General features: G+C 40.6%; 5 protein-coding genes and 1 long non-coding RNA gene across 9 annotated transcripts in view; 2 read left to right on the plus strand and 4 right to left on the minus strand.

Annotated features, from left to right (window-relative positions):
* Positions 1-891: 891 nt before the first annotated feature.
* On the minus strand, positions 892-19,938 carry cep126 (centrosomal protein 126). Of its 2 annotated transcripts, none has more exons than XM_039787460.1 (11): positions 19,518-19,938; positions 18,642-18,761; positions 12,929-13,065; positions 11,567-11,678; positions 11,190-11,361; positions 6,279-8,259; positions 4,236-4,354; positions 3,812-3,881; positions 3,261-3,470; positions 3,074-3,138; positions 892-1,626 (listed from the first exon to the last, which is right to left on the minus strand). In XM_039787460.1, the coding sequence occupies exons 1-11, from the start codon at positions 19,550-19,552 to the stop codon at positions 1,543-1,545; spliced, it is 3,105 nt and encodes a 1,034-aa protein (XP_039643394.1). In that variant the 5' UTR covers positions 19,553-19,938; the 3' UTR covers positions 892-1,542. The 2 variants fall into 2 exon arrangements, with proteins under 2 accessions (XP_039643394.1, XP_039643383.1); XM_039787449.1 differs by having other exon boundaries at positions 12,920-13,065.
* Positions 19,939-21,009: 1,071 nt separating this feature from the next.
* Positions 21,010-34,752, plus strand: trpc6b (transient receptor potential cation channel, subfamily C, member 6b). Its single transcript, XM_039792027.1, has 12 exons — positions 21,010-21,203; positions 23,062-23,833; positions 24,894-25,079; positions 26,069-26,233; positions 26,536-26,752; positions 27,282-27,509; positions 28,650-28,914; positions 29,092-29,287; positions 33,194-33,400; positions 33,655-33,705; positions 34,076-34,151; positions 34,256-34,752. Exons 2-12 carry the CDS (start codon positions 23,084-23,086, stop codon positions 34,378-34,380), a joined length of 2,466 nt encoding a protein of 821 aa, XP_039647961.1. The 5' UTR covers positions 21,010-21,203; positions 23,062-23,083; the 3' UTR covers positions 34,381-34,752.
* A 6,219-nt stretch (positions 34,753-40,971) lies between these two features.
* pgr (progesterone receptor) lies at positions 40,972-50,159 on the plus strand. The gene is made up of 8 exons (XM_039786052.1): positions 40,972-42,063; positions 42,934-43,043; positions 44,035-44,151; positions 44,413-44,718; positions 46,004-46,148; positions 46,311-46,441; positions 47,878-48,035; positions 49,634-50,159. Exons 1-8 carry the CDS (start codon positions 41,189-41,191, stop codon positions 49,787-49,789), a joined length of 1,998 nt encoding a protein of 665 aa, XP_039641986.1. The 5' UTR covers positions 40,972-41,188; the 3' UTR covers positions 49,790-50,159.
* A 4,212-nt stretch (positions 50,160-54,371) lies between these two features.
* LOC120547924 (rho GTPase-activating protein 42) lies at positions 54,372-163,735 on the minus strand. Its single transcript, XM_039783755.1, is given in 24 exon segments — positions 54,372-54,682; positions 64,818-64,897; positions 65,016-65,078; positions 67,364-67,520; positions 68,245-68,703; positions 70,970-71,009; positions 71,402-71,561; positions 71,822-71,927; positions 72,504-72,562; positions 72,755-72,839; positions 75,943-76,017; positions 76,209-76,271; positions 76,577-76,616; positions 76,950-77,028; positions 82,017-82,126; positions 82,574-82,674; positions 83,019-83,148; positions 83,993-84,097; positions 85,486-85,596; positions 85,848-85,949; positions 96,330-96,401; positions 127,969-128,030; positions 132,490-132,585; positions 163,444-163,735. Coding segments are annotated over 24 exon segments (2,598 nt in total). The 5' UTR covers positions 163,598-163,735; the 3' UTR covers positions 54,372-54,593.
* On the minus strand, positions 56,001-63,571 carry LOC120547933. Of its 3 annotated transcripts, none has more exons than XR_005637119.1 (4): positions 58,718-63,571; positions 58,529-58,640; positions 58,287-58,342; positions 56,001-58,032 (listed from the first exon to the last, which is right to left on the minus strand). It is a non-coding gene; the product is annotated as an uncharacterized LOC120547933 (long non-coding RNA). The 3 variants fall into 3 exon arrangements; XR_005637120.1 differs by having other exon boundaries at positions 56,001-56,941; positions 57,923-58,032; positions 58,529-63,571; XR_005637118.1 differs by having other exon boundaries at positions 58,529-63,571.
* Positions 163,736-197,060: 33,325 nt separating the features above from the next.
* The window catches only part of cntn5 (contactin 5), a 137,365-nt gene continuing 46,067 nt past the window's right edge, over positions 197,061-288,358 (minus strand). The window contains 22 exon segments of the mRNA XM_039787472.1: positions 197,061-197,956; positions 200,208-200,277; positions 200,280-200,375; positions 201,372-201,484; positions 201,648-201,834; positions 202,314-202,423; positions 202,518-202,752; positions 210,420-210,490; positions 211,564-211,713; positions 218,110-218,268; positions 221,080-221,200; positions 224,183-224,358; positions 224,760-224,887; positions 231,744-231,888; positions 234,613-234,742; positions 234,898-235,034; positions 241,789-241,970; positions 247,831-247,933; positions 253,478-253,681; positions 272,038-272,133; positions 284,665-284,840; positions 284,948-285,071. Coding sequence (XP_039643406.1) covers positions 197,853-197,956; positions 200,208-200,277; positions 200,280-200,375; positions 201,372-201,484; positions 201,648-201,834; positions 202,314-202,423; positions 202,518-202,752; positions 210,420-210,490; positions 211,564-211,713; positions 218,110-218,268; positions 221,080-221,200; positions 224,183-224,358; positions 224,760-224,887; positions 231,744-231,888; positions 234,613-234,742; positions 234,898-235,034; positions 241,789-241,970; positions 247,831-247,933; positions 253,478-253,681; positions 272,038-272,133; positions 284,665-284,840; positions 284,948-285,071 — 3,017 coding nt within the window. The 3' untranslated portion in view covers positions 197,061-197,852.

The raw sequence follows: 288,358 nt of genomic DNA on the forward strand, positions 1-288,358 counted from the left end.
TTTTGTTGACATGAAGCCCTACAAATGTCATCAAAAGAGTTCCTTAGCCATAATAGAATTTAGCTAATCAAACAAAACAAGGATACACAGCCTGAATATGAAAAATCTCTCTGCTTCTGGGGGAATTTCTGAGTCTCAGAGTCTGAAAATCGGCCATAATCTGCTTTGAATGTCACATAATCGCAGTTTAAAAAACACTTTCCTGTTTTTGGTTTGGCGCACAACTAGGCGGGCCAAAATTTATTGTGAATTGATATACGGGCTGGATCTAAATCTGCAAGGGGCCGGATTTTGAGGTTGACACATGTGCCTTAACTGAAAGACAGATGGAGCAGGGACCCTTTACTACATATATTGTATAAAATTGAGCTGCATATTAAACTGGGCCTACAATAACATATAGGGCACCCTAAAGCCTTTATACATACTTTTTTTTGCATAGGATACTAAGCTATTAAAATAGCCTAATAACTGTATGCATGCTTTTATAAATCATGTTTTAATGTTAAACATACATGTGGCACAGTGAATCCTTAGCATGAACTGTATCTGTGGATGGTCCTTATCTATAGGCCAGTAAGCAGTGGGTTATATTTGCTAATATGTTGGATTCATGTTAAGACTTTTTAACAACAACTTTCAAAAATGTACAATAATTTGGAGCCCCCCCTGAATTGACTCTGAGGACCCCCTGTTGAAGATCCCTGCTTTGATTTAAGGACACTATTAAATTAAATAAGACCTAAAGCAAAAGTGAAGTTCCACATGAATTTCGATGCAATTGCGACAGAAGGCTGTAATGGCTCACCTTGCTGAGCAAGTAGGTTGAGTTTCCTGCACAATATATAATCGTCCTTTCCACAGCCGTCAAAGAAAGACAAACACACCTTCAACGTTGCAGCACTCCTCTCTATTAGACATTTCCGGTCCTCAGTCTATTTATTGACTTTGCTATGCATCGTTGAGGAAATAGTAACACTGCTAAACACACTGCACCCAGTCAGTTTATCAGTGCGTTGACAACAAGCTTTATTCACTTCCAATATGGTCCCAAAATATAGTTTGCATGGAATTATAGTTTTCACTATATAAAATAAATACAGAATGTGACAGCTTTGGAAATAAATACAAATCTTGTACAAATCTGTGGTGTTTATTTTGCAGTCAATCTGGCCATGCGTCAGTTTTAAGAAGGGCCTTTTTTTTTTATTTGTGAATGAAAACCAAATTGAAGCTAGGATCCTTTTCAAAGGCACTTTGATCATAAGTTTTTCAAGATTTTTTCTTCCAAGCAAAGGGAGAAAATACAAAACTAATTTCAATTCACCAACCTGGTCTAACTATGCTGATGTGTTTTATTGCCTCTACAGTCCGTTGCTGCTGATCTCTTAGATCTTGAAGATACTCGAGCAGGCGTATTTAGTTTTAAACGGGACAGAACTCATTTTACAGGGCAATGAAGTGTTTGGTTACACAGGATGACAGGACAGGTATAATGCACTGATGGGAGAGAAGAACACCGTGGACCGTGGATGCTGTAAGTCACAATTTCTTCTGGAACCGAGAGCGGTTGTTAGCTGAGGATGCTCGAAGCTTGTGATGGTTTGTGCCTTTCACTTCCCTTGTCTGAAAACAGTGGAAGGAGGTAAATAATAATACATGTTCAACAAAGTCATCTTATGTGTTAAGGCCAAAGACTGTACAAATAGTGGACGTAGCATCCATGATGTCACCCACTGTTTTGTAGACTGCTGTACTGAAGCCTCGAGTTTATCGATACAGGCGTCGCCATCTTGGTATTTTGCAACCAAATGTGATGATTTTTTTTTTACCAGAGGGTGGAGCTGGGGAGGATGACGCGGCCAAGCCAGCGTTGTTTGTGGTTGCAGTGGCGCTGCGTTGCGCTAAATGCTAAACCCTTCTAAAGCGAGTCATCCAGCGGGGATTTACGGGTAAACGCAGAGTGCCGGGTACTGGCGCCATTAACCTGCATATACGGCAGTACAATAAATCTGCAAACATTTCCTTAAGTTACCAGCTAACGCTAGCGCTAGCTTGATTGGCAGAACGCTGAACATGACTTTTAAAAAAACTTTCTAAGTCTCGGTCATGATTGACAGGTCGGCGTGTAGCCACGCCCCTAAAGCATCCCCTGCTTTATCGTCTATTTTAAATGAAATGGGACCTAGTCGTGCTTGGCCAGACCTTCCTCCACAGCGCTGCGGAGAAGGGTCTGGCAAGTCCACACAGCATGCAGGGATGGGAGAAAAACGTGCTCTGGTTTATTGGCATTTCTTTAAACCGATCACAATTGTCTTGGGTGGCACAGGGCATCGCCACGGTGCCGCTGCAAAATGGCCTCGGGAAGGAACTTGTTTTGGTGGAACGTGTACGTTCAAAAGTTGTTTTAGTCGTGCAACTGAAAACTCTGATTGGACAGATAGTCTAGCTAGCTGTCTGGATTTAATCTGCAGAGATCTGAGGAGCAGTTAAAGGTGCTCTAAGTGATGTGACGCGTTTTTTAGGCTACAACATTTTTTGTCACATACAGCAAACATCTCCTCACTATCCGCTAGCTGCCTGTCCCCTGAACACACTGTAAAAAAACGCGGTCTCTGTAGACAGCCCAGGCTCCACAAACAGCAACAAAAACAAACTGCGCCAACCTGCCCCACGAACCATAACAAACAGTCTTCCAGCCAATAACCGACAAGAAGGAGCTGGTTGATCCATCACTGCAGCAGCGTTAGCATGTAGACTACTTCCAAAATGCGTATTCATGACTCAACCAACTCCTTGTTGTCGGTACCATAATTTACTCAATGAACATGCTGTATTAAAGAAGACTTGAAAACTAGCGATTGAGACCATAAACTTATTATGAAAATGTTTACTGAGGGTCATTTTCTCATAGACTCTTTCTGCAACCAGTGGAGTTGCCCCTTGCTGGAAATTAGATAGAATGCAGCTTTAATGCATTGGCTTTACTTGTCAGGCCTGGAAGCTTCGTCCATTATTTTTTACAGTCTATGGTTAGGGCAAAGAAACAAATCCCTTAGAAATTCATACTTACAGAGGATGCATCAATAAGTACGAGGCCACGCGTGCCAGCATTACCCCCCACATGTTCCCGCACACCTAAAAACAGAAACAGACAGCAGGGGTTCTTGAAATGACGACAAATTCATACTTTTCTGTTTACACACGGATCACAACAATCTAGTGGATCAGTTTTGGCCTGGTGCAAACAAAGTGCTCACAGTACAGCTGGTGGTTGAGTCTGTCCAGAGAGAGGAGGATTTTCTGCTCCTCCAAGGAAATGGTGGTGAGTCCCTGCTGTTGGCTGCGCTGCTGCACCGTGCCAGGCCTCTGTGTTTGGGCTGTTTCCATGGCAGCCACAATATCCATGTCTTGCAGTGGGCCTCCAGCATGTACTTCAGCCAGGTGTAACTGGGCTGCACTCACCAAACCTGTGAGCACAGTCAAAGTCACAACGGAGGCGTGCATTCTCACCTGTTTCCGCTCTACTTTGGTTGTTGTTTTTATGCATTTCTGGGTAACATATAGCTGTGCTGTTGTACTGCAAAAATGATTGAGAACGGTATTGGCTCAGTCTTCATTTCACTTTCGCGTTACGCCTAAGAACTTTTGGGTTCTTTTAGGGTATACATTAAATAATATACATGCAGGAGAGACGTCCTTTGAAATGTTGAACTCAACAGAAGACAGGTGTAATACCAGTAATTATAGAAATAAAAAGTTAGTTTTCACTCTCATAGAAACACAAACAGACACACAGTGAACACGATACCTTGATCTGGACAGGCCATGTAGTACGTATTGGAAAACGGTCTGACTGGCTGTGTGGTCTGTTTTGTTGGCTACACAAAACAAAATAAACATATTATGTAAGTCTCAGATTAATCTTAAGTAATACTTATGTAACCTATAGTACACTGCCAAAATTCTAGGTGACAGGCATAAAGCACAATAACAGGTAGAGCAAGTTTTAAACAAAAACATCATGCATCAACGCTTATTTTTTGTCAAACACTGACAAGTCCATCCGGAAAGTCTTGTCTTGAGAAGCATAAATCGTGACGTCTAGTCAGCCGTACAAACGGCAGCACGAAAGGGACTGCAAAACTGATTTAACGAGTTCAAACACACCCATTTACTGATCTTTAGCAATTATTCTCACTCTTCCTTCCCACAGGGCAGCTGCATGCATGTACCTGAGCGGGCTGAGGAAGCCTTCTGTTCCCCGAGCCAGGAGGCGGTCTGCTCTGCTCCACGCAGGCTTTCCTCACAACCCGCCCACTGTCCGCCGCCTGTCTTCTAAGCATGGCTTTTGCTGAAAGAAGACATGTTCGCGGAAATCATAAAAACAACACAAAAAAAAGAGCATACATAACAAAATAGTTTCCATCTTTAGCCTGCAATAAAGATGACTGAAAATCACAAGAGATGATGTCAGAATCAGAAAGCAATTTGTTGCCACAGTAGTGGAACTACATGGAATTTGCCTAGGACATTATTAAGAATAAACAGTAAATACAGAAACAGAGACAAATATATACAAAATAGCTGTTTAAGTAGTTTAAGCACATTATTAAGCATATTAATAAGCTTGTTAATAAGCGTGTGAATAAAAACTGCACACTGTACTGTATGTGTAGCATTTTTCCTCAAAATGCAAGAAATATTACCACTTTAAAACACTGCACTGTAAATGTTCTATGTTTTGTTAAGGTTTTCCATCTGTCCTCCCAAAAGTGATATTGCAAGCTAAACTGAACATTTTGTATACATTTTGCGCCTCAACCTGGATCTGTTCAGCTGTGCTATTTTAAATGGTTGTGCGCAAACACATGAAGAGTCTCAAATGAAGTAGTCACATTGAAAGTACATTCTTAATAGTATTCTTTGAGGCGTTGGAAAAATGTGGCTTTGATCCAGTGTTTGATCTCCCCAGTAGAAGAGGTAAGAAAGAAGCCACTCACTTCTGTGCCGGCTTTGTTGCGGCTGATAAAACTATCAGCGCTGCTGATGCTAACATGGGACAAATTGGCACTGGGTAGAGGCAAGGCAGACAACAGGCCACTGTGAGGCTTTTAGGGTCAACTAAATCCACATTTCCGGTATGTAGAAATATTTTATTAACAAAATGTGTGTATGTGTTCGTCGCAAAAGAGCTGTGTTAGTCACTGAGGAAGTGATTAAACGTACTCCAGGTGACCTCTGATTGACAGAAAGTTAAGCTTAAGTCATTAAAATAGGTATGACTGGCTTCTTTTTCTCAAGATAAGTAAGCAAAACTTCAACTTCGCTGACTTTTCAATATCAAAACACGAGATGATGCAAGAAGACCAGTGTATCAGTTATTATATTGACCAATTTCAATAAATTGGTGAATTGTGGTCAACACTAAGCGCCCAAGGAAGACATGGCATATTGATAAAAATAGATTGGAAAAATAGATTGCCAGCGAAAAGGGATCTCTTAAACAACTTTGCGAACTGGCAGTCACACAAACGTCACGCAGCTCATTCAAGTCATTTTCCTTTCAATGTGATTAGAAGGACAGATTCAAAGGATCACTGGGATTGGTATTAAGGATAAAGCATAAAAGGGATCAGGGTACAGTACTGAAGGGGTTCCCAACCTTTTTGGTCTGAGGTTCCCCCACAGCCTGTCATATGAACTCACGTACCAGTACAACTATTCCCAATGTGTTCCAAATGTATAACACTATTCATTGTATAAAAGTAGATTTCATACAACTGAACAGTCAATATTTAGGTTGGTTTGGTCAGCAATCAGACTACAACTACTTGGAGTGAAGCTGAATGTTTCAACCATTTATCCATTACTTTTAGCTAACTATTTCAAGTGTTTAGTCAGTAGTTTTAGCTAACTATTTCAGCCACTTATGGAATACTTTTAGCTATTTATTCCTACCATTTATGTATTTATTAATTTTAGCTACCTGTTTAAAATTCCTGTGTTCAGGTGTTACCATTAATATTTTTCCAGTTAGTTGAGCTGCTTCAAAATCTTTCACGTACCCCCTGGCACTTGCAGAAGTACCCCCTAGGGTACAAGTACCGCTGCTTAGAAATCATTGCAGTACTGTAGCCAGAACCCACATTGTTAACTTGAAATGTGATAGCTAATGGTAAGAAACAAATAAGCTGAAGAGAAACGGCATGTAAATCTGTAGGACACATCTCTGCAGACACCCAAACCAAGCCTGAGCTGTGTGAAACAGACATTACCTTCCTTGGTGGCTAAGGCACTGCGAACACCGTGCCAGAGCTGTGAGATCTCCTCATCTGTGGGAGTGCAATCTAAACAGAGACCTTTATCATTGTACACCATCCCTCTTAGTCTGCTGCTGCCCTGAGCTTCCTGATGACCTGCGCTGGGCGTGGCCTTCGTGTTGCTCTTTGACACGGGGTAGGCATACGAGGGTGGTAGTGGTGTGTACAGAACGCTGCTATCTGTTCTGATTACATTATGTGTGGAAGGTGAGGGAAAGTCTTCCGAGTTGTACTTGTGCAGGGCCTGCTCTGACACCAGAGCTCGTTTGCAGCTGACACTAGCATGATCCATGCCATATGGAGTCCTAGTGATGGACAGCATCTTCTCCTCCACCGATGGATCCATCCGAGGAGGTGGGCGGGGCACCATGATCTTCCCTTGGGTTTTGGCAATCTGACTCACCTCGGTGGCAGATTGAGCTCGTATGACAGTGCCCTTTCTAGTCCGCGAGGAAATAGGAGCCGCCGCAGCTCTGGAAGGGCGCTCTCTCCGAGGGACCTTGGGGCCAGCAATCCTGGTGCTGCTCCGTCCCACCTTGACCTCGTCTGGCCGTTCTTGGGGCAAGCTGACTTGAACCCCAACATCTGCCCACGCTTGCTTTGTAAAGTGAGAACCAGCGGAGGCCGGAGGGGTCATGCTGGGTCCAGGCTTGGAAGCCCCTGAGACTGTGGCGAAACTTAGCTGGTGGTCCTCTGGGCTGTTATTTGACTGAGAGAGATTGGAAGACCTGCCTTTTATCGGTTTCATCGTGTTCTGTTCTCTGTCCTCTTGTCCCACGTGTACCTCATCAAACCAGCGTAGCTTCTTCTTGACAGCGTTGTTGCCCTCTGCATCCTTAGTTTTGGCCCTAGTCAATTCCACACTGTCTCTAATCGCTAAAGCTACTTCTTTAGCAAAAATAAAATGTCCTGAGCCATACACACACATGGTCTCTCCTGACATATATTTGGACTGCTTTTTAAGGATTCCTTTAATGAATCGGACTCCACATGCTGAATGAGATGTCCTCGCTGGAACAGGCAATTTTTGTACTTCCTCCTCAGGACACTTAAGGCACTTAGGAGTGTCTGATTGAATGTTAGATAAGCATGCGCGCTGCAGCGATGCTGCGTTAATGGGCTTCTCAGGTTTGGGCTCTGAGTTTGAAACCTTATTGAGGTTGTTTATGGAAGCACTAGGCTCTTTGAGGGATGACAGATTGTGTTTTTGTCTTCCTGTTTGCTGAAGAGTCCCGTCTTGTAAGGCATTGTCTGTTGTGCTATCGTTCAAAAGAATAGCGGGCTTTGGGGGAGGCTCAAACAAAATGTCTGCGCTGTTGCCATTTTTGTCACGTAGAAGAATTTCCGTAGCTGATGGATGTTTTGATTGTCTGCCATCGTGCACCCCCTTGTGCCTGAGATCCAACGGAGCCTCTGGTTTAGGACATGGAGAGTCGAGTGCTATGTTGCCGGGAGAAACTATATTTGTAACGATGATGTTGTCATTGGGATTGTTTTGTGAGGAGTTTACCTCAAAGTGCTCTGGGTCTGCACTAATAATTTCACAAAGAGTAAATAAGCTGCAGTTGTGCGGAGCAGGCTGCGTCCCCGTTTCAGGTGTTTGCTCAACAGATGTGAACCCCCAAGAAGCTTCAGGAACGTGCATCTTATTGTTGGGCCCTTCAGAATCCATTGGTGTTTTCTGCTTTGGTTCATGCAGTTTTCTTGATTGTGGAAAGTCATCAGCAAGCAGCATCATAGCTGAGAAAGCAGTGAGGTCTGATGGTGGACACAAATCATTTTGCTGTCTCAGGTCCTGTTGGGGCTTCTCTGAGTCAAGCGAGAATGACGAATAGGAATACTGTAGATCTTTTGCACAGTGGTTGAGGTGCTCATTCTCCAAACTGTCCTTACTTGAAATGCTTTCAGAATTACAGCTATCAGACAGTTGGCTGTCCTGAAATATGGAAGCAAAAGAGAGGAGATGAGTCAAAAATAATTATATGATTTACATATTACATACAGTACAGACCAAAAGTTTGGACACACCTTCTCATTCAATGTGTTTCCTTTATTTTCATGACTATTTACATTGTAGATTCTCACTGAAGGCATCAAAACTATGAATGAACACATATGGAATTACGTACTTAACAAAAAAGTGTGAAATAACTGAAAACATGTCTTATATTCTAGTTTCTTCAAAGTAGCCACCCTTTGCTCTGATTACTGCTTTGCACACTCTTGGCATTCAGTCACCTGAAATGGTTTTCCAACAGTCTTGAAGGAGTTCCCAGAGATGCTTAGCACTTGTTGGCCCTTTTGCCTTCACTCTGCGGTCCAGCTCACCCCAAACCATCTCGATTGGGTTCATGTCCGGTGACTGTGGAGGCCAGGTCATCTGGCGCAGCACCCCATCACACTCCTACTTGGTCAAATAGCACTTACACAGCCTGGAGGTGTGTTTGGGATCATTGTCCTGTTGAAAAATAAATGATGGTCCAACTAAACGCAAACCAGATGGGATGGCATGTCGTTGCAGGATGCTGTGGTAGCCATGCTGGTTCAGTATGCCTTCAATTTTGAATAAATCCCCAACAGTGTCACCAGCAAAGCACCCCCACACCATCACACCTCCTCCTCCATGCTTCACGGTGGGAACCAGGCATGTAGAATCCATCCGTTCACCTTTTCTTTGTTGCACAAAGACACGGCGGTTGGAACCAAAGATCTCAAATTTGGACTCATCAGACCAAAGCACAGATTTCTACTGGTCTAATTTCCATTCCTTGTGTTTCTTGGCCCAAACAAATCTCTTCTGCTTGTTGCCTCTCCTTATCAGTGGTTTCCTAGCAGCTATTTGACCATGAAGGCCTGATTCGTGCAGTCTCCTCTTAACAGTTGTTCTAGAGATATGTCTGCTGCTAGAACTCTGTGTGGCATTCATCTGGTCTCTAATCTGAGCTGCTGTTAACTTGCGATTTCTGAGGCTGGTGACTCGGATGAACTTATCCTCAGCAGCAGAGGTGACTCTTGGTCTTCCTTTCCTGGGACGATCCTCATGTGAGCCAGTTTCTTTGTAGCGCTTGATGGTTTTTGCGACTGTACTTGGGGACACATTCAAAGTTTTCACAATTTTCCGGACTGACTGACCTTCATTTGTTAAAGTAACGATGGCCACTCGTTTCTCTTTACTTACTGATTGGTTCTTGCCATAATATGAATTCTAACAGTTGTCCAATAGGGCTGTCGGCTGTGTATCAACCTGACTTCTGCACAACACAACTGATGGTTCCAACCCCATTAATAAGGGAAAACATTCCACTAATTAACCCTGACAAGGCACACCTGTGAAGTGAAAACCATTTCAGGTGACTACCTCATGAAGCTCATTGAGAGAACACCAAGGGTTTGCAGCGCTATCAAAAAAGCAAAGGGTGGGGACTTTGAGGAATCTAAAATATAAGACACTTTTTTGTTAAGTACATAATTCCATATGTGTTCATTCATAGTTTTGATGCCTTCAGTGAGAATCTACAATGTAAATAGTAATGAAAATAAAGGACACGCATTGAATGAGAAGGTGTGTCCAAACTTTTGGCCTGTACTGTATATATCTCAGCCTGGAACCCAGATCTAAAATAAAAGTTGTGTTTGAGAGGGAGAGAGTGGATCAGAGACATGAAGGGGCTACAGTATTGATGGACCAGATGCCTCTCTTAAAGTGCACTTGTTTGATCTGGTGATACTAAGCTACATCTTAGTAGGCAATTTTAAGGCTAAGATTACATTTTATTTCTTAAATGTTTTAATTTTTCTTAATGTTTTTTTTTTCCCACAAACATCTCAAAGCGGTTTTGCAGATTAACTTTTCAAAAATTGTTTCTCAAAGGTGATAAGAACTCTACATTTTGCCTTTTATATTCCTCCAATTTCTGAAAAATAAATTCACACACATTTCACCAGAGGGTGCTGAAGCCAGGGGCAGCCAAAAGGGGTGTATGTGGTGCAGGAAAGGGATTACGTCACACTGCTGCCCCCTAGGGGTCTACTTGTGTAGGGTGAGATACAAAAAACAGACATTTGAACTGCCCAAGATGGTAGCCAAGCAAGTACTTAACATCATCGATAATAAAGACTACTTGATAAATTGCAGTCTGGTTTTAGAGCAGGTTATAGCACAGAGAGTCTTTTAAACTTATAATCTTTTAGCAGCAGACAATGGAGTATTAGTGGGGTGTGTGTAGGCCTATCTGTTTTTGAGAGACAAAGCATCTTACAACATATGGCACCTGTATACAACAATGGGGACGGATGAATGACATGAATAATCTTTCTGGAATAACAATTATAATGCCTTACAAAATTATGGGTGGGAAAAAAAATTTGATTCATGTTTGTATCGTGATTTTTTTATGCAACCATTTTTCAAATTGTTTGTTCCCCCAGAATCTTTTTTTTTTCTTCTTTTTTTAACCAATGAGTCACCTAAATATTTTCTGTTTTTACGGTACCGCCAACATAAACATATCCGTTTCCAGCCAAACAGAGAGAAAGCAGAAAATACAGAAAAACCATGTTATGTTCTTGTTTACAAATTAAATAAATGTCAGACTGACATGTGATGTGCATTCTTCTTAGAAAACAATGTCTCATTATTCAACTTTTGTTTTTGTTAAAGAAGGGGAAATAAAATCGCAATACGCAATACTATTGAATCCCAATACTTCTAGAATCGCAATAAATGAAAATCGCACCTATGTATCATAAATTAATCGAATCGGGACAAAAGCCTATCGTCCCAGCCCTAAAGCCCTAAATACGGGGGTGGGGGGAGGGGAGTTGAACATTTTTTGTTTCCTGCATCAAATGAAATAGTCAGCATACCTGTGGACTGTGATCTTGTTGCTTCTCTTGTGCCTTTTCAGGGGATTGACCGTTGTTGAGGCAAGTCATGCTCTGCTCCTGCAGCAGTTTGGTGTAGGCCTCCACAGCAGAGAGGGCATGGCGGTGGGAGGATTTAGAAACTGGGGGAGGTTTAGGGGACGGAGTGCAGCTTCTTTAACAGACAACAGAAAAAAATAATATAAGTACAATGTGTGACGTCTCCAGCCATTAAAAACTGCTACACAGGAAAATTGATGAACATAAATATCACCGTTGGAGGTTTTAAATCCAACAGCAGTGGTTGGGTTATTTAGCAGGTAGGCCACATGAGAATAATGAGAATTATTAATCAGATTACAGACTTTTTTTTTTTTTACCTGCTAACGTTAGAATTGCTGGACAAGAAAGATGGCTGCCGGGTGTATGAACTGAAGGAGCCTTGAAGTTCATTGAGTGCATCTTCAATATTTGGGACGTTTCTTCTAAAAGCTGAAACACCATGAAGCAAAACATCATTGGCGATTTTAGACCCTTTTTAGGGGGGCTCAAGCCCCGCTAAATTTCCTCTCAGCCCCCCTAAAAATTATTATAATAATAATAATAATAATAAAAAATAATAAAAATGTAGTGCTTCAAGTTAGAGATTGAGAACTTGTCTGTCAGTGACCGAGGACAAACAATTACAGGTTCAAAGAGCATGAAACAGGTTTAATATCCTGAGTCGCTGTAGCCGATGCTATGCACCTGTAACCCCATCAAGGAAAGGGTTAACAGAAAGGTAGTTTTGGCCATTGGGAGGTTATGGTGCCAGACTCCCGCCTTTGGCTGAGTCTCTATCTGATCTGTCAGAGGGAGAGCAGGAGTGCAGTTGTGAAGTTTAATGTTGGTAGTCCCCAGAGAAGAAGTTGGTAATTTCATAGCGCAGATTAGAACCCAAATTGAAACATAAGCAACTAAAATTGCTGAATGGTAGAACATTGTGCCAAATTGGTCGTTATTACTGTGACTTATAAAATGTGAGGTTTAGTTCCATCATAGTGTTAATAGTGTCAAAAAAACGTTAGCTGACGTTGTTTAGCACTACCTCAGAGATTATCGGCTAATGAAATAGGGGGGGGGGTCTGATCATAGAATCGCCCCTGGAAAACATAAAAACCAACTGAAGTGTGTTAAGACTGTTGTGCACTATTTCTCAATTCTAAGAGGGCTAATATATAAGAAACATCAAAAACTTCAAAGATGAATCGATTAGTTGTCTATTAACCATTAAATGAATTGCAAACTATTGACAATAGAGTCAATTAGTTTGAGTCATTTTTTATGAAAAAAGTAAAAATTCTCTAATTCCAGGTTCTTAAATGAGAATTTTTCTTTATCGGGCAAATAACAGCATACTGTAGTTAGAGAAACAGCAATATTAAATAGGCTATATATATTTAGAGCTGCAAAGATTAATCAATTAGTTGTCAAATAAATCGGTTTGAGTCATTTTTTTATGAAAAATGCAATAATTCTCTGATTCCTGCTTCTTAAATGTGAATATTTTCTAGTTTCTTCTCTCCTCTGTGACAGTAAAGTAAACATCTTTAAGTTGTGGACAAAACAAGACATTTGAGGACGTCATCTTGGGCTTTGGGAAACACTGACCCACATTTTCATAGACCAAACAACTAATTGATTAATCGACAATAAAAATAATGATTTGTTGCCGGCCTAGAAGCATCACTAACATTGCCTACATCTCTGAGAAGGAGGTAAATGGGCTCTCTGGAAGCGCTCGGTTGCATCCTGTACTCGCTGTCTGCGTTGCTTTAGGATGTTCTCTATCAGCCGTTGCTCCTGCACGTCCCTCTGCTTCCGCCGCTCCTCCAGAGCCCTGAGCCGTAAAAAACACAAAACAACAGAGCATCAACCTGAGGCACATTATCATTGATTAAAATGTAGACTGGCTGGCCATGTTTTAGATCCGGAAACCTGAGCCCGCTCATCCAGATGTGTTTTCAACACAGTCATTAATAAATTAAAGCTACCGCTCACTACTCCACAGAGGAAGCAAATAATAATATCAACGGGGTCAATCAGGTTCAGCATTAGTTTTTTTTTTTAGTGCGCGGAAGCACGGAAGGGAGGGGGAGGGGACGTGATAAGTAGGAGGGAGGGGCGAGCTGGCCTCCGTTTTGTTTGAAAATACTCTGAACGTCAACAAGAAGTGCCGTCACCCAACACCGCTTAGAGCACCTTTAACAAAAACAAAAGTGGAATAAAACACTTCTAGAGCCAATATATTATGAGACATTTCTAAAAACTAATTTTTTTAAAGAAGAATACATATCACATCAGTCAGTCAGTCTGACATTTATTTCATATGTAAAGAAGAACATAACATTTTCTGCATTTTCTGGAAACAGATATAGACCTTCTTCACGGCAGACATGTTGACATGTCATAGTAGGAAAAGCACAGGTGTGTTCAAAACCATTAATGATGGCTGCATTCCACTTAGCAGTCCCTCCAGAAAAACGCGATTATGCAATCGCATAATTCAATGCATAATCAGCCAAAGTCCGCATATTTATGCGGGGGCTGCATTTTTTTAAATATGCCGCATAAATTGCCGATTTCCGCGCAAAATATGCGGGGCTTGCATGATTTCATAATCCCCGCAATTTTGTTGCAAAAGTCACATAATATATCTTAGCAGAAAGTTGAAAAATTTGCGTTTACTTTACACAAGAGCAGCCATTTTCCCCTGTTGCGATGAGAACGTTATGAAGTGACGTAATTACGCGACGTGAACATCATCGAAAAGCAGGTGTTGGAGGTTGAATTTGACATGTACTTTGAGTCTCTTAAGTTGGTATCCAATCAGAAAGCTATCTTAATATCTGATGTCTACTCAAATTTCTTTGTGTAAGTGCTCCTGCTGTTTATATTATTAACGATTTTTGAAAGTCTGTCTCTTTTGTATCTTTTATTTCCCTCGTTTAGACTATTACTTTTATTTTTACTTTCATATTATATTATTTGTATATATTTTTGTATCTTATTTGTTTACATATTGCAATGTGTAAACTGACACATTGATGGAACTGAGCCATCGTTAAGGTTATCAATTTCAGCTGTGCTTTTCCTACTATGACAAGTCAACATGTCTGCTGTGAAAAAAGTCCATGATGTAGTCGCTGCCGGCGGTACCGTATGAACAGAAAATATTTAGGGGAATCATTGTTAAAAATAAAAAATAAAAATATTGATTCTAGGGAAAAATTGATTTAAAAAAAATTGTCGCAAAAAAATCACGATGCATTTGATTCCTCCGACCCCACCCCTGGCGGACAATGTCAACAACAAGTGTACATTTTAAAACAGCGTTGAGAACAATAAGTAGCTCAAGGTAGTTGGCATATTCCTTTTCAATTACAACTAAACAGAATCTTTATTATCTTATACAGTGGGTTTGGAAAGTATTCAGACCCCTTTAAATGTTTCACTCTTTGGGCCCTATCTTGCACTCAGCGCAATTGCCTTTGTACACCGACACATGTATCATTCCTATTTTGCACCCGACGCACAGCGGACTTTTCCCTCCACAGACACACGTCGGTAAATTAGGGAATGTATTTGCGCTCCCGGGGGCGGTTCAGCGAAAAGAGGAGGCGTGTTCCGGCGCAAACGTTATGTGGTCCTATTCTGCAGTTTCAGAAAACAATTCCGCCAATGACCAGGAAAAACCTAGTCTAAACTCAGTGGCGCTAGTCTAAAGTCAGTAGTGCGTTATTCAGATGCTATTTTAGGGACGAATGCTTGGCCATAATGCGTGTGCACAACGCGCATACACTTCTCTCATCTACAACAGTTCCCATTTTTGAAAACCATACATAATTACAAAGAAAAATATTACTGAAAATGCGCTTCAGGTGTTTGGATAGATCAGGAGGCACTTTACAGTACAGTCCTCAAAAAGTCGCAGCATTCTTTGTGGCTTGTTGTGTTGTACACAACATTTCCATGAATCATGGATGTGTTGATGACATAAATGAGGAAATATTAGAGGACTTAAGGAGACGTGATGTTGAACTACGGTGGGATTGGACACTCCGGCGGAATCTGGTGAATATGGAGAAGCCTAATGCGCGATGTGCTCCTGGTGGAGCGGGTGGACGGAGATGGAGTGGGGGGGAGGAGGAAGGGGCACAACAGGTGCAGGTGGTGCGTTTGGAGGCCCACGCTCCATGGCTGCAGCAATCCTCTCCAGACTTGAGGAGATGCGGCCGAAGAGGCCGCAGCAACATCGCCGCCCGGCCAAGACGGGCATTTATTACTTTGCCGCATCCCGGACAGCTCCCGCTGGCGTGCGCCAGGCAAATCCGCCATCATAATAGCAATCTGCCATGGAACAAGCGCGCCTGCTCTTAAAGGGAATGTGAGATGACGCTCTGATTGGTTATTTTCACGTTACGCCCAAACCACACCTAGCTACTTCAGACCAACCCATTTAAGATTTGCGTCGGGCGCAAGAGTCATTTATCCCGCCGGTATAATAGCGCCCGAGATCCGCCCACAAAGCTACTTGCGTTTGGCGTTTCATACTTGCGTTTCAGATCAGTAAAATAGGGCCCTTAGTTTCATTGCAGCCATTTGCTAAAATGAAAAAAGTTCATTTTATTTCATTAATGTACACTCAGCACCCCATCTTGACAGAAAAAAGCAGCTGTCCATTTCTTCTGATCCTCCTTGAGATGGTTCTACTCCTTCATTGGAGTCCTGCTGTGTTTAATTAAACTGATTGGACTTGATTAGGAAAGGCACACACCTGTCTATATAAGACCTTACAGCTCACAGTGCATGTCAGAGCAAATGAGAATCATGAGGTCAAAACTACTGCCCAAGGAGCTCAGAGACAGAATTGTGGCAAGGCACAGATCTGGCTGAGGTTACAAAAGAATTTCTGCAGCACTCAAGGTTCCTAAGAGCACAGTGGCCTCCATAATCCTTAAATGGAAGAAGTTTGGGACGACCAGAACTCTTCCTAGACCTGGCTGTCCAGCCAAACCAAAAAGAAATCGTGGGAGAAGAGCCTTGGTGAGAGATGTAAAGAAGAACCCAAAGATCACTGTGGCTGAGCTCCAGAGATGCAGTAAGGAGATGTGAGAAAGTTCCACAAAGTCAACCATCACTGCAGCCCTCCACCAGTCGGGGCTTTATGGCAGAGTGGCCCGACGGAAGCCTCTCCTCAGCGCAAGACATATGAAAGCCTGCATAGAGTTTGCCAAAAAACACATGAAGGACTCCCAGACTATGAGAAATAAGATTCTCTGGTCTGATGAGACCAAGATTGAACTTTTTGGCGTTAATTCTAAGCGGTATGTGTGGAGAAAACCAGGCACTGCTCATCACCTGCCCAATACAATCCCAACAGTGAAACATGGTGGTGGCAGCATCGTGCTATAAGGGTGTTTTTCAGCTGCAGGGACAGGACGACTAGTTGTAATTGAAGGAAAGATGAATGCGGCCAAGTACAGAGAGATCCTGGAAGAAAACCTCATCCAGAGTGCTCAGGACCTCAGACTGGGCCGACGGTTCACCTTCCAACAAGACAATGACCCTAAGCACACAGCTAAAATAACAAAGGAGTGGCTTCGGAACAACTCTGTGACCATTCTTGACTGGCCCAGCCAGAGTCCTGACCTAAACCCAATTGAGCATCTCTGGAGAGACCTGAAAATGGCTGTCCACCAACGTTCACCATCCAACCTGACAGAACTGAAGAGGATCTGCAAGGAAGACTGGCAGAGGATCCCCAAATCCAGGTGTGAAAAACTTGTTGCATCATTCCCAAGAAGACCCATGGCTGTACTAGCTCAAAAGGGTGCTTCTACTCAATACTGAGAAAAGTGTCTGAATACTTATGACCATGTGATATTTCAGTTTTTCTTTGAATAAATTTCTTCTGTCAAGATTATTGAGAAATAAAATTTTAACTTTTTATTTTTGATTTTTAGCAAATGGCTGCAATGAAACAAAGTGAAAAATGTAAAGGGGTCAGAATACTTTCCGTACCCACTGTAATTATTACCTAATATTTATTTATAAATGCATCTTATAGGAGCTGGAAAGTTCGGAACTCCACCATTTTGAACAATAAGGCACAATCATCCACTAAGATGTTACATTAGTCATTACAATTTAAATATGCAAATCTTTATTTCTTTACAATTAAAACCTTTGTTAATTAAACTTCAAAGTTGGAATCTTTTTCTTTTCTGCTTATCTGATACTATTAAAACAATATTATAAAAATGTGTATAAAAGCAATCCTGTACCCAGGCAGTATTTTGGTTAGCAGCACTGGTGTGCTGTATACATGTTTAAAAGTGATCTATTGTATTTAATATTGATTTATAAACTCTGATAATCTGTAAAGTTTGATTATAAAGTTTTCATTTGAGTTTCTGCTGGACATTTTTTCGCTACGGTGAAATACAAACAAGTTCATGTAATGTTGGAAAGCTTATCCACCTCCATTAATATGTCCCTCCTTTCATTTGCATGATGTTTAAGGAATAATGATCACCTGCCTCTGTAAAACCAAAAAAACTGTCTGATATAACACAATGAATCCCCCCCACACACACACACCTACAGCATTAACATACTCTCTCAAGCTCTTTCAAAGCAACAACACTCACTTTTAGCCACTGCTGATAACTATGGAAACACACATTTAGAAGGTTATTAATATCTGTAAGGGATTTGAGCCTCTTACGGTGCTGAACTTAGCAGCTTTAGTTGTCAGAGAGGTGGCGGTTCAGTCACAGCTCTTGCCCACAGTTACTCTCTGGCCAACAGATCTATTTCCAGGTCTAGACTGCAAAATCCTGTCAGCAGCACCCTTCTCTGAAAGGTGCTAAGCCCAGGACAGAACCATAAGCTGTCTGTCTGTCCAGGAGGTGCACACTGTACACTGCACCAGCAGAACAGCCTCTGCTTCCAGGAAGAAATGGGAGATGCTCTGTGGGCAGCTCTGGGCCGCAGAAGGCACACACTAGTCATCAGTTACTGAGATGACACATCCTATTAGTGTACAGCAATGCATAGTTAGTTATTATACACTAGGGCTGCACGATATTAGAAAAATATGTGAGTGTTGTTGAATATCGCCATAATGATATTCCTTGTGATAAATAAACATATTTCAGAATTCTATTCAATTTGAAACAAATGAAAGAAAATCATTTCCAACATTCTTGTATTGAACAAATTGAACATTTAATTGAATATAAAAGCCACCACTAAAAAAAGAATGAACATTTTCTTTCAACTAACATAAACAAATCTCAGAGTCTTTTGTGATATTTTCCTTTCGCGGTGCGTATATTGCGGCAGTTGATATCGCGGTGACGATAAAAAAAAACTACATATTGTGCAGCCCTGTTATACACTAAAACTGACTTCCTGCGTCGGTTGGTTTCCAGGGAGAACTTGCGAGCTCGGGATCTGCATAGCTTCTGCTCTTCGACCAGAAGTTGTCTCTCATCTCCGAGGCCTCCATCAGCTCCCAACCTCGTGTTTCTGGAAGGGAGCGGCTAAGGAGAGCAGCGAGTGGAGATATGTGTCACCTAAACCTAATGTTGACCTTTGACTTGAGAGAAGGAAAACTGATTCACATTATGTTCTCATCAAATACAAGCCACTGTAACTGAGTACATTTACTCAAGTACTGGACCTAAGTACAATTCTGAGTATATCCATTATTTTTGCTATTTTGTACTTCTACTCCACTAGCTACATCTCAGAGGCAAATATTGTACTTTTCACCCCACTACATTTTTTTGACAATGTTTGCAGATTCAGATTTTTAATACAAAGTAGAATCAACAAATACATTTGGATGTATTTTCAGGGATAAAGATAAGACTTAATTGATCCCTTGGTTCCCAACCTCTCAGGCAGTATTTATAGTAAGAAATAAGTCCCACCTTTACCAGCTGCAACATCAAAGTAAGGTACACATTGATGCATCAATAATTATAATTCAATAATATAATACATTATTCTGAAATGGATCATTCTGAATACTGAGTAACGTTACTTTTACTTGTGGTACTTTAGCTAGGTACATTTTGATGCTAATACTTTTGTTTACTTAAGTAACATTTTGAATGCAGGACTTGTAAGTTGACGTTTCTTGTAGAGTATTTCTACACTGATATTGTTACTTTTACCCAGCTTCTCTAACGTTAGCTACATTTACACAGGTCTAACGTTAAGTAATACACATTTCTTAAATAACTCTACAGGATAAATAACTCAACGGTTTTAGGATACGAGTGGAAGAAGAAGTTGCCCTGACCAACTTGCATCCTCCGAGGCTGGTGATCCTGGTTGACGCCTGGTAGACATACAGGTTCAGCCCGCTGCAAAGCTGCTAGCTAGCTAGCTGCTAGCTGCTAACTCGGCTTGTTGGGTCCTCTTTAGCTCGCTAACGTCGGCGGTTCTCCGTTCAAACTCCTTCAACCATTTTCAGGGCGAAGATAGACATGCAAAGGAAATGTGCGAACCCACATCGCAGCAACCCCTCCTGAACAACGACAGCCTCTTTTGTCGTTTAAAAAAAGTCAGGAATAATTCGGCTAAGTTGGGACTTTTCTAGCTGCTTCACCTGGGTCTGTCTGTGTAACTTACATGATAGCAACCGAGGACGCAGCTCCTTGACAACGGGCACTGTGGTTGTTATACCCGCCATGTCCAGCAGAGGGCCCAGGGATGTTGCCTTCAGGTACACCTGGAAGTGTCGTAAAACATACAAATCAACAACAGTGTAAGAATGAAAACAAAGAGCACAATAAAACACAACCGAAATGAATGGGTTGATTAAATCAGAGAATGGATACAAAAAGAGATGCAATAAGGTTCAGACGAAGTTTGATATAGTTTCAATTTTACAGCTATAAAGCTATTGTTAAGCTATTGTTTAAGCTATACAGAAAAGAAGCCTACATTTAAACATTTACAGTAATACCCCAGTTCATAAAAGTCATGAATGATTGTATGATTTTAAAAAAGAAAACATTGTATGGTGACCAATGACGGACGTGATTTATGTTGATATTAAAAAAGGTATCTGCCCTATATGTAAATCTGCATATACATACATAAAACTACTGTAAAAATAAACATATATAAAATAAACTTATGTAAAATTATATATTAATCAAATCTGAAAGGAATTGGCTGGAAACATATTTGCAGCCATGACGTCTAGCTACATGAAATTTCATAAACTATATATTTGTGGAACTAAATACCAAACTTTCATTTTAAACAGTTTGTATAGGCCTACTCACAATTGTTTTTGCTTAGCTTATATCTGCTGGGGGATGGTGCCACTCATGAAATAAAGGTGTGTTGGAATTACCTTTTACATTTGATGGCACCAGAGTTAAGAGGATTTAGGAAAAGCTTTTTTCCAGATTGTTTATGGACAGGGGCCACCGCATCAAATAATCTATTTTCAGGGAGTCCTAATCTATTTTGCCTGCAGCCATCACACTGACAACTAGCTCATAATAAAATAATCTTAGTTTTCTGCCTCAGTTTAAAAAAATTAAAATAAGTGGCATGACCAGTAAGGTCAGTGCATTTCTGCTGTCCTTAAATTAGTTTATGGGAAATCAAGGGAATGAAATTGAGATAAAAACAGTTATATAGGCCTAACCTCGAAAACAGGACCCAAGTGTGTTTGAGAAATGCTAATATCCTATGTCATGAAACACACCTTATAAGCTGCTAGAATCCGCCCACTGGGCGTGCAGAGGCAGCACCGCCAGCATCAAGAGCCATCCAGACCCAAGGTGGGACCAGTTTTATATATGCAGTCTATGGGGGGGACGCAGGGAGTCAGACAGGTGGTCTGGAGGCTGACATGGGCTGCAGCTGCTCGCTTCTGGACGTAGTCTCGGCTAGTAACGACTTAATGAAGTGAAAATGAAGTCATTTGTCTTCTGTGAGGAGGTGAGTGAGCCATCCTGTTTGACTTTGGAATATTAATGATGTGACACAAATAACATGCATATTGAATATAATTGCATATTGAATATAATTGCCTTCAAAAATCAATTGAGAAATATTGGTGTGTGTGTGTGTGTGTGTGTGTGTGTGTAAAGCTTCTCAGAAAAAGTCTCAGGCCCAGGATATTGCTAGAGTGACCAACAATGTGAGACTGATACTTAGGGATCTCATCCTATTCAATGTCCCATTTTTTTTAAATCTCCTATTGTGCCTCTTTTATTGCTTTTCCATCTCCCAGTATCACCCAGTTGCCTTTCATAATGAAATAGAGCAGCAGAACAAAAACAACAAGGAATTCTCAGAAACCCAGGCAAGTAAATCTATATGGGATAGCTACCTATGTCAGTTGAAAGGCAAAAACATTACAGCGATCTTTTTGTTTTTGTTTTTATGTCATATTCATCCATTTAAGTTGTGTTTTTTGCACCTTCCCTGGCTGAACAGCATGACACCATTTTCATATGTCCTTTCTCAGCCGATACAGACTAGATGCCAAAGACGAATAAATGGTCTGTATTAGAACACATTCTGTAGGTCATACTGCGTGCACTCATCAGATTTCTCAGTTATGCAAAATCGTATTAACACTAATTATGATTGAATGAAGGGGCATCGTCATCATCCGCCATTATCTGTGAAGAAGCAATTAGCTCCTGAGATAACCACATTATTCAAATCTAATTAGTGAACAGAAAGTAGATTCTCTCGTTCGACAGTGACACAAAATATAATTAGTATTAGAAATGGTCACTGTCGTTTGGTAGTATGGTCATGAATGGAGATAACATCATACTTAAATAAAAGTGAACAAAAGTTTGCAACTGGAAGGATCAAACACTTGATGACATGTCTTGTATAATATTCCAGGAATGCAACATGTATTTGGTTAACTATCAGGCAGTGGCTGAGTGGATGACAGTGCCAGGCCATGAAACGCAGGAGAGCAGATGATGAGTCTGTGGGTGGTGTCACACATTATAGTTATAAATCAGCCGAGACCAGCTGTCCGTTCACTACTTCATCTAAACAGGGAGAAGCATTTCATTACTTATTTCATACCTGTCTTATTCAATTTTAGCTGTTTCTAAATTCTCTTTAACAAATGTTTTACTGATTATTAATGTTTTGAATTGCCACGTTGCTGAAATGTGCTATACAAACAAAGTGGCCTCGCCTTACCTTAGGTCACTGCTCTCATTCCCAAGGCCTTTTTAAAAAAAAAATATGGATATAATATGGAGCTGATGTTAATTTTCCTGAACCAGTAGACTAATCAAAGTAGAGTGTCTGCTTCATAAGAAAAAGAAATTTAAAACAAGTAAAAAAGAAAGAAAGGTAAATGACCCGGTGTGTGATTTGGATTTTGAGAGTGTAATTTGTATATATTAGTATTTTGGCATACATTAAGTACAGTATGTGATGTTAAGCCAATACACTTTTTGTATCTCCTCACGGTCACCTAGCTCTCTATTTCCTATGCGCACTGAAAAAAAAACAACTGGTATTATGTAATACACAGCCCAGGCTGTGTAAATGGAAAACAAACAGACAGGAGTGCACAAGCCAAACCACACTATTCCAGCCAATCAGCACCAGCTGATGGTGGGAGGGCGGATGCGGGAGGCAGCATGTGAATGTGCCAGCCGGCCAGTAGTTATCTGTCTATCTTCTGAAGGGGGGGGGGTTCTATTTGTTTGGCAGTGGAGTTCAAATATCAACAGTCTTTGTGCAGCATCACTTACTGCACCTTTAATGAATTTACAAAGATAAGGTCTTCAGCCATATGCTTACCTGTGTTTAGGTGGAGCAATGAAGGGAGAGCCATGATGCAGCAGCAGCAGGCTGTAGCCAAACCCAGGAGACAAGCGTTACGGGGAGCCGGTTACCTGTACCACGCTCAACCCTCCTCCTGTCTTTCCCTGACAGAGGAACTCTTCTTAGAAGCTGCAGAATATGGCAACCTTCCAGAAGTCAGGTGGATGCTAGAGGAGCTGCCAGACCTCAATGTCAACTGTGTGAATTACATGGGCCAGAATGCACTGCAGCTGGCAGTTGCCAATGAGCACTTCGAGGTAACTAAGCTCCTACTTAGGAAGAAAGAGCTCTCTAGAATAGGAGACGCGTTGCTTTTAGCCATCAGTAAAGGCTACATCCGTATAGTGGAGGCCATACTGAGCCATCCGGCCTTTGGAGATGCTCAGAGGCTGACTAACAGTCCCAGCCAGGCGGACTCAAACGATGACTTCTTTGCCTATGACGCGGACGGCACACGTTTCTCTCATGACATCACTCCCATCATCTTGGCCTCTCAGTGCCTCGAGTATGAAATCGTTCATATACTGCTTATGAAGGGGGCCCGTGTAGAGCGGCCCCATGACTACTTCTGCCAGTGCAGGGCCTGCAGCGAGCAGCAGAGGCGTGACTCCTTTAGCCATTCACAATCCCGCATCAATGCATACAAATGTCTGGCCAGTCCAGCATATCTGTCCCTCTCCAATGAAGACCCAGTGATGGCGGCTCTGGAGCTGAGCAATGAGCTGGCAGTTCTGGCCAACATTGAGAAGGAGTTCAAGGTGAAGTATTTAAAAAGACATACATGTTTTTATACTAGATCAGGGGTCTGCAACCTGCGTCTCCTAAGCCCCTCTCTAGTTGCTCCCTATAGCTTTGACAAAAAGTGATATTGAAATGAATAACGGTTCTTTTTAACATTTAAATTTATCATTGTTGTAGGCCTTAAGTGATTCTTACATTATCAATTTACATTTCATTCAACTAAAAAGTGCGTCATAGCCAACGTCTCTCTACGGCCCGTGCCTTATCCTTTAAATCAGGGGTCTTCAATGTTTTTTAAGCCAAGGACCCATACTACATGTATAAAATTAAGTTGCATATTAAACTGGGCCTACAATAATGTGTAGGGCGGCCTAAAGCCTTTATACATACCATTTTTGCATAGAATACTAAGCTATTAAAATAGCCTTATAATTGTTGCTATGATTTTATAAATCCTGTTTTCATTTTAAAACATACATGTGGCACAGTGAATCTTTAGGATTAACTGTATCTTTGGATGGCTACCTTAGTGACTACCTTACTTATAGGCCAGTAAGCCTATCTTCAGTGAGGATTTATATTTGCTAATAATATGTTGGATTCATTGAAGAAACTTTCAAAAATTAACAATAATTTGGAGGCCCCCCTGCACTGACTCTGAGGACCCCCTAGGGGTCCCGGACCCCCTGTTGAATATCCCTGCTCTAAATGTTGCCCCTCTCTGCAGAGACCGCCAAAGACGGTGCCATTAAAATGGCAACAAAGATCACCATTTAATGAATGCTCATTTAGAACTATTAGTAATTGCTGACAGGCTCTGTGTTACCTTCATCATAAGGCTCAACTATGTTTTGTGGCTCCAGACAGATCTTTTAAAAAATTCTCTTTTGATAGTAAAGGTTGCTGACCCCTGTACTAGAATTACAGAGACAATAGATGCATATCATGTTGATTCAAAGATGCATTTATGGCAGGACTTGAGGTTTTGACTTTTGTGGTGTTAGCGATTCATGAAAGTACTTTGTATAAGAATAGGGTGCTATCGATTGGTTGATAGGTTGCCTTTGTCTGTTATAGAATGATTACAAGAAACTGTCCATGCAGTGTAAAGACTTTGTGGTGGGACTCCTGGATCTGTGTCGAAACACAGAGGAGGTGAAGGCCATCTTAAATGGGGACACTGAATCACGTCAAAGCTCTGAGACCGTCGGCAGACAAAACCTCATCAGGTTAAAACTTGCAATAAAATATGAAGTTAAAAAGGTAAGCATGTGAGAAAAGCAATTCCATTTTTTAAGGATAAGAATAGATGCACTTGTTTTTGGCTTGGTTCGGTAACCTGTCCATTAAATTAAAATCACAGCTTGATAAAAAGGGCTGAAAAAAAGGGCTGGAAAAATAATTGGACAAATGCCACCAACTCCTCTTCAGGAGCTCCTCGAGGAGGCGGTGGGGAAACAGGGTCTCAAAATCACCCACGACCCAAATCACGTCCTGTATAGTGAGTATGAGCTGATGCCTTCAGGCAGAAGGTACAGGTTACCAAACTGCAAGCTTAACAGGTATAAATTCTCATTTGTGCCGCTTTCAATCAAATTAATGAATAGTAAGAGATAAGATGTGTGTATGTTTGTGTGTGTGTGCGTGTGTGTGTGTGTGTGTGTGTATTGGCTAATACTACGAAATAATATTTGTGATACTGACCATTATGGTTATAGGATGTGCAATGCATGATAGGGTACTGGTGTATATATATGTATATATGTTATATTTGATATGCAATTGCAATTGGGCATTGTGCAATACAGAAGTTATTTACCACAGCGTGAGTTAATGGGAAATGTGCAATCATTTTCAAAATTAAGTGCAATATGAGGGGAGGATGTGATGTGGGTTCTCTTCTGTTCTTCTGTGATTGTGAGGAAAGGTAGGGGGGTATTGTGTGAGGTTTATTAGATTTTCATTGAAGCACTGGCTGAGATAATGTATGATTATGTTTCTATGTAGGTGAACTGTATGTTTATTGTGTGTTCATGCACAATGTGTCGCCATTTCGTTTCTCTCGAATGCCCAAGATGAATTTCTCCTATAGGAGACAATAAAGGCTTATCTTATCTTATCTATTATCTTTTTCAAACTTGTGTTTTTCTTGCACTCTTGTGTCCACAAATAATCCTTCTCTCTCCTCTCCTCTCCTCTCCTCTCCTCTCCTCTCCTCTCCTCTCCTCTCCTCTCCTCTCCTCTCCTCTCAGTTTGTGGCACATCCAAACTGCCAACAGCAACTCCTCTCCATCTGGTATGAGAACTTGTCTGGACTCCGTCAGCAGACCACAGCTGTTAAAATCCTCCTAGTCCTTGGTGTCGCTATTGGGTTGCCTGTCCTGTCCTTCATGTACTGGATAGCACCGTCAAGTAAGGTTAGTTCCAAAAAAAGTCATTCTAAGTTTTACTGTAACTTACTTAAGGGTTAGATTCAGCATTCATTGTCTTGTCTTTTCTTTTCGAGAACATTTTTAACCCTTCTAACAGAGTGAACATAAAAGTGACATGACTCTAATGTTGCTTCATGCTGCTGCCTACTGCTTTATAGAAGACCCTTTTGTCTTTTGGTCTTAAGATATTCTCTCAGAGGCTGTGCCCATGAAATGTGAATTCCCTTTGGTGCAGCTCAAAATAAAGTCAAACGTTGTTCTGTTTGCCTTTCTCTGACTTGTGTCAGATAGGGAAACTCATGTGTGGACCGTTCCTGAAGTTTGTGGCCCATGCAGCCTCCTTTATGATATTTCTATGCCTGCTGGTCCTGAACGCGGCAGACCGCTTTGAGGGAACGTCGCTGTTGCCTAACATGACCACCCACGATCACCCCTCACAACTGTTTCGTATGAAGACCACCCCCTTCACCTGGATGGAGATTCTCATCATATCCTGGGTCATAGGTCATAAGTGTTAACACCCCCCACCCCCAACCCACCCTATCCCATGCCATGTATACAATCACAACTAGCTGTCAAATCGTTTTCTATGATGTTTAGTATATCTTTTCCATTATGTTAATGTATTCCTCTCCCATCTCTTTGTCACTCACACACACTCTGCTGTGCATGCAGGGTCAAGGATATGACATGCCATTGAAGAGTTGTAAACCCCCAAACATCTATCATGCAAGGAAATTGCCCACATAGATTATTATGTATTCTTACGCCATCTACCATGATAAATCAGACTGGTAATAACTTTCCAAAGACGAAAAAGACAAGGTGACACTTTCCCATATCTCTACAGGCGAGACTTTGGAGCCATATCACCCACGCTTTGCCTGTATTAGGAATCAGTAAATCCTATGTGATTTGACTATCAATTCAAGCCTTATTTATACAAACATATTCAAATCATATCAGCCATAGTTTCATTTGAGATAGAAAGAGTGTGACTGTCAACCAAATGTGTGATTTCCTTTGCCTACAGGGAAGATCTGGGAAGAATGTAGAGATATTTGGTCGCAGGACATCCGGGAATACATCTCAGAACCCTGGAACCTTCTGGACTTTAGTATTTTGACCATTTTCATGACCTCTTTCATTGCCAGATTAATGGCTTTCTGGCATGCATATTCTGCCCAGTGTTACGTTGACGAGCACTACACGGACCTGTCCAACAAGACCTTGCCCTTTGAGATACAGTATTTCCAGCTGGGTAAGTGTGCACCATAGAACTCAAATATTATCAATAGATTCATTAAATTAGTTTATATATATAACCTGAAATATTAATAATTATTATTATATTCATTTAAAATTTTAAATTAATATTAAACTGGATTTCCTGGTTCAGACTTAAGATAAGATAAGATAAGCCTTTATTTATTCCTTTATCTCCTATAGGAGAAATGTCTTGTCTTGGGCAGTCGAGAGAACAAAAAATGGTGACGCATCGCACATAAACATAATAAACATACAGTAAACCCACAGCATATCCTCCCCCTCATATTGTACTTAATTCCACCCAGATTGCACATTTCCCCTAAATCATGCTAGGATCAATAACTTGTACATGTATTGCACAATGCCCCAGTGCACAACTGCACAATGCCTTATCAAATAAAAAATATTGCACCAGTGCCCTACCAGATATTGCACACAATATTCAACATTCTACAACCATAATGGTGAGTACTGATTAAGACCCTGTCTCCTCACCGCCTCCTCAAAGATCTCCTGAAGAGGAATTGGTGGGTGCTGGCCAATTCTTTTTCCAGACATTTTTTATCAAGTTGTGGAGCTGCGATTTTAGCTTAATTGACAGGTTACCAAATCAAGCTATGATGCCATAACGGACAATAGATTCAATAGCTACCTTATAGCATAATGCCTTTGTCCACTCCACTCTTACATTTTCGGTTGCATCAGTTACACTGGATAAATTAGTAGTATTAAAGTATTGATCTGATTATTCATCTTTACCGTATTCTTTTTTCATCTTCATAATTTTGAGACCTAGAACATGAAATCCATATAAATAAAGAAATAAGTGCCCCACCAAATTTGTGTAACATATGCTTGATGATGTTTTAAGCCTCCAATGTCGACTTCTCGGCACCTAACCCTAACCATTGCCTAATCCTAGTGCCTTCCAGGCAGCGCTGCCTGGAAGACGACGTTGGGGGCTTAAAACACCAAACACCGTAACGTATTTAACTGTCTGGCTAATTCATAACGAAGAAATACCCATGCTGAATGTAGTTCTCTGTTAGAGTCCTATTGAGGTATCTAAATGGAGTGTAAGTTTACAGCATGAAAACTGCCAAAACAACACTGTTTAAACATTGTTTTTCAGCTCGAATCAACTGGATGCCCTCCGACCCGCAGCTTATTTCTGAAGGCCTGTATGCAATCGCAGTCGTGCTGAGTTTCTCTCGCATTGCATACATCCTTCCTGCCAATGAGAGCTTTGGGCCTTTGCAGATCTCTCTGGGAAGAACAGTTAAAGACATCTTTAAGTTCATGGTGATTTTCATAACCGTTTTCGTGGCTTTCATGGTGGGAATGTTCACGCTGTACTCGTACTACCTCGGAGCCAAGCATAACGATGCCTTCACAACGTGAGTGTCGACTAGAGACTGTTGCAATAATGCTTTTGCCTAATAAAGATTTTGACAGTGTTCTTAAATATTTTCCAATTGTGCCTTTGGATACAATCTGTGTTGAATGAATATGATGTAAGACTAACACATTGGTTGCACTACACTTATTCAATTCCCATTTCTCTATTCTTCCAGGTTGGAAGAGAGCTTCAAAACGTTATTCTGGGCCATCTTTGGCTTGTCAGAAGTGAAATCGGTGGTCATTAACATCGACCATAAGTTCATTGAGAATACTGGCTATGTTCTGTACGGGGTGTACAACTTCATCATGGTGATTGTCTTGCTGAATATGCTCATTGCCATGTTCAACAGCTCCTTCCAAGAAATTGAGGTACGCCTTAATCTTGTATACTAACAGTGATATGGAAGCTTCGGAAGCTCTGAAAGGAAAGGTGAAAAAAGGAAATGTGGGCAATGTTTGCCAAAGGTTTATCTCCTACGTAAGAAATGTCATCTCCTAGAATATAATATCGTAAAGTGTATTTCCTTATTAGGAGACATTATCCCATACGTATTTACGAGATAAACTTTTAGGCTTAAAGCTTTAGTGCGTAACTTTTTGATATTAATGAACGTCCGTTACATTCAAGCTATTGCCAAATGAGTTGATATAAAGCTAATTAAGACTATCAGCTCCACATAATTCTCTCTGTATTTCTCAGTATGGCTATGTTCAGAAGATTGTGACGTCCGGCCACTTTCGCGCGCAGAAACTGGAGTGAAGATAATGACCTCTTCTGAAGAGTCCATCATGTTTTTTTAATCCTCCATGTCCTCCTTGGCTACTAGCAACTGCGTGGAGGAGGGGTGGCGGCTGTGCGTGATCACGGAGGGCTTACATTATGTGGATGCGTCGACAGGTTTGTTGTCATTACTTAGAATTCCTCATGGGGGCAACAGAAACTACGCACTATAGCTTTAATTAGGCTGTTTTGAGAGCGAGAAAGCCGTGGAGAATGAGGCACTTAGTGCACGATACAAAGGGAATTGAAAGTTCAACCAAATGCAGCATAAACAAAAGGTTTTACCTTCTCAGTTAACTACAAATATCCACTCTCAAACATGATGAAACTGTGCATAGGCTCCAATTTGGATTTAACAGTGACGATATGTAGTCTGATGAAATCATATCCTGAGGAGAATTAGGAGATAAACTTTAAGATATTATCTCCTACTAGTGCAGCAGATTAGTAAAAAAAATTGTTCACTTTGGTATACAAGCATAAATTTTGGCACAGATACTCTCTAAGGGCCACTATTTTGGAAAAAGGCATTGGCCACTCAAAAATTCAATATGGCGGCCATTTTTCAAGATGCCAGTGAATATTAATTATTATTATTATTATTATATAATTGCTATTCAATGCTTATTATATCAATTATTCAAACAGTGATCCAAACATAAAATTTGATACAAATACTCTCTAAAGGACATGTTAATGGAAAAAGATGCTTGTCCCTCAAACATTCAAGATGGCTGCCATTTTTAAAGATGGCCATCGAATATTAATTATTTTAATTGTTCAAATGGTGATGCAAGCATAAAATTAGGCAGAAATACTCTTCAAGGAACACTCTTTTGGAAAAAGGTATGTGCCACTCAAAAATTCAGGATGGTGGCCATTTTCAAGATGGCCACCATTTCTGTCAAATAGTCATAATGTCTGCTTTGTCTGCCTCCTCTCCTTTGACCTGTCCGGCGTAGTTCAATTTGCCAGGGATATAAAATCCCCGCCGGCATAGCTCTCAGGTTCATTGGAGTACACAAGCCTCTCCACCGCGGCAAGGTGTAGTCCACAGAGAGGAAGGGCCATTGTGCGATAAAGGAAGTGGCCAGTAAAAATTCAGGTTGTGAAACCATTTTTCAAGATGGCTGTCATTCTTGTCCTATGTTCATTGCCACTGTTTCCAAATAGTGATACAGAAAATATGCCACAAATACTCTGTTAAGGCCACTTTTTGGAAAAATTGGATGGCCAATAAAAGATTCAAGATGGAGACCTTTTCCAAGATGGCCGTCATTTTGGTAGTGATGCACACATACATGTTAGGAAAAATACTCTAACAGCCACACTTTAACGGCGTACTCTGTTGGGACTGAGTTAAAAGGAAGGATTGAAAAAAAAAAACATAAGTTCTATTCACATTTTTACCAGCTCAAAGGCCTTGTGGTTAGAGTGTCCAACCTGAGATTGAGAGGTTGTGCCCTGCTGAGTCATAATAAAGACTGTTAAAAATGGTAGCCAATGCCTCCCTGCTTGGCTTCTGGGCACGAAGTAACTTTGTGTTGTTGAACCGAAGTCGAAAATTGTAGTTCCTTTTCAAAGTAGCTTCTATACCACCACCTTCATCCAGTCGTTCCAGGTCCAGGGTCATTGGCAATTTGTTGATCTTGTGAAAGAGTGGAATGTTGGTGGCAATCATTTTATAGCCATCATGTTGAGAAACATGATGGGTAGGTGATGATTGGAGGGGTTTCTTTGTGTCTGTCTGAAAAGACAACATTTCATCCAAATTTTGGCCTCTTGGCTGACATGGGATTTTCATTGGCCAAGGGGTTATCCTTTTACCACCTCAATCATAGACATAGTACACATTCAGGTATGGGATACAACTAGGTGCGGGTCCCCTACACCTAGCCCGATCATTCATCCCGTGCCATTTAAGTCCTGTGTGATCTGTACACCTTCCAGGTAAGCATACATGAACAAGTCATGTATTTCCCCGCTTACCCTTGGCTCGGCTCTCCCGCGCTGGCACAACCTGTCAACTCAGGTGCGGCTATCTAACTACATCTATTACTAGCTAATTGATGAGGAGCTGTTAGACAGCATTTGGGACACTACACTTAGCTATACTATTACTACTAGTCAAGAACTACAGTGTAAGTAAAACTAGATCAGCTGACACTGAACCCCATGCTGAGTTCCACAGCAGTGAAGTCACCAGTGTGCCCTGGTTGTGTAATGACATTCACTCTATTAAACAAAACCTTCCTTAACACATTAAATTGAGCTCTGACAGAAATGGTGGCCATCTTGAAAATGGTCGCCATCTTGAATTTTTGAGTGGCACACACCTTTTTCCATGAGAATGTTCGTTGAAGAATATTTGTACCAAATTTGATGATAGCATCACCATTTGAAAAATGTATGTAAGGATTCAAGAGAAATGGCGGCCATCTTGAAAAATGGCTGCATCTTGAATTTTTGAGGGACAAGCACCGTTTTCCAAAAAAACATTCTTAAGAGAGTATTTTCACAAAATGTTATGCCTACATCACTTTTTGAACAATTGACATAATGAGCATTTGACAGAAATGGCGGCCATCTTGAAAAAATGGCCGCCATATTGAATTTTTGGGTGGCCAATGCCTTTTTCCCAAAAAGTGACCCTTAGAGAGTATATGTGCAAAATGTCATGCTTGTATACCAATTTGAATGATTCTCTTGAAATATGACATTAATCTGCTGCACTATACGTGGGAGATAAAATTAAGTTTTGGCAAACATTGCCCGCATTTGTTTTCCACCTGTCCTTTCAGGGCTATCGTACAGTGATAATAATGACCATTTTGTTGTAAGACCACAATTATTTTACCCTGGAAATCCAGAGTTCTCGCGAGAGCACATTTGAATTTGCTCAGCGATTCACTCTGGCATTGAGTAATGACGCTCATTAACTATGCCCTTGTAGCCGTGCTGCACCAATCACATCTGTGTATCTGATATAGGTGGGCCAGAGGCGAGCTAAACAGATGACGACAGTTTAATCTACCAGTTAGTTCTGCTGGTAGCTAAGCGTATGGGGCTCTGGATCCGTCACCCCGTGTATTGTTGTGATTGGTCGTAGTGTTATCCAACTGCGTGCAGTGAGATTTTCAAATGCATGCTTGGTGCTGCCCCTCGAGTTGGGCCATTTTCATTACTCAATGCCAGACCCTTAATATTTCGGATTTGGGTCTGGATTTCCAGGCTACAGTTATTTGGGAATAATTTAATTTGACAAAAATTTCAATCGACGTTTTGATTTACTGCCAAAGTTGTCAGGTTTCAGTTCAGTTTTGAATATGTGCTGTATATGTAGTTCACACAATAATATTGCAGATTTAATTAACAAATGTGGATGAGTAGATGAAAGTGGCACATTGGAAATGCAAATGGATGAACTTCCTGTTGCTCATCAGATGTTTCCCCTGGCTTGTACCCCTCCTTACCGTTTCTTTATGTGGGTGCAGGATGATGCTGATGTTGAGTGGAAGTTTGCCAGAGCTAAGCTTTGGTTCTCGTACTTTGAGCACGGCGGCACACTGCCTGTGCCCTTCAACCTGGTCCCCAGCCCCAGGTCTGTGGTTTCCCTCTTGCTGGGGATATGGGAATTTCTCTGGGATGTACCTAAAGGCAAAAGCAAAGAAAATGCAAATGATGAGCCGGAGCTTAACAAGGTGAGGCAACAGCCCTTGACACTAATTATATTTCAAGCAGGGAAATGACTACATTTACTTTGTTGAATGTAGATGAATGGCTAGAGACATTTCTAATACGTCTGGTAAAGTTGACCTATATTCTTTGATACAGATCTACAGGGCCCTCTTGTATCACATTTATAAGTTGCAGGTGTACGAGTGTCCCTTAAAAGCATGTTTTAAGATAAGCATTAACAATTCTTCTTCTCTTTTATGTTGTTTTCTAATCTTAGTTGAGGCAACAGGAAGATCTGAGTGTGGAAGGATCGCTTTGTCGTCACCAAGTAAAGCATTATTCATTTCCTTGCTGATCAACCTGTTCATAACTGTAGTAGTAGTAATTAAAGTTTTGAACATAATATTCCAATGTTATTTAAACTTATTTTAGTAGGCTACCTCACATCTAGAGGGCACTTTGCTGTTTATATATCTAAGCACCAATAAAGTGTGTCAAGGAAAACCATACTGTATAACAGAGTAAAAAAATTTGATTTCCCCTTGCGGGATCAATAAAGTATCACTTAATCTTGGTCTTGATCTTAATCAAACTGCTCACTGGGAAAAGTCGGCATCCGTTCATTTTCCTTAACTAACTCTGAATCTCAACAATAAGCTCATCAGTTTAAGACTTAAATCCACTATTCTTCATTACAGGATATAATGAATCTCCTCATCAAAAGATACATCTTAAAAGCACAGAGAGATAAAGACAACGATGAAATAAATGAAGGTGAGTTCAGCAGGTGTTCTAGATACAGTGTTTCTCTTGTCCGGATCGCCGAATTACGAAACACAATTTGACGCTGATTCACTTCCTGTCCCACATATCATCAGGTGAACTGAAGGAGATCAAACAGGACATCTCCAGTCTCCGCTACGAGCTGCTGGAAAGGGCCAACCACGACATGGAGACACTGGCACAGCTCATCAGGCAACTGGGAGAAGTCATGCATGTTTAGCAGAAAGAGGAGCAGAAGAATGAGCTGGCTATACTTTGTATTGTATTTACTGGTCAAACTGCCCTCTTTCAGTCGGTCAGGGTCAAAGGGCCCTGACTGAACACACATTACTGAACCAAAAAAACTGATAAAAACAACCTGCTGCAACCTGATCTCACAGAATTCCATGAAATGAACATGGCCCCTTAACTCAAAATCTGTGGCAGTTTTACAGAATCGCCGAAAATTCCGTGATGGGCCCACGGAAGAATTCCGTCAAATTAACACGGACCCTTAAAATTCCGTGATGGGCCCACGGAAGAATTCCGTGAAATGAACACGGCCCCTTAAAGGTGCCCTGCCATGTCTGAAGTTCTACCATGGACTCTGTAACATGTTTTGTGGAAAAAATGCCTTGGTTACCTTGTTTCAAGCCATTCTAGCATGGTATAGAAAGCCTGCAGGAAGACTCAGCTGGATTTCTGCCAGTTCTCATTAATATTCAACAAGCTAAGCTGTTTGAATCTGATTGGCTAACAGCTAGCCATTGAGAGCCTGGCTGTCAGAATTTTTTATCCAGCGCAACTGGGCGAGCTAATGAATCGTAATGAGCTCAGGCAATATGTCAGACTGACCAGCTTTTGTAATTGGCCTGATTTCTCTGCTTATTTCTTTTCAGTGGCTTTTCACATTCACAACATAACACAAACATATATGGACCTAACATATTTCAAACAATGCAAGTAAAAACGGTTTTGTATGGCAGGGCACCTTTAAGTTAAGGAAAAGGTCGTGGGTGGGCTTACATTTCCATGACACGCGGGAAGACAGTTGGGTTTAGGAAAAGCAGAACGGGGTGGTTGGGTTTAGGAAAACAATAACGGGACGCTAACAAAACAATAACCGGGTGTGGTACAAGAACGGGACGGTTGGGTTTAGTAAAAGAAGAACGGGGAAGGGTTGGGTTTAGGAAACGTGACACGTGGGACACGATCCATGACCCATCCACCACCCCAACCAACCTCCCTATGCGGATTTTCGGGCTTTCATACTACTCGCTACCGTAGTCGCTCTTAATGCTACTTCATCTTCTCATTGACTTTACATTGGCATTGTTTTCCGTGGTGGCCACCTGAATTTTCACACATTCCGTGCCACCACCATGTAATGCGGTGTTAACAGTTTGTGATAATTTCACGGAATTCTGTGAGCCCGGGCTGGATAAAAATGGATATTCTGCTTCTTTTTTTTTTTTTTTAAATGGTTAACATCCTTGATTTTTTCCCTGAGTGTAAATGCATGTACCTGTCCCTATTCGTAAAGTTCTGATATCCTAATATGCACTACTGACTGCTAACATATGATGGTGCTGCCTGTTCCCAACTGTTACATGATATGGTTTGATTCAGAGGCGATGATTGATTTAGATGATATGGTTTGATTTAGAGGCTTTTCTACTCCATCTGGAGTAGAAAAGCAGTTCAGATTGAAATTAGAATTACCGCCCGTGCTTGTATGCCTGTGTAGTTTACATCCATGTCTGTACAGACTCATATAATATGTGTTGAGTAGATGTTGAAGGAATGTAAATAAAAGGTATTAAGTGGAATTTATCACTATATTGACATGTATGATTCCAGTGAATCATTTCCAGTGAGAAACATGCTGTCTTAAAGCTGTAGTGCGGAACTTTTTGATATTAATGAACATCCGTTACATTCAAGCCATTGCCAAAGGAGTTGCTACAAAGCTAATTACAACTATCAGCTCCACACAACTCTCTCTGTATTTCTCAGTATGGCTACGTTCAGAAGATTGTGACGTCAACTTTCCCGCGCAGAAACTCAATTGAAAATAAATTACCTCTTCTGAAGAGTCCATCATGTTTTTATAATCCTCCTTGGCTACTAGCAACTGTGTGGAGGGGGCTTTGAGACTATTTTTAGCTAGCTTTGTCATAGGGTTCAACCACAATCACCTGAAGCTCAACATCAGAAAACCAATGATCTGAACAGGAAGCCCTCTGTCCTGGTTGTTATACGGGGAGAGGAAGTGAAGAGGGCGGACTCATACAAATACCTTGGGGTCCAAATTATTTTAAAAACCATTAGCTTTTAGATTCTTTAATGTGTGTTATTAAAATGGTGATCACTTAAGCATACCATTTAATGAATATAACTAAAATAAATGTTGATTATCATCACCTTAATGGAGTGCAGAGTGTTTGTGGGTTTTTCAAAGCGTCGCAGCAGATGCTGTTGTGCTCTCTCATGCTTGCTGTGGAGCAAGAATGTCTGGGAACAGTTTGACCTGGCAGGGAGATGAACAGCTCACTTCCATCTCTAGCCAGGCCCAGAGTGTGAATGCTACCACTGGACTTTAGCTGTCAAGTCCCTGAACAGAGCTACTGTGAAGCCTTTATACCAAGGAAAGCTAAGAAACAGACACGGCAGTTATTACAACAGCTACATTGATTTAAAAAACAAACACCATTTTGGTATTAGATTAACACCATGAGGTTAAATGCATTTAGTGTCTGCAATATTACTCTTGATGACGATCCAGAGGGACTGAAACGTTAGTTTTTCTTTAAAGTTTTCTTCAATAAATGGTGATTTTTGAAATTTGATTTTAAAAAAGTACCAGAAGATGGGGTTGCACAAGAATTAGTCTATGTCCACGACATTCCACTTCCGGGATTGTTCCGCTGGCACCGGAAATTCCCCTGGATGTCACACTCTTTCCGGCCGGATGTCCGTCACCTCCCGCTTTCTTTGTGTTGTAGGCTAATTTTAAACTCCGGTGGATTTCTGAGGACTATGGGTAACTGCTCCTCAGATCTCTGCAGGGTAAATCCAGACAGCTAGCAAGACTATCTTTCCAATCTGAGTTTTCTGTTGCATGACTAAAACAACTTTTGAACGTACACGTTCCACCAAAACAAGTTCTTTCCCGAGGCTATTTTGCAGAGGCACCATGGCTCTGTCCAGCGCTTAGCACCGCCCAAGACGATTGTGATTGGTTTAAAGAAATGCCAATACACCAGAGCACGTTTTTCTCCCATCCCCAAATGCTGTGTGGACTAGCCAGACCCTCCTCCGCAGCGCTGTGGAGGAAGGGAAGGTCTGGCTATGCGAGACTACACAAGAATTGAAGGCTGGTGGAGCTGTGGGCGAAACAGTTATCCCAGAAGTAGAAGTAGGCCACAGCATGAGAATCCTCTCCGATATCGTCCGGACAAATGACGTAAGAGATAGGCCCAAGGCCTATTTGTGCATCATAAGCACATGCATCAGCAACATCCACATTCGGCTTATTAACTTGAATAGTAGAACACTGTCTGTAATCTAACCAAGATAACAGAAATGTAAATTTGACGAGTACAAAGCAGGTGAGAGTGCTCTATGTTCTTAAGATAGAGCACCATCATACAGAAGACGCATATAGAAATATTCTTCACTGAATCAAAGGCTGCTCCTGTGCATTTGGTTTAGGTCAAATAAGCGGCTAAAGCATGAAGCTTAAAGTGAGAACTTTGGTTTTAAGCAACCTTAAAGAGATGCAAAGTGCAAAATGGAAAATATCTGAGAATTAAACTAACAGAAACATTAAGAATCCTCTTTTGCAGTTAAAACAAATACAGGCAAATTTCCAATTGTGTTCACTTTATTACAGACCTAACATAACCCTCCATTACAGGGGAACTATACCCACAGAATGCATTATTCCTATTGTCAAAGGCAGTCCAAAAACACTAGTGAACATGAACAACTATCTCCCAAATCCAAAAACTAGGGTGCTGAAACTTAAATTTGTGAAATGTAAAATGTGTCATGTAAAAGTGTGGAAGCGCGCCATAGACAATGATTTGGGACAGATGTTATAGATGACTCTGAAAGCACCCAGGGGAATATTCTGAGTATGTGGGAACATTTTCTGTTTTAGAAATGAGAACACCACAAGAGAATAAAGCTCATTTGGGTATATAAAAAAAGAAAAACAAAATCAGTCTCCCAGTCATCGTCTATGGAGCAGCTCCGATGGGGGGGCCGTAGGATCCGGCATAGTCTGACGTGCACCTCTCGAAAAATTTAACAACACGTTGCCGCGACACACGTCGCTTGGCTGTAGCTTGGTAGCGTTGCATTTTCCCCCGACTCATTTCCTGGTTCTCCTTATCCATAAACAACATGAAATCAAAGAGAGGGTTAACGGTTCCTGCTACAGATTTCAGAAAGCACAGGGGAGACACTTTGGTTCTCTCACTATGCCTCTAGAGTCACAACTTGCTCCGAAGCTAATCGCCGTCACTCTCTCACTTTCTCCCTCACTCCATCAAGCTGTGAAATTGTTCTACGCCTTTACTACTGTTTGCAACAGTTTCCATTTTATCATTATGATACTACAATGCTTTCATTAAGTTAATAAGAATTACAAAACTCAATCATAGTCATTCTTACCAGCCGTTCAACTGTAGGTCAAAACCCGATGTTGGCATTATTAGTATGTATATATGTATCTGTCCCATGTGAATGGTGTTTGTAACCAAGAGACAGGTGGAGGTGAAGTTGTATTTTCCACTTTGGGACATCTTGCAATCTCAGTAAGTACCTAAATTAAGAATTCCATGTTATTCCTATGGCCTAAGTCTCAAACTTGTGATGTCATCAGTCTGGAGCTGCTCAATAGACAAGTGTCTCCCCTGTGCTTTCTGACCACGATGGGAAATATGTAACAGGAAAAGTTAACCCTCTCTTTGATTTCATGTTGTTTATGGATAAGGAGAACCGGGAAATGAGTAGGGGGAAATGCAATGCTACCAAGCTACAGCCAAGCGACGTGTGTCGTGGCAACGTGTTGTTAAATTTTTCGAGAGGTGCACGTCAGACTACGCCGTAGGGTCCGGCGTAGGTTCATGTCTCCACGTACCAACGGCGTAGATTTTACGCAGAAGTATAAAACAGCCTTAAACCTTAACCATTGCCTAATCCTAGTGCCTTCCAGGCAGCGCTGCCTGGAAGATGACGTTGGGGGCTTAAAACACCAAATATCAATTTCACAGCACACCCAACAAATAAGTGCTGGTTTTTAAGTGCTTCAAAAATTCAAAGATAAATAGGATCTAAATCAGGGGTCACCAACCTTTTTGAAACTGAGAGCTACTTCATGGGTATTGAGTCATACGAAGGGCTATGGTGGGCAATGGTATCAGTAGTGTGTGTGTGTGGTGTGTGGGTGACTGAAAGATGTGTGGATATATGACGACTGCAACAGAAGAGGTGAAACGAACCCAAACCAGGAGCTGTGGAGCCTAGGAGAAGGAGAAGGCAGACACCAGAAACAATGAGCCAGGACTTGCATATACAGTCTTGACTGAGGCCTACCCAATTAACTAACGAACCCTCCCAAACTGCCAGCTCATGCTACGTTTCCATGTGGCCGGCTATTTTCATAAATGGACATTTCAACCTCTCCGTTTTCCAAAAATAACATTGTGCACAGCTGTAAGTTTTCAGAAAAGTGTTCGTTTACACCAGGGGTCACCAACCTTTTCTAAACTGAGAGCTACTTCATGGGTATTGAGTCATACGAAGGGCTACCAGTTTGATACACTCTTCTGAAATAACAAATGTGCTCAGTTTGCCTTTAGCTATATATGGTTATTAATGACTAAGGATACTCATCTATGTGAAGACACTGATCACGTTAATGATTTCTCACAATAATTATTAAACAATGACTTAACAAGGTGGGAAACATAATGTCAATATTCAATTTTCATTTTTAGAACAGGCCTGAGGGCTACTCATGTGGTCCTTGGGGGCTACCTGGTGCCCGCGGGCACCGTGTTGGTGACCCCTGATCTAAATCAAACAAATATAACTTAAACCAAAGTGTGTGCTGTTCCTTGATTCTTATTATTAGCTGGCCCATGACCCTCAGATGGTCAACGTTCATAGCATCATATTATGGATATACTCTATGAGTAATATACAAATGTAAAAAAAAATCTATTTTGCATATTAAGGAACTTACGCTATTTTATGGAAATGTCTGTGTTTCCATTAATCATAAATGAAATGTAGGCTATTTGGAATCCGCGATTTGGAGAGACAAATGGGAGAGGATATTTCAACAAAAAATATCATCCTCCTGAACAATCTGCCCCCCTCACTTCTGAAATGATGGCTACGCTGTTGGTATTATCTTTTCACCTTCAAAAGGCACCAAGTCTCCAATATTTTCTCTTTTGGTCAAACATGTCGTCATGGGTGTAGTCTAGTGACCCCTTAACATCGAAGTGATCCATTCTCCTCATTGGCTGGCTGTTTTGCAGTAAGGGTAGTATAACTCCATACATGTCTAGAGTGTGGATGCGCATTGATTCTGACCCTGGCACCTTTGGAGGATTGACTATTCAGTCTGAATGAGAAAAACACACACACACACACACACACACACACACACACACACACACACACACACACACACACACACACACAATTCATGACATGACACCTACAGCTAGAAAGAGGAACTATACTTGTAGTATACTTAAATCTGCCAGGTTTATTTTCTGAAAGTACTCATAATTGCGCACGTCACATCCCCCATCAAAGGCTAAAAGCTGCCTTTCTTTCTTTTCAACAGCAGTTAAATTGTTCAGAATAGCGTATATATGTCTGAGTGAAAGAAAGAAAGACGTAGTCACAGCCTTTCTCTCGACGGGGAGGAGGATTACAGGGAAGTCTCTCTGTGGCGATAACCCTCACACAGTCCAACCTCCGGGCGCACTCCAGTCTCCGCTGTGCGCTTCACGGTCCACACGATGGAGAATAAACCAAACGGGAGAATGAGCACCATCAGCACTTCGATCGCGGACTCCACCAACACAAGAGTGAGTGACTTGGTTGAAGCTGGCTACATGAACACTAAGTTATCGAACGAGTCACAGTCTCTAAGGTGCATTTCCTCATCCGTGCGTCATTTTGGAAACGGCGGCACGCTGTTCCAAGGTCTAAACTCGAGCGGCGACAGCGCAGTCTCCATACTCGATAGTTCACCTGTTGGGAAGCATTTTTATGACCGCAGCAGTGACTATCTGAAGTGTGACAATGTGCCGTGGGAGGATTTCGCTGAAGTTCAGAGGACAAGTGTGGCCACATCCGAAAGTTTAAGCCTTCCCTCGACCACCGGAGCGTGCAAGTTCATCAAAGATGAGAAGGAGCCTGCTGTGATTATGGACAGCCCCTGTCCCAACTTTGATCCATCATCGGACATACCTGTTCTGGACCCCTGTTGTGACAGCGACAGGAAACAGCAACTGGGGCTCAGTGACGGGGAGTCGGCCGCGGCCATTCATAGACCGGGACTGGAAGGAGCTCCGAACTTTCTGATGGACCTGAACCAGTCCGAGCCGCTCCCGGGCCCTGCGCTTAGCCAGCTGAGGACGGACTCTAGGTGCGCTTTGTCCGGGAAGGCGCTCATCAACTTTGACGCCAGCGCGCACGCAACCCAGCAAATGGCCATGTACAAGAGCGACGCTCCCCGCTGGCAGACGCACACGGCTCCGGCTGAGCCCCATTACTGGGGCCAGTCCGTAGGGGGGCTCGAGGACCCGTTCTTACACGGCAGCGGCTACGATGGGATCCAGAACCAGGCCCTGATCCAGAGGAACCCGTCCCCCTTCTCCGGATTCCCCGGGTAACTACCAGAAACGTTCGCCTGAAGGCACACATTGGAAATATAAAGTCCCATCTGACCTTTTGATCAAAACTGAGTCCTCCATGAACTTTGAATGTAGGCCTAAGTTTGCTAACTTGTGCGACAGTTGGAGTTAAAATATAGAAATAAGACAGCAGTTTGGCCAGATCATAGAGTTTAGCCTATATAAATTGATGACCAGATGGTAATTAATCACGTTATAGGGCAAATGAGTTACCACTGCACAACAATTAATATGAAGTCAGTCAGGCCATTTCTGAGCCAAAGAAAGTGGAAAACAAACGTTGCCTTTTAAGGAGCCATCTCCGCTCATATCTCTATAGCCTGTCTAAACTGTAATTTTTCTCTTTAAAAAAAAATAAAACCTTGAAAACAAGAGATAATAATAACATCTTATCCAATTTGGTCTAGTTTTAGATTTGCCACTTTGGGACAGAAGAAAGACCCTAAAAAATAAAAAATAAAAAAAAGGTTTTCACCAATTACACCTGGATATTTTAATATAAACTCTGGGCCCTACATGGCCCTTCATTCTTACTTTTCCTTGCAAACATAGCAAGAGGCCTCTTAAACAAGTTTCAAATTCACTCAAGGGTTAACACACCAATCATGAATGTAAGAGTAGAGAGTAAAGCAACATTTTGTTCCTACCTTTGATCCTATGAGGATCAAACATTGCTGATGATTTACCCCGCAATGTTACTCAATGTAGCTACTGCACGTTTCACCTACATATCACAAGTATTCAGAGTATTCTGCTTAAAGACACAATGGACCCATTTGCCGTGTTGATATGAATTTAGCTTCATAGATGAGTTCATGAATGTACGTTTTTGTTCTTTTTTTCAGTATGCCGCCTCAGAGAGTGTGTGTGATCTGTGCTGATGAGGCATCTGGTTGCCACTATGGAGTCCTAACCTGCGGGAGCTGTAAGGTCTTTTTTAAAAGAGCAGTAGAAGGTGAGCATAAAAACACTTTACACCAACTTCTGGAAATTTAAAAAAAAAAAATCAGAATTTCCAAATCATTTTAAGCACAAGTCCTACAATTTCTGTTCTTTTTGGACACACTTTCTGTCAAATATTGTCCGAGCCACATACTGTAGCTGTATTGGGACTGTTATGAAGGGGGAAAACACCCATCAGCTAACAGCAGACAGGTTAGCTGCCTTTTCCACAGATTCTTTTTCTATTTCAAGATGCCTTTTCACATCTGGCCAGTGACAGCTGATCACATGGCACGACTGTTTTAACAGCCCTCCCTCTTTGTTTTTCCATTTCCCTACTCTAATTTACACTGGGACAGTGAATCTTTTCTGTTGGTGCATGTGTACTTTCATGTCCACCGTAATGTAGAATACTTGATTTTTAGGGGTGCCTGCAAATGGAAATGCTAACTTGTTTGCCTTTTTTCTGTTGATCAGTGAGTGGGCTTTGTTCCCAACAGATAAACTAAACGATGAAAACTTAAATAAAAAAAGACTAAAGGAGGCGCTACAGGCTGTAACTCAGTACTGTATTTATCTCCACTGTCAGCTATCGCAAGTCTTCACTGAATGCTTTGGTACATTAAAAAGGGAGTTAGCACATTACATTTGACTGACCTTCTTTGCCAGTCGTTAGCAACAGTATCACATTGACCAGTGTTCACGGTGTTCCTCGTCTTGGACTTGTTTTTCCTTGTTATCTTGCCACGCAAGATTATATAAGAGCCATTATGTCTCAGCATGGCCGTGTCACTCTGTCCTCACAGCCTTGCCTCTATCTTATTTTCTTCTTTAGAGCTCTCCTCAGAACGCTGCCTCCGTGCGGATTGAGTAGCCATGTTAATAGTCAAAAGCCCCTCAATACTTTCCCCCCTCATTGTGTGCCTCTCCTCCTCCCAACCGATTTAAAAATTAAGTGCTGTTGAAGTTGTGCGCATTGCCTTTTCCCCCTTTTCACTCCACAGGCCATCATAGCTATCTCTGCGCCGGGCGAAATGACTGCATTGTGGACAAAATTCGGAGGAAGAATTGCCCTGCGTGTCGCCTTCGAAAGTGCTATCAAGCAGGAATGATGCTCGGAGGTACTTTTCAGTAGGATTTCTTTTTGCACGCTAACATGGAGCTAATGCACCCATGTGTCACACTTTGAATTCATGATAAGCAGCAAAGAGAATGTTAAAAGTGCTCAGATCCCAAAGACAATAATGAATTTGAATCAAACAGGATCTTTTTGCAAATTGTGAATTTACTGGGCATAGATAAGAAAAGCTCTGCGATGTGTTATGGGCACAAGTTGTGCTCTTTGACATCAAATCTAACCAGGCCTTGTTCTCACAACACAGGCAGGAAGCTGAAGCGTTTTGGGGCCTTGAAAGCCTTGGGTTTGGCCCCGGCCATGATGTTCCAGTCAAACTTGGCCATGTCCAGCGACAGTCAGGCCATGAACTCCATGTCTTGCGTACCAGGGATCCGTGAGGTGCAGCTCTCCCAACAGATCCTCAACATCCTGGAGAACATCGAACCAGAGATCGTGTACTCTGGTTATGACAGCACCCAGTCCGAGGGTCCACATATTCTGCTCAACAGCCTCAACAGGCTGTGTGAGAAACAGCTGCTGTGGATCGTCAAGTGGTCCAAGTCTTTGCCAGGTAACGGCTCTCCGCGGCTCAGGGTCACCACTGTTGTCGCCATGGGGATCTACCTTCAGGTCTCAGCCTTAGACACTGCCTGAGATAGAAGGCTTTGTAATACCATGCATATCTGTTATGAGAGAAGGGATTCCAAGTGGTACAAAATAATTTGTCATAGAACATTTTTCTGAAATCTTTAGCAATAAAGCTGTAAACTGAGAAAAATAGTATTGGAAAACTAGCCCTATTGCTCTGGGTTGTTTGCATTTCTTTAAACCAATCACAATTGATTGAACGGTGCTAAGTTCCGGACGCAGCGACGGTGGCTCTGCAAAATAGTCTTGGGAAGGAACTTGTTTTGGTGGAACAACTGCATCCCGCAAAAGAAAACTCCACATACAACATTAAATGGAGTTAAAGGCATACTATGTAACTTTTCCCTTTTTGGTCCCCCTACAGGTTGTCTCATTGGAACTACAGCTCGCGCAACTGTAGTTCCAATAAGACAACCTGTAGGGGGACTGAAGCGGGAAAAGTTACATAGTATGCCTTTAACGGTTGACACAATACAGTACCGTGAGCTATTTAAATTAGCTAGATACTAGGGCTGCACGATATGAGGAAAAAAATCAAATTGCGATCATTCTGACAAGTATTGCGATTGCAATATGATTCACAATATCGTAGGGAATGATCAGTTTTGTATCATTATTCTCATTATTCATTGAAAAATATTAAAAGTAAAGTGTGTATAGTATAGTGTACATTTAGTGATTTTGGCGAGGATCTGTACCAAACAAAGATGTTTTCTGTAGTGTGTAGGATACGATTTGTAGGCAGGGACGTCTCTGCAGCACCACATTACTTCATTCATAATGGTTTAACACATATTTTGCCTTTAACAAATATTGCGCCCCACCTGCAATTTGGATATTCCACTATTCAATATTGTGATTTTGATAAAATTGCCATTAATTGTGCATTTGCTCTTACCAGTGTATCGCTGTGTGTACTTCGACCACAGCGATCCCACCAATTGCTCCCAAAACGTCCCAGTTAGAGAGGAAATGCCATAAACATATTCTTTGTAAATCTTTACAATTATTACCTGAAAGCGTGAGCCATGTGCCGGATGTCAGGCTTTATCCTGGAAATGTTCTTCCGTTGATCCATACTGGAAAACTAATGTGCTGCACCACGTATATATACATGATGGCATATTAGTGCACAGATGTTATGACTGCATATGGTTGCATCTACTATGAAAAAATCACCAAGTACAGGATTTTCTTTTCTGTCTAAGGGTTTCGTAATCTTCAGATCACTGATCAGATGACCCTCATCCAGTACTCGTGGATGAACCTGATGGTGTTCTCGCTTGGGTGGCGCTCCTTTCAGAATGTCACCAGTGAATATTTATACTTTGCACCAGATCTGGTTCTTAGTCAGTAAGTGACCATCATCTTGAGTTGGCTTTTCATTGCTGATGATTTATTATTAAGTGTTACAGGCATGAGAGTGGTTGTTTATTCACAAAGCAAGGAGTTTGGATGAAAAAGAGCTTACCGATTGTTCAGACACATGGACTATTTTATGTTTTTGTCTGCCAGGGAGCAAATGAGGAGATCGCCGATTTATGACCTCTGCCTGGCGATACAGTTCATCCCTCAGGAGTTTGCAAATCTTCAGGTTACCCGAGAGGAGTTTCTCTGCATGAAAGCCATAATATTACTCAACACAGGTAAAAGCCAGAAGACGTCCTGAATCACACTCAATATGAATCATTGTTTTACCATATGTTGACCTTCTTCTTTGAACTAACCACACTGAGTAATACATAATGTTGCAAACAGAGATGTGAAGCTTTGATGATCGTCTACTGTAGAGCCGCACAATAAAGGGAGTTTACATGGTGACTGGACCGTGGCAAGATTTATGTAGCCGCTGCTATCAAGTCCTAGTTTTACACTGACCGATAAACACAGTAGCATGTTAGCTCTCAGAAAACCATCATTGTTGGGTGGCACCTCTGTTGCATTTCCTTAGTGTTTGTTTAGCTTTTAAACAGAGTAATCACCAGGCCCTAATGGAATCTGGAGATTTCTTTTTTTTTCCTTCTTCTTTTTTTACAGTTTTCAGCAGTTTTTAACTTAATATTATTAACCATAGTGGCATCTGTCATGTGTCAAAATTGATCCATATAGATTTATGTCAGGAAAAAGTAAGTCCTTGAACAAGAAGACACATCTGATGAAGTCTAAATGACACAGATGCTAAAAAAGAGTGTGAACATGAAGACAATATATAAATAATAAATAAATAAATAATCAGACCCAAATGGAATCTGCAGGTTCTTTTTTTTTTTTACAGTTTTCAGCGGAGATCTATAATGAAAATCTGCTAATTTAATGTGGTAACTCCCTTTTAAGGATTGTTTTTGATTGATCTTTTTTCTTCCACTGAAAATTAGACCCTATGTTCCCACAGCCCTTTGTTCCCACATTTCTAAGATTTTTCTTAAAATTAGGCCCTATGGGTTAGGGTTAGGTTAACCATAACCCCCTGCACTTCATTCGACTGATCTGACTAGAAGCTAGGCAATGTGAAGCCTCTGTGCTACTTAGTTTAGTTTGTTTATTTAAAAAGGACAATGTGCACTTACATTAAATGTTTGCAATAAACAAAGAGATGGGCGCACCAGATTTAGCTAAAAGCTACATTCCATCTGTAGTCCATTGCTACTTGATAATAGGTTGGGTGTAATTGGACAAATTGGGAGAAAGGGGGATACAATCTGATACAAATTTATGAAAAAGGAAGTGTGGGAACATAGGGCCTAATTTTGGAAAAGAATCTTAGAAATGTGGGAACTGTGGGAACATAGGGCCGTGGGAACATAAAACCTAATTTTCAGTGAAAAAACAAATTCTTAGAAATGTGGGAACATAGGGCTGTGGTAACATAAGCACGCTCCCGTTTTTTTGCTTAGGGTGGAGATGTGTTAACATTCGGAGTTTTTTAATTTATTTATTAATTCATTTTTTGCAACAACGATATGCATTAATTAAAATCTGCAGACAATTCTGTGGAATTCGGCTTTTGCCCTGGCCCTGCTAATCATTGTTCTAGTTTAGAGAAATATATTGTTTAATCTAGAAGTGTCCTGCCTGTTCGCAGTGCCTCTTGAGGGACTCAAAAGTCAGGCCGCATTTGAAGAGATGAGACAGAACTACATCCGGGAGCTGACCAAGGCTATCCACATGAGGGACAAGGGCTTGATGGCCAGCTCCCAGCGATTCTACCACCTCACCAAACTGATGGACGCCATGCATGAGGTATGCTCCCTCGTGGATCTGAGTACAGCAGCATTGACTCATGTCTTAGGCTACATCTACACTGCTACGTTTTCATATTTAAGCAGCGTTTTGAGGCAAAAACGATCTCCGTCCACACAAGAGTTTTAGCTCCAGTAGCAGAACTAATCTCCTTTCACAGGTCTTTAACAGCCACACAGGTGTTTTGAGTTAAAGGACAATTTTGGCGCAAAATGAACCTTGGGGTTAATAACACATGGGTACCGAGTCGACCGTTCTCTGGGATATGTTTTCATGCTAATCGAATGTGACCAGTTTTAGCGCAAACCGCTAATTAGCTTATAACGCTAGTTGTCGGGGCATGCGAAAGTAAAAAGAAATCGCTATTTCTACACCACTAACAAGGCTCAAAATAGCACCACACTTCCATGGTAACATAATGAGGGTCCCTACATGTAAACATGCATTGAGAACTTTGTAAGTGTACAGACAGTTTATTAAAAAGATAGTTTATAAAGACAGTACCCTTCGGTATACAGGCAGAAGCCATCTTGGGAAAACAGTCATGACCAGTCGAACGCCGAATGCCGTGCTTGAGCTACGTTACTGGTTACCCTCATTATGCTATTGTGGAAGTGTGGTGCTATTTTGAGCCTTGTTAGTGGTATAGAAATAGCGATTTCTTTTTACTTTCGCATACCCGACGACTAGCGTTAAAAGCTAATTAGTGGTTTGCGCTAAAACTGGTCACATTCGATTAGCTTGAAAACATATCCCAGAGAACTGTTGACTCGGTACCCATGTGTTATTAACCCCTAGGTTCATTTTGCACCAGAATTGTCCTTTAATCTGTCTGATTTGACCACTTCCTAGGCCTGTGTGGGTGTGTCTAGACTGATTGATTGACATTTTCCAGAGTCTCTTGTTAGCTTCGTTGCACCTTTTAGGGTGGGACAAATTACAGATTCATAATTTTTATTGGTAGAAAAGATTTGGGACCTAATGAATTCCTATCTAAGCTCTGGCCCACCTGCAACCTGAGCAGAGGTCTAATCAGCCAGAACAACGGAAATCACCTGCGTGGGGTTTCACAGGTCTGAAAACGCATATCACATGACCATTCACACACACACTGGGCATGTGTGTGCCAGTGTAAACAGGAAGCAGATTGTCTGACGTTACTCTATGGTTGAAAAATCATGGATGTATAAATTGAAATTACAGAAAATAATTTAAAGAAAGAACAACCATGGCGAAAAGTAAGAGCAGGGATTTATTATTTTGGAGCGATGATGAGGTGGAACTGTTACCGAAAGGTATGTAAGCTACCTAACCGATAAGACTGACAGACGTGCATCGGTCTCACCAAAAAGTTTCCGTCTGTGCCCGTCCAGACTACAAAGCAACCACAGAGTTTTCAAACCAGAAAGGCGGCAGCAGTGTTTCCAAATGTGTCTGTTTTAGGGGCTCGGAAACGCTGCAGTAGTGTGTACACGAGGCGTAAACGCAGCAAAAGATATTCGTTTTTTAAACCAAAACGTAGAAGTGTAGATGTAGCCTTAATCTAACTGCTACTTTAATGAGTACCAAGAATATCATGAATGTCTCCTTTCTGACAGATAGTGAAAAAGGTCAACCTGTTCTGCCTGAGCACCTTCATCCAGGCGGACGCCATGCGAGTGGAGTTTCCCGAGATGATGTCAGAAGTCATTGCCTCCCAGCTTCCCAAGGTCCTGGCTGGCATGGTGAGGCCCCTCATATTCCACACCAAGTGATGATCACTAATCTGCGGAGACATCTTGGGACTGGATTATTCACCCCACAATTACTGGATTCTTTATAGCCTTCACTATTGTAGTCATCTATACTTTTCCTAATGGTCTTTAGCCCTTTAACTTTATGAGGTAAAACAGAATGTTTCAAAATATGTTTTTTTAGTACAGAACTCTTGAATATGATAAATTCAGAGGCATGAATCAATAAAGCTCTTCTGTATAACTCTGGCCTATCCACCCTTTCCCATCCTACAGCTTGTGTATAGATGGTACTTACTAGCGGATATACAGTAGGTTTTGAAAACCACTGGAGATGCTGATATTTTTGTACTGAAGCTGCAAAAAATAAAAATAAATACTTGCTTACTTACTATATTTTAACAAAAAGTTCAAATATAGGAGACACTGAAACCTGCCAGTTAAACTAATTAAATTCTTTCCGGGTCATGAGCAGTGACTCACAGGGAGGAGAAACTGATAAGAAAATAACTATCCGTAAAATATTTGATAAAAAAACCCAGTTAAAGCACATCTCTGCCAAGGTTGCACTATGCCTTAATTAGAGACCCTAAGTAATGTGTTGTTTTTTTTATGACAGAAAAGATTTTAATCTACATACATATCTGCATCAAAATCACACACTGACAAACATTGATGGGATGCATGTGGCAGATTTGAAGTGAGTGCAATAGTTGTACAAAATAGTAAAACAATCCCCCATTTCACAATGTCAGAATGAAATCCTTCAATATTTCGGGATCAGCATACAGATCTGTAAAAAACAACTGATCCCTTTCTCCTTGGCACATGGTCTTACTCTAAATGAAATGCAACTGAAATCAGTTCATATGTTTTTTGAGCTGTACTGTTAAACAAAATAAAAAATAGAAATGTGACACAAAAATGTAACTTCCCTGGCGGAGGTAGTAAAATGTTTTCACATAGCCAAGGATAGGAAGAAACCTCCATCGCATGTGAAGAGAACTGTATTATCTCTATGTCGTTCAGTGAAAAATACAACCGTATACAAAATACAACTTAAACTCACTGTGACAAAGAATTTGGACCACACATTGAATAAATCACGCTGTTTATTTAAAGACATGTTTATGAACCGTCAAGACACAGTAGATGATTGCAAGGAAACAAGCTTGCCATATATATATATATATATATATATATATATATATATATATATATATATATATATATATATATATAAAAATAAAAGATAGAATGTTAATATAACTTCCCCCTGGAAATTCAGACTGTAAGGGAGTATTATTCCAGCATCAATGTTCAAGGCCACCTCACATTCTTAATGCTGTAAATAGAAAAGAATGCCCTGATCTGGGCAAGTACCAGACCTCAAATACCTTCCCAATACATTTACGGCCCCCAGAGAAAGAGTCTTAGTGTGGAGTCATTTTTCTGCTTGTAATAACTGAAGGGTGAAAGTTATTAGGGTTGGGCATCGTTTGGATATTAACCATTCTGATTCCAATTCCGATTCTTTGAGTGGTGGAGTTGAAACGGATCACATGCTTATTTCACAAATAAGAGGAAAGTTTTATTTTGATTCAAAGGTGGGTTGCAGTTTGACGGGGCTTTTTCAATGTAAAATAAAGCCACACTAGAGCACCGCTTACTGTGCTCCATGGCTGCAACACAACAAGCGCCTGGCCGCTTCGGAAACCAAAACTTGCGCATGTTAAATTTGGAACCCATGATCAGATTTGAAACCAAATCCTCCAAACGATTCCAATAAAGAGACGATTCCGATGGAATCGTAATTTTTGAAACGATTCCAAGTAGGAATCGGTTCTCGATGCCCAACCCTAGTGAAAGTGTTGTTAATTATTTTCTTTCTTTTATCTTTTTTCTTTCTGAAACAGTATCACTGAATGTTGTTACAGTAATAGAACATTAAACATGAAATGGTATCTTTAACTAATATAATCTGATCTAGTTGTCATTACTAGTACACCAGTGTACTAGTGAGTACAGTACCACAGGAGGCCTTAAAGGTTAAAGCTCCACCTTATGAACATAGCATCACATGATAAAAACACTTTTACATAGGGCATATAGTTGGTGTGATCATTTATACTAATAAACATTACAAACAACATTACAAGAAGTAAATACTTTTTGATTAGCAACAACAGAAGAACAGCACGAGTTAGGGATGTCCCGATCGGATCGGGAAGTCTCAGATCAGGAAGTATCAGATCGGGGAAGTATCGGATCGGATACTATTAGATCAGGAAGTATCGGATCGGATAGTATTAAATCAGGAAGTATCGGATCGGGAAGTATCGGATCGGATAGTATTAAATCAGGAAGTATCAGATCGGGAAGTATCAGATCAGGAAGTATCGGATTGGGAAGTATCAGATCAGGAAGTATCGGATAGGGAAGTATCAGATTAGGAAGTATCGGATCGGGGAAGTATCGGATTGGGAAGTGTCGGATTGGGAAGTGTCGGATTGGGGAAGTATCGGATCGGGGAAGTATCGGATCGGGAAGTATCGGATAGTATTAAATCAGGAAGTATCAGATCGGGAAGTATCAGATCAGGAAGTATCGGATCGGGAAGTATCAGATCAGGAAGTATCAGATCGGGAAGTATCAGATCGGGAAGTATCAGATTAGGAAGTATCGGATCGGGGAAGTATCGGATCGGGAAGTGTCGGATCGAGAAGTATTAGATCAGGAAGTATCGGATCGGATAGTATGAGATCAGGAAGTATCGGATCGGGAAGTGTCGGATCAGGAAGTATCGGATCGGGAAGTATTAGATCAGAAAGTATCGGATTGGGAAGTATCAGATCAGGAAGTATCGGATCGGGAAGTATCAGATCAGGAAGTTTCTTTCACCATTCTAAGTAGAAGTTGATTGATTAGTGAGTTTTACAAAACTGCTGGCTGCACTAAGTTAAATGTATTAAGCTGAAGATATCTTTTAGTTACGTTTACTTAGTTATTTATTTTTGTAAACAAAAAAACAGTATGCAGCTCTTTTATCAAGGCAAATACAAGTATTGGATCAGGACTCGGTATTGGCAGATATTCAATATTTCGGGATCGGGGGTCAAGAAAGCAGATGGGGCCATCCCTAGCACGAGCATGAATGTGGAGTACAGTAGCGTGTAGCTCACCAGAAAGTGAAGTGCAGCAGTGAGCAGGTTCAGGGGAGGAACAACGATCACAGGCCATAAACAGGAAAGTTAAGGTGCAAACCCATTATGCTTTTTCTACTATATTCTTATGGATTAGATTAGTATCATTATTTTAAATCACAGTTTGTTCAATTACAGCTAATAGAAAATGTCTATGAAACTACAGATTACTAGAGCTGCAACTACCGATTACTTTCAAAGTCGATTAATGTGTGGATTAGTTTCTGGATGAATGGATTAGTTGTTGGGTCTATAAAATGTCAGAAAATGGTGAAAAATGTGGATCAGTGTTCCCCAAAGCCAAAAAGAGGACGTCCTCAAATGTCTTGTATTGTCCACAGCTGAAAGATATTTACTGTCACAGAGAAGTGAGGAAACTAAAAATAATATTCACATTTAACAAGCTGAAAACAGAGAATTTGTACTTTAAAAATGGCTCAATCCGATTGATCAATTATCAAAATAGTTGGCGATTAATTTATTAGTTGACAAATAATCGATCAGTTGATTAATCTTTGCAGCTCTACAGATTTCCATTAACAACCTGACGAAAGGAAAGTGGGGTGTTGATATAATGGTTTAAGTTAAAAGATAATATATTTCTAAGATTAAAACTTGTGAAATTGGATGCGATTGTTTTGTGATTCTGTAGGCCAATACTGGGACTAAAACATCAGTGCAGTCGATGGGTAATATATTTACATCTAACAGTAAAATATGATTGTATTACATAGTGCTTCTTAACTTCTGAATCTCTGCAGATTCCCCAAACATTTCACAACAAAGCCATTACAGAAAAGGAGGTAAATTTTTGGACTTTGAACTTCTAGCACTGTTAAAGGTCCGATGGCATGAACATTTCTCTTTATGAGGTTTTTTAACATTAATATGATTTCCCCCAGCCTGCCTATAGTCCCCCAGTGGCTAGAAATGGCAATAGGTGTAAACCGAGCCCTGGGTATTCTGCTCTGCCTTTGAGAAAATGAAAGCTCAGATGGGCCGATCTGGAATCTTCTCCTTATGAGGTCATACGGAGCAAGGTTACCTTCCCCTTTCTCTGCTTTGCCTGCCCAGAGAATTTGCCCACCCATGAGAGAGAGAGAGACATCATGGCTTTCAAACGAGCAAAGTGGCAGTTGGTCAAGGCCACACACCCACCCTCCACCTTGCCCCCCACTCTTTCCTCCTCAATAGCTACAGACACAGAAATGGCACATATTAAGGAAAGCTCATTGGTGGCTGTTATTCTGCACCAAGGCTGAATTTCGGGAAAGAGACTTCAGATACAGTATTAGGGGACCACTAAGGTCTATATAAAAGAGACTTCAGATACAGTATTAGGGGACCACTAAGGCCTATATAAAAGAGACTTCAGATACAGTATTAGGGGACCACTAAGGCCTACTGTATATAAAAGAGACTTCAGATACAGTATTAGGGGACCACTAAGGTCTATATAAAAGCATTCAAAGAGCACCATGTCATGGGACCTTTAAAGCATCTGCTAAGACAAATTTCAGTTACCAGCAAAAACACAAACATTACAACAATCAGCCACATTGTGTATTATAATTTTTTTTTTTCATGGATGCCATGAAAAAGATGCAATGTTTAAAATCTTGTTAGAGGAAGACGACGTAATTCTCAGGGATTAAACCTTTTTTCCCCTCGTATGTTGCTTGGAGCCAGCCTGGTTCAACAGACGGGTAGACTACAGGAAAAAAAGAGAGAGAAAACACTTTAATATCCAAGAGAAGCGAGAAGCAGACTCTTGATCCAGTATAAAATGATTAGAATCACTAAGCCTGATTTGGTTACACTATTTCCCAGACTTGGATAAGAAGAAAAAAATATGCTTATAGGCAGAAAAATAAACATGTACAGTGTAGCAGATAGAGAAAGACTGCTCTTTGAATTCAGTCCATACGGAGCACTTTTGCAGGCTTGAAAGCAGGATCGCCCGGCTTAATCACACACATATAGTATAAGCCATAAAGACAACCAGGATAAACATTAGGCTGATGGACCAAGATTAAGACGACGGCTTTAAAAAACTGATCTGCTAAAGCAATCTAGCTGCTGAATAAGGATGCAGAGAAAACTGGCCTGTTAATGCTAAGAGCAATACAAGTCCTGTGGGCGGGAGCATTTGTTGTGACTGCTGGCTCAGCTGCGTGTGTTAACAGGAAACAGGCACTAGTGCCTTCTATCACTAGGTTACGGTGACCTGCCTGCACTGGTTGTGGGCCAAGTCATCTCCTCATGGAAAAAGCAAAAGGCAATTAAAAAAAAATAAAAAATCCTGGGACTGTTTATACTAGCAATGCATATGGGAGTGTCACGTTGGGAGCAAAACAATGTGATGCCTCCAGGGGTGGAAGAAATATTCCGATCCTTTACTTAAGTAAAAGGACTAATACCACACTGTGAGAATACTCTGTTCCAAGTAAAAGTCCCGTATTAAAAATATTACTTAACCCTTGTGTTGTCCTCGAGTCCAATTTGACCCGTTTTTAAAGTTTTTAATATCAGAAATATGGGTTTCTTTCAACAAAATTGCCCAAACAATTAACATGGATGCATGCATGTGCGTTGTATGAATACAACGTTCTTCGCAGGTAAATTTAATGATTTCTTCCATTCAATTTTGGGTGTTTTATTGAATTTTATAGCATTTGAAATTGTTTTTTAAAATGGTTTCAAAACCATATCCTGACTAAACTTTGACATAAACCAGTCTGTGATTCACTCAACGTCCTCTGATCTTAACTATTAGTCAAAATAATTCATGGTTTTTGAGGGGTATTAACTCAAAAAACTAGGTTTAATGTCATAAATTAGGTTTATTGACCATGAATAAAAAAAACATTTAAAAAAGTGTCCAAAGCATCGAAAAAGCATAAAAAACGTAGGGGGAAAAAAAGCACAAAAAAAAAGTTCATTTTCAATTTTGACCCAAAGACAACACAAGGGTTAAAGTCAAAGTATGTAAGTATCATCAGGAAAATGTACTTAAAGTATTAAAAGAAAAAAACAAACAAACAAAACACATGTAGTTTATAAAATACAATGTTTTATTATAAATTAAACTACGCAACAGTCAGGGACGTGCACAGGTATGGGCTATTGTTGCCCAGGCAACTGCCCATTTGCCCTGATTGGATTAGCTACCCCTCTGGCGAAAAAGCCTAAATAAACTTTTCTTTCTTTCTTTTTTTTTGTCTTCTTTTTTTGCTGTTGTGGCTGCATTAATACGCCCATCATTACTTAAGTTAAAACAAATTAAATTTGCTATATCATTCAATCTTGCCCTCAGGGATGCCCACTGCCCCCAGTCACATGACTTTGTTTATATTCTCACACACAGAGCAGCGCAAGCCCAGATAGCAAATAGTCATTAAATGTTAAATCAACATCCTGCTGTCAACGATAGAGTCATTGAATCAACATCGAACTCTGATGTTAATTCTTCATCATGTTACACCCTCCATTATCATTGAAACAACGTTTAAATCATACCTAGAGATCAACAGGATTTCAATGGTATTTCGATTACAGTGGATACTGAAACAATGTTGAAATCCCAGCATATCAACGAAACTTCAATGGTATTTTAGTAGCCTATACCACAGGATTAATCTAAAAATGTATAAATGAATATATTAAAAACAGTATTAGGCTATTATAATCCTGCTTATCGACAGCCAGGATGGGCTATGAGCAAAATATAGAAACTATGGCAGACTAGCCTTCTGCCTAGACTTTCTAGCACAAATGACACCCCACGCAGTTAAAAAAAAATAAATGAAACAATCGTTTTTATTGTATTTTTTTTTTCTTTTTTTCTTCTAACACGCTATATCTCCAGGGTCGGTCGTCCAGCTTCCCCCGCCCGGTCTGGGGCGTAGCGCAGCCACTTCTGCACAGCTTGAGAAAATTCATAGGCATTTGCCGTACTCAGTCAAGGCATCTAAAAAAGAAAACAAGCAAAAGTACATTTTAGTTTAACATTAGCAGTAGACAAAGTCTTCTGCCTGTGAAGGATATAAACTTGATAAGGCCATGTAGAAAAAAAGTGTGTGTGTGTGTGTGTGTGGCATAGCTTGTATCCTTCCCTCACAAACGCCTCACACTCAAGTCCTACACTAGCCTAATTTAATTTGAGCGCTACCGTTGCCCATGTTTTCCCCTCATGCCCTTCATCTGGAAGAACGACGTCACCATAGGACCACGCCACTCTCTTCTCTGAATCACATGTTTCAGGTGTGATCACTCTTTGATTGGCGCTAGATTGACTGTCAAATATGTGTGCTGGATGTCCGATATTTTTCCCACTTTGGTCTGAAGCGTCACTGAGGTAATTTGTGGCAGAAGGGACACCACAACAAACTTCGCATCTGAAAACATGAACTGGTAAGTCTACCCGAATAAATGCAACGTCTAATAGCGAATGTAGCCATTTTTAACATCAATTTTGAAAAGTCTGTCAAATAGCCTAGCTTAGGATGGAATTATTTGACAAACACGTAGGCTAGGCTACCAGTTTTATGACATAAGGCTCCAATTTGAGTGGAGTGTTTCTCCCTTCTCACCAGAGAGATAAACATATTTTAAATGTTGCTGTGTTTATCTGTGTCTATCCAGTGTTACAATGTGTCTATCCAGTGTTACACAATTTAGAGAAAAAGCCTAGCTGAGGTAGACTTCCGCCTGCCAGATGTGATTCGGCCTCAGGTTAGCCCTTTCTTAGCTTCCACAGGCGAACTACGGAAAAGCGAATTGGCAAGGAGTAGGCTTCACTCATTCCCTTTTTCGTTTAAAGGCCAATGCACACCGGTGTTCTGTCAAACTGGGCTAATTGTCGTCGAGTTGTGCTACCATTCGTTGCACCTTGACATGTCAACACCCAGTCGCACATAGACAGTAAAGGAATGTCGTTTTCTGAACTTACCAGACTGTTGTAACTGTTCTATTATTTTCCTTTAACCACTTAGTCATTATATCCACATTACTGATGTTGGAATTGGGAGGATGGAGAGGGAGACTGCAGAGGGCTGGAGGCTGTTGGTTTGTATGACAAAAAGAGTTGGGGGGGGTATAAAAGACGTTACAGGTTATTAAGGTGAATTAGCTTCTCTGCTTACTTTGTTACACACACCACACTGTGGCCTATGTTACACCCCACCCTTAGGCAGCCCTTCAGGGGCAAACAAAAGGTAGAGATTGGGAGGAGAATGGACAAACAGCACAGGGAACACATACAACCGTAACACCTATACCTGGGAACAAAATTTTGGGAGCTTGAGGATATTTACTTTGAGGTTGTCCATCTCCATCAGAGTCATCCAAGTTGTTGTAGATTGGGTTTGGTCTAGAAGTGAACATGGACAAACTATAAATACACTGCATTTTTTACATTTGTTCGTCTGTAGTTACTGTGATATTCAAAATTTCAAAACTATTCCGATATTACAGCAAACAAATATATTTCCGATGATGGCCATGTGCACATACAATTCAGCAACTTCGCACTATGAATTTGGAAATTCATTATTACTTCTTTCTCCTTTTCAGAGGCTGTTGACACCTCTCCTCTGATTGGATGTCGGTAGTGTCGCATTGCTGCTTCAAATACCTTTCCAGGCACCTCTCTGCTTCCTCAAAGGTATCTGCAGACACAAAGTTGTTATGAAATACTGATACAAAGGGCTATGATAAAATGTCAACCAGATTTAAAAATACCCACCTCGGCTTATGAGGATCCTGACAGGCTCATAAGTCTGCCATTCTTCTGTTGGTTCATCCCTCCTCCTGATGGCAGCACGAACCTTGCCCGACTCTTTTGGAGGGTATGAAGGTCAGAAAACCTTCTCCCCCTGAAGCCATATGTGTGGCATAACTTCTGTTCCACCACTGTTGAACTGCACAAGGCACCACTGCTTCATACTATTTGTTTAATGGTTGGTTATTAACACATGAACTGATTTTATGAACTGATTTTACGAAAATGATTTACTTTGTATGTATGAGGGGAATGGCAATGAACTCTTTTTTATCGGGGAAAACTATATATTGTTTTTTTTATTATTTGGAGCTTTACAACACCAACACTGCTGCTTAAGTCCCACACTTTGTAACATTCAATGTTGGCTGATTCAAAGTGGTATTGGACATATGACTCCTTCCTTGTAAATTTCCGGAAAATCACATGTTTCCTGAGCTACATTGTCCATGTTGTCAACAAGAGCGATGTCATCAACTATCTGGATGAAATTATCCCCAAACCTACATGATAAGATGAAATGTTTAGTTACAACCTTTCTATACTACTCCCCATGTTCTATAAGAGACAGCAATGGGTCATCATGATGGAGGTGCATGAATTTCTGGCCTTTGTTGATTTGGGATGTCTGTCTCTTTCAGAAAGTCTTAACTATTTGCTGTAAAGGCAAATGAGATTTGCACAGTAAATGTTTTAGTTGGGCCAAATAGTTCTCATAAGGAAAGGCAGCAATGTTATCTAAGGGACCGTAGAGATGATATTCTGCTGCCAGGTGTGTTAGCTGGTGGACATTGTAAGTTATTTCAGTTCTTCAACAATGTCACCATTTTCACAACGCCAACTAGGGGAGATGGCGTTCGACTCAAGTGGTGGTCCTCATCAATCATGGAGGCGAAGTCTGTTCTTAATTTAGCACTGACATGAGGAAAGGTCATTTTGCCCTGCCATTTGAAAGCATTTACCCACTTGAAAGCATTTATCGCAACCATAGTAACCATTGTGACCCTTTGTGTTTTTAATAAAGGCTCGTGCAGGGGTATCACGAATGAATGAACACACTTTTGCCATTAGCTGCTGCCCAAATAAATTATACCTCTCTTCAAAATGTCATTAAGGTCCTTAATAAATGGGCCCAAGAATTCAGATGCACTTTTAGGCTTGCTAAGGCCACAGAACAGGCCAACAAGGAAGGTGTAATCCACATTTACCATAGCAAGAATTGGCCAGAACTGAAGTCTACTGCTTCTGAATAGTGGTAATCCATCTATATTGAACTGCAACTTAAGTGTGTTCAAGTTGGCAGGTAGAGTCAAAGATTTAAGCCTCGACATCAACCCATTGGCTAGGCCAAAGTGATAGTATTCCCCACCCTCCATCTTCCTAGTTATTATTTTACCTTGCGTCCTCAGAACTGTCCGAGCATCTTTAGGCAATTCTGGATGAAACGCGCAAAATGCTCAAAAGTGCAGTTAGTTGCACTTGAGAGACTGAAAATGTAGAGGCCCAAAATCTCAGACTTGTCATCAAAAACTTTGTAGTTGGAGTTTCAGTATCATCTGAATCAACATAATTAGCTGTGTCTATTGACTCATGGGTCTCACTGAATTCTGAACTAGGCTCATAGTTCCCTATAACTGGTAGCTCCTCTACAACTGAGTGGCTAGAGGTTGAAACAGTTGGATCTACTACTTCCCTTGGGCACTCTACGTGTTCCAATGCTGTGTCAGTGTTGCCTTGCATATTTGTATTATTAAAGGTCTCCTTAAACTGCTGTAGTATCTCTGACTCTGTGGCCTAAAGCATTGACCTACATTTGCGCCTCTTTGACCAGCGTGATGCCATTGTGAGTGCAGTGGTGTGCAGATTCAGAAACAGATATTAAAAAGATTCTCAGATTGGGCTTATTATACTAAAGACTTGCTTACTTGATAAATTATGTGGATTAATGATCTGAAAAAAAGACGAAAAGTAAATCACAGTGTCCGTAAACAGCAATTTCATTCAGAATCAACCACTGCCCTGATTATTTCCCCACAAAGCAGATGATAACATGTTCTTTTGCAAAGGTTTTTCTAAAGACCGAACAATTTTCATCCACGAATAATGGACTCTGTTTACTACATTTAAGTACAAGGTACCCTATAGGCCTATCACGTCACTAATTTTCTGTCACATGGCACCTCCAGGTGTCTGTGCTGTACTGTCTGAACGTAACCAGTTGTACTTTTTTTATGCACATTATGCATGTATTAAGATATCTATACAGTTTGTTATATTTGTATGTGTTACATGATTTAATTAACAGTACCAGTTAAAAGTTTGGACACTTTGGACTGTTTTTACATTGTGGAAGAAAAACTGATGGTCCTGAAATAACACACATATGATTGTGTATTTTTTTTCTGGTCTTAGTCTTCATTTTAGATTATGTGTTAGATTTGAGTAGGGAAAGGCAGGTATGTTAGTAGTCAAAATAGTCAAAATAATGAAAAACTCATGTGTTATGTCCAAACTTTGGACTGGTATGGCCTACTGTAGGCTATGTGTAAACTCTGCTGCTTGTTGTTTGTATATTGTTGGTATATTGTATATGCCAATTTGTTTGTACAGCTTTAAGATAATAAAAGCATGCCATGTTCCACTATAATCTGTGTGTGGTGGAGTCATGTGGGCGCAATAACCTATAACAATAATATTGTTGAAAATATACATTTAAATAAATAAATCACATATGTCAAGTATCTCTCTTTAGTTTATTAACATTAATCACCAATAACAAGGTTGTAAACTCTGAATATTAAATTAGCCGACTTTGTTTTTAGAATGATTAGAATACCAATGCAACTTCCTGACACTCGTAACAGCAACACACCGTTCTCTTAATACATCCATGCAACACACACACGGGCTGCCTGCTAGCCTCAAGGCTAGCCAGGGAAACCCATGGGGAAACCCCATACACAGTTAAAGAAAGGAAAACCCTGACGAACTTCCGGCTGCTACGTCACCTGGATCGTTAGTCTGATTGGTTGAAGGACTGTCCAATTGCGCCCAGAGGCATTTGAGCGGTATCCGTTGGTGACGCCCCTTTGGAAACGAGCTGGGAATGAATGAATGAACGTTCCCCAGACGCTAGCTGCCTGCTGCCTTCGGCTGTCTAACTAACCAGTAGGCTAGGCTAAACTACGAACTTGTTTCGGAACGGCCTAACAAGATAGCAACACAGAACGTTGTTGCCATGATACCGACAGTTTGGTATTTTATAGATTAGGAGAGATTATTTATGGAGAAAATGGAGTGTGTGCAGATGTCAGCCACTTACTACAGTATGCATCTGCTGCAGTCCATCTGGGTTCATTTTGGATCTCATTGAAATTTAATTTAGTTTGGCTGGCACAAACGTTGGCATTTGTATCAATATCAGAAATTGTTGCTGTGACTTGGCAGCTATAATGAAAAGTGCCCTGGCAGGCTGCACTATGCTAGCGTTGGTGCCGGTGTTCACTTCTGAGAAGAAATAGCGGTGCTGTGTTAATATATTTCACAACATTCTCCCCTAATGTATAATGGTACAGACATGTATTTTCGAGCTAGCCATCACAAAAATAGACTGGACTCTGAGGTTTTGCTAACTTATTGTAACCTGTTGGAAGCAAACCACGATAGCTGAAGTTACATTAACGTTGGCAGATTTTGACGTTTAACAAAATCTATGACTGCAGCACTACGTGGGTATTACTACACTAACCATCATGTTAACAGTTGTAGCCTAACCGTACAATTCATTCATATTGAACATTACATAAGCAACTTTACCTGATCGTATGGGTCCCAAGGGTCCAGAAATGATCTGTGTCTGTGCAGTACGTTGGTCTACCACCCGATGATCTCCCGGTCAACCAAAAATCAATGGATTTTCAAATCATATTTCCCGGTCAACTATGTATCGACGCATTTTAAAATCATATTTCCCGGTCAAATATATGTCGATGGCTTTTCAACAACAGGTCGTTTCCCGGTCAACTCTTAATCAATGACTTTTCAACACATTGGCAATATCACCCGGTGAACCAAAAATCAATGCTTAATCAATCATAAAGATAAAAATAGATCAATGTTGCTCCAATGTTGTTGCCATCAACATTAACAACATCAGGTTTCATCGATATGGTAATGGTGATTCAACATTTATTTAGCATTGAAATTTCAATATCAACCATAAAGATGATTCAGATGGAAAAAAAAATTGGGGGGGCTTTTCCCTTTAATATACAGTGACAGTGGATAGACTGGAAAGGGGGAGCGAGATGGGGGACGACACGCAGCAAAGGGCAACGGGTCGGATTTCAAACCCGCGCCGCTGCCGGACTCCGCCAACATGGGGCGAACGCTGGGTGAGCTAGAGGCCGCCCCACGTGAGTTTTTAAATCATTTGAGATTATGACAAATGCCCTGGGAATAGTAACCAAAATAAATCCACTTTAGCTTTGAATAGAGTGCAGCTTCAGTTTGTAATGTTTGTATCACATCGTGCAGCATTGCCTTAAATATTAATGTAAAATGCTACGTTATCAACCAAAGCTAATGACATAACATACGTTGCAGCAGCAGGCTAACGTAGCTACGTTATGTCCGTTACATGAGTGTGCGTTCTGTAGAGAAGAGAGAGGCTCAGGGATGTGATGTTAGGGCTCTTGAATCATGCTAGGTTATACGTTGTTTACAGTCAATATGTTACATGAGTTTTCAACCAACAATCAGATGTGAAAGTTGCCTTACTTTGTTATGAGATGATAAATTAATGTACCAATTGGTTAATGAAATAAACTTTGCATTAAAAAAAAAAAAAGTATAGCCTAATGTTAGTTTTGTGTGCTTAAGTATGCCTTCACAACAAAGACGACTGAAGAAGAGAGAGAAAGAGCTCAATGAAGCAGCTAAAAGATCTGCAACTTTCCAGAACTGGATTAAAACTGCCAGCAGGCCAGCTGTAAGAGAAGCATTTGATAATGTGCCATCCTACATTATTAATTGAATGTGAAGTAGGCCTTCTTTATCAGGGGCATCTTCTTTAAGTTGGAGTAGGCTAATAACTCATTAAAAACAAATGTTTCATTAATAATAAATACACAGTAAATTGTGTCTGTGCGGTGTATGGCATTATTAATTAGTTATTATTTTATGTATATCAAGAGCTCCACTTCACAGAGCATTTGAGAACCTGGGGGGGGGTTAAATAAAAAAAAAGGGGGGGGGGGGGGGGGGGTGGTGGGGGGTAAAAGGGGGGGGCCAAAAGTTTGGACACACCTTCTAAGTCAATGTGTTTCCTTTATTTTCATGACTATTTACATTGTAGATTCTCACTGAAGGCATCAAAACTATGAATGAACACATATGGAATTATGTACTTAACAAAAAAGTATGAAATAACTGAAAACATGTCTTATATTTTAGATTAAAGTAGCCACCCTTTGCTTTTTTTGATAACACTGCAAACCCTTGGTGTTCTGTCAATGAGCTTCATGAGGTAGTCACCTGAAATGGTTTTCACTTCACAGGTGTGCTTTGTCAGGGTTAATTAGTGGAATATTTTCCCTTATTAATAAAAAAGCAAAGGGTGGCTATTTTTTGTTAAGTACATAATTCCATATGTGTTCATTCATAGTTTTGATGCCTTCAGTGAGAATTTTTTTTGGGGGGGTGAGGGGGAGGGGCTGTTGCCTTTTTTCCAGATTAGAGCAATAGCCCCTCCAAATGTCTGTGCACGTCTCTGCCAACAATATATAAGCCTACATTTTTTTTTGCCACTTTTCATGCTCTTTTTGACTCTTTTGAAGCTTTTTCTTGACACTTTTCAACCCTTTTTTTCATTTCCAGTTTCTCAAATGTGAGGATTTTTCTGCATTAATAATACTTTAAGAACATTTTCCTACTTACATAAGTTTACTTAAGCAACATTTTCAATGCAGGACTTTTACTTGTTACAGAGTCTTTTTACAGCGTGGTGTTCGTACTTTTATCTGTCAGCTGAAGCGACTGTCTACCTGGTTTTGGCTCTGCTTACCGTTTGAGAAGTGCGCCCCCTGGGGGAAGCTGAGCTCGTGGCTGTGCTCTGCCTCGCAGGAATACATCGCTTTGGCGTCTCTGTAAAGACAACAAAAAAAAATAAAAAAACAGGCAGTGTCACGGCCGATCGGAAGAGATGAGAGTGGGAGTAATGAGGTCAGACTGTTAAAAGGCGGTGTCGTGTTTTTTACAGCACCTTCCGACTGGAACAGATTGTGGGGAAGAGGCATTTTCAAAAAGCAGTGCTCTGGCAGCGACCCTGAAACAAAATAATATGAACACGAGTTCAGCACACCTGATTGTATCAGGGATAAGATAAACAGCTGAAAAACAATGTGTTTGGTGAATTATATCGGCGAAAGAAAAATGTGATAATAAAATACTACAGTTATCTATTTTGCTATATCATTGTCTATAACAATCAAACCTAAACCAAAACAAGTGTGTCCATTTTCTCTCGGCCTTGCCAGTGTGGTGAAAGACATAACTACACAAAACGGGAGGTTTCCTTCCTCTGGGCGACTTGGCTCCAGCACGGTGCTGAATTGAGTTAAACTATCTAACAAGGTTGCTCTTGACCCTGTGTGCAACAACCTCGGTGTCAACAGAGCCTAGGGCGAGCTGGCTGGGTGCTGTACAAGGGAACTACTCCAGAGACTGTGTGACTGGCTTCTTAGACATGACAAGTAAAACAATCATGTTTGTCCCGGGAGAAGGAGTGCAGACTGCTGCTGGGTCACATCAACCCCAGAGCAGGCAGAGTGTAATTAGAGCCAGAGAGGAAAATACATAAATCTCCCAACGCACACTCATTGGATCTGAGAGAGTTCTCAACGGCTCAGAGGGGGAGGCACGGAGAGAGGGAGAAATGGAGAGAGGGAGAAAGGGAGGCAGAGAGGGAGAGAGGCAGAGAAGAAAAGAGGGAGGGAGGAGGAGGAAACAGAGAGAGAGGGAGAGACGGAGGGAGGCAGAGAAGGAGAGAGGGAGAGAAGGAGAGAGGGAGAAAGGGGGAGACAGAGAGAGGAAGAGACGAAGGGAGGCAGAGAAGGAGAGAGGGAGAGGCAGAGAAGGAGAGACGGAGAGAGGCAGAGAAGGAGAGACGGAGAGATAGGGAGAGAGGCAGAGAGACTGAGAAGGAGAGATGAAGAGAGACAGAGAGAGGGATAGACGGAGAGAGGCAGAGACTGAGAGATTGAGGGAGGAGGAGGAAACAGAGAGAGGGAGAGACGGAGGGAGGCAGAGAAGGAGAGAGGGAGGGAGGGAGAAAGGGGGAGACAGAGAGAGGGAGAGACGAAGGGAGGCAGAGAACGAGAGAAGGAGAGAGGCAGAGAAGAAGAGACGGAGAGATAGGGAGAGAGGCAGAGAGGGAGAGATGGAGGGAGGAAGGGGGAAACAGAGAGAGGGAGAGACGGAGGGAGGCAGAGAAGGAGAGAGGGAGAAAGGGGGAGACGGAGAGAGGCAGAGAGGGCGAGAGGGAGAGATGGAGAAAGGGAGGGAAGGGGAGATGGAGAGACGGAGAGAGAGAGGGAGGAAGACAGGAAGAAATGTTGCTGAACTATTGTCCTCAAGCCTGACTGACTTGCAGTTATTTTGTGGGGGCACATGAAACTGCAGTGTATACACTGCCCTTATATTGCTGTCAACTAATCATTTCAACTCATCATTTCAGCACTGGGTTTTAGGCGAGTAATAATGAGTAAAATGTCCACAAGACAAGATTTCATAGACGGCATTACACTGCAGTTGATCTCACCATCCCTAGTTTTAGAAGTGGTAGGTTCTAATTAGAGATGCACCGATAGACCGGCCGGTGACCGGAATTGGCCGGTTTTCACGTGCTCGGCAATGACCGGCGACCGGCAGGTCAGTCTGACGTATGCCGATTTCATGCCGGTCAACGCTACAGTTAACTGACAACATAAGTTATACGAGTTACAGTTCTCAAGGACGCACACACACACAGACGCGACAGCACAGTCTCTTTTTCCTTTCTCTCAACTTTTCTGCCGTGTGTCGCGTGTACCCGCTCGCGGTGTGAAGCGCGTCCGCGCTATTCTTGCACATGTAGGGAACCTCGTGAATTAACCTGCAACATTTCAGCTGTTTGGAAATTCTTCAGCGTGTGTGCAGACGATAACAAGTTTGCAATATGCAACACCTGCGAGGAAAAAGTAGGGCGTGGAGGGACGACACCAAAAACCCAAATCACATTTTTTTAAGTTGGATATTGGATGTGAAAAGAAGGAAATGGTTCTAACATTGCACTTTAGATGTGTGTGTATTTCCCACACCAGGAGTAATTTATATAGTTGTATTTTATATTGATCCATTATCTGTTCAAACAAGTTCTATGTTCTATTAAAGAAAAGATAGAAAATAAATATTTGTGTGTGCTGTAAAGTGGTTAGAAAAAATGAAATCAGAATCGGCTAAAATCGGTATCGGCTGGCCTAACTCAATGAAAATCAGAATCGGCCTAAAAAGTTGTAATCGGTGCATCTCTAGTTCTAATGAGCAAAATGATTAGCTTTTAACAGTCATTACACTGAGCCAGGTCTTTGGTAGCCGTTGCTGACGGAGGCGTCCATCCTGCAGCGCAGCACTTGTTTGGGTGGAAGGTCTGGCTGCTTGGCAGGCTTTAAACTCTCACTGGGATCCAGTTTGGACAGACTTTGGACAGATCCAGAGCAGCTCCTGTGGCCTTGAGGGAGACAGATACAGATAATGGGTGTCCTTGTAAATGACACAAAGACATTAACGTTTGATACTAAAAGAGCGCGCGCACTGCACCGAGTCACTGAAATAAGTCATGCAAATAACATTTTACCACAGCTGTTTAAATGATGCTTAAGTCAAGGGGATGTATGAGGGCGTGCCACGCTAGCAGCTAGGCGAGCATTATAATGTGGGTTACAAAATGACCACCAAGGCTGGACTACAACAGAGCTGTTTGGAGCAGTTTGTGAACAGTGTTTTCTGTTGGAGATGGTAAGTCCCTTTGGGCTTTTTCACTTTGTAAACCTATAGCGTGCACATAAAGATAGATATAACACAATAAAGGAAAGGGAAAAGGCCAAAAAACATAATATGAGCACTTTTTGGAGATTATCAATTCTTTTCTTTTTTTTAAGATAATTTTTTGGGGCATTTTTAGGCCTTTATTTGACAGGACAGCTTCGATTTAAAAGCGTGAGGTAGAGGTAGAGGTGAGCTACCCGGGCGCCCCGAGATTATCAATTCTTAATGTAAACATCAATCTGGTGCATTATAAAAAAAAATTATATTTGAGGGTTGCTTCTTGCAATTTACAGCATACATTTTCAGATAATATTTTTCATATCCATACAAAATTTGTTTTGTAACTGAAATTTCCCTAACCTAACTGATATTGACTCTGACTTGAAATCACTTGATGATCAACCTACCTTCAGATATATGCAGTGATTTCAGAGAGGGAGCAGCTGAGCGGTTCAGCAGGGCCGGCCTGAGGTCGATGCGGCAGTGCGGGGCTTTTTTGGGGGCGGGCGACAGCCAGGGCACGGCGCTGACTGAGGACAGGCTGACGGCGTCCTCAGACTCTCTGTCTGTATGCCCGGTGTCCTCCCTGGAGCTGGACTCGGGGCTGCTGACACACACAGCGCTCCTGGGGCCGTTTGAGAGCTGGGACGGCGAGCGGCGGAGGTCCGGCAGCGACTTGTCCTTGGCCTGAGAACAGGAAGCGGTTTTGGAGGAGCTGTTCTGCTCGGAGGAGTGGGAGGACAAAGACTCCATGCTGCCCATGGGAGTGCTGCTCGCACTGCTGCTGAGAGTGTCACCTATGCAGGGACCAGAGAAGAGGCAGACAGGGCCCTCATTAAAACCTGCTGAGTGATGGAGTGATTGTGCTTACATCATGGCTTACAGAAATGTTTTTTTTTCTGAAGAGATCATATCCATCTGGAAGCTCTGCTGGCTTTCCTGTGCTGGATGGGGCGCACGCGCGAGTGGCGACACAGTCCCTGCACGTCTTAAGACAGATCAGATCCTGAATAGTCTATATCAACGACGTTTCATTTTCGGGATAGTTCCGGTGCCGCCGGATGTCCCTCACCGGCCTCTTTCTTTTTTTGAAGATCATTTTTTGGGCATTTGAGGCCTTTATTTATAGGACAGCTGAAGACATGAAAGGGGAGAGAGAGAGAGATAGAGAGAGAGAGAGAGAGACAGGGGGAATGACATGCAGCAAAGGGCCACAGGTTGGAGTACAACCAGCGTCCGTCCTCTTTCTTTGTGTTGGCATTCTAAACTCTGGTCGATACGGGAAACATCCTCCGAGCTCGAACCGACGATTAAATTATTTATATCTTTTTTTTTTTCTTTTCAGGAGTAAAATTCTCATCACACCCTTCACAGACGTTTTAATTCCAGAGCTCACCTCCCTACGCACACAAAACAAGTTCCTTCCTGAGGCTATTTTGCAGAGGCACCGTTGCTCTGTCCGGCGTTTAGCGCCGCCCAAGACGATTGTGACTGGCTTGAAGAAATGCCAATAAACCAGAGCACGTTTTTCTCCCATCCAGGAATGCTGTGTGGACTAGCCAGACCCTCCTCCGCAGCGCTGTGGAGGAAGGTCTGGCAAAGCGAGACTATGTTAAACCTGCTGCAAGGTAAAATACAAACAGAGGTATGATACATTCAAACTGGGTTAGGAATGCTGGGTGGACTAGCCAGACCCTCCTCCGCAGCGCTGTGGAGGAAGGTCCCGAATGATCCTGCTCATCCTCTCCATCAGAAAGTCAGATGCAGTAGCAGGTCAAACATTAGATTCCTGCAGCAGGAAATTAGAACTACGAGGTGCAGCAAATCATCTGTGCCTACAGCAATTAGACTGCACAATGAAAGACTGAAACTGGCTTTGGCATTTAAATGCATCTTTGCACAATTATGCAACTTTGGCGCTTGGATTTATTTTTTCAGTGCTGCGAATATTGCACTTTGTTTAGCTTTTCTATAGCAGGTTAATTCAGATTATGGATTGATTATTGCTTGTCAGAACTTGCTATTGTCTTATGTATGGGTTATATACTGTATGGTCCGTACTGACCACATTTTAAAGTGATTTCTTTTGAGAAGTGTAAGACCACATGAATTTCCCCTTGCGAGATAATCGAGTTTACTTTGACTTTCCCATTTAAACATACTTGAAAAACAACCAACCAGCTATTACAAGTTGAATTTTTCAGAAATTTGGTGACACAGTGTGTGCAGATGTCGGAGAGATATTAAAGGTCACAGATAGGTTTTGGGAAATTTGCAAATAATGCCTGGTGGCGTTTTGGTTGTGTTTTTTTCTTTTTTTTGGGTGTGCCGGGGACGGTGGGTTTTTTTTTGCGGGGGCCCCCCCCCCCCCCCCCCCCCGGGGGGGGGCCCCCGTGGCGCCCGCGCGCGGCCCCCCCGCGGGGTTTTTTTTTTGTTGTTTTTTTTTTGGGCGGTTTGTTTTTTTTTTTTTTTTTTTTCCTGCAAGGGGGGTTTTGTTTTGCATATATTTTTCTTTCCTTAATCCTTTGCTTTTTTTTTTTTTTTTTTTTTTTTTTGCCCTCCCCCCCCCCAAAGACAAAAAAAATAAATAATTTTTTTTTTTTTCGCGGGGGGCTCGTGGGCCCCTTGTCAACCATCACAGATTAAGCAAAACATTTTATATGGAGGTAGCTATGTCTTTGTATCTCTGGTTGTGTTAAACCTAGTGTACTGTATATCCACGACGTTCCACTTCCGGGATAGTTCTGGTGCCGCCGTAAATTTCTTTTTTTTTTTGCCGGATGTCCGTTACCTACATATTTCTTTGTGTTATAGTTCTAAACTCTGGTGGATTTCTGAGGACTATGGTTAACTGCTCCTCAGATCTCTGCAGGGTAAATCCAGACAGCTAGCTAGACTATCTGTCCAATCAGAGTTTTCTGTTGCACGACTAAAAAAAACCTTTGAACGTACACACGTTCCAACAAAACAAGTTCCTTCCAGAGGCTATTTTGCAGAGGCGCCGTGGCTCTGTCCGGGGCTTAGCACCGCCCAAGACCATTGTGATTGGTTTAAAGAAATGCCAATAAACCAGAGCACGTTTTTCTCCCATCCCGGAATGCTGTTTGGACTAGCCAGACCCTCCTCCGCAGCGCTGTGGAGGAAGGTCTGGCAAAGCGAGACTATGTTAAACCTGCTGCAAGGTAAAATACAAACAGAGGTATGATACATTCAAACTGGGTTATTTTATCTATTAGCAGTTTCTCAATTTCATTTCTAATGTAATAAATCAAGATATTTGGTATCAATAATGCAATATGAAATTGCATATACCATGATTAAAAAAAAATACTATGCATATTTTCCATCTGCATGCAGTGTCATGCTCAGTGTCTTTTTGTCAAACATTAAAAAATTGCGAATGATCAGGGTTTTGGCCATAAATCAGTTATTGGAAATATGATAAAGCTTGTGTAAAAGCAATGTTTGGGTGAATTTTGCAATAACATACCTTTAAAGTAAGCATTAAATGGACAAGGAAATTGGAAAAGCATACTGTACGTTCAAAGCCAAACAATGACTTACCTTGTTGAAGTTCTCGATAAGTATTTCCATCACAATGTTCTGAAACTTGATGTTCATCATGGCGGCCACGGTTTCCTCTTGTGACCGCATCAGGGTGGGCCCAAAAATGACCCCCAGGTTGGACACCGTCATCAAGTTGGACTGGCTTTGAGTGGAAACTCTGCAGGTAGAGGACATGGGCGTCACACAAGCGTAAGACGCTGTTCTCTCCTGACATTGAAAATGTTGAACTGTGTGGTGACAGTTTTGTTCTTCACCTGCTACTGACAGTAACAGAAACAGCATTAAGGTGGCCCCAGAATTGTGAAAACAATTTAATCAGTCCCAGCAATTTGTATCTCCCATAGGAGATACAAATTAGGCTACCAAAGGACAGTCTTTGAGGCTGCAGCGTAACTGATTCAATACAGGAGTACGTACGTGACAAGGTGTTTTATTAGTAGCTCCAGCATTTCCTTGTTCCTTTCGGGAAGCTTATGAACCAATGCATGGACAGCACACACCCTGTAGTTCTGGTCATCGGACTCTGAGAAGAAGCAAATGGATATAAAACGATCAAGAGGCTGATGTACTAACACAAAAAAAATAACAATTATGTGACAATTAATGATTTTAGATCTTTCCAATAAGTGTTACAGTGACTGTGATCAGAGTAAAAGAATATTCTAATGTTACTATATTGGCATGGTAATGCCCAGCCAATATAAGATTTATTCATTTAGATTAGGACAATGCACATTAATCAACATTTCTGTCAATGCGCCAGTGTTAGCCAGTGGGCTAATTTTCAACTGTAGTCCTAGTTACCTAGCATGCATGTCTTTTATGCAGTTGTTTTGAAATGTTATTGTGTTTTGGGAAATGTCGCGTTTTATGATATGTCGCGTTTTGTGAAATGTCGTGTTCTGTGAAATGTGGCTGTGATTTTTCCTTCAGGGCCACCCTAGTAAACAGATGTTGCGTGCTTCATCGGTGGTGTGTGTTTTAAATTTGACAATGCTCTGCCAACTTATGAATCTCTCTTTCATGTATAATAATGAAATAAGACATGGTAAAAATACAAATTACATCACAACTATTATAGTAACTTTTCATAACTTACTAACAGCCAGGACAAAGTCTTTGTGGAGCTTGAATGTCATTAGAGGCTCAGAGAGACACCTGGTGAATAGAGAGAACAGTTGTCATTGATTTCCTGAGTGACACGGCTCTTTTGAATGCAGCCACCTTTCCTTAATGCGTCACTGGCAGCCCTGAATGAATGACTAACACCAGGGAGGATTCAAAGATGCATTATGGAGATAATGATGACTCCTGAAAGTTAAGGACAGGCAGACGGTGGGGCGAGCTGACCTGAGGTAATTCTTCAGGCCGCTGGTGATAGTTTTGTTGTCCCACGTCTCCGGATCCAGGTCCATATCCACAGGAGCCTTGGATGCTATTGGAAACACATTTGGATTTTATAGCACACCACAGCGGTAAACTGTGAAGAAGCAAACACAACCTGATATGACCTGACAGGCTGCTTAACTGAGCATTAACAATACTGACTGTCTTCCTGTGTAGAGAGACTCAAGAGGACCATCTGAAATAAATGAACAAGTGCAAGGGTGGTGTCTCACAGAGATGGAGATCAAGCTTTAGAGAGAATTTCATGAATCATTAAGACATTTCCTGTTCAAATGTATGAGACGTATGCAAACAGGGCTACGTTGGGGCACACATTAAAATGGTAATGACAAAGTAGTAAGTAGTATATAATATGTAATAGTATGGGACCAGATGGCTGTTACACTGTCACACCACAAGGAGGACCTCTTACCTCACTCTGCAGAGTCACATGATGTTTGCTAAAGCTGGAGATTCAACTTGAGATGGTTGTGAAAAATGAGTTATTCATACACTAGAGCAGAGATCTTCAACAGGGGGTCTGTGACCCCTAGGGGGTCCTCAGGGGGGCCGCCAAATTATGTTATGTTTCTCTGCTCAAAAAATTAAAACATGTCTGAAAATATTCATTAATATGAATCCAACATATTAATAGCAAAGATAAATTGGCCTATTTGTGAAAACATTACTTACACATTGAACATCAGCTTTGTATAGGTTAAGGGAGCCACTATGATAGCCAAACAGTTAAGCATAAGGATTCACTGTACCTTCCAAATGTATGTTTAAGGTTAAATCATGATGAATAAATAATAACCATTTATTTTCATCCATCTGGCCCAGTTTAATATGCAACTCAATTGTATACAATATATGCAGTAGAGGGTCCCTACTCGGTCTCTCTTTCAGCTAAGGGGTCCCTGGCCTTAAAACACGTTGAAGACCCCTGCACTAGATGAAAGAGAAGATGGCCAATCAGGCATTTGGAAATTAAATAGGTATCTAATTATGGCATGTGATGGGAGTAAAAATGTAGGGGTCCTCGAAAGGGTTCCAGGTGGTCCCCAGCAAAAGGCAGAATCCTTTATTTTCACTTTAATTCATCCGTAAGTAACACAATGACAGAATGTATGACTACAGTATTTTGGTCATAGGATTCACACACTTTCTCTAACAAAACATCTTAAAGCAAGAAACCTATCTGACGGGCGACCCTGGGACGACATCAGGGACGCACCAATACCAATTTTTTTAAGATCAAGTACTTACATTTGGGTACATGCCAATACTGAGTACCGATATGAGTACTGTAATAATCCCTCTGGGGTCCGAGGGTGTTTTGAGACACACAGATGATTTTGGCCTTCTCTGATATTGCGGTCAACTAGAACAAAGCAGTATTTTCAAAGTACCATGCCTTTTTTCGATTCAAAGCTCAGTGCCTGGGCCTGGACATTTCCTGGGGCTAGTGCCAATAAAATAAATCATATACTTCCTAATATCAAAATACTGTGTGAAGTTTAGAAAGAATGAAGAACGCAAAGTCTAATGATGTCATTCACGTGCATATTAAAGGAACACGCCGACTTACTGTCCGTCGGACAGAGTTACAACACACACGGACATGAGAAGGATATGTATGGACTTATCTAACTCTGGGGGATACGGTGAATAAGCTAAAGTCCCAATAAGTCGGCGTGTTCCTTTAAGTAGCCATGTGCATTTACTGACCCGGCAGAGAGGATGGTTTGTTTACACCAGCAGCTAAGTTCACAAGATTTTGTCCAAATTTAAAGACTTGTGGCAAACTATAACAGTTAAAACAGTGACGGCTGGGAATCTCTCAGCTCGAGTACACTTAGAAGACGTCGAAACGCAGTATTATTAACGACTGACAATGGCTGGTCGTCAAGTGCGATCATGCGTTGGGCAAGAGCCTAGTTATTTTTTTTGCAGCCAAAAATCTCCAAACGGCTGGCATTGCTCCTCTTCCGTCGCCTATACCTGCTTGACGGAGAAGTTATTGTCACATTGCTATGAGGTGGTATCGGGTGTGGTAGTATCAGAATCATTTTATGACTACAAGTACGAGTACATGCGCACGGCATCGGACCATTACCACATACTAAAATCTGAGGGTTTTTTTCCCCATCACTTTTGGCGTTTTTCCCAATGTTTTTGCTGCTTTCTTTGACATTTAACGCTTCTTTTCACTACCATGTATACACACCACAAACACCAACTTATTTCTAGTTTTACACTTATTTTTGGAATTCATGGTCAATAAACCTTATTTATAGGAAATTATAACTAATACTTGAGTTAAAAAAAGCAGAAATTCTGAATTATTTAGACTAATATTAAAGGAAAGATAATCACAGACTGGTATATGTCAACGTTCAGTTGAGATACTGTTTCGAAATTTTTTTTTTAATAAAACACCCAAAATTCAATGAGAGTAGAGATCCGATCATTTGTTGTACTTGCGAAGCGCGTTGCATGGAATCATCCGTGTTACTTTTGGGTAATTAAAAATTAGGTCATTAAAAAGAAACTCATATTTCTGATATAGAAATTTTGAAAACGGGTCAAATTTGACCCGAAGACTAGCCTAGAAATCTAGACGCACCCTAGCGGCAGCAAATGTAATTTGCAGCCAGGGTCAGTCTAGAAACTCTCCGTTGGCTTGCGAGCTGGAAAAACCAAATTCTGGTCAGGCCAATCACATCGTGTATAGAGTCGGTGGGCGGGCTTAACATAATGACGGCAGAGTTGCGACGGTTCCACGTGAATTCCCTGCTGCTTGAAAACAAAGAAGATGGCTGCTGCTGGCGAACAGCGGTCTTTCGAATCGGCTTTGGCCGCGACTCTGGAAGACTTGGAGTTAAGCACTGAAGTCATTCTTATAAAAGGAAGATGTGTTCGGAGTTTTGCCGACCGGATACGGCAAAAGTTTAATCTATCAACTAGCTTTGCTCTGGTTGGCTATGAGTGCAGAGGGAATTTGAAAGACATCCGTTTATCCCGCCCCTCAGATTGAGCACTGCCAATGGTGAGTTCCCAGACCCAACATCTTGATGTAGGTCTGGCTTGTCAGGCTACCCGAAGACAATACAAGGGTTAAATTACATTTTTCCTCTGATTTTACTTACAAAAGACCGTGGTCATCAGCTTCTGTACTTTGGAGTTGACTCCTCCGATTCTGTACAGTCCCATTGTAGTTAAGCCTGTGCGGCAATACAAAAAGAAATGAAAGAATTGGAACAAGGTACAAAGATTTTCTGTTTAGCTAAGACTTATGCAAATGATATGTGCCGTCATGTCCACTAATGAATGAAGCACATTGTTATTCATATTCAGAGCCAGGCTGCACTCAAGTCATTTGACAGATGAAAGCTGAGAGATTTAAATGTCTCACCTCTATTCTCCACCAGGTCAATGCATTTCCTTACGAAGTTAAATCCCGCCTCATTAAGAAATGCTGTAATACAACATGAGAATAGGGTTGACATGTCAATTAACGCCCGGGTTAACCACGCATCATGCAGGAATAACAAGCGCTCCCCTATGCCTGTGCTCTGACTAATAAGATACAATCCTTGTGCCGGAAGGCTCCCCTATGTCATTTGAGTGGGTGGATGTCAAGTAATTGTGTTAATGAACAGAGATTCTATAGCATGTGTTTGATAGGTATGTGTGTTGGGGATTTTCTTCCAAGTCTTAGAAAGCTAGATTTATGCATTTCTATGATGAAAAGGGTTTGGAAAGATAAAAAAACACACTTACTCTCCTCCTTTTTGCTCAATATGGCTGGCAGGTTGTAAATCTAGACATTTACAAAAAAAAAAAAAAAAAAATACATTGACCATTTGGTTAAAATTGAACAAAATCTCAGAATGAAGAGAATATGTGTCACAGTTTTTACCCAGTGGTCTTGTGCTTTGAGTGGACTGTCCTATTGTTAGCACAAGTCGGTGAGGTCATAGTTTCTTAAAAAGACTTAGCCTGAACCCACCAGAAGAGGGTGCCAGTGACAAATAATTCAGCTCTTGGTGGTGTTTTCTTGTCAAACAAACAACTACAAAAAAATACACATACTGGCCAAACATCAGCCAGCCCAGAATGAATATTTCAGAGACCAACAGGCAGAGTTCCTCACCGGCTCCTTGCCATCCATGGCCTCCAGCCACAATCTTCTGTTGGACTCCGACAGTGCCTGCAGTGTCATCACGCCATGCCTGGAAGGATTTCAGAGAAAAGCTGCTCTCAGTCTGATTTCATTGCCTTGGGGCCCCTGGACAGACCTTGTTTACACTGGCTGAGACCGCTATAAAAGGACTAGTGTGACTAAAATAGCTCATATGCAAATGCTTGACTTCAAGCTGTGCCCTTGGTTGGCTCGGTGCTTCACATCCCATTCCCAATTAGATGCTACATGTGCTTAATATTAGAGTTTTTTTTTTTTTTTGCACCAAACATGCATACACCTTCACATCATCTGAGTTATCATGTCTCATCTCAACATGTGTTACATAGCCTGAAACTGTTCTGAGCATTACGTGCAGTTGATACACAGCACTGCTACAGGATGTAGTAAGCTGGTGATAACATTATCTGATGATACTGGCAAACAAAAACAAACCCCACCCACCCAGTAGTGATAGTTAGTACTAGCATGGAGCCATGTCAAGTTGCATGTGTTAACGGGTAATATTAACCAAATTATGAAATTAAACCAACTGATTTTTAATGTTCCCTCTAGTTGTATTTCGCACTGCGGATAGTTTTGGATTTATTTGACCAAGTTTTTAGATACCTGTCTCCAATACAGTGGAAGGAATTCCATTTGTGATGCTCACAACATTGAAAGCATTCAAAAGATCTAACACCATCTCTTTCCAGATAAAGTGACTGTGTTATCAGTTTGCTTTGGAAGTACTTTCTCAGTCCGTATGAAAACTTTAGACAGTGATGTCTGTGGAGTCCTGGGTACACGTTGCTGTTCAGATTCATTAAATAACATTTCTTTCATCGCTTCGAGCACCACAAATGAAATTCTATTCATTGGGCAAATCTGGGCAAATAGAATTAAACAATTTGCATGGCTGAATACCCCTTTAGTAATTTGTATGAAACAAGCATTTAAAAGATGAGGTTGGGAGCTAGTTGGCCTGATTCTGCCGGGGCTATAGGTTTATTATAATGAGGACAAATAGTTGAGCTTGAAGCTGCCTGGAGCTTGGCCCACATTGTCCTTGTGGTGGGAACAAGCACCTTGGGGCATCGCCGTTTATGATAAATGAGTTGTCCTGCGAATAAAGTGCAGTTATTGTCCATGCTCAGCAACACTCACCAAGGGTGAGCGGTGCAGGCCGCGCTGGCGCTGTGCAACACTAACGCCGAGTGATGATGAGCTACTGTACCTCTATATTCTGAAGTACACAGCACAATAATGAGCTCATATCAAGCTCTCATAACGTCTGACTAGATCAATTCGGCCACAGCTCATCAGCGGGCAGCCGACTTAGAAATGTTTGATCTTTGGCCAATCCCTTATCCTTTTCCCTCAGTACAACATTAAATACCAATCAGTTACGAGTGTTCCCATACAGCTGAATGATTTCAAACTTCTAAAAAGAAGGCACAATGATCAATTGATTCTCGGGATGACATCAATCAATGTATTATTTGAGTAATTGCAGTCAAGTGGAAATCATTTCAGAGTATGTCTGGTCTCCCTAAGCCCATATTGACCAAGTGATTTTGTGAAGGCAACAGTATTTCATTAGAAGGGTTGAAGGGTAACACTTTACAACAACCATCATTTATAAATGGCAAACTGGCAGTTAATTCAACTTTAGTTAATAGTCACGTTACTGGTAACAAACTATGAACGTATGATTTTTAATCTTTACTAATGATTAGGAATGCTATAATTGATGATCTTATTAGTTTAGTGCAATATAAAATAATTAGTTTATAAATGTAGATAGTTAATACTTTGTCAATGGTCATTAATTGCTTGTAAACAATGTATAGATGGCTATTATTAAGTTGCAACTAATGCTTATATTAATTAGTTAATGATTAATACGTGGTTAATTAAAAAGGTCCAATGTGTAGGAATTTCTCCCATCTAGCGATGAGATCATATATCACATCGACTCTCTCGCACCACGCAGTTCAAAGTACCTATTACAGCTACGGTAGCCTTCACGCTTCAAAAAGCCGGTCTCTTGCTCTTTTCAATATCCTTCTCTTTCTGGATGAAGAAGAAAACTCCTGTTCCTGAAATTTGGATTTTGAATACGTGCGGTCCTCCATGTTTCCTTCTTCAAACTTGCCGAGGCCGAGAAGCTACGATACCCATTAGCAGCATTAGCAGCACCTGGGAGTTTATCATGTGACAGCGAACAACAAGCAGAACGTGAACTTTGCTGATCTCAGTTTTACCGTCCAGAGTCAGGCTGTGTCGGACTCTCCCGGTGATTTTTACTTCAGTATTTAAAGTGCTCATATTATGCTCATTTTCAGGTTCATAATTGTATTTAGAGGTTATACCAGAATAGGTTTATGTGGTTTAATTTTCAGAAAACACCATATACTTGTTGTACTGCGCATTGCTGCAGCTCCTCTTTTCACCCTGTGTGTTTAGCTACAGAGTGGGGCATCTCACTTCTGTTTGTGAACAGTGTTTTCTGTTGGTCCCTTTGGGGTGGACTTTGGGCTTTTTCACTTTGTAAACCTATAACGTGCACAAAAAAGATATAACACAATAAAGGAAAGGGAAAAAGCCAAAAAGCACAATATGAGCACTTCAAATATTAATATTATTTTTGTAAGCAATTTTGTTGATTGGGGTTTCATTTACTCAAGCGTAATAGACAGTTTTGTTTATCAGATTGTCAGAAATAACAGGCAAATGCATATTCTGTCAAATAAGGTAACAAGGGCTTATTGCCTTTACTGTACAGGGACCGATCATGTTAAGCCAAAAGGCACATTCTGAAACCCTGCTAACGAGGTATTACAATCATCAGTTGCAACTTTATAATAGCCGGTTTAGAAATAATTTGGTAATCATTAACACATACTAAATATAATATATACAATTTGAATGACGTGTGCGACAATTAACTGTTAAAAGAACAAATTATAGCATTACTAATGAATAATAAACAGTATTAATTATCATTTAATTGTTTTTTAAGAGTAAAGTAACTATTAACTCAAGTTGAATTTACTATCAATGTAGCATTTATCAGTGATGGTTATTATAAAGTGTTACCGAAGGGGTGGATTTGAGATTGAGAGAATGATACGATTAGCAGCACACATGCAGCACATGCAACTGCTCTGAAAGGGCAGCACTGGTCAGTTCACATACCGGACTTTATAGAAAAACTGAAGCGGTCTGAAAAGAGTTCCACGACAGATGTCATTTCTACATCCACATGAACACAGAGAAAAGACGGAATGGGTTCAAAAAAAAAAAAAAAAAAAAAAAGGAGTCAATATCGATGTAGAGAGCATACAACAAACAGGAGCTTGGGAGGGAGAGGACTTGAGGAACATGCATGGTACAAACACAGCTGAAAACATCTGGCAAACCGGGAGTCTTTGAAGATGTTAATCAAACCTGAACAGCTCTTGCAATGCTGAGTAGTCCCATGATAATCTAGGTCAATTGCAAGTATCAATTGGGTTCAATAGAACACAAAATGCATGAGTACAATAAACATCCACATGCGCTTCCACAATCTTTAAATAGGTTAGTTGTAAAAAAAAAAAAAAAAAAAAAAAAAACATGAATTTACCACTGTTTCCATGTGGGTGACTTTTGCTTCGATATAGACAGCTAATATGTGAAAGGATTGTTCAACTTAAAATTACACTTACTGTGAACTGCAAAATGCCATGCCATGGTAACTACTATTATTCAACCCATTTACCAAAAGGCAGTATATTATATAGTGTATAGTATATTGTACAGTATATTGACATTAAATAGATATTGAATTTGGTGACTGTTAAAATAATGAACGAAGCTTCCGTGTCTGAAAAGTGAAGCAAATGCTGAAGTGTCTTAAAGCTGCAGTCCATCTTATTTCCAGCAGGGGGCGACTCCACTGGTTGCAAAAAGAAGTATGTTTGGTTAGAAGTCTATGGGAAAATGAGCCTCTTGATATATTACTCAGTAAACATTTTCAAAATGATTTCATGGTCTGAATCGCTAGTTCTCAAGTCTTCTTCAATGCAGCATGATGTTCATTTTGTAAATTATGGTCCTATTCATTTTAAAACAGACGATAAAGCAGGGAATGCTTTAGGACCTGTCAATCAGGACAGAGGCTTAGCGATGCTAACCATGGCACTGTGGACATTCAAATAGACCTGAGCTTGTTTTTTGGGTGTTGTCTATGTTTTCATCTTAACCTTCGACCCTCTCACTGTGTGTTTTCACTTCCTCAAAGTTAATTGGAACATTTTGGTCGCCTAAAAAATTCTTGTTCAGCGTTCTGAGAACTAAGCTCACTAGCGGTCGCTAGTCTTAGCTGGTAACTTAAGTTTGTTTTCCTGTACTGCCGTACATGCAGATGAGTCGCGCCTAGACCTGGTGCTCTGCGCTTACCCGCCGGTAAATCTCCGCTGGATGACTCGCTTCAGAAGGGCTGTAAATCGACAACTTTTCCCCTTTAGCCTTTAGCGCAGCGCCATCGCATCCATAAACAACGCTGGCTTGCCTGCGTGATCCTCCCCAGCTCCACCCTCTCATCAAAAATCGTCACATCGGGCGCCCGGATAGCTCAGTTGGTAGACCTGCGGCCCTTTGCTGCATGTCATTCCCCCCTCTCTCTCTCCCCTTTCATGTCTTCAGCTGTCCTGTCAAATAAAGGCCTAAAAATGACCCAAAAATACCATCCGGTCGCAAAAAAACAAGATGGCGGCGGCCACATAGCCAAACTCCAGGCTTCAAACCAGCAGTCTATAAACCAACGGGTGACGTCACGGATACTACGTCCACTATTTTTACTATTGGTTTTTCCAAATTGTTTTCTCTAAATGCACTCTTTTAACTAATGATGATGAAATAAATGTTGAAATGCTAGAGCTGGTGGTTATAGTGTTAAATATCATGTTTTGTGTATGTTTTTTTTTTTTTTTAAGTCCATGTAAGATGTAAGACATTTTTGGGAACATGCAGAGGATTCAAACAATCCCAGACCTCTCCATCACTTCGATATCGAAGCAGAAACGCTTGTCGATGGAGTCCGTTTTCCTCCGAATGCAGGACTTGAGCTTGAACATCTCCGGCTGGTTCACGACGAGACCGTTCTGAAAGTAAAACATATCGTACATTAATCAAAACTAATCACAATGAAAAATGATAAGTCTAAAAGTAACACAATCCTCCTATTAGTAAATACAAAAACTCATAAAGTTTGCACCCATTTGTAAGTACAAATTCTTGTGAATGAAGTGAATGTGTTCTGTTGATCGCACACAAAACCAGACTCTCTCTGTTAAAAGCTTTTCATTCCTTTCTTCTTATTTGTGGATTTTGTTATCTTTGAACCATTTTTGTCAAGCCTTTCGCTTTCTGTTCCCATGTCGTAGTCCTGTCATCTTGACTTTATTTTTCTTTTTTTCCCTCTGGGGTAAGACATTCTTATAAGACTCAAGGGGGTTCGTTGTCTCACCCGCACAGATTGTACTTGCTCAGTCGTTTCTCAGCTTTTATCATTATCATAACTAAACTGAACTAAAACTAAACTGAACTACCTGTTTCCCAGCAGACTTGGTTTCGGTGTTGCTCATGGTGAAGGTCTTGCTGCCTTTCTCGTATGTGCAGTAATGACGCGTCCAAGTGCATCCCAGGGGACCTGGGACAGAAAAATGAAGAAAATAGTGCTCGCATTTTTCTCTGAAAAACAGGCTTCTGGAAAGACTTCTGAAAAGCAATTTGCAATCAAAGTGTGATAAATCAAATGTTGTTTATCACTGCAGATAAAAATGTGGGTATCTCTCCCCTTGTTTGAGAGCACATCAAAGTGAATCGGTAAACAGGATGAATTATGAGCTTCTGTGTGAGAGGACCTCCTCTGCAAAGGCCTGGGAAAAACTCAAGACATGTTTATGGTGATGGATGTAAAACCATGCACTTATAAGTGAAAGGGGGAACGTAAGAGGGCCTGGCTGGCTGGAAGCCCAGCAACAAAAGACTCACGTTTCTCCTGGACGTACAGGAAGCCTTCCATCGTCCACTGGCCCGGGGGTTTATAGTCCTGATCTGCAGACCTTATCCTCTTCATCAGCTTCTCCACTTCCTGCTTAGTGCTCATAAAGTTGTTTCGTGTCTGCGCAGATCAAACGCAGGATTGGATAATAATTGCATTGACAGAGGAAGTCTTGTTGCGACTGTTTTCTGCAACTTCTCATCTTGAGTACCATTATTTTGCCTACAGTACATCATGGAGCAGACTAAAAACAGATACAAGGAAAAAAGTCTGACGAATGCTGCGCCTTTGTTCAACGGCACGAGAACACCTGGGGAAAAGAGCACATTGGCGAGCCATTTGGAAACACCAGACACGGTATCTAATCGAAATGAAATACATTCATATTGGACGAATACACTTGGTAAGAGGTGATCCAAAATAAGGACAGAGACTCAATTGTCAATGCTCCCAGGAATCCTCTATTTGGGATTGTAAAAGGTCAGTACAGTATGAGGCGGTTTCATATCCCATACTAGAGAGATGCTGAGACAGCTTCACCTTCTCCGGCTCCTATTAGAGCCCTCTGCTTCTGAGGACACGGAGAGAGGGTTACGGAGTGGAAATTGTCAGGGCAATGGCACTGACATTTTGGGTCAGAGAGAAATTTGTGCCCTCGGGCTGCAAGTGGTGAGGTCATGGTGATGGAAGGAGAGGGCATGGCAGCAGCTAGTTTTACTCCTTAATTCTAACTCATTTTTCTTTTCTTTTTTTTTGACACAGTACCATTAAATGGCCTGCAGTAACTGCCTGCAATACCACGCTCTGAAAATATTGATCCACAGTGCAGCAACAAATCTCATTTAATCACACAACTATCCATTTGTGAAAACTGGGCTTGTTATACCGGTGGTATGATAAGCTGCAGAATCTGATTACGTGGCTGGTTGCCTTTGTGTACAACCCCTGAGGTGTTGAGACTTACGTTCTGTAGGTTGAACTGCAGCTGCTGTTTGTACGGCTCAAACTCGTGAGCCAGCTCATATCCTTCATGGTAGAATGTGAACAAGCCCTGAAGGAAGGCCAGGAGCTGGAGAGGAACAATGTTTAAGGGTGATTTACTGAGTTAATATAGAGCTTGATTACTAATTTACACGAGAAAGCACATTTAAGAAAAAATAAAATGTTCCATTTTGAACACCCAAAACGATAATCACTACTATAATCACACAATTATCATTCGGCATCTTCGAAAACACGGGGACTCCAGTCTGCAGTGGTTTCTATTTTCCAATCACGAATTTCATTTTAATACTGTCGTGTTATGAATTTGCTTTCATTTTGTGCCATCAATCAATTTGTCAGTAAATGTCATACTCTGTGGATATCGACTTTTAATTATTATTAATTATGTACATTGTTGCATTGTCTCATTAAACAGGATTGTACTTTGTGAAAAAAATCAATTTGCAAATCTGACGAAATCATATATTTTCATCTCGATGCACTGAATGTTGCATGCAAGAGGCCACAAAAAAAGAAAACTTTCAGAAAGTTGTAGTTCTTTATGGCTGACAGATATTGATCTTATTTTCTGTATAACACAAAGAGCCTTGGCCATCGTGGCAAAAAAAATGAATAAAATAAAAAGCACAGGCAGTATTGTTGGAGGAAAAAGCTGATCCCATCTCTAACATGGAGGATCGCACAAACATTGAGCTGCTCTCAGTCAAATCCTCAGACACAACAGCTGATGTGATTTCCAGGATGATGCTTGCTATATCAAATGTTCAAGGATGGACCATGCTATCTGTGCCCAGATTCATCACAGGCAAGGTTGAGCCTTGTCAATGTGTCCCACCACTACCAGGGGCCGGGAGATTTACATTTCTGGCCTGGCTTATGGGTGAGCTGCCAGTGGGTGTAAACTAAATGGGAGGTTTTTTATTTATTTATTTATTTATTTTTTAAAACATTCACTTTGCTCCCATCTTACATTATCTGACATTTCACACCTAGAGAACATAATGTTTCCTGGTAACTTATCCGCTAAATATATTAGAATTGACAGGTAGGTGGGGGCTTTTATAGAGGCTTTAATTTGCACTTGCACTTTGTTTTGTTTTGACAGCCATTTCATCTAATTTTACCCGCTACCTTCCCCAAATGGTTTGACTTTATTACAGAGAATTTGTAATGAAGATGAAAAATGTGTGGAATATACAACCGTAGACATATACCTGTTAGAGAGACATAATTGTGCAAGTCTTCAGGAGACAACAGACATTTTAAAAAGACACCTCCATCAGCAGTGAGCTCAACATTTTTAATTATATGCCACTTAAACTAATCTTTTAGATACATATTTAGTAAAAAATAAATAAATAAATAAATAAATAAAGGCAAATCAATTACTGCATCTTCAATAAGCACTGAGCACTAATTGAGCACAGAAATATAATGTTAAACTTTTCTTACCGGCTCAACGAACTCAAATTTCTTCTTTTCTTGCACTTCTTGTATTTTGAAAACATACTCAAGGGACGCGTCGTAGAAGAGTTGTCTCTCCTTATCAATCTGCGTGTCAGCCTGAGAGTAAGCAAACAAACTCTGGGTTAGTGTCATGACAAAGACTGTGTGTGTGTGTGTGTGTGTGTGTGTGTGTGTGGGGGAAGGGCACTGGACAGAGAGTTAATGCTTACATCACCCCGGTGAAATGGTGTGTGCTTAGGGAGGTGATGAGCAAAAGAAAGAATAGTGCACAAACAGCCAGCTTTATTTTGAGGAGACACTCAGCCATAAAACAGCCTTATTCAAAGACATTTGTTTTTTGGTTTTACCTCCTGTAGATAGGCTTCCTTCTTTTTGGATGATAAGTTGAGGTGTCTCTCAAGCGTGGAGTAGTATTTCTCTGTTTCCTTGTCGAATTTCTTCTTCCCCTCCTAAAAAAACATCCACAAGACACATAAAAGTGGTGTGTGTGTGTGTGTGTGTGTGTGTGTGTGTGTGTGTGTGTGTGTCTGTGTGTGTGTGTGTGTGTGTGTGTGTGTGTGTCTGTGTGTTTGAACTGCCACTAGGTGGAGGTCTAACTACGTTTTCACATGTCATTTCAAATTCCTGTCAATAGATTATTACAGGTCATAAAAGGGCCATATGACTGTGTAATGACGAGTAGACAATGTCGGCATGGTCAGTAAGGACCGTAATAGTGTATATCAATAGGCCAATATACACTATTATTCTCACCAAGCCCCAGCTCTGGGACATAAGAGTGTATATAATCGATAGCATAATACATATAGCACTATCCCAGACAGGACTGGCTGGATGGATGCAGTTTGCATTTTCCTTCCTTGTTATGCTCCACCTGCAAAGACAAGTCAAGCTCCATAGTCACAAGTCCCAGGATTCAGACAGGCTGTCCCAGAAGGCTCTGAGGAAGGAACGGAAATGGGCTTTTCATGCCAGATGCCCATCTATAAAAGCATACGGACTAAGAGATTGAACATTTCACCCAAAAAAAAAAAAAGAAAGATCCACTTCACAGGCCATAATCAAACTCTGCCCAAGCAGAGAGAACATGTCTGTGTGTGAGGGCATTCAAGTGTCTCATCTGCAAGTCTGACCTCCAAACCAAGCTCTGCCCACTTAATGCCCATCTCGCTATGCAAACATTCATAGAAGGGGCTAGTGGAAGGACAGAATAAGAAGCGGTGGAGGGGTGGGGGATATGTGACTAAACGGCCAATGTAACCAGATCCTGCTTGTTTGTTTTCATTCCCATGGCCCTGAAATTTAGCAAGTCTAATCTACTAGCTACTGATATGACCTAGAATAGTGTTCTGCCTCTGCAACCCCCACAGCAGTTAAAACACACTGGAGGAATTCACCACGAGACACTGTAACCCTCCTGCATGACTATTACAAGAACAGCACAAAAATCAATATATAATTTCATGTAGCAGCATCTTATTTCCATCTTTCTTGTCATGTCTGGCCCAGGAATGATCTTTTCAGGAGTGAAAAAAAAATAAAAAATCAATTGTGTATATGCCCACTATTCAGAAACAAACGCAAAATAAACAGGTGGATGGTAAAATAAATATATAATTAAATATGAGGACAGGAAATATATTTCCCTTAAGGATTGAGTGTTTTTTTTATTATTAGAGAACAAGAAGGGAGCCGACTGTCTGCCATTGTGACTGCTGATGACGTGACATTATTTTGTGAGCACTCATACTACTGAAGCCCTGGGGGAAAATACCCACACACACACACACACACACACACACACACACACACACACACACACACACACACACACACACACACACACACACACACACACACACACACACACACACACACACACACACACAGGAGATCACATTAAATTAAGAGCTTTAGGTTTAGCTGAGCCCCGCAGTCACAGCAGGAATCTCCCAGCATTGCTGACCAGTGTGAGCGTGCCAGAAAACTCCTCGCAAACCCCCCCCCCCTCCGTATGTCTGGACAAACTCTTTCCCACTAACAAAGAGAGCAGGGAGTGACTCAGAGCTGCAGTGAATCTGTGAGGCAGAGCCAGCCTGATTAAGTCACCCAAAGTGCCCTGCTTTGTTTTGATCCAGGCAGGACGTGTATAAACTGGCGCTACCGTAATAATACCCTAGCAGAACACCAGGTGTTTGTTGGTTGGTTGGTCTCTCTCCCCCCCACCCCCTCCCCCTCCAATGGATATATTTGTGCAATCAGAGTGGAATAAGAGCGATGTAAATTGCAAAGACTCTCCTAGAGAAGGAGGGAGCAGAGCAGGCAAAAGGGCTTTGATGCTCAACACGTAGTGGCAGAGGACATAGCTGTGGATAGATATATATACACCCTAAAAAAAACACATAGGGCGGGGGTTTCTGACACAGAGATATGCCAGCGCCCCAGAGTAATCAGCTGGCTGGCAATGGATGAAGCCGAAGCACTTCCAAACACCCTGTGGTGCACAAAACACACATGAACCAAACCACTTGGGAGATTTCCTCATCTGATTGCTTTGTTCGCCCTCATGAATAAATCAGATGCAGGAAGAGAATATTCGGATGCAGATATCCTCTGTAGTGGAATTTCTGACTCTCATGTTGCTGTTAAGAGCGCTTTGATGCCAGCTGTAGTAAGGGCGAGTTCGCTAATTGCTAATGCAGCGTTGCAGGGAGGGTAAATGATGAGAGAAACTGCAGGCAGCTTTTCTTCTGGTCATCAGGTGTTCTCGGCAGTGCTAAAGAAAGGATGCTGGGAACAGGCGCGAAGACGGCGGGAGGAAGATTTGGACGCTAGCCGTACAGCGCCGGTTTTGACACTGGCCCCTAACGAGCCTCAGGGCCATCATTTCTGAGCCTCTCATCACCATGGTAACAGATGAAAGCAGCACGGGAGGTCGAATGTGTCTGTGTGTATGTGTGTATAGAGGAAAGAAGCCCAGACATCACTCACACACTACACTTCCTCACTTCCGTCCAACACCCTGGAATAATGCAAACATCAATGGCTGGCGAGGCGTCACGTGCAGCCTATCTCGCCACGTTTTCATTGTAAATGGATTCTCTGAGCAGTGACATGAAAGGGAGAACCCCGCAACCTATCTTGATGAGCTCATTAGAGGAAGCTAATTGGAGCAGAGGTCCAGAATGGCGATTAAATTGCAATAGCCGGGTTGTTTTGATGCTCCACCACACACGAGCCGGTCTTGCTTCCACAGGGGGGGGGGTAGAGACAGAGAGAACACAAGGCTTCCGCGCGGGTTTCAGTTACTTTGGTGCAAAGCCAACAAACGTCTCCCTTCTTACCTGGAATCCAACTTCCCGAGGAGACATCACAGAGTGCAAGAAGTTGGCCAATTAACAAGAAATAATTACAAACATCTGCTTCTGCAGAGTTGAAGAACAAATACCCAGACTTCTGAAAATACTGCATCTAGTGTGTGTGTGAGGCAAAGTCAAAAGCTTTATTCTAAAACATGAACACTTATCCATGCCTCTGCTCTCTCTGACACATGATGTAATAAATCTAAAGTGATAAAAATAGGAGAAAAAAAAAAAGCTCCATATACTATGCACACGTTGCTGGTGAACAAAGAGAATTGCTTTTGTATCTGATCTGAGACCAACTCTGAAGGTCTGAGCAAAGCTGCAGGGAGGAAAAAAAAGCGTGCATCTCCATCAACCTATACTGTATCCTCTAGGGATCCCTTAGGCTTCTCCCAACAAGATCAACCTAAACCTCGCTCTCACCCCCTGCAGTAACTGGCGACATCATGTGTGGGAAAAGACCGGATGAATCATCAGGAAGTTTGGAGCTCCTTGTTAAAATGACACACGGGATGATTATTTGTCTTGGACTACATCACCGCTCAGCGATGACGAAAGAGCTTCCTCAGAATAGCCTAATTATGTCCGAGGTAACAGGAAGGGTTTTAATGTCAGAATTAAGGCCATCTTCTAATAGATCCCGATATTAATAGTACTGTTTCTTTTGTTTTGTTATGCATTTCATTTCAGTGTCCACTCGTAACAATTGCTGTGTCCAGATTTCAAGATTAAAGATGACATTAGTTAGTGAACCTTAACTGCGGGGCAGTCATGTGTTTATTTATGAAGTTTCTCTTTTTCTTTATTAAAGGTCCCATGACATGGTGCTCTTTGGATGCTTTTATATAGACCTTAGTGGTCCCCTAATACTGTATCTGAAGTCTCTTTTATATAGGCCTTAGTGGTCCCCTAATACTGTATCTGAAGTCTCTTTTATATAGACCTTAGTGGTCCCTTAATACTGTATCTGAAGTCTCTTTTATATAGACCTTAGTGGTCCCCTAATACTGTATCTGAAGTCTCTTTTATATAGACCTTAGTGGTCCCCTAATACTGTATCTGAAGTCTCTTTTATATAGACCTTAGTGGTCCCCTAATACTGTATCTGAAGTCTCTTTTATATAGACCTTAGTGGTCCCCTAATACTGTATCTGAAGTCTCTTTTATATAGACCTTAGTGGTCCCCTAATACTGTATCTGAAGTCTCTTTCCTGAAATTCAGCCTTGGTGCAGAATTACAGCCACTAGAGCCAGTCCCACAATGAGCTTTCCTTAGGATGTGCCATTTCTGTGTCTGTAGCTTTAAATGCTATTGAGGAGGAGAGGGGGGGGGGGGGCAAGGTGGAGGGTGGGGGTGTGGCCTTGACCAACTGCCACTTTGCTCGTTTGAAAGCCATGATGCCTCTCTCTCATGGGTGGGCCAAATTCTTTGGGCGGGCAAAGCAGAGAAAGGGGAGGTAATCTTTCCCCTTATGACCTCATAAGGAGAAGATTCCAGATCGGCCCATCTGAGCTTTCACTTTCTCAAAGGCAGAGCAGGATACCCAGGGCTCGGTTTACACCTATCGCCATTTCTAGCCACTGGGGGGGACCATAGGCAGGCTGGCGGAACTCAATGTTAAAAAACCTCATAAAGTGAAATTTTCATGCCATGGGACCTTTAAACACAAAGACAAAGAAGACTGACAGGAGAGGTTACCCACAAAAACAGATGGATGTCAAACATAAGTTCTGTGTTCAGTCGGTTACACTTTACTTGAAAGTATCTACATAAGAGTGACATGACACTGTCATGAACGAGTCATAAACGTTTATGACATAACGCTTCTTTTAGTAAGTGTCATTCGGTTTGTCATGTGTCATGACTGTGTCATGTGTTCATGACAGCGTCATGTCACTCTTATGTAGATACCTTCAAGTAAAGTGTTACCGTTCAGGGGCACTTTGGGCTCCAGACAACAGTCAATACACTGGAATAAAACACAATATGACTACAAGTTATGTCAGCTCATAATTCAAATGATTATGAAGTCCTTGTTTAATAGCAGTGCGTAGCAGATACTGTCCGGAAGATATAAGGTCATTAGAATAAAACTGTCCTTCCCAAATTGTATGTAAAAACAGAAATCCATGAATTCTCCGTCATGATTACCAGAATAACACAACAGTGAGATTAGTCGTCTTTAATAACCAATCATTTTCTTTAAGATCATGTGAAAATGTTTCATTGTGCATTCATTATTTCTAAAATATAACATAACAACAAAGCATAATACTCCTGACTTACTTTACTTTCAGGCCCTCTACCTTTAATTCAGTTCTGTGTGATGTTGCCGTTTGTATATAAACTAATTTAATGCATAATGGCTGATATATTTACAGTGGATGGCTCCTGCCTTCAAACAGGTAAAGACCGACCTCTCAAGGTCTACTTTGACTGCCTCGTGAAATTCTAGCGATCAGAAGAAAAAGTAATTACTTTCTGAAAGATTGTTGTAATGGTGTTTCTGCTTTATTGGGTAGGGCACAGTGGGAAATGATGGGACAGACATGAGAATAATGGAAAGAAATATTTTTAATTTGCATCATCTTATTCATGCGTTTTGTTGGGGTTTTTTTGCAGCAGAAAGTTTGCAGTCACCTTCATAATTTTTCACTTCTCGCTGTGAGAAGTGTTTTCAAAGCCTAGTGAAGTTTCCTTGTCTTATCGTAGTGTGCATTTCCTGCTTAATCATGAATGTATGAACAAACTTTATTACTAAGGCTTCAACTAACCATTATTTTCATTGTCGATGAATCTGTCGAATATTTTCTCGATTAATCTATAAATTGTTCGCTCTGTAAAATGGTGAAAAAATGTGGATCAGTATTTCCCAAAGCCCAAGATGACGTCCTCAAATGTCTCGTTTTGTCCACAAGTCACATTGATTAAATGACGCTTCGAGGCAAAGAATTTTGCATCGATGATTTTTAGTGATCAAATTATTCGAGTTAATCGAAGAATTGTTTCAGCCCTAGACGAAACCCTGAGTTAACTAACATCCCCACGAATTCCGTCAAACGATATCACAGCCAGCACAGTCCAGTCCCACTGAAAAGGTATATAATGATCGTCCTGGCCCAGCCCTAACTGCCAGTGTCTTTTAGAAAATTCAAGACAGACAGAGAGAAGTCAAGGCTTTCAGTCATGTGCATGAAATAGGTACTTATCTAAGTCTACGGACTTACCACAACATCCAAAGGTTAATCAAAGTATAAACATGTACTATATATATATATATATATATATATATATATATATATATATATATATATATATATATATATATATATATATAGCTATCTGTATGATTGAAAAGTTTAAGTGTAGCCCATAGCTGGCGAGCATATCTTTAAACCACTTGAATTGATCCCTTTACCCCACAGCGTCTTGGTTAGCATATTTTGGGATTTCATAGCATGAATGCAAATGTCATTTCTGCCTCTGGAGACCACAAGTGGCCAAGAATCATCTGAAGTCTGTGCACCCTTTGTAGCATGAGGACAGCTCAAATTATCGTGGCCATCTGACTCCCATCTGGGTCTGTCTGCACTCATTCCTCACACTCAGCTAGAGAGGGACCCCTATGGTGCCCCTAATGTTGAAGACCCTTACAGGGAATATAATATTGTCGGAATTGCCACCCACCCGTTCGACACTTCATGGTTTTTTTCTGGAGAAAGTGTCCCTGGGGTCTTAGAGAATCTGACAACCAATAAAGACACACATAGTGTGGACCCTGCTTTAGGCAGTTTCCCTTTAATGGTTCTCAGTTTGTGGGAAGAAAAATCTACACAACAACAGGACTATGTGAGAGTTCAGGCCTAAGGTTGAAGTTTTAAGAGATCAGTTAGCAAATTAGTGGAAGAGCAGAAGAGCTAACTGTGTTGTAGATGTACCCTGAAACCAGGACAGATTTCCGTTCCTTATTTCAGTTCTGAAAGTATTGTTCTTTGCCTGGGAAGTTATCAACTTCCAGTTTACAAAAAATTCAGTTCTACATCCTGGTTTGGCAGCCAGCACATATGGTAAATCCATGTTCCAGTGCAAATACATGATTGTTAGAATTCTCGTGGCTTTCTTGACATGTACTTGTTATACACGGTGCAAAGTTTGAGGCTTTTATTCCAAAAACATTTGGCTGAGGCTTGTACGAAGCAGACTGTGCCTATAATATGGTCTGCAGTCAATCTGCTGGTGGGTTATGGCCATGGAAGTGTTGTGCTTGTGCCTTGAAGAAGCTGATACACTGGTACGTAACCTCAGTGGGATTACTCGCAGTATACCCAAATAAGGCAAGAGCTCCCTGTTTGTCCATCTGACGTCCTCAGACATGAAGCGCAGTAAGTAGAAGGGTCAGACAGCCTGCAGATCTCTCCAGATTCTCGGAACAGTGGAAAGTTGCTCAGCCACTCGTGAGGTCTGCCTTTTATCTCACTCTTGTTGGGCTAATGTTTAGCGGGGGATGGGACGTAGGAGGAGAGAGCTATTAGGAGGAAGTGGTGGGAGAAAATAAGAGGTAGTGGGAGTGACGGGGGCTGTTGCTTTTAAGAAACCATTTTATAAACATAGAGAGTCGGTGCAATAATACTGAGCACTGTGATGGGGGGAGGGGGGCGGGGGGGGAGAGAAAGAGATGGCAGCAAAATGTGCCATTTCATTATAGTCGATACATGTGATGGTTGAGACATGAAGCGACAATGGTTATCTAGTCTGGGCAGTAAAAAGGAGTGTGACTGATGTTCACACCTCAGCCCTGGGAAGAGAAATAGTTCTTTAACAATGCAGCTTGGCTTGTGAAGACACCAATGAATACAGCACCATGTACATTTAGTTATGATACAGTGTGGATATATGTTACTGTAATAGTTGGTTTTATATCTTTTTTTTCCCTTGTTTTTTTTTTTTATCAATAGTACATCTTGTCTGGAATTTGTATTCTTTTCTTAAATATTTTAAAAAAATATGTACATTCATTTGTAAATTGGTGGCAAGTATGTACAGCTATCTTTAATTTTAATGTTCCTTTTACCAGACCTCAAGGTTGTTGTTTTTTTATCCCACAGGTGCATTTTCTTATGCTATTGTATATTTCTTCTTTTTCTTCTTTCTTTTATATGCACAAAAACAGACAGAAGACAGAATGAAGTTTAGTAAAATGACTACTTTTGTACAGACCAGTGGCTGTCAAGTCAGATGGGTGAGAGTGTGACTTTAAGGCTGGAATGTGCCTTGCAGGGTTTAGGGCGATGTAAAGAAGTGCAAATGATTCACAGAGTCCAGTGTAGAGTGAGCAGTGGACTCAGAAACTCGGTGGGAGATCTGTGTAAGGGCTCGAGTTCTACCCGCGTGTTCATGTGTGATCTCATCAAGGCACAGACCACAAACAAGCTGCTGTACTTTCATTTGATGCCTTTGCGTTGGCCAGGAATGAAAGCATGGCTTGTAGCAACAGGCCCACACTGTTTCTACGCAGTCAACTCCGGCTTTAACAACATATCCAGTGTGGATGCAGGATGCCTTCAAGCAACATTCTGCACAACCCCTGCTGATAGTGATCCTCTGTGGCCAACAGGTCAGGGAGAAATGCATTGCATGTAACAGGATTACAAAAACGGTGAATGCAATATAATGCATTAAAAATGTCTTGATCATACAGAAGCATCTTTGAAGGGAGAACAGGACTCAGACTGTGTCTTTGCACACTTTCGTGTTTGCTTTTGCATAGAAATGCATGGAATTAAATACTGTGTGATAGGGCTGGGTATCGTTCAAAAATGTTTTCAATACCGATACCGTGAATTCAATACCGAATCCTGAACGATACTTTTTCCGATACAGAATTTTTAAAATCCATTTTAAAAGGACAATTCCGGCACAAAATGAACCAAGGGGTTAATAACATATGGGTACCGAGTCGATCGTTCTCTGGAACATGTTTTCATGCTAATCGAATGTGTCTCTAGCTTGAAACAAGCTACCGCAAAACAGTGGTTGAGTGCCAACGCTAGCTTTCGGGCAGAGGGTAAATCGCTACTTTATACCACTAACAAGGATCAAAATAGCACCACACTTCAACAGTAGCATAATGAGGGTCCCTACATGTAAACCGAAGCATTGAGAACTTTGTAAGTGTACAGACAGTTTATTAAATAGATAGTAGCATAGCATTTGGGGCAGCTGTGGCTCAGTGGTAGAGCAGTCGCCTGCCAATCAGAAGGTTGCTGGCAAGACACTGAACCCCGAGTTGCCCCCGATGCTATGCATCGGAGTGTAAATGTGTGTGAATGTTTATCTGATGAGCAGGTGGCACCTTGTACAGCAGCCTCGGCCACAGTGTATGAATGTGTGTGTAATAGTGAATGGTTCCTGTACTATGTTAAAGCGCTTTGAGTAGTCGTTAAGACTAGAAAAGCGCTATATAAATACAGTCCATTTACATTCATGTTAACATGCGGGCGCCATCTTGGAAAACAAATCATGAGCAGTCGAATCACGAATGCTTGCCTTGTTAGTGGTGTAAAATAGCGACTTACCCTCTGCCTCTAAAAGCTAGCGTACCGTTTTGCGGTAGTTTTTTTCAAGCTAGTGACACATTTGATTAGCATGAAAACATATCCCAGAGAATGTTCGACTTGGTACACATATGTTATTAACCCCTAGGTTCATTTTGCGCCGGATTGTCCTTTAACAAAAAGAAATTACTACATTACAGATCCCAAATCTTTGTTTTTATTTTTCAATTCCTTTACAGCCATGTAACGCACACTGTAGTCAAGCCTCTCAAAATACAACAACACACACACTTGAGCCCTGTCTATGTGTGTATCCTAGTGTTTTTGCTGCATGCACCTACGGCGTGTAACGTTACGATAGCCAATCACAAGCATTATTAGATCTTGGTTTTAGGATTTACTCCTTTCGGTATTGAAATTTGGCATTGAATGACGAGGCATTTGTTTCGATACTCGATACTATGGAGGCATCTGGGTCGGTGCCTAAAAGTATCAAAGTTCAGTACCTAGCCCCTCGGTGTGAAATACAGTAATCACTTCATTGACGTGGTTTTCAAAATCGAATATGTAATTTGTGTTAGAAGGAAATTGCACCCACAGCTCTGTTTGTGAACATGCCTGCGAAAGACACATAATTATTTTGCTCAATGTGCCACCTTCAGCTAAACATAAGCTATCTGCCTTTAAAAAACTGATTATCTTTTCAAGCCACAAGTCGGAATATCTTTTAATATCGCACTCACAAACTGACAACTTTGTTTACACCCCCCTACGGTCTTACTTTTAATTAATGATTTACATACTGTAGGGGGGATGTGAGGGGGTGAGAACCAGAGGCTTGAATGTCAGAACACAATATCTTCTGCTTTTCAGTTGCTAATTGCACATGTATGTGGTGTATTACTGTACCTTGGCAGCACCGATTTGCTCCTTACGAAACCTCTCCAAGGGAGTAATCAACACATCATCTGCATTCTGAATCTGAAATGAAAAAATAAAAATGAAACTACAGACACATGTCAGACTGAAAGATGGGATCTGACTTACTGGAACCTTCTGAATAATTCAAAATGACCATTAGATGGTAAAACATCACAAAAGCCTTTAATCTAGTAGTCATTCAGATGTATTACAATGGTCTGGCTTTGCCCAATGTGCCAGAAAGTGTATGACAAACAGGAAATTATAGCACAGAGAATTAGAATTAACACACATTGAGTCCAAACACATGTGGAGGATAGAGCAATCACATTCATTAATATACTTTAAGCCTGTGACAATGAACAGTGTGCTCCTGCAAGGTACCCAAAGTGAGTACAGCAGCGATAAGAGATGGAGCACTCAACAATGGCTCCGCTAGATACAAGAAAATGGAACCTTTTTATGTGAGCTGTGAAGCACCAGCATTGTCAAACCTGGCTGAAATATGACGCAGCACAGCAGATGAGGGAGCTTTACAACTGCAGCCTGCCATGCATTTTAATGTTTGATGTATATCTCCAGATATTGGTGACCTCTCCTGCGCCACGACTGGAGTAAAAAAGGTCTCTCCTGGAGCCTCTGCCTTCTCATTCCAGACAGAAACAGATTAGGTGAGATGTATTGTGCCAATTACAGTCAACGCCCAATCCCTGCGACTGAGAGTTTCAAGGAAGGAGCCATTAAGGTGCTTCTGAATTTCCCCGAAGATGGGCTTTCATCCACTGAGATCAGATGACATCAGGCTGGTGGTGCTGCTCTACGGTACGCGCAGTCACAAATGGCATGGCTCTCAGGTTGATTTAAGGTGGTTATTCTGTGAGGTGAGTGGATGAGATAAACTAAGGGTTGAGCTCTATAATACTTCCATGATACCGGCACTAATTTAGAGGTGTCGGCTCAGATGCACTCGGCGGCAACAGTCCTCTGAACACACAGCGTGTCGGGAAAGGGTTTATGTTTTGAACCATTAATCACACAGCGCATTTCCATTGTCCCAAAATAACCTGTCAGCTCAATCACCCAACCACAACCAGTGACACCAAGGAAGCAACCGGCAAAAGAGGAAATCGACGACATTAAGAGGTCGCTTGACCTTCTCTCTGAAGAGATTAACGCTGTCAGGCTGCAGCAAAAATCCATGTTAGAACTGGTTGCAGAAGTAAAGGCTACAAGAGACTCACCTTCCTAGAGAACCGAGTGGCTGATCTAGAGCAGTACACGAGAATGAATGATGTTATTGTATCGGGGCTCAAAATAAAACCTTGGTCGTATGCATGGGCAGTGACAGTGACCACTGACCATGATCGGTAGCCCGATGAGTCGGTTTCTTACTCCGTGGAGCAACAAGTGCCAGCCTTTCTACAGTCCAAGGGCATCGAATTGGACTGTAACACCATTGAGGCTTGTCACCCTCTGCCTCTGAGAAATAACAGCGACAAACCAGCCATAATAATGAGGTTTGTTAAAGGAATACGCCACAGTTTGTTGAACCTCTATATTTATATAGGTGGGGAAACGCATTTTTGTCTCAGTGCATGCATTGTCTTAGTCTGGCAACTAGCTAGCTCAGCTTAGCGTAGTGAATGGAATCCTATGTTGCCAGTTAGCATGTCATGAGTAAAAGTGACCCAACAACAACAAAAACAAAACCTAATTACTTCTTGTGGCCTCCGTTTGGGTGGAAGTAGGCTACAGCCGAAGCACTGCTACTTGGGTGTAATAATGTACATTTTTATTACACCGGGATATTTGTGGACCTTCAAATATATACGTTTCACACTCGACTGTACTCCGTCCGATTGAGGTGGTTACACTATATTACAATTTCACATATTTGCAGTCCTGCTGTCTACATTATCCCTACATTTACTCTATAGTGAGCAGAAAACAGACATCGTGAATCATCATTTGCACTGACGGATGCAATGTTGCATAATGTTTATTTCCACATTCAGAAAAGGCAAAGTATTGAATTTATTACGAAAGAAAGTAGTGTACATGCAACGGCCAATATGGTTTTGCTCCAATTTGGTCGTTTTGCTTGCGCTACACACTGCATGCATTTTACAATTAGAATTTGCACACAATAAAACAAATCATCAAAAAACAAAAGTTAAAGTGATGGTTCGGAGTAATTCACCCTAGGGTCCTTTGCACCATGACCTTGAGCCAAACACCCCCCCAGAAGCTTTTTTCACCTGGGTCTAACATTGGGCGAGTTAGCGTAGAGTAGCGTTAGCCGCTGAATAGCTTAGCGCAGGAGCTAATGGACCCATGTTTGTATCTCGTAAATGACCCCACTAATAATGCCCGAAATGATACCAAAGGTCTACACTAGTACAAATAGGTTATGCACTCATAAAACGATGGATTGGAAAGTTTGTAAGTACACCAGAAGTTTATGAACACTTGCCTGCTCTCTTCTGCTCTCTGTTGCTGCTGCTGCTACCTGCAGTTAGACGAGTGCTTAGGGCTGTCTACAAATTACAACACCGAAAAGAGATACAACAAAAATATGTATTAATTTAATGATTAAATAAGGTAATGTCTCCAAACTTACCTCAATTATTACTTGTCTCCTGCTAGTTATATTACAGCACTTACTTTAAAAAATAAGTTAAATTAAAAATATTTTTGTTGCATCTCTTTTTCGATTGTTGCATGCCCTAATTTCTCCCTAAGCACTTAACAACAACAACAACGCAAGAGCAGAAGCCAGCAGGCAAGTGTTATTTACATAAACTTCTGGTGCTAACTTACAAACCCAACCATCGCTTTTTAGGGTGCATAACCTATATATACTAGTGTAGACCTTTGGTATCATTTCGAGCATTATTAGTGGGGTCATTTAAGAGAACAAACGCGGGCCCCCCCATTAGCCCCGCTAAGCTATTCAGCGCAACCTACCTCTACGCTAACTACCAATGTTAAAGGACAAGAAAAAAAGTGAAAAACTTCAGGTGGGGGGTTAAGGCTCCGAGGTATGATGTAAAGGACCCTAGGGTAAATTACTCCGAACCATCACTTTAAGTGACTAAAGTAAAACCGTGCTGAAGTGATTTAATTGTCATTCATTCATTAGAACTACCAAATACTTGTAACATGTTGCATGCATGTTTCATATCACTGTATATGTATTATTGGTGTTATTGATTGTTGGTCACACTTTATATTTTTTAATTTGGGCAACTTTGACATTATAGGCTTAATAATCATTGGACTAATGGAAAAATAAATCACTAATGAACTGTTAGTTACAGGTCTACAGTAGAAAGTGTTAATTACATCTGAAATCTGCAGACTGTGTGCCTTCGATGACATATTGGTTGAAACTCTGTACTCCCACTACATAATTACAATTTTAAATAAGGTCAACACCTTCATCATGTGCGTGCTGCAAGATGACACTAAAAACACAAAAGAGGGTGTTACTGTACATGTAAAGAAAGACGTTTTTAAAGAGGCTGAAGAAAAATGTTGGGAAGCTACCAAGTATACCAATGAATGCATCTTTAATCTTTATTTACAATCAGTTTCTTGTTATAAACTTGGATGGTTGCAGAAAAAACTTACATACAACATACAAACCTAACCCTAGGCTATATCGATAAAGTTATATTTTCGGGACTGTTCAGGTGCTGCCGGAAATTCCGCCGGATGTCCGTCATTTCGGCCGGATGTCCGTTACCTTCCTCTCTTTTTGTGTTGCCGTTCTAAACTCCGGTGGATTCATAAGGACTATGGTTGGCTGCTCCTCCGATCTCTGCAGGCTAAATCCAGACAGCTAGCTAGACAATCTGTCCAATCTGAGTTTTCTGTTTCACAACTAAAAAAACTTTTGAACGAACACATTCCACCAAAACAAGTTCCTTCCCGAGGCTATTTAGCAGAGGCACCGTGGCTCCATCCGGCACTTAGCACCGCCCAAGATGATTGCGATTGTTCTAAAGAAATGCCAATAAACCAATGTTTTTCTCCCATCCCAGAATGTTATGTGGACTCGCCAGACCCTCCTCCGCACCTCTGTGGAGAAAGTTCTGGCAATGCGAGACTACCCTAACCCTAACTCAAAACCTATATTATAGGCCGCCACTAGATCGGGTTTCAAAACATTGAAAAAGCATAATATAAGAAAAACCATGACAATTTGGTTACAAGTGTGACGACCCCAGCCTCCCAGCCTCTAGGTGTCTCCGTGCTTGTCTGTTGGTGTCATTAGGCTGTTATCTGCGCCTCGCCTGTAAGCTGGATGGGAGCAGGCGGCAGCAGCAGGGGGCGGTGACAAGAAGCTACGGTCAAGTTGGACATTTTAGAACCGTTTCCAGCAGCCTTCAGTCTCCACAGGAAGTCACTCACATCCTGTTAGGTCTGATTCAGATTCATTCAAACGTTATCAGACCAGCTTGTACACAGCCTCCAGTTGTTTTTATTCTGACAGAGTAGCTGTTAAAATGCTCTACAGGCGATCTGTTGCTGATGTTAATACACAACAGACTGTAGATGAACCGTAATCTGAACATATTCAGTCTCTTTGACTACCAAACGTCACCATCAGCCACACAACATGTGTTCTATTAACAGAATAAGCCTTTAAATCAAACAAATATCAATCAAAATCAAAATTGATATAGACCTTAGTGGTCCTCTAATACTGTATCTGAAGTCTCTTTCCTGAAATTCAGCCTTGGTGCAGAATTACAGCCACAGCAGAGAAAGGGGTGGTAACCTTGCTCCTTATGACCTCATAAGGAGAAGATTCTAGATCGGCCCATCTGAGCTTTCATTTTCTCAAAGGCAGAGCAGGATACCCAGGGCTCGGTTTACACCTATCACCATTTATAGCCAGTGGGGGGACCATAGGCAGGCTGGCGGAACGCATATTAATGTTAAAAAAACTCAAAGTGAAATTTTCATGCCATGGTACCTTTAAAGAAGGAAAAGAAAATCGCAATACTCAATACTATCGATTCGCAATTAATGAAAATCGCAATACTCTCACACATAGTCAAAATAAGGGAGTCATATATGTAAAAACAAACAAAACTAATATATCTAAATAAGCCACTGAGGGGTGGGGAACGGGTGAACTTGGTTCTGATGCATTTTCTGGGCTAAAAATAAATCCATGTCCAGTGCGTTGTATAACTTTGGATTCGGCGATCCATTTATTCACAGTTCGGTATACACATGCTCACTGTGATGTCCCACTACAAGTCTGAGAAAGTTCTCGCAGTAACCAGTTTATGAAAGTTTATTATTATTATTAGATGTAGGCAATGTCTCACAGAAAATAAAATGTACGTACGACGCGTACAGGATTAGGGCTGCCGGCGCTACTGTGAACCTTAACAGTCTGATGATGAACAGTCGGAATGGTGATGCGTGGCATTAAATGTTCCTGCCGCAAGGAATTGTGGATCGCCATTATCTCCTTCCCTTTCGTAAAGGATGGTCCATACTATGGCATACTATGCTAAAGGAGATAAGAAAGGAAGCATTCAAGCACCTTTCCTTATCACTCAGACAATTTGACCGGCTCTTATAGTGCATTCCATTTACTTCGGAACTCGGAAGCCGGAGCTGGGAATGACGTCAGACCCGACTTGAATGCGTTCCATTATTTTTCATTGTGGGGTTTGCTGTAGCCAGGTTAGCCATTGTTAGCAATATCAGTTGATAACAATGCGTTACACGTTTTTTTGTGCATATGAACAGTGTAGCAACATGTCCACGGATAGAAGTTGGACAGGACTGTGTGTACGACTGATTTATTGAGACACAAATCAGTCCCTCCAGGATTTTGCAGCCGTTTTTTTTTTAGATTGTTGCGGCCCAAAATGTCTGATTTTGCGGGAGCTTTTGTAAAAAATTGCATATCAGAAACAAGGAAATGAATTTGGCGACGTGCGTGCGTTACGTCAACCCGTTCTCACTCCCGCTTGGTCAGTGGCTCTCAGTCACATACTGACGCAAAGTCTGGCACGTGGGACTGCTGTGATTGGTTAAGTTGTTGGAAACTCCGGTTATTGGTCAAATTTGCGGTTAAGTTGCGGGTTGCACCAAATTCACGGTGATTGGTTGAATTCCCGTGAATTGTAGCGATCACAACATCGCAAATTCCTGGAGAGACTGAGTAAATGAACTGTATGTTACTACAGCTTTCACTGCTGTTGACGCACCAGGCAGCCATTTGGGATTTTGAGCTCGGGGTACTCGGAGGTTGTCCGACTTTCCAACTCGGAAATCCGTTTTCAGGGAGGCGTGTTTCCGACTTTGACCTTGGAAATTCCAACCTCTGAGTACAAATGGAACGCACTACAGTATATCATGACTACTTCCAGGACGGTTCACTCCGTTAGGAACCTTCCTAAGCAAAAAGGACTATTCGACCGCAGCCGTATCGTTTCCAGCATTCAGCAGTTCTGTCGGTTAAGTTATGCTGTGTTGATATTTATTGTCAGTTGTTTTAAATAAAAACGGCTTTCTTTGGCGGCCTACTCTCTCCGTCTCTCTTTTATTGTCACGTTCTTTGAGCTGGGCTGTGACACAAGTGATACTCTATTAGGAAAGTAAAGGACAATTGATGGTCATCAAATCTAGCTGCGATAATCCCCCAGTCATATCCAAGTCATCATGTTATCTACTTTGTCAACAGCGAGAATTATAGTACTCTGCCAGTGTGATAATGTAATTTCCTCCGTCTTATCTCCCACGCTTTCTGTCTAATTGAGTATTACCGTGCTTTAAATGTAGATTTCTAACGACATACTGTGTTTTTTGTTCTTCATTTTCAGTGCAATGGAGAGGACAATTGAATATACAGCAGATAGTTTAATTATTTCAGAATGTTACCGGTAGCTGAAACCTCCAACATTTGGATGTTTTAGGACCACGGTCAGGCTTAAATCTACACTTTAACATGGAATGAGAACAAATCTGTTATTAATTGTTCATTTGAAAAGAGTACTGGTCATTTTATTTAATTTTATTAAATGGTACTTAACATTTAATTCAAATCAGTGCAGAATATCATGTTAATAATGTTGAAGATTTCAGATAACTTTTGATTATTAATGTCCAATACGCTGATTCAGATATTTAGATTTAAAAGAAGCCAACTTATTTAAGACTCAATGGATTACTTTCAAACTGGCATTGTGCCGAATGCCCTCAGCCTTTCTAAAGAGGATTAAATCCATATGAGCAAGCAAAGTGTGATGCTTGAAAGGATGCAATAGCGCTAAGCAATGTCATTACCAGATAGTGGAGGAATGTCAATGCGCTATATTTCCCTTGCTCTTGCTTTTAGCAGTCTAAATATCAAGTGGATCAAAAGTGTTGCTCCAAGGTTAATTTGCAGAGACAGACGAGAATGCCACCAAGGCCGGACCAATTGAATAGTGAAAGGTTTACAAATTAAAATTTGACCGATGATATCTTCAGAATTTGTTTTTAATGTGAATATCTACGCACATCTGGTCTTCTCTGCCTCATTCATCCATCTACCTATAAAAATGCCCCGATGGATATTACACCTTTTTTTTCCCCCACAGCTTTCCCAACACATTCAGTATATTCTACTTCACAGTCCGTATGCATAAGCATAACTCGCAGAGAAGCGGACAAATGACCATCGGCCAGGTACAGCACTCAGCGGTCATACTTTATTGGATCACAAAACACCGCTAGAACACATTTTTGGAAAGAACAATGTTGTTTGTTCTGCAAATGTTGACATTATAGAGTATCAAAGATTCTCTTTCACTAAAGATTACATCACACGCTGCACCAATGGTATGCAACGGTCCACACTTCCTGTCTCCTAAATGGGCGTGTCCTCATTTGAAAGTGTAGTGAACGTGGTGTGGACGGACGGAAAGTTATATTTGTATGATTTATTAATTTTCCTTTTGCTAACATTAGATATTTACACAGCTAAAAGACATTTAGCATTACTAAAATTAGTTTTGTTACCACGTTACCGAATGTTAGTTGACGTTGGATTCTCTGTGTTGCCAGAACTTGCGAAAGTTTGTTCCCGAGACAGAAACAGGTCTTCAAAAAAAGTTAACTTTCTCCTGATGTGTCCGTCTGAAAAATGCAATTATAGTGTCAGAATGTTCTGGAGATACAGTATGTGGCATGTGAAGAATGGGTCCAAAATTTACTTTGGTGACTATGGAGCGAAAGAATCACTCATAACCAGTGTTCACGTTCACTTCTCCCGTTAGAATCAATACACTCAGGACTAGAGATGCACCGATTACAACTTTCTAGGCCAATTCCGAATTCCGATTTTCATTGAGTTAGGCCAGCCGATACCGATTTTTGCCGATTCCAATTTCATATTTACAGCACACACAAATATTTATTTTCTATCTTTTCTTTAATAGAACATAGAACATTTTTTGAACAGATAATGGATCACTATAAAATAGAACTATATAAATTACTCCTGGTGTGGGAAATACACACACATCTAAAGTACAATGTTAGAACCATTTCCTTCTTTTCACATCCAATATCCAACTAAAAAAATGTGATTTGGGTTTTTGGTGTCGTCCCTCCACGCCCTACTTTTTCCTCGCAGGTGTTGCATATTGCAAACTTGTTATCTTCTGCACACATGCTGAAGAATTTCCAAACAGCTGGTATGTTGCAGGTTAATTCACGAGGTTGCCTACATGTGCGAGAATAGCGCCGACACGCGCTTCACACCGCGAGCGGGTACGCGCAACCAACCCGGTCTCACGGCAGTTCGTGTAAATGTCCACGTTATTCTTAATCTATTGATACGTGTTAACGGAGACGTTTTTCTCGTTTTTTACGTGTAAATGTCACGTTATTTTCTCGGGGAAGAGGTCGCTCCATAAGCCGGGAGGCGCCCGCGAGGCGGCCCACTGGGGACCTGCTGGATGAGGCGGCCGGGAGGCGGCCGAAAAGGACGCTCCATAAGCCGCGAGACGGCCCGCGAGGCGGCCCGCTGGGGACGCCCGCTGGGGACGCCCCACAATAACGGGATTGCGGAGGTTGGGTTTAGGAAAAAACTTACGGGGAAAGGGCGCCTTAAACGCCGGGAGACGCGCCACAGTAACACACGGGACAAAACGCCACACGCAGGGACGCCATCCCCGGGAAACAAAGCGCCGCACGCGGGACGCGATCCCCGCTCGCCCGGGTGAAAGTCCTGTGTTGTTTGACCCATCTTTTTATATCATTCCCTACCATTTCGTGCTGTGGCCACAAAATATGCTTCCCATTGAAATACATTACTTCACATTTTCGTGTTGTCCACCACGTAAAAACCGACAAAAACGTCTCCGTGAACACGTATCAATAGATTCAAATAACGTCACATTTACACGAACTTCCATGAGACCGGGCTGGCGCAACACACAGCGGAAAAGTTGAGAGAAAGGAAAAAGAGACTGTGCTGTCGCGTCTGTGTGCGTCCTTGACAACTGTAACTCGTATAACTTATGTTGTCAGTTAATTGTAGCGTTGACCGGCATGAAATCGGCATATGTCAGACTGACCTGCCGGTCGCCGGTCATGGCCAAGAACGTGAAAACCGGCCAATTCCGGTCACCGGCCGTTCTATCGGTGCATCTCTTCTCAGGACCTGCCGCTGATCTCCTAAAGAGGCATGGCAGTGGTGAAACCCACGTGACACAGATACAGGAAACTACTCTGAGTTGGGGCGTCTCGGTTCTAAACCGTCTCTGACAGTAGATTGTGTTTCGGATCGACTGGAATGGCTTTCAGTGCATACACTGTAGGTTGCATATTTCAGATTCTTTCCTAGGGATCTGTTTGTGTAATTCTATTTGTAAATGCCTATAGGTTGTAATCATCGTAGCATTTAACTGTGAATTGCTCGGTCTCTGGGTACAGTATGCAAGTCTATAAGGGGGTAGTAAATAACTTTTATAGCCGTTTTGCCCGGTCCGTTTTGACAGTGAAAAGCCATCTTAATGCACCTAAAGCCATGCTTCTCAACTGCAAATCAACCGAATCTCTTTGTATATGCGCGCACACGCAGACACACAAGCACCTATCATTGCTGGGTGAAGAGGCGTCATAAAAGCTTTCCTGGTCACCATGCTGCATTCAAGTGAAAAAGCACTTTTTTTTTATTGTTCTTCAGCAATTTCCCTCCAACATACAATATCCAAGAAAACATGGATCTAGGTGGAGAGCTCTGGAAATGGGCAACTGGGCTTTGACAAGTAGGTGTTTTTTCAAATCCGTGTTTTCCAGTTCAAATCTGCCAACAATGACAATTTAGTATCAGCCAGGTCAAAAAGAAGAGAAAATGTTAGAAATCGCCCGATTACGGGGCGCCCTTATTATGGTAGCTCCCCTGGTTGGGTGTGCGCTCCATGCACAGAGGCTCAGTCCTTATCGCAGCGACCCGGGTTCCATCCCAACCTGTGGCCCTTTGCTGCATGTCATTCTGCCTCTTTCTCTCCAATTTCCTTTTTTTCTGCTGTCAATTAAAGGCCTAAAATGGCCAAAAAAAATAATCGTCTAATTTTGATTTCAACACATTCCTTTATTTTCTGTGTAGCCAACTTAGCATAACCATGTTTATGATACATTATTGGAAACAACCATATCATCCAGCAGACTTTTGGCCACTCTTGATTTGTTTCAGTGTCTGTTGGGTTGTACAAGTAGACGGAGTGAATGAAATGATGAAGAGTCGAGAATCTAGAATAGCATAGAGAAAGTATGGTCAGTTTACTTTAAGGGTCAAAGCACCTTGTAATTCTGTCCAACTGTTCATTATTAATCAAGAATATTGAGAGACCATGAAGATGTCTCCAGGTGTTAAATATGTATTTATTGTTTTAATTATGCATACTTAAAGGTGCCGCAGGTAGGATTGTGAAGATCCTGGACTTAGCCAAAGAATTTGAACATCGACAACTTCTCAGTCCCTCCCCGCCCTTTCTGCTAAAAAGCCCAAACGGTCTCCTAAGCCCCTCCCCCCACAAGGGAGAATTAATGCGTGTGCATGAGCAGTGATTGACACGCAGTTTGACACCCCCCCTGGCCCTGATTGGTGCATCTGAACAGGGAGCGGCACTACAGGCTGTAGGTGGTGCCTACCTTTTAAATGACCTGCTTCATGTAGTTCTACTGGAACATAGGGTCAGTTTCAGCAAATATGACAGAAAGTTAGTTTCATAAGGCTTACCTACTGCATCTTTAAAATGGCCTTCGTTCTTGGAAGTGATTACATTCTCCCGTTAGGTCCTCACCTAAGTTTAGCTATCGCGTGTGAATGATCGACTAAAGCCAGCCACTCGAATGCAGCTGATATGAATGTACAATTGTGTCAATTTATGAAGAGTAAGATCCATCAGTGAGTACGAGTGTAGCTGGTAGAGCGTCTGAGTTGAATAACTCGGTGGGTTTTTATTTTTTTCTTTACATGGAAAAACCCTGTATAAGTGCCGGACATGTGCACTTTCTTTGTGTATTTGTGATAACCAGCAGCATCAAATAAAAACATCCACATCCCTCGCACCAATAATCACAATGACAGCAGCAGCAACCAAAAGGAATTAGCCTAAGTCATTAAAGCAGGCGTGAGCAAAGCCCCCACAACCTAATTAATCTGTTAAATGCATAATAAACATTATTGCCCTCATCATCATGACGCAATGAAACGTGCCATTTCTTGCTGACGGTGTGATATGACCTTTATCAAAAGAGGGAGTGCTCTAGCTGTGTGTTCAGTCACTTCTGCCTGCAGATTGTTTTTTAAGGGGGGAGGTGTGTGTGTGTGTGTGTGTGTGTGTGTGTGTGTGTGTGTGTGTGTGTGTGTGTGTGTGTGTGTGAGAGACTGCGTGCGTGTGCACGCGTGTTGCAGGGGGGGGTTAACAATCTCATCGCAGAGCTCAATCTTTATCTGGTGCAGCGCTGGCACCTGCAGCAGGCTGAGAAGTCATCTTCCCCTAACTTTTTCTTTTTACGAGCTACGAAATAAAAAACAAAGCTTCTGCAGAACAGTGTGAGAGTAAATGTGACACATTTGCCCTACACATTTCATCGGAGCGCGCGTCGTTAAGCAAGGATGTGAAGCAGCCGCTGAAACAGCGACAGTAGCTGCTTTGTGGGTCCCAGGAGGATATTCTGTTGTTTGTTTTAAGTACAGTTTGGTTGCCTCTGATATATTGTAATGCTTTGCGATACCAGAGTTTGGTATCTGCTGCTGTGGCTGTCTATACACATAATGTGTGTGTGTGTGTGTGTGTGTGTGTGTGTGTGTGTGTGTGTGTGTGTGTGTGTGTGTGTGTGTGTGTGTGTGTGTGTGTGTGTGTGTGTGTGTGTGTGTGTGTATCCTTGTGTATTAAACTGCTTTCTCCAAATGAAGGGCTGGGGTACTTAAAGAACATATCGCTATTTTTACAGTGAAATCCTGCGTTTTCTTTTTTTATTTTTGATGATGGGGTGACCATGTTAACACTTATATGTAGCAGTTATAAAACCATTTTTTTGCGAAGCTTAACTAGGGCTGCAACTAACGATTATTTTAACTGTCGATTAATGTGTGGATTGCTTTCGCGAATTATCGATTCGTTTTTAGCTCTATAAAATGTCAGAAAATGGTGGAAAATGTGGATCAGTGGTTCCCAAAGCCCAAGACGATGTCCTCAAATGTCTTGTTTTGTCCACAACTCAAAAATATTCCGTTTACTGTTACAGGGGAGAGAAGAAACTAGAAAATATTCACATTTAACAAGCTGGAATCAGAGAATCTAATTGATTGATTGATTAATCTTTGCAGCTCCAATCTGGATTGCACTGTGTGTAATCCTGTGTACTAGGGACAGACAGACTATCGACCCTGGCTGATTATCGGGCCGCTTTTTGGCAGTTTGTAGATTATCTGTATCTATGTTTTATTTGCCTGATAACTGATAAAGTTAATTAATTAAAGAGTGGTCTACTTTGGCTCGGCTACAGCTCTGTCTGTCCTTCTGCTTCGGTTTCCCTCACCTCTGAGTCTGACTTAATGTCCCGCCCACAACACTGAGTATCTGTTAATGGGTATTATGTTCAAAGTTTCTCATTTATTAGATAATTGCTTAAAGTGCTCATATTATGCTCATTTTCAGGTTCATAATTGTATTTAGAGGTTGCACCAGAACAGGTTTATGTGGTTTAATTTTCAGAAAACACCATCTATTTGTTGTACTGCACATTGCTGCAGCTCCTCTTTTCACCCTGTGTGTTGAGCTCTCTGTTTTAGCTACAGAGTGAGACATCTCACTTCTGTTCCATCTTTGTTGGAAGTCGCACATGGGCAGTAAGTAATACTAGCCAGTCAGTTGCAGAGCACGAGGGCGGGCCACGCTAGCAGCTAGGCGAGCATTATAACGTGTGTTACAAAGTGACCACGTTTGTCTCTGAAGTAAAGGCTGGACTACAATAGAGCTGTTTGGAGCAGTTGGTGAACAGTGTTTTCTGTTGGAGATGGTAAGACCCTTTGGGGTGGACTTTGGGCTTTTTCACTTTGTAAACCTATAACATGCACAAAAAAAGATATATAACACAATAAAGGAAACGGGGAAAAGTCAAAAAGCATAATATGAGCACTTAAAAGCCTTTAAACAAAGTTTTGTGTTGGAATTTGTAACATTCCAAAATCTTAATTTTGACTTAAGGATTTTCATTTTCACTGTAAATGCATATCGGTCCCACATATCGGTTATAGGTCTCATTAACTACTAATAATCAGTTTCAGCCTTGAAAAATCTGTATCGGTCAACCCCTACTGTGTATATGTATTTCAAAATCATACATTTTAGTTGTCCAATAGTGAAACTTTTATTATTCTGAACAGATAAACATCCCACTAAATGCAAACTCAGCAGGGAGGAATGACAGCGACCTAAAAATATTATTTACCCATGATACCTGTGTGTCACAGCAGGACACTTTGCTGTCAGTCCGGTGTGTGAGTGGACCACATTATGTGGAGAAGGACGCTGAAAAAGCACAGCTGTCCCCCACACTGCAGTCCCTAATGCAGCGAAGCTAAACATTTACAACACCAACCCAACTGTCGCCATAAAAAATTCAATTGGATCCTAAAAAATGTAGCTAGCTGTCAGTGAGTTAGTAAAGCTGGCAGGCGGAGTTCACTGAGAGCCCTGATTGAGCGAGATCATTTGTCAGCCGAGGTAACACAGATATTTAAGCACCATATTTCATGTATTAATTAATGTATGCACGGTGAACCTTCAGGTTGATGTATCATAAAATAAAAACTCTCGCCTAGCAGAGGTATTTCAGCACGCCTGGCTCTGTGGGATCCAGTCCCTCCTTTGCAGAGACAAGCGGCAAGAAAATACATGATGTCAGCAATCTGCTCTTCTAGTGACTGTCTAAATGCCTTCTTTGCTCTCCATGCTTTCCAGGAAACAGCTTAGATCAGAAGAGAAAACGCTCTCCATCAGAGAAATGTATGACCTTGTTATAGTGAAGTGAAGCAGGAAACATAGCCTAAAGACACCGAGAGCAGTGACAAGCCAAGGAAATCGCTGCGGTGCAGTGCATGAGCGGCCTTTAAAAACAGTGACATTCGATAGCTCTTTATCAGGTTTGTTCTGATGCTTTGTCTCAGCCAACGTGTGATCTGGAGAGAGACCAGAGGCCTGTACTATAAGACTGTAAGATCTACATGCCCTGGATTTATTTCTGTTACCCAGCTTCACCTAACCTAACAACCGCGGTCCCCGCATAAGCTGTGTCACAACGCTGGTTATCAACCAGGGTTTCCCAATCCAGCGACGAGCACATTCACATAAAAGGGGCGGTGTTTGCTCCATTTGACCAATCACAGACATGGACAAGTCTACCAGAGCCGCATATTTTACACAGGAAGAGCAAACGATAATCCTACAGAAATATGAAGAACGCAGACACGTGATACAGGCAAAACGCAATACAGTCGCTGCTTCCTAACCCATTAAGGAAAGCTGAAAAGAAATTGCAGTTGTGTAAATTAAATGTGTAAATTACAAGGCTCATCAATATCACTGCCCCATCAGTCAGGCAAAAGATCTGACCATAATTACACTTGTGCATTCCATAAGCAATCGTGGGAGCAAATACAAAATGAACACATGACACTGCCATGACACAGTCATGACACATGAACCCTAACCAAAAGCGAATGGCACTTACTAAAAGCGTTATGTCATAAACATTTATGACTGTTTATAATGTTTATGACACGTTGATGACAGTGTCATGTCACTCTTATGCAGATACCTTCAAGTAAAGGGTAACCAAAATAAATATAAAAGCATAATTCAAACCGATGTGTGATATGGCTCAAGAAGCTGACAAAGAGATGTAATTCCCTCTGCTGAAAATCTATATCTTTCATAAATATACCCATCAGGGAATGTTAACGGGTTTTGTCTCTAAATGTTTTAACTTTTCTGAGCGCACCTCTCTCTCGCCGCGCACCGAGCGCCGCCTGATCTTCTATAAGAACGGTGACGCTGTTGTCTATCGAGTATTGATTGGTCAGTGGGCTGTGCTTTTACACCGGTTGATCTCTGATCTCCAACATAACCTGCTCCCGAGAAGATTACCCACAGCCTAAATTAGCATCACGAACCCAAAAGGTCATTTGTTGGATCTCATTACATTACAGTTCTATTTGTAAAACAGCATTTATTTAGGTATTGTAAGACTTCATTTCAGTTTAAATCTTACATGTTAAAAGTTCACCCACGGACACATCTTGATCCCGTTCATTTGAAAAAACTTAACTGGTTGACGGTGGAAAAGAACATCAATTATATAAAGATTTTGCTTACAGTACTTACAAAATTGTGAAAAACATGGTAGCCTACCAAAGTACTTACCCTTGTGTTGCACTCGAGTCAAATTTGACCCGTTTTCAAAGTTTTTAATATCAGAAATATGGGTTTCTTACAACCAAATTGCTCAAAATTAACATGGATGAATGAATGTATGGAAGCCATACAACATTTTAATAACATTTTGGGTGTTTGATTACATTTTATAACATTTGAAAAAAAAAAAAAACGTTAAATGGTTTCAAAACAGTTTATCCTGAAACTAAACGTGGACATTCTGTGATGCACTCAACATCCTCTGGTCTTAACCATTAGTCCAAATAATTCATAATTTCAGCTTTTTTTAACTAAAAAAAGCGACAAAAAGGACAACAAGCTCATGGTCGACAGGAAGAAAACACAAGGGTTCATTAATTATTTGGTTCAACACTAAGAGAAAATCATACAAGAAGTAGCTTGACAGATTGGATTCCTTTTTGATTCAATAGTCTAATGGGTAACAACACATTTGTCTACAGTGCAGCAGTGCAGGGGAATAATCTGAAACAGTGTTTCACTGAGCACGTTTAAAGTGGTCTTAAAGAAATGGTTACATAGTAACCATGCAGGATTCTCAATTTCAATTCTAAATGTGTTTTACCTTTTATGACCGAGAAAGAAAGAAGCACGTTGGCATAGCTACCCCACTGCCTGCTGTCATATGTTGATTGCATTGTCTGCACTTATTGGGCTGTTTTATCTTGTGGAGTGATAGGTGTGTGTTACTTAGGCCGGATGCACACTGCCTGCGTGGCGTGAGCGTGTCAGCTGCGTGGCGTGAGCGTGTCAGCTGCGTGGCGTGAGCGTGTCAGCTGCGTGGCGTAGTGTCAGCGCGCATGCGGTATGGAGCGGTTGTGTGTGAGCGTGTCCATTTTTATTTCGGCTCCCATGTCAACAGGTTAGAGCTTGCGCACTGCCTGCGTGACACGCAAGTCTCAGGCGCGGCGAAAACGCGTGCATGCTAGAAATAGGACCAACGCCTATTTTTCACGCGATGTTTGAAAGTCTCGAGGTTTTGACATAAATGCAGATATAAATGTAGTTAAGAACATAAATAAAAATAATTATCGATTTTCAAATATTGCACCTGTCAATACAGAACGAAATATTCTGTAGCATATTTTGCCGTAAATACTGCTGACGTCTTTGTGCGAATTAAATCAGTATATATATTTATGGTTAACATGAAGTATACTAGTGAGTGCATTTTATCAATGGGAAACATACATGTGTACAGACAAGGCTAGCAGCAGCAGCAGCAGCGTCAGACACGTTTCTGGTGTGAAAAGACAGAAAGATCCACGCAGCCGCCACGCAACAGAAACTCTGCGCTCACGCCACACAGCCAGTGTGAAGCCGGCCTTAAGCTGGCTATATATACATATATATATATATATATATATATATATATATATATAATTCAATACTTTCTTTGGCAAAAAACGCCTCGTCATTCAATACCGAATTGAAATACCTAAAGAGTAAATCTCATCAGCGTCAGTGAGCCAATCAGCATGCAGCATGCTTCTACCAAGATCTAATAATGTCTGTGATTGGCTGTTTAACATTACACATCATAGAGACACGCAGGGAAAACTCTACGTTACACAGAGAGACCGAGCTCACGGAGTAGGAGCTGAATAATAAATACAGAAGATTTGTGCCATAATGTGTAATGTTGTAATTTCTTTTTGTTAAAATGGATCTATAAAATTGTTATTGAAAAATGTGTTGTTCAGAAACCGGTCTCGAAGATACGGTATTGGTACCTTTGGACTTTGTGTTTTTATTATGAAAAACATAATAATAATAATAATAATAATAATAATAATAATAATAATAATAATAATAATAATAATAATGTATACTTTATTAATCCCGCAAGTGGAAATTACAATGTTTTTGACTCGGTTGTTATTATACACATTACACACAGGCCTGAATTACACACACATGCTCAGTACCTACACATGCACTAATGGAGAGATGTCAGAGTGACAGAGCTGCCCATGGAAAGGTGCCCCGAGCAGTTGGGGGTTCGGTGCCTTGCTCAAGATCACCTTGGCAAGTGCCCAGGAGGTGAACTGGCACCTCTCCAGCTACCAGTCCACCACCATACTTTGGTCCGTATGGGGAGGACTTGAACCATTAACCCTCCGGTTCCCAACCCAACTCCATACTGACGGAGCGACTACCACAACATGTTTAATGTCGGCCTACATAATTACTCTGTGCAGTGTTTTATGTGGTTCTTTTTTTAAATCATCAAATAAAAGACAAAGAAAATCACGGGAGGATTTCCTCTCTCTGTTCTCTCTATTGTTTATACACAGTATACCAAATCAAATTCTGACTTTCAGTAGTATACCTGATAGAGGTGAATAATGATATAAACAGTGCTATCATGCTACCTAAAGTTAATATGAGCTGTGGGGGCGGATAGCACAAAGGTTGGATACTGTCTGTTCCAAATACTTTGAGACTTTCATTAAACCAGCCACCATGGATGTTGCTAAGAACAATGGCTGCCTTTATTTCACACTGTTGTTTCAGGGTCAACAGGACATTCCTCAGTTCACAGCTCAGCACACAAGTTACCCACAGAGCTGAGTTACTGTACTGTTAAATCCTGAGAACAGCAGCAGCACATGCCTTGCCCCAGACACACACACATTCTACCATTCTGCTTCCAGCTCTGTGGCATAGACACATTATGTATAATTAAACGTGTTTTAAAGGCTGTCAAAGAAAATGTAAACCAAAGGAAAACTCTCAACATGGGAAATAAACGCAACGCAGTGCAGCAAATCAGCACTTAAGGGACTGTGAGGGTTTTTTTTGTTGTTTATCTCATAGAAGAGCAGGAAAACCTGGACGGAATTACAACATGTATCTTGCACACGAGAAAAATGTAGATGCTACAGCTTGTTGAATACTGTCTAAGATTGGAGAGAACGCTCTAAAGAACACAGAGTTTGCCATGCTTTTTCTTCTAAACCTTGAATAATGAAAAATAAGATTATTTATAGTGACTTCATGTCATTCATATCTGACTCCTTAATGAGCTGAGAGTCCATTGAACACAAAATACGTCTTTAGTTTTTCCTCTGTCTGCCATGCATGGCCAGTGTCCTCGAGCAATTTAAAGAGTCTTGTTCATTTTCAGGAATCCTTTTTGAACTTGCAATGAGGACTAGCTAAGGCTTTCTTTGTGTAAAAATACTCTCAACACATTCTGGCTAAAACTAATATGGCAACACTCTTTTCCTGAAATACTGATCACATTACAAAAGCAGCAGAGGGCATAATAAAAGGCACACAGCAGGTCTCACCCTTTAAAAATACATAACCTGACACTAAAAGCGGGATATCAGCTTGGTGTAAGTCCTGGTCTATAAGTGGGATTTCTGACCATTTTCTTTAAAGGTCCCATGACCGGCTGCTTTTTGGATGCTTTTATATAGGCCTTAGTGGTCCCCTAATACTATATCTGAAGTCTCTTTTATATAGACCTTAGTGGTCCCCTAATACTGTATCTGAAGTCTCTTTTATATAGACCTTAGTGGTCCCCTAATACTGTATCTGAAGTCTCTTTTATATAGACCTTAGTGGTCCCCTAATACTGTATCTGAAGTCTCTTTTATATAGACCTTAGTGGTCCCCTAATACTGTATCTGAAGTCTCTTTTATAGACCTTAGTGGTCCCCTAATACTGTATCTGAAGTCTCTTTCCCGAAATTCAGCCTTGGTGCAGAATTACAGCCACTAGAGTCAGTCCCACAATGAGCTTTCCTTAGGATGTGCCATTTCTGTGTCTGTAGCTTTAAATGCTATTGAGGAGGAGAGGGGGGGCAAGGTGGAGGGTGGGGGTGTGGCCTTGACCAACTGCCACTTTGCTCGTTTGAAAGCCATGATGTCTCTCTCTCATGGGTGGGCCAAATTCTCTGTGCGGGCAAAGCAGAGAAAGGGGAGGTAACCTTGCTCCTTATGACCTCATAAGGAGAAGATTCCAGAGGCCTGTACTACGAAGCAAGATCAACAAAGCTGTACATAAGCTGTATCACGACGCTGATTATCAACTAGTTCAGTCAACCCAGGTTTTTCCAATCTAGAGATGCGCGTTCAGATAAAAGAGGCGGTGTTTGCACAGCACGACCAATCGCAAACATCTACCAGAGCCGCATACTTTAAACAAGAAGAGCAAACTATAATTCTACATAAATATGAAGAACACAGACTCGGTTTTACAGGGAAAACGCAATACAGTCGCTGATTCCTAAAACATGAAGGAAAGCTGGCAAAAAAAATAGCAGACGCTGTAGATGTTTAAATCCCAACTCCAATATCACTTCCCCATCAGTCAGGACCAAGATCTGACCATAATTACACTTGTGCTTTCCATAAACTGTTGTTGCTTTAGCCTATTATTTCAGTTGCAACCCTGGCAGTAGGAAGTGATCGTGAGAACAAATAAAATATATAAAAACATAATTCAAACCGATGTGCGCATTGGCGACACACGGCTCAAGAAGCCGACAAATAGCCGATATGTAATTCCCTCATATTAAAATATATATATTTCATAAAAATACCCATCAGGGAATGTCGGTCTCTAAATGTTTTAACTTTTATGAGCTTGATTCTCTTTTTTTTTTTTTTTTCTTTTTTTTTCACTCTCTCTCTCTCTCTCTCTCTCTCTCTCTCTCTCTCTCTCTCTCTCTCTCTCTCTCTCTCTCTCTCTCTCTCTCTCTCTCTCTCTCTCTCTCTCTCTCTCTCTCTCTCTCTCTCTCTCTCTCTCTCTCTCTCTCTCTCTCTCTCTCTCTCTCTCTCTCTCTGCACCGAGCTCCGCCTGATATTTTAAAGAACGGTGACGCCGTTATCAATCGACCTATTGATTGGTCAGTAGGCGGTGCTTTAACACCGGTTGATCTCTAATCTCCAACGTAACCTGCTCCCGACCAGGTTAGGTGTTCATCATAAGTTACCATGGCGATTGAACCTGATAACAACTAATCCACCGTCGTGATACAGAAAATCCTGGGTTGAACCTGAAGTTAGCTCGTTAACGCCAAATCCTGTTTCATAGTACAGGCCTCAGATCGGCCCATCTGAGCTTTAATTTTTTCAAAGGCAGAACAGGATACCCAGGACTCGGTTCACACCTATCGCCATTTCTAGCAACTAGGGGGCCATAGGCAGGCTGGGGGAACTCATATTAATGTTAAAAAACCTCATAAAGTGAAATTGTCATGCCATGGGACCTTTAAGAATTACAACAATCACATTTTAATTTACATTTCTTTTAATTTAAATACAGTTTTATTTTTAAGCAAGGGGGTGAGAGAAATTCCAAGAGAATAATAGCAGGCCTAGGAAACAAAAGTATATAATGGAAAGAAAAGCATGGAACAAAAAAATGAGATAGGAAGCTTTATGGCTAGCTACCTTAGCTAAATCAGCTGCAGCGCAGCGGACCACATACATATCCTCAAAAATTATTTCTTCTTTGTTTTTCAGTGGCAAATCTGTGGAATGATAAAGTTATTTTTTGTTTTTTTTCAATTTCCAAAGTCTGTCTAATGTTCAGCCCAGAGAAGGGAGTCTGAATAGAGTTTGTGATGTCCAGTTTGATGGAATTTGAAATTGCTATGGTAGGGATAAGGATGAATTAATAATAATAATAATAATAATAATAATAATAATTGCAGTTTTCAATGCTGAGTCTATGTTTATTTAGCCTCGACTACATAAAAGAGCATGCGTACGATTCATGATGGAGCTCAATTTCTGCCAAGGTGTCACTGTTGTGAAAACTGGGAACGAAATTGAGACAGAAATTAGCTGTTATTTCTAGTCTATAAGTGGGATTTCTGACCTTTTTCTTTAAGAATTCACGTTTATTTCAGCCAGTTCTCATGAAACATACGTTTGAAAAGCTACGAAAAGTAAAGCAGTTTAATTCGTATGATTTCCACCTTTTTGTTGTTGCTGTATGCGCCACATTGACAGGTGCTAACATGGCTGGCTGTTAAAACACAGGACTTTCATGCCAGGGAGCGGAGTTTGTTTCCCGGGGAAGACAAAAGCCTTTCCCCCAGGAGATGCGTGTTCCTTAAGGCTCTGTACCACCAACCTGACGGCCGACCTTCAGCAGAAAAGGCAGTCGGACTGAGCGTACGTTCTGCGCGAGACGTAACAGCAGACGGTGCTAATCTGTATTGTCGCCCAAAAAATGAAAACCGGCACCTGATTGGACGAACGCGTCAGGTGGGTCTGGCTTCTCCCGAATTTCAAAGCCAGACCATAATGGTGGCTCGTTCGGAATACGATCTCATATTTTACGAAAATAGTTCACCGAAACGTGTTTCTGAAAACATTTTAAGTGAGAACTAGGCAGTGCAGTTGCTGAATCGGTCTTCGTTTCAGATTTTCGTCAGATTTTGAGAGGCATTAGTCACGCTCATCCCGCTCGTCATTTCCGGGTTAGCACTCCACCAATCAGATTGGTCATTGAGTCCGACTGCCCGCCTTCCGATCCAACAAGTCCAATCGGCCCAAATGAAGGACGACGGCTCCTCCGACTGACGACGGCACGGAACACACCGAACAGACTCGAGTCACCGACCTCGCCAGACTGTCCGACAGCCAATAATCGGGTTGGTGCGTCAGGGCCTTTACGAGTGTTTTAATCCAAACCACAATCTTTTTCCTAAACTTAACTAGTCGTTTCGGTGCCTAAATGCAACTCTCGTCGCTGCATGATGCTCACTTTTTATTGCCTAAACTTAACTGTAATGTCCATCGAAACGACAGGTAGCTCGCGGTGCTCTGTACCCGGCTCACAGTCACCTATTCTTGGGTAACTGAACCACATAACTACCGCTGACCTACCGGAGCACCATGTGGAGCACTGTAGCCAGCGTAGCAGAGCTCTGTAGCGGCTAAACACATCTACTAAGTGCCGCTAATACCAGGAGCTGTGACGGAGGTCGGTAGCCGGCGGCAGGAAGCGCTGTACCGGCTTAAACAGTTAGCAACTGCCGCTCAGCGTCATGGAGCTCTGTAGCCCGATCTCATGTGACCAGCCGGCGATCTCCTAGTTTTCGTATGATATCATACGTTTTAGTGTGCATACGTTTTCGTAGGATATCATACAAACCCGTTCATGAGAGTATTTACATTTTTATTTTATTTAAATACAGCATTCATTTTAAGCACAATGACCCATAAATGCAATTTAATGTAATCGTTCACAGGATTTACATGACAGTAAGAATTGTATGAGTTGGGATACAACAAAAGATGATTTTTGATGATTTTTTTTCCTTTCAATGAAATAACAACAACATCGTCATCAACAACAGGAAAACACTCTCTGTTTTCCAGCGTAGCCATAAAAGGCTCCTTCCCAGGGGGGGGGGTACGATCATTACTCCGGAAGCCACAACATCAGGGCACTGCCCTTCCACTCCTAAATGCCATCCACGCTCAGCAGTGCTGAACCTGCTCAAACCATGCATAACCTAAAGCACTTTCACTCTTTTTATGCTGTTGAAAGGGTTATCAGCAGGGGGATTATTGCAGAAATCTTTTTTTTAAAAGATAGATTTTGGGAAGTCTTCCCGTAGAAATAACACACTTGGGTAGGTGGTAAGCCAATCACAAAGTGCAGAAGCAAAAAAAAAAAGATTTCATGGCTGGCTGCCCGCCAAGCCAACAGAACAGACAATAAAACGCTTCATGCTTGACAAGGCCAACAGAAATTGAGTCTATCCCATGCAGCAGAGGCACCGTAGGTATACAGTATGCTAGTCAACATTCCACAAAGGACAGGAGGCTCCATTTGAGACATACAGGTTTTCTCTCCATCTGCTTTGAAATGTCTGGGTTTCAGTGACTCTTATCAGTCTGTGTCCTTCCATTTTTGGTTTGTAGATTCAGTCCAGATGTGAAATGGGATTAAGGGGAATGGAGGGAATCTGGGTTTGATTTCAGGATCTGCTGCTGAAAGTTAATACCCACTCAGTGTGAGTGTGACAAGTTTCTTTTTTATCAATGCGTGGCTACAGCTGCCACATCTGTCTGCCATAATCTATTAGCAGTTACAAACCTTACAAATAGAAACACCATCTGGGAGCCAATGCGGTAAAAGTATAGCACAAAGCTAGTCTGAGCTAGTAGAATTCACAATATTTCATGTATACTTCCCTCGTTAAGATAGATTTCATACACTTAGTGAACATGTGTTGGTTTGAGATGCGCTAATTGAGTTCTGCAGACCAAAGGATTTTTCAAATTACATAAAAGAGCCGAATAAGACCCTCCAGCCAAGCAGATGAACATGCAATGACAGCGCTGATCTGGAAAACATGTAAGGAATTTCCTCTTTGTGCTCTCTCATGTGACAGTGAACAATTTATCATAAGATAAAAAGGTGTTCAGTGCAAAGTGCTCTGACGATATTGAATAAGCTTGTCATCTTCCATACCATACCTTGACAGGGAACAATATTTGAGCCAATGACAGACAGCTGAATATGCGCGTTTGGTACTCTCTCCCGGACAATCACACATACCTCATCTCTACATTGTACTTTGTGTGCTGTCATCCCTGATTTTGTATCTGTGTAGCTCAATATGTTTGGAAATGCCATAATATGTTACACTGATCAACGCATTCTCCTGAACGGGTTCATATGAAAACATATGCACACCAATTCCTGTGATATCCTACGTAATAACGGCGACCGCCGGCCGTTACCGGTCTTTACAGTTGAGTTTAGCCGAAAAAAGGTTACTGTGAGTACCGAGTACAGGGCACCGAGTGCAGAGCACCTGGTACAGGGCTCCGAGTACAGGGCTCCGAGTACAGGGCAGCGACAAAAGGGGACTGTCCTTGGCGACGACAGTTAAGTTTAGGCACCAAAACGACTAGTTAAGATTAGAAAAAAAGATTGTGGTATGGATTAAAACACTGGTCCCCTGAAGCATTGGTGTAATTTAATTTAATCAAAACTGGCCAGTGCATCACCCCCAAAAAAAATATCTTAGAATAATTTCCTTAACATAATTACAGAAATGTGCACCATAAATTGATGCAGAAAAGGCACAAATTGTTGCAGAAAAATTCACCAGTCTTGTATTTTCCCCAGGACACAAACTCTGCTCCCCCTGCTTAAAAGCCAGGTGTTTTATGACCCACCCACCCACCCCGACCTCCTCCCTACATGGACCACAGCGGCAGTCACTGTGGCGCATACAGTAATAAATATGTGGAAAACATACAAATTACAGTGCATTCATTTTCGTAGCGATATGTACGAATGGTTAATGAGAACAGGCTGCACTGATACAGAAACCAGCATACAATGTAACGTGTGTAAGAACTACTATTCACTTTCTAAATAAATGTCAGGCTGTCAACATAAGTGTCTCTGCTAATGGTTCTTTGTAACTTTGTAACTTTCTCTGTTGTGACTTTAACGAGCTCGACTGCATTTTGATCAGATGTGATGAACATTGTGCGGACATGACTCGCTGTTAGTGAAACACATGAATGCAAGTCATGAAAGGGAAAGTTTTCACCAAAGATCGCTATATGTTCTTTTATTCCTCATGTGCTTTCAACTATTAGTTCTATTTATTCCTCTGCCACCAAAATGTCTTTTATAGTCAAACATTGCATTATTCAACAGCTGTAGAAAAATATAAATGTGGTCTATATATCTGGTAGCATAACATGGGCTATCATTCTTATTTATGACGACTTTATGAGAACTACTGCATCTCCTTTGTATTTATTCTACAAAAGGGCGCAATTCAAAGACAAATCTGACATTATTTACTTCTTCAGAGCATTTACAAACTCTCCTGAATTGCTGCTTGTCACACCAAACGGGGGCCATTTCAGCCTGCGACTTTATGATTTATCCATTTTTTTCCTTTGCATAGAGAAAAAGACAAAATATTATTACTTGATGAACATTTTTTTATTTATTTAACCTTTATTTAACCACTTTGGCCATTGAGAACGGGTTCTCATTTGCAACGGCGACCTGGCCAAGAGAAGCATAAGCGTGCAGGACAACATACAGTTTCACATTCAATTTAATACATGAATACAGAATACAAAAGGATACAATAAAGTGCAGATTAATTAGGCATTACAAAGTCGGTGCAAAGTGAGGTATAAGTAAGAAGAAGGATATGCAAAAGTGATATGGTAATAGCACAATATACATGAAAAGACATTCCATAACACTGCTGACATGATCTATACGAGCCATTTATCATAGTTCTTTGCCATCTGTAAATCAGAGGGTATGTGGACTGGTTGCTGCTGAGGGTTTGCAAAGCTCAGTCTGTGTATTTGTAATCCAGCAGCACATAGTAAAAGTCAATAGGAATATGTACACTACTTTAAGAATATGAATGAAGTAAATGCTCTGGGCCCTTCAGTGTAAGCAAAATGTGGATTCAATCTAGAGGCATATACAGAGCTGTATTTCCCAATATTACAACTGAATTACTGCATAACTTGATGTTCAATACATTTCCAGAGGTATTATAGTATTTCAAAACTGTTGACTGAGCTTATTACCAGTGAAGAGATTGAGAGAAATTCCAAAAGAATAATAGCAGCACTGAAAAATTCTATAATGGAAAGAAAACCATGACACAAAAAAGCTGGTTAGGAAGCTTTTAGCTACAGTACCTTAGCTAAATCAGCCGTAGCACAGTGGACCACATACCTATCCTGGAAAATGATTCCTTCTTTGTTTTTCATGAGGAATTTGTGAAATGATAAAGTTTTGTCCATTTGCCAAAGTCTGTCAAATTGGGTTGTCACGATTCTCCAAATCTACCGTTTCGATTCCATTTTCGATTTTATCCCTTTTTCTTTCCAACGGTGACGGCGATGCCACAATAAGAGCCACTGGATGGCAGAAGGGTACATTGAATCAACAGTTTGAGTTTTGGGTTTGCCGTTAACTTCATTTAATATTGTATGTGGTGGTTTCTTTTGCAGGGTGCAAATTCCTGCAGGGAGTTCCTTCCTGAGACTATTGTACAGAGGCAACGTCACCGCATCCAGAACTTAGTGCAGCCCAATACGATTGTGATTGGTTTCAAGAAATGCAAACAACCAAGGGTGTTTTTTTTTCTCCTATCCTAGAATGTATGTGTGGTGTAGCCAGACCTTACTCCACAGCGCTGTGGAGATAGGTCTGGCAATGTTAGACTACCACACCGGTGACTTCAGGGAAGCAGGAGGATTTTCCACTTCTGTCGTTTCTCCGTCCTCTGACTCCGGCAGTGGCCATTGTGTCTGGAAAAGTCAAGCTGCAGTCAGCCGCTAAACTAACGTCACCCTGTGTCTTTAGCTGCATGCCACCAGCCGGTAAGTTACATTGTGTTTTTTCTTTCTTTCTACAGACATGCGAAAGTAGGCAGGGGGTGGCGAGAGAATAAAAAATATTTGAGGAAACATTCTGCTTTCGTAATAGTCGCAATCCAAAGCTCATTTCGATCGATCTTCGATTTGAAATCGAATTTGTGTCACCCCCACTGTCCAATGTTTATCCTGATGCACAACAGCAGGACAGAGCTGGGCATCTGGATAGAGTTTCTTATTTTCACTTTGATTGCATTTTAAATTGCTACAGTGGAGATAAGGACATTTAATGCAGTTTCCCATGCTGAGGCGGATTATATTGCCTCGACTACATAAAAGCGCATATTTTTTGGGATTATTCGTGATGGAGCTCAATTTATGCCAAGGTGGCACTGTTGTGAAAACTGTGGCTGATATTGAGATGTAGAAATATGCTGGGTGCGAGTCCTGGTCCTGGCAACCTGCCTAACCATCACTGAACTGGCTATATTTATAAAAATGAGCTTGAAAATGAAGTTAGAGCAGTGTCAATCAAAGTTGTACACCCCCAAGTGAGGTGAGTCATTAGCAGTTAACAGGTTATATATAAGAGCAGCAAAGAAAGAAAGAAAGAAAGTTGCTTTCAGTTCAAAGTAAGCACCACCTCAGTAATCTTCTTAGAAAACTATATCAAAAAATCCTTTTTTATATATCATAAGGATTTTAAAAATACTACGTTTACATATGGCATTAGTTACGTTGCTGACACTTGTATCCCAAGAGATTTGAAATGCGTCCAAGTGGGGAATAAGCTTTTACTTCCTGCTTTACCAACATTACAATCAAGCGGCAGCTCAACGTGCAAGGATCAGAGGCGTGTTCCTGTGATCTGATGAGACAGGAGACCGCTAGGTGAAGAGAAAAGAGATGATGCAAAGAGGATGCCTTTCAAGCCAGTCGACAGGGATACAGTATACCAGGGAGGGTGTCTGTGCTATGAATAGGTTCTTGCTCATTACATCTATCACAGCTGAAAGAAGTACTGCATCCTATAGCATCTGTGACTAGTCATGGGGATGCGTTGATTTATGAAGTTTATTTACATTACTTTGCAATCGCGCGTTCGGTTGCAGTCTTGCGGTTTTTTCTTCTTCACAGCTGTGATGTACTGTAATTTCAGTTCTGTTGGCAGTTCAGCCGTGTCGCTGCCTGTCATCTGGATTTGTTTTGGTTTCTTTGAACCTTTTGAAATTAGATGCTTTAGAAGAACTGCAAACACCTGCATTAATATGCATTTCTCGCCTTTCTGGCTTTCTATTATTTGTGAATACAAATGCTGTAAACACGTCACACTGTAACGCAGTGTTCCCTCTTTGTGACATGGAGATTTAAGACCCCAAAATATGTAATGGATGCATTCATCTTCGTGACATGCACTCAGAAAATAAAAAAACAGGGTGTTTTTAAAACAATCGTAGCTAAAATCTGCCCTGATCATCCTCGGCAGCCATCAAATGACCATCACTACACCAGAAAAATGATTCTGTTTTATTTTAAAGATTATTCCTGTATTCTTATAACAAAAAGAACTTAAAAAAAAAAGGGTAACCGTGAATAACCATAAAATGTTCACTTTTTTAAAGAACATAGACATTTGTTCTCACATAAAAAGACTGTTTAAATGCATTCAGAAATTTATTATAATTTCACAAATATGAATGTTTTATTTAATAGACTAAACTGTTAAATTCAAGTTTAATACTGTAAATACATTTCTTTAATTAGATCAAATAGTGAACGGAGAAAATTAGTTTTTACAAGTGTAATTATAATTCATTAAAGATTGAAAAGCAAGGGCGCCTGGGTAGCTCACCTGGTAGAGCAGGCGCCCATATATAGAGGTTTACTCCTTGACGCAGCGGCCACAGGTTCCCCATCTATTGCCCCTTTTGTGACTTTCGTGTCCTATCAAATAATCAAATAAAAAGGACTAAAATGGCCAAAACAATTATATAAAAAAATAAAATAAAATTGAAAAGCAAAAGAAATATGTATCAAATACAAATCAAAGCTACAAACTGTATTTTTATTATGGAAAACTACTGTATTTTTACAAGAAGGTTATTTTTAGTTATTTTTCCAATATTTCTTTTGGCGTCCCAGCTACCGGAATATTACGGTTTTCATACACTTTTAGTTTTTAACAGTGCAGAGTCACGACCATATGAGTCTAGTTTGGACCATGGGCAATGAGAGCCAACTAGCCCTGTGTCGCACGAGTTTACTGGCAAGTATGTCACATCCTTTTTTTTTTTCCCCCCTTCCTGGAGGAAATATTTCCAAGCTCTGCATAATTGCTAAATTATCCAGATCTTAACGGTTCAGACTGACATGGGTGTTACAGCCTATGCATCATCTACAGCAATTAAATAATTTACAGATCAAAGTTTGGGGGGAAAATAACATGCTCTATAGGCCATATGAATTTATGAGCGGTGCCTTTATGCTTGTCAAATTGATTAGGATGACACGATATTCCATAAAGCTACATGGCCTGCATGGAGGTGACCCACATCTTCAAAGGGCAACTCTTTCCATCATAAAATTAAGCTGCACTTTGAAAGTCAGCAGGGAAATGCTCACATCAATTTGAGACTTTATATGAACATCTATGGGATGAGCATATGTTTTAGCAGCCATTACTGTAAAATCTATACAACCCAATAGTGAAGCAGAGGTACAGTAAATGTGTGCATCCATATGGAAATGATGCACAGTGCGAGAGCTTGAATCACATTATTCTCACATTCTTAGAATGACTTCACCTAATACTAAGGCCTCCTGCACACTGGCTGCGTGGTGTGAGCGTGGGTGGTGCGTGACACGCACGTCTCAGGCATGGCCGAAAACACGTGCATGCTAGAAATAGGACCGACGCCTATTTTTCACGCGACAAGCAAGCGTGTTGGAAGTGTTTCCACGCAAAATAGAATACGAAAAGATGTTTATATGTCATTTTGACACGAGTACATTTAATAAATGACATTTTGTTTGAAAGTCTCTAGGTTTTGACACAAATGCAGATATAAATGTAATTCATTATCAATTTTCCAATATTGCACTCGTCAATACAGAACGAAATATTCTGTAGCCTATTTTGCTGTCAATACTGCCGACGTTGTCTTTGCTGTAATCAAAATCAGTATATATTTATGTTTATGGGAAACATACATGTTTACAGACAAGGCTAGCAGCAGCAACAGCGCCGCGTCAGACACGTTTCTGGTGTGCAAAGACACAGAAAACGCCACGCAGCCGCCACGCAACTGACACGCAACAGAAACGTGGCTCTAACAACATTGTAAAGTTTGCAGACGACACTACAGTGATTGGTCTCGTCCGCAACAACGATGAGACGGCCTACAGGGAGGAGGTCCAGCACCTATCCTCGTGGTGCACGGACAACAACCTGGCTCTCCACACCAAGAAGACCAAAGAGCTCATTGTGGACTTCAGGAAGTCTAAAACTGGCAAACACACACCCATCTCAAAAAACTCCATCTGTGCTCTCCATCTAAAGTGTTATTCCAAACTACTGTAAATCTTTGCGGTACCAAACACTCACACCCTTAGATGAAGAAAAAAAAAAAAAAAACTAATAAAAGTGGCTGTAAAAAGTCTGCTCTTTCTCGGAGTCCTAATGAAAATGTCTCAGGTTGTTACAAAACCTATGGCTGCAAACCTGCAGCTGATCTCATTTGCATATCAGACTCGGTAAATCAGATGCACAGCTGAAGTATGTGGAATAAAGTAATTCCTGCCTTGAGGCACCTTCTAAAATGTCTAAGTGCAGGCCCAGGCTTCTTTCTGCACAAACAGCAACACTGCCAACCATGAAGCTGGTAAGCCAAATTACTCTGAAACAACCAAACATAGGGAAATAAATAGGAAACTTATCACAATCTAAGTACACCAATAAAGTACCAGGCATTCCATGTTCCGCTGTACTGGGTATGTCCTGCACCTGTTTTTCTCTTTCATTTCCTAATTCTGCCACTTTGTAAGTTTCGGGGGTAATTCCAACCTCTTTGTACTTCGATAGAGCACCAATGTTTTTCCGCAACTGAATAAGGTGACTGACTGGTTAGCCAGTCCAAATTATTACAAATAAGACAGCACAAACCAATTTCTGTCCAAATGCTTATCCCACAGAGTGTTAAAGTCAGACAGGCGTATGTTCTTCCTCTCTTTGTTTCCTACATTTACAAAATCCTCAATCAAAATATCAAAAGTTGCATTCTTACCAAGCGTCTTCTTTCTTCTTCTACAGTGGTCAACAGCTGGGAGAACTCTTTGAATGACTGGGCTGAAATAAAAAAAAAAAGAAAAGAAAGAAAGATCATTTCATATCATCAAAAAAAAATAAAGTAAAAATAAAGTAAATGAGATTGTATTAAAAGGTGAAATATGTTTGGTCAATAAATGCATCAACATGAATGAAACATCCTGCACAATATGTTCACCATTGAGTAAGTACACAGTGATCCACTGTGTTTTTATGTTCAGATGATGAAAAAAAGGATATTCTAACACAGTGGCTCAGTCGTTAAACATCAGATGTTCATCGCACCCCACAAGCACTGTTGGTGCTAAAATGTTTATTTGCACTGCAGATTCAGAGCTTTCAGTGCAGCACATTTTAGAATCTAATAAAATCATGCAGCTGTCCATTTTAAAAGCAAGACTTGCAGTAAAATAAATAAATAAATACTTCAATTGAATGGAACCCACTGATTGCTTCCCTTTATATTCTTCCCCTGCTAGGCTTTACAATACACCGTCACAATGTAGGAGTGACTGCTGGGGTCCAGGTATGTTCACACCATCTGGGCTATACTTTAGCAGCTTATATTACATTCTACAGGGCCGGATGAATTCCGCATACAATACATTGAATCTTATCTGCCAGAGAATTGTGCCTTGATAGCTTCACAGCTTCATTAAATAGAGGGCCAGATACAGTGTGGCCTCTGTTGGTCAGCCCCCTGTGTCACCCCGCGTCCAGCCATTTAGCAGCGGTCGAGCTGCTCTGCTTGCCAACACAGTAACATCATAATCAGCGGCGACGGCCTGGCATGGGGACCCATGCATCATCTTAGACACTTTGGTCCATTTACACACCAAAGCTTTTAAAGACCAGGGCGCAATGATTTTGTGCCAGTGACCCTGCAGGCAAGCTGGTCTCCTATTAACGCCACTAGCTCCTTTATCAACAGCACAAACCTCTCAGGGGGTAAAGGGCACAGCTGGAGCCGTTGATGGGACAAGATTAGACTCCGACGAAAGGAAATGGGAGTCAAAGCGAGGTTACAGCTTGCATATCATTCACTGGTAAATGGAGGAAAGGCAATAGACCTGATGAATCACTGAAGGAAATAAAACCTCAAGAGTGGAAATTTATATGGAAATAAAGGGTACTGTACTGTACAATTTTCTGCCTACTATAAGATGATTTTCTAATAATCAATTGAATGGGTTTAAATGGTGCCTTTCTGCTTGATATTTAACTTTCCAGATCTAGATCTAGACCTCATCTGACTTGTTCCACCCCAGAAGGATCTGAACAGCTCTTGGACACTAAAGGACTGACCTTCTGAGAGAAGGGCATGTAACTTTTCGAAAAATCTAAATTTCTATTGCCACATCAATCTTTTGGCCCCATTGATTTCTGGATAACTGGCATGGAATGTGAATGTCACTGCAGGAAGTCATAGCGTGAAATCAATAAAAGGTCAGGTGAACCCGTCTGGCAGCACATACAGGATGGCGGATGTTGTGTGGGGAAGTTGGGAACATCAAAGTGAACTATACCGATATTGCATCAAGATCATGGCTGGCATTCACACAAGGGTCTAGCTATGTCAGTTAGAAAGCTCAGTTTCATTGATGACTAGATTGATTTCAACAGGCAGTTTCACTTTTTCCTCAAATAGTAATCATGGCCGAGGTGGTGGGGGAACACAGCAGTAGTAGTATGAGGAATTCATTTCTCTTTAAGAAAATATTAGTTTCTTGCCCCATAATTGGACTAAGTGTGTTATTTTGCTTGTGTAAGCATTGAGTGTGTGGCTTGTGGATGCAAGGAATTAAACGTTTTGCAGAGGATGACATTGTGTTTAGTGTTATTTCCCGTGATCCAGGGCTTTTCCTACCATTAAACAGCTTATGCACAGCACCCAAGACGTTTCTGGCACCATGTATGCCGAATGAATGGAACTAAATGACTTTTCTCAGATCTAATGGTTGTAGTTGGTCCCCAGTGGACTTCTTTAGCAAGTTTTGTCTTTAAGCTTTTTAAGTGTTTTTTATTTATTATTAGGGTTTGGACAATATGCCTTTGTCCCGATTCGATTCTTTAACAACACATGGGTGACGATTCGATTTGTATTGCGATTTTCATTTATTGCAATTCGATTAGGGCTGGGCAATAAATCAATATCATATCAATATCAATTATGAGGCTAGAAATTGTCTTGATTTTTGGATATCCTAATATCGTGATATGACACATGTTGGCTTTTCCTTGTTTTAAAGGCTGCATTACAGTGATGTCATTTTCTGAACTTACGAGACTGTTTTAGCTATTTAATTTGCCTTTACCCACTTAGTTATTGTATCCACATTACTGATGATTATTTATCGAAAATCTCATTGAGTAAATATTTTGTGAAAGCACCAACTGTCAACCTTACAATATTGCCGCAATATCAACATCAATGTATTTGGTCAAAAATATCGTGATATTTGATTTTCTCCATATCACCCAGCTCTTGATAGTATTGAGTATTGCGATTTACTTCAAAAGTTGAGTAATACACTTCTACAGATTATATACCTTATTTTTTAAGATAATTTTTGGGGCATTTTCGGCCTTTATTTTGATAGGACAGCTGTGAAAGGGGAGCGAGAGGGGAGAATGACATGCAGCAAAGGGCCGCAGGTCAGAGCCGAACCCATGGCCCGCTGCATTGAGTAAACCTATACATTTGGGCGCCCACTCTACCAACTGAGCTATCTGGGCGCCCAGAGACAATATATCTTGAGACATTTCTAAAAACGCATTGTTTTCTAAGAAGAATGCACATCACATGTCAGTCAGTCTGACATTTATTCCATTTGTAAAGAAAAACATAACATTGATTTTCTGCTTTCAATCTGTTTTGCTGGAAGCAGATATGATGTATTCGCCGTCAGCGGTACCGTTTAAACAGAAAATATTTGGATGCAATCGTTGATTAAAAAAAATAATAATCGATTCTACGGAAAATAATTGATTTAAAAAATTCCAGCAGTCCTCCCAACTAAATGTACTGTTATCTGCAAGCAATAACATGCTTCCAAACAGATGCCTGTGGCTCTGTCATTTCAGCCCAAGGCACGGCCAAACCACTGGCTTCTATTGTGCCTGTGGTTTGCACTGTAAACACTGAACTGGTCCAGCTACAGAACAGGTGGGCAGCTAAAATATCCATTGTTCAATCGGAGATCAACACCGCTCTTGACTGAAGGCCAGGGAAGGGGTGCATTGTCTCCAATTAAAGCATGCTTGATTCTAATGAGGCTTGGACTTGGGTGTGGATTTTTCCAATAAGCATAATTGCATGCAGCCTCTTCGGCTTTGGGAGAAAAAAAGGAAAGCAGGACTACTCATTACGCATTCAGGGGGAACATTACAGCCTCATGTAGAGGAGGTCGATATCCAGTCTAGCCCTCACAGATGGACAGTAATTCAGCATTCTCCAGCGCCAGGGAGAGAAAGACCCAAGCTGGGGATAATGAGCAGTGCAAAAAAAGAATAGGAAGAAGAGACCAGACTGGGAGCCCTGCCCATTAGAGCCAAGAGGCCCTCTGCACAGCTGTTTGCATATTCCTTTTGGAGGCTAGGAGGTTCGCACCTCCATTAATCTCTGACACTGATCACAATTAGTCCCCTTGATCTTTTATAGGGTTTTAAAAAAAAAGATACAGGGGAAGCATTGTAAGGTAATCAATAGCCTTAATTATACATGCATCACAGATAACTTTAAGATCTATATACTCAAAGCCAAATCCCATTCCAAGAATTTGCAGAGTGTGCTTAATATTGTCTAAAACCAGCTCCCAAAGACTCTCCAAAGGTTTTCCTTTTTCCATTATCTACTTTCACTGATGTAACATTGCTGAAATAAAATAACATTTTGAGCACATGGTTCTTGGCCGGAGGATATTAGCTCTTATGATACGTGTCAGCACTACAGCCAAATGTCTTCAAGGTGTAGGCTAGGGCTGCTCGATTATGGAAAAAATTATTTTCAAAATTATTTTGGTCAATATTGAAATCACGATTATTTGACAAGATTACTCATTGACTTTTGGAAAGATGTTGCATTTATTGAACTTAAAAAACAGTGAAACAAATAAACAGTGAAAACACCTTTATCTGTGAAATGTCCCTTAACACGTTAGCCGTTGAACTTTTTGAGAACAGAACCCAAGGCAAAATAAGAGTTTACTTGCAAAATGTAATGTGCAAAATTATCGTTTTTCTCGATTACATTATTTTTGGGATCGTAAGGGGCCGAAAATCGAAATTGCGATCAAAATTTGTTTCATTGCACAGCCCTAGTTCAAGTATCTCCCCAGAGAATCCCTACATAAATGTAAGACAAGGTTCTGATTGAGGAGACAATCTGACTGACTGGGAAGAGCAGGGAGGAAAGATGATGAAAGACAGCAAAGAGAGAGAGAGAAATCTGCCCTCCGCGGCCTGGCCAAACTGAACTTACCGATGTTCACCTCGTCATCTGTCTCTGCATCACCGATGCACTCAAACTGGAACTCCTGCAAGGACTGGGAGAACTTCTGGACAGCAGCAGAAAGATCTGGAAAATCCGAAGGTCTGAGCATCAGAATAAAACATTGCATACATGAATCATTGAACACATGGACACAAAACTGGTAGCGAAATAGAAAGTAGAAAATCCAAGCTCGATATTACAACTACAGCATAAACTTGTGGAACTTGAGAAGACTATTGACAATTTAAGGGAGCAGAAGAGCAGAAATAATGCACTTTTATAATCTGCTGACTATCCAATTCCATGCCCACTGACATTTATACAGTAGCAGTTCTATAAGTGACTGCAATACCTGTTAAATTTACTTCATCTCTTGCCCATTGATCATAATACCGAGATCTGTCCAGGAGAATTAAGCCGAGCTGAGCTGCCTAACCTTTGTGTCAAAAATGATACAGTAAACATAAGCTTCAAATCTTTGGATACTCTCACTGCAAGATATAAATGTATGATGTTTATGGCATTCCAGGAGTTTAGTTGTGATAAAGTGCTGTCATAACTTTTTCTAAATGACATTTGACTTGTTGTATTCCAGCTTTCCAGCTGAAAAAAGGCAGTCCTTCCTTTTATTCAAACATTCACAGGTGATGTCAGTGGAAAATTGGTATCCCTCCAGGTCTCAGAAGTATTTGTCCAATTTGACATTACTTTTAATGACTTTAAATTAACTCTAGATACTTTGACAACACTACAGTGACTTTCAAATTTGTTCAGGAGACATTTTTCTTTGGTCCATCAATTTAGTACAGTATGTTGAATGGCTCTAAATACTACAGTACCCATGAGCCTTAGCAATCATTGTTGTAGAGAAGAAGCCAACTAAAAGGTTCTAAACAGTATAAGCCAGAGCAGCAGGGCATCCAAATTACTGTTAATCTCTTAAAAGTTTTTTCAGTACAGAAAAATTCTTCATACATCTAGAATGTGAGACAGGTGTGTCGGACGGGGAAAAGTAGGTCAGAAGTTGCAAAGAAACTCACGCACACTGTCTAACTTGCAAAAAATAAAGTAGGCAACGTTTCGGTACTAGACCTTCATCTGGCATATGGATGAAGGGAATTTCTTAGCAAATTTTGAAAGTCTTTCTAAAAAATAAAATTTCTTAATATGAATCCAACATATTATTAGCAAATATAAATCAGCCTAGTTGTGAAAGAAAACCACATTGAGGATAGGCTTACTGGCCAATACTGTAGGTTAGTTAGTCTCTAAGGTAGTAGAGTTAATCCTAAGGATTCACTGTGCCACATGTATGTTTAACATTAAAAGATGATTTATAAAATCATACCAACAATTTATTTTATATCTTAGTTTTCTGTGCACTAAAAAAGGTATGTAAAGGCTTTAGACTTTTATTGTAAGCCCAGTTTAATAAGCAACTTAATTTTTTTAAATATGTTGGGGGTCCCCTCTCCATCTCTCTCTAGATAAGGGGCCTTGGCTTAAAAAACGTTGAAGACCCCTGGTCTACGCATATTCACACAATTCAATCAGGAACAACAACACTACACTATAGTTGTTGAATTGATCCAAAAAAGATCCAAAATCAGAAAGAATTAATTCAAACTGTTGAATGCATTTACTCAATTGAACAAGTTCTACAAAGCTCAGCCTCTGCTTTCATCTTGCTGTTGGGAGTTGTGGTTGACTTTTCCCGTAAAGTTTATATGTACACAGTCTTGTACCTATGACTTATCAGTAATGAGCCAGAACTGGCCAAGAGCAACTGTTCATTGGTTGTCATGAGTAGTCAACCAAAGTGTTAAAATTCCATTCAAGACTAAGCTTTAAACCAAATACTGTCTATGGAACACTAGTCTATATCAAAGACGATCCACTTCCGGGATTGTTCAGGTGCCGCCGCAAATTCTGCTCTTTTTCGGCCAGATGTCCCTCATTTACGGCCGGATGTCCATCACCTTCCTCTTTCTTTGTGTTGGCATTCTAAACTCTGGTTGATTTATGAGGACTATGGTTAACTGCTCCTCAGATCTCTGCAGGGTGAATCCAGACATCTAGCTAGACTATCTGTCCAATCTGAGTTTTCTGTTGCACCACTAAATCAACTTTTGAACATACACATATTCCACCAAAACAAGTTCCTTCCAGAGGCTATTTTGCAGAGGCACTGCCATTGTGTCTGGGGCTTAGCACCGCCCAAGACGATTGTGATTGGTTTAAAGAAATGCCAATAAACCACAGCACATTTTTCTCCCATCCCGGAATGCTTTGTGGACTAGCCAGAACCTCCTCCGCAGAGCTGTGGAGGCAGATCTGGCAATGCAAGACTAATGGAACACAAATGTCAAGGTTTTCATTTCCCGAACCCTGCCCACCCAACATAAAACCTCCCACTTCCCTTCTCTACTATCCACGGAATACAAAAAAACAAAAACAACAAACAAACTGGGCCCATAAAGGTCAGATACCGCTAGGGTTGGGTACCGAACCCTGTACTTTTACCGGTACCAACCGAATCACGTCGGTATTACCAAGTATGGGTTCACGTAAAATCAAACGGTGCCAAATTTCAGTACTTTGCTTGTTTGCCAACTTTGACATCCCGCCGTGTTTTCCTCCTCACATGCTGCTCGGAGAGCTCACATGCCGGCCAGACGTTAATATCATCCCCGTTATTATTACTGTTAGCTGCCGCTGATTCTGGATGTGAATTACCCTGTGAGGCATTCAGGTTTATTCAGAAATAACCTCTCTCAGCTCAAGGCTGGAGGTAGGATGAGACACGATAACATCCCGTCTGATATTTACTGGGTTTGTTTGTGAAATCACTGGCGCTAACGCTGGGCAGGTCAGTTAGCTCCCGTTAGATAGCTGCTGCCCCTGGATGCAGCCATTGACATATATAAAATGGACCAATAGATCCCGTTGCTCTGGACGGAGACCAGTGAAGGCTATTAAAAGCACTTTTGCGGTGATCTCTTGCTTTACTGCGCAGCCTCCAACTGACGGAGACAACGTAAATGTGACGTGAGCAACCTGTCTGAAAGTTGGAAGTCTTCTGGTAGCTGTGCCAAGAGAAATCTCAATCATTCCCAATCTTACAGAGACGGAGAGTGTAGGTATATGTAAGGAGATAACATAGGCACAGGCTAATTATTGCTAACTAACATGCGTGTTAACATTAGCAATGTAACCTAAACAGCTAATGTAAGTCGAAACTGCCTGCAAGCTTCTCCTGTACTATACGGTAATTCCTCTACTGTGCGACAGTAAGTCTCTTAGTTATGACACAATCGTTAGCCTATTTTTACAAAAACGTCTGCTACGGAGCCATAACGTGAGGTACAAGGTAATGGAGCCTTTTATACATTGTCGTGTTTCTTTAGAACTAAACAATGGACAAATAGAGTCTTTAAACGCTTCAGATGGAAAGTTATTCGCAGTCAAGTGACGTAAAAAAAAAATGGTGGTCAGTGGAATGCTAACGGGAGGTGATCTCTTTGTAGCAACAAAATGGCGCCATAGGAGGTTCGAGTTCTGAAGCGAAGCTTACCCCCTTGGATGCAGCCAAGGGGGTAAGCTTCGCTTCAGAAATGGAATCTCCTATGGCGTCATTTTGATGGTACAACAATATCACCTGTCGTTAGCATTCCATTGACTGCCATTCATTTTGACGTCACTTTGACAGCGAATAACTACATCTGAAGCGTTTAAATACTCCATTTGTCCATTGTTTAGTTCTAAAGAAACACGACAATGTATAAAAGCCTCCATTACCTTGTATCTCACGTTATGACTCCTTAGCAGATGTTTTTGTAAAAATAGGCTAACGATTAGTTACACAGTAGAGGAATTACCGTATAGTACAGGAAAAGCTGGCAGGCAGTTTCGACTTACATTAGCTGTTTAAGTTTAATTACTAATATTAACTAGCATTTAAGTTAGCAATAAGCTGTACCCATGTTATCTCCTTACATATACCTACGCTCTCCGTCTCTGTAAGTTGGGAATGATTGAATTTCTTTAAGCAATACAGAAACACTATCAACTCCTCTCTCTCAGTTGGAGGCTGCTCAGTAACGCTCAGCGCTCACCGGAAAAGTGCTTCTAATATCCTTCACTGGTCTCCGTCCAGAGAAATGGGCTCTGTTGGTCCATTCTTATATACTGTCTACGGATGCAGTCAAGTGACCAGTGTAGCTCCCTGTTAGCCCCACAGACCAGACCAGACTGAGCCCCGGGAGTCAGCGAGGCTGTGGCGGGGGCACACTCCTCAGTCAGCCGATTTGTTTCAGCGAGCAAAATGGCTGAATGTATTGTGCCGACCTTGAAAGTAATAACGAGATGACATATTATTTACAGCAAGCTAAGTGTTCAGGTGGACTGCACGGCAGTGCAAACTTGCAAACAAATATCTTTGTGTTCAGGCTTCTTCCACATCCTCAGAGCGGGTGTTCTCAACAGCTGGGGACACGGTGAGTGTTGAGCAGACACGGCTCTTACCTGAAAGAGTTGACATGCTAGTCTTTCTTAAAAAGAATTACACGAGAACTACTTAGTAGTAGTAGTTTGATCTATGTTTGAGCTTGACTTGACTTTTTATGTTTACTGTCCATTGTTCATATTTTTAGGAGGAGTGGGGAGGTTGTTTGTATTGTATTTAAATACAATGTTTTAACTGAGAAGTTTTTTTTAACTGTAATCAAATTTTGTAGTTGTTACAACCAGGCGTTACAGTTTTAGTAAGAGTAAGGTACCAAAAAAAAGTACCGTTGAATACCAAGACCGAACATCAGGCACCGGTACCGGTAACGATGTCGGTTCAGATGCGAAATGTACCCAACCCTAGGTACCTCACCAGGACCTGTACTTACCAGTATTTCCCATTTCTCTCAGCTTTAAAGGTTTAGTTATTCTGATGAAAATGTATCTACAGTAATGTGTTGGTATTCAGTTTTAGTTGATTAAATTTGCTTTTCACGTTTTTATTTGGCTGAGTTGTAATGCTAATTGGCTAAGTGGGAACATTTTTCTAAAGTTTATGTGGAGTATCAAAAACTTGAACTTTGCAATTAGGCGACATCAAGGCGTAACTGATGAAGTGCTCAACAGCTGAGTTTTATGGTTAAGGAGTTCTCTCTGAAATAACATGTACGTGCTCAACAAAAGTTTCTCCGTTTGAGGCAGAGGAGCTGATTCTCCTTTTTAATATTTGAAAACTTTTGTATAATGGCATGCATTTTGAGTTACGATGGTGAAATATGTTTCCACAACTACAACTACTCGAACTAAAAGACAAGGCAAAAAATAAACATACTCTTAGAAAGTAAAATCAAATCTGGATTGCATCTTTAATATGACTCATAAATGCATGAAAACATAGACCCATAAAAGCAATGATCTGCATGCTGGCACATACAGTACGTGGTAAAAGGGGTTTGATCTCAGTTAGACTCACAAGGAAATCAAAAATTGTTGGGAGGGAAAAAAAAGTAGCCGCTTTTTAATGCAAGAGGCAAAGCAACAGCAGTGTTAACCTGTGAGTAGCTGACCGAGTGCATGAATCACTTCTGATTTTGTATTTTGTATTATGCAACCCATTTCAATTTGTTCCTCAGTTCCATAAAGGTTAGTGTGTGGGTCTGCTGTGTTAGCACTGTGACTTTAGTCTTGCTCAGGTGAAAGTAACCTACAGTATGTTTACAGGTACTTTAAAGAGTGGGATGGAGCTTCAGCACGTAATGGAGGCTTTTAACCTTTCACAATTCTGCGCAGTTCATAATTAAAGGCAAAAATGGAGTTTCTAAAATATTCTGACATTTTAGTTGTCAGCCCACACAGTTTGAAATGTACACATTTTTCTCATGTCCACTGTTGACAATGGCCCACTAATTGCTTCTCTCCTTCTTTCTTCTCTCACTGACAATCACGTCTTCAAAGAACTGCAAACATAAAAGTCTCTCGCCTGGAAAGTAGGAAAATGCACACGCTAATATACACTGCATACTGTAGACATTGAAACTTATGTTCATGTGATAAACTACTCTACTATATATTGCTGTATGTGAAAAGCAGAGGTTGAGGTCGTTATAAATTGTACTGATGTGACCCAGTTTAAAAAGCTTCGCTGGGTTTGGAACTGTAATTACTGTCTAGACATTTACAGTTACACATGCTGTTCATACTGTATGTGCTTCATATCTTGGTAATATACATTTAAGAAGGATCTCAAACATAACCATATTTACTACAGCAACAACAAAAGCATAGAGTGTGACCGTCCATCAAAATAAAAGCAGTAATGTTAGGTAGTAGCCAACCAAACATCACATTTTTAACAAATACAAAAACTACTATTCAACCGATATTTAATTGGATCTTTATCAACGATAATTATGATGACTGAAAGATAAAAGCTATAACATGATGAAGCTCTAAACTTTCACACTGTTTGAGGTAATGTTTGAAAGCCCATAATGGATATTGTGTTGAACCCTAAACAAACAGTTTATCTAGCAGACGTATAAACTGGCCTTAAAAGCTCACAAAAACCAATGCTCTCTTCTCCACGGGAACATAAATTGCTTGGAAAGCCTGATATCAAAGAACAACGTAACATTTGTTGGTGAGTATATTTTTCGTTACCTAAGAGCAAGCATTGTTATATTGTATTTCAGTGTTTTTTAGTTATTAGTAGGAACAGAATAACAAGGTGAGACCGACGATTGAAAGGCTCTTAAAGACATCTACACTATACTGAACGAGTACGTCTGGCCACTTGTAAATGTTGCTGAGTCTGCCCTGAGCACCACAGAGTGGAACTTTTCCAGAAGATGTATTGTGCCAGTGATGTGCTCCTATCATTCCTGCTTTGACTCAAACGCTGCTGATTTGAAATCAATAGCTGCCTGCAGTTGTCTGGATATGCTCGCAGGGCCATCAATAATGGATGATCTTTTGGCTCTGACGCTCAGACAGGCCCAGACCTAACAAACAAACCGTCAACTGAATGCATTGTTTCCTTACAGCTATACCAAAAACCAAGGAAATCAGTCAAGTTTTAAAAATATATACCTAAATAAACACAGTCATCTTGTCTTCACTTTCGTTGTAATAATTCTTAAGTAACAGAATCCAATATAAAGTTTGGCTACTCCGTGCCCACTGAAACGTGTCAGTATTACCAAACATGTATATGTAGTGGTGTGGTTAGTGTTTTCTTTAGTCAGATAGTTCCTGATTTGAATAACATTTATATTAATTTTAATTCCGACAAAGTTCTTGTATGGCGGCATGTGTTAAGACAACATTTAACATTTGAGAAGCTTGGCTCCTTTCGTGAAATGAAAAACATATTTTATTGCAGAAAAACACATTACCATGACATCTGCGTCTGTACTTGGTGGTCAATTCTGAGCACCATATCATTCCAATAAAGTAAGAAAATAATGATCAATTTAGCATTCAGCATTAGTATTTCACAGCTCCCATTGGGCTTTGACAGCACATATGCACCAAGGGCTCATGGGAGATGTGGTTGAGACAGCCACTGGAGCAAAAGCTAGCCCAGAAGTGGGACAAAACGTTGATGCTTTATTCCTAAATACTACACTACCCACAAGGGTTTGCTAGTTATACTCACTCACCTCACTTGAAGCAGCAAGGCAACTGATGACGAGGAGTTAAAGCCATCTAAAATTAAATGGATTATTATCATCACTATCAGTCAAGCTCACTGTTCATCCTGTGCATGCCTGCTGCTGGCTATTCATTTTGAAAACAAAACTTTTAGGGCAAAAACGTGAGCATACAATAAACAACATTTTGCATAGGTTGTGCCTGTTGAATATATACAGTAATAGGCTAAAAGTTTTCTACAGTAACAGTTTAATGTCTTTATATGTATCCTATCTTGATTTATCCTCAGCAGGACACATTGGCAAGCTGATTGCTGACAGACTTCCTTATTTTTGCATCTCCACTCTAAATGAAAGCCACCTCAATAGTCTAAGCACAGTGCTGGATGATTTCAGACATAGCGTGCACTAGCAGTAGGGCTGAACGATTTTTGAAAATAATCTAATTGCGATTTTTTTCCCAAATATTGAGATTGCAATTTAATATGAGATTATTTTTTAAACTCTTTGTCTTCTGTTATTTTATTCAACAAAGAAACAATAAATACTTGTAAAGTATGAACAACACACAATTAGATAGATTAAACTAACGGTTCTTTCCTGGAGGCCAGGCCTGTATGTGATGATGAAATTAGGTGATGCATGAATTTATATGAATGACATCTTTTATTTAACAACTTCAATCACAGTAGTATATTGAGCACTGACCAAGCCTGGTGTAAACATTCATATGAAAGTCAGAAACAAATCACAAACTAAAGTGCAGATTGCAGAAATATAAAAACAAATATGTGGCTTATATTTAATTATTATTTACTGTAACTGTAAACATGTGGATTGCACTTTTTAAACACTATCTTTGAACTTTACTATAGATAAGCAAGTAAAAATATAGTGTGTGTGTGTGTGTGTGTATATATGATATAGATATAGATAGATAGATAGATAGATAGATAGATAGATAGATAGATAGATAGATATAAAAAACGGAGCTAACCGCTAATCAGAGCTAATCGTTGCCAACCGAGCCTTCAGTTCTGCATGCCTTTATTCAATAACTGCATGTATGGACTAAATATTTGCCATAAGTTAATTAGGGCAATGTTCAGGAATGACCTGGCACAACAATGTTGCGTTTATTTTCTACTTCTATGCATTTTTTAATAAGTTCGGGAATCGCCACACATGATACGGCCCTCTGCTCATTAGTCATTGGTACTGCAGAAGACATTGCTCAAGCAGTTACAAAAAAACCACGTCACTTGAAGTATTCACAAGACCGAGTAGCAGAGATACATGGAAAAAGAATCAGTATAAAAGGAAGATAAATGAACAGCTTGTATTTTTTTAACCTTAAGCAAGCAGTAAAGGTACAATCAGTGGGACACGCTGCAGCTTGTGAAAACAATGCAGGCAAAGACACTTGGCTGTCTTGTCAGTTTAAATGTCAGTGCTTACTGTTGGCATTCTGCATCCAAGTATACGGATGAATGAAGTTATTGTTTTCATCAGCTTTTTAACTGAGCAAATCAAATTAAAGTAAACTGAATGACAAGTCAAGTGCATTAAAAACTCCCAAAAAACTCTATTAAGTCCTCCAGCTTTCATGTAGATGGTGCTCTGCGCAGGCTTGTCATGCAACACGACATCATGACTTCGCGGAAACGTACACGCCCACTTTCTTAAGCCAAGTGGCGTGTTATCTGTACGCATTTGGATTTTCCTGGGTGAAAGTCCTGTGTTTGACCCATCCTCCACCCCGACCATCCTCCCGACGCGGATTTTCACCCTTCCATACCACTCGCTACGGCGTAAATTCACACGCAATCGCAAGGTAATGTAAGTCAATGGAGGCAAAACAGCGTTGATAAACACGCTAAAAAGCGAGAATGCGTCTTGATAACACGCCAAAATGGCATCATACAATATTGTAATGGCATGTTTTATTTTATTTTATATGTCAATAAACTATATTCTAAATGTGTAATTAAACCTCTGGTTTCTTCCGGCTTCATTCAATATGCACTTCCAACGGGCAGTATCAGCAAAAACATTATATCGTGATAAATATGGATCAAAATGGGAAAATATATAGTGATTAGGGCTGCTCGCTTTTAGTCGATTAGTCGACTGATCGTTCGATTTGGTCTTAGTCAAGTTAGATTTCTTTAGTCGATTAGTCATGTTTGATGCTTTTTTCATGCTGAATGACTTATTTCCAAGAAACGTACGAGCACATCTCTGGTAAACACAAGAATTAAAGTGGTGCTTTTGCATGACTCTTTGCGGAGAAACTCAGATTTACAGATCTGTCGATTAAATCAACTAATCGATTAGTCGATACAATTGAAAGAGTGTTAGTCGACTAAGAATTTCTTCAATCGAGAACAGCCCTAATAGTGATTACATTATTTGCTATATCACCCAACCCCATGTTACAATGATTAGAGTAAATAACATCTGAGATGCTATTGATGCTATGGGTCGTACAGCTGCAGGTCAGATAAGCTTTCCATCCATGAAGAGAGGGAGAAAATAAGGAATAAAAGACACCTTCATTGGGTGTATAGGAAGTAGAGACTTCATGGTTCCCCAGATAGTTCATCCTACTCCTCTAGATCTCTTCTGACAAGGGCTGGGTATGGTTCAAATATTTTTCGATACTGGTACGGATACCAATACCGTGACTTTGATACCGGTCCCTAAACGATACATTTTTTCGATACCAATTTTATAAAAACAAAAAGAAATCCCAACATTACACATTACGACACAAATCTTTTTCTTCATTTTTCAGCTCCTACTGCGTGAGCCCCGTCTCTGTGTAACGTAGAGTTTTCCCTGCGTGTCTCTGCGACGTGTAACGATAGACAGACAATCAGTAGCATTGTTAGATCCTGGTAGAAGCATGCCGCATGCTGATTGGCTCACTGACGCTGATGAGATTTATTCCTTAGGGATTGAAATCGGGTATTGAATGACGAGGCGTTTTTTCGATCGAATTCGGTACCCAGCCCTACTTCTGACACAAGCTGGAATTTGGTGCATTCCACGTTGAGTATGTGTGGTGAAAAAGAGCTGTTCTGTTCGGGGAAGTAATAAAAGGAAAGAAGCGTAACTTTGATAGACTCTAAGGATGTTATTTACCACATGAAGTGTAACACTCAAATAGGAAAAGAAAGAGATATTGTATTGCACGAGTAACAGAGGTAAAAATATATATGTTGACTCATTAATACTCTCGTTATACCAATTGTACCAAACGGTGCCTTCTAATGTTATTACACCCAGTAAACATTGTACCTTACCCTGCATGCAATTTTCCTAACAACGTATTTGACCTGCTGTAATGATTCTTCACACAGCTGGCATGCACACAAGGGGAAACAGAAAGAACATTGTTATGGTGTACGGCCCTCCTATGCAGGTTTTAATCAAAGAGCTGTAACCAGCCAGCCAAGACGCGGCTGCATGCGTAGAGCAGCTAGCCCAGTTAGTGTCCAGTGTGGGAGATGTGGGAGAGGACTACGGCTGTCAGTCACCACACAGCAGAGCCCCCTGGGTACGCCTGTTATCTCGTCTCCAGGGCAACTGCATACTACCAAATTCCATCAGCTGACAACCCATGTCAAAACACAGGCAACACTGTAGGAAAGACGGCTGAAGTGCATGCTTGCTTCAGCAGCTATTAGGGACAATAGATATAATTTTAGGACATGCATCAACACTCTAATTTTTTTATCCCTTCTGCAATTCGACTTTCAAATGAATAAAATCTATTTCTTGATTATTGTTTAACTACTCTCTACGGTATAGGCCTATATGTAGGCTTGTGTGCTGTTATGTATGTGTGTGCGGTCTGTAGCTGCTCTAAACTATTTGCCCCTTGTGGGATTAATAAAGTTGTTGAATTGAATTGTGTTGAATTACATGAACACATTCTGCAAAAGCAATTTAGTTATTCTCAGTTGGACTGCCACAAACCATGTACGTGTAGTTCTGAGGTTTTATCTGAGTCATACGGTTACAATATACAGATATTGAGATTTGTCTTTAATTTCCCAGGTATACTGGTGGTCTCTAATGATATTTGTCTATTTGAGCTATAATGACAATCATGCTTGACTACACAATTTCTTTAGTCGTGCTTCAATCTCTATTCATATTGTGTTGTCATGCATAAAATAATGATATAAATGATGCATAAAACGATAGAAAATACACACGTCTTTGCCCAGTAGGATATCAAATATTAGAACTTTTGGAAAACAATTATCTCTTCTTATCAGAACAATATCTCAGAAATGCCCTCCAGATACAAAAGGTGGCTTACATTGAGTTGAATTCCAATTAGCAGCGTTTGTCTTTTAATTGCTTCATGCATATGCCTCCAAGGACACCAAGGCATTTGGACCTAAATTGCAAGGGCACTGGTCATAAAAGAAACTGCTAAACTGCTGACCAAATGGTCTCAAAAACCACACCGCCGAAGAGAGACAAACTGCACTGACAAAGAGCAGGCATAAAGCTGGAAATAAATCAATAGTGATTTGACAAATATATGCGTATGCAGAGACCAGCCCAGTCTCATGGCAGTTTGTGAAATGGTCAAGTTATTGAATCTATTGATTTGTGTACTGAACACGAACGATTACGGTAGCAAGTAGTATTGATAAGGTGAAAATCCGCGCATGAAGGTTGGGTGGGGGTGGTGGATGGGTCAAACAACACCTGGAGACCGGGGATCGCGTCCCGCGTTTTGCAGTTCCTTTCCGCGTTAATCTCTTCCTAACCACAACCGTCCCATTGTTGTGGCCGGCGTGTGGCGTTTCATGTCCCCGTTGTTGCGTGCCACAGAGACCGCGGATCGTGTCCCTGCGCCCGGGATCGCGTCCTGCGTGTGGCGGTCCGTCCCGTTATTGTCGCCGGCGTGTGGCGTTTCATTTCCACGTTGTTGCGTCCCCCAGAGCAGCCCAGTGTCATTGGATCTCGGAAATGCCCTCCAGATACAAAGGTGGCTTAAATTAAGTTGAATACCAATTAGCAGCGTTTGTCTTTTAATTGCTTCATGTTTCAATGTAACGTGAGAATATGCCTCCAAGGATGCCAAGGCATTTGGACCTAAATTGCAAGGGCATTGGTCATAAAATAAACTACTAACCTGCTGACCAAATAGTCTCAAAAAATCACACCACCGAAGAGAGACAAACTGCACTGACAAAGAGCAGGCATAAAGCTGGAAATAATAGTGATATGACAAATATACTCGTATGCAGAGACATACCGTACAGACATACTGTACACTTTGGCTGCAAGCTTATAAAATATTGTAACATATAACTTAGCTTATGTCACGATACAATATTATTGCGATTTTAAACATATTGCAATATTCTGCAATGTATTACCTTTTTTCCAACTTTTCCCTAATTTCAAATCATGTCCCCAAAAAGGAAACTTTTCAACACCTGTTTTATCTAAAAGGATAAATTTCTGTGTTTGTTCATCTCACTTCAATTTTATTGCGGCAAAATGGGATTGTCAAGCAGACAAACTGACCAACACATATATCATAATAGATCGATACTTGCCGTCTGTATCGATACAGTATTGCCACGGAAAATAGCACGATACTATGCTGTAACGATTTTTCCCCCCACTCCTAATAACTTAGTGGATGTGTGAAACACAAATTGTGGTGCATAAAAATCACAAATAAAAGGAATCTTGGCTATTTCATACAGAAAAGTATCTAAAAAAAATGTCCTGTTGGCGGGCACATGTTGAACATCACCTTATGGAACTCCCAGCACTCTGTGTTATATGACTGACATACTCATCACAACAGTAATTACTTAGCAGCAACCCTGTTGTGCTTTCACACCTACTGATATTCTTAGAGGTTTTAATGAGGTGCTTTAGCACAAATTTGTGCAGAAAAGCTTTTAAAACGTCAAGTCACATGCATAGTGTTCAATTAAGAATTCATCTTCAGCTTTTGCTAAGTAGCTACACATTTACACATCCCATAAAATGATTCAGAAATTCAGAATGCACTCAAGGTATTTTCTGTTTAATATTTACAAGGCACATTCTCAGACTTTACTAGACATACGTGTCTCTTTTTTTGAGGCAAACAAACGAAAGGCAAGTTCACAGTCTGCCTGTACATTAACATCCAAGTTAGAGACACGATAGCTACTTTATTTGTCAGTGAGCCACTGCTGATTTCAGATGAGAAGCTCTTCAAAGGGGGAATGCCTTTATGCACCCAGCTTAGTGAGAGACGGAGAGATCTCATTGATGGAACAGTAGGGTGCATTGTGCCACTTTGATTCCATGTGGAGGGATTGTAATGGGGAAGGGGAGCGGCCCTTCAGGTAAGGCCTCTTCCACCTGCTTACTAATACGTTTTCCTGCCAGTCGCCCAGCAGGGGAGAAGAAGAGCTGTGTGAGGAGGGCCAACCAGACGGGCCCTCGCACTCCCGGAGCATACCAAACCTTTCCCAACGCCAACTGTTGCCTGAAACAAAGCCTTATCTAATAACTGCACTCGCTGCTGCTGCTGTAGTAGTAGAAGCAAGCAGTCACTTTAGGTAGCAGTTGGTCAACCTGTGAACTAATTCTGAAGTGACAGAAAGCTCTTAAATAGTACGTAGTCCCTGTAGGACAATTTAACAATATTAAAACAGTTTTCACACCACTTCTTTCCAAAGCAAGAAACCAAGTTTAGGGTGGTATAACGACATGTTAGGGATTAATACTAGGGCTGGGCCATATGAAGAAAATCAAATATCACGAAATTTTTTACCAAATACCTCAATGTCGCGGCAATATTGTAGGATTGACTATTGGTGCTTTCATAAAATATTTACACGCAGTGAGATTTTCGATAAATAATCACCAATAATGTGGATACAATGACTAAGTGGGTAAAGACAAATAATAAAACAGCTACAGCAGTCTGGGAAGTTCAGAACAAATAAATCACTTTACTGTAATGCAGCCTTTAAAAGCAGGAAAAGACAACACTTATGACATATTACAATAATCTAAGACGATATCTAGTCTCATATCACGATATCGATATAATATTGATATATTGCCCAGCCCTAATTATACCTGGACCTTCTTTTAAGAAGCATGCCACTCAAGCACACTATGTCTCTGGTATTTTGATGGAATAAAGATAAGCAGTATATGTTAACAGCAATCTGCTGTATGTGTGCTGACTATTGCCCGCTTAATTACATCAACTAATCTAAATATGTTGTAGAAAAGCTCAGAATATACCTTGTATACCTATCTACTGTATCCCTGCACAATACACTCCTGTAATGTTTTCATCTTTCATAAATTGTTTAAATCTATTGAAGAAGAAGAAACGGATCTCTGATATGAGCCTGATGCAATGCCACAGCCTATTCTTTAGCTCCAAAGAAAAAGACGAGAGTTATTAGCCCTGCAATTCTGCTGGAATGAAAAAAAAGCCGGCCAGGCCAGCCTCCACCATTTATCACCAAGTCTACAGCCTTTAGACTGAGTTAAGAGATTTTCTTTCAGAACGCACACAGACAACACATCTGACACAAGTTCTGACAGAGATGAACTTGCCTCTGAAAGAAAAAGACTTTCACATTTGTAGTAAGAGTTGGCATTGGACTTTTCACAAATACGATTTCACAAAACATCTATTCTGAGAGAGGCCTTCTTGCTCTTATCAAGGCGAAGTACAATTAGCCAAGAGCATGCTTCAAAGTAAGACAATTAAAAATAAAAAGAGGTGTGCAAAACTAATTTAAACCGCCCATTGTCCAAACACATTCTGATAAAACTTGGCAGCCCATGGGGCCAGGAGCTGGAGACTTTCTCATGTGCCATCCAGAGTCTAAGTTTAGCATCTGCGTAGGCTAAGTTGACGTGAATTCACCATCTTTTACCACACAATCTTTCGGCTCATCACAAGAATGTATAGCACATTTAGGGATGTAACGGTATGAATGTTCAGAAAGCACTGATAGGCCTACACAAGCTGAAATAGTTTCAAAAAGTTTAACAGTGTTTATTATATTACAAAAATATAGGCAATTGGCTTGTAAAAACTATGATGTCTGACTTTGAGATACAGGAAGATTTATTTGCAACTCGAACATGAAGTGAACTATGAAGTTGTATTTGACGTTACATGTGAAGTTGGATGTGGTTCTGAAATATAAGCAAATAATGCACATTAATCTGACTTACTATAAACATTATTTACCAAAACTAAATGTTATAGCCACCAGCATATAACAAGAAACAATACTAAGAATTACATTCATTTATCTGTAATAATGAACATAAATGTAACATATTGCTCAGTAGCACAAACTGAGAATAAGCCACATCTATTACAGCACACATATATACCTTTAATAGCTAAGCACGTGGCTCCACAGCACTAGTCTGTTTACTGGCAAATTGCCCTAACACAACCTGAATATCAACACGTGGCTGCACAAGTAATATTAAACAATCAGCTATGCAATAAGAAACACAGCAACAGCAATATTACCAAGGCGATAATATATCTCTCTCACTCAAAATAAATGTAATTTCGTAACATGGGCTAAACTTATCCACATCATAGCAGAACACTTATTGAAATATGAATAAACGTAGCTTTAACGTTTACACAGATAACGAGGCAGTAAAACCCATGACCGTTTAACAAGCTAGCGAATACTTTTAACTTACGTTCTGGGCTACACACATCACTTCAACAACTCCGAAAACGGGAAGGGAATGACAGAGAAAAAAGTCAGTTTACAGCTGCTGTATCTGTCCCCTTCTCCTGTCTGATTGGCAGGAGATCAAAGCGATGACTCTCGTCTCTGATTGGTTATTATCTCAGGAGAGAGAGCAAGTGTTACTACCAAGGGGGTAAGTCTCTCTCCACAACGCATACCTCCTATGGCGCCATTTTGATGCTAACAAGCCATCACCCGCCGTTAGCATTCCATTGACTGCCATTCATTTTGGCGTCACTTTGACAGCGAATAACTTTACATCTGAGGCGTTTAAAGACTTTATTTGTCCATTGTTCATTTCTAAAGAAACACGAGAATTGGGTCACAACGATTGAGTCACAACCACGCGACTTACTGTCGCACAGTAGAGGAATTACCGTATAGTACAGGAGAAGCTCACAGGACTTACATTAGCCGTTTAAGTTTAATTCGTAATGTTAAAGGGATACTTCACCGATTTAGCATTCAGCTTTGTATCAGTAGAAACCCGATAGTATTTCTGAATGACCGTGCCTCCCTCCCTCATGTCCCCCTGAGACGAGAGATTTCTGCATTTGGGGCCTGGAAAAAATCTTCCGATGACGTAAAATGACGATTTTTGCGTCATTGGAAGATTTTTGGGCCAGAGGCAAAGGACTACAGCCAGTAGTAGGATCTACTTCCGTATGTTTTCAACACGCCCACAGGGGGTTGGACTGCCGAGTCTGGCCGAGGTATTCCGAATGAAAACGACTGTCAGCCATCTTGAATCTTCGCTAAACAGGCTCTCGGTTTTCAGCAGAAAACATTTACAACAATTATCTGCATTCAAACTACCGGACGTGTGTACCACCGGGATACATCGGTACAGATCGGAGAATATGGAGGAAACGTTATTACAGACAGAATACTCGGCACACTACGTGAGCTTCGCCTGCACGGAGACCAGCGGTGTCGCTCAATGCCGCTAGCCGGCTAGGGGACATCCTCATCGGCTAGGTGGAAAGCTAACGCTAGCTGTCCACCTGTCCCAGCCATCCTGCTTGCAAGTGTCTGCTCATCAAACAACAAGCTGGACTACATCCTCCTTCAACGAAACTCCCAACGTGAGTTCAGTGACTGCTGTGTTTTTGTTGTTGTGGAAACATGCCTGAACAACAGTGTACCGGAACCGGGACTATCCAGCTACCAGGCTGCTCTCGCCGGCCCGTGGAGGTGGGCTGTGTTAAACGGACTGGTGTAGAAATAAAATCCAACTAGCTACTGCTAACTGCTGGTGGAGCTTGTGACTGTTAAATGCCGACCATTCGACATTCCACCTTAATGGTAATCCACCGTGATAATGATATTTTAAAAGGAAAACGGTAATTGTTCTCATCAACATTTTTACCGTGGTTTACCATTGCGCCGGTGATCGTTACATCCCTAAGCACATTCAAAATGTTTTCCAGCAAAGTCTGTGCGAGTTGTTTTTAACAGGTAGCCTACACAAATCATCCGTTGTTTACCAAAGAAAAACTACTGCAACTTACTCAACACTTACGCGTCAATGGGATTTGGAAAAACTTGTCCATGCTTTTATCTTCAGTAAACTTGACTACTGTAACGGTGTATTTACAGGTCTCCCTAAATAATCAATCAGGCAGCTGCAGCTGATTCAGAATGCTGCTGCTCGAGTCCTCACTAAGACCAAGAAAGTGGATCACATCACTCCAGTTCTGAAGTCTTTACGCTGGCTTCCTGGCTTCCTGTGACTCAGATTCTCAGTGCTACTCAGACTCAGAGATTTCAAAATACGTCTGCTGGTTTATAAATCACTACACGGTTTAGGGCCAAAATACATTTTGGATCTGCTCGTAAACTATGAACCACCCAGACCTCTCAGATCATCTGGAACAGGTCTGCTTGCTGTTCCCAGAATCCGAACCTAAAAGGGGGAAGCAGCGTTCAGTTTTTATGCTCCACGTATCTGGAACAAACTTCCACAGAAGTCTACAGAACTGTAACAACTCTCAGCTCTTTTAAATCAAGGCTGAAGACCTATTTTTTTGACGTTGCCTTTTTTTTAATTCATTGTACTGCACTGTGAAGAATATTACTGTATTCTATTCGTGTTTAATTTTGTATTCATTTCTAACTGCTTTTTAATGTTTTATTTTTATCTTTGAATTGCACTGTTGCTGAGATGTGCTATATAAATACAATTGCCTTGCCTTGCAAGACATTGGGACTAAGTCCTAGTTGTTTCAGCCTAATATACTAACATTGCAATTGGGGAGATGCAGCACTTTAGCTCAAATGAAAGGAGCACTTCCTAATAGTGAATTTTTAATGATGTGGAGGAGAAACACAACAGATCACCTTATCCTTTTTTTAGTCTGAAGAAGCAACCAAAGCACCGGCGTGCACGGGAATGCTGCGCTCGGTGTGACAATCACTTTGACTGACAGTACTTCAGAACAGACCTGGAATCTGGAGACAAAACACATTTCCCTGCACAGTCTGAGGGGAAGCAGCTTTTAGAAATACAACGTCTAATCCTTTTATCAAAATGTGTCCACAAAAACACCAGAGTCCCTTGCAGTGCTGCGTGAGCTCTGCTTACCGCTTCGCTCAGCTTTATTGCTAAACAAGTCACATAACGCACTCCTGTATTTCATTTCCATTACATGAGTTCATATTCATCAAAGTTGTCGAAGCGCCAGCAATACATTATAAATGGTATAATCCTGCAACACACAGCCTGCTTTCCAGTCACAGTGCGACACGCACGCACACACACCCCAAATGCTATCTGAGGGAGGATGGGGGATGGTTATACAAGCATGTTTACAGGTCATTTCCTGTGGCTGAGCCTTGGGAGCATCATCTGTCCTCAGACAAACAAACACTCATAGTTCCCAAAGCTGAACGCTTTTCTGAAATCTTTTAACAAAAAGCCTCCACGTCATGTCTTTATTTAATAAAATAACAGTCATTAATTATGGCTATATTAAGATGCATAAGTACATCAGAATTATGTAGGCACAGTCGGAACGAGTAAAGACGCTGTTTACAGACTTGCTAAATACTGTCGATTTTATAATGACATACATGCGTGTCAGCCGTTCATTACTGCATGTATCCCAGGGAGGAAGCATCACTCTGGCTGGTGAACAGGCGTGGGCATGGGAAGGCGGCAGAGACTCCCAGGCAGCTTACATAATAATGGGCTGTCTTCTAGTTTAGACCGAGCTAATCTGGCTGCATTCTGTAAAGCTCATGGAAATTAAATGCTTAGTCGGATTCATGAATCTTCTCAAAGGACAACATTCTTTAAAAAAAAAAAAAAAAGAAGCTTTTAATAATAATTGTGAAGAACTTTTTTAACGGGCAATACACCCTTCAATTTGAGAATTATTTCAGTTTTGCAGCAAATTGAAGCTGCAGGCCTAAACAGCTCATAGCTGGAGGAAGGGCAGTGATGCACAACGTACATGCCCTACCTGCTACCGCTATGAGCGAGGAACAAGCAGTTGGTTCATTATTTTTACAAATTTGTACAAATTATGTGTGAAGGACACACATAGGCTGCCCGAGTCTGAGCGGGTCTCTGAGGACTCCATCACTGCTCCGGGACCAGCTGTGGGCCTGGGGTGCACAGTGTTTTCCACACACATTCATCAATGACATTAAACTGTGATAAGGGCTGCACAATATGAGGAAAATATGCAAAAACGCTGTTGAACGCGATAACGATATTACTCGCGATAAACAGATATTAAAGTCTACTTAGTTCTGTGGATTTCTGATGAAATACAACAAATTGCTTGTCGATATTTAACACAAATGAAACAATCTTTTATTGAACAAATTAAATATTGAATTGAATACAAAAGGCACCAATAAAAATAAATGACAGCTACATTCTAAAGTGCATTTTTCCACTGATATTTTCTTTCAACTAGTCTCGCATTGCAGGACGTTCCTCCACAGCGCTGCGAAGGAAGGTCTGGCTAGTCCACACAGCATTCCGAGATGGGAGAAAAATGTGCTCTGGTTTATTGGCATTTCTTTAAACCAATCACAATCGTCCTGGGCGGTGCTAAGCGCCGGATGGAGCAACGGTGCCTCTGCAAAATACAGTGGCCGCGCCAGAGATGTTCTTTTGCTGGTGCTTTGGGGTTGCTGGACGTTTCAGTGAGGGTGCTCTGAAATTTTGAGTTTCCCTTGGCACAAATAGCCTAACATTACACACACTCGCGCAGATGCCCACCCACCTCCGCTGTGGTTTACTAAGCGAGCGAACGAGAGAGATTGATTTAAAGTTGACGATACAACAGCACCATAGAACTCTGATTAGCCCACCAAACATATTTCAAATACCAGCCAACAAGCCGGGTTCAAACAATCATTACTGCAGCTCTTATACATTGGCTCAGAAGAGTAATGCAGCAGGCCAAATACACCACACATAGCCAAGGACACACATAAAAACACACGCACATGTATCCTCACACAGTTTTCACACTTGAACATATGGTCAAAATAATGTAGTCATATCTGTAGTGACTTAATATATCGAAATAAGCCACTGAGGGCGAACATGTTTTCTGGGCTAAAAATAAACCAATGTCCTGTATAACTTTAGATTCGGTGATCCATTTATTCACATTTCTGTAAAACACATGTTCACTGTAATGTTCTTCTACGAGACAGAGATAAGAGTAAAGTTCTTGCATGGACCCCTAACAGCTGACTCACCCACTGTGGCCTGGCTGTGCGGTCCCCTGGTCTAATATCATTTACAGCAGGGTGACGTTAATCATCCTCAGCAGCGATCACGGCCATGGTCAGGTCATCTTCCCCCGGCCACTTTTCTTCATCCCGGTTGGTGACAAGTTCACCATATCTCTCAGTCTCATTTACAGGTATTGATAAAGTCTCCACACCGTGATGTTTAGGGAGTAAAAAACTATCCATTGCTAGCGTTAGACTCACTTCTTTAATCCTAACGGCTCCAAATATTGAGCTCTTCTTCTTCTGTGTGAAAACGTTACTGCGGAAGTAAGGTCAAACGTTCAATGTGTGCTGCACCCTTTGGCCGAATACGATCACCTGTGTTTTTTAGCCTAAAAATAAATCGGTTTGTTTTGTATTTATTCATTTTTTAAATATAAATTATACTATTTACACATTAACGATTTTTTATTTATTTATAAATCAACCACAGCAATTTCTTGGGGGTGCTATGGCAATCCTAGGGGTAGCTACAGCACCCCCTAGCCCCTCCATGGTGAATATAAAATAACCTCGGGAAGCAACTTGTTTTGGTGGAACATGTGTACGTTCAAAGGTTGTTTTAGTCGTGCAACAGAAAACTCAGATTGGACAGATAGTCTAGCTAGCTGTCTGGATTTACCCTGCAGAGATCTGAGGAGCAGTTAACCATAGTCCTCAGAAATCCACCGGAGTTTAGAATTACAACACAAAGAAAGCGGAAGGTGACGGACATCCGGCCGAAAAGAGTGACATCCGGCGGAATTTCTGACGGCATTCTAGCAATCCCAGAAATGGAACGTCGTGGATATGTCGCAGCCTTTCACAATGTGTTTATTGTGCCAGTTGATATCGCGATGACCAGAAAAAAATAAATAATAAAAAATAATTTTATATATATATATATATATATATATAGTGCAGCCCTAATTGTGATCCATTTAGTGTATGTGTTCTATAGCTAAAATGAAGGCCTACTATACAACAAAATCATAGGTTTGTGGCTTGGCTTGGCAGTGCCACTTGGAACAGCTTTTAACAATAATCGATTTGCCAGCATCTCAGTTTAAACCGGTCTGTAGAAAATATGGATGGAGCAACTGTGACATCACCCACCACACATTGTCTTTTTATTTCCCTTGCCCAGGGACCACATATGTAAATTAGCTGTATAGCTAACTCTGGTACAGGGCCTGAACTGTGAATGGTCCCTGACAAATAAACTAATAAAATACAAAAATACCCGTAGCCCTCTGAAAGGATGTTGATAGGCTTGTCTTCTAAATCAATGGGCCTACTGTATATAGCAGCTAGAGCTGGGTGATATGGAGAAAATCAAATATCACCATATTTTGGACGAAACACCTCGATATCGATACTCTAGGGTTGACTATTGGTGCTTTCACAAAATATTTTCACAATGAGATTTTTGACAAATACTCATCAGTAATGTGGATGTAATGACAAAGTGGGTAAAGGCCAATACTAAAACAGCTAGAATAGTCTGGTAAATTCAGAAAATGACATCACTTTACTGCAATGCAGCCTTTAAAAACGGGAAAAGACAACACTTGTGTCATATCACGATATATTGATATCCAAAATCTAAGACGATATCTAATCTTGTATCTTGATATCGATATAATATCGATATATTGCCCAGCCCTAATAGCAGCCACTCTCAGGACACAAGCTCATACGCAAGCAATGCTACAGGCCTCAGTGTGAAATGACAACAGCCAAGTCAACAAAAAGTGGTTGTTGAGAAAAAGTCATCTAGCCAGCTAAACAGTTTCAAATATTATTATTGGATGCTGGCCAGTCAATCCATGGCTAAAAGGCTAATGAATACTGGATTTACAGTACATGACAGGTGGTGAGAAAAGAAGATTGCAAATGGGATGCCCGTGGTGCTCTGTGTGTGTTTGATGTAAGTGATAAAACATGATGAGGTGTTCTGATATACAACAATGATGGATGAGGTACAGGGGAGAAAGCATTCCTCTGCCATGTCCATTATTTTGTATATATAGAAATCTTGTATGTTCAAATTGTCTTTTTCAGTGTAATCAATGGTTATGTATACAATTATTTGATAACATGAACCATGAACATTATTTAACCAGCTGCAGGCTGTAGCTTTATATTCACGTATAAACATGAGAATGGTATTCATCTTCGGCATCCCACTCTCGGACAAGAAAGAGAATGAGCACATTTCCCAGGATGTTAATCTATTAATTTGCTTTTGCTGCTACTTTTAGTCATTGTGACTGTCGCTTAGTCTCAACAACAAAAACTTGATATTATGGTTAGTTTGGACCTCAAACTGCAAATCAGTGTGCACAAGTCAGTTGATTAAACCCATGTGTACTAAATGACTTTTTTGGACATCCTATGTTACCCACATCCTCTCAACGTTTGAATGTTACCACATCAATTTCAAGTATAAAACATTATAGCCTCCAATGATGCCTGGCTACCTGCCCAGGCACTTTGTGGACAAACTTACCTACCACATCTGAAATGCATCATTATTTGCCTTGTATCTGTGGTTTCTCCCACCCTACTCACAAAGGGGATAATTAGAACCTTTAGTGTATTCAATTACTGCAGTCAAGCAGAGGGATTAATACAAGTCAGCAGTTGTTATTTACACCAGGTGTGAACAGTCAGTGCCAGGCAGCCACAGACAGTACGGCAGAGCTATTTACCGCATCTGCAGATAGATGGTACTCACACCTGGAACACACATTATCCATACCGACAAATAACTACATTCAAAATGGAATGGGATTTGGGAATGTTTAGACCACAAACATCATGCTATAAAGCAGTGATTCCCAACCAGGGGGTACTTCCCCTATTGCCAGAGGGTACATAGAAAGATTGTGAAGCAGCACAACTAATGTGAAAAAATTTAAATTATGATTTGATTAAAAAGAATATATCCGCCGTAACACTTGAACAATAGATGTTGCAGTTTTGTAAGAGTGCTTGGAAACTAGTTGGCAAGTGAGCACAGAAGTTTAAACAGGTAGCAAAAAGTTATGAATAAACGGTAGAAATAGTTAGAAAAAAGTAAGGATTAAACAGTTCAAATGATTCGCTAAAAGTAATGGATACACGTTTAAATAGTTTTACAGTATTACATAAGCAGCTGGAATAGTTAGCTAAATGTAATGGATATATGGTTGAAACATTCAGCTTCACTCCAAGTAGTAGTAGTCTAACTGCTGACCAAACCAACCTAAATATTGACAGTTCAAAAAGTATAAAAAAAAAAAAAATCGACATTATCCACTTTTATATGATGAATAGTGTTACACATTTGGAACATACATTGGGATGCAAGGGGTGCATGGGTTCATCTGACAGAGCTGTGGGGGGAACTTTGGACCAAAAAGGTTGGGAACCACGGCTATAAAACAGTCCTTCCAGAAAGAGTTTTTTTGTGATTGCTGCGGGCAAAAATCCTTGATTATGCGGCACGTTTTCTTAAAAAATGAGATGGAATATGTGGGATATATGCAATTTTATGCGATGAACATAACTTCCAAAAATTGTGGGAACTTGTAAAAACTGCGGTTTGATGAAAAAGAGAAAAAAAAGTGATCCCAACACCCTGCTTCTCGATGATGTTCGATGATTACGTCACTTCATAACGTTCCCCTGGCAACAGGGGGAAATGGCTGCTCGTGTGAAGTAAACGCAACATTTTTCACCTTTTTTGCAACGAAAATGCGGGGATTATGAAATCATGCAAGCCCCACATTATTTTGCGCGGAAATCTGCAATTTATGCAGCAAAAGTGCGGCGTATTTGAAAAAAAATGCGGCCCCCGCATAAATATGCTGATTATGCATTGAATTATGCGATTGCATAATCCCGTTTTTCTGGAGGGACTGCTAAAACGCGGGAACCTGTGAGTGAATCTGTCTGCGTGTGGATATGGTGACTCGCATGCATGCAGCACGCGGTCAGATTTTTTTAACGCCGTTCGCCGAGACGTTCAGGGTGACAAAGATGTTCATGTTAAAAAGTAAAACAAGCAAAGTAGCCCTCTGAGCTAATGAGTAGCCTGTAGCCAAGGGTAACAAAACTCTGAGGCTCTGTGTGAACCAAGACTGCCCACACAATGTTTTGGATTTCACTTGCATGGCATTTTCATTGTGTTAATGACCTGTAAAGGGACTACGGGCGGAAAAATAGCACTTGTGCTACAACCTGGCACAATGCATCTCTCCTTGTTCTTATACAAGGTTAATGTTAACTTGTGCATTGTCCCGGTTTTAAATAAAATGAATCTGAATTTGATAAACTCCAATATTCTCAACAGCAGTGCATATTGCTAGCTTCGCTTCTGCCTGTCCAATAAAAGCCCAACTTAAATTCACTCTAAGAGATCAATCAGTAAAATAAAGATCCAAACAGGCCCGCTTTCAACAGGCACTGCACTAGTACATTATAATGGAGATATGGCTGAGACTACAGTTTTTTTACTACATTATTTCAGCCAGAGTCTGGCTTACCAGATACACAAGGCTGGGATAAAGGCTGACATAATGTGAGCCATTCTCCTCCCCTTCCCCGCTATCTTTGCTATCTACTTTGCAAGAGTTGCTGTGTGCGGAGGTTAGACGATTGGGATTGGTTTAAAGAAAATCAAACAAGCCAGAGCTTTTTTTTCCCCCCTATCCCAGAACGATAAGCGATGTAGCCAGACTCCATACATTACTGGAGATAGGTCTAGCTATGTGACACTATTTCAGCCACAACCAAGAGTCAACCCTGGTAAATGTAATTCCATTCGTCGTTTACTACATGGTTAATCCTACTAAACAGGCTTCTCACCGGTTTAAACAGACATCACATGACTCCTATCGTAGCTTCACTTCACCGGCTCCCTGTCCATTTCAGAATTGATTTTAATATTATATTACTAATCACTTTTAAAGCTCGTCAGGGTCTGGTCCTTCTATACCACTGAAATGCTGAACCCATTATGAGCCAGTTTGCAGCCTTAGATCCTCGGACAGGGCCCTTCCAACCGTTCCAAAGTCGAGGCTCAGACCAGAGGTGATGGTGCCTTCTCCATCAGGGGACCTCGGCTTTGGAACGACCTGCCCGAGGAAATAAGGCTCGCTGAATCAGTGACTTCTTTTAAATCACTTCTTGAAAACACATTTCTATAGACTTGCTTTTACGTGATGCCATCTTTCTCATTGTCGTTTTACCCTATCACCTGTTAATTTAATTTTGTCTATTGAATTGTCATTTTTTTCTGTCCTTAAAGGCTGCACCGTCTTCTGATTCCACTACCTCAATGATGTGTATATAGGTTTATTGATTTGTATGCGCTTTTGTCGAAGCACTTTGTAAACTTTTGTTTTTAAATGCACCATACTAATACAAATTATTAGAGATATGACTGACTTCTCACACACACACACACACACACACACACACACACACACACACACACACACACACACACACACACACACACACACACACACACACACACACACACACACACACACTCCTGCAATTTATAGATACATACATGTTAATAAATAACAATAAATTGTTGTTGTACCAGAAATATCTCCAAGTTTTGTTTTTCACTGTAGAAATCTCAAATATCATAATGATTTGCCTAAGTTACTAACGTATTAACAGTTTCCTTAATGTGAAGAAGCATTTTACAGGTGATGTATTAACATGAGTCAACCTTGGCTCAACAGGCCCCATTCACTCAGACCGCACATGTGAAGACGGATGAATTATGGTATACTATTCAATTTTGAAACATGAGATGATGACTATTAAAAAAAGGGTCCATTAAAGGTCTTCCAGTAATATAACCACTGATGGCGGGTCATAAAGGGTCATAAACCTCAGTGGCATCCTGTGGCATCCTGAGTTAAAGACCATCAATAATTTACTTCCGTCTGCTCGCTTCCTGCGCTCTCACTGTGCCCCTGACTGAAACTGGGCTTTCCAGTTAAAGGATTGTTCCGCTAATCACTACAAAAGGCAAGACAAATACAACCCAGCATTCCTGTCGATAACTGGTGGAGTTGTGGCCAAGTTTTTGGGTGTATTTACTATAATAGTTTGCACATTGGAGGATCAACCCCAGTGGATTTACACTTTTTCAAGAGACTGGACTCCTGGGACCTTAACCATACAGTTATTTTTCTGCATCAATAAATCAATCAAAAGCAACCAAAGTCTCAATTCACTCCCCACTGTCTTATATGCATAGCACAACCTGGAGCATTGAGGTCTTATTCGGTTTAAAGCGCATGGACCTTAACATCCTGCTACTGAGTATCTGCCATGAATAAACCATTCTGCAGGGCATTTCTGTGCACCTTTGGGACCCTGCCCACTGACCCAACAGCTTTCCTGCAGAAAAAGGTATGAAACAGGTTTGGCCTTCAGCTGCCCTCAGAAATCGTAGATTCCTACAACGGCAAGGCACGATGATCCAAATGCTAAGTGCTCCTCACTGTTTTTGTTGACATCAAATGTACCCACAGAAATGTACCCACAGAGAACATAGACTGTAAAAACAGGTCGATGCATGCGCACAACTGTGGAACAGTGTGAACAAAATCTATTTATCTGTGTAACTAACTACTTTACTCTGTAGTTATCTTTCGTTCATTTGTCCATCCATCTCTTCATCATGCTTTAGAAGAAAAAGAGAAAAGGTCATTTTTAAAATGACTGATTTGTCCAGGAGAATTGATTACTCTATCCCAAATTAATATACATTTTAAGGACAATAACTTAATTTATTTTTTTAACTAACTTTTATAACTTGCACAGTGGCGTTGCTTTGTTACAACTCAGCTCAGTGCTCACTACACAATAGGCCCATACAAAAGGAAAAAGGCCTACAATATCCTAGCTTACACCCCCAATTTAGATGTGTAGATAGTCACAAACACATACAGACTAATAATTAGGGCTGCACCATATGAGGAAAATATGCGATATGCAATAATGTTGTCAAATATCGCGATAACGATATTACTCGCGTCTGCATTTCTGCTGCTTTCAGCAACATGGCATCATGACTTTGCGTAAACTTTCCTAAAACCAAATGCCGTGTTATCTGTACGCGTTTTGAGCCATCGACGTGTATGTCTACGCTGTACGCAGCGGATGTAAACATACACACCACGTGGCGTCGCCACGTTGCATGTTATCGCGAGAACGTGACGTACTATCGCGAGAACATCACACGCGTGTAAAAAAAAAAACATGAAAAAAAGGTTGGGTTTAGGAAAGGACACCAAAAAAACGACAAAAACACGCCAAAAGGGACAAAAACACGACGGTGACCAACGTCACACGCTTAGTTAAACAATAGGTTGGGTTTAGGAAAGAAACATTGGGGAAGGCTTAAAAAAAAAAAAAAAAAAAAAACGGCTGAAAAACGCCACACGCAGGACGCGATCCCGGCTCTCCAGGGTGAAAGTCCTGCGTTTTCCCCATCTGCAAACTTACGTCCCTTCATACTACTCGCTACGGCTAAAATTCACACGTAATGTAGGTCAATGGCGGCCGAACTGCCGAACTGCGTTGATAAACACATAATCGCTAAAAAGCGATTATGCGTCTTGATAACACGCCAAAATGGCATACGAATTGGCGTGTCATACATACGCCACTTTATGAGATCAGTCTGGCTTTCAGTATTCTGCTAAAATACAACAAATTGCTTGTTGAATTTAAAACAAGAAAAAGTTCTGAATTGCAGCTTCAACCTGTCAATATGTCCCCCCCCCCCCCAGGTGGTATTTATGACTGAGTCACTGCCTTGTCCACAAAAGCCAAAACATATACAGTACCTATCATGTGTAGGAATGATGATGAAAAGACTGAATGCATGAAAAGGATGATGCTTTCTCAAAGTAAAGGTTGACAGGGCCATGCTTGGTTGAACCGTGAACAAAATGATTATTGCACTGAGTGATGGGTTAGTGAGCGCACTACAACACGCTGCTGTGGTCTTCCCATCCCCTTCCTTACCAGCTGTTTTCCATATTTATTAGGCCTATATTTCTAATCTTTCTCCATTTCACAGACATACTTCTGACGTGAACAGACCCACCTCCCTTCCCCTCAGACATCAGCAGAACAGGAAGTCCAATTAAATCAGAAGAGTGGGATTGGAGATAGAGCTTGGAATTTGAGAGGACAATGACCCATGACAAAGTGCTTGCATCCTCATCGAGACGGTCATATAGTACAGTTTTCATTCATGCCCATCACTAAAAGGACCAGTGGTGGAATGTACATTTTTACTTAAGTACTGTACTTAAAAAGGACAATTCCGGCGCAAAATGAACCTAGGGGTTAATAACACATGGGTACTGAGTCGACCGTTCTCTGGGATACATTTTCATGCTAATCAAATGTGACCAGTTTTATCACAATCCGCTAATTAGCTTATACAGCTAGTGGTCGGGGCATGCGAAAGTAAAAAGAAATCGCCATTTCTATACCACTAACAAGGCTCAAAATAGCACCACACTTCCACAGTAGCATAATGAGGGTCCCTACATGTGAACAGAAGCATTGAGAACTTTTTAAGTGTACAGACACTTAAGATAGTTTATAAAGACAGTACCGTTCGGTATACAGGCAGGCACCATCTTGGGAAAGCGGTCACACGAACAGTCGAATGCCGTGTAACATATATAGCTTAAGTACGGCGTTCGACTAGTCATGACTGTTTTCCCAAGATGGTGCCGGAATTGTCCTTTAAGTACACATTTGCGGTAGGCTACTTGTACTTTTCTTTTTCTCCCACGTTCTACTTTTACTCCACTACATTCATCTGACAGCTTTAGTTCGATTTTGGCACACAAAACACATGAAGTTTATAAAAATACAATGTTTTATTATATACTAGCCAACAATATAACGGCCTAAAGTCCAACTGAAATGATTAGACCATTAAACACACAACTGTTTGGATCATTTACACTTTCTAAAATGTGAAGACCTTTTTAATTTTAATACTTTAAGTACATTTTCCTGATGATACTTACCGACTTCTACTTAAGTAACATTTTAATGCAGGGCTTTTACTTGTAACAGAGTATTTTTACAGTGTGGTATTCGTACTTTTACTAACATAAAAGGATCTGAATACATCGGACACCGCTGTTAAAAGAGTTTTCGCTCACTAGTGAGCGAAAACTCTTTCTCTTCTGATGGGTTTAAGATTTGATGGTGAAGGCACATATCTCATTATATCTGATATCTCAAAGTCCACCTCTGCACTAATGATCTCCAGATGTCTGGCTGTGTCCTTATGATGAGCTAATAGAGCAGAGTAAAACCTCTCACCCCACCTAAGACCTAGTTTGGACTCTGATCTTCACTCTACTGTATGGATGCTGCCTCCCTGCAGTGGAGCCAGGGACAAAAAGGCAAAAAATAAATAAATAAATAAATAAAATAAAAAAAAGTCTTGGAACTGCAAATATTTCCGAATAATGAAACGTGTGGTTTTTGTACAGATTTAAACCCTGTCACCAGCAATATAGCCAAAATGCTTTCCCAATGGGAGACCACAGGCGTATTCAGCTTCAGACTTAAAACAAGCTGGAATGGATGCATCCTCTAATTCACAGGTCGCCTGTGGCGTTCAGGTAGCTCCAGTTAGAAGAGGTTATTTGTGGACCCGTAAGAGGGGAGTAAAAATGAAAGGGCCGTGTGCGACTACTTACTTTTGAGCGCAGTGATAAGCATGTTCCCATCTTTGATGAGGTCTTTGATGAATTTATTGGTCCGCTCCAGCTCTATTTCATGGCATTTGAGCCGCTCTCTGAAGTCCGGGCTGTCCAGGAAAGAGTCGCTGAACTCCAGCGTGGGGAGTCCCATTGTGCCTCAACGACAAAAGTTGCCTTTGAAACTTAACTCGGCGTACAAGAGTTCTTTACTTTGCATCACGTAGCTCCGATGTGATGCAGCCGTCTCCAAGTTCCCCCCCCCAAAAAAAAAAAGTTTTCCTGCTCCGCATTACTCCCTCACTTCCGCTTTGACTTTCTCCGGCTTTTTTCAATGCTTTTTTCGGCTACCTATGATAAAAAATAGAGGCCGTGTGACTCCTGCTGGTTAGTTTAGGAGAGTTTGGAAACCGTTTCTGGAGACCAGCAGTCGGTCCATCTCTCACTCAAATATTCAGGCACTAGATTTTAGAAATTAAATCTTTATTTCGAACGATAACACACCGTTTTGAAAAGGGACCCCCAGTCTTCACCATAGACAAGTGCACAATCCAATACGATCAACTAAACAGACAGTTTTAAATAGCCTAATACAAAAAAATACTACTCCAGTTGAACTATTAGGATGAAAAAACAAGCACCATTAACATCAGTGAGATTGACATTCTCCTTCCTCTTCTGCCTGTATTATACCTCAACCTGCCTTGTTAAAAAGAAAATACTGTTCAAACTACATTTCACATAAATAAAGAAAACGTTTTCCTATTAGTTACGCATTATTATGGGTTGATAAGTATTCCTGAGTTAAAGCAGGGCGGTTTCTAGCAGAATGTGACCCCCATCACCCCATGTCATTAAATCACTAAAAGAAGGAAAAACGCCTACATTAACAGGGTGGAAATAGGCCTTTTTCCACGGGAGACATTTTGACTTGTCACACTAGGAAAAGCACAGGTGTAAATAATATAATGAATGATGGCTGAATTCCATTTAGCCGCTTTGATTTCAGGTTCCTGTCTGCTGTGAGAAAGGCCTATTAAACAGAGACCATTTCTGTATATACAAATATAGTACAAAACCATGAGAAAGTTATATGTAAACATACTTCTCTTATGACAAAATAGTGGCCATGTTGCTTATGCCTTGGGCCACCTTTGAGCTTTTTGGTGCACGGACCATTTTTTCCGCCATTAAACTAGCAAAAGTGGATTCGCCCACGCCCTAAATGCACCTGCGCCAGGTGCTTCACGCCGTGCGCTTAGATCGTTAAAATCGGGCCCACTGTTTTAATGTTCAAAAAGACATTATTTTCTCATACTGTCTGTCTGAATATATCTGTATTCACCCTCTGACTGAAACACTCCGTTTTAGAGCCTGTCTCTCTAAGCCCCCTCCCGATTAAAACGCCCAGTCTGCTCTGATTGGTCAGCCTCAACCGTCATTGCAGCCGGGAAATGACCGTAACGGCACCGTAGCAGTACTTTATACCTATACACAGTATAGTTGTGACATCACAACCATACAGAAGTACTGACGGCTCGTTTAAAGGCACAGTTTCTGAATAATAATACAAAAGTCATATATAATAATATGGGACCCTTGAAATTGTTTACACTTGCCAAATATGCTATTCTTGGTAGGACTTTGTGACAAATTTGTTTTTGCTTTACATCCAAATACAGCCACACAAACAGTTGAATTCTGTAATAGGCTTTTTTCACAAATTTGCAATATTTAACTCTCTTTATCATTACTCAGTGCTCCAATTAAACAATCACACAAAATATTTTTTTGCTGTATTACGCTTTTTTTCTATCTTATGATTAAACCTCTGAGCTGTGAGTCAACCAGATTGTTGGTTTAATGATGCCAGTGGTCTTGCTTATTTTAAGTAATGAACTGTATGCTGTGTAGAAATTATGGGTGACAATGCATCATACTGGAATTAGTGAGGGTTTGAGGAGAGGGATCTGAATTAATACCTTGGTAAATGCGTAATTAAACTAGAGTCTAATTGGAGTCAGTGGAATTTGTCACATTCTCTTCATGCAGCAGGAAAGGATAGTGATAATGATATCACACTCCAAATTAGTATTTTGGTAGGCATGAATTGGAGGCTCTGTCACCAGTGGCACTAAATCTTTTGGAAGACTCTTTCTACTTATGGTGCTTTCGAGCATCAGGGGGCTGAGGAGAGGCTTTATCTTTGAGCAAAGTATTAAAAACAATCTCCGCTGAGAGGCCGACGTTGCAGCATCGGCTAGAACCGACACACACAAATGAAAATACATTAATAATTTAATGCTGCGCTATCAAGAGCAGACCATAAGCTCTGTGAGTGGGGATGGGCTTTTGCTCAGTGTGATTTGGAAGGTATACCTTGTACCCGTCTTCCTCCATAACTAACTAGCAACCTTTCCTAATAAGATACCTGCTTTGACTGTAGGGAGCAGAGAGATAAATCATCGGAGACAGATAACCTTCCTGGACAGCGTCATGTGGCTGCAGCTCAGTTGTTAGTGTGCATTAGCATCATATTCCAGTAACGGCCAGTTGGCCTATGGTCAAACCGCATTTTCAATGTACTGCACTCATGATGAACTATATGAAAGTCATGCTAGGATGCTTTATCTGACACATTACAAATCATGTAAGCAGTATAGCAGGAATATTTTGTCAGAGCTTTGACAAGCATGTCCTGCTGCACCTAGGGGACCACAATGACATTATGAATCTGGCAAAACAAGTGGGCTTAAAAGGTTGCTTGCTTTGTGTCCTGTGACTGAATGAGACAAGTCTACAGCTTCAAAATGTTGATGTCCAACTTAGAATATATTGCATAAATGGGACATTTCATGAGATGTAAGACAGGGCCATGATGGCCTGATATAAGACATTCTCATTAAAAACCATACAGCAAAAGATTGGATCTGAAGAACACAATGGATATATGCTACAGTACAGAGGCTCCCCAATGTAAGGTCATACTGGCTCTAAGGTCTGCCTGGATTATCTACATCCCCCTCTTCTATCGCCTCCTGTTGGTTATTGTTTCACCTCTGATTTTAGTCTATAGGTTTGACTCACTGTTGCTCTATTTCTGAGTCTTCGTCCCATATGCCCTACAATGTCTCAGTTGTGGTGGGAGTGAGCTATAGTCAAATAACTGTGAGGACATGGAACTGGAACAAAAAAAGGCCTCCGGCTGCACCTGAGGAATCAGCAACGGCTGCATCTTTTTCTTTACACATATGCATTTACTGTGATGAAATCTTAGGTCTGCTAATGAAACCGAATGAGAAACCTTGAGTGATTTATTGGGAGGTGTAACACTTAGTGTGGCCACCACTAAAATCCATATTAAACTTGCATGTGACAAAGCTTTGCCTGGGGATATGTGATTACTGCAGCTGTAATAATGCCCTTGCATGCACTATCCATTTGCTGGGATATGACCGTGGGAAAAGCAACGGTTCAGTGATCAGGTAATTTATCAAAAAATAAAGCTAATTATGCAGTGCATTCCAGCTGTATGCTGCTTTCAGAAGAATTATGCCACAAAGTGTTCTCAAATATTGCCTTAACAACACACCAGTTGAGACTTGTGGACGAGCGGTTAGCTGTATGAAGCATGGCTAATTGCAAATCTAAAATAGCTGCCTGTAGAGTCTTTGAGGGAAATTTGGTTTAATTAAGATGATACTCAATAGAGAACTGTGTCCCTGTACTCCTCTCTCATAAAGGCATTCACTCATTCATATTAGTCATGCAAACATGAGTCTACGGAGAAACAGTGCACATGTCTTTCTCTGTGACTGCACCTATGGAGACCAACTAAGAGCCATAAAGAGACTGCCTGTAAAAATACACACATGCTCGAACCACACAGGCTTTTTGCACACACTAAACGAGTGAGACATCTTTCACACGTGGGGGAGGAAATTAGATATGGGACACACATCTTCCCACGTCCTCAGTCTAGTTCTCACTGCATTAAACAGGGCCACTCTAGCCTTGCCTGATGGAGAACCAGCAGCTCACATGGAACAAAGGCTTGTATTTCACAACAGATATCAATAATCCATGCAGAATAAGCATTGATTAGCTTGGCAATGAGTTATGCGCAAGTCATGCAGCTTCTGATTAGATTTCGTCTGGAATCACTGCATCACACTGTGGGGCAGTCAGTGCATGTGAGAAGATGTCTGGTGTCCTGGCGGTGGGGGAGGTGGGGGGGCTGTTGGTTCCTAACATGCCCCCGTCAATTCCAGCTCCCGTGCCATCATTCTGCGGCAGCAGCCCTCAGGGGTGCAGTTTGTTACATCGACACAGTGAGCAGAGAAATGTGATACATTAGTGGAAACCCTGTTGCTCCGAGTTAATTGCTGTGTGCGCTCTGCAGTGCTGGACCGGGTTATTGGGTGAATGATGATGACTGTGAGATGGACTACGAAAAAAATAAGTTTTCTACTCATCGCGCAGCTTTCAATTTTCCTTCTGAGAGTGCAGAGATGATAGAGTTAAAGATGTCACACTGGACATGTGTATTACTGGCTGGGATGCAGCTAACCGTTCTGACTATGCCAGAGGAAGACATTTCATACAGCATTTAGTATCAGCCTTAGCTGCGCTTTTTTTAAAATTTTAATTTCAGCGTCATTTTTACAGGTAAGTCATTAAGAGCAGGTTCTTATTTACAATGTGACCTGACAGGGGGAAGGAAAGAAGGGCTAGGAAATAAAGTACATTAGACATAAATACAGTTTAAAATGAAATAAAATACAATTTAAAATACAGACTGCCGTCAAAACGTATAACGAGAGAAGTGGGTGAAAGAAAGCATGACGTGGAAAAGCAACTGCATATGTCGGAGAACAAGGACGAGATGGCGTTTTTGAAAGATGAAATGGAAATGATTTTGTCCAGTTTAAGAATCTTTACCAGAGCATACTAGTTGTTAGCCGCGGCAGATTTTAAAAAGATGCGATACCAGAGGGAGGGCCAGTTGACTAGTGAATGAATAGAGCAGTGGTGTCTGTTGAAAGGGGCATTTGTGGCAAACCGCATAGCAGAGTGGTAGAGAGTGTCGAGTTTTGATAGAGTGCTATTGCAAGCAACCCTGTATAAAGTGTCACTATAATCTAACATGGGAAGAATGGTCATTTTTGAGAGTGAGTTTGGCAGAAATAGTGAAAGAGGAGCGGTTTCTTCACAGTGTAGAACAGCATCAGATATAGCCAGTGGTGGAAGAAGTATTCAGATCCTTTACTTAAGTAAAAGTACTAATACCACACAGTAAAAATACATTGAAAACATTACTTAAGTAAAAGTATGTAAAGTATCATCAGAAATAAAAAGTACTCCATGCAGAAAAATCCTCACATTTTAAAACTGGAATTGATCCAAACAGTTCTGTCGATCAACTAAGTGTTTAATCGACTAATCATTTCAGATGTACTTTTAGGCTAATATATTGTTGGGTAGTATTTGTGTATTTTATAAACTGTGTGTTTTGTGTGCAAAGTATAAGTACAAGTACCTCAACATTTGTATTTAAGTACAGTACTTGAGTAAAATTCCACCGCTGACAGCATCACATATAAGTGAATTTAAGGCCATTTCGTTGTGTTAATTATGCATTCGAGACAAACGGATGCTTCATAAAAGAGACAGGATTAGATATCTAGACTTCTTGTGATGGCAGTTACCTTTAAATAATATGAGCTGTTTTCCCCAATTAACAATTGACACTGCCATGCGTACTCTTCATCTAAATCAGGTATTAAGGTAATTGCACAATTTCCGGGTGGCACTTAGCTTAGTTCCAGAGGAGAGCCTTTGAGAACAAGACCTGTCACTGTTTTCCCAGCTCATGATTAATGACCCTAATTTAGAAGTATTTTTTTTTTTTAATCCAATCATGCTCTGACATTTCCTATCAGATGAGTCCTTCCTCATTCTTTCCGTTGTTTACCTCCTGACAGTGCAATCTGCCAAAGTGGCAAGTGCCGGGCTCTCGTTTATGACTCCCATGTCCAGATGACGTTTGAGCAGTTATGCGTGATTACCTCCTCTTTACACAAAGAGGCATCTCTAAAGCATGTGAGGGTCCACAGGGATTCCATTTATTGCTTTTCACTGCACAGGGAAAATTGGGATGGTAAGCTTTTTTAGCTTGAAATGCCACGGCTGCATACGAGTCGAGTCTGATGTCTGGTAAAGGACACATCCTTTGGAAAGAGCAAATGCAACCCAGCACACATGAAAGTCTCGTCTGTGTCTCTGCATCTGTAGCTTTTGACTTACAAAGCTTCCCAGCAAGAAGGCTTGTCCTCATTGTCCTTCATAAGGTGATACCTGTCCAGGCAGACCCAAGGCACAAGCATAAGGCTGGATGATAAATTACAAGAGATGGTCTAACAGCTTTGTAAGCAAACAGTTTGTGTGCTTCGCTGGGACTTTGGCTTTAATTTGGAGCAGTAGAAATTGAAAAAGAGGCCTCTCAGCCGCAAGGCGCCCCTGTCGACCCAAATAAACTACTGTTTGGCACCTCCATCTTTTGGCCCCACACTGTGAGGATGTCTTGCTACATCACCAAGCACTGCACTGAACGTGAACATCTGAAACTGGGAGACAGAGAATAGGGCTTAAGAGATTTTAGAGGTACTACACTAGAGAAGCCTTTGTTCTTATTTTTAAAACCAGATGTACTTCAAGTGCTGGCAGCTGCCTTTGATTTCCTCTGAATCTCAGAAAAGACTGATTCCATTTTAGCTCAAAGAAGAATATTTCACATCTAACACATCATTAGAAAATGATGATTCACTGCTCTTCATGGCCCCAGAAACAGATTTTATCCACCTGCCCTTTGACCATGAAAAATAAAATGATGTTTGCTTTGAAAGGAAGAGAAAAGCCAAATAGATTTTTTAAATGCGACTCCTCGGTAACAGGATTTTGTTTTTACTTTTCTGATGGGTTTATTCTCACCTTTTTACTCTTAGAAAAACATGGACTCACAGGAATTCTTATATACAAAAATCAAAAGAACCATGGTTAAAAAAAAAAACAGTTGCATGCAATAACTGGGGTAATTTTTTGGACAATTAATTTTAACCATCTGGGAGTTAATAGCAAAGGATCAATATAGTCCCAACAGAAAACAACAGATTGCATGTAGAACTGGATCATTCTCTCTGGCAGCTTCTCTGACACCAAGCTTCTGACCAGACAGCCATTTCCAGTGCCATTTTGGTTGAAAATGATGCCATGGCTTTTCTTTTTCTCTCATCAAATACTGGGCTTTAGTAACTTCTGTGAAAATTATTTGATACTGGGAGAAGTTTGATAAAGTTTAGGGATGCACTTTTTTTCCTCAGACAGAAAATGAATCATATCCAGCATTTTATTTCACATTACCATGAATAACTGAACATGACTCAGTTATACAGTAAACTGTGCTCTTCTTTGTTTGAGTGAGATTTAGCATTTGCAGCTTTTGCACATGTTTTTCAGACTGGTGTTAACAGTTAGTTACTTAAAGGTGCTGTAGGTAGGATTGTGAAAATCCAGGACTTGAATTTGAACATCGACAACTTTTCAGTCCCTCCCCCGCCTTTCTGCTATAGAGCGCAACAATCCCACCCCTCCTCTGAGAGACGGGTTCCGGAAGTAAATTTCCCATTCATTTCTCCCATTGATGTTTGGAAAAATCCGTACATACAGAGTTTTAGACCATGCCTTAGGCTAACCAGATGGTACGTGACTCATAAGCATACAATGTACTATTTCGAGTGAAAAAACGAACAGAAAATCCAAAAAGTGTCAAAGGTACAAGACTGTGTACATATCGTCATTTCAGAGCAAAGGAACTACTCATCCCATAAACCACCGCGCACCACTGAATAAACAATAGTTTAGCTAACAGCTAATTCGGCTAACCACTTGCTGAGACAGCATGTAATAACTTTAAAAGACCCTCAAAATAAAACCTGAAAATAACCGTTAAAATATATTATAAAATATAATCGTGATTCGTGCAGTGTCGTAAATCCTCGTGACGGATCATGCAGGCAGCTCCCCCTCCTCCCCCCTCCTCACCAGCATGAGTTCCACCAATCAGAGGCGTCACTGTGGGATTGTTCAGGATTGTGGGTAATGAAGTACTTATCCAAGACATCGTGAATAAAAGACGTTTATCTCAAAACAAGGTTGGTGCCCCATGATTTTTGGCGTCTATATGATCATATATAATCGCTTAGTCACGTCGGCATCGACGGTTACCATTTTATGGCTTATACTCCAATTTGTCAATGGAGAAATTGCATTGTATTTTTACTTCCGGAACCCGCTGTGGGCGGGACTGTTGAGCTCTATATCCCAAATGGTCTCCTAAGCCCCTCCTCCCACAAGGGTGAGCTGTGCACGATAGAACACATGTGAAGAGGGGGAGGAAACCTATCTGCAGCTCGTGCGCAGGGAAGGGGGAGGGGACGATGCTATGAAATGCGTGTGCATGAGCAGTGATTGACACGCAGTTAGACACCCCCCCTGGCCCTGATTGGTGCATCTGAACAGGGAGCGGTGGATTTTTGCAAATCACACTACAGGCTGTAGGTGGTGCCAGAAGAGCCGGATTCTTTTTTAAATGACCTGCTTCATGTAGTTCTGCTCAAACATAGAGTCAGTTTCAGCAAATATGACAGAAAGTTAGTTTTATAAGTCTTACCTACTGCATCTTTAATCATTCTAATCGTGTCAAGAGGCCTCTTTTTTTTGATTCTGTTTGGGTCAATACAGTTGATATTTCATTTTTGAGGGTAGGCATTAATATTAAACACATTATTGTTGGCTAAAAGTGATCACAAAATCTATTTTCAGCAGAGACAAAAAAAATATCCAACACGGCAGTCACAGTTATAAGCCGTGGGTGATCAAACAATGTTGTTTTTAAGGTGTGTTCAGTTATTTTCCGAACGAAGTTATGCCTGGTTTATTAGTATTCCTCAAGCAGACCTGAGAGAGCTGTTGAGACGCTCTTGATCAGATGAATCAGTATTAAGGGTTTTCATCAGAGAGAGAATTACACAGGTCCTCCGATGCTTCAGACTCTTCCTCAGGGACGCTGAGGTATAATTTTACATTCTTCTGAAAGTTTTCCAATCATGTTCCCTTCTCATGGTTAAATTTAAAGCCCATTAGTTTTATGTCACCTGACGTTTCTCTATCCAATATATTTCTTCTGCTGACAGAGAGAGAGGGGCCAAAGAGATTAACTTCCACGGAGCATGCTAAAGGTGAAATCAAGCAAACAATTCTCCCCAAATTCAAAAAGGCACCCATACGATACTGCGAGCTCCCAGAGGCAAAGAAGAGGTATTCTGTTTCTCAGGGAAGCAATAAAAGCACCTACTGTACAATAAGTGGCAAGTTACATGTGGTAACACTTGGTGGCTACCAGTGGTGGAAGAAGTATTCAGATCCTTTACTTAAGTAAAAGTACTAATACCACACTGTAAAAATACTCTGTTACAAGTAAAAGTCCTGCATTGGAAAGGATCCAAACAGTTGTGTGTTTAATGGTCTAATTTAATTATCTAATAATTTAAGCTGAACTTGTAGGCCATTATATTGTTTTTAAAAAAAAACTTGTTTTTCATAAACTGCATGTGTTATGTGTGCAAAAATCTTAACGTGTAAAGTAACTAGTAACTAAAGCTGTCAGACGAATGTAGTGGAGTAAAAAGTACAATATTTCTCTCTGAAATGTAGCGGAGTAGAAGTAGAAAGTGGCATGAAAAGGAAAGACTCAAGTAAAGTAGAAGTACCTCCACATGTAATTTCATAGACACTATTCAGTATTATTTTAGGTTTTCAGAAATCTTTTGTATGAATTTGAGTGGCAAATTGTAGTTATTGGTCACATTCAGTAACTGACACAAAGGCAACCTTTGGCCATTGGCGATGAAACAAAAAGTACTTTGGAGTCCAGGCTCAGCCTGGAGCTCAGCTGTTATTGGGTCTATTTCATGTGTGAAAGAATATCAGGGAGTTGAGAAAAGCTCCCTCAGAAGAGATCAGTTTTTCTTGCAGAAGAAGGAAAGGCTTAATAACCACATAGCCTCCAATTTTAAAGGCACACAAGTACATGCCTCCACTGCTGGTGATTGACTGATAAAAGCTTTGTTTGCTTTCTCTGGGATCCCTATAGCTTTGAGCCAGGTAATTGAAAAGGGAAAAAAAAAGTCTTTGTGTTGGTACCATACCTAAAAAGCACTAAAAGCAGTGTGTGGCTGAAAGGAACACCAGTAACCGCTGTTTTTTGTGCTCTTCTGTTCAACACAGATATTAATAAAGCATACGCTTCCATGCTTGTTAAGCATTCAAATGAACTTAAGGTTTGCACAGTCTCCATCAGTGTGGTGCACAGAATATCATCTGACAGGATAAATGCTGCCACAGAGCGGAAAGAAAGGCTAAATCCTGAGCATTGGCACAGATGAGAGACAACAAATTTGTAACACTACCAGCCTCATCAGTAGTTATATAATCCTGAATAAACTCAATAGACTGATGCCTCAAAGACCATGAACCATACTACATCCCAGCTGTGCCATTCTAAATCACGAGGACCCCTGGTAATACTAGTCCCGTGTGAATAGGGTTAAGGATAGTCTTTTTGGCCGTTTCCTTACGCTTTCTTTGTGTTGGAATTTTAAATTCCGGTTGATTTACGAGAACTATGGTTAACTGCTCCTCAGATCTCTGCAGGGTAAATCCAGACAGCTAGCTAGACTATCTGTGCAATCTGAGTTTTCTGTTGCACGCCTAAAACAACCTTTGAACGTACACATGTTCCACCAAAACAAGTTCCTTCCCGAGGCTATTTTGCAGAGGCTCTGCTCTGTCCGACACTTAGCACCGCCAAAGACGATTGTGATTGGTTTAAAGAAATGCCAATTGGTTTATTGGCATTTCTTTAAAAAAACCTTGTTTTTCATAAACTGCATGTGTTATGTGTGCAAAAATCTTAACGTGTAAAGTAACTAGTAACTAAAGCTGTCAGACGAATGTAGTGGAGTAAAAATTACAATATTTCTCTCTGAAATGTAGTGGAGTAGAAGTAGAAAGTGGTACGAAAAGAAAAGACTCAAGTAAAGTACAAGTACCTCAACATTTGTACTTAAGTGCAGTACTTGACTAAATGTACTTAATTACATTTAGAGGTGTTGAAATTAATCAAATAATCGATGCATCGAATCGTGGACATGGACAATGCTGCATCGATAATCGTCAGGCTCATAATTGATTATTTCTGTTTACAATTTAATGTAGGCCTAACAACATTTCTGTTTACATATTCTGGTATGTTTTGCACATTCAGGAAGTGCCATGTGCTCAGTGCTGTAGTTGTATGTATCCAATTGATTTAGTATTAGAGCACTGCAGAATGTTTTGTTTTTGAAGCTTGAAAAGCTATGAATTAAATATCCTACATGTCTTTAATATGCAAGATGCATCAAGATATCGAATCGAATTGAATCGCTGACATGATAATCATAATCGAATCGGGAGATCAGTGAAGATTCACACCTCTAGTTACATTCCACCATTGCATACAAATTACAGTGCATTACTCTTCGTAGCTATATGTATGAATGGTTCATGAGAACAGCCTGCATACACGGCACCATTTATCACATTAAGTAGTTCCACTCTTTAATATGTGGAGTTTAAGGACATATCCAAAGCCTTGGAAACCCACAGGCAGCCGCAACAACCCCATGCATTTATAACCATACAGTGGTGATTTGGTCCATTAGTTAAATCAGTTTGGTATGCAAGCAGGCATAACATTAGCTAACTAGGCATAATGACATTATGGGCCCAGCCATTTCTCAATGCTGTCCAAAACATTTTCCCAAAATGGACAAACAAGACCACATTTCACATCACGGCCCCCGCTGGGCAGCAGATGCTGCTCTCAAATGTCAAGTTATTATTTTCACTCTCGCACACATTATGCTAAACATGGAAAAATAAGCCTCCGTCCGAGTGCCAGGTGAGGTCATGACTAGTGACCGTCTTGAGTGTCTGTAAAGACAGCTTCAAAACTGTCATCCATCTCTTCAGCAGAATGTCCTTACACAAGCACAAAGCTGGTAAATAAGCAACGGAAAGTGGAGACTGCAGTTGACAGAAGCTCAATAATCCAAGGTCAGGGCATTTAACTGACAAAGACAAAAGGCTTATCTAGGCACCTTTCGTTTGCCTCACATCACCAGTAATGCCAGTCAAACCAAATGAGTGACAGCTTCCACTTTAAAGATTTATGCTAATCTAAAAGGTTGTGTTGAGCTCGGGCTGCTGTTACGGTGTCAGGCTTTATGAGCATGTCAGGACAAAAGATGCCCAAAACAATCAAGACAATATCTCGGATATTTAACTGGATGCAGTTTATTGTTCTGAGAAAGGTTTGATATGTATATTCACAAATACAGTATATTCTGTGTTAAACATTGTTTCTGTTTACATAAGAAATACCATGCACATAGCTATCACACCATCAATAGCTCACTTTCAACCTATGTGCGGATTTATCCTTTTTCTTTTTCTTGAGAGCAGATGTTACCCTTAGCTTTCATGTGTCATGTGTTTTGATGTGCAGAATTTCCAAACATATCTCATTGTTAAATGTGAGGTTTTGAAGCAGGGGGAAAAAAGACATCTGTGACAAATCCCTCTGTGAATTTATCATAAAACAGCTGCAGATTATAAACAGGCTGCTCAGAGAGGGATGGGGCACAGCTGAATGATACAAAACAATCAAGTTATATGATTATTATGTTTTATATGGATATATTTACAACTTCTGGACACCATGACATGGATTATTTTCAACAGATATTATATATATATATATATATAGTAGAATCTCAATTTTCTGAAATAAGACTGTTTTACTGGATGGAGAAGATAATAATATAATAAATTATACTTTTGTTGTTAAAACTGTACTGAAAATGTACAATTTCAATTGTAGTTTTTCAATGTAATTTGCTAGTTTTCTATAAACCTCTCAGCTTTTATTTGTGATCCCAGTAACAGTTATAAATAGCCAGTGAGCGCCGGATTCGTCAGTTAGCACCGGGTTGATTAGTATGCACGGGCAGGAATGATAAACCAAGTATGGATTTCAACAGGGCCCAGTGGAAATGCTAAGCATGTTACAACATTATGCTAGAACGGCATAGTTGCTGTAATGCTTTCCATCCCTGCCCTGCCAGGAGCTGTGAGTGTGTGTTCACAGACTTTTAGCCTCTGTTAAGTGTCTGGAGGGAAAGCAGGTGAGATGATCAAGCCTGCAGTAGGGGTGGGGGTAAAAATCTATATAGCATAATATCGCAATATTGTCCGTGGCAATTCTGTATCGATACCAAGCCAAGTATCAATCTTTTATAATATAAATTGCACATGAGAATTAAACTAGAATTATAACATCAATTGCTTTTTTAATCCACTAGATCAGTGGTTCTCAACCTTTTCAGGTTGCGACCCCCCAGAATAATTAGTTTGGTGTTCGCCACCCCACCCACCCGCCCCCCTCCCTTGACGATGAGAGGAAGAGCTGCAAACTGGTGTAAACAGCTGTTTCTACACGCCACCCCCTGCTGATTTAAGTGATTTCTTTTGAATGCTTTGATTACACTCTGAGGTCTAAAGGCATTTTCACATATCTTCTTAAATCAAAAATGTTCATATCGAACTCAGCTTTCCGTATAGTGACGGCCAAATGTTTTCTAGAACAATGTGTAAAGAACAACCCTTAACTTATGATTGTGTTGTACGAATTGTTTCGGTGCTTGAAATGAGTTTACCAAAGTCTTAGGTTATATATGATTAAAATAGTAAATACATGTCTGAAATGAAATTTTGTAATATCGCTTTTTGAGTAGGGGTTTTGTCAAAAATTGTTTGGATGCACTGGTGCGTCTCAGAGGGTTAATACATGTAAACACTGATTTGCTTTAATGACTTACTTTTAACACCTAGTCTTGTCCAATGTGCTCCAGGCTCTGTGGATTTGTGATTGGTTTGTGACTTTTTCTCTCCCCCCGACCCACCTACAGACCCCTTTCTGTGTTCCAGGACCTCCTGATTTACAAATAAAGCTCTGAATATAACACATGAAATGTGCCAAACTTCACACACCAACGTAAAAACCATTCCCCAGTCTAAATTATGTTTTTTCTTTTGTTCTCCCCAACTATCTGGCGACCCCCAGAAATTATCTCAGGACCCCCAGGTTGACAACCAATGCAATAGATGGTGCAGTTGAGTTTATTTATTGTGTGAGAGAAATGTATCTTTTTAGATAAAACAGATGTGGACAAAGTTTTCTTTTGGGAGGCATAATTAGAAGTTGGAAAAAAAAAAGAATATCGCAATATGTTTAAAATCACAATAATATCGTATTGAGACATAAGTATCGTGATAATATTTTATCGTGGGGCCTGCAGTTAGGACTCTGGAATATGCTCGTGTGCTTTCCCATTCAGGCTCCTGTGTCCACATCACTCCGATCCTCCAGAACCTCCACTGGCTCCCTGTCCTACATCCGATACAATTCAGCCAGACCTTCCTCCACAGCGCTGTAGAGGAGGGTCTGGCTAGTCCACATAGCATTCCTGGATGGGAGAAAAACGTACTGTGGTTTATTGGCATTTCTTTAAACCAATCACAATCGTCTTGGGCAGCGCTAAGTGCCGATCGGCGCCACGGTGCCGCTGCAAAATAGCCTCGGGAAGGAACTTGTTTTGGCGGAACATATGCACATAGGGAGGCGAGCTCTGGAATTAAAATGGCTGTCGAGTGTGTGATGAGAATTTTTCTCAAAAATAAAAAATAAATATAATTTGATTGTCGGTTCTAGCTCGGAGGATGTTTCCTGAATCGACCGGATTTTAGGGGCCAACACAAAGAAAGCGGAAGGTGAGGGACATCCGGCAGAAAATGAGGGACATCCGGCGGCACCGGAACTATCCCGTAAATGAAATGTCGTCTATAGACCTGGGGTGACAGAGCCTTCTCCATAGCTACCCCCTACCTCTGGAACTCTATCCGCAAACACCATATTCTAATCACATGATTTGAACAAATCTGATTAATGTGTATTAATGTAATGTGTGTTAATGTGCGTGTACTTTAGTGTGTGTATTGTATGGATTGCCTTTCCTTTTAAACAATGTAAAGTGTCTTTGAGTGTTCTAAAATGTTAGTGACATTATTATTATTATTATCACCTGCCTGAAGAGGTTAGTCTCATCAGTTAGCATCATCATTTAAACAAATGAAGAACTCAGCTATATGCATGTATGCATTTGTTTTTTGATCTGACCGCCATGTTGCTCCTGTGTTCCTGCTTTTCATTTTTTTTTTACTACTTCTAGTACTTTTCTGTAAGACACTTCAAGTCACTTTCATTTAAAGCATGTGTTGTGCAAAACAAATATGTAGAAATATAGCTGTCACTGCTGTCCGTACAGAATGAGTCATAAGCACAGCAGTGTTGATGCCAAAGGATCAAGGCATCGGGGACAGTCCGCTGGGAGAGCACTTGAGCGGCGGCTTACATGTACAAACTGTCGTTTCAGGAAGATTGGGAACTGAGGGCTACATGCCATTGTGTTCACAGACGGCCTGATCTGAGGCTTCTAGTGGTCTGCCATTGTTTGAGTAACCACAAAGACAGCTTTTGTATGGAAATGCTAAACTGAGATTAGCTCCAGCAATCTAGCAGGCTACACAGAGCCTCCGAAGAGCGCGCAGTAATCACACAGTTGCTCCGATGGCGTGGAAAGCCCTGTAACTGAACCGCTTAAAACTAACTGTACGGCTGCTCGAGAAGAAACCCAAAGGAAATCTCCCAAGATTATCCAGCAATTGCACAAGTTAAGACGTCCAACAGCATAGTCTGAAAACCCATATTACATTGATTTTCTGCCAGTGTACAATACAGGAAACATATCAGTGGCTCTATTGATTTCAGTGGTTCTATTTTTGAAGGATAAATGGCCGTCTTGATATTAAGTACGTTCATGCAAAATCTCCATTTTACTCATAACCTCCAGGATCCTCAACATAGGCTGAAAAATGCCACGTTATACAGCGCTGTAGCTGCACTTTATTACAGTCATCTATCAGTACATGAGGTTGACGTTGGTGCTGCCATGCAGTGCCTTTACAACAATTTCAATTGCACTGCGGTATCAGATCATTTAGATTTCACTAACACAAAAAGGATGTCCATAAATCACCTTTCTTTGTGCACTCAAATTGTTTTCCCCCAAGCCTGATAAGAATTCCTGGTTGTTAAAATGGATAAATAGTCTCAACAATATATTCTCATGTGTGGCATCAAACGTGTGTGCATGGCCATTTGCATTTGAGGAGTTTGCATGCTGTGATTTGTGAAGCCGATAGCTCCAGCAGCAACCACTATTATTTGATGATTTATTGGAATTCTTTCAGTATGGGCATCTGCTTTGTTTTCAGATCTTTACTTTGGAGCTCCACGTGGCCCTTTCCTGTCGTGTATTTTTGCCTACGCTTTGTCACAACCATAAAGGAGCTGTCTAGCATGCAGATTTGTCTCAGAAACAACTTTAATCAAGAAGCCCCCTCAACAGTAAAGACCATGATGTCTGGTCCACCTGAACACACAGTATAGCCATCTGCGGCCCATCCCAGCGGTTTGTAGTGCATTTTCTAAATTAATTTGGCTTTTTACCCCCTCTGCACAGGAAAATGGGTCTGACCAATCTGCCATTCAAGGAAACACGATCCGCACATGAGACATGCTGGTCTGAATGAAGGGTAAAGTGCACTGCTCTCGTGAGCAATTTCCTCATTTGAGCTTTAAGTCAATAAGGTCAAACACAGGACATTAATCACCGGAGTTTGAAAAAAGAGAAAATCTCTACGTCTCAGTACAAAGAGAAGTGGCTCCCTGCTCAACCTATCAGCACAAACCTAGATTTCCACCCTTACAGCTCATTAAATCTGAATTGAATTTCTTTTCCGTCGCCTGTGTTGCAGATCTGTATTCACCTCGGGTGATAAAGCTCTTCTGGCTACCAATTAAGGGAAAACATTTACATGCACAGCCCAATTTAAATGCACCACCATCAGAGTAGACATGCACAATCACCTCCAAGTCTGTCTCATTCATCACGGTCTTACTTACAGCTGCAATCTCCGTGTATATTGATTGTGTCTGAGATCACATTGTAGCTCGGCTGGGACTACACCTGGGTTTGCTGTTGGGCTTTGATGGTGTGCAGCTGTCATACCGGGAAGATGTACCGACAGCACCCTGTGTAAGACACCACAGGTGAATGATTTAAGCCTCGAGCACATTGGCAGTCTGTGTACGGTATCGATGGCGGCATTGATTCTACAAGTATCAGTGTTGGATTCAGCCTTTAGATGTTGGTTGGCTGCAGGGCATTTGAGGTGTACACTGTCTAGTTTATGCTGTCAAGTGTTCCTGTGGTCAAAGAGAATGAAGTTTGCATTTAGAGTTGTAGACTTTTAAAACGGTTGGTTCGTCAAAATTACATTTTCTTTCTCTCACTTACCCCTGTTGTAGTTTGGAGACTTCAGTCTATGAATCTTCTGCAGCCATCCCAATTCAAAAACTCAACTCATCAATGTATCTCGTCCCAGATACTTGACCTCACTGTAAACTGTGTCATTGGGACTATTTCTTCGGTAGAAAGAAGTTCCAGTGAAAACTGTATACTGTAAGCACAAACTACATTTGACTAACTTGCATTGTATTGAGGTGGAGTTATTAAGTATTGTAGCTAATTTATGATTATTCTTTGCTTTATCTAACATTCTACACGTGTCTTAAGTAGAAGTTAAAAGGAGCCTATAAGCGACACACAAACAATAAACTAGAGGTTTTCTTTGTAATTTGTGTAAATTGATTATAATGTTAACATTTCACATTCTGCTGTAAAATTAAACCACAATCAATGAAGATTAGACAACTGGCCTTTGTACCTGTGTATAGCATGTTTCACACAGTAGCATGGAGACTAAGTTGAGTTCTTGTATCTGTTTTTTGCCTGTTATAAGGTCTATACTGAAGAACTCGAACATGCATATGCTCCTTTCTTTCATCCTTAAGGTAATGGTTTCCCTCTTGTTAGCGTTTACAGACCTTCAGAATAACATACGTAAGCTCAGTCATCTTTTTAAAATAAATACTTGCTCTTAGGAATCTTAGGAGCTAATTGAAATAGCTATGAATAGAGGGAATAGACGCTGCTGTTATTGCTCCTTCTGTTTTTTTACGGAGATCGTATTTAATGAGTGCTTTATGCTCTATACATTCCATGCGGGCTGTCAGACAATACATTTTGATTTTATGCATCGTGAAACAAAGAGTGCTTCAGTAAATTATTTGAAATGCTCCATCAGCAACATCCTTACAAAAACACTTGGTGGTTCAATGTCACAATTATAGTATTGGAATGACACAGCTGTTGTTACTTTGCACATTGCAAATTCCATTTGAAGGCAAGGCAAGGCAAGGCAGCTTTATTTATATTGCACATTTCAGCAACAGAGCAATTCAAAGTGTTTTACATAAAACATTAAAGAGCAGTTAAAAATGATAAATTTTTTTTTAAAACAGATAAAATACGAGAATAAAAGTTACAGTGCAGTATAAGAAATTAATAATTATTTAAAGAAAGGCAACATAAAAAAGAAAGGTCTTCAGCCTTGATTTAAAAGAACTGAGAATTGCGGCGGACCTGCAGTTTTCTGGGAGTTTGTTCCAGATATGTGGCGCATAAAAACTGAACGCTGCTTCTCCCTGTTTAGTTCTGACTCTGGGGACAGCAAGCAGACCTGCCCCAGACGACCTGAGAGGTCTGGGTGGTTCATAGTGTAGTAGCAGATCAGAAATGTATTTCGGCCCTAAACTGTTTAGTAATTTATAAACCAGCAAAAGTATTTCAAAATCAATTGTTTGAGGCACTGGAAGCCAGTGTAAAGACTTCAGAACTGGGGTGATGTGATCCACTTTCTTGGTCTTAGTGAGGACTCGAGCAGCAGCGTTCTGAATCAGTTGCAGCTGTCGGATTGACACCGTTACAGTAGTCAAGTCTACTGAAGATAAAAGCATGGACAAGTTTTTCCAAATCCTGCTGAGACATACGTCCTTTAACCCTTGATATATTCTTAAGGTGATAATAGGCTGACTTTGTAATTGTCTTAATGTGGCTGTTGAAATTCAGGTCTGGGTCCATGACTATACCAAGATTTCTGGCTTTGTCTGTTGTTTTTAACATTGCCATTTGAAGCTGAGCGCTGACTTTTAATTGTTCCTCTTTTGCTCCAAAAACAACCCCTCAGTTTTTTCGTGATTTAATTTAAGAAAGTTCTGGCACATCTGGTCGTTAATTTGTTCAATGCACTTAGCTTTTGTATTGGACTATAGTCCCCTGGTGATAAGGTTATGTAAATTTGTGTGTCGTCCGCATAACTATGGTAACTTATTTTGTTGTTTTCCATAATCTGAGCCAGTGTAAGCATTGTAGATGTTAAACAGAAGAGGCCCCATAACAGAGCCTTGGGGAACTCCGCACGTCATATTCGTATGCTCAGATGCATAATTACCTATAGATACAAAGTAATCCCTATTCTTTAAGTAGGATACAAACCAGTTTAGTACTGAGCTAGAAAGGCCAACCCAGTTTTCCAATTGGTCTAGTAATATGTCATGGTCGACGGTATCTAATGCAGCATTGAGATCAAGTAATACTAAGACGGAAGTTTTGCCACAATCTGTGTTTAAGTGGATGTCATTAAAGACTTTAACACGAGCCGTCTCAGTGGTGTGGTGTGGTATGGTCGAAAACCTGACTGGAAGGCATTCCGCTTTAGGGTTGTATTTTGGGTTTCTACTAGAACATGCTTTATTGTTTTTTTTTTTCATACTGTCTGTCTTGTTATACATATTTACCTTTTATCTTTGAAAAGCCCTGTCTGCTCTGATTGGTCAGCATTGCTGGGTCTTCCGCATCTGCACTCTCGGCAACTCGTCATTGCAGCCGGGAAATGACTATAACGGCACTGTAGTGCCACTTTTTACCTATATATAGTGTAGTTGTGACATCACAACTGTACGGAAGTCCTGACAGCTCATTTGAAGGCACAGTTCCTAAATACGGGCTGGGTGCATTTCTCTGTGGATTGAGTGATTTGATACTTTCACAGTATTTATGTAGAAATTCAATCTGCTTTATAATAAATAAAAAAAGGAATGAAAATCTCACTTTTTACAATATGGGATGTTTTAAGCTAAAATGAGACACATTTCAGTCAAGCTAAAATAAGAGCACAACTGCCAGTGTGTGAAAGTACTTCAACTTTCAGTCATGGAAATTCAAAGACCTCTTCTACTGCAGAGTCTGAAATGGGCAAATATGGGGATTTCTGATAATCCAGCCAATTTAAGCTTCGAGAAAAACAGCAAAAATGTGCAGGGAGACGAAGAGAGTGTGGCCTTTTTACTGTTTTATTACTTAGTTTCACTTTGAAGGATCCCTCAGATTGCCTCAACTGATCCAGGTTTTACTGTGGCCTGCCACCCAGGGAATCTTTAAATCAGGTAATATGTCAGCCCCATGAAAGGTTCGCTGCACCTGGCTTTACTGTAAAGTAGGCAATGAAGCTGTAAAGGGCCAAGCAATGAACAGGATGCTCCCTTGCACAGCCAGGCTCCAGACAGAGGATGAACCCAGCATTTACCTTTCTCTCCTTCCTCCATGGAAAGTGGAGGGTGGGGGCTGCAGCAAGGTCTTAGCGACAGGTCAGGACGCTTCAATCAGGGAAGAAGCCAGTGCATTAGGGAGCTGATGAGACTTTGATTAATCTGAATCTAAAAGCAATGAATAAAACATTGGGCATTACATTCAGACCCACTTGTTATTAAGATCTTAACAAACTGAATATGCCCAAGTTAAAGGTCCAATATGTAATATTTGTACCGTAATAAATCCAAAAATGACACCAATGCCTCATCAGATATTAAGGAAACATGTTAAACTGAAATACTATCTTTTCTGACAACAATGCTAATGTCAGTATTTTTTCTTTTTGAAATTTACATTCCGTGACGGAATTTATGTTTATGTTTTGGTCTGTGGTTGTTATCAACGGCCCAGTTTGACAGCCAGGCCAGGTTGCCAGATATACCTGTAAAATCGTAAACCCAGCGCGCTACAGCTGTAACATTGTTACAGCCATGAAAGCAGCTAACAAACGAACAGGATCAATGGACATAGATTCTACCGGACCTAAAAAAAAAAGTAAACGGCATGTTTCTAACAGTTGCGTGACCAGAGACGTAACAACCCCCTGGTAAATATTGGAGATGTATTTGAAAGATGGAGACAGCTTAGATCCCAAAAGGACGCAGAATTGGCTTATTTCCTCCTGAACAGGTAAGCATTAGCTTCAGGCTAATTTATCACAGCCACTAGGGACGGGCATTTTATGTCATTTCAACATTTGTGTACTCGCATTGAATTATATAGCTAGAGATATCGGGTTGCTTATTTCGAAAACAATTGAGACACAGCCAGTAAAGTGATCCCGACTGGTCCTGGCTAACGCCGCCATGCTAACCCTGTTAACTGCTAACGTTACCGGGAGGACCAGGCAAGCGGGCCATGGCTGTTTACAACGTGTAGTTCAGCAGCTGGAGCCGACAACGGTGAGTTATTTTAAGCCACGAGAGGGGGGCTGTAAATCGGAAAGAGAGGACTGTGAGTTTGCAGTGTGTTTAGCGATTGTTGCCGTAATTCTAAGCCAATGAAGTGTGTTCCGTCGGCAAGGCAGTGGTATTTTTAGTGTTTCGTATTGTAATTCTAAGCCGAGGAAGTGTGCCTGACTGGCATGTGGAGAGGACGCTGAGGTTGTTGTGTTTTTAGCGGTTCATACTGTAATTTTAAGCCAAAAAAGTGTGTCTGTCAGTTGGTTACAGAGCTCCGCGTCGTGTATATAGCTATGGCTCCGCGTGAGCACGGGCTTTTATGACTGTCGATATAGCCAGCATAACGTTAGCTACTCCGCTGTGCTGTGGAGTAATGTCTGGCTATGTGAGACTAGCATCTAACGTTAGCTACTCTGCTGTGCTGTGGATTAATGTCTGGCTATGTGAGACTAGCATCTAACGTTAGCTACTCTGCTGTGCTGTGAAGTAATGTCTGGCTATGTGAGAAAAGCGTCTAGCAACATTGCTGTGAATGCTGCGGTCTCAGCCTGGCAACCCCCGTGAACTTCAAGTCTGGGCAGGAGGGGGCGGGGGAAACGACTGTCCAGTATTTTGAATTGGTAGTGCAGTAACTATTTTAACCGCTAGCTGCCAGTATTACATACAATATTACATATTGCACCTTTAATGTAATGATAATGGTGAAGGTAGACTGATTCAGTATCATTTATAGACAACAGGAAACCTTGAAGAAATGCTTGTAGTTCTGTCAACTTACACCACATATCCAACAATACAAGATCACAGGTGCAGTATTAAAGAATTTTGTTCTGTTCTGAGGCAGGCAACTCCACCAGACAACCTAGACAATTAGATGTGACCATCTGCAGGCACCCTGCATTCCCTGGCACCCAGATTGGTGACACATGTCAAAATGGCATGCATGTGGCAGTCTGTTGATTTACTTGTGTTTCTGTTCACAGATGCTCAACCTTCTCACATTGTATTAAAGATGTAAAGTTTAGCTTTCTTTACCGTTTAAGAAATAACTTAGGTGACATCTGAGCTTTGGGCTTAAAATAAAAAATGTGTTGCCTCTTCTTTTGGGGAAAGTTAAATGTCACTCAGCTCTTACACTTAAAACAATGTTAGCCTGAGTCTCAGGATGGCAATGCTGGTGAGTCTGTCAGTCCGACACTTTGGTACAGATATTAATGCTCCCCAGGGGATGAATCTTTATGATGTCACTTACGGTCACCAGCAGGTGAACACCTCCAGTGGTCCAGCACTTTAAGTTGCCCTGTGGAGTTTCTTGACAAACAAAACAGGGACCCATTTCAAACAGATCCATAGTGCTACTAGAGGTCCAATGCCACAGATTACTTTTAATTACATTACAACATACCTCTAAAATTAATGCTTGAATTCCCATCAGCCCCAGCTGTATCTTCTGACTGATGATAACATGTTACAATGGAGATGAGCAAACCCATGAACATACTAGAAGGGCACTCGAAGAGCCCAGACCTCCACCAAGGTCATGCCATATAAAGCCCTGTGTGGGACCGTTTCCTTGATCCTGCTCCCACTCGCACTAGCAAAAAATAAAAAAAACAGGCAGTACCTGGCGTTAGGAAACTGTATGTGCTGTTGGAACAAGAGCGGGGCTCGGCATATGCTGTTGTACGGAGTGGCATAAGCCACCAGGGGATTGGTTTATGCCAATGCACTGACGGACATGCCCCTCCAGAGATCGGCCCATGCCTCTGTACCACTAGTGGCATACTCTCAAACTATTTTTGATCTCTGCGTCACTCCCGTGATTCAGATCCACTCTAAAATTAAAAGTGTTCTTCCTTGGCCCATGCCACACTCTTCCACCAAGTTCCGTGAAAGTCAGGTCAGACATTTTTTATTGTTATCCAGCTGGCTGACAGACAAACAAACCAACAAACAGACAAACAGAGTCGAAAATATAAACTATAAAAACCATCAGAGCACAGTGAGTTAAAAAAAAGCTATTTTTTTCTAGCCAACAATATCATATAAGAAGTGCAAGTGTAGTTTTTCTAAAGTTGGATGGATTAAAGCTCTGTCCCAGGCAGAGGTGTATAGTCCAGGTGCCAGAAAGTAGAAATCCTGTCCAGCAGCTGTCCCAACCATCACTAAACCAGCTCCTCTACCAGGTAGATGAGCTCGTTAGTGAAAACACCTGTTCTAGATGTAGAGGCAGATCCAAAAACATGGCAGGATTTTTACTTTCTGGCACCTGGACTATACACCTCTGGTCCCAGGGGTAGTGATGGTCAAATGAAGCTTCGTGAACCACTGTCTTTATTTTCTGAGCTCACTAGATGGCGCTCTCCGTTCAACAAAGGGTTGAAAACACACTGAATTGCCATTCCTTTAACCTTTTCTTTGAACAGAGAGCGCCATCTAGTGAGCTCAGAAAATAAAGACAGTGGTTCGCGAAGCTTCATTTGACCATCACTACCCAGGGGTCAAGAGTTTGCAATGATTAACAGAAAAACAAATTAGAGTCAACTGCCTCCCACTAATGAACTAATTTCATTAAATTCAGTGTATCACTGGAGCAGGTACAGTTAGCCTACCTTTAGTATCTGGTATTGGAAGTGTAGCCAGCTCCATGTGATGGACAGCCTGGACCTTCCCTATTTGATTTGTTGATGGTTTGGCAAGACATAATATTCAGTTCTTTAGGATGTGAAGACTACACCATGTAGACTTTGGTAATGTCACACTGCAGAGATCTAAGGAGCAGTTAATCGGAGCAGTGCTCATAAATCCACCGGAGTTTAGAATTCCAACACAAAGGAAGCAGAAGGTAACGGAAATCCGGCCAAAAATAAGGACATCCGGCGGCAATGGGGCAATCCCGGAAGCGGAAGGTCGTGGATATAGACTACTGCACACTAAACACCTGCATCTGCCTGCGTAACCAACGTTGTCTGATAGACTAGCACCACCAACAGGTTCAATTTGTATCTACTGAAGCAGACATTTCTTTTGCACATGTATGCTTCCATCAGGAGTTTTGTGACTTTCTCTCGTGCCACCGTCGAGTGAAATGTTGGTCAACCTTCATATACCTTTATGGTTATCTACATGGTGCAATACTGACTGTGAAATGTGGTTAACTGTGGAGATTATAAACTCTTGGCAGAGGTCGGCACTGAGCCTACTGCTTTGTTGCTTGGCCTTTAAATCTCCTTATGCAGCGCTCTTCCTCCTGCTGTATATACATCACCCCCAGATTTACAAATCCACCCCATTCTATTTCCTCACACAATGGGTCTGGAGAAAAGTAGCTTGGATCTCCTAATATAATCACCACCTTCACCAATCTGCATGGATTTGGCTCAATTCCAAGATCTTTATAAACAATTTACCACTTGTGACTTTTACTTCCTGACAGGATTTACACATGCAGTGGAAATGTTAACTTTTTTCTTTTTTTTGAGCAGCATTCCACACCCCGCCATTTTGGAAATATTTGCAGTTCGACATCATATGTTTCAGCAAGGGCCAAACATTTTGGTAGTCCTCAAACTCGCAATAACTGTAAGCTTACACAGACTTTTAGTATTCACTTTTGGGTCGAGACTATGTCAGAGCAATAGACATAGAGCTTTGAGGAAATAAAGCTGTACAATGCATTGAATTACATTTTAGTATTATATTTGGTAAAGTCTGGGAGTAGAATAACACAAGGCCTGATCTAAAAGGGTTGGAAAGTTTAATCAACAAGATTTGTCTTTTTTCTTTTCAGATTTACTCTTAAATGTGCATCCCTAATGAGGCTACGCAGCAGGGCACTTTTACTTTTAATTTCTTATGAGGGCGGGTTCACAGTATATTGAATTAGCTGGGGTTTCTTAAGATGTTTCTCTCTAATAGTACAGTACACCATCTGCTATCACACACGCAAGAGCATTTATTCTGGAAAAAATATAATGAAGTTTTTCAACTAGTGCATGTTTAGTTTAGCTTGAAATGCTGTATGTTTGATGGATACTGTGTTTTAAGTCCCTGGCTCGGTTGCATGCAAATATGTTTATACTGTAGCACATTATCAAGATTAAATGATGCAGTTCTTTCTTTTCTTTCAAATATATCTAATAGTATTGCAAAGAAACAACAGATGTGTAAAACCAGTTCCACAACATACTTTCTTAAAGAGCTCACAATAAATACAAACATTCAAAATATGCGACGTAAATGTGAAGCTAGAGAACCAGTCCCGTCTAAAATGAAACCGGTTCGTTCTCTGGGGAGCTTCAGTGTACCATTTGAATCACAAACAATCTCATTAGATTTCTGTACAAATTCTATCTTTTCCTTGGTGTGGTGCTACAGAAAAAGGCAGGGGATTCACAAAAAACATTAGGATTTTTGGATTAGGAATATCCACATTAGCTTTATTTAGCGGTCATTAAATTCTCAATTTAAACAGTGGCTCATTGATGAACTTTTCTTCCATCTAGTCAATGTCATCCATCCCTCCATCCATCTTTGTCCGCTTATCCGAGTAAGGGGGGCAGCAGTTCCAGCAGGGGACCCCAAACTCCCCTATCCCGAGCCACATTAACCAGCTCCGACTGGGGGATCCCGAGGTGTTCCCAGGCCAGGTTGGAGATATAATCCCTCCAGCTAGTCCTGGGTCTTCCCCGAGGCCTCCTCCCAGCTGGACGTGCCTGAATCACCTCCCTCCTTACCAGATGCCCAAACCACACTCTACTCCGAGTATCTCACGGATGACTGAGCTTCTCACCCTATCTCTAAAGTAGACGCCAGCCACCCTCCTGAGGAAACCCATTTTGGCCGCTTGTACCCTGGATCTCGTTCTTTCGGTCATGACCCAGCCTTCATGACCATAGGTGAGGGTAAGAATGAAAACTGACCGGTAGATCGAGAGCTTTGCCTTCTGGCTCAGCTTTCTTTTCGTCACAACGGTGCATTCTGCCTGCATGTTTCTATTAATGCTAATGTTGTCCTGTTGATTACTTCACGTACTTCATGTTTTTTTGGCTACTGCCAGCCTGTTGCAATGTTGTTATGTCATTTTATAATAATGATAATAATAATAATAATTATTATAACAATGCATTTTATTTATATACAAAACTCAAAGACACTTTTGAAAGGAACACTCAAACAGTTTTTTTGAAAGGAATCCACACACTAAAAATCTGTATTATCATTGACATTATTTTCTAATGTAACATGTCAACTTTCTCAATGTTTTACCACGAGTCCTATTTAACGTTTCCTTGTTTTGTTCTTTTACTTTTAGGGAGTCTATTGTAACATCTGGCCATGGACCACAGATGTAAACTAGCCTATTGGCTAATTCTGGCATCTTTACAGCAATGTTCATTCATGTGCACTCTCCCCGTCAAATAAATAAATAAATAAAACAAATTGAACAGTAGTTGTCAAGAAAAAAACACTCTTGATCAAAGTATTGGCTGGACCGGCCAAGCAACTGATATCGTTGTCTTGGAACTAGTGAAGCCCAAAGGGAGAACAACAGTCTGATGAATACGTTGTGGACGGTACAATGAGGGGACTTTAAACAATACAAGAAAAAAAAGAAGGAATGATCCTTTTATGTCCCGCAAAGCTCAACAGAACAACACATTGTGTACTGTGGAATCCTGGCAGTATAGCCGGGTTTAGAGGTCAAATGACAACTTCAATTATAACTTTGATAATTACTGGACTGGAGCAATACAATGCTGGATGTTGACTCTCGCCGCAAAGCTGCTCCTTTAATCCCTCTTTTCACAGTCTTCAACAGAACATGGCACTCTTCCCTAATTCTCATTCTCCGCCATCCCTGCCACTGCCGGCGGGGACCAACAGGCCGAAACTCCAAACATCACAGGAACCTCCTAGAGCAAACACAAATTAGCTAGCTGTATCACATGTCTTATCAGTTCCATTTTTACATGTATCTACCAAAAAACCCAGAATGTCTTATAGCACTGCAAAGAGAGGAAATAACTCTAATATTTCACTCAATAGCTCAGAAAATGATCTTAGCTAGAGAATATTTCATTACCGCAGGTTTTACATCACACACAAGCTTTTAATTATACTATAAGACTATTAACCAGACATACATTGGTAGAAAATTATGAATGAAGGAACAGTTAATTAAAGCGTATTGAGACAAAATGCATACAACATTGAATTTGTGTGAAACCACAATTATACAGTTTTTTTCTCTGAGTGGTCCTGAAAAAGACAATTCCTAAGAACTCAAAAATACACACACACACACACACACACACACACACACACACCATTCGCAAACATTTTCTCAGTTTAATCCCCGGCTTCTTTATTTGGTAATAATTTGACAAATTGCTGGCTCCTGCCTTGATTCAACTTCACAACTGCAAAAAAATAAATAAATCTCACATTGCATTTTACCACTTTAGTGTCCTTTAAAGCAGCTGTTGAACTATTTCACAACTGGATTCCAAAAATGTGTGATGTATCAGGTTTGGTAAATGCAACTAAATTCTTGTGCAAACACAAAATATCAAATGCAAGAGAGAAAATCACAGATGTCTCTCTTGCCGTATGATATTACAGTTTACCTCTCACTGCAATTTCAGGATGAGTATTAAACTGTGACCCGCCTGAAAAGCAAAGTCACAGCTCAGCTCTCAATCACAGAGCCAATCCTTCAACAACAATGCCACCGAGACAATATAATACTTTTAGACGGCTAAAGGACATTTGTGGATGAATGAAGACAAAAGTAGTATCAACTGATAACTTTCTGGGATATCATATTTGAAGGTTTATTTTGGTGTATAAAGTTTAGGTTTAAAAATGAGGAGGAAAGAGAGGAGAGAAACTTCCCATAACCTAAATAGACCATCTTTGTCCAAATTCAAACTCCAAAAATTCTATTTATTGCAACAACATTAGATTATAAATAAAGTACACGTGCATATGTCCTTCTACTTTGCAGTTCCTGTCGTCCTAAAAGCAAGGGTCTGTCCCGTTGAAGTGTCCCTGGAGCAGAGAGGGTTGCTGTTGCTGTTAGTTTGTGTCCTATCAAGAAAAGAGGTGTATTACATTTCAGTGTGTGTGTGTGTGTGTGTGTGTGTGTGTGTGGGGGGGGCCTTCTGAGGCTTCAGCCCAGAATGTTTTTTCAAAAGCCCCAAATCTTTTAGGTTTTTTAAATAACTTCAACTTTGTGTCATTTTCCCTCAGCGGCAAATTAATGAAGCAATAGTTCTATTACTGGGGAAATATCGCCGTTCATTCTGTGATCTCTAAAAATAGGTTTCAAGATCAGTAATGCTGTTTACGCCAAATTCCTACCCTACCTATGCTATGTAACGTAAAGGTAGTATAATCAGACAATTGTTGCCTCTTTTTAGGTGTCAGGATTCGTTGTGTTCTGGTTTCAGAATGATGAAGACAGCTGGAGAACAGTTAGATACTAAACAGGATGTAGGCTCTACAGGATGATTATTTCCCTTGGCAACTATCATGTTTTTCCCAAATGATGTACAGATTTTTGTCATTCCATTATGATATGGCTTGAAAAATAGTGCATATAGCTGCCGTAAATGGAGCATGCTCCAAGACAACCTCTAGGTTTGTGCTGAGCCCCGAATGTTTACAACCTCTGGCTCCGCCCCTTTCCCCTTTAAAAACACAAAGTATTCAAACATTAGATGAATTTAAAGCACATACTGACAGTAAATAGGATCACCTTACCATATTGAAGTCATTAAAAATAACATGTCAATGCTAACAGTGACTCAGTGCTTCATAAACCAGAGCTTGATATATTTTTACTGTACAACTTCCTTGAAATTGCATGTCGGGTAATCTAAAGGCGCTGACACACCAACCCGATAATCGGCCGTCAGGCAGTCTGGCGAGGTCGGTGACTCGAGTCTGTTCGGTGTGTTCTGTGCCGTCGTCAGTCGGAGGAGCTGTCGGCCTTCATTTGGTCCGACCTGACTTGCTGGGTCGGAGGGCGGACAGTCGGACTCAATGACCAATCCGAGATGGATGAGCGGGATGAGCGGGACTAACGCCTCTCAAAATTTGACGAAAATCTTTTAAACTGACCTTTGTCGATCTGTAATGAAGACAGATTCAGCGACTGCACGGCCTATTTCTCGCTTAAAATGTTTTCAGAAACACGTTTCGGTGAACTATCTTCGTAAAATATGAGATCGTATTCAGAAAGAAGCCGCCATTATGCCCGGTTGAAAAATCCGGGAGCAGCCAGACCCACGTGACGCGTTCGTCCAATCGGTTGCCCGTTTAAATTTTTTGGGCGACAATACAGATTACGTCTCGCTCACGCGCAGAACGTACGCTCAAGTCGGCATCACTTCAGTATGTTCTCAGGCACTTTTTGGACCTTGGGGAGCCGACTGATCAGTCCGACTGCCAACGACTGCCAACGGTCGGCCGTCGGGTTGGTGTGTGAGGGGCTTAAACTGTAAAACTGACTTTTTGTTGCTCTCCAGCAGAATACACTAGAACACACACACACACACACACACACACACACACACACACACACACACACACACACACACACACACACACACACACACACACACACACACACACACACATTAACCTAGGGGGAGTTCATGTTTTAATTGCTGACACTATACCTTCTGGCTCTCTGAAGCAAATGGGTCCCCTTGCAGGATACATAATCCATTATCATAAATCAGATGCACCAACACAGACAGGTGCTGCATGAATAATTAAAGGTCGGTACATTAGCACTTGTGTGGAGGTATGTGTTTGAGCCGGCATCATTGAACAGGCTAAAAGCACCGCAAAACCCCTCCATCCACATTAAACAGCTTAATGCTTTGCACTACAGACGGAAATGATGTACAAGTTAGAAAGAGGAGAGCGACCTGACCATCCTCCCCCTCGGAATGTAACCAAAACAGAGAGATCTGAAAAAGGAGGAGTATCCATGGGATAGATACAGCTCGGAGCAGTGTTCGTCCTCTGTTTGGCTGTGTGGTCCTATCTCTTGTGGTTGAGCTAGTAGCCTTGTCTGAACCTGAGTGAGGGAGCCAGGTTAGCCTGACTCTGTGATGGAGAGCCCAGGGAGCTGGAGGCAGAGCAAGCAGAAGGTCTGCTCAAGCAATAGGGGTTTAGCACTACGGATCTCCATTCTAACATTAATTACACTTGAGGCAAATTCATTTGGATTTGTGCCCAGTGAAAGATAAGCTTTTACTGCAGCCGAGGCGAGAGAGGAGCCTGAGAGGAGGGAGAGATACTCTTGATACTGCCCTGTTTGGCTCTGCAGTGGTTCTTTTTATCACAGAAAGTTTCGTGGCCTCTGATGCCACGTGTGTGGAATTCAATCAACCCACACTTTACATAACACTTGGGAAAGGCTTCTCAAAGTGCACAACTGTCTGATAGACCAGCGACAAACTATTACAGATGACGTATAGGACCAAAGTGTCCTGGTGAATTTGGATAGATTTCAGATGCTGAAGTTGAACAATTTTCATTATCCAATAATCGTTAAGCTATTTATCAACTCAACTCACTTTTATTTACATAGCACTTTTCCTGCAAGCATGCAGCCCAAAATGCTTCGTAGAGTAAAATTTAAACTCAGATGAAAACTAAAAAGAAGACATACAAATGAATTACAAAAAAATAAGCAAGACTAAAAAGAACAATGAAACAATACATGTTAAAATAAATAAATAAAACCAAGAATAAAAATAAACACCACTAAAAATGAACCAATGATTAACACTTTTAAATTAAGGCTGTAAGATTACTCCAAATTAAAGCAAAAATACCTAACATTGTCTCCTTCTCAAATGTGGAAAATGTAATGTTTTTTTGTTGTTGTATTTGAATGTAAATTGATTATCTTTGGATCCTGGGGTCTCATTTATAAACATGGCGTACGCACAAAACGGGGCTGAAAATGTGCGTAGGCCACTTCCCAAGCAAAGGTTGTGATTTATAAAAAACAAACTTGACCTCCACCCAAATTCTGAACCTTGCGTACGCACATTTTGGAGACAAAATAGGAATTGGCGACGCAGATGGTGATGTGGTGAACTGAAGTCAGACTGCAGAGAGTAGCCTACATGTGGGAATAACGATTAGGCTACTCTTAATATGTTTAAGTATTAATGCCTGACGCACATTTCTTCACACCATATCATGAAGATTAAATCCAGCAGTGTTATTTGCGCTTGTACTGAGTGATAATTGTTCCATAAAAACCTCCAACTCAAATCTTAAATAAAAACTCGTTCTTAATATTTAATTGGTGCTGTTTTACCGTCACATTGTCCGCTACGGAGTGCAGGAGGAGGAGATGGCCCGACTGCATGGAATACAGGATAGCATCAAATACCCTAACATTGGATAGCTGCAGAAAACAGTGTAAATAACTAAATATCTGTCTTTAATACTGTGGATATATCATCAAATGTCAAAGTCTGGAAATACAGCCGTTAAGCTCTCGCGCAATCGTTACCCTTAATGTCCTCGTTATCAGTCCGAACTTTAATACTGTTTGCAACAAAACCTGCATGAAGAAAAGTGTGTTTACCTATTACATTACATATACTATTACATTTCGATTTCAAATCGTATCTCAGAGTGAGGGATACCACTAGTTGATGCTGTGATTTTGGCAAGGTGTTAACAATCACAAATTGTTGTAAACATATAAATACTGTGGTGAACCCGTGCGTAATGCTGCGTGATGGCACTGCTGGCCCTGCAGGAGGACTACGCTAATGGAAGAATCAGGAGAGAAAGAGACTTCAGGGACCATGACGATGACTGGCTAATATGCCGATTTAAATTCCCTGATATAGCTGTAATAGTAATAATATGCATAGCTAATATGGGATCTATGTACTGAATTGGGTCCAGTAGAGAGGGCAACGCGCCATTACCGTGCCATCCCGGTCCAAATACAGGTCCTCGCCACTCTGGGTGAAACCGGCTGTTTCCAGAGTGAAATGTCAGACAGCTAAGTGTTTTTTTTAAATAAATATTATATATAATCTTCAACTTTATCACTAAGGCTTGTTTGGATATAATATATAGTTCTGTTAAATCTTATTATATACGTCTGTTATATCGAAGCTGCCCCCGAGTGCCGTAATGCCTGCTGTTTTGGAAGATTTTATTAATAAAGATAGTCTATATATCCGGTTTCCCTACACTCTGCGACAACAGGCCGAAATTATATTTCAATTGGCAGCAATTCCCGAGCGTCTGAGAGTTTTTTTTGTTGTTTTTTTCTCCACCAGTCGTCATGATTCGGTGTAACGAAAGAACTGCCAGGGTCATTAACATACTGATCAGCATTCACGAGGTGCTTTACATTGACTATTTATGGTTAAAAATGGGCGTGTACAGGGCGGGATAAGAGGCTGATCCACGTACACACACTTGTAGGTAATCTCTGATTTATAAAAGGAACATTGCTTACACACGGTTTTATAAATCTGACATTTTTTTGGCGTATGCCATTATGGGCTTTTGGGCGTATGTACACTTTTAGTAAGGATCCTACGCACAGTTTTATAAATGAGACCCCTGGGCTGTTGGTCAGACAAAGCAAGCCATCTGAAGATGTCACCTTGGGCTTTGAGAAGAAATTGTATTGACAAAATGATGACTCGGTTCATTATAAAATAATCAGCAGACCGATCAATAATGAAAATAATTACTATTTTTTAGTGTTGTCAGAAAGATCACTTTTCTAAATGTTAGAAAGTACAAACAACAACCATTTAAAAAATATACATCACATTTATTTGTACTGACAGCAAGAGTTGTCTTCGTCTATTGATGTGTTCGGGCACTACAGGTAAGAACCTGTTTCCTATCTCCATACATCCAACAGTCAACAAACTGTATCACCAAGCATTGCTTAATCACTACCAAAAAACAGAGAGTTTGACATAGCTGACACACACCACTGTGTTTTTCTCTAAAGGTAACACAATGTACAAAAAGCAAGTCTGGAAATAGTAAGATTCTTGGTTCCATAAAAAAACTTTTTTTTTCTCCTCAATGTGTGAATAAGAAAACAATGCACTTATCTCTACTGAGCTTCTGCTGCATTGCTTGTTAGGCAGCCAAGGGGTAAATTGATGCAGATAAGTAATGAAAAGAAACAGGCCGGCTGATCCCTGTATTACTACCACAGCAGCTTTCAAGGAATTGTTCATGCTCTGTAGAGCCCCAGAGCTGTAGGAGCCGTCTGGAAGTGGTTAGATGCCAGTCAATGAGAGGAGCACGTGATTAAATGATGAAACTAAATCTTTCCACACAATGTACACTACAGTACAACACTACTTTCTTGGAAAGAACTGTGCAAATCAAATGTCCAGGGCCTCAAACGAAAACAGGGAAGGATGAACTCTATAGAGCTGCATGATAACTGGCAGACTCAACCCCCCTTTGGCAGGCCTCGGGCCCCTTTGGGATGGGGAAGGCCAAAGCAGGCAGGCAGTCAGAGGGAATAAGGGAGCGAAAGACCGGTGGCTCCCTCCATGGAAATGAGGATGGCACAGTGGCGTCACCAGGAAGCTGAAGGCACCAGAAGAACCAGGAGCAGTGCTGTCCATGTTAGGCTCTGTGGCAGGCAGTGCACTGAGCACTGGTTGCTTTTTGCTCGAACACCTGAGAGAAAAGAAGGGGTTAGAGTTTCAGTGTGTATAAATTCAAATACTTCTGTTTAGTACACTTACATGTAGTACACTGTGTACAATGTGCACTGACTTGTGTAGTGCATACATTTCGTCATGTCTCCATCGCTCGCAACCTCTTCACTCTTGACACACTCGCTCAAATTTTCACAGCGTTACGAGTGTGCCACAAAACCAACCAATCGGGGAATTAAAGGTAAATTCTGATTGGCTGTTTGTCTCCAATTAGATTGCAAGTAGCAGGAAACACATATCTCCGGGGGAACAGTCTTTGATACAACACCTGCAGTGATTCCCCAGCAAGGGGTATTTCTGCTGTTGCCAGGGGGAACTTGGAAAGATTGTGGGGCAGCTTAACTAACTTAACTGTTGCGCGTCAGTTGCGTGGCGGCTGCGTGGCGTTTTCTATGTCTTCGCACACCAGAAACGTGTCTGACGCGGCGCTGCAGCTGTTTAACTTGTCTGTACACATGTATGTTTCCCATTGAAAAAAGTCACGTGATTTAGATCACCCTTGTTCGACATATCGGGAGAAAATTGTGGAAATTTACTGCACTCAAACAGTAGTATACTTCATGTTAAACATAAATATATACTGATTTGATTACAGCAAAGACATCCTTCCCTGTTTCCGCAAAATAGACTACAGAATATTTCGTTCTGTATTGACAGGTGCAATATTTGAAAATCGATAATTATTTATTATTTATTTTTAAAATTACATTTACTGTATATCTGCATTTATGTCAAAACCTAGATACTTTCAAACATCAAAATGTCATTTATTTATATGTATTTGTGCAGGCAGTGTACAGGAGCCCTAACGCTGTGAAAATTTGACCGAGTGTGTCTAGAGTTGAGCGTTGAGAGCGAGAGAGACATGACCGGAGCGCAGCAGCGTCTACCGGAGTGCAGAGAAAGAGTTTTTGAGAGGGCACATGAGTAAACTGCGTAAAAGAGGGGTTATTATTGCACGTTAATATGGATAATAGCAAATATGCAAATACATTTATTGAGCACGGAATAGGTTTTTGTTTTCTCTTTTTGCGAGTGTTAATTTCTGTTCAAAATGTAATGTAATGGCCAAAATATAGTTCTCTGTGCTGAAAACATACAGTTACTCGCTCAGGAATGAGGCACATATACAGTATAACGCCATATTACTATACCTTTAATGGTAAATTGCAGCCGGGTGTGGCATTTCCGCCAGGTGTAATTGTCACCCGCCAAAACATATACTGGCATGTTTTCTCTCTAACTTGCGGCAGTAAAGTGCTACTTATTGAAAAAAACACATGTATATATCACATTTGTATAGTAGTATATAGTATGCAGATTATCTGTATCAGCGTTTTATTTTCCTGATAACCGATAAAGTAAATTAATTAAAAGGTCCGCTACTTTGGCTCGTGTCTGTCCCTCTGCTTCGGTTTCACTCACCTCTAAGTCTGACTTAATGTCCCGCCCACAACACTATCTGAGTATCTGTTAATGGGTATTATGTTCAAAGTTTCTCATTTATTAAATAATTGTTAAAGCATTTAAACAAAGTTTTGTGTTGGAGTTTGTAACATTCCAAAATCTCATTTTCACTGTAAATGCATGTCAGTTATCATTAACTACTAATAATCAGTATAGGCATTGGCCTTGAAAAACCAGTATCGCTCGATCCCTACTCGAAATAGCAAGTGTAAGAACAGAAGTGCACGATTTGAGACACAGCATCAATACTGATGAGTGACAAAACTGCAAAAAAAAAAATGCCAGAACTGTATTCATTTTTAATGCTTAATAACTCCATTGATCTTTTGAATGAATTGGTCTCAATGTGTTTGGCGCTGAGACAAAATAGTCCTTATTTTGTTTTTGCTTAAGAAAAAAGTACAGTGAAGGAAAACGGAGATAAGGAAGGAAGAAAACAGCAATCCATTGCCCTAAAAAGATGGCTGGTAATGTCACACACAGAAGTGCAAACTTTCTGTTTGTCCAGTTGCTTTGAAGTTAATTGGCTGTGCAAGAGTAGGAAGGTTTGTGTGGGCGATGTAATTAAAATAGTATTAGCCAAAGAAAACTTGGCTCGCACAACAGCTGCGGTGACTCAATTAAGGGCAGAACATAAGATCGCTACAAAGAGAAGATAGCCTGTGCATAGAGATTGGGTTTCAGAGGTCACGTAATAACGGGTGTGGCTGAGCGGGGAGGATACTGTCCTGCCTCAAGCTTACCGGAGGAGGTGACCACTCGGACCTGGGAGCTGATCGCTCCCTCTCTTTTCGCTTCTCCCCGCCGCACTTCTCTATTTTTGTTGTTTGTGTCCCCCCAGTTTGAGGGCTGGCAGGGTTGATAGTTCTGGTCACCTGGTTGTGGCCTCTGCCCTCCTGTTTGAGCAACACCTGAAGGACATGTGCACATAGCCACTTTAGGTTTACATGTATTACAGTTCATACTTATGGAAGACGATTAGGGCCACATGTGAACTTCTTTTTTTTTGAGTTCTGAGTTTAAAGCCTTTTTTCTCAGAATTAAAGTCAGAATTCTGACTTTAATCTCAGAATTCTTACTTTTTTCCTTAGAATTCTGACTTTCTTCTCAGAATTCAGACTTTAAACTCAGAACTCAAAAAAAAATGTTGGGCCCTAATCCTCTTCCGTACATACTTGTAGAGATGTTAAAAACAGTAATAGAGTAGCTAAATGGGAGGAGTTATTTCTGGTGTCCAGGTTTATTTTCTGCAAAGACGTTAGGTGAGATGAACAACTAAATATCTGGTTCTTTAAACACAAAGTCAAAGTTACAAGACTATGTGCATGCTAATGTTAGTAGAGACGACTCAGCTACGATTACTAAGGGCATTTCAGTTAAAAATGTCCAATCAATGAGCTTCATTTTGTTGTATGCTGATAACTGATAGCTGGCTGAAGCTAAGGTTTATACTTCAGAGTAGCATTATAATATATTCAACAGTTTATATTTGTTCACTTTATGGATTCTGGGTCAATGTTAGACACCTAAATCTTTGTGTGATATTTTGTTTCCAACTGTGATGATGAAAGGTTCTGAAATGGCTACAGTTCTGATTTGCTACTCTCACCGGCTGAAAACTGTGGCTGCTGTAGCATTTAGAGCTTGTTGTCATACCAAATTGACAGTAAAAGCATGACTTCCCAGAAACAAAATAATAGTTAAAACTAAAAGGTCATAACATAAACCTAAAGCATTATTAAATGATCCAGGAGAATCCAGTGTTTCTATTTAAAGTGGTAAAAAAAAAATGCTTCTGAAACTAGTGGCTCCTCTCAATTAGCAAATCTATAGTCTTTGCGCAAATGTTTTTATGTGTCTTAAAGTCGGGAAATTGAAGAAACGTGACTTTAGAGATTGATCATTACCATGTACCCGATGACATCCGATTCATTGTCTGTAGCCTTCACTGGGTCCCAGTTTAAAGACACGTTGTTGCCCTCCTGAATCCACATGAGGTTGGTTGGCGGCTGAGCGGGAGCTGAGAAGAGAACGCAACACTCTGGGTGCAAATTCAAACACACTTTTAAACTAACGAACTAGGCCAATTACTACCTGTTTTACAAGGGAGTATAGAGGGAACTTAACAGGTAGCCTGCATTCCATATATAGTATTACGTGATTAGAGTCAGTGCTGTACTCACGGGCCTTCCTGGTGTTGGCTGTGACAGCAGCAGTGGCAGGACCCTGGCCGATGCTGTTGAAGCCTTTTACACTGATGAGATACAGACTGTTGCCCTCTAGTCCTGTCAACACCATTGACGTTTCGTTTTTCACAGTTCTTTGTTTTTTCCCTGACTCTTCCTGCTCCATGTCTTTCCAGTAGCTGACCTGTTAACACAAATTAATGACTCTAACTCCGCGCACAAAGAACACAGTACACACGCTTGTGCAACATGTCAGATACTGTATGGGAACGTACATGTGTGCACTAGGGCTGCAATGAACGATTATTTTCAGTGTTGATTAATCTGTCGATTAGTTTCTCTTATTATTAATGGATTAGTTGTTTGGTTTATAAAATGCCAAAAAATGTGGATCAGTGTTTCCCAAAGCCCAAGATGACATCCTCAAATGTCTTGTTTTGTCCACAGCTCAAAGGTATTCAGTTTACTGTCACAGAGGGGAGAAGAACCTAGAAAGTATTCACATTTAACAAGCTGGAATCAGAGAATTTATTTACTTTTTTTTCATAAAAAAGACAAATCTGTCAAAATAGTTGACGATTGATTTATTAGTTGAAAACTAATCGATTAATCAATTAGTCATTGCAGCTTTGGTGTGCACACAAGCACACAATTCCCAAGCACCTCATATCCTCTTGGTCTTCCGGGGCCAGGATGGGGCGGTTTCCAAGTGACCCTAATTTCTGATGAAGAAATGCTGTACGCTTTCACATCAGACGGTGCGTCCCTCGGCTCTGTGAAACAAGTCAAAATAGCGACAATCATCAAATGCGGAAAAACATTTCCTCTGTACTTACAAAATCAACGCAACCACAAATATGAACTCACCCCCCTCCGCGGAGTGGATGATGACAACTTTGCTGAACGGCCCGTCCCCCTTATTGTTGTACACTCCCACCTTCACTTCAAACGGGGTAAGAGGAGGGAAGGTCTCGTCTCTGTATTTGTACGTAGTAGAGTCCGCTGAAGTCACCATCTTCTCCTTCCAGCCTCTGGTTCCGTTGGCACGAAATGCAACGATATACCCAAAGCCTTCACCATTTTGGAACTCCTCGGATACAGGCTAAACAAATCAGAAAGAAAGAAACAATCATCCAAATGCAGTGCTGGAAGAAGAATTCAGATCCTTTACTTCAGTAAAAATACTAATACCACACTGTAAAAATACTCTGCTACAAGTAAAAGTCCTGCATGGAAAATATTACTTAAGTAAAAGTATGTAAGTATTATTAGGAAAATGTACTTAAAGTATTAAAAATAAAAGTACTAAATGGCCTCTTGCCAATTCCTTTTCTGTCCATCGTCTAACCGATTCACCAACTGATCGTTTCAGCTGTACTTGTAAGTACTGTAGGGCGGTTTCATTTATAATAAAACATTGTATTTTATAAACTACTTGTGTTTCGTGTAAAAAAAAAAATCTTAATCCGTAAAGTAATAAAGCTGTCAGATGAATGTAGTGGAGTAAAAAGTACATATTGTACGGAGTAGAAGTAGAAAGTGGCACGAAAAGAAAAGAATCAAGTACAAGTACCTCAAATTTGTATTTAAGTACAGTACTTGAGTAAATGTACATAGTTACATTCCACCACTGTCCAAAAAGTGTCTTTCACTGAGATTAAATGCAAACCAGGTTTATGTGTAATAGCACCAGTACTGTACAGCTCCTTGACTGAAGGTGCATTATTTGCAAATGTCCTCATTTAAATTACCCCTTTGGCCCAAACAAGGCTCTCATTGAACAAAACATTTTCCTCTATGCTAGTCCCGTAACCAGCTCTCAATTTCCTACCCATTTACTGTTACTGTCTGCCAGTGTTAATAAAGATGCAGTCAGTCTGGAGTAATGGAAACAAATCATATCTGGCTCAGTTGTGCCCATTATGTAGCTATTTATCTTTCCATGTCTGACAGGAGGATTTTTGAGACACAAGTTTTATGTGCTGGCTTCAATGCCAACCTGTGGTTTTTCCTGAAGTGGTGAAACTGGGAGCCACAGCTGCTCCGCGCTTAATCAAATCAAAGGCCAATTCATTAAGTGAGCTAGAATTTAATTAAAAGATGAGCTGCAGGGATTAAATCTTTGGCTAAACGTAATAAATCACAAACACCTGTACACCTGTTTTTGGCAACAGAAACTCTGCACGCTATAATGTGTTGATTTGCATAGGCTTCAGAGTAATATTGTCCCCTGAAGGCATCCCCCAAATTAGACATCTAGTCTACAGAGGGGTTGGTGGCGGATGGAGATGTAGTTCACATTTCATTCAACAACAACCAATCACCGTGACTAATTACAGGGATGATCAGTGAAAATTAATTAGCTTCCATCAAAGTGACTGTCAGAGCTGGCAATACTTTTAAAGCCATGAAAAAAAAAAAAAACAGCATGAACAAATTAGCTAGTTAAGTCTAGAAACACTTGCGGGTTTAGTCACAGATAAGTGTGGACCCAGTGTGAGAGGGCTGATCTAACTGAGGTACGTCTTGTGGATGAAATTGTGGGGCCTGCTGGGCTCAGTGGCAACGACTGTGGGGGCATCACTAATGGTCCTCCCAATGGCTCCCTTAGAAAATGCAGTCTCTCGCCGTCGACTCTAATGAGACGGCTGAATGAAGCTGCAGAGACTGTTTAGTCATTCATCCTGCTTATTACCCTGCCCACCATGGCCGTCCAGGCTCCCACAACTCTCCACAGATGATTGGAGAGGCAGAACTGCCATGCGCTCACATGCCTCGACTGCCAAAAAGGCCTAACATTCCTGCTCCGTCGCCTTTAATATCCATCTCCATTGATCACTGACAAAGTCCTGATTTATTTCCAAGAGCATTTAGCAGAAACAAGAAGAAATAGGGCAGAGCTAAAACGACTTAAATTGGCAAGTGCCAAAAGGAGGACACTGCATCTAAGAAGAGCGTCTCAGCATTGTCCTGCGATGCTCTTGAAAACTGACAAACTTACTAATGGGTGACCAATTATTCTAGGTCACAATGGGCAGAGAAGTAACCCCATTTTTGAAGAAGTACTTTCATTTTGGTTCACTCTGTACTTCAGAAGTGATTTGATCTGATCTGCAAAACTGTCTGAATAAAAACAGACAAGATAATCACACTCCCACACTCAGTTTAATGAGGTTGAAGAAACAAACTGTTCCAATCATGGAGGTTTGTTACTGAAAAGCTGAAGATATACAGTTTCTTGAGTCTCATCAAGAGAGTCCTTAAAAAAGAAATGGTTTCACTAAGAATCACTTTTTGTAATTACTTAAATTCATGCATGGCTTGAAATGACTCTTTATTAGGGTTTAATGTCCAACCAAGCACCAATCATGTTTTTTTAGTCTCCCTTGATTGTTCTTCCAACATGGGGTCCTGCATTTATTTATGAGGAGGTCTTCACTGTGTTATTCTTGCTCCTCTAATGACACTCTTTACATAGTATAACTCATTTATAAACAGGAAATGGTCTACCACCAAACACCATCCCATCTGGAATGGACATTATCCCCCATAATGTGCCACTGAGGGGCACTTCTCCTCATGTGAAGGTTATCTTCCCAGTGGCAGTTGGGCTCCCATACTTAATAACTACAAGAATAACTGTCAGTTGATTCCACATCTGTTCACTGTTCCCCTGTTAATATACCCTTCAACTGATCTCAATTGCAAATTCTCAGCATTGCTCATAGTAATTCTGTACATGCTGTGCCCTGAACCTGGCTGAGAGCCAAGCTGTCCACTTGGAAACAGTTCACACTATATATATTCTCTTTATTTGGTGGGAGAGTTAGTACATTTTGTACAACTATTGTCAAGATTTAAAATTACAAAGAGATATTCATAAACATACCTGGATTCATTGGAAACGACTGAGATTCAAGGTTAATAATCATTGTGCCTCTCTGCTGGGACCAACAACAGCTTAATCACTGGCCCGGCTGATGCAGCTCTGTGTAATACATGGCCCAGCTGGCCTTCTTTGAGCTTTGTCAGCAAATTCTGCAATCGTGACAAAGTTGTGCCCTCAAACTCTAAGACCCTGGATGGTTAAACAAATTTCCAACAGAATAAGTGGGAGCCTGTTTAAAATGCAGTGAGCTGTGATCCTGGGGTTGTGCTAATGTTAATGATGAAGCACGAGTCTTTGCCCTGCTTGTAATGACAATCTGCAAAACTAACAACACTTGGACACAAAGCTCTTTAAATCTTAAAATCACGGGAGCCAGTGACAAGAAAACACCATGCACATAGTCTGTAAACTGCAAGTAAGTCAATCTGAGATTTGTATTAAAGAATCAACATACAACATTGTTGTATTTGTTTGAATAGGCTCTATTTGTTATACCAATATATTCTTTGCTGCTGCCATGCCTTTATTTCCCTTGGGACCAATACAGTTAAATCTTTATCTCATACAGGTGCTTCCTCTTTACAATAAACCACTTCAACCTCTGATCCTATGGAAAAGCACCCTGCCCAAGTGGACTAAAGCACTTTCCTGTCTGGTTGGCTCCCTAGTTGGAACTACACGTTCTAATACCATTTTTTTTCCTCCCCAATACAGATTCCTAAATTTGCATATCAGCCGATATCGAATACAGATCTGTTACCACTGCGTTAAAAATAAAAATAAAATAATAATAAAAAATATATATATATTTTTTAACAGCTGTATACTACTGACCATGTATGGATGTGCTATGATTGCTATCATTGTTCATATGGCCTGGCTCAGGTTACAGAGAATGAATGCCAAAGAACTTTATTTTATTATCTACTAAGCATAATGTAAAAATAATATAAACTACTTTAGAGTAGATTTTTTTCGGAGCTAAATCATGTGATATCAAATTGGTGCATAAACTCACATACTCGCCGATACCCAATCCAGCATTTTAGGCAGAATGGGAGGCATTTCCGATACTTGTATTGGCATCGGAACAACTCTAGTTGAATAAGTTGAAAGCCTTTCTTCCAGGCTCAACATGCTCAAACCCTCAAATGGAGAATACAATTTTGATGAAAGCAAGTCAGAGAAAATCATGTAGAATACTGCAACAGATGGGTCTACCATGGCCTGCCTCTCAAAAGGAAGAAAGGTCACTTTGCTCTAATGACGCGCGCTAACCTGAGCCCCCCCTCACACCTCACAATACCCTCTCTCCGAGACTTTCTCCTGGTATCAGATTGCTGTGCAGACTGCAACATCCACCTCTGTGTTATCCCGCTGGATATAATGTGCATCTCTTCTGCCCTTTTCTATCAGAAGGGTCACGGCTTCCTGGGAGTTCAGAGCATCAACACCTGGGTTATTCTATCTTTGTTTCTACAGCTGTGCAGCTGACCTGTTTGTCTGCTGGAAACAGTAGAGACGTCACAGTATCAAACAGCTGTGTGTGTGCTCCCGTCATCAGCTGATTTTTTTCAACCTTAAAACAATCCTTCAGCAACGCATTAAGACATTAACATGTAAGGAACACTGACTACAGTAACGAATCAGACTGAAGCTTATATCTCAACCACCAAACAATTTAGGCCGGTTACACACTGGATGCGTCGCGTGAGCGTGTCAGCTGCGTGGCGTGTCCGTTTATATTTCGGTTCCCATGTTAACAGGTTAGAGCTTACACACTGCCTGTGTGACACGCGCAGGCGCGGCTCGAGCCGTTCGGAAAACACGTGCCTGCTGGTGTGTAAAGACAGAAAAATCCAACAGCAAACGCAACAGAAACGTCACGCTCACGCCATGCAGGCAGTGTGTAACCGGCCTTAGACAGTTTTTAACATTAACATTATTTTTTTTTAGAACATAACCACCTTGTCTCTTACCTAATATACTGTTTATGGACTATTACCGGTATTTATGGAGTCTTTGTCCATACAAACATTTTTGTTTACTGTTGAGAGTTACTTTTGGTTGTTTTGGGGGTTTGTTCGGTGTCGCATCATGGCATCATGACTTTGCGTAAAACATACACGCCACTTTCCTAAAGCCAAATGGCGTGTTATTGTACGCATTTTCAGCTATCCACGTGTATATCTACGCTGTATACAGCTGATGTAAACATACCCACCACGTGGCCTCGCCACGTTGCGTGTTATCGCGAGAACGCGACGTACTATTGCCAGAACAACGTCACACGGCTGTTAAAAAAATAAAAATAAATAAAAAATGGTTGGGTTTAGGAAAAGAACACATAGAAAGGCTTTAGTAACAAAACAGTGACAAAAACATGGAAAATAACGACAAAAACACGCTTAGGAAAACAATAAATGGTTGGGTTTAGGAAAGAAACATTGGGGAAGGCTTAAAAAATTAAATAAAAAAAATAAAAAATGGCCACACGCGGGACGCAAACCCAGCTCTCCCAGGGTAAAGTCCTGTGTTTTACCCATCCACCACCCAACCTACCTCCTTATGCGATCCCCCGTTCCTTTATACTACTCGCTACGGCGGAAATTCACTCGCAATGTAGGTCAACGGCGGCCGATTTGCGTTGATATACACGCTAAAATGCGATTATGCGTCTTGATAACACGCCAAAACGGCATACAGATTGGCGTGTCATACATACGCCAATTCATGAGATCAGTCTGGGTGTCGACACATTGAAGAAACCAGATTTCAAAGCTGACAATTAGATAAAAACACAAAAATATAAATGAGAAAAATCACAGTCATGAACACCTGCCAAGGTCTACTTGGACATTTGATGCAAATCATTTTTTCATTCAAATCTAAAAAAGACAATCTATGAATCAATCAAGTTTCTGCTCAATTTTCCCCCAGAAAGACCTAAGCCACACTGAGTGTTTGAAAAAGGAAATGTAAAAGATGTTATCAACAGGGAAGAAGTTGTCTGAGTTTAGATGATGCCAACCTCCTACGTTAACTCTGTTCCTTAAATACTCCAGCAAATCGCTCAATACCTCCATCCTCCTACCTTTAAAGACTAAGACTATTCTCACCATTTTCTCCCTCGAGTCTGCATCTTTCTGTTGTTGTTTTAATGAGATCCCACTGTGATGGTTCGGGGGAATAGGACGCAAGTCCCCGGCACACACTGAGTCAAACTGCAGCTACTCCTCACCTCAAGTGAATGCAGCTGGCTGTAAACTAATGCAATCATCTGTAAAACTTTAAAATCATTAAACCGTTTCCTTTAAGCTTACGAACCACAAGGACTAGCGTCGTCCATCAACCGTGCTTTACCCCCCTTAATAATGTCTGACAAGTATTCCCAGGCAACAAAAAGTGACGGTTTTTAATAAATGGCACATGCAGTAGCAACTTCTACATGATTATTAAGTCACATTCACATGAAGGATTTATTACTTAGTGACAGTTTCATTTCTAAGGGAACAATGGCGGAGCTGTTTCAGCATGGATGTTTAAAGGGAACCTTGTTTCAGCGGGCTTGTTTTCACTCTTGGATTTTAACACTGAATCTCAACCTGCGGGTTCAGAAATATTCTTAGCAGCGGGGTGGCCGATGATAAATTCCCTTAACATACACATTTATTATCACATTTTTAATCTTGGTGAGTAATACTTTCTCAAGTTAAATGATGAATATTTACACCCTATAGGTCCCTTCCCACATTTAATCATGTACAAATCCTAAAAATAATTATCATTCTGTGCTTTAATGCTGGGGTTTTCGATACTGCCGACACTGCTCTTTTTCAGAGGGTCACACGCAGGAAAGGTTGAGAAACACTGGCTTACAGGATCAAAATAAACTCATAAATCACATGATGACAAATCAGCATTTATGTTTATTATGCTCTGTATATATTATCTCAACTTGTTCCTTCTTCGATCTGGCCTGAAGGACTTCAGCATGCCTATTATTATCATCAGTGTGATACTACAGATTACTGTAAACCTGCTCTTAAGGTGGGAGAGTTTATTTTGTTTCCGATAACAGGGACGGTGAACTTTCCGTGAAATATTACTTAAAAAAAAATGTTGCCTCATATTTACACATCAGTTGGCAATTAGTATATCTTCTGACATAAAGTTGAACACATTTCTATTTCTTATCCGTCTCATTACCTGCGGATTAGATGAAAGCAACTGATCCCTGATCATCTCCTCTGATGACTAATAACACCTTTAGTTGGGGTCAGAAGACATTATGCAACACATCGACATCAACATCAACACAGGTTCATTAGAAGCAAGCATCTTTAGCACTCCAAATGTTGATCTATTGACTGGAATGACATTTGGCAGATGGTAAAGTTCTACATTCAAAGTCTTCAAATTATACTGGCAACTTTAGTGAACTCTTCCTAGTAATTATAATTGGAATTTGAATTCCAGTATAATTAATGCATGACCTGTGGCAGCTTCTGCATTAGTTTCTTTAGAAACGGAGAGATTATTCTGTACAGTAAGCATCTTTAATTCCAAGCACATTAAAGCCCTCTCTTATACAGCATGAAGATATATCATTATTATATCCTCACTGAGGAGCTTTGAAAACATTCCACAGTTGGAATGTCGTGTTGTTGACATTCCTAGATATAGCAGGAAACTGCAAAGATTATTTTTTAGTGAGAGCAGACTAAATAAAAGCTTCCATTAACTCTAACTGTTTATTCAACATAAATCTGAGTTTTCTCAACTGAAACACCAGACCCACTGTGATATTTGTGTTCTTTTTGCACATACAGTATGTTGTCACGCTTCAGCTACAGAGGCAGTTTGGCAGGCGAGCCTACCTCCCACGAGATGACCAGTTCATGCCTGCGGCCGTTCCCTCCGCTGACGTTGGCTGGTGCCACTGACGGGACTGGGTGAAACAGAAAAGGTTAACAATGCATCACTGACCTGACGCTGCAACTCACTTTAACCAGTTTTTGAAAGAAAGAAAAAATGAAAATACAGAAAGAAATCCATGTCCTTCATGACCACATACATCTGAGCTAAACTTGGATTTTTTATATAATTGTTAAGTTTGTCATAATGATTAAAAAAAGCATTTTGTGAATCAACAGATCATTACTGAAAATAAAACACACGTTAAATGATGCGTTTAAAAAACACTACTGATGTAAAAAAAACAAAAAAACTTTAACAGCATCAGAAAACATTAAAAACTCAGCTGTTGTTTGTGTTTGTGCATGCATTCAAATACCTGTCGATCAAATTGAGAGTGATAATAAGGTTCCTGTGCTCTGTTTTGAATTTTGCACTCTTTTGTTGACATTTGGATCACGGATTATGATTTTAAGGATGAATTAGCACACGTGTGTGTAGTTACAGTAATTAGTCCGTTAATTATGCTGAAGCGATAGGACCGATAAATAAGCCACTTCCAAGTGACCCCTGACCTTTGTAATTATAGTATTTTATGGACGAGAAACGAGCAGATAGTGAAGCGGCACGCTTGATCCAGACCGTCTCAGTCCATTTCTGCTCACCATAAACAGTGGATTTTGCTCTGTGTCTTTGCCTCAGGGCATTAACAACATACAAGACTGTTAAATGAAAAGACATAACTACAACAAAATTGGTTCTTGTTCTCCGCTGCTCTGTTCCGTCACTGGTAGGTGAATGTGAATGTGAATGTGAATGTGTGTGTGTGTGTGTGTGTGTGTGTGTGTGTAATGACTGGGTCATGTGTAAATGTGTGGATGTTATGGGAGAGAGAGAATCATCTGTATACAGGGGGATGTATGACTGCTGCAGTACTTATTTATTGTTTATTTTATTTTATTATTTTTTAACATTATATACAGCTCTCAAGCTACAATAAATCATCAGCACTATATTATATATGATTCTGGACTCTGGGTGAATATGTATGTCTGTCTGTCAGAATGTGACTAGAATGTAGTGTTTATCCAGCATTGATGGCTTTACCTGCTTCTTTAGTCCTAACTCCTCTTGAAGGCGCACTGGGATCTCCGGTCCCGATGGCATTACTGGCCACCACCCTGAACTCATACTCCACCCAGGGGTTGAGCTCCACAGCCATGGCTGACTCCATGTCCCCCGTCACTGGGTCTGGGTCTGCAGACAAGAGGGTTGCTTATGTATTTATTTAACCAGGACAAGCACCACATAACAAGTCCTGTACTACGGTTTACATTATGTGCAGTATGTGAAACAGAGGTGCCCAAATTCTTTCATATGAAGGGCCAAACGTATCTGGATAAAGGGCCACGGGCCAAAAATGTGAAAATTTATTATATTTAAAAATTTTATGTAAATCTAAAATAAAATTTTGGCTGACTCAAAGTCAGTGACGTAAGCATGGCTCACAGCACGTGAGGGAGAGCGGGAGAGAGAAAGAATACCATAATTCTTCGTAGATAAAACTTACGTACGTTTCGTAGTCATTATTAGTTAGGATTTTAGAGCACTTCTTAAAATAGGACAATAAGCATGAGTGTGTCAAATGCGATGGCGGGCCAAAACAAAGGGAGCACAGGCCCCAAATTTGGCAATCTTGATGTAAGACCTTAAGGGCCCTATCTTGCACTCAGCGCAATTGCCTTTGTACACCGACACATGTATCATTCCTATTTTGCACCCGTTGCACAGCAGACTTTTCCCTCCACAGACGCACGTCGGTAAATTAGGGAATGTATTTGCGCTCCCGGGGGCGGTTCAGCGAAAAGAGGAGGCGTGTTCCGGCGCAAACGTTCCCTGGTGCTATTTTGCAGTTTCAGAAAACAATTCTGCCACTGACCAGGAAAAACCTGGTCTAAAGTCAGTGGCGCTAGTCTAAAGTCAGTGGCGCGTTATTCAGATGCTATTTTAGGGGCGCATGTTTGGCCATAATGTAGCGTGTGCACAACCGCATAGACTTTGCTTCTCTCATCTATACGGACGCATGCCGTTCCCATTTTTGCAAACCATATAAAACCAACATAATTACAAGGAAAAATATTACTGAAAATGTCGCAGCATTCTTTGTGGCTTGTGTTTTACACAACATTTCCATAAATCATGGATGTGTTGATGACATAAATGAAGAAATATTAGAGGACTTAAGGAGACGTGATGTTGAACTCCGGCGGGATCTGGTCCGGGAGTGGCCATGCGTGGACGGAGATGGGGGAGGGGAAGGGGCACAACAGGAGCAGGTGGTGCGTTTGGAGGCCCACACTCCATGGCTGCAGCAATCCTCTCCAGACTTGAGGAGATGCACCCGAGAGGCCGCAGCAACATTGCCACCCGGCCAAGACGGGCATTTGTTACTTTGCCGCATCCCGGACAGCTCCCGCTGGCGTGCACCAGGCAAATCCGCCGTCATAATAGCAATCCGCCATGGAACAAGCGCGCCTGCTCTTAAAGGGAATGTGAGATGACGCTCTGATTGGTTTATTGCACGTTACGCCCTAAAACCACACCTAGCTACTTCAGACCAACCCATTTAAGATTTGCGTCGAGTGCAAGAGTCATTTATCCCGACGGTATAATAGCAACAGCGCCCGAGATCCGCCCACAAAGCTACTTGCGTTTCAGATCGTTAAAATATCTGTAAAGTGTCTTGAGATAACTCTTGTTATGATTTGATACTATAAATAAAATTGAAAAGAATTGAATTAGAAGAAGAAGAAGAAGAAGCAGAAGCACCCGCGAAAACTGAAAAGGAAAAATGGAGCGGACTTTCCTTTCTAAACAGTGAAAATGTAACATGCAACATACATACAACCTTTTACTATTCTCCTGAGTGCTGTGTTTGTTTCAGGGATGTAATAGAAGTATTTTAGTTTTGATTTGTTTACATGATGCTGGGCGCACCCGCCTCCGTCACACAAACAATGGGCACATCTCCTGACACAAGTCACGCTACAATGTGTTATCAGTGAGTGTCCGAAATCTCGTTTGGTCGTTCCCTAGTTACATATGATGACTTTATGACGGCTTCAAGACTGTGTCAACAATTACTTTCTGTTCTGTTCCCTAAAACTGGGGGACAATTCCTACACTGTTTACACCTGGGTGTGACAGCTGTGAGTTGACACTTTAACCTCATAGCCATTGTTTTATTTCAAATCTAGTATGCTGGAGTACAGAGCCAAAAAACAAAAAAGTACCATTGTCTTATCTTAAGGACTGCACAGTATGACGCCTTCTCTCCAGTTTCACTGTGACTTGGCAGATTTTTACACCAGGTGATGTGGATACACCATTTACTTGAAAATGTGTATGTTTGATGTCTGTACATCAGCTTACTCACAGATTTAGAGCACATTAGGAAGTATAACTCATTACATAGAGGGAGGCTGATTGCAGTCCATTTTCACAGTATCTACAGAGGACTTGGAGAGCTATGCAATTACAAATCACATCCCGAGACGGAAAAAAAAGTCAAGATTTATGAATGTGTTGTGTTGGAATTTGGAATTGTTGGGTCTCTGTAAATGATAGTGTGGTCTTGACCTACTCTATCTGTAGTGTCCTGAGATAACTCCTGTTAGGATTTGATACTATAAATAAAATTGAATTGAATTTAATGTATTTTGAAGAGAATTACGAGCAGGTAACACAACTAATCTAGTTTCCTGAGGGCTGCCAAAGTCGACCTCCGTCAATATTGATCCTGCGACAACAAACAAACACTGACTAAAAGCATATCCATGTCACAAATGAACCAGAGGTCTCTCTGTGCTAACTAAGGCACTGTTCAATGAAGCTGAGGAGCTCCCACTCTTATCATCCAAAGCAGCCATACTGAGACCACTCTGTCAAGCAAGCTGTTCTTCAAACATGAGCTGATAACTCTGTTTGCAAGGAGGGCGAGCTAAAAGCCCAATCCCCTTCATGCTAATCTTAACAAGTTCAACACTGACCATACATCACAGAGTCCTAATTGTGCTTTATCGAATTAAATGTGGCTGAAGAGACATGATGTGAGAGGAGTGTATACAAAGTGTGATTTATATATCTGTGGGGATGAATCATTATCACACCTTAAACTCTGCTATTATTATCACACGGCATATTAAGATGGATTACACACAATGCTTAGCAAGCCTTCATCCTTTGACGCTAAGTAATAGTAATTGATGGTTTTTCTGTCAAGGTACAGGGAAAAAAATGAAGTTAATACATTTTTTAAGCAGTGAAAGCGCATCTATACTAAATGAACATGGATAAGTCTTATAATTCAAGCCCTAAAGGTTAATTTCCCACTAACCGCTGATATGACACTGAATAAAATTCAAAGCAATGACATTTGGTATTGGCTCCAAATTACTTTACAGCCAAGTTCACACATAAAACCAAAGAGAAAGAAAAAAACTGCATTACAACTTCTTCAACAGGTATTTGGGAAAAGATGAGTTTTGTCCAGAGCAACAGTGCAAGACACCTTGGGGTCTCATTTATAAACGTGGCGTACGTTTTTGGGGCTGAAAATGTGCGTACGCCACTTCCCACGCAAAGGTTGTGATTTATAAAAAACAAACTTGATGGGAGAATGTCAGGTCCTCCATGCAAACTCTGAATCATTTTGGAGACAAAATAGGAATTGGGGACGCAGATGGTGAGGTGGTGAACTGAAGTCAGACTGCAGAGATTAAATGGGAATAAGATTACTCGTAATATTTTCTAGTACTGATGCCTCACGCACATTCTTTCACTCCATATCATCCACATTACCATGAAGATGAAATCCAGCAGTGTTATTTGCGCTTGTACTGAGTGATAACTGTTCCATAAACACCTTGTAAAATCTGCATGGAATACTAACCTGACTCCGCCAGATGGATTGCTTCACATTTGCTCGGCATATCCATCTGGGAACTTTCCGTTGGAGAACTTTTGGGAAGGGGCGAAAATACTGGTTAGCTGATTGGATAAACCAGCTGTTTATCACCTATGTTGGCGATAGACGGGCCAAATCAACCAATCAGATCAACGAAGCGTATGAAAATACAACCAGTGCCCCTGCTGCTGCAGGCAAAGCATAGCTTGTTAGCTCAGCAAGCAAGCAACATGTCGGTAAAGGATATTTGCTGTTTGTGTAACGAGAATTTACGAATAAAAGGCACCCTTTCAGGTTCCCGGTCCATATTCCGAACGGCTCCAAATTTTCTGTCTCAAGATGATAGACTGATTTGCGAGTGGAAAACTGGAGCTCGCGAGATCAGGACGGTCTCACGAGGCTAATGGAATACAGGATAGCATCAAATACCCTAGCATTAGATAACGGCAGATCACAGTGTATATAACTAAATATCTGTCTTTAAAACTGTGCATATATCATCAAATATCAAAGTCTGAAAATACAGCCGTTAAGCTCTCGCACAATCATTACCCTTAATGTCTTCGTTATCAGTCCGAACTTTAATAGTTCATGACAAAACCTGCATGAAGAAAAGTTTGTTTGCCTATTACACTTTATTTCATCTTCAAATTGTATCTCAGAGTGAGGGATACCACTAGTTGATGCTGTGATTTTAATTCAATTCAATTTTATTTATAGTATCAAATCATAACAGAGTTATCTCGAGACACTTTACAGATAGAGTAGGTCTAGACCACACTCTATAAATTCCAAAACCCCAACAATTACAGTAATTCCCTCAAAAGCAAGCATTAGCAGTGGCTATTGCGACAGTGGCGAGGAAAAACTCCCTTTTAGGAAGAAACCTCGGCAGACCCAGACTCTTGGTAGGCTGTGTCTGACGGGGCCGGTTGGGGGTGTGATGAATAGTAGCAATAATAGTCACATTAAAGATAATGGAACAGTGACTTCGAAGGTCATCGTGGAAGTTCATGTCATAGCAGGGTGTTTTAGCAAGGTGTTAACAATCACAAATTGTTGTAAACATATAAATACTGCGGTGAACCCGTGCGTAATGCTGCGTGATGGCACTGCTGGCCCTGCAGGAGGACTACGCTAATGGAAGAATCAGGAGAGAAAGAGACTTCAGGGACCATGACGATGACTGGCTAATATGCTGATTTAGATTTTCTAAAGCTGAGCTCTTGGATCTATGTACTGAATTGGGTCCAGTAGAGAGGGCAACGTGCCGGAACCGTGCCATCCCGGTCTAAATACAGGTCCTCGCCACTCTGGGGGAAACCGGCTGTTTCCAGAGGGAAATGGCAGACAGCTAAGTGTTTTTAAAAAAATAAATATTATATATAATCTTCAACTTTATCACTAAGGCTTGTTTGGATATAATATATAGTTCTGTTAAATCTTATTATATATGTCGGCTATATCGAAGCTGTCCCCGAGTGTGTAATGTCTGCTATTTTGGACGTATTATTAATATACTGTATGTAGTCTATAGATCAATGTTCCATACACTGTGCAAGAACAGTCCGAAATTATAATTCAATTTGCAGCAATTCCTGAACGTGTGAGAAGTTTTTTGCTTTTTCTCCGCCAGTCGTCATGATTCGGCATGATTCGGTGTAACAAAAGAACAAAGGCCAGGGTCATTAACATACTGATCAGCATTCACGAGGTGCTTTACATTGACTATTTATGGTTAAAAATGGGCGTGTACAGGGAGGTATAAGAGGCTGATCCACGTACGCACACTTGTAGGCAATCTGTGATTTATAAAGGGAACATTGCTTACAGGTGTGTGTACACACGGTTTTATAAATCATATTTTTTTCCTCGCGTACGCCATTTTGGGCTTTTGGGCGTACATACACTTTTAGTAAGGATCCTACGCACAGTTTTATAAATGAGATGCCTGATCATTACTTCTGGATTTAAAAGTATCTTTGTGAGAACTAGTGCAGTGCCCATGTGGAGCACGTGCCTGTTTGGAACGGGCTGATTGCTTGGTTCCTAGAATGTTTGATTGTTTATTTATTTTTCACTGCTGAAATCATGATTTTATAACTGTGACATCATCTGACAAAATCCCCAAACACATGAGTTAAAGACAACAGCTGTGCTGTGAGTTTGGCTGTATTTACTTGTAAAATGATCACACAGAGAGAAAGTTAGAAGCGATAGAGTGTCTATTTTACTTTTCCTCCTGCACAGCCCCTATCTGCAGTACTAATGACACGCCCATCACATAGATAGAAAGACCTCACTCTGTCCGGACAATACCGGCGTCTCTCTTCTACAGAAAGTCGCTTTATTGAACCTGCCCCCGCTGCTGTACAGAGGCTTGTAGGCCCTCCGTTAGTACTGAACCGCAACCAGCCATCTAGGGATGTAGCAACTCCCCGCTGCTGTACTGCGCACGCGGGAGAACACACACACACACACACACACACAGATTCCTCGATGTTTAGATATATAAACATGCCTTGCCACAACAATGTTTATTTGTGTCTCTTGAAAGCAGTAACCTTGCTCTCGTTGGGCTGGTTTACCATCTCCGTACATGACTTTGGGCAGGATTAAGGCCTTTGTATATGGCCCCACATTAACCTCACAGATCTAGAGGCTGCAATTTGCTCTTTATTGATTACCTGTTTTGACAGTTTGCCAGCCTAATGAAAATGGGCTGCGGGCCTGTAAATTATAGGTGCTGATAGGGCTGTGGTTGTCCAGGCCACGGGTCCAGGACAAGGTGGCCGTGGTATCAGTGATCTCCTCCACTATCACCACTCCAGGGGGTCCAGGAGGACCTGGTGGAAAGAGGGGTAGGAGACAGATCAAATTACAGGTTTGAACCAGCAATGCTTCAGAAATGTCATGACCAAAGGGAAGAACAAAAGCAATCTCTGTTGCTGTTTGAATCAATTCCACCTGGTCCATATTTTGATGTCTTAATCCTTCTTTGTTGCTGTTAGATACACTAATGAATGCAACCATGCAAGCATTAAGTAGGATGTGCATATGGTGACAACATCAATTCTCTGTTGCGCTAACAGACAAGAACATGACATACTAAACTGAACCAGGATTGGGGCTGACACAGATCAGCTGCCAAGGACTTCACGCTGATTCAGGCACATTGAAGCTTTCTTTTTTGGAGTTTCCTGTGTTTTAATACAGCTGAACATGTGTTTACCTCAGTCTTCAGAAGAAAATGTAATCTGCAAGTGCAGCAAACGTCTAAGGACTCTAGGGGGAACAGCTGTAAATGAAAAGCTGGCAGCTGGTGCGCTCAATGAAATCCAATGTACTGTGTCCCCAAAAAGTGCCCATTAGAAGATTGCACTGAAAGGTACATTTGCATTTCGGGCCACTAACATGCATTGTGTGTCGCTATAGGAACAGTACCCTTGTTTGAGTGTGGCCACACCATGGCATATATCCTCCCCTGTATTAGCGCTTAAAGTGATGGTTCGGAGTAATTTCACCCTAGGGTCCTTTGCACCATGACCTCGGGAAGTTAACACTCTCTCAGAAACTTACTTGCCGGTCTAACATTGGGAGAGATAGTAAGCGTCGCTGAATGGCTAATGGATCGAAGTGTCTCTTAACATTACCCCACTAATGCCGAAATGATACCAAAGGTCTACACTAGTATATAGGTTATGCACTCATAAACGATGGATTGTAAAGTTTGTAAGTACACCAGAAGGTTATGTAAATAACACTTAGCTTGCTGCGCTTCTGTTTTCTGCGTTGTTAAGTATTGCGTGCTGTAAGACGAGTGCTTAGGATACCACAATACACACGAAAAGAGATGCAACAAAAATATTTATTAATTTAACTTATTTTTTAAAGTAAGTGCTGTAGTATAACTAGCAGGAGACAAGTAATAATTGAGGTAAGTTTGGAGACATTACCTTATTTAATCATTAAATTAATAAATATTTTTGTTGCATCTCTTTTCGGTGTTGTAATTTGTAGATGTCCCTAAGCACTCGTCTTACAGCAGCAACAACAACAGCAGAGAGCAGAAGCCAGCAGGCAAGTGTTATTTACATAAACTTCTGATGTACTTACAAACTTTCCAATCCATCGTTTTATGAGAGCATAACCTATTTGTACTACTGTAGACGTTTGGTATCATTTCGGGCATTATTAGTGGGGTAATGTTAAGAGACACTTCGGATCTATTAGCCTCTGCGCTAAGCTATTCAGCTGATAACGCTACTCTACGCTAACGCTCCCAATGTTCGACCCAGGTGAAAAAAGCTTCTGGGGGGGTGTTTGGCTCAAGGTCATGGTGCAAAGGACCCTAGGGTGAAATTACTCCGAACCATTACTTTAAAGGAACACGCCGACTTATTGGGACTTTAGCTTATTCACAGTAACCCCCAGAGTTAGACAAGTCCATACATACCCTTCTCATCTCTGTGCGTGTTTTAACTCTGTCTGACGCCCCCAGCGCTAGCTAAGCCTAGCACAGATCCTGGAGGTAACCGGTTCCATCTAGCCTACTGCTCCGAATAAGTGACAAAACAACGCCAACATGTTCCTGTTTACATGTTGTGATTTGTATAGTCACAGGGGGTACAAATAACAAGGTCATATGAGACACAGCCATCTTCTAACCGTAGACAAACTGGGAACTATATTCTAAGAAGGCGAAGCACTGCTACTTCTGCTACTTGTGATTTGCTAGCAGCACCTGCAGCCCTGTGGTGAGGAGCAGAGAGTTCGCCTGGAGTTCGCTCAGAGTTGGAGTAACAGAGTCAACAATTACTAGATAGTAAAAGCATAGTGACCTTGTTATTTGTACACCCTGTGACTATACAAATCACAACATGTAAACAGGAACATGTTGGCGTTATTTTGTCACTTATTCGGAGCAGTAAGCTAGTTGGAACCGGTTACCTCCAGGATCTGTGCAGGGAAGTACACACGGCGATACACTGGAAAGAGCAAATTATGTTTAACCATGTATCCAGCTAATTTAAATAGCTTACGTTACTGTATTGTGTGAACAGTTAACTTCATTTAATATTGTATGTGGTGTTTTCCACCAAGACAAGTTCCTTCCAGAGACTATTTTGCTGCGTCCGGAGCTTAGCGCCGCCCAAGATGATTGTGATTGGTTTAAAGAAATGCAAACAACCCAGACCTTACTCCACGGCGCTGGGGAGAGAGCTCTGGCAATGCGAGACTCAACAGCCCCGGAATCTGATCACTAGACATTTCAGCCAATCTGTTCAACACATATTAAACTTGTTCATGCAGATAGACCGTCTGTACAGCCATACTCACAGTGACCATAACAAATTACAAGATATAAAGGTCAAAAGAGGGGTGTAGAAATCGTTGCTGTGCAATTGTCTCCACCAGGAGCAAACTTCTGCTGCACTTAAATCAAATTGGAGCCAATTTCCTACATTCAGAGACACCATGAACATTATTTCACAGTAATGTTGGTGATGGCTTCCTGTCCATTTCCACTGGATGAATAATTCGGTATGAGATTAACATAGTGGTTCACTCCAAGGCGACAGTGAGTCACCGCCTCCACTAAAGAGTGTACACGACATCGTAGTGTACTGGTGCAATGACACACATAGCAAGCTCACCTCGAACCAGAAGTTCCGCCTCTGCAAACACAGTGTCAGCACTGGTCTGGGCCCGGCACCCATACTTCCCAGCATGCTTCAACAAAATGCTCCTAATCATCAGATCCACTGTGGAGGACTGCTGCAATTGGAGAAGAAAAGAATAAAAACGTAGGTATTAAGCAAGCCCACAGTAAATGTGCTTGACACGAAATAGTGTGATTGCTTTACATCTTGTAGAGGCTCATGTGGCTTGAGAGATTCGTGTTTAATTCAGGTGCTTGCTTGCTGCTACATTCCTCAGCTAGTCGTATTTTCACTCTGTTGAAATGAGAAACGCCTAAGGCAAGGCTGGGAATAATTCAAGGTCTACAGGCAGCTGTTTAGCACGAAACCTGATTAAAATTACAAACCATGCATCAACCAGGAATCTGTTGTGGCTGTAAAGGATTGTCACTGCAAATACTTTTTTCTCCAGAGCATGGGTAGTAGCAGAGGACACATCAGGACAGATGGGATTTTAACATCCACTGTTGGTAAAGGAATAGGGACATAAAGAGGACTCCCCACTCTTTTGCAAATTTGTTTTCAACTTCATTTTATGGTTTAGTCACTAATGATTTTCTAATGAGTATTACGGAGAGGGGAAATATAAGATATTGCTTTGTAAAAATATAAAACTAAAGTAAGCTTGTTGAAACTCGAAATGTCTTTTTTTTTATGTTTGCATCTAAAAAGGGATACATCAAAAAGAGTAAACTGACTATTTCAATTCAGTATAACACACAGAGTATAACACTCAGTCATGATCCTGGGTTTTGTTTGGGTTTTGTTAGTTTCCTGTTTTATTTTGCATTTGTGTGTTTCCTGCATTGTCTGCCCCGCCCTGATGTGTTTCACTGGTTCCTCATGTCACCTGTCCCTCGTTACCACCCTGCTTTATTTGTGTATATTAGACGTGTTGTCTTGTTCAGTGTCAGATAGTGTGCGTTTGTTCCTGGCTTTCTGTGTGTACTTTCCTCCAGTTTGTTGTCCTTCTAGTGTTTCTGGATATTCTTGTGTTGCCTGTCTGTTTTTTTTTTAAATCCAGCAGTTTTTATAAAAGCTTGCTTTTTGTTCAATCAACCTGCCTACTGGTCTCCTGCATTTGGGTCCTCCATTTAAATTTGCCCGCTGTGACATTCTTTCCCGATGTTTTCTTTGTTTGACTGTCATCACTCTTAATCTCCTAGGACACCAAATATTGTAAACCAGGGAAAAAAGGAACACCGAAAACATAGCGGCCCGCAGGGGTCCAGCACGGAGAAGAAAGGTTTAGAGGTCAAGGTGGAATGGCAAAGTTAACAACGCAACCATGACATTATAGGGAGGCAAATGTTAAATGTCTCTTTGTTTGGGTAGATTCAGTTTTTGGCTGGGTGAATTTAAATGACATCTCCCTCAGAGGATCCCTGACCCTGTATCTCTGACCTATTCTAGATGACTAAAGTCAAACAGACAGGCAAACCAACAGAAACACTCAGTACGTTTACATGCACACCAATATTCCACTATTATTCAGAATATGACAATATTCCGAATTTGATACAGGTCATGTAAACAGCATATTCCGGTTGGATATTCCGAATAAGGCCTTTTCCCAAATATAGCATTTTTCCGATGAAGACGTGGGGTATTCCAGTATTATTCAGGTTTTAGAGTCAATGTTTGGACATGTATACAGCGCATTCGGAATATGCGTCTCAATCTGGGTTTTTACCGCAGGCTTATGGTTAGCTCTGTGCGTTGTTATGGTTTCTGTACACAAACCAACCAGCCAACAGTTTGCAAGGCTGGAGACCCGATAAGAAGGAGAAACACAGCTACTTTTAAACATTATCAAAGATTTTTGGATATGCGCAAACATCGCTACGCCGACCTTTTCAAGAAGCTGGTTGAAGGAATGAAAGAGGGACGCTGTGTTCACACGCTTGAAAAAACTTTTGCACAGCTACATGTAAACGGGGATATTAGTGGAATACTCACATGGAAACAGCTTAGTCGGAATATCGTCTTTTTCGGAATAAGGGCATAAAATGGAATAGTATGTGCATGTGAATGTAGTCAATGAGTACAATTAGACTCGTACAATTCAGGAGGGGCCTGACTATTATCAGTTGGTGTGTTGCTGTGAATGGATTTGTATCCATGCTTTTTAAAACCCCTAATTTAATAAGGAGGATGACGTTTGATCTTGCATGTTGACCAAAGCAATAATGCACATTAACAGAAATATCTATTTCTAAGTTTGTCTTTGACATTATTTTCCTTCCTATTTCTTATTCAAAATCATTGTGTGTTTCAAGCCTCATTACCTTTCAAAGCCAGTATGAGTCATTCTCTATTTGTGTTAAAAGATACAATTTCACGGGTGCAATTCAAAACAATAGACTAGACTTTGATATACATGATTATATGGTTCAATGCAAGTCTTTGATGATAACTGAGGTAGTCTGACCTTTAGCGGAACGGATGTATTACAAGTGTATTTAAACTCAATATATGAAAAGTGCAAATGGAAACAACCAGGGTTCAAGTTACGTGGGAGCTGAGCTTCCATTGAAGCTGTAAAATTATACTGTAGGGGTCGCTAATAATAAAATAAAAAGTTTTTCAATGTATTTAGTATTATTTACGTTAACGGAATAAATATGCTTAAAGAATCCAAAATATTCTATTATTATTATATTATATTGCACCAACTACGCCTGCTGATGAGTGTGCGAGCCGTGTACGTACTTCGAACGCTATTTTTTTTATTTATCATCATCACCAACGTTAGTTATTTTAGAGTCCCTCGCAAAGCTCAGATTATAATTCGAATTGTGGAAAATAATGTTGACTTCAATAGGTTGATCCACAAGATCAACACATATGGTCAAGGAGTCAGTTCAATGATAGAAAACAGCCATCTGTTTACACTTACCAGGCAAACAGTTATACAGACAGACAAATAGAGCCACAATGGATGGCTGGTGGACAGATGGAAAGAAGGACAGACAGGTAGATAGATAAAGAGATAGGACCATAACCAATATGATTCATTAACTGTGAGTCTTACTTTTGCTCTTACTCTTGCTCTTACTGTTTGGATGTATTCAAAGTGGCCGCCATCCTGTTGAAAGTTGATTGGTTTCTGGTTGAAGAACCACTGGAAAGCCACGTCCAGAGTTGTGTCATGTGTCGCCTTGCAGCTCAGCACCACGCTCTCCCCCACGGTCACTTCCACTCTGCTCGGGCTAAGCTCCACACGCATGGCCTCTGGAAGCACAAAGCTGCTGCACTGTCACCTCAGGCTAACCAAAAGCTAGTGTCAAACAGCTGCATCTAACTGTGGCATCACTGCCAGAGCGATCATGAGAAGCCCAAACCCTAACTTGGGCAAAACACACTCACCTTTGTGGGCTAAATATCCTGCTTGGCTCTGGTCTAGACTGTGTACAGTGCAGCCGTGAGACAGAGGCCTTTACGCTGTTAAAGTGTGACCTTGTAATATGATTCTTGAATGTGAGAGCCGTTAGTTCACGGTTGAGCAAGCACAATAAATTTCCTGGCACCCGAGCAAAGGTGGCGGGGGGGGGGAAATGACATTGGGGACTGTTTATTGGTGGCCGACTTGTGCTAATTTGGCAGAAAATAAAGGCCCCCAGGGCATCACTTACCTTTTACCCACAGTATGGCCGTCATCTCTGCCGAGCCCAACTGATTCTCAGCCCGGCACACATAGGTCCCCTCATCCGCTCGGCTGGAGTTAACAATTCTCAGAGTATTGTTCCGTAACAACATAATCCTGCGAGAAAGGACACAAAAATCAATACTGTTATGAGAAACAAATTCACACATTGCTCTACAAGTTGAGGCACGAGGTTATATGTGTGTGGTTGTGCTCACTTGGGATGAGATAAAATGAACTGCTCAGATATTTTTGAAATAATCATCCACTAGAGATTCCAGTGGAAAATATGAGTATAAAAAAAAATGTTTACAGCTAGAACATTATTATCATTGAATTGAAGGACAAAAAACATCTGATGGTAAGTTGTTTGTGTTACGAAAAAGCTCAGTGGACTGAGGGATGTGAAGTCAAGAACAATGTCTGTGTTTGTTGTGTAACCTTCAATAAGAACATAATGAAAATAAACCCTTTTCAGTATAGATCAATCAACAATTTAAATGTTTTAATGAATCTGATCTGCAGATAGCACTAAGTAGCCCTATATTGAAGAGGATTAAAACACAGAGGCTGTTACAGATAGAGGTTAAGGTAATGGGGACACTTTTTCAGTAAAAAATAAAAATAAAGGTGACGTATTGATGCCAAGAACAAAGAAAGACAGTATTCCTCTGACTTCCAATTAGGGTACAATGATGCACTGTATCGGATCTGGTGCCTTTTGAAATAAAACAATAGGCTGCCATTTGAGTAATTACAGTATAATTTAAAAATCATTAAAGGAAAACTTCAGAATACAGTTTGTGGAGAACACTACACAACGTTAGATAAAAAAAAACATGTTATGTTTAGTTGTTCGTCTGCATCAATATTTCCATAAACCTAAATAAACTTCCTGAGAATCCACTTGACAAACCCTAAATATTGCTGCATTTAATGAATCTACAGCAAAAGCTTTCAAATCAAGATTTGCATACCACCGAGCGGTCCTCCAGGGAAACACAAGCGTAATGGAGAGAAAAAAACAACACCACGTGCGCATGCATTCATAAGTAGCCCCTTTAACCAGCCAAAGGACACGAGCAGTATGGTATTAACATTTCACTCTGACTTGTAAATAATAGCTGGAGAATGAAGTGTTTGACATCAGATAGAATAGCATGTAACAACAAGCAACCTGGAAGCAGGTGTGTAAGCAGATTGCTGCAGAGCAGGAATCACATAAAAGTATAGTATTGGGAATTATGTAGAGCCACTGCTCTCCCCTCAGTGTCCGGTACAAACCCCCTTTTATTCAAAATCTAAATATTCATATCACATTTGATTTACAGCATTGCTCACAGAGGTGGGATGAATATTTACAATGTTTTTTATTATTTAAAAAAAATCACCTTTATTTATCCAATCAAAATGATGGTGGGCAGGGGTGAGGTATTCTCGTCTTTGTTCCCTCATTCATACTGTTTGGCATTTATATTTACAACACTAAGCTCTATCTTTTGTCATGAGCAATGTGATTGAAATTGGCAAAGAGAAACTCACAAAGGCGTGACCAAATCTTGCCACACACAGACAATTCAGTAGCAATCTGCAGCCACGAGACATTTTTCAGATTAGGGAGGAAATGCACATCCGACAAGGACACCGAGGCAGAAAGGACAAGATAGGGACTGCTGGCTATACAGAATATGCAAATAAATTCAACCTTAGGAAATTTAAAGGAATCATCAGAAGATCACAGCAAACCTACATAGCATTTGAAAACATATATTTTTTCAATCTGAAGCGAGATTTCTGAGGTGAAGCCAAATAGACTGCTACAGAATGCTCATTATTTACACATGAAATCAGTAACCTATAATACATTTTTAAACATTTCACAAGTTTTTATAAAAATTATGCGCTGTCTGACTCTTCAACAAAGAGCGTGTGGTTTTTTACATAGTTTCAAACTAATAGGATTAATACTTTCTGTTTAAGAGACAAAAGCCCTGAACATTAGCGGAAATCCATGTTAATTACAAACCCTCATTAAGTCAGCACAGCTGTCAATGCCAGATAAACGTGAAGCTGTTTCGATTCCTCCCCTGTTCTTCCAAGAATAGAACATCTCTCTATTCATAAACTCTTTACTTTACCATAGGTAATGGCAGAAAATCTTTGAAGGAGTCACCCTGGCCAATACCTGAAAATGCACGGCTCGTATGCTTATTTCACCTTTTTCAGATAGAAATCACCCTTGATCTCCAGTTGCCCCCCTAAACACTGTTATCCAATTCATTAACTCAATATACAGTAGAACCGGACCAATGAGCGCTCCTGCTGGTGGGTGATGTAACAAGAGCTCGATGAACTTTGTGGTCTTGACCGGTCTTAAAATAAAATCCTGAGTCCTCTTTATCGGAGACCGAGACAAGTGCGGTCTCGAGACGGGACTTGAAGATCTCGAGTACTACAACACTGATACATATAATGTTGGTTTAAATTTGATCAGCACTGCCTAGTTTTACAGCTTAATCTGAGTTCGGTCTGAGTTTGAAGAGAGAGAGAGAGAGAGAGAGACACAGAGATAGAGGGTCGTCTCTATCTCTCTCTTGAGCCGCTTCTATACCCTTTGGGCCCTATTTTAACGATCTAAGTGCATGGCGTGAAGCGCCTGGCGCTTGTGCGTTTAGGGCGTGTACCACTTTTGCTAGTTTAACAGCGGGAAAAACGGCCCGTGCGCCAGGCATTCAAAAGGGTTGTACTTAATCATCTTAATTCATAGGTGTGTTTTGGGCGTAACATGCAATAAACCAATCAGAGTGTCAGCTCCCCTTCCATTTAAAAGCCAGGCGCGTTTGGACCTTGGCGCATTGCTATTATGATGGCGGATTTGCTAAGCAGGAAGAAAAGATTTTCAGGAGAAGAAACTGATCTGCTCGTGCGTGAAGTGAAAGCGTGCGAGCAGATCATATCATAATACTATTTGACATTGTAATATTTTTAGTTGTAATCTTTTGGATGTTTGTTGAAACCGAAAACGTGTTCGGTTTTCCTCAGTTACACCTTTTCTGTTGCACATCTACATCCACATCCACAGAAGGAGAGTTGGTCTTTAATGACTGTGGGCCTGATTTTAACGATCTAAGCGCATGGCGTGAAGCGCAAGGCGCAGGTGCGTTTAGGGCGTGTCCAAATCCACGTCTGCTAGTTTGACGGCAGGAAAAAAGGGTCTGTGCGCTGGCCGCATGGTTCAGGGTTGTACTTAGTGTCTTCATTAATTCATAGGTGTGCACCGTAATATTTTTATTTGTTCGTATTTTATTTTTATATTTATTTTTATTTATTTCGCGTGTATGTGTGCTGCTGCGCTTCCCTGTGTGTGTGTGTGTGTGTGTGTGTGTGTGTAACAAGCATAGTGTGCGTGCGCTGTGCACGAGCCTAGGTACATTTTACTAATCCACTGTTAAAATAATAAATAAAAGAATGCACCTGAACACACCTCCCTGTAAGACCAGCACGCCCAGAATGCACCTGAACACACCTCCCTGTAAGACCAGCACGCCCAGAATGCACCTGAACACACCTCCCTGTAAGACCAGCACGCCCAGAATGCACCTGAACACACCTCCCTGTAAGACCAGCACGCCAAGAATGCACCTGAACACACCTCCTTGTAAGACCAGCACGCCCAGAATGCACCTGAACACACCTCCCTGTAAGACCAGCACGCCCAGAATGCACCTGAACACACCTCCCTGTAAGACCAGCACGCCCAGAATGCACCTGAACACACCTCCCTGTAAGACCAGCACGCCCAGAATGCACCTGGACACACCTCCCTGTAAGACCAGCACGCCCAGAATGCACCTGAACACACCTCCCTGTAAGACCAGCACGCCCAGAATGCACCTGAACACACCTCCCTGTAAGACCAGCACGCCCAGAATGCACCTGAACACACCTCCCTGTAAGACCAGCACGCCCAGAATGCACCTGAACACACCTCCCTGTAAGACCAGCACGCCAAGAATGCACCTGAACACACCTCCCTGTAAGACCAGCACGCCCAGAATGCACCTGAACACACCTCCCTGTAAGACCAGCACGCCCAGAATGCACCTGAACACACCTCCCTGTAAGACCAGCACGCCCAGAATGCACCTGAACACACCTCCCTGTAAGACCAGCACGCCCATGGGCGCACAGACGGGTGCAGGTACTTTTGCTATTTAAACAACGTTGGGTGCTGGACGGGGAAATTGACAACTGTGTCTGTCTTAAACTAGCAAAGACAATTGCGTCGGGCTTTGCGCTGCGCTGGGTGCAAGATAGGGCCCTACGTGTCTGTAAGCTGTCTGTAGTTACAGCAACAGCCCTAGAACCAGCAGAAAAAAACGCATCACTTTTCTGTATTTTTTTGCTGGCCTGTGAGCAGGGAGATCTGGGCACTGGTACTGTAAGATGGAGGGAATTTTAACACAGTTATTTTACACATACTACCAACATTATTATGATACTAAGTTAGTTGAATATCGGCAAAGTATCTCTTTGATAGTGAATGATAAATTGCTCTGAGGGGAGGAATTAACTGCTTTGCCAATATTGTTTGTGAACAACTTTCTGCCCTCTTAAGACACGACTTTATCTGAAGTCAGATAAAAACAAGATCAAGGTGTTCGGACCGGTATGAATCTCCCCGCGGTGTTCGCCAACAACACTGAAAAATAGATTTGCGAGGCTTTGACAAAATACCTCAAAGGCTTTATCAGATCCAGACATGCCAGGGTCATTAATCACCATTTTAGGGCAACACACTCACTAACGTATCCCCCATCCATCAGTTCTACTGAGGCCAGTTCTTTTTATAGAATACAGACGTCCAAAATGAGCGTTGAGGATTTTTCTTTTAATGGAAAATGAAATAGTTGCACCAACCCCTGAAATTAGCGTGTTAAACTAATTCCTGAGTACTCTTGTTTTCATTCACCTGTTAGCGGCATGAAGGTTTGTCGCTCGCTGCCTGTTTGGAGGAGCGACACACTGAGGATCTGATAATCAACTGGCTGCCCTTGCTGTTGAACAGGCCGCTGAATCTTGGCTGATAAACAAATGTTCTGTTCTCTCACTCAAAACTCGGGATGCTCAGCAGCGACTGATAATTTCAGCGGTGTCGCTCAGTTTGATTGATGGACCCTCGCACCGCTCAGCCTGCTCGAGGTGCAACGGAGAGGTGTTTCTCATGAAAGATGATGCATCAAACTGCGTGTGAATTCCAAATGCAATTGTACGGTCTAAATTGTCAGCATCCCTGAGCAGGAGGTGGGGCTGAGGACGGGTCTCCGGAGCTTTGCCAGTACCTAAGGTGTTTTATTCTAGTAGTGACACTTAATTTCAGTTACAGTAATGAAACTGTGATGTGTTACAACAAGACATGTATACAATTCCTGAAGGGCTGGAGCTGGAATGATAACATTTGAAGTTTTGCCTTGAAACTATGATGACAAACAGCATAAAGATATTGAGGGAGACAAACTTTTCATGACTTCATACATATTTTACATGGCAATTAACTTTCTCTCATAATATTCTGTTCTCTAAACTGTGCAGAGGAAACATAAAAATCGGATACTATTTATAACACAGAGCTCCAGTAAATCTACCACTGTCTGCAAAGAAAATCTACACAGTCTATCCCACTGATAACAGCAAAAATGAATTCTTCCTAAAAGTCATTCCAGACACTGAGACATGCCCTGCAACATATTGCTATGTTGGATGCACAGTAAGGGGCTCAAGGCAGATCATGACTTTGGTGATATTACATGGATGTTATGACGGTAAACTGTGCAATTATAAAGACTATATCATTTCTACTGAGGTATGTATCCATCTCTTTAATATGTCTGGTTATATTAGGCCATTGTAGACAATGTTGCAAATCTTTATGAAAGCTTTATGCCACTAATGTGATGAAGCACGTAAGATATTTAATCACAACAAGTCCTCCAAACCATACGATAATTTGGGTTGTTTATTCATACCCTCTAATACGACCTACGGGAGCGTTTCCCTCCTCATATCTAAACCAGAGAACGTTACGGTTTAAACACGTTAACGTTGGGAAACGGTCGCGGTTTGGTTATGTTTAGGCACAAAAAGTACTCAGTTAAGTAAAGAAAAAGATCGTGGTTTGGGTTAAAATCAGATGTGACTTCACTTCCGGTTACGCATGTGACGCTTAACGTCACATAGTTACGTTTATTCCGTAAAGTAAAAAAAGGAAGAAACTCGCCCTTGACTTTTATTTTCAAACTCGGACACGAACCCCAGTCCGTTAAATGAACTGGCTTAGCCCAACATTTGCATTTTCATCTGAACGTGTTATCAATAAATGTTCCTTTCATTTTCAAATGACAATATACAGTATGTAAGGAGCCAGTTGAGGTGGTTCGGACATCTGCTAAGGATGCCCCCTGGGCGCCTCCCTAGGGAGGTGTTCCAGGCACGTCCATCTGGGAGGAGGCCTCGGGGAAGACCCAGGACTAGGTGGAGGGATTATATCTCCAACCTGGCCTGGGCACGCCTCGGGATCCCCCAGTCAGAGCTGGTTAATGTGGCTCGGGAAAGGGAAGTTTGGCGGCCCCTGCTGGAGCTGCTACCCCCTGCGACCCGACCCTGGATAAGCGGACGAAGACTAAGATTAATGGAATATGCAGTATGTTGCTATAATCATGTTGTGCTGAAAAGTAAGAGTCTGCCTGAGATTTGGTATGATGACCTTAGTCTGTGGACCCAGGTGCTCACACATGTGCTACTTTGGGGCTCTTGCAAGCTGCGTGCAAATGCAGAATTTCCTTACACTGATCAATACCTCAATGTCCTTTTATTATTTCATTCCAATTGTCTCTCACACACACGCACACGCACACACAGATTCCACTTCTGTTTGCGAGTGACTCATGACGCCCCTAAAGAGTTGCAGCTGTACCTTCTACTTTGCTGTATCCTTCTGTCTCCGCTCTTCCATGTTACCCGGGGTTTGGGCGATGCTCTGGGCTTGCATTCTAGCGATACATCTTTTCCAAGTGTGGCAATGACCCGTATGGGATTGTGGACAAAGACAGGAGCCGACGCTGCGGAAGACAGACACACAGCATTTTAACATTTAAAAATAAAGAAAGAAAATAACGCAGTCATATCTTGTTCAACAAACTAATGTTCATATCACATGTGATTTATTATTTCCAAAGTCTGGCTTTTGTCAAAACAAGCATGTTAACTCCTTTTTGAATCAGTTGAGATACGTAAATAGACATAAAGTTCAGTATTTAATTTGTAAGATATGTACAATCGTTGCTCTATCTTTAGATTAAACACTAAATCAAATGAATAAAGTTAAAGGGCTTAAACTGAAAATGATTCACCTTTTATTTTTCTCCGTCAAACAAACTAACAAAAACAATGCTGCCTTGTACAAACATGTGAGTAGCCGTGCCTACCATAAGATAATGGTATACTACCTGCAGAATGGAACCAATAGGATTCTCATGTTGTTGTTTCTGCTGAATGCGCAAGAAACTTCTCAGCACAACTTGACTAGCTTGTCTGTCTTTCTTTCCCCTAGTGGTAAAACATTGTTAATATAGTTTTAATTAAATGTGTGTTGTTCAAATGTAATACATTTATAAATTTAATTCTTGTAAGACGTCTTCAACTGTGGCATTTCAAAGTAATTATTTAAAGAATGCTAGAGGGTTTAGACTGACACCTCATGACTCAAAATGCTGCTTGATCAAAATGCTAATTTGTTACAAATAACTAGATTTCCCACATGAAATATTCCAAAGCATGCTTCTACACAAACACTGGCTAAAGATGCTTTTATATACTGCATAATGTACCATACTTTGTCTTAATTCTGTGCTAATTCAGTATCCACTACAATTCTATAAATATACATTGTGTGGTGCAGCCTAAATACTAAATAGCTGTCATAATGTTAACGATGACATGGTTGGATGATTTGAACTGCTTTTATGAAAATTGTTTTAACCCATATTTAACCAGGCTGCCTGAGTGAATAATAAATACAATCATGGCTCACTCAAGAGAATGAATTAGGCACTAATGGTCTAAATAAGGCCTCAGGCACTGAAGACGATGTGGTACTGGTATACAGCTGCATTACACATCAAGGCCATCTACAGGCTGCAAGGCTCTGTCAACTGTGATTATTCAAATCCTGAAAGATGCTTTATAGGTGACATTATACACAATGACAATTCAATCCCATCTGTAGCTACAGGCTGACCCTGCTCCCTCTAACACTTGTGTCTTTGAGGCTGAGTAGTTGCCTGAGTGGCAGCGGTCCCTCTAGACATGAAAAGCAGCAGAAAACAGAGCAGTTGCTGTGTGTATTTGTTTTAATCAAAATAAGAGCAGGCCTGCAGCTGGTGGCAGCAGTAGCCTTATTGCTTCACCCGCCACCGTCCCAGAAGAGCTGGATCTGGGACAAGATCACAGACGTGAGGGCAGCCGCTGCCCCCGCGTAGCCTCCAGTGATCGCTCATCTGCAGGCTGTTATTAGCCATGTAATCTGTCCTGATAGTGTTTGCTTGTAGACAGCTCCACAGAGCACAGGTCACTTGGAAGACATGCCTGGGGGGTGTAGTTACGAAAACATTCATCACCAGCTTCCAAACATCTTCATTGTGACTGTGACTCTTAGGAAGGCAAAAGCACTTCCTCATCAGCTCATATAAAGCTTATTATAATCTAACTAAAATTCTCACTCTTGCAGACAACCCTGTAAATTTAAATCAACTAAAAGTGGTTGTTTCACCCAGATTTAAAAAGGATGGTTAGGGACAACCAGTTTTGGATTTTGGACAAAAAACTTTGTCCATTTGCAATAAGATTTTCAAAATGCCACAGATTCCCCTTCAAAAAAGGGCATGTAACGCAGACAGTAAATCAAACTGTCCCTCTGGGAAACACGAAAGGGGAATGGGTGTCACCAGATGTATCCCAGTATAGAAGATGACAAGGAGAAAATAGTGCAACACAGAACAGTGGACAGCCTTATGTTTTTAGCCTGAAGCCTTACATGCAAGTCTGAAGAGCACAGCATCCTTGGCTTTTAGTGTCCTTTTATTTATTTTTTAAGTGCACGTGACTCCTGTTTTGCTATTTACAAAAAAGGATGCAAATAATTGTTTAAAATAATGAAGACATTGTACAATGTATTAGTTACTGATAATTATAATTGATTATGAAATGATAATATACTCATAAATACCTGATGCAGGTCCTGCCCAAAGTGAAGCTTTGTTTTTCCTAAGTAATGAGGATTGCGATGTAGCCTGTGCTTTGATGACAAATGACAGAGCATAATGGAGTCATTAAACTCCATCGCAGAGACCATTGATGTCTTTCTTCTAGTGTTTTCTCCCATTAGTATAAATCTATACCTACAAGTCATTGCTTTTCATTCTCCTCGGATATAACGGAGAACTGTTCCAGACTCTCCTCAACTTGATACGTGCAGACAACCTCATTGAATATAACCATAAGGGCCCTTCTTTTATTCATGCTGTCCACTGCCTGGATTAAATCAGGGGCCATTGATTGGCAATCAGCACATCTCACAGTTCAGCGTTCCCCACTTGCATTTCAATCTCCCTTACCTATCATCTAGTACTTTATGCAGATGCCAATACTCAGTCTGCCATTCTGTTCTTTGCACAGTATCAAGAAATATGCTTGGCCGGTAGTTGCCTTGTAAAAATCACACAAGTTTCTTTTAATGCCGTGTGTTGTGCAATCTATATTAGAAATCAAAGGTGTACAGTAACTACCTAAAATCTTGAGTTCAGCATTATTGTAGATGGTCCCATATTTATTTCCTGCAACACACTGGTACATTCCTGAGTCCGTCTGCTGCACTTTGTGAATGGTCAGTTCTCCATTCACTATTTCAACTCGACCCTGTAACAAGAAGAAAAGTATTAAGTAACATCATATCGAAATATAGACACATGATGAATACTGCATATAGTGGACGTGTAGTTTCATAGGAATAATTCAGATGTTTCGTGGTACACTCAAAAAAAGGAGAGGGTGCTGTGTAGTAAGGTAGGTACCTGGGATGTCAAGGGCAAACCATTACGAAGCCAGTGATAGGTGGGCCGGGGCCTCCCCATGGCCTTGCACTCCCATTGGAGCTTCTCTCCGCTATCCATCTGAGTATCATTAATCATTCTGACCCACTGAGGGAGGGCTTGAAGATAGGAAAAAAAAAAGATTTTGAACAAGTAATATATCCTCGAAACACACACAAGGCACAAATATGACCACCTCACAACAGGCATGCACAAACACACCATCAACACACAATGTAGGAAGTTGTATTTAAGACAGTGGATGTAATTAGAGTGCGGATCGGGCCGCATTTTTCTGTCCGAGCCTGGCCCGTGTCCGACAGAGCAGTAACCGAGCCCGGCCTGAGCCCAACAGGCTTTCAGATATTTATGTCTGAGCCCGACCCAAGCCTGACACAGTTAAAATCAATTTTTTTTCTCATACTAATGACACATGTACGTTTGTTTGTGTGGAAAGCCCGCTTTTATTAAGCAACTGTAGGAAGGTATTCGGAAATGTCAACAGATGAGCGCATCAGCGCACATGGGGCAACAAGCGCACGTTAATAAGATGTTTAATTTAAAATGTTCAGTGCCTTATCGCGCTGATGTGACCGAGCCCGACCCGAACCCAAACATCATTTCTAAATATCTGTCCGAACACGGCCCATCCATCTGATGGGCTCGGTTCGGTTATCCATTAGGGCTGGGCAATATATCGGTATTATATCGATATATGAGGCTAGATATCGTCTTAAATTTTGGATATCGTAATATGACATAAGTGTTGTCTTTTCCTGGTTTTAAAGGCTGCGTTACAGTAGAGTACTTTTCTGAACACACCAGAATTTTCTAGCTGTTCTATTATTTGCCTTTACCCACATAGTTATTATATCAACATAACTGAAGATTATTTATCAAAAATCTCATTGTATGCATATTTAGTGAAAGCACCAAATATACCGATATTACCGATATCGAAAATATGGGGATATTTGATTTTCTGTATCGCCCAGCTCTAGTATCCATCCTCTAGATGTAATGTACTAAAGCACTTTTTTGTAATCCCTCAAATGCTATAGTCCCCAAAGAACAAAAATATGGTAGACATGCTTAAAAAGAAAGAGTTTCCTATGTGTTATTGGTTTTTATGAAGAAAATTCAAAAATAAACTTTGGCACTGTGTTTAAACCCTTTTTTGTAGTGATGTTCAAATGAAGCTTCGTGAACCACTGTCTTTATTTTCTGAGCTCACTAGATGGCGCTCTCTGTTCAAAGAAAAAGGTTAAAGGAATGGCAATTCAGTGTGTTTTCAACCCTTTGTTGAACGGAGAGCGCCATCTAGTGGGATCAAAAAAAGAGAAAATGGTTCATGAAGCTTCATTTGGCCATCACTACTTTTTTGTGCCTCTTTTGTGTCTGCACAGTAGTGATCGGGCAATGGAGTTGCGGTATCGAAGTCCCGCCCATACACCCGCGACCAATTGCGAGTCAGTCGCAGCTGTCAATCAGGACGTTTTAGCATGTTTTAATAGCATCAAACAACTAATAAAAACCAAACTTAGAAGAAAAATGAACAATTGAAAAAACATCAGTGAGGTACGAACTACCTAAAATGACAGAAACTATCTTTGGGAAAAATGTATAGACGTGTACTCAGATTTTTTTTGTTTGGCCTATGTCCCATCCTTATGGAAAAGGTTTAGAGCAAATGTGAAAAATTTATTTGAGTTCTGGGTTTAAAGTCAGAATCCTGACTTTATTCTCAGAATTCTAACTTTAATGTCACAATTCTGACTTTAAACTCAGAAGTCAAATACATATGTGGCCCTAATCCTTTCTCATACATCCGCTAATATGGAGGGGGGCCTATATGACCTATACTGCAGCCAGCCACCAGGGGGCGATTTACACTTTTTGGCTTCACTTATACAGTCTACAGCGGGGGTCGGCAACCTTTTTGATATGAAGTGCCCTTTTCAAAATTTCTTGTTTATTAGTGTGCCATGTCAACATTAAGTTTAATTATGACATCACATCAAAATTTAATATCCAGGAAATCTGTAATTTTATTCCATAGCAACATGTGATAACATTTATTTCCCATAATCAGGACATTGTAATTATTATTATTGTATATTATTATTATGATTATGGAAACATGGTTGTAGTATGCAGCGTCCTGATTGGTGGAAAATGCTTGCAGAAAGATATGGCTGTTGTCAGGTAAAAATGTCACTGTCAAAGAGGCTGAAGCGATAAGTTGATGTGGAAAAGCCCAGCTTTAATGATGAATGGACTGATAGGGAGGTCCTGTATGCCTCATTTGCAATGAAACGATGCTGTTGCAAAATAATACAACCAGCATCATCATCAAGAATGAAGAACGCGAACATAACGATTGCGTCATTCATGTGCATATTAAGTGCATCCGTTTTGGTCTTAATACATCCATAGATTTACCGTTCCAGCGGAGAGGATGGTTCGTTTAGCCAGCAGTTAAAAATTTCATGATTCCCGGCAAACTAAGATAAACAGTTAAACTACAAACCAACAGCTTTTGTTTTAGCTTGTTTGTAAAAAATTGCTATTTGCAGAGTAGAGCTGTGTTTGCGTAAAACAGTGCGGTGGACTAGAGTGGACATGTACAGGTGAGTGCATTGATAAGTATTGGCTTTTTACTCTCAAAGGTTTTATTGTAGCCTACTTACAGTAACAAGACTAGCGTTAGTTCATCTGCCCCAGCGGCCATTGGTAATCCTCTTTGTATTGTTCCCAGTCAGAGATATGAGTCAATCAAACTACCCTAAATAACAGGTCGCGCAACTGTGAACGTAATTTAATAATAATTTGGCATGCGGATGAGAGAGTGCTCAGCATTTCAACCATGATTTCAACACATCAATAACTCTTGCACACATATTGCCAGCGTGCCATTGGTTAAGGTCCTGCGTGCCCATGGTGGCACGCGTGCCTAAGGTTGCTGACCCCTGTTCTACAGTATCCCTGGTGCTGCCTTTTTATATTGCACATTTGGTTTTCATTGTTCTTTACAGTATTTTGATGCTTGTAACTTTACATAAACCTCCTTGAAATCAACCCCAGAAACACTGACTTTCATTGGTCCTGTACCTTTGCACTGCACTTAACAGAGATACTTTATAAATCACTCATTGTATCCATTAATATGACAACCTCTCCTCTGTTATGCTCTTTAACCCCGGAGAACTGAAGGAACATGCACACCTTTTCTAATGAGGTGCTGGCTCACCGGCAGACATCAAAGAAAGGAGGGGGAAGGTTTGAAATAGTGTACTGTTTCTGAGACCTGAATGAAGTATACAGCACCCAACAACCAAACAAATACTTTTGAGAGGAGCAACCCATCCAGTAAGTTTGATTAAATTATGAATATTCTTTGGCATATCACAGAAAATGCCGTTGAACTGATGGGGGGTTGCATTGTTCTCCTTGTCCTCTTCAAGTGTGGATCACATTTATGTTTTTTTGTATCATGTTATTTTTTCTCCCTGAATTGCACAGCTGGCCCATGGCATAGGCACACTAGGCAACTGCCATTCCTAGGGGGCCCTTAACCATGGAGCTTTTCTTCTTTTCTTTTTTCTCCTTAGCCTACTTGCTTGTGTTTCCAAGGCTACATCGACACTTCCTGTCCAACTCCACATTCTGCAAAGAATCTGTCTCAACTCAAGATCTGAGCACTGTATAGGCTGTATGTGTGTTTCTTTCTTATACTGCATATAGTTATATAGCCCAGAAGGAATACTGGCTCTGACACCACTACTGATGTGATGTCTTTTCATTTAGACAAAGCTTCCACATAGATTTCTGATATATATTTGCTTTATCTTTGTTTTCTTTTAACTATAACAATTAAAAAAATATTTTTTTATCTTGATTATTGTATAACACACCTTTCAAGACCCAATGGTGTACATTGCACAGTGGTGTATTACTTGTACCGTGTGTGCAGAGAGGAGGAAACCCCACCACTGAGCTGCTTCTCCTACAGTCACATGCCAAGCACGTTCTGTGCTATTCTTTTTGTATGGTACCTTCGGTAGAATACCTTTTTGTGTGTGGTTTGATTGAATGATTATGGTCAGGAAGGTTTCCCTCACAATGCGAGTTCAAACTTCCAGCTGACCTGTGTAAATTACATTTAGCGTGAGGCTGCTACAAATTAGCTTCCTATTCTCCTTGTGATGTCAACAGAATGGAGGTTGCCAAGAAGTGCATGGCCTTGGAAATGTGTCCTACCAAGGCTGAGGCAGTCCATTATCTTGGTACTGTGCACACGGCACAGGCAGAGAGGAATGGAGGACACACAACCTAATAGATAAGTCTATCTATAATGGGCAAAGGTAGTAATTCAGCCCGCTTACTAGTTCCTCTCTGTGGTTATAAAGTGAGGTCTAATATCTTATCTCAGTTCATACAAAACTCAATGTTTTACTTGATACGTTTAGAGGTAGTTGAATAAATAATTATAGTGTAAACTTGCATTAGATGTAAACTGAGAACATTACAATGTGAAAGTAGATCAATCAAGAAAGTTTGGTCCTAATTATTGATATTCCCAATAACTTCAAATGAATGTGTTACCTAATTTAAACAGATAATTCCAAAATGTTCATTTAACTTGTTTTTGAAAAAAAGACAAAGGCATGGATGTAACACTAGAGAAAAAAAGAATAATGACAAAAAGAACAGCCACAACAGTCTGTTAAAACAACTTGCAGACATAGTTCAGAACATTTTGGAACAAAACACGTCTGGTTTAAGAGATTCATACTTAAATCAACAGCTCATTCGTTGAGATGATGAACATATACACCATATGTGGATAATGAGTACTTGGACTGTTCGGAAAATTCACAGGGATTAGGACTAAAATTGAGAATATTGTAACTAGCAAAGATTGCATTATGAAAAATACTTGGAAACTGTGAAGTGTTGGTAAGACCTCTATGTCCAGACCAATATTCCTGGAATTGGGGCTGTACATTAAATTGTTATTGCGATATTCAACATTATTGTACATTTTCCTCACATCGTACAGCCCTACCTGAGGGCTATTTCACAAAACCAAGATAAGGGATTAAGCCAGGATTTCCCAGTTATCCTGGCTCGGTTTAGCCTTGACTCGGTTTCACAAAAGCAGAGGCACCTAAGTTACCATGGAGATTTATTATGTACAGCTAGCCTGGTCCAGACCAGGTTAACAATAGTAATCCTTCTGCCTTTTCTGTTCACTCAGCAGTGGTTTTATCTTATTGTTATCAGCCTGCATTAAAATACAACAGGTGCATATTGGTGTTTATTTAAGTACTGTTATTTAAAGCTTTAACCATTATTTTCTTTATAATTATTCATGTGACAGTCATTGCTACTGTTATATTGCTGTATGAAAACTGCTGTTCATATTGTTGTTAGAAGTTTGATGACTATATTACTGCAGTTGTTGAGATAATTAGAAAAGGCTGATAAAGTTGCCAAATGTGTTTTAAATTAAGTCTGTCACTAAGGGCAATATATAAAGTGCTGTACACGTGTGTTTCTATAGTGTACCAATGCACCTTGAATTATTTTAGTTGATCATTATTTTTTATTCTTAAATGTCTATAATTTGGGAGGATTGTACAATTTTAACAACATATCCTAATTGTACAATCCTCCCAAATTACAGTCTTAGTTCACTGAAGCAATAACTATATATTGACTAGTTTGCATTCATGTGACAACAGGGAGAGGACACCTCAATGGTTTTTGACCTTATATTTTTCTAGGGGGAAATAACTGATGAATACACTCTGTTACATTCATGTTTACAATGTGCATGACATTTATCACTTAATTATCTTCATAGTTTCTAGATTTTAGAATCCAATTTCTTCAGCGTCTTTCTTTTCTATGTCCATATATACGAGGGAGCGAAGCATATAATATGTAAAGAAGGAAACTCGTCCTCTATAAAAAAATAAAATTAAAAAAACACATGAGAAAAAGCGTGGCAGATAATAGTGGACCGACTGAATGATAGTCTAAAAATAGCCTATACATTTATGAACTACTGCTCTTAGCTGAAAGCATTCAATGAGTCACTTGTCATTTGCAAAAATGAACAGTTGTACACTTTACATTAACAGCGAGCAGTGGAAGTTAATATGACTTAGGAAATGTATATTTTAGCCCATGAGAGAAAGAGGGAGAAACAGTGAGACAGATATTTACGCATCATGTTCTAACGTTGTAGAATTCATGGTAAATTATCTTCTGCTTACTTTTAAGGCAAAGAGTGCAACGGTTAATATGTGCAAATGATCAGTAGCCTAATCCTTGAATGGTAGGATTATGACGGTTTCAATTCAGAGCAGTGTGTATATTTTTAGGCTACATTTAGTCGGTCCGCGATCGTCTGCCATGCCTTCTTTCGCCGTTTCATAACAGCGGCCGTGTTTCTTATTTACAAAGTGTGTTATCATACTTCCACAAGAAGCTGATGCTCACTCTGTGTAAAGTATGAGCAATGCGTATTCTCCATTTTATCATCAGTAAATCTGTTATCGACCTTGCGTTCTGTTAAGGAAAGCCGTGAACGCGCATCTATCCCAGTTACTTCAAACTGGCTCGACCTAGTTGCTCCTCCTCAGCCTGGCTTGGCCTTCTGAAACGCAAAAAGCCAGGCTGCACAGATAAGACTAGGTCAAGCCTTGCTTTATCGGTTATCCTGGATTTATAAATTCAGATTTTATGTGAAACAGCCCCCTGGAATGCTACGCATCAACACTTTTACTCCTATATAATGTTTGATCGCTGAACAATGGAAAAGATTAACAAATACACAGAGAATAAGAGCATGCTCGGACTCACTGTAGACCTGTAGGTGTCCTTTGAAAGCAGTGCCTCCTCTTGGATTCTCAGCTTTGCATTCGTAAGTTCCCGAGTCCTCCAGTTGAATGTTGGGCATTTCCAGCACAGCCTGGGACTTCCGAAGTCTTGCTTTTTTGGGGATGTTGCCATTTATCTTCCTCCATGTGATTGTTGGCACTGGACTGAGAGGAGGGAAGAGTGGAATTATATACTCAACAGTACAGTGTTACATACGAGCAAGCAGTATTTACACACAGTATAGAATGTGAGCTTTCATATATTGCATGTCAGGTTATAGGTTCAACTCATTCCTCGTGCTCTATCAATTTATTTATTTATTAAGTTACCTGAATTCTTTTGAGAAAAAAACTTTACTACTCTGAATACAACACAGTAGGCTTTTGGAAATTGTTGTGGGTATTTTCACATTCCTTTCTTGACTACATGATTAATTGAAAAAAATATCATCAGATTATTCAATAATAAAAAATAATGATTTATTTGCCCAACAATGAGAGATTTTAAAATGATAACATCTTACTGTAACAGATATTGAGCTGCAGTATCTGCAGACACCAGAAGTCCTTCATTTGTAATTAGGTATTGACACACCATGATGAGTATTTAATGTTGGCTCTGCTCGTCATGTGAATCGCTGACCTTTTGACCACTCATGATATATTTACCATACCAAACAACCCACACATTAGAGCAGGGCTTACAGAGGGACAGGGACAACATTCAAATCAGGGTATTAACAGCCACAGCGAGTTTTATGATTAGTCTTCAAGAAATGTCATCCATCCCTGTTTATTTATGGATTGCCCTATAGATCCGGATGATAGATGACTTGCACATGCAGGGAGAGAGAATGTCTGACTATGCGGCCAGTATCAGTAGTGCTCTGGTATGATAACTAGATTTGACAGGTGTCTGAAAGATGGAAATGTGACACCATACAAACCTCCAGTGAACCCATCAATCATTCAGCCAAGATGGAAATGTTACATCCCTGAGCTTTTTTTATCTGTTCTAAATTCTAAATTCACGAAGACATTGAAGCGCTCTTGGCGGCAACTGACTCAAATTAGGATTCAGAGCATGTTTTGTATTAAACAAAGCATTTCCTTATAAAGAGTTTATTTCATTTTGGACACAGGTTTTGTGTCACACCTTTTTTTTTTTTGCTTTTGCTTTTTTTGAATAGCTAACTCAATACCTTGCAGCATGCATTTAGGTTTCCTCACATCACTGAGACCGTGAAGCAACATACAGAATAATAGGCCGTAGTTTCAAACACACTTCAGTTATTGGAGCCCAACATTTCTACAGTTTTATCACTAAACAAATAATGTCCTGATCTAAAGTTTAAATCATAGTAGCTTATTAATACAACATATGTGACAGGGTAGTTATGTCACTTTAATTTATATTTAGATAACATGCATTCCAAAGCAAAATTCACTTCATTCAATTAGCCATACATTAATCCAGTCACATAATGTAGAAAACTATCATAACTCACTGTGATCACTAGTATCTTCCCATCTGCAGTTCAGACAGCTAGCCATTTTCATAGTGTAGTGAATCAACAACAAACATCGTCCCATACCGTATGGTTAGTAGGGGCAAAAATCAGTTGCCTGAGGTAAAATAAAATATTTGTGGTCTAATGTGGGTCCATTTGTTAGCATTTGGCATTTTCATTCCAATGCCCCCAAGAACAACATAAACAAATGCTAACAACAGACAGCGATTGAATCAGTACTCATGAATATGGCATGCAGTTGTTATGAAGCCCTATCTTTTATGTTATTGATGGAGAATTTAGCTAGAGAACAGAACATATCTATAGACACCTTGAGGGGCTGGAACAGAAGGGGTGAATCTTCCCGAATCCAAGGCTGGATTTCTCTTTGGAGGCTGAATAATGAGCACCAGGCCTGTACGTGTCCACAGGACTTGGGGCAAGCAGGGGGGTGGGGGTAACTGTAGGCTCACTTAGTTTAGAAAGGAGAAACTCTGCCCGTCACTGTTTTCTGTATAAAAATGTTGCCATTAACTCCTGAACTCTGAAGCTGAGGTCATTTCAAATTGATCAAAGTGTACAAACTAAGCATTTCATACCCTAACATCGTAAATGAGTTACACACTGGAGTTTATGTAGGGTGTTACAGTTTTCAATTTAAGAATGTGCCCATAGGCAAGCTTTGTAGATTACATCTCAATTAGCATTCCACACAATTGCTGTGCCCTCATATGGACTTGTTCTATAATAAAGGTTGAAAATTGGTTTGCTTCAGATCATTAAGATCAAGATATTATTCCATTTCCATTTCCAGTAGCTCATTTGCTAAGCTCTCAATGTTTGGTCCCTACACTATTCTTAGGGGGCTTCACACCTGCCTCATTTAGTTCGGTTGAGTCGCACTACAGTATAGTAGTTTGTTTTTCCCTTTGTTGCGGTTCATTTGGGCAGATGTGAATGCAGCAATCACACTCTGATGCGCACCAAAAGCGGACCAAACAAGCGTATCGAGACCTACTTAATGAGTTGGTTTCTGTACGCTTTAAACCAACTCTGGAGCGGTTGGTTTATGGTGAGAGCGTTATCCAACCTGGAACAGACCCAACTGCTGGAAGAACTGCGCATTTTTGGACTAAACCAGCTGCCGCAGTCAGCTGTGCAGTGCATTATGGGATGAGGACAAGATTATACTTTAGCAACATAGCCCCATGGCAACTTGCAGACAATCTTGGAGTCGTGAAGAGGTGCAGAGCCTCATAGAAATTTGGTGTGGCCGATGATGTGAATGTTGTCCATGACTTGTGTTGCTGCATTTTGGTTCATTTCATTAACTCATCAACTGATTCGGACCAGAGCAAACAGTGTGGTATGAAAAGGAACTGAAATGGCTGAACAATGCTGCAATGAATATTTATTTGCCCTAGGTCAAATGATTCTAATTACAGATGTGAAAGCCACCTTAGGGAGAATCTAGCATCTGCACAAAGCCACATTTTACCTATAAGATTTGAGCAAACAAAAAACGTCTTTCAAAAACATTATCCATAGTACCAAAAGTATAATATGTGTGTCATTAAGAGGCACTTCACGTTGCTGCTGACAATGTGGTCCTTGTGGTCCTGTATAACTCAATGAGGAATAACTGCAAGGGTTTCAAGAGTTTGATTCCCTCTGGGGTCACTGAAACTAAAAGTATATCCACTACTCTAAGGCAATTTGGATGAAATCATCCACCACATGTCACATATTATATTTTGAGTGGAAATGAGTGGGATAATGTGTAACCCATCAAATGTGCAAGGCCTTTTGAACTACATACTCCAACATCCCTTGAAATGAATGCAACTAACATCACTGCACTTACCAGAGTTTCTTCTAAATCAGACTGTATAGAGTATTAAACTGAATTTGTGTTGTGTAACAATCTATAGTTAGCATATCATCATCGATAGATGGCTATAATAATTCATGGGCACTATCCTGATAATCTTTTATTTAAATAAAACACACTCGCGGAATGATACTGGTTTTGCATCAACTGACAATTAAGATGCAGAACCAAAATGTATATGACAACACCATATATTACTTTAAATAACAAACTATATTTTAGTATTATTTAAGTAAAGGTGGTTTGTGTAACAGAAGCAAACATGAATCTCTTATGGAATTTTTTTTGCTATGGATTGCCATCCATTGACTGAAAGCTAGAAGCCAGAAAAAACAGTAAACTAATAGTTCAGATGATGACAATGAATAGTGGCATATTTTGTTGTGAAATTAGCACTATATTTGGTTTCCAACTTTGACTGCTTAAAGGAATACGCCACCGTTTGTTGAAATTGGGTTATTCACCGTCTCAAAGTCACTGGGTCAGAAACAATGACTTAACAGTGACTTTTGAGCCGACCTCAGTCAGGGCAGCGGCATTTGGTTGTCCAGTAACCCAGAAACAGTGACTTTGCGCCGGCCGCAGAGCCCCGCGGGTTGTCGATATCTCTGTGCCAGAGTAGCAGTGCTTCGGCTGTAGCCTACTTCCACCCAATATAGTCCCAAGTCAATATCTACCTAGGAAATTATCTAGTCTTAATCTGCATTGATATTTTTACTTGTTGTGAATACGCAGTCCACAAGAAGTAATTAGGTTTTGTTTTTGGGTCACTTTTACTCATGACATGCTAATGGCAACAAAGGATTCCATTCATTATGCTAAGCTAAGCTAGCGGCGCCGGACTAAGACAATGCATGCAGTGAGACAAAAATGTGTTTGCCCACCTATATAAATATAGAGGAGATGGTGAATAACACTATTTCAACAAACGGTGGCGTATTCCTTTAAAAAATGGGCTTATTTTTGACTTTATTTAATTATTATCTAACTTTGATCTACAGTACGTCTATTAACAGCTCTAATGTAGATGCCTATTGAGCCTTGTTAGGCCACACATCATTTGTTTGAATATAAGTCCTGTTCACACAAAAGATGTGATAAGCCTATTAGGAAAGTGCTAATGAGGCCCCTCTACAGCCAAAGTTGTGCTTGGTTATATTTATCTTTTCATGTATATGAAGCAATTGAAACATCAGCAGCACAGTGACGCTCCACAATAATAAACAATGGTTATCATTCTACAGATAATCCAATTACATGAACATACAAGTTACAAATCCGTAATTAATAATCAGTCTCGCAGACATTACTATAAAATACGACATTATAAGGTCTTGTTCTCTTTTTCTTTTTCACTGCCTCGTTGTTCTCTTTGCTCTTGACCTTGGCCTACAAAGTGCTGTCACTGGTAAATATCACAACCGACAATCATATCAAGGAGCTTTGGCGTTCACACACAAAGAGCTTTCCTGCCCTGTGTTAGCTCCTGGTGCCATCATAAATATTGATCAACAGGAGAACAAAACCCATTTTAACTTCATTTTCAGTTCTATATAAAGACTGGCATTTCCTAATAGTGTGCATTGATAAATCATTCATCTCTATGTAAAAGCGTAGGTCACTTGCATCACTGTCTGACTCAAACTGACTTCATTGAGGGAAGCACAGAGCAAGGATTCGCGCCGTTTGGCTGTTCTTACAAGCATCCAACAACTCCTGCTCAGCTTGATATGAAAAAGTAAGGGGTGTGAGATTATAATGCAGTGTCTATATATTTAGGAAATGACTTACTATAATGTGTGGATAATTAATTGAAATCAAGGACAACAATGATGAGGTTCTTAGTCATCTGTAGATTAGAGACTGTTTGCACTTAAGATAGGAGTCAGCAATGAATAATTCATGCTGAATAATTATAAACAAAATGGAGTGGGGATGATAATTATGTTGCACAATGAAAAGGATTTCTTGTAATGTCAAACACCCCCTCAACCTTGCTTTGGAGAAGAACAGGTTGTACATGGTTTGCATTTATTTTGAATGAAAATAATTTGAATCAAACAAAGTGTATATTTTTTTTTGATTTAAAAAGACAATGGTTTTGTAAACTCTACAGCCAGCAATGCTAACTTTAGTAACTGTGGTAAGTGGTTTGGATTGAAGTCTCTGTGGTCAAAAGTGTGTTTTCCCTCCTGGCAGACAACTATTACCAACTTCATTGTTTCCATACACATAACCTTGACTTTCTACATTCATCAGACTCTGAAAGCACCCAGGAAACACAGCTACATTAGGGCTCTCAATTATGACAACACATAGGTCCCTAGGGCTGAATTCCCTATTCCCCCCCATGCACTAACATGCCATCTAACAGCCGAGCTACGGTGCTGCACTTCTCTTCACTCACTTAACATCCCGCCTGAAGACAAGATATGCCTGGTTCCCTTTCAGGTAATGGAATAATGTAATTTAAAGAGGAGAAAAACACAAGGAGTCTTATCTGAAGGATCTCTTAGCAACAGAGCAGTGATAGAATGTAGTTTACTGTTTCTGGTGATTAATATGACGTAATAATAAACAACTACCTACTGTATATTGGTGCAATATGTCCTTGTTTACTTACTTCCCCAGAGCAAAGCACTCCAGCCTGACAGTGACTCCTTTGGCAGCCAGAACAGAAGTAGGGAAATGCACTTCAATTTTGGGCTCATATTCACCCATGACACCTGGAAAAGGTTAAGAAAGAGGAATTGCAGACATTAGAACCAAGCTGATTGAAACCCCTACTTACCCCCATTTCCCATCATATTCGTCTTTTCTTGCAGTGTGCTACACAGAGACTGGGCATAGTGATTTAAAAATAATATGGAGGCTCACTTCCTATTGCCCAGGTACCTGTTTTATGAGTATGTAAGCAACTAAAGAAGAACAAAAAGAAGAATCCAAATTGCCTGATGTAAAGGCTTTTCATTTCTTTGAAATGTATTGTTTACAATTGGCACAATAAATAATGCAGTATACAAGTGTTAGAGTGCACATTATGCATACCATCTTGCATATCTTTCAACTATCCATCTTAGGGTTAGTGATAGTGGTTTAGATCAAATACAGAGCAACGGGATAATTAGATAGAGTAGCATATTGGAATAAAGCATATACAGGATAAACTGTTTATTATTAGGGCTGTCAATTGTTTAATCACAATTAATTGCATGATTGTCCATAGTTAACTCGCAAATAATCAGACATTTTGTATCTCTCATTAACATGGGAGCAGACAAATATATAGATACAGATATATGAATACAGCGTTCGAGGCGGAGCCCCCATTTATTCCAGATTTTATGAGGGCATGGATCAAATTCTGATGGTGAAGAGTCATTTCACGGGGGTTGTGACACTCTTAAAAAAATGTATCTACTGATTTACAGACGTATATAGCGCCATATAAGTCTATGGGCAAAAGCGATACTGCTGCATCACTTCCTGATTAAAAAAATGACGGAGCTGCCCGAGGCCCAAATCATAGAACGCTCGTGCGTTAATCAGAAGGAAATTAAAATTAAAAGGAATTTGTGTTAACTCATTATCATCATATTAGTCTTGCTTTGCCAGACCTTACTCCACAGCGCTGCAGAGGAAGGTCTGTCTAGTCCACTCAGCATTCCGGGATGGGACAAAAACGTGCTCTGGTTTATTGGCATTTCTTTAAACCAATCACAAACGTCCTGGGCGGCACTAAATGCTGCACAGAGCTGCAAAATAGCCTCGGGAAGGAACTTGTTTTGGTGGTTTAAAAGTTGTTTTAGTCGTGAGAGAGAAAACTTAGATTGGACAGTTAGTCTAGCTAGCTGTCTGGATTTACCCTGCAGAGATCTGAGGAGCAGTTAACCATAGTCCTCAGAAATCCACCTGAGTTTAAACTTACAACACAAAGAAAGCGTTAGGTAACGGCCATCCGGCCGACAAGAAGGACATCTGGAGGAATTTCTGGCGGCAATCCCGGAAGTGGAAGGTCGTGAATATAGACAATCATTGCGTTAATTTTGACAGCCCCTAATATTATTTTTATGTAGTGTAATAGTAAGTCTGTATAGGTACAGTAGCATATTGCAATCTATGCACAACCACAAAGTCTACTGAATGAGAAATGGCAGAGCCATGGTACATCACAAAAAAAAATTACATTTATTTAAATTATGTACTAACACATATTCTCCAGTGAGAACAGGGTAAAGTAGTGTATTGTCCTCAGGAATTAGTAAGCCGCTCTACAATTCCCAAACACCTGGTGAAGGACACAAGTGATAACGTGTTATCAGTCTTGCTAAGTGCCACAATGACTAACACCTCCGCTCTAAGTCATAGCCAGGGGTTTTCTTTGTTTATTCATCTGTATGTCGAGGCGGCCATTTATATCCATTTGCCAGAATGATACGTCAGATGGCATTGAGGAAGTTTGGTGTAACAAAGGAAAACACCTTCATCTGGAATCTAATTACTATTGTCGGTCTTATTAAATGGGAGTTTGCGATATGAATATTACATGAGCATTTTGCTCTTTACAGAAGAATGTTAAATGTACACACAGTCCTTGCATGTGAGCACCACTGATGAACACACTGCTAACCCCAGCACCTTCTTGAATTCACAACAAAACACATGCAGTGCTACGCCACGTGCACTGTAACACACATGACCAGTAAGACAAATGACCGGCATGACATTTGCGAAGCCATAATTACACCTCCTATGTGTACCTGACACTTTTTATGTGATAAAATGAATGCTGCAAAGAAGGAGTGGGGTTATTGAATTGTGGCCCACTATGTATGGAAAAGGAGTTTTATGATATTTGTTCCACAGAACTTTTCAATTTCAATCTCATTCTCAACATTTATAGCTCCAAAGCAGCCCTTCACATATAATGAATTTTCAATATTTCATTGCCTCATGTCATAGTATATTCAATATCATATTCAGTCTCAGTGGCTGGACCTGATAGAATTGAGAGAAATAATGTCTTGGCTTGGTGTGCTAAAACATTAACAGCCCTTTTTATAGTTTCAGTTTCATTTATTAATCACATGAAAATGTCATTTTATCTGTTGTGCTTTGCAAACCAATTTCAAAATAAAATGCCTAAACTGAAACTTACTAAGACTCCAATCTAGTAAGCATTTCTTTTAGCTCTCTGATCCAGTAATACACAGGCGTTTTCATTAGTGCCTCTAAGAAGAACTAACGCAAGATAACTTTTGCAACTTTGTTAAGAAAATAGAACAATAGAACAACAATCTGATTTCCCTATGCAATAGTGCAATTATAGTAGTTTACTAACAACTCCCTCTTACTTTTAGTCATTGAGGAAGTTGCCCTACAGGTATTGATTGATCCTCCATCTATACTGGAATAGCAATGCAGCTATGTTTTATACAAGTAAAGGAGCATGATTAACATTGCACAAAATGTTGTAATATACCAGACGATTTCTGATAATGTGACTTTGATTATTGATTTTTGATGATTCGATTAAAAATAACAAAAACATTGCTTCTTGGGGTTAAGGTAGTAAATAGGGAAACACAATGCATTCAAAATACTTTTTGAAATTGTAATTTTCAAAAGCATTGAAGAGACCAATCCTTTTACTGCTGACAGAGATTCCTAATTATGCTGTTCTTTACCATAACTGTGGTGTATGTATAGACTGCAAACTAGTGCTTTCTTGATAGCAGAATGTGTGTATTCAGGGAAAAAGACAATCAATTGTTTTGACTACACCACTAAAGACGTGGGTTTGTAAATACTCATGCTGACATCCAATACGGCTATGGGCCTATGGGGTTCAATAACAATTTATAGTGTAGTACAGAAAACATGCTCATATGGAGATAACATGCGCCTGCAAACATTATGTTTCACTGATATCACTGTCGGTGTGGAGAGAGAAAATGTCTTATGACAAAAATAACACCATCAGTAATGCAGCCCAACTGGAAGCTTTACCACTTATCTGTATCTAAAAACAATGGTTAAAAGCCCAATCTGTACCTTGTTGGCAAAATCAATTTTGGATATATTCACATCACGGTAATTGAAGAGGTTTAGTTATAGATGGATAATTCACAGACCTACTGCTGTAAACAGATCTTTAGATCTAGGTACTGTTTAGTGTTATACCATGTATTAAATGAATTTGTTATGTTTGACAATCTCCATTGGAATACGTTTATAATAAACTACCTAAACGTACAGTATGTAATGTTCTGCTGCTAGGAGTCTGTCAATCGAAACATGGACTTGCGGGCGGCAGCCCGGAGACCTTCGGTTAAATGTTGTGACACAGACACCAGCACCTGGGGTCTGATGGTCTGTTCCCCGACAGATCAGCAAACTTTCTGTTATTGCTGTTTGCGTTGTTAGCACCCGGTGCTAGGATGAGCTGGCTGGGTTGGGGTTGATGTAGCTGCTGGCTGGGGGCTAGCTGTGGTCATGCCCCTGTGCAACAACATAGATTTGCTACTTTGCTTTAGAGTGTATCTGAAAAGAAAGTTATCATAACTGATGCATAACAGACAAACATTTCAGAATGTTTTATTTACAGTCATTTCATTTAGCTGTAGTATTGCTACATGTGTTCTGATTCAGTGCCATTTCATAGTGCTATTCAGTTATATTATGCAGTTGCTTCTATTTACACTAATCAGATACATCAAAGGGATTGTGTTTCTGAGGAAAACTGTATATCCGTTTAAAACAGTGCATTAGTGCAGAGTTCAGTGCTTAGCCCCACTCTGCTCAAGGTGGACTGCGAATTGACGATCAATGGCTTCCAGCAGGGTATAATGGAGCCCAGATGCTTGTTTTGATTAAGAGAGTCAGGGTTGGAGCCGACAGTGGTGAGCTGCACACAGATCCAGCTTGAACTGTCTACTGTGTAATAATCACTCACTTTTACTGAGGCACAGATTGCAGTGTCTGATTGGTCAGACTCCAATGACTGAGGTGTGCACGCAGCATGGGAACATTTGGGTGTCTGCTGTGAGGTGTGCCAATGCAATTTTCTGCATTTTAGACCCAAATTCACAATATAGAAGCCTGCTGAACATCATGAGATTTGCAGCGGCGAGTGATGCCAAGGCATTCTTTGGCATAATGGACCTACAGCTGTAGAGATTTGATTTGACCATGTTGTGTTGCAGGTGACAGGGTTGTCCTTCTGCCCAAGTGTCATAGTGACATTATCGATGGACATCATGGGTGCTGCAAAGTTGATCAATCATCATTGAAAGAAAGAAAACATTCTTCTGTTTCTTTAACCAACCACCACGTTAAAATGCTGATAGCAGACTGACGACGTGCCCGTCTGACTGTATTATGCATCTCAGTTAACGAGAGACCCAAACCAATTTAACACGGTTTATGTGCTAAGTGTTATGCATGTCTCTGAGGGCCATTTCATACAAGGTTATGCAAATAGAGAGTAGGAATCTTGCTGGAAGGGATGTAATCTGTAAGAGGTAAACTTGTGTTGCAACATTTGGAACAAATGTGGTTCCAAGGCACAGAGGCCCTTTTCCCAGCTTCACTGTGGCTCTTTAAAAACCCTGAAAATGACAGGCACCTGTGTGAAGCGATGGACGTATCTCTGTGTAGTCAGATGTAAAAAGCCTGTAGGTGAAATCCACACCTGAATCCAACAAACAGCTCTGCAGCATGGCTCCTGAGAGGCTAGTATAAAAGAGCGAAATCCCATCCACAGCAAGGGCCATTGATTCAGTTAATTTTATGCTGGAAAATGATTTCCCTGACGGCCAGTTTCACCAAAGCACATTGTGAGCAAAGAAGACTCCCCACACTAATGTTAAAGCATTGCTCACTATCTATTTACGGTGTGTATGGAATTCATAACGCCCTCCACTAACATGAGGCTCAGTGGAAAGCAGAAGACTGACCCTCTTTTATTAACCTATCTGAGCTGAAATTTTTTTATCCAGTCGCATTATAATACAATAAAATGCAGCAGCAGAATATAAAATATGCTTTTAGATTTTCATCGGCGCTAAACAAGTTCGGAGGGAGGAAGCACTATAATAGATCTAAATAAATAAATAAATAAATGTTACACTTTCAAGTCAACAGAGAGAGGACTGGGATATTTTCCGTGTGGTTTATCCAATGAAATCCATTAGATTTGTCTGCCTAGGGCATTTATACAAATCAGGGCCTATCGTCTGTGAAAGGTGCTATAAATCTGAGAGCCTCACCGTCGGTTTTCAGTGTTAGGGGTGTTGGAGGGCTCAGAACCCTTGCATTGGTCACCGTGTTCTTCACCAGGCAGATGTAGCTTCCTACGTCAGAGGGTTGCACCTTTGAGATGTACAGGTTTCCCGTGTCCTGGGAGATGAAGCGCCGACTGTCCTCAGCAACAAAGGAGGGGAACTCATTAAACACCCAGCTGTAGATGATCTCTACAAAAGCAAGTGGAGAACATCAACATTAGCAAAAAGCAGAACCTTTTATATATATATATATATATATATATATATATATATATATATATATATATATATATATATATATATATATTTATTGGTCTTGGTGTTTGATATATTCCTCGTTACTCTGCCAAAATCATGTGCATTATAGAGTAATGGTGAAAGTGTATTTCTCTGGTGCCTCTCCAAAATTCAACCCTTTGTCCAAGCCATGAGATGTGGAAACGGGTAAAGTACGGGATTGCCAGGCAGGACCAAGTATGGTGGGTAGTTCTGCCACCCGGGTCGCTATGGTAACCATGAAGGCCAGCCTGGATCTACATGGAAACATGCTGGCTAAGGAAGCTCTGGTAAAGCTAGGTGGACCAATCATCCGCTCAGTGGAACAAAAACGATTACAGAAATATTCACAAAAAGCATACAGTATAACTCCGGTGATCCTGAGAAAACTCTGTAAGACCTATTTTCTACATGAAAAATTATCAACTGAGGTCTGCAGAGAGGGGGCTGGCTAGTTTGTTAGCTAGCAACTGTCTGTCTTTAACATCTAGCCTCAATCTCACCCTTTAAGCTATCAATAAGTAAGTATATAAATAAGTAAAGTTTATTTATGCAGACATAAGAATACAAAGGAAAACAGTCAGACAGCCGTAAAACCCTTGTCTAACTCAAAGCCTGTTTGAATAACAAGGTCTTCAGCTGCTTTTTAAAAGAATCAACAGAATTTAACGTAAGGAAAGGGGCAGTAATAATTTAAATAGTCAATCCTTGTAGAATAATAGCAGTTGGCAAACGCAGAAGAGTGTATGGAGTATTCCATTTTGACTGATTTAAGTTTTTTTGCAAAGCATGGCTAATAATTACTGAAGCACAGCAATGGTTCTTCTGGTCTGTGCATGAAAGAGCAAGACTTCACTGATCTGATCTGTTGACTATTTCTATGCTCTGAAATATAGATAGGGTTCGTCACATACATTTCAGCAGAATACATACTGTTTTAACCCATGTCAAACAACAAATACTAAGAACATCATTAACCACTGATAATTTAGCACAGCATTGCTAGTCACTACTCAAAACGTATGGATAATAATTGAAAGAAGGAATGAGTATGGGCTTTGTACAGCACAAAGAATCAGCTTGCTCATCAGAGCAAAATGACTGCAATACTATACAAAGACTTGTAAAATAATACAGAGGCACCTAAAGGTAAAAAAACTAAAACAAATTATACCTAATGAGCTATTGACAGCAAGGTTATTTTAATTAATTGGAGATACCAACCGGTATCTGAGATTCCAGGCTGGATTGATGTCAGTGAGCTTGGCTGTGTGTGTGTGTGTGTGTGTGTGTGTGTGTGTGTGTGTGTGTGTGTGTGTGTGTGTGTGTGTGTGTGTGTGTGTGTGTATGTGCGTGCGTATGTGTAATGGGTCATTAAATACACAAGCACTCTTCTCTTAATTATTGTATTGGGATTATTGAATATTCTGACCAAAAAAAGACAGGGCACAGAAAAGGCTTTTTCTATGACTTTAGAGCTAATATTCTTTGACAGATTATTAAGATATTTGCATCTATGTTGAATCTTTTATATTTTATTCATGAATAACAGTGAGTGACAGTGTAGAATATAAATTCCTGATCCCTGGCAGACTTGCCAGCACAGATGTGCTATATGTATTTAATATTCTTTACAACGCATGCTGATGACAGCAATCAAGTTGGTAAAAAAGAAAGATTACACGGTTGCTTAGAACAAAATGTGGGTTTGCAGAAAAAATAAAAAAAAGCTGAGAAGAAAAAAAGAGCCAGCAATAGTTGCAAAGTGACCCTGAATAGGAATATGTGGGTAATAAAACGGATGGATGCATGACTATGAGTATGATGAAGATAGAGTTGACAATGGCAGCATGCAGTTTGCTTTGTGTGTAATGTGCGTAGTTCTACACAACCACATTCATCATTATATTTAAAAAAATTGACTGTCAAACTCAGGGACAAATTAATCTAATCAATATTGCCTAACACTATTTCAAAACTCTTGATGGACTTTGATGCTGCATGCATAATGTGTCTGTGAGACATCTATATCTGCTTTAGACTATCAATGACCTCTTGGTAAATAATAAATTCCTGCTGTTTCAAAGATGCTCAGATGAAAGATTTGAACTCAAAGTCCTTGGCTGCAATAATGTAGAAAACTGAATCAAATGCATCTGCTGACATGTTGTCAACAGATGCATTTGCAAAGTCAGCATCATTTGCTTACTGTAATATACTAAAAGGACTACTTGTGTGGCTTGTGGCTCGGAGGTAGAGCGGTCGCACCTCAACGACAAGACTGGCGGTTTGATCCCAGTGTCCCTGAGCAAGACACTGACACCAAGTCGCTCCCCGGAGCCGCTGCTCCTAATACTTAGCTACTAGACCAACTGTCTAGTTTTAGTTCTCTATGTTATTCTCTATAAAATAGAGACTAATATATAGAATATACAATCAAAATGTGTTTTGCTACAGAGAATTAGAATCATCAAAGACACCAGAGCTCCAATAGTTTTGTTCAAAGTACTTCAGCTTTATTAAAGTAAAACCCTATTTACCTGGACACACGGTACTGATGACAAGCGCTCAAAGCCATGAAATAGAAAATAATAAACTTTTTACATCTCAGTGAATCCAAATTACTTTCACTCATGATACCTATCTGATTTAAGTGGCATTTTAATGTCTTTGATTCCTCCCACAACCAATTCAACCCAAACATTGTTTAACACTCCCCTATACAATGTGAATTTCAACAGTGACACGGTCTGACTCACCAAGGCATTCATCACACTGGCCCATTTTATGGCTGTGGCATTTCTTTTTTTTTATTATTCTAGCTGTTGGGGATCATTTTTAATTTTATGTCAGCAATGTTGAACAAATATATGAATATATATAAATGTATGAGACATAGAAACACATGAACCTGATACAGATGGCGCTGCAGAAGGGTGACACGGTGTGTTGGTATGCATTGTTTTGTTTTGTGTTTTAATTCTGTTTCTTTCGATGGTACCCGGATCTCATTCACTAGTGAAGAGCTCGTGAACATCAGGGGAACAACACCATCGGACTTATTGCCTACTTTTCTTCTCCCTTCATTGGAAATTTTGGTCATTCTAGTCAAAGGTGCGCTCACGCAGCGAGGTGCCGGAGGAGAGGGACACGGGCCGGTGCGCTTGTGCGTCTCCGCCAGCGAGGATTACGCACACCGTTACCGGGAATATTCCTCTCTAACGTGCGCTCGCTGCCCAACAAACTGGAGGAATTACAACTGAAGGGAAGACTGCAGCGTGTCATTGGGTCAGCAGAGAAGGTGATTGGCTGCAATCTGCCGCCGCTCCAGGACCTATACGCCACCAGGGACTCTGAAGCGTGCTGGAAAAATTGCTGGTTTGTGCGTGCTGGCCACAAACTCTTTGAGACACTCCCCTCTGGCAGGAGGCTGAGGTCCATCAGGACCAAAACCTCACGCCGCATGAACAGTTTTTTCCCCCATCTGCCACTAGTCTTATTAACAAGGCCCGGAAACCACCCTGACTCTCTCCACCCTCCACCCCTGGCTCTTCATGCCACTGCTGTAATGCTCTTTTTATTTTTAATTTAATACATGCTGTGTACATATATTGTTTACAACTATACTTATATTCAGTGGCGATTTTAGACCCTTTTTAGGGGGGCTCCATTTTACTGCTTCAAGTAAAAGTTTGCGAACTCGTCTGTTAGTGACAGTGGGCAAACAATTACAGGTTCAAAGAAACAGGTTTACTATCCTGTGTCGCTGTCGCCAGTGCTACGCACCTGTAACCCAGTCAAGGAAATTTTTATTTTTTATTTACACCTCATTATCATTTCATTTGATTCTGGTAGTCCATTAAGGGACTTTCGTATTTTTTTTCGTATGTTCAATATTTTGCATTTATCCTCGGTTGTTAAAATACTAAATACATATCCGTGTCACATTTTCATTAGGGGTTGAGCCCCGCTCAAGGTCTGATCCTAGAATCGCCCCTGCTTATATTGTTTAATATTACATTTAGAGAATGTGTGACAACACCAAAACAAATTCCTTGTATGTGTTAAAAAACATACTTGGCAATAAAACCCTTTCTGATTCTGATACATTCTAATCCTACCTGTATTGTGTATTGGAAAAAATAAAAATAAAAAGAATAAAGATAAATATGCATCAAAATAAAGGCTTCACAGCCTGCTGAGGCTAGACTGCCATTTACCAATATCTAAGAAGCAAATATTTAGTTTTTTTTATACAGTTTTAATAATCTTTATGTGACAAAGCTAGTAAAGCAATGCTGACTTGACTGTAGCATGATGATTAAAAGACCACTGCTTGTATTAAATATAGCCAAAACATTTCAGCTTTAAAAGATATGGTTGAAGGACCATTAAGCTTGTAAAATATGAATCCTTTTTACCAACCGTGGCAAATATATATATATATATATATATATATATATATATATATATATATATATATATATAATTACTATATAAATTAGCCACAGTTGGACTTTGTGTTCTACAACCTGTTCACCTTTACTGCGTGTCATCCCCTCTCAAAAAAATATTATTGATTGCAGTTTCTTTAAAAGTCACAATGTTATTACATGGCAGCACTCAATGTCCTTAAGTTATTCTGGGCTTGAAGTTGCATGAGTGTTACTTTGTAGATCTGTTCTTATTTATTTACTGTCTTTGGTAACAGTCTTTTTTCTAACTGCTTAAACACAAAATCTTTTCATGATTTTTGAAACCTCTCACTCAAAGTGCAAAACTACACACCAAATCTCCAAAACCATAGGCTATTTCTCAGCCTTTCACTCAGTTTTTACACTACACACAATTCTCTACCTAACACATAAAAATCTAACAGGAAGTGACTTGCTTTCCTTTTCCAAACATAACCAATCAAAATGCTACACTTATTTACCAGGGCACACACACACACACACACTCCTCACATGTGCAAACACATTATGCTTAACTGAACACCAATCACTGCTTTAGTATAGGCCTATACATAGGCCAATAACTGTTTTGAACAATGGATGCCAACAATAGACAGAGAGCAAGGGGAGGAGGAGGGAGAGACAGGGGACAAAAATGAGGAGGAGGAGGAGGTGGAGGAGAGAAAGAAGGAGAGCCATCTCTGATGAGATCAGGGCGACACTTGCAGTTTTTTCCAACTGCTTACACACGTTTTCAAAACTACAGAGGCTTGAAAAAGTATTCATACCCCTTGAACTTTTCCACATTTTGTCACATTACAACCACAAATGTAAACATATTTCATTGGGATTTTATGTGATAGACCAACACTAAGTGGCGCATAATTGTGAAGTGGAAGGAAAATGATACATGGTTTTCAAATTTCTTTCAAATAAAAAACTGAAAAGTGTGGAGTGCAAAAGTATTCAGCCCCCTTTACTCTGATAGCCCTAAATAAAATCCAGTGCAACCAATTGCCTTCAGAAGTCACCTAATTAGTAAATAGAGTAAATACAGCTGTTCTGTGAAGGCCTCAGAGGTTTGTTAGAGTGAACAAACAGCATCATGAAGCCCAAGGAACATACCAGACAGGTCAGGGATAAAGTTGTGGAGAAGTTTAAAGCAGGGTTAGGTTATAAAAAAATATCCCAAGCTTTGCACATCTCACGGAGCACTGTTCAAGCCATTATTTGAAAATGGAAAGAGTATGGCAAAACTGCAAACCTACCAAGACATGGCCGTCCACCTAAACTGACAAGCCGGGCAAGGAGAGCATTGATCAGAGAAGCAGCCAAGAGGTCCATGGTAACTCTGGAGGAGCTGCAGAGATCCACAGCTCAGGTGGGAGAATCTGTCCACAGGACAACTATTAGTCATGCACTCCACAAATCAGGCCTTTATTGAAGAGTGGCAAGAAGAAAGCCATTGTTGAAAGAGAGCCATAAAAAGTCCCGTTTGCAGTTTGCCACAAGCCATGTGAGGGACACAGCAAACATGTGGAGGAAGGTGCTCTGGTCAGATGACACCAAAATTGAAGTTTTTGGCCTAAATGCTAAACGCTTTGTATGGCGGAAAACTAACACTGCACATCACCCAGAACACACCATCCCCACCATGAAACATGGTGGTGGCAGCATCATGCTGTGGGGGTGCTTTTCTTCAGCAGGGACAGGGAAAGAGTTGATTGGAAGATGGATGGAGCCAAATACAGGGCAATCTTAGAAGAAAACCTGTTAGAGTCTGCAAAAGACTTGAGACTGGAGCGGAGGTTCACCTTCCAGCAGGACAATGACCCTAAACATACAGCCAGAGCTACAATGGAATGGCTTAGATCAAAGCATATTCGTGTGTTAGAATGGCCCAGTCAAAGTCCAGACCTAAATCCAATTGAGAATCTCTGGCAAGACTTGAAACGTGCTGTTCACAGATGCTTTCCATCCAATCTGACTGAGCTTGAGCTATTTTGCAAACAAGAATGGACAAAAATGTCAGTCTCTAGATGTGCAAAGCTGGTAGAGACATACCCCAAAAGACTTGCAGCTGTAATTAGCCAAAGTTGTTTCTACAAAGTATTGACTCAGGGGGGCTGAATACTTTTGCACGCCACACTTTTCAGTTTTTTATTTGTAAAACAAATTTGAAAACCATGTATCATTTTCCTTCCACTTCACAATTATGCGCCACTTAGTGTTGGTCTATCACATAAAATCCCAATGAAATATGTTTACAATTGTGGTTGTAACGTGACAAAATGTGGAAAAGTTCAAGGGGTATGAATACTTTTTCAAGCCACTGTATGTCTCCTTTTTTCAAAACTCTACAAAAAATTCCCAAAACTGCACACACAAAATGCAAAATGCCTCACATCTCCTTCAAGATGAAATACTGCTTTCAAAATACCATAAACACATCTCAAAATGAAGCATTTGCATCAAATGGCAAACACTTTTTTCATAATTGTAAATTTTTGGATATACCAAGTACACACTGTTGTTCTAAATCTAAAGCTCTATTGTTTTTCATAGGCTTATATCTACATTTACAATGTTCTAGAGAGAAAGTGATCTGCTGAAAGGGGTTGAAAAGTGCCCTGTAAACAACAATGTAATGTTACAGTAAAACAGAAAATATTGATTGGGCAAAACATTACATTTGTAAGAGTAGCACAGCGTTGTATACAGTAGCATGAAACAATAAAACGACAAACCTATGTAAACCAAAGGTATCATTTTTAGAATAAAGAAAATATGTGTATGTGTGTGTGTGTGTGTGTTTGTGTGTGTTTGTTTGTGCGTGCTTGTGTGTTGGGGCGGGGATTGTATGCACTTTGTGCAAAACAAAGTCTGATTGATTTGTAATGCTGAAATAGTCATTAGATAGTTGCATGCAGTATGGCTGCCGCCTTAAAGCTACTCAAGATGGGCTTCTCTCATGGTCAATCCGCGGTTGATTACATGATGAATAAGTGTGGCCCTGATCTCATCAGATATGGCTCTCCTTCTTCCTCTTCTTCCCTCCTCCTCCTCATTGTTGTCCCGTCTCTCCCTCCTACTCCCCTTGCTCTCTGTCTATTGTTGGCATCCATTGTTCGAAACAGGTAATCTGACCTTTGACCTATGTATAGGCCTATACTAAAGCAGTGATTGGTTAGTGTTCAGTTATGACATAGGCTAATGTGTTTGCAAATGTGAGTGTGTGTGTGCCCTGGTAAATAAGTGTAGCATTTTGATTGGTTGTGTTTAGAAAAGGAAAGCAAGTCACTTCCTGTTAGATTTCTGTGTCTTAGGTAGAGAATTGTGTGTAATGTTTTGAAAAAAGTGTTTTATGTAATTCAAAACTGAGTGAAAGGCTGAGAAATAGCTTATGGTTTTGGAGATTTGCTGTGTAGTTTTGCAATGTAACATTGCATTGTTGTTTACAGGGCACTTTTCAACCACTCTCAGCAGATTGCTTTCCCTCTAGAACATTGTAAATGTAGATATAAGCCTATGAAAGACAAAGGAGCTTTAGATTTAGAACAACAGCGTGTACATGGTATACCCAAAAAAAATTTAAAACGTGTGTAAGCTGTTGGAAAAAACTGTAATAAATGCTGATTTGACAACCTCTGCCACATTTAATTTAGCAACTTTATTCAGACAATAAAAACAAGAAAGCAAAGATTAAAGTATTAAAATGACTCGCTATAGTGTTTCACCACATGAGACGTTTGATACTGAGGTTATTTGATGATATCAGATGTAAAATGTCATTGTTCTAAATTGCACTTTTAGCGGTTGACTGATTATTAATATAAAATATTCTGTATTGATCCAGTCGGTCAATCTAACACAAGCAATGGAACATGGGGGTCTCACAGTATGTCATCATGACTGAAGCCTGGGTCAATTTTTACAGCTTGCATCAGCGAGACTGTAACAAACCTTAAATGACAGAAAATCACTATTTCCATTATACTGATCTCACATAACATCTCCAGTGTTTGAATCTAATTTTATGTCAATTTCTATTTTAACCATTTAGAGGAAACTTTGGCTGAGATGGAAAAATAAAAGCCTCTTAATGCAGTGTGAACTAGAATTACCTCCACGCGGTTGTATGCCTCCGCTAATCAGTCAAGTTGCTGTTTACATCCATGTCTGTCCATGCTCATATGTAATATATGTAGTGAAGATTTTGAAAGCAATTTATTAAAAGGTATTACTTGTACTTTTTTGGAAGAAACATGAATGCTTTACACAGAAGATCTACAAAATCACCAGTGTCAAGATTAGGGTTATGTGGTGCAGGGAATGGTGGACCCAAATGCAGGACATCAGGCAGGTAGGCAGGAGAAGGTTTGAGTTGAGGATTTATTGACCCAAAAAACAAAACACTCATAAACAAAGGAAGACCTGAGAGGGCAGGTAAAAACTAATCCCAGAGTGAAGCAACAAAAGAACAGAACATCAAAAACAAAGGAAATCCAGAAACAGAAACTACTGACCAAAAACTCACGGACGAGAAGACAGGACTGAACACGGTTGGGAAACTGACACGCTGACACAGTACAGAAGCAAACACACAAAATGATCTGACACAGGACAAGGGGAACACAAAGGGCGTTTCTCAATCTGTGTTTTTCTATTGACTTGTGTTCTTGTGTCCCTGTGAAACGTCATCTCGTGTTGCCAAAGTACTGTCCCAATACACAAGTTTGCATTTCACCAAGAACAGTTAAGATTCCCGGAAATGTTCTTGACACGCCCATTTTACCAAGGATGCATTGGTTGGTAACTTGTATGAACTTCGCAGCACCCGTATCCCAACATTCATTTCGGCATTCAATGATGGTCGGGTTTCCGGTACATAGACAGCCCAAAAACGGGACAATTTTAACAATTTTCGCCATCTTATTCATCACTAAATTCACTTCTGAGAACATTTTAGGCGAGAAATGAACGGTTTAGATTTCGAATATAGGCAGTCTTGCAAAAATCTTTGCCGAATTGACAATTTGCTCCAAAGTTTTCAGAGTTTTTGGAGCTCCATAAAGTGACGCGTCCGCCAGCTTGAGCCTGCCGGGGCCGCTAGCTCGTCGCTCGGACAGTCACACTCGGAGACCCCGCTGTAAGCCGGAGGTCTTTTAGACCAGTCCCGTAAATAAGAGGCTTTTATTTCACCGTTGACGGATCGTTTGTTTAAATATCACAACACGTGTCCATCAAAAGATTAACGGGAACCTGTGTTAACTGTCTTTTCGGAGTTAAACTCCACAAGCACACACACACACACACACAGAGAGCAGCAGGCAGAGGCGGGGGAGATATATATATATATATATATATATATATATATATATATATATATTTCTTTTCGGGAGACTTGTTTAAATTATGCCATAGGCTATAGCCTACATTAGATTTAGTATTTAGTTCATATTTTTGGTGTATTTGTTTTCTGATTTATTAGAAGTTGAGTTTCAGTCTGTATGATAAATGAACAGTTGTACATAAAGTGGTAACATGCTATGACATGTTATGTAGACTAAAGGGGAGACACCAACCTTTATAATTTGAATTGCTAGAATTAATATAGAAATGATAATTCCACATAACACTAATAGGAACACATAGGACACACCAGTGCATATTTATTGTTTAATTTAAACTGACTTAAACGTATACACTAATAATAGTAGGGATCGCGTTCCACTCTTTTGAATAAGTTTATTTTTCAATATTATTGCAATAGTTGTAGCATTATGAGGTTTTCTTGTCCGGAGATTGTTTTAATACAAAGTGGTTATACTGTTGTGGTTTTTATTTCTAGCTGGTATTTTGGAGCCTTGCAGGTAGCCTCTGTGCAGGGAGTGTTGACTGACGGTTTACCTCCCGAAAAAACACGCTCAAACACAATTCCCAGATGCACTCTTCCATAACCACCTCCTCCTCTATAACAACATCTCCTAGTCCACAAAACAGCTATATCATTCCAGTTATTATTAGAAACAGACCACACAAAGTGGTGAAGCAGCAATACAATAAAACACATTCAACTGCTAATATAGTAAATGTAGCGCTCATTCCCCGTCATCTACAGCCTGCCATAAGAAACGAGGCAGTTATTTGCCTCAACACACAAACAATAGCTTTATTAAACGTCAGATCCTTAGCAGGAAAAACATTTTTTATCAATGATTTTATTATTCAACATAATCTTGATTTTATGTTTTTAACTGAAACCTGGTTGGATCAGAATAACAGTGCTGCTGTCCTTATCGAGTCAGCCCCCCCTGGCTTCAGTTTTATGAATGAGAGTAGAGTTCATAAGAGAGGAGGCGGGGTCGCTATTTTGTTTAAAAACTCATTCATATGTACGCAATTATCCATTGGAAATTTCGCTTCCTTTGAGTATGTGGCTCTTCAGCTAAGGTCCAGTATTAGAGCTATATTTATAAATATCTACAGACCACCTAAGTACTGTGCAGCCTTTTTTGATGATTTTGTTGAACTACTGTCTATGATCTGTGTTGACTTTGACTGTATAATTGTTACGGGTGATTTCAACATTCATGTCGACAACCCTGAGGATAGAGGTACAAAGGAACTGTATTGTATCTTTGATAATTATGGACTCACTCAACATGTGACTACAGCCACACACAACAAAGGTCACATCTTGGACTTAATTATTTCTAAAGGCTTGAACATTTCCAAAGTTGTGGTGAATGATATTGCTCTCTCTGATCATTCCTGTGTGTTTTTTAATAGCTCTATAACTGTGAAAAAAATTGTTCATACAGAGGTAATCAGAAAACGATACATCACTGAAAGCATCAGTGAAAAATTCATTCAGCTTTTCTCGTCCACAACTGCCCCCTCTGGAGCCTCAGCAACTGAACTTGTAGATAATTTCAATTGTAGAATATCAACTATTATTGACACCATTGCTCCCGTTAAGGTCAAAACCATCTCTAGCAAGAAAAAATCACCATGGAGAAATGTCGCACCTGTAAGATCAGAAAAAAGAGAGTGTCGAAAAGCTGAACGCAGGTGGCGAAAAACAAACCTACAGGTCCATTATGAAATCTATAAAGACAGACTTTGTATTTTTAATGTGGTACTGAGAAATGCAAGGCAGACGCTCTTCTCTGAAATTATTGCAAAAAACTCTAATAATTCACGTGCTCTGTTTGCTACTGTCGATAGGTTATCAAACCCTCCAGTACGTACCAGTAGCATCTGACCTTTTGTCCACTGAAGCTTGCAATAACTTTGCCATCTTCTTTAGTGAAAAAATTCAGAAAATTAGACTTACAGTCAGTGCATCCATATCAGGTACAGGATATGTGCTGTCTCAGGGCGAGATTTATCAAGCCGTTTGCGCCTGTTTCCAGGCGCTAATTGGTCACAAAGACGGACGTAACCGATGCGGGCTATTTACAAACAGGGCGCACTTGGGTAAAATCGCAGATTGTCTGCCACATGAACGAGAAGAGACAAGTTGCGCTTTCAATATGCGTTCGTGGGAGGGTCGTGGGGAAAGTGGGAGTTCCACCCAAAAAGGTGGGAGGATAAGCGCAAAGTGCGCCTAATTATATATTCCGTGGTATTTATAAAGACTGTCAGTAAGAGCGCGCCTCTATTCTGCGGGGGAAATTCTCCGCCTCTTAAAAGCAGGTCTAAACCAGCCGCAATCGAGTTTCCTCGTAGACCTTTATGCTGCTGGTGAAATGGCAACAGTAATTTGAGCAAGACGAAGACATAGGCGAGGCTGAAAATATGTTTTAACACAAGAATCACACTTTGTCAGTGAACACAACATCATTTAGCGTTACAGATCAAGCAGCCATGCAATATTAGAGTTACTGGAAGAAATCAAAGATGAAATTGAATCTCCCACTCAGCGTTCACATCCCATTCCAGCAGTTGTTAAACTCCTCCCTACATTACAAATATTGGCATCAGGATCATTTCAAACAGTCATAGCATCAGCAGTGGGAATATCGCAGTCTGCACTCAGCCATATCATAGCACAAGTACCGCTTTGCTACAGCGCAATTTACGGTATAGTGGGCGGAGAAAGACGCTGATTGCCTGATGGGTGTCAGGGTTGATAAATACTACGCAAAATGTGGAAGCATAGCGTGCGCTATTACCGAACTCGCATAAACAGACGCAGCGCAAACTGCGCTAGTGTTAGTAAATCAGGCCCTCAGTGTTTAAGCAAAACAAGTCCTCATATGACACAATTTCAAACGATTTACCAAGGTCAACTGGCGGAGATTATACAAAATCTGAAAACCTCTTCCTGTTGCCTTGATATTTTACCAACTGGCTTTTTCAAAAATGTTTCCAATTGTTTGGTCTCAGATCTTTTACAGATTGTAAACATGTCTCTTCAAACAGGTATCTTCCCACAGGCGTTAAAAACTGCAGTAATCAAGCCACTCTTAAAAAAGAATAACCTAGATGGACACTAATTGACAACTACAGGCCTATATCAAACCTCCCATTTTTAAGTAAAATTATTGAAAAAGCGTTTTTTCAACAAATAAACCTTTTATTGTCCCAAAAGAATATTTTGGATCCCTTACAGTCGGGTTTTCGGCCACATCATAGCACTGAGACAGCTCTTCTGAAATTTTTCAATGATATCCACTTAAGCACAGATAGTGGCAGAACTACAGTCTTAGTTTTACTAGATCTCAGCGCTGCATTTGACACCGTTGACCACGACATATTATTAAACAGACTGGAAAACTGGGTAGGCCTTTCTGGAACAGTACTAAAGTGGTTTGAATCCTATTTAAAGAATAGAAATTACTATGTGTCAATAGGTAACTATGCATCTGAGCGTACAAGTTTGACATGTGGAGTTCCCCGAGGCTCCATCCTGGGGCCTCTACTGTTAAATATATACATGCTGCCCCTAGCTAAAATCATGGAAAACAACAACATAAACTATCACAGCTATGCGGATGACACACAGATTTATATAACCTTGTCACCCGGAGACTACAGTCCAATACAACACCTGGCCAGGTGCATTGAACAAATCAACGAATGGATGTGCCAGAATTTCCTAAAATTAAATGAAAATAAAACGGAGGTGATCATTTTGGACCACAAAATGAACGATTAAAAGTCAATGCTCATCTTCAATCAACAATGTTAAAAACAACAGACAAAACAAGAAATCTTGGCATAATTATGGACTCTGACCTGAATTTTAACAGCCACATTAGGTCAGTAACTAAATCTGCCTATTATCATCTTAAAAATATAGCAAGGGTAAAAGGACTTATGTGCCAACAGCATTTGGAAAAACGTATCCATGCTTTTATTTTCAGTAGACTTGACTACTGCAACGGTGTCTTTACAGGTATTCATAAAAATTCTATTAAACAGCTGCAGCTGATTCAGAATGCTGCTGCACGAGTCCTTACCAACACAAAAAATAGATCACATCACTCCAGTTCTGAAGTCCTTACACTGGCTTCCTGTGCATCAAAGAATAGATTTCAAAATACTCATGTCAGTTTATAAGTCACTAAACGGTTTAGGACCAATTTACCTTTTGAATCTGCTACTACACTATGAGCCGTTGAGATCATCTGCGAAGGGTCTGCTTGCCATACCCAGAGTCGGAACAAAAAAGGGGGAAGCTGCATTCAACTTCTATGGTCCCTACATCTGGAACAAACTACCGCTAAACTGTAGGTCGGCACCTAATCTCAGCTCTTTTAAATCAAGGCTGAAGACCTTTCTTTTTAACACTGCCTTTTCTTAATTAGGGCCCGAGCACAAAAGTGCAAGGCCCCAACGGTGCCTTGCACTGAAAGTGCGAAGGAACCTATTGTTTTTCATCAGATTATTATTTTTCGGAGTCCTTTGTCGCATTTTTGAGGGCGTTAGCATGCACGAAAACTCACAAAAATTTGCACACCTGTCACAACTGGTGAAAATTGCAAAGTTCTGTAGTGCTTGGCCTCAGGTGTTGCCAGGGGGCTCCATAGCGCCCCCTAACGTGCGCCTTAATTCCGAAAAAAGTAAGAAGTTAACATACCAACTTTTGAGGGAACATAGGTCTCATCTTGAACTCCAGCTATTTTTTGAAAAAATTACAAAATTCAAAAATTTCCAAAATCTTGGTTTTCGTGCAAAAATCTTCATTATACTAACACTTGTTTGAGGACTTTAGGATGCACGAAAACTCTCAAACTTTTGCAGCCATGTGCAGAATATTAAACTCTTTCATCTGAATTCACATTTAGGCTTGGGAGTGGTACGGTTGCTCTATAGCGCCCCCTAATTGGTTTTAGCCCTTGGGCACATTTTTGACGGCCTCAATATATACGAAAACTCACAAAAATTGGCGCCCACATAAACACCTGGGGGCTTTGCAAGACTGTACAGCGATTTGGCCCATACCTGTAGCCGGGCCCAGCCCTAATGCGTAGAAGGCCTTAAGTTGGACATAGTTGCTCCGATCTTCACCAGATTTAATATCCATATTGCTCTAATCATTGCAGACATATTTCCCATTTACATTCATTAGCTCCGCCCAACCGGAAGGCGGCCATTTTTAATTATGCAGTTTTCAGGTGTTTTACATTCTTTCGAACTCGTCCTAGGCCGTGACTTCAATCTTCTTGAATCTTTGCAGGAAGTATCTGTTGACCCTCATAATGAAAAGTTATCCAGAGAATTTTGATAGTTGAAAAAATGCGGAAGTTATAGCAACTTACTGTCTAAACAGGAAGTTGCGTTATCTTGACAACAATTATTCCGATTGCCCCGAAACTTGACAAGGATGTTCCTCCTGGCCGGTTTAGCAACTGTGCCAAAGTTGGCTGCAATCGGCCATTACATGGCGCTGTTTTAATTTTTTTTATTTAATCATCAAAATATTGACATATGGGAAGCCTACTTTGTCTAACTACTCCTGGGACGTGAGTCCGATCGGCACGAAAACTTGCATATACACTCGAAGGACCCTCGTGACAAAAAGTTATCAAAAGAATATTGATAGCTAAAACAATGCGCAAGTTATGGAGGACCAACTTCCTGTAGGTGGGAGTGGAAACAGGAATGGTTATATCTTGCCAACGGCTATTCCAATGCACACAAAACTTAAGAAAGTTGTTCCTCATGTGCCAATGAGGCTGTTTGCCAAATATGTCGTCAATTGGCCTTTAGATGGCGCTGTTTTAATTTTTTTTAATTAATTAGCTAATTTGCTTTGAGCGAAACCTACTTTTTTTTAACTCTTCCTAGAGCGTGAGTCCCATCTGCACAAAAATGTGCACATAGACTCGGTGGACCCTCATGACAAAAATATATCAAAAGAATTTTGATAGCTAACACAATGCGCAAATTACAGAGGACCAAATTCCTGTAGGGGGCTGTCGAAACAGGAAGTTGCGTATCTTAACAAGATTTATTCCCGATTGACACCAAATATGACAAAGTTGTTCCGTATAGGGGTTTGAGCATCCACGCCAAATTTATAGTGCATCGGCCATTAGATGGCGCTGTTAGAATTTTTTTTATTAATTATTCACATCGCGATATATGGGAAACATACTTTGTCTAACTCCTCCTGGGCCGTGAGTCCAATCTGCACGAAAACTTGGATATAGACTCGGTTGACCCTCGTGACTAAAGGTTATCGAAAGAATTTTGATAGCTAACACAATGCGCAAGTTATGGAGGAACATCTTCCTGTAGGTGGGTGTGGAAACATGAACGGTTCTATCTTGGCAAAAGTTTTGCGATTTACATGAAACTTAGAATGTGTGGTCTACATGTGATGTTGCGTTTGCCAGTACCCCTTTTATTCTTTATTCATTAATTTTTTATAACTGTTTCTTCATATGTTCCTAATTTGCATATTTTTAACTGTCTATATGTCTTGTGTAAAGCACTTTGAATCGCATTGCTGCTGAATTGTGCCATACAAATAAAATTGCCTTGCCTTGCCTTGTTGAGCAATAACAGGAAGAACGCATCGTCTCAAACTGTTAACAGCGTTTTCTGTGCTTGTGAACTTGTGAGTTAATTCTTCCAAGAACAACCAGCAAGAACGTTCTCCCCAAGAACACAAGTCCATTCTTTGCATTCTTGAGATTGAGAAACACCCAAAGGTTAAATACACAGGCTAACGAGGAAACGCAACACAGGTGACACAAGGCTGGGAAACAGGTGAAACACATTAGGGCAATCACAAGGGCGGGAAAACTCAGGAAGTAAAACAAGACAAGACAGAAAACAAGACCATCAAAATAAAACAGGAAACAGGGCAAAAATACAAAACAGAAAAAACAGATTACCAAAATAAGACAAAACATACCAAACCCATAACAATTAGTGTCACTAATTCAGCACCCGACCAAATGTCTCCCATTCTGTTCCTAAGTTATGGCGTTGAATAATGGCCAGAAAAGCTTTTTGAAAGAACATTATGATGTCACAGTGAAGTTGACCTTTAACCTTCTGGCTATAAAATGTCATCACTTCATCATTTTATCCTATTAGACACCTGTGTGAAACTTTGTCTGTAATATACCCTCGGGTTTAATACTGTTTGGTTTAAGAATACGGACTAAACGAACAAAGCTTGTTGGCAAGCTAGCTAGCCACCAGCGATAGAGTAACAGCTGACGCTGGTAATTAGCGCATTCATTCTTGAGTTATGGCCAAAAATGTGAGGTCACAATATCCTTGACCCTTGACAACTGAATTCTAATCCTCATCCTTGAGTCCAGACAAAACTGTCTACACTAATGTATTTATTGTATAATTAACTCATTCCTTCATATTTTACTACTTAACTTGCACTATTTTGTTTTTCTTCTGTCTTAGATTCAGATTTTGCTTTAACGTGTGTTTTTAAAAATTATTTAATGAGCATTGTGGGAGGTGTCTGAGGCCTAATATTTTCATTGCCAACAACTATGTCTGTTATTGTTGTGCACATGACAAATGAAGAACCTTAAACCTTAGTTTAGTGCCTAATTTGAAGAGATTCCTTTGAGGCGCTCCTGTGATATCGCATTCAAGGAATGGGACGGACAGAGAGACAACCTGAAAACCAATCAAATCAAAATGCCATACAACTGGAGCAAAGGCAACGAGTGTGCTTTAGGATGAGAATCATCTGCACTACACTTTAATCTGTCAATCACTAAGCATCACTGTTTATTAATTATCTCTTTTTTTTCAGCTACTCTGTCACTAATTCTCTGGTTGCTATCATGTCATTCAAAATGGCATCCAGAACAGGAGCTGAGGCGCACTCTTGGCAAACATTCCCACGGGTGCAGTGCAGCGGTACGACAGAGCTGATGCAAACAGAAAGCCTGGATGATTCATAGCTCACATAAGAGCTTACATTAGAGGACAACTGCAGAGAGGGATATTCAAGATATGCCATTAAAGCGCAGTGCCTGTGCTCTGCCTAAGTGAAATAATTGGTTGTGTAACATTTCTTTTACATTTCTAATGATCCAGCAAATTTGATCTCTGAGAATCTGTGCTCTGGCGTCACCATAACTTATCACGCTCATCATTTGAATAGCATGGATGGATGGAGAGGAGAACGGACGGCTGCAAAAACTAACCATGGAAACACAATGCAATAAATAAATTCACCTGGCAGAGTAATAACAACATTACTTGTTGTCATAGGAATGGTGATGAAAAGTGAAGAGTCTACTGACAATCTTAAAGGCGGTGAAGAGAAGAAAACATGATTTTTTTCTGGCTTTGAGTGAAGGTCTAACGTCTTACCTGGTGAATGAGGAGGAGGACTACACATGAGAACCACACCTTGGCCTTCACGCACGGAAACGCCGCCTCTGGTCTTCCCACTGAAAGCCCCGAGATCTGGAACAGCACACAAACAAAATGCTTCTCAGCAATACAGTATAATATAACACAGTTATGATACATAGTAGAAGTCGTAGATGACATAGTTGAATTTTGAGTTGGTGGCACAAGGGTAAAGCTTCGGTCCACTGTCCGATTCCCCGATGGTGGTCCCTTGGGGTTGGTCGTGTGTTCCCACACAATTGGTTGTGTTTGTGGCTTCTCGTCCTTGTGGCTGCATTAGCAATTCCGACTGATCATCATCATGGTTAAAAAAGTAAGGGTGGGTCTCTGGCATCAAACGGTTTACATGCCCAGCCCAAGCATGGCACACTACCTTCTTCTGCATTTGCATGACATGCTACGGACGTATATCATGTATGTCAATTTGTCCAATGTGAACATAGTTAGGGAAGCCTGGGCCAGAACAAGAGGCAAGGAAGCCCTTAAAGGGGCTATACTCGAGATTCAGACAAAAAAAACAATGTTTTGGGATTGCCTCCACACGGCTCTCACAGAGCGTTCGCTTTGTCGCAGCACTCTGTGTCAGATACCGACCGCATGCACTCGCGGCCGGACTATCAAAACACAAAACAGAGAAACTCTGATTACAACAACAACACAGAGGAAGTCCGACTTCATTCTCTGCTCAGGACACTATTACTCCCGTATATCTTTACATAGCAAATTCGCTTACACAAATATATTAGTGTTCTAAATATTTTGTACAGCCCCTTTAAAGTTGTTAAAAGTATTACTTAATAACAAAACTTCTTTGAACTGGTGTCTTAGTGTGAAAAGAGGATTATTGCTGACTGAATTAAGTTGAGATGTTTTCCTAACATTTAAAGAGCTGTCATGCTGTTTGGAAGAATTGATTTTGATCAATAAATTTACGCTCTAGAATTTACTTATGATGAATCATTCAATTCAGGAAAAAAAAACCTGTAATGTGATGTTACTTTCTCGTAACTAATCTCCTATACTAACGTTATTTTGAATGTTCTAATGCGGTCGTTTTGTTTGTCCGTGGAAGTAGAACAAAGCAGGTCCAGGCCTTCTTGACCCCGATGCCACCTGCTTCATTTCTAGTTGAAGCAATGCCAACGTGTGGGAAATAAAGCGACTGACTGCTGACCCAGGGCAGGTCTCTGTGTCTGTACCACTTCCATTTCATCACTTTGAGAGGCAGTGTTTACTATTACCCTGGAACTGTGGGATAATTATGCCTCCGAGTGACTTGTGAAACCTGCATTTCCTCTAAATTTTCTGGCATGTTTAATAATGCATAGTTCACGGTGGCCTTTATCTTAAAATATAGCACACAGTCGATATCTTGTCAAACTGTATTTCTTTATTTTTCAAAACTATTTCTGTATTGGTCATGTAACTTTTTATAAACATTTTAGCTCTAAAGAAAAAATATGATCAAATATTAGAAAAGTATACAAAACAAATGGTTAATTTGAAGAAGAAATAGCTCAACCATGTTAAAAAAAAAAGAATAGAGGAAGAGTAAATATTTCATGTGGTTTACTGCACTTCTTCAGTAGAATCAACCAGGACAGTACGTGGATTTGCAAGCATTCATTCCACACTACAAAGCACTTCCTGTGCTTAAAACAAGGCATATCCAGCACTGAAAAGGCAGTTTATCAGCTCCAGTGTGACAGTGTTGGAACACACAAAGCTAAAATTCCTTGAATGCAGATGACTGTAGACACCCTCTCTTGGCTCCTGTGTGGTTTAAAATGCACTATGATTGATTGAACCTTTTACCTTAAATTGATTTCCCACAGATTGGACTGTCAATTCAATGTTAGGTGCCTCCATTCAAAGTGGGGGCTGCTGGCTTGTCCTATTGTAATGTTCACCAGCAGCTGTCACCACCTTGTCTTTTATGTCAGCATTGCTAACTTCTACCTTCTTTTCCTTTTTAAACCATGGATCACTGTTCTCTACTGTAGCGCTTTACTTAGCAAATAGACTGTATAATAGACTGTAATGACTAAAATGAATGGTGTGTGTGTATGTGTGTGTGTGTGTGTGTGTGTGTGTGTGTGTGTGTGTGTGTTTGTGTGTTTGTGTGTTTGTGTTTCTGTAGCTATTCCTTCCTCTTCAATTATTCAGCCAGGAAACATAAGTCTTCTTAGAAAGGCTGGCCTAATTTGATAAATATTGAATATAAGTTTCATCTTCATGTATTTTCATTTTTCTACTCTCTTTCTAAAACTACTATAGCATGATAACAATTCCATCTACAGTACAGTTTATCCACTTTAAGAGACCCATTACACTGGTTGTTGAAAACACCCAGTAATAGGGCAGGTCTTTCCTGGAAAACATCTCCAGCAAATTATACATTTTACATTTCAGGCAGCAGCTACACTGGTAGTTTGGAATAAATAAGTCATGGTTAGCATGAGCAGTAACAGCCAACATAAAAAACAAAAACAAGACTAGGTGGACAGCTAGTGTATGGCTGGACTGAGGGCTAGATTTATCAAGCCGTTTGCGCCTGTTTCCAGGCGCTAATTGGTCGCAAAGACGGACGTAACCGATGCGGGCTATTTACAGACAGGGCGCACTTGGGTAAAATCGCAGATTGCCTGACACATGAGCGAGAAGAGACAAGTTGCGCTTTCAATATGCGTTCGTGGGAGGGTCGTGGGGAAAGTGGGAGTTCCACCCAAAAAGGTGGGAGGATAAGCGCAAAGTGCGCCTAATTATATATTCCGTGGTATTTACAAAGACTGTCAGTAAGAGCGCGCCTCTATTCTGCGGGGGAAATTCTCCGCCTCTTAAAAGCAGGTCTAAACCAGCCGCAGTCGAGTTTCCTCGTAGACCTTTATGCCGCTGGTGAAATGGCAACAGTAATTTGAGCAAGACGAAGACATAGGCGAGGCTGAAAATATGTTTTAACACAAGAATCACACTTTGTCAGTGAACACAACATCATTTAGCGTTACAGATCAAGCAGCCGTGCAATATTAGAGTTACTGTAAGAAATCAAAGATGAAATTGAATCTCCCACTCAGCGTTCACATCCCATTCCAGCAGTTGTTAAACTCCTCGCTACATTACAAATATTGGCATCAGGATCATTTCAAACAGTCATAGCATCAGCAGTGGGAATATCGCAGTCTGCACTCAGCCATATCATAGCACCAGTACCGCTTTGCTACAGCGCAATTTACAGTATAGTGGGCGGAGAAAGACGCTGATTGCCTGATGGGTGTCAGGGTTGATAAATACTACGCAAACTGTGGAAGCATAGCGTGCGCTATTACCGAACTCGCATTACAGACGCAGCGCAAACTGCGCTAGTGTTAGTAAATTAGGCCCCGAGTGTGCTAAATTGCAGGGATAGTCAGTGGTGTCTGACTATCTGTTCATCTGCTGTTTTCTGTAGTGATCCCAGTAATATTTGTTCTTAAATGTACAGAAGTAGCATATCATATGACATGGTTGAGATATGTTTTCAGTTAAATAATTGAGGACTGCTTTAATTAAATAAATGCATTCTATCCTCACGATTGCAAGGCAAGACAGATAGCGAAGAAAAACTCAAATAAAACCGTGCTCTGGGAAAAGGTGTGGCTTTATTGATGGCTGTTTCTGTAAAACTGAAAGATACAACGCAAAACATGTATCAGTGTACTGCACACACGTAGGCATATGAAACAACAATGACATGGAAATAGTTCCATGTACGGAATGCTCATTAACTTGATGTAATGATTAGTGCTGTCAAACGATTAAAATATTTAATCACATTAATGTCATAGTTAACTCGCAATTAATTGCACATTTTTATCTATTCTAAATGTCCCCTTGATTTCTTTTTGTCCCATTATTTTTTTCTCATTTTAATGCTCTTATCAACATGGAAAAGTGGATCTCAGCTTGCTTTGTGCTTTTGTCGCCTGGCTTTGAGGAGGGGGCGGAGAATTGGCATCAGCTGTGTGCTTGGCCATCAAGTGGTATTTCAGACTGGACGTTCTGCGATGATAGCTCAGTTCACAACGACAAAACAAACAAATCACTTTGGTCTTGTCAATTGAACCATTAGGCAACTTTTTAAAAGTAAACTTACCATTCAGAATCTTATTGGCATCCATTTTGGCGTCTCGCGCTCGCCATCCACTCAAAACGTAACGTTAGCCTACTACTCTTTGGCCGGCTCGCAAGCCCAAACAAGTGTGTGCGGCGTGCCTGTTGTTTAGTTTCCGGTCTAGCTAGATCCGGTGTGGTGTTGTAGTTTTTCTAACGTTACTAGTTGTTGCAACAGCATGTGAAAAAAACTACAAAGTTTGCTAGGCCAAAAAGAACGTTAATCTCGCGATAAAAAAAATGTATGCCGTTTAAAATGGGTTTGCGTAAACGCCGTTAATAACGTGTTTAACTGACAGCACTAGTAATGATGTAAACTACTTCTAAAATGCCTGTGCATTTTAACCTCTTCTCTTCACAGGTAACATGACTAAGACATGATACGTCTTTTAATCTAACATATAACAACTATCCAGCATAGTAAGTAACTCAGGTAAGTATATAATATGAATTGTACAGTTATAAACTTAGCATAGACCTCGATGGGAATTAGGGTTGGGTACCGAAACCGGGTCCTATTCCCTATTACCCTATTTTTTTAAGTATCGGTTCAGGCACCGTTTAGGCACCGTTTTAAAAGTATCGTTTTAGCACCGGTATCGGGAAAAAACCAAACGATACCCAACCCTAATGGGAATGCACCTTTAAGTTAGCTAGAAAGCTGAACAGTGAAGCAGATGACCAGCATGTGTAGCCTACATTCATCTAAGCTACTGAAATAACTTTTTTCTTTCACAGAATAATGCCCATGAAAACATTTATTCTAACTACATTTCACATCTTTACTTAGGGACGTATCAACTCCAAGGCTTCAACAAAAGGAGAGAACTGTTTCGCCTGAACACTGTGGCTTGCTCTTTGTTCAACCGAAAACAAAAGCACTATCTACTGTAAAATATCCACTAAGGACCAGTATAGCAAACTAACCAGGGATCTCAGAACAAAATTGAACATGCTATTTTTAACAATTTGTTGGATTACTCATCTAGAGTGTTACAGCGTAATAAATGTTACTTTGTTAAAGAGACTACACCTAGGTAACAATAACTCTCATTTTAAACCACAGCATTAAATGTTGGTCTTTCTGAAAACAGAGCAAGATAACTTCCCTGCTTCAGCTTCCAGACCGTGGTCGGGAAGTCAGCTACAGAGGAGAGACTTGCAGCATTTATTCATGGAGAAACTGTACACTCCCTACCACTTGATAACGTTCCTGCTAATTTCTCATCCGGTCCGATCGCCAACACCTGTCTGCTCTGAGTGCATCCACTGGCACTCTCTCTGTCGTGCCCTTAACCAGAGCTGTATAGTAACGAAGTAGTAGAACTACTTCACTACTGTACTTAAGTACTAAAAGGCTGTATCTGTACTCTACTGGAGTACATGTTTTCTCCTACTTCCACTTTTACTTGAGTACATATTTTCGATGAGTTTAATACATTTTTTAATGTGCTGCATCGTTACTCATTACTGTTGTGAATTCCTCACGCTACGGATACTGTGTAGGTTACAGTGTGTGTAGTTACGGCTACGTTAGTTACATACGATAATCCCCGAGATCGTATTGTGTTTCTTTTCATTACGGCGATCGCCTGTTCAGAAGTCAGAGACGATGTCAGTTTGTACTCTTTATATTTAGTTATTGTTGCAGCAGATTAATCTATTCCTGAGTTGTTTGAGTCTGCAGTGTGTACTGAATGTTAACCGTTTGACCATGTGATGTGAAGCTGCTAGTTTATCTGTATTTTGCTAGCTTGCTAATTTTCCACTACATCACACATTTTATTTCAGTATTTGTTAATAAGTGATTAATAACCCACTGTTATATCAGATAATAGTAGTTATAATAGCTGTGACATTAATGTACCTTTTGGGGTTTATTTCAAAAACTTCCTTCATATCCAGCAATGTACAGCTTGTGACTGCCTTAATACCAAGTAAAAAGGTGAACTCCAACAAAATGATATTCACAATTTGACTTCTTTCTTTAAAGCGCCCATATTATGCTCATTTTCAGGTTCATAATTGTATTTTAAGGTTGTACCAGAATAGGTTTACATGGTTTAATTTTCAAAAAACACCATATTGTTGTTGTACTGCACAGCTCTCTCTCACTGCTGTAGATCCTCTTTTCACCTGGTTTCTGTTTTAGCTACAGAGTGAGACCTCTTTTCTTCTTCTTCTTCTGTACTATCTTTGATTGTCTCACACTTTGCCCCCTCAGTAGCTCAGATGTAGATCATGTCAGCTAGCTAGGTCCATAGACACGGCAAAGACTGTTTCTCCAACTTCAGTCAGTTACAAGGCAGGATTAGCTGGGAGACTTCTAAATGAGGGCACACATGTAAGTAGTTCTTTTGTAGATTATGGTGAACTTGTGTGTGTTGTAGCAGTGCTTTGCTATTGAGAACGAGGTACCATGCTAGTGTTAGCATTAGCGTTAGCATGCTAATGCTAACGCTACGAGCTAACGGTTGCGGTTAGCCAGCTCATTTCGGACTGTGACGTCACAGTCCGAGCCGATTTTGAACAGCTCACTAGGAGACTGAAGGCAGGACACATTCAGAAACCGTATCTCACTCAAAACAGCATGGATGGATTTTTTTCAAAGTTTGTATGTGTGTGGAAGCACCAGAGACACAAAAGAACACCCCAAATCCCAGAAAAAGTGATTTTTTCATAATATGGGCACTTTAATAACAACATAACACAATACTTGTACTTTTACTTTTAGTACTTGAGTAGTACATTTTAAAATAAACTACTTGCAATACTTAAGTACAAAAAATGTTGACTACTTTAGTACCACTTAAGTGGGGTGTTTAAAGAGCACCTCAACTTCTGCTCAAGTCACTTTTTTGATAGAGCACTTGTACTTTTACTCAAGTATGGGTCTCTAGTACTTTATACACCTCTGCCATTAACCAAACACTCGCTACGCCCACACTACGCTACTTTTATAACACATGCAATACACTGTGTCAACACCCTACACATATAGTAGAGAGACACCACATGTTTGAAAAAACATATACAGAGCAGTATAGACAGAAACTGCATATGTATTGAGGAAGTGGATCAGATGATTGATTGTCAAGGGGTGTCATTACTGAAGCATTTATATGTTATGGACACATGAGATCAGGTTTTCTGACCAATCATTTCCCTTTGCAAACTACAGGTATGTAAAGTGACATTTTATTCCTGTGAAAACAACATGGTCATTAAAGCCAAACTATGTCTACATAAATGTCTTAAAATCCAGACATGCAGTGATGAAATTTGCAGCAAGCACAGGAGCAAGTGCTCAATGCAAATTAGTTATTTCAACATCAGTATGAACACAATCAATAGGCATTAACTACCAATCATTCCACATTTGTAGAACATTTCAGAGGTGTGTGTGTGTGTGTGTGTGTGTGTGTGTGTGTGTGTGTGTGTGTGTGTGTGTGTGTGTGTGTGTGTGTGTGTGTGTGTGTTATGTGTGGGTGGGTGGGTCTTCCAATGCTCAAGTCAAAGCATCCGATTAATTTCATTACTACTGTACTGCTCAGAGTGGCTCGATACCTGAGCCTCAGCCAGACTCACGTCTGCAGAGAGAGAACTCTTAGGGGAGAAAGATCAGAGGCCTCCTTTCTGCCTGCTTCCTTCAAAGTCACGGCTGAAAAACAGCTCAAGTGTGAGTTCAGCAGCTCCGAATTTCAAAACAAAGAAAGAAAAAAACATCGTACTGAAACATCTTTGGAGCAGCGTACACGGCCAGTGAATAGAATATACTGTGGCAAATCTTGACTGAACAGTCTGGCTGGTCCACTCGGCACGAAACAGGGCTGTGTTCAGTTTGACATCTTGACTTAAAGGAATACACCTACTTATGGGCACTTTAGCTTATTCACCCTATCCCCCAGAGTTCGATAAGTCCATACATACCTTTCTCATCTCCGTGTGTGTCGTAACTCCGTCTGGTGCACCCACCGCTAGCCTAGCCTAGCACAGATCCTGGAGGTAACCGGCTCCATCTAGCCTACTGCTCCCAATAAGTGACAAAATAACGCCAACATGTTCCTGTTTACATGTTGTGATTTGTACACAGCGTGTACAAATAACAAGGTCACATGAGACACAGCCATCTTCTAACCGTAAACAAACTGGGAACTATATTCTCAGAAGGCGAAGCACTGCTACTTCTTCTACTTGGGCGGAGTGAATAGCGCAACACCTAAAAAAGCACCGTTGTTACTCTCTGCTCCACACCACGGGGCTTCTCGTGTGCTGCGACCAAATCACTCCACCCAAGTAGCAGAAGTAGCAGTGCTTCGCCTTCTGAGAATATAGTTCCCAGTTTGTATATGGTTAGAAGATGGCTGTGTCTCCTTTAACAACCCTCTGGACTACAGTGTATAGTGGAGTGCAACAGGTACATAACTTCAACCAGTGCCAAAAATGTATTTAAACTAACCCAGCCCAAATAAAATTAGTCTTTGTCGTTGTTTGATAACTACTAATAACAATTTGCATAGGGGCCAGTAACAAATTGACTTTAGGCAAGTAGGATTTGTATTTACTTGAAATCTGCAAAATGTATATGCAAACTGTAAGAGTTGACGATCTCTAGGAATTAGCATGCATCTGCTTGAAATTATAGAAGGTACAGTTTGTAATTGGGAGTATAATGTTCCCCAACTAAAAACAGAGATACAAGGAGCCTGCTGACTGTATGGGATGTCTCAACATACACTGAACATAAGTCAAATAAGTTGACCAGTCCATTTCAAGTCTTAAACAACATATACAAGCATATCATTATTTCTTTAAAACACTCAGTTTATGAAGAAAATAATTGCTCGTGTATCTGAACCAGTTAACCAGATAGACGACTGTGTCAAGGCATGAAAATGTGCAGCGCCAACCTGAAATGGGAGGGAAAAGTTGAGCTCCACACTGAGTGATAAATATCCACCATTTGTTATGCTGAGAGAGAGAGGCAGGTTCTGCATCCAAATGTGTGCTGCAGGGCACCTCTCTTTGTTTCTGTGGCTAGCCTTTTGAAGGGTCACATTTGAAAGAAATGTAGACTTTCTATGAGGATATTTCACAGTGATGCTGTTGGATATTTGTACTGCTTAAAGCTGAAGAATCAGCCACACCAAAATGTGTCACTTCATAAGGTAAATAGCCATAGATAAGAATTAAAGGAAAAGGAAATTTGGTCATGGGATGAAGACAGGTTTTTTAGCTTAGTGAAGTTGAAGATGCAGCAACAACTGTTAAGCTCCCATGTCAAGTTAAGCTTATTTAGGAATTTATGTGATTTTTTTTAAATGAAGAAAATGTGTAATACTTGTGTAATACTGTAATACTACGATTTATGATTACAAAACATCACAATTTGCATTTTTGTATCATATACACACAGATTTGACCTGTGATGTTTATGGAAACGGTTCTATTTCCTATCAATATACACATACAAATAAAATTAGATTGAATATAGTTTCAGTGTTTCTTTAACAGTGTGATGTGCCACCATTACACAGAGAATCATTCATTCTCCCACACATTTCTGACCAACACAACAACAGTTGGTGAGATGTGGGATTTGTTGCTGACTCAACAGTGCAACTGAGACAGCCACACGTTTATTCAGCAAGTGATATTTTCGGGCTGTGGCTCCAAACCCCTAGGACTAGAAAATCCAATTTTGTGCAAAGGGAGCTTGGGTGAAGCTGATGTTTGACAAACAAGTGGCCATCGTCTCAGGTGACACACCTGCCAATTAACCAAACATGACCCCAAAGACCCTCTGCTTAAGCCTTAAAATGCTTTAAGACTTTAGACTAAAAATATGCCAAGGCGCATTAGAAGAATAGAGCTATAGAGACTAAATTAACTAGATGCGAAAAATATCTATTTGGACTAATTTGAATTTGAAGAGATTTGGTTTGCTTCAGATTGACTTCAATATGTTCAGATATTTTTGGAGCCAGGATAATGCAGCCATTACAGGTTGGTCCATCTTAAGGTGCTAGACTTAGATACTTGTGTAGTCTTGTAAGTTGCTGCTGGGCGGACAGTTGTTGAAAAGGTCTATAACTTTCCAATTCGTGTCATTCTTTCTAAGCAGTAGGTTTCCACTTCATTTCAATGGAGGAAAACAGTAAAAAAGTGAATGCTGCTGTACAATTCTAAGGAACAACTGTCACTACATCTGTGATTCACTAAGCTTTGTTTTAAGTGGGACAGAATGAGCAACTGCAGATATCTTAGTCAGGAAAAGAAGTATAACTTCGGAAATGCAAACAACAAATGAACTGCACAATAAAGAAGGTGCATAGAAAAAACCCACACTGACTCCAAAAAACTAAAATGTTGGCAAAACACTCCCCTAGAATATTGCATATAGCCACAATCAATCTGATGGATCATATAGTGCAAATGTACTGTATTTATGCAAAATAAAAATAGCTGCCCATGTCTCAGCTTGAGTGCCTACATGTTAAATTGCTCATTTTCAGCCTAGTTCAATCAGAAAAAAAGGCTGAAGCTCAATTTTTTTTACATAGGCTACAGATTGACACTCAAATGGAGAGAGGGGGAGGAAACAATCTGGACAGTTGAGAGGACAGATAAGTATACATGTTGAGGCGCAGCTTCTGTCCCTCTGAAAGCAGCAGCACTTTTTTAAAGTGGGTGTCCCTGCTTTACCATCTGGGCATTTCTGCCTGCCAATGCAGTCTGGCTTATATTTGATTTAGGTCTACTCCTGATTTTTTGTACTGATTCTTTTGATCGCGCTGATATATATGAAAGTTTGTAAAGGAAAAAAAACATAACATCTAGCTAATCTAGCCATTTGTTTCCTAAGAAATTCCTGTAAGTCCCCATAACAAGGCCTGGGCCAGTATAAAAAATGTTTAAACCAGTTTGAAATTAAGGCAGACCAGAGCAGTATACCAGATATATTATATATATTTATATATATATATATTTTTTTAAAGATTTTTTTAGTAGATTAGTAGTTTCTAGTAAACAACGTGCGCCGTTCCCCCTCCTGCCTCTACTGAAATGTGATCTCTTTCATAGCGCTGCTTGGCTGTCAGGGACACTAGCATCTCCGTTAGTGTGTTTGTTTATTAACAAACATAACATTATGTTAAACACGTTGTCATATTGCTTATTACCAGTGTTAGGCATGCTACTTAACTTCCTTTACCTACTATAAAGATTAGTGAGCTAAGCTACCAGTTATTCTACATTAAATGAAGCTTTACTACAATGAAGCTAACGTTAGCCCCCAAAGAAATGTAGCAAAGCTAATCTAGATCAACATGGCAAAAGTAGTTTACTACGTCACAGCTATTTATTTTTTTTTATAAATCCATGTCAAGACATACACGTCTGTGTTTGGCGGTGGCGTCAGTGATCCTCAGCAGTTTTATTTCAGACCGCAGCAGAAAGCTTCAGAAATGCTCTGGGAAATGTAGCTTGTGTGGACGCTACTGCACTACTTCATTAAAATATGGGAGCTAAGCTACTGAAAAGCTATTTGTTTCAGAAAACAGCGATGCTATTGAAAAGAAGTAGTAGTAAAACTAGTAATGCTACTGCCCAACAGTGGTTGCAATACAAGTGTGATTTAGTGCCGTGACGGCATCGGCACAGGTTTGCTAATGTAGGCTACTTTTTCATTTGCCAGAAGGCGTCACAGTGACAAATGCCGGTTCAACTGGTTAGCATAAAATAAAATACACCGGAACGGACCAGTGACACTGGAAATTGACCTAACTCTACCCATAACAACAAATGAGACCATGTACTCTACCTTCTAGCAACATTTCAGAAAGTGAGAATGGTAAGCTCCCTGTAGACATGCCAATAAGGCAATTATGACCATTGCTCCTGAGGAAACTGCAGAGAAAACCAACAATGCATTTTCCTTTTGAGCCCAGTGCCCCTGGTCTCTCTGTGTGTGCTGCCTTAGCCTGTGATGATGTTTTGGAGTAAGGCCAGGGGATTACTGGGGGAAGAAATGCGCTTTTTGCTCTCATTTACCATTGAGACATGGCATTTAAGGACACATACCCTGTTAGCAGTGCAACTGAACAGTATCAGATGGAGCCGGTGGGAACTAAACTCGGCAACAAAACCTTACTGTAAACAGCGTAGTGTTTATTTACCCCTGCAACCAAACAGGTTAATTTTAACTCAGAGAGACAAAGAGCTTGCAGCTAATTATTTGCTTCGTATGAGAGCCATGTTCTTAACCTAGGGGGGTTAAGAACATGGCTCTCATAAGTCTAACAGACTAAAATGTACATTTGCCAACACATACATACAGAACTACATGCTACTTTATAGAGTATATAAAATATATTATTAGACCTTGTGTATGTAGAATTGTACACGTTTGAATAAATAAATAAAAAATCTACTCACATGCAAACTGCAAAAGAGCTTCTCGACCTAGGACGGTCCCAAAGCTGTTCTCTGCTTTACACTGGTACTTCCCATAGTCAGTGATCTCACTTGCATTGGTAATAATTAAGTTTCCATCAATTAAGCTGTAGCGATAGTCTGCCTCTGTATCCACTTCTGTCCCATTGATGTACCAACTGAAAGACATAAGAATAGGAGATTGTAATATATTTGTGATGAATGGCACGCTAATGAGCTGTGAAAATAGAACTGCAATTAGGAGACAGACAAATGTATGTCACACCTGTATGTGGGTGGTGGATTCCCACGTGCTTCACAGTGCATCACCACTTTCTTTTCATCAGAATCCAAAGGAGAAATAACATCGTCAGGCTCATGGATAAAAACAGGCCCAAACTCTTCACTTTCTATGAGAAAAAAAAGGAAAAAAAGACAAGGATGATTGCAATTACAATATCGCAACATGAGTGCCACTCCGTTTTAACAACCAATTACTTTTTCTATTACTATTATTCCCCAGTTTGGTTAGAGCAAATGCATATTTCCAACCAATCTCTGATATAGGAAACAAGAGAAAAGGAAGATGCGCAGCTCCATATTGAGATGGCATTATAAACAATAAAATAGAATGCAACCATAGCTAGCATGACATTCGGCAGCAGACAACAGTTTGTTTAAACAGGTGATGACACTGTTGTGATACACTGTAATACTGATCTGGTTGTTCAACATTAAGAAACCATTCTGGTAATCCTCAAAGCCTGCCTCTTAATTTGTTTTAACTGACAAAGCTTGGAGAAGAATGGTTAAAATTTGTAAACATTACAATAAAATAGATTAAAATAAATAATACAATACACATTAAAATAATTAAATCAACCACTACATTTAAGGACAAGAATGAAGTGTTGAAAAATAATAATGTATCGGATTTATGATAAAGATTCAGTGAACAATAACGTTTTTAGCCCGGATTTAAATGAGCTAACCATTTGAGCAGACCTCAGGTTTTCAGGGACTTTGTTCCACAGGTGAGGAGCGTAATAACTGAATGCTGCTTCACATTGTTTGGTCCTAGTTCTGGAAACACACAACCGACCTGACCCAGAGGGGTCTGGATGCTTCACAGGAAACCAATGAATCTATCTGAGGATACAGTTAACCTGGTTGGACATGATTCACGTTTAGAAATGTCACACCTTTAAACTCAACCTTGAAGCTATCATCTAATTACTTTTTCATCTTTTGGACTCACTGCTGTTTGACTTGAGGGCCAAGTGATGAGCGAACAATGCTGTTAACATGAATGTTAACACACTGGGTCCTAGCTTTGCAGTAATATTTCTTGGCCTGGTTTGGGAGGGAACACATCTGCTCTCTCTGTGGCTTGTTTCCCACTAGAACCCGAATTCACATTTTACATTAAAGCAAATATGTTCAAACAATGCTTTCCAGTGGTAAACAACTACCGCTTCTCAATTGTCTAATTCCATCCTTTTACAGAATAATTGGACCATCCTACCACTGAAACTTGACAATTATTTATTGGTCAGGGAGGGAACGTTATAAGAACAAAATCTTTCCTTTTTTTCATCCAACGTTGTTTATGATCCTCCTAATAGTGTGTGGCAGGCCTCCATTTTCTTTTTTATAACAAACTCAACAAGCACAATTACATGAAATAAAATAAGCCTGTGGTAAAATTCCCCCATCTGGGACTCAGACATTGGTCAATTCTGGGCATCTACTGCTCTTATCTTTGGGCATTAATATTACTCATAGCGTCTACAGTATGAGGGGTTGGCTCAGTGACTTCCCCATATTTTGTTCTTATTGGCTGGGATCTCCGACCCCTTTTTTCTTTTGATTATTTAAGAAGTAATTTTAGAGTGTTTTTGTGTGTTTAGAGAGGCCATAACAATAGCATAGTGCACGTATCCCAAATTATTTGAAATTTGACATTTGGAGCACTGATGATCTGAAATTTAAGCCACAGGTTACCATTAACTGCAAAATGAGTGCTGCCACACTTTTGTTGTTTTTGTGGCTGGAAGGGTGCGCTGTCCTTGGGCCACATATGGGAATAAGGAGTTGGCAATAACCATTACAAGTGAAGAGGCTTTAATGGCAGTGTATTGACAAAGATTATTAATACAAATACCCAGATAAACGGAGAGATCTACATAAATCACGGACATATAATTGAAAGATGTGTTACAATATCATTAGGACAGAATAAATAGCACTACTGTAGAGAGTACCACAGTTAAGATTAGACAAACAAGTAGGTCCAAGGCATGATTAAATAACCAAAAGAAATGAGAAAATGATTTAAAAATGAAAATAATGACATTTCCTCACTGCCTAGCAACAAACTAGTTAAAGTCGCTAATGGCATGCAGCCAGAGGATTTGTTACAGCATGTTGCACTTGAAAATACTGTAAAAAGTGACATTGGGATATTTATGTTTTTTGCAGTAAGTTTGCCAATATAATGTAAAATTTGTGAAATGCTATTTAAATACATACAGTACAAGTATGACTATGACTTAGCCATGCTGTTTCTTGATCTAAGCTGCTCCTGTTGGTGATTTAAAATGGTTCACATGTAAGACTTGAACTCTCCTCGACACAAACACGCCCACATATCGTTATGCCTGTTGGACGAGTATTTTCTGCCTGACAGTCCCTGTTGCGATTCTCTTTTGTTCCTTCAGAGTGCTCTTTGATCTAGCCTTCTGTTAACACAGAAGTGATGCACTTATTGTAGAAGGTTTCTGAAGTATATTGCGTCTCAGGATCACAGACCCTACAGAACACTCCTGTGCTCGTCAGAAGAACTGTTTCTCTGAGATAATGGATTTATGAAGAATATAAGCCCAGAAAACAGATAGTTAATGATGTGCTGTGTTTGTCATGGCGCCATACAGCAGCTGAATGTCTGACAGTTTGTAGATATTCATGTTGGTTGTTTAAGGAGACGTCATTATATCAAGCATTTAGGTTTGGTTGACATTATATTTGATCTGGTGCATAAATAATACAACACTGCAAGTCACCAGTCTTGAGTACTTCTCACTATTAAGGTGCTGATGATGATCTGATGACAAACAAAGAATCATGGCTTTTTTTTCTCAGGGTATGTATAATCTCACTAACCCTTTGTCAGCAATTTACTGCTCTATAGGGAAATAAAAAGCTTTTGAAATAACACCCTAATCAGTGGAGGAAAATGAGCCGATATTAAGTTGCAAACCTTGCTGTGCATATGAGGCAAAGCAATTCAGTGCTTTTTCTAGCGCTAACAAATAGCACTGGATTTCTACATTTCTCTATACAGCTCTCTGTCTCTCCATGCATATACAGTTCATAAATAACATAATACCAGTATGCTCCATCTGCCGCTATTAAGTTTGTGGAGTGGGCCATGACATATGATGAAATAATTTCTATTCCAAAGGAAACAATAAGTTTTCAGTTGAAATGAGGAACGAGTTCAGGTACTACTAAGGCCCAGCAGAGCATCACCAGAGAAGATACCAAATGTCTGCTAATGCCATTAACTGCTAACAACTATATGTCATTGAATATGATGCCGTCTAGTTCTGCTTTATGTTACATTTTCCAATTAATTAATTTACCCTAAAATCGGGGGATGAAGCGTAAAAAAAGGGCAACAATTCCCCTAATGTTC

Source organism: Perca fluviatilis, chromosome 2 (assembly GCF_010015445.1).
Source record: "Perca fluviatilis chromosome 2, GENO_Pfluv_1.0, whole genome shotgun sequence".
NCBI classification, from domain to species: Eukaryota; Metazoa; Chordata; class Actinopteri; order Perciformes; family Percidae; genus Perca; species Perca fluviatilis.

Bases quoted from the DNA above. Each gene is read 5' to 3' on its own strand.
- cep126 (XM_039787449.1), bottom strand. From the start codon at position 19,552: ATGCAAGTTGGTCAGGGCAACTTCTTCTTCCACTC. The intron at 13,066-18,641 runs GTCAGTTTTAGT...TTTACGGCTCAG, and splicing joins GAAACCAACCGACGCAGGAA to GGCTCTGGAGGAGCGGCGGA. The intron at 1,627-3,073 runs GTAAGTATGAAT...CACTGTTTTCAG, and splicing joins TACTTATTGATGCATCCTCT to ACAAGGGAAGTGAAAGGCAC.
- trpc6b (XM_039792027.1), top strand. From the start codon at position 23,084: ATGATGCAGCAGCAGCAGGCTGTAGCCAAACCCAGGAGACAAGCGTTA. The intron at 33,401-33,654 runs GTGAGGCAACAG...TTCTAATCTTAG, and splicing joins ATGAGCCGGAGCTTAACAAG to TTGAGGCAACAGGAAGATCT. The intron at 33,706-34,075 runs GTAAAGCATTAT...TCTTCATTACAG, and splicing joins GATCGCTTTGTCGTCACCAA to GATATAATGAATCTCCTCAT.
- pgr (XM_039786052.1), top strand. From the start codon at position 41,189: ATGGAGAATAAACCAAACGGGAGAATGAGCACCATCAGCACTTCGATC. The intron at 43,044-44,034 runs GTGAGCATAAAA...TTCACTCCACAG, and splicing joins TTTTAAAAGAGCAGTAGAAG to GCCATCATAGCTATCTCTGC. The intron at 44,152-44,412 runs GTACTTTTCAGT...CTCACAACACAG, and splicing joins AGCAGGAATGATGCTCGGAG to GCAGGAAGCTGAAGCGTTTT.